This window comes from Pelodiscus sinensis, chromosome 2 (genome assembly GCF_049634645.1).
Source record: "Pelodiscus sinensis isolate JC-2024 chromosome 2, ASM4963464v1, whole genome shotgun sequence".
Taxonomy (NCBI): domain Eukaryota; kingdom Metazoa; phylum Chordata; order Testudines; family Trionychidae; genus Pelodiscus; species Pelodiscus sinensis.
In genome coordinates this window covers 84,923,948-85,167,740 of record NC_134712.1, presented here as the reverse complement: position 1 = coordinate 85,167,740, position 243,793 = coordinate 84,923,948, and the positions used below count along the sequence as shown (strand labels likewise).

Below are 243,793 nucleotides of genomic sequence, written 5' to 3'. Positions count from 1 at the left end.
CTGAGTGGCACCTAAGCAGAGAATTTGCTGAACCATTACCAAAGCATTGCCAAAACTTCCACTGCTTACTAGTCTCAGAAGACATTTAGGGGCAAATGAGAGCTAAATAACAGCATAGAACACAGAGCCAGGATTGGGGCTGTAAACACACTTTATGGGACTGTGGGAAACTTGGCCATGCCCATGATAAATGGACATCTGGCTAACTAAAATTATGCTAGACCATGGATATTGCTGGATCAGAGAGGTTCAACCTGTAGTGTTAATGACTGGAAAGTGTTAAATGTCAAAACAGGGTAATTTTTCTATAGCTAAATGCAATTTCTGCTCCCAACCCTTATAGGACTATGAGAGAAGTGATTAAATCTAATCTGATCATCAGCCATTTATAAACATCTGCAAAGATGATCAGTATATTTATTTACACTCACTCTCTCGACCCTTTCAACTATCACATTTATAAAGCCTTATAGTATTTTAAAATATTTTTGTTAAATAATATTTAAAGCTTCAAGATTTAATGTAATTAAAAAATCCAACCATTTGTTAACATGACCAATAAAATTTATTAAACATATTTACAACTATTTACATATCCTTCGATAGGTAAATATTAAAATAGACAATGTACAATTTAAGAATTTTCATTCAAAGGCATTTTGTTGGGAAAAATAGGCTCTATTGTGAGACCGCCATATAAGAGCAAAAGGTGTTTTAGTTTAAAAACAAAAATATTTTCATCATAATAAGTCATAGGTATGGCATCACAATAGCAGACTAATATGAAATGTGGTTTTGTAAATATTACAGGTCTTTAGGGTATCAGTTGCTGAAGTAAGGGAGTTAAATTGAGTGAAGCATGCAACACAGTTCAGTTTCAAATCTTCTATAGTTATGGTGATGAAACAAGCAGCTAAATCAAACACATGCCTTACTAACAGTACTGCCAACCAGAAATACACTACACTTAGTATAAACTACAACTTTGGTCCAATAAAACATTAGACAAAACAGTTTTACAGTTAAAATATCTATTTTTGTACATGTTTTCAACATTAATTACAAGACTATTTACATTTTCACAATATGTATAAAATAAATTATTTAAAAATGATGATAATATTACATCTTTTCCAAAAAGAAAACTGTACAAATCATTTACAAATATAATAAAACAAACAGACTTTTCCTTTCAAATCTTATATTTCTTCCACAGGCTTTGTCAATGTTTTTCTGTGGGAGTTCAACTTTTACTGAAGTTTCATAATACAAAGCTTTAAAGCAAAGCTTTATTAAATATCAAATGCTTTTCAGTGGTTATTTTACTTGTTAACAACTTCCAGCGCTGTTAACTCACCATATCTTGTCATTTTTTTAAAACAAATATGCTCCAAAGTTGTAGTTAGCTTTTAAAATATAAATAATGGCATTTACTGGGAACATGTTTTTTGGAACTAGCATCCAGTATAATTTATGCCATTTATTATTAAATGACATAGCATCATCCATTTACCATATTTAACAAGACTGTGAGAATTATTTTTCTGAAATAATACCTGGATTATTAGACAAAGAGCTATTTTACAGATGTAAGTGCTATACCTCTAGAGAGAAATACATTAATTTCTGCCTGTTGTCCATTTCTCTCAGGCTGTCTCCATTGAAAGGCAGCCAACTGTCATATAGGTGTCAATTCAAAATCATCATTAACATCAACAAGAGGAACATAAAACTCCTGAATTTCATAAATGCTGATGGATTTGTATGTAGCAGGATCAAGTTCTTGTAGTTTAAGCTGCCATTCCAGTCTTTGTACAGCATTTAAAGCTGCAGCTTCATGCTGTTGCCTCATCAAAAGACACGTCTATTCAAAATGAAAAACGAGGTTAATGTTTTCAAATATTTTAAACAAAAATTTAAAAAAGAAACTGTATTTAAGTAATATCAGAGACCATTAAAGGAACTTTAAAAAGCTGAAATATCTACTGCACTATTTACTTTGCTTAATTATACATGGATATTTAATTAAAACTAGCAAAAGACAGGTTATTTCACCAAATAATTTCTTAACATAGCAACCTAAAGTAAACTGGTCAAGATAATGATTTTTTTCTTTTACATTATTATAGTAATCATGGTGTTGCATTCAAAGGGTTATTCATCTCATCTTTGAAATTGCATTTGTAGTTAATTTTTGACTTTCAAAGGACAATTGAAAAACACATACCTTTAATTTGTCAAATTTATCATCTACATCTTGTAGCCATGACATGAATTGCCTTGCATTAAACCGATCCCTAACTGATGTTTTACTGTCATCAGTCTACGAAAGAAACATATTAGAAACAGTTTTTCTAATAATGAAGTAATGCAAGTTGTTAACAATTACTTATTGCTTATTAAAATACAATACTCATTTTGTGGAATTATGATAGGGTGTACAAAACCCACACTGGAGAAGGGGTTAAAATCCCATCACCCAGATGGCTCTGTCTTGCTATACTTGCAAAATCTGTACAATCTAGAGATGGAGTTTAAAAAGGGAAGAAGAGCTATTCGGAGGGAGAGGAGGCCACAGGCAATGGAAGGGAACAGACTTCTGCTCTGAGCTCTGGCCAAGTATGGCCCGGGAGCTCTTGTTGCCTGAGACCCAGCAACAAAGAAAAGGAGAGACTGCTGACTGATTATGAACAATCAGAAACTTTATTTGTGGTTATTTAATTTACCCCATGGGGAAGAAAGGGACCTAGGTAAGAAGTGATCCAATGAGACAACTTGGCATCCCAAAGTGCAGAACTTAGCTGTCTACCATTGGGCCCTAGGCTAGACCTCAGGCTCCATGGCCAACTCCAAAAGATATGACAACAGGGGCTTTTATTTTGGTGGAAAATCCACCACAGGAAGCAAGCTGATCAAGAACCAAGATACCAAAATCCTTAAACTAAGGTGAAAGCTCTGAAGCCCTTTCAGGTGCTGAAAGTCTTCTCTGAGATCAAACTTTCTTTCTGTATACCGTAAAAGGTGGAGTGTGATGTGTAAACTGGCTGGAGAGGGGGCTGATCCACAAAAGCAGGGGCATAGACCTACAAGACAGAATTATTACTGAAAAGGGGAGAGGTCATGGAAGAAGACAAATTGCTGTACTCATACCTGACCACAAGGTGGCAAGCATCCCCCTTTAGGGGAGGCCTCCATAAACAATTCTTTTTTCGATAACAGATTGACGTTTATTAGAGAATTTTTAAAGACAAACAATACATAAATTATGATAGACAATTTTGAGTAACAAGTAAGACTGAGAGAATTGGTACATCCGGTAGCCGGCTTGAGGTACGGTGGTAGGGGGGATCTATGCCCTGGGGGCCTGGGTTTATGGCCCGTGGTGGGGCGTTTGGGCCCCCCCGGGGGGGCCCATTGGTGGGGTGCCTTCCTCCTTTGGAATGATGACCTAGGCCTTTCGTTGAGGGGTGCGAAGAATAGGTAGTTCCTGAGGGAGGGGGAGGCTTGGGGCGGGGGGGTTTGGAGTGTGGCTAGTTAGAAGCCCAAAGTGAATGGAAACAAGGGGGGTGTGGGGCCCCGGATGTAGACGGCCAATGGGGTGGTTATCTGGGTAGCGGATGGGGGTTTGGTGGCGGTGCTCATTCTGAGGTTTAACTGGTAGTTTAAGTGGGTTGGATTTGGATTCGGTAGGGTGAGCATCGCACCATTGGTTGGGTTGTGGGGGGCGTACGCAGGGTCAGTGTGCCTGGGAGTGAATGCGGGGATCATGGGACCAATTGAGTGGGCTGTCCGTTGTGGGAGGGCAAGCGTGCCTGGTTTGCGACGGAGTCGGGTGAAGGTTCTAGCGGTCTATATTTTGGGGAGCGGGAGGGGAGGTACAATTCAATCATACATACATACTTAAACCTACACAGTCACACTCGCAGTCATTCCTCCATATGTACGGGACAGGAGCTGGATAGTGGAATGGTCTGGGGGGTAGGGTAGGGGGGTTAGTAGGGGCAGGGAGTCTAGTGGTTGGGGGGGTACTGACACACCCATACTAATCAGACCTATGCCCCAGGTGTAATCCACGATCTGCTCCTGGTTCTGTGTTGAGAATGTGTAGGCATAAGCATAGTAGACCTTCAGTTCCCCGACTTCCGTGTCCCTTGGCTTCCCTTATTACCGTATCCTGGTCCCCGTTGTTGCTCCCGCCTGGAGGGGGGGTAGGAAACCCCCCTGAGCAAGTAAATGGTGGATAAGTTGAGTGTGGAAAGTAATGACTGACCAGGCGGGGCAGGATACGGGCCCAGGATCGGCGCCGGGAGACGAAGCACAAGGGTTAAGAGGTTGGTTACCAGGGGAGTATTTCCGGAGACAGGAGTGGGTCCCACGGCGTCCTCTTCAGCTGCATCCGTGTCCTCTTGGTCAGGTCGTGTTACATACCCGGGAGATTTTTTTTTTTTTTTTTTTAATAAGTATTAGTAGGGGAAGTTAGGGTAGGGATGGAGGTAGTGGCAGAGTTATGGGGGACGGGGGGCGTAGAGGGGGGGAGGGAGGTTGCGGGACCTAGACAATTGGACTCACTCAACAACTACATGCACACGGGGGAGGAGGGAGGGGGGATGGTGGCACACATTGCTATTCTAATTGATCCTTGAGGTTCAGGTGGGCTGTGGTTCTGGGAGTTGGAATTGGCGGTGGCCAGTGACATGTTCGATGTAAATGTCCCGGGACCACCGGATAGTGTCTGAAACCATCAGACGGCGCATCAGGTTAGCGTATTTATAACTAGATTCAATATATCAAGATTTTACAGGCTGACACCACAAAAGACATAAAGTTACCATGCTTACTAAAGAAGGGAGTGTGCGTATTCTGACACACAAAATTATCTGCTGTATACCAGGTATATGAATGAGAGTCTCTGAAAAGTAAGAGACTTAAGTACAGGTTGAACCTCTCTGGTTTGGGACTCTCTGGTCTAGCAACATCTGTGTCCAATACCTTCCCACCCTTCTTCACAAAGATTTCCAATGAACATTTGTGCAAAATCTCACCACCATCCATGCTCCAGACACTCAAGAACAGACTAGCAAAGACAAAAATAATTTTAAATTTTGACAAATTGTTTTTTGGTTTAGGATTGGATTGTGACCATCCAAGTCATTTTCATTTGTAATTTAAGATAGATTTCAGAGGTGAAAATACAATTATTAGCCCTTACCACACTATTATAAGTTCTTTTCAGAGACAGAAAAGAGATGTATGCTGTAAAATGGGGAAACTTGATAACTTTCTGTCTGCGCCTCTTCTTGTGCACCACACAGGAGGAGCTAATCACAATCTGACCCACATTGGGCAAAATCCTGACAGTCAAAGGGAGTTTTGCCATCGACTTCAATGGTACCAGATTTTACCCAATTATTTTCTCTCCAGTCAGACTTACAAGTACTTTTCTAAGATAAGTACAGCCGGTCCCCGACTTACGAACGAGTTATGTTCCAAGCACTTAGTAGTATCTCGATGTGTTCGTAAATCAGATTACATTCACTGACGTACGGCCACGTTGTTCGTAAGTGTGGATTTTGTTCATAACTCGGGTTCTGGCTGTATAGGAGTTTGGTTGTAAATACAAATGGTTGTAAATCGATGCGTTCGTAACTCAGGGACTGGCTGTATTAGGAGAATCACCTAACTAGATGTTATGAAATTTTTAAACAAGTCTCCTTTTACCTGACAGTCCAGGGGTACATTATATACTTCAGCATCTAGCAGTACGGTGCAGGCACTGAATGGTAGCGTTTGATTAGCCAAAGTTCTTGCAGCTCGATAATGGACACGCAGAACTTCTTGTTCGTTGGATACAATAAGCTTTTCCTAATTGCATAAAAATATTAACATATAGAGTTAATGTAGAGTTCGTAAAACTGTGATTTTAATTTTAATTTCTAAAATATATTTGCACACCAAAATTCTTTTCAGGTCTTTAAAGGCTCTAGTGAGAAGCAACAACATACCCCTATTTTTCTGTCTTGTTTTCATTAGAAATTTGATGACATTCAAAATGGCAAAGAAAAATAAAATAACTTGTGAATTTCCATTCTAGAAATTTCTTTAGAAACTGAAAGATGTGGATCTAGATGATGATGCCACTGAATTAAATTGCAAGTATAATTTAAAATAAGTAAATATGCCCTATGTTTTTTACAACAATAATGTTCTGCTCTAATCCTTTAAAATTGTTTTGACCATATTTGCTCTCTATTTTTAAGCATGAACAATAGAGGGTTTGACTAAAATATTTTGTTTGGTCTCTCTTTCTGCCTAATGACGGAGGTCAGAATCATTGCAATGTGGTCTGCTTGAATTTCAAATTCTCAGATATCTGCATCAATGAGGAGCTTTAGGGTAGATGATCATAGAATACTAGGACTGGAAGGGAGCTCGAGAGGTCATCGACTCCAGTCCCCTGCCCTCATGGCAGGACCAAATACTGTCTAGACCATCTCTGATGGATATTTATCTAACCTACTCTTAAATATCTCCACAGATGGGGATTCCACAACCTCCCTGGGCAATTTATTCAAGTGTTTGATCACCCTGACAGTAAGCAACAAAAGTTATTGTGTTCATATATAAAGCAATGTTTTGTATATTACCACATGTACAGTACTAAAATTATACAGTGTTATTTCTAGTTTCATCTGTAGTATGAATACGTGCAACTTTTTTCTGAATTTTAAAACAGGAGTTCACATCTAAAAGCAATGTTAGTTTTTCTGTAGTCTTACCCTTTCAATACTGTGCTGTAAACGCAATTTCATCCTTACAACTTCCTGTTGTCTAAAAAGTTCTTTAAGTGGATCTGACAGTGATGGCGGTGGTGTAATCTAGGAAAAAAAATGTTACAAGCGATACACTGAATTTAACATATAAATTTTACCTGGACCAGTTTTATAATTTCAAACATGTATTTAAAAATAAAACCACGAACAAAATATTTTTCATTAGAAAAGAATGTCATAACCCCGCCCCAGGAATGTAAATGAAGTCACAGGTTTTTTTTGTAATCTATTAATTACACATGTCTAGCCTTTAATAAAAATCACAGAATTAAAGATTCTTTTAAAAAAAGTCAAAATCTGTCCCTTTGTGCAATTTAAAACAATTACAGTGAAAGCGTTGTTATCCAGCACTCTGTTAACCAGAAAACTTTGTTAACCGGCATTGCCACCAGCTACAATTCTGTCACATCTTCAGGTGCATAGGTCAGGCTTGGTTTACCATGACTGGCTTAATAATTTTTTCTTTAATAAGTACTAATCATTTTTAACTCAAAATAGAAATGTGAGACCAACTGCCTCACACTACAAAACTACCAATATTAAAAACTTGAATTTTACTATTATTGTCCATTGGTTTTTCCCCAAGTTGATGGGATCCTCAGATAACTGGAATTTTCAGATAACTGGATCGCCCTAATCCCTAAGCGTGCCAGATAACACAGGTTTTACTATATAAAATTCCTAAAGAAAAATAAAGTAAATAATTAAAGAATTATTTCTTATGTATAGATAGTGCAAGATTAGGACAAAAAAAGAAAGCCCCTATCCTAAGGACTTTGCAATTAGAATGTACAAATGAGACGAAGTGCACTGGAAAGTCTAAAGGATGAATTTATAGAAGTGGCTTTGATTTTGAATAATAGGTAGGTGATCACATATTTTCAGTCTCATTCCTAGACAGCAGAAGAAATTATTCACCCTGTGCAGTAACAATGGTTCTTTGAGATGTGTATCCCTGTGGATGCTCCATTCAGGTGAGTGCATCCTCGCACCAGTGATCGAAGATTTGTAGTATAGCAGTGTTTTCCCGTGCCACACATGCACAGCAACTGTCTTGTGGTGTTTTTGTTCGTTAGTTGTGCATGTGGCGCATGTCTCCCTCCATTCCTTCTCTACTAGAAATCCTGTAATGGACTCCAAAGTAGAGGGGAAGAAGGGAGGGTAGTGGAGCACCAACAGGGACACACATTTTGAAGAACGATTGTTACTCACAGGGTGGGTAACTTCTTTTCCTTTGAGTGGTGTCCCTGTGGGTGCTCCACTCAGGTAAGTAAAATACAGTACCCACCATTGTGAAGGTGGAACTTTGGAGTCATATACTGGCAGAGGCAAGGACAGAGTCAACCACAGAGATGGTAGGTCCTGGTCCTTGCAATAACATGTAATGTTTGAAAGTGTGTGTGGAAGACCATGTAGCCACCCTGCAGATGTCAGCTAGCAGGACATTATGTACAAAGGCGGCAGATACAGCTATTGCTGGGGTGGAGTGTGCAGCGACCGCTTGCAGTGGTTCCCTGTTTCTGAGTCTATAGCAAGTATTTATGCAAGTTGCTATCCATCTGGATATGCTCTGTGCGGAGACAAATGGACTCAATGTGGAAGTCATAGATAATCTTTGGTAGAAACTTTGGATAGAGTCTGAGAATAATCTTATCTTTAGTGAAGAGTGTATATGGTTGGTTCTTCCAATAAGGGATGCAATTTCACTTACTCGTTGTGTCTATGTGATCACGACAAGAAAGGACACTTTCATGACCATGTGTTGCTAAGGGTTCAAAGGGAGGTCTCGTTAAGGAGTCTAACACAAGATTTAGGTCCCAAGTGGACGTATGTGGGGTTGTGCTTTCATAGACCTGCTAGGAACTGCTTAGTGATGGGATGGGTGAACACCAAGATGTCACTCACCAACTTGTGGAAAATGGTGATGGCTGACAGATGGACTCTTATGGAGCTGATGGAGAGCCTTGCGTCACTGAGTTCCATTAAGTATTCCAATATGGAAGGTATTGGGAAGGTATGTGGTTGTAGATTGTGTTGACTGCACCATTCCTGAAACCTTTTCCATTTGTTTTGATAGCAGTTGACTTCCTTCCATGAGGTACACCTAAGGAGGATCTGTTTCACTCTCTGGGTGTGTCTACACAGCACCCGAAACTTGAAATAAGATATGCAAATTGCGTAGCTTATTTTGAGTCTATTTCAAAATAGCTTATTTCGTCATTTGGCACTGTATACAAAGCGCCAAATTTCAAAATACAGCGCTATTGCAAGCCATCCCTTATACCTCGTATAATGAGGTTTATAGGAATGGCGAAATAGCGCGTCTGCTATATTTTGAAATAGTGGACGCATTCAAAAGACACACGGTAGCTATTTTGGGATACCTCTGAAATCCCAAAATAACTTTGCTGTGTAGACATATCCTCTGGGAGCAGGTAAGCTCATTATTCTGGAACCAAGGAGAATCCAAGCAGTAAGCTTCAGATTCTGAGGGTTTGGATGATAGGTTTGCCTGTTGTGTTGAGTTAGTGACTAAGGAGTGGCAGGGAGTTGAATGCATTTGGTGATTGATAGGTAATGGAGGTATGGAAACCAATGTTGTCTTGGCCAGCATGGTATTATTAAGGTGACCCTCACATGTTCCTCTTGGATCTTGCAGACTACCCTGGTGATTGGGGGAATCAGAGGGAATGAGTATGAAAGAGGAGCTGTCCATAGTATGATAATCGTGTCCCCTGCAGAGTGTTTGCCCTGGCACCTAGGGAGCAGAAATGATGGGATTTGTGGTTGATTTTCGTGGTGAAGAAGTCTATGACTGGGAACCCCCATTGCTGAAAAATGGGTACGATGATTGTCAGGCTGAGTTCCCACTCATGGTGTTGGTAAAATTCTTTGGTCAGCTTGTCTGTTCTGGTATTCTGTTGGCCTAGTATTTACATTGCGGTCGGTGTAATGCTATTTTTCATGCACCAGTTCCAGAACCTGATTGCCTCGGCACATAGTGAGCATGATCGGGCATACCCAGTCTGTAGACGTAATACATACAGGGAGTGTTGCCCATGACAACACATATAGTGTGACTCTGGATCACTGGTAAGAAATGGAGGTAAGTGTTGTGGACTGTTCGGAATTCTAAAGTATTGATGTGCAGCCTTGTCTCCTGTGACAATCCGCCTTGCACCGTGTGGTACCTGCAGTGAGCTCCACAACCTAGAAGGGAAGTGTCTATAGTGATTACCCATGAGGCATCTGGGCAATGGAAGGGGACTCTGAAGAGAACATAGTACGGGGAGATTCACTATCACAGCGATGTGAACACAAGTGGTGTTGCTTGGTGAGGGTGTGCTGGATAGGACGTACATGGACGCTAGCCTGGCTTGTAGGCATCTCCTGTGCAGTCTCACTAGAGGGACCACAGAGTTTGTGGCTGCCATATGTCCTGAGGCCTGGAGGCATGTTCTGGCGGTTGTCACTGGGGCCTATAGAACTGTTTGTACAATGTCTCACAGTGTTTGGAAACGGATCAGAGGGAGAAACACCTTGGCCACCGTAGCATCTGGGTGGGGTCCAGAGTAGATTCCTGTACATTTATTAAAAGACCCCAATGGTTGAAAATGTCTCAAGTAAGGTCTGTCATGATCATTGTATATTGTTGGGATGACCCCTTGATTAAGCAATCATTGAGGCATGGGAATATGACGACTCCATGCTTTCTGAGAGAGATGGAGACTACTGCCAGAGTCTTGGAGAAGTCACATGGTGCTGTTGATAGTCCAAAATCGAGGATACGATATTGATAATGATCTTTTCCTACCATAAAGCAGAGGAACCTTTTGTGGGCCAGGTGTATTGTTACATGGAAGTACACATCTTGAAGGCTGAGGGATGAGAACCAGTCCCCCCTCATCCAGTACTGGGATGATGATTCCCAGCATTACCATCCTGAATTTGCTACTATGTAAGAACTTGTTGAGCTTCCTGATATCTAAGATTGGCCTCTATCTCCCTGTCTTTTTCAATGGGGAGGAGAGCACTGGTGTAAACTCCGCCTTCTCCTGAGGAGGTAGAAAAGGAACGAGGGAGACTCGCACCATGCATGCAACTAACAGATGAAAACAGTGCGAGACAGCTGTTGCACATGCGTAGGAAGGCACTTTTAGGCTAAAAAAATCTCTGATTGCCAATGTGAGGACACACTGCCACCTGAGTGGAGTACCCACAGGGACACCACTCAAAGGAGAACATTCAGATATATTTCTCTGTGTGCTGTTTTGTACCAATGTTAGGTTTGAAGGCAGTTGTGCATTTTTTTACTCTATAAGAGCCTTCAGATTTAAATTAAAGAAATAAGTATTATACAGTTAACTACTATGTACTGTAAAACAAAACAGTGTAAACACAATTGTGGTCATGATAGTAACCAGGAGCAAAATTAGAAGTGTCTGAGAAGTCATCAGAATCCTGAGATGTTTTAAAAGTTTGTCTAAAATATTCTTGTTTTATCTATACTGCTTTTCCATATTTTTATTCTTTACATAGCGCCTTGCTAATAGTTCAGAATACTTCAGAGCTATCTGATAAAATAGAAGAATACTTTATATTACTTTGGAGGGAGGTAGGGAGGGAAGAAGTAAGTACGTGATTGGGACAGGAGGGGGCTGCAGACATAAGACACTCTTCTGGGCTGAGGCAAGCTATATGGGGTGGTGCCAAAATTTCAGGTTGGTTAAAAGCTTTTAGGCTGCTTTTGAATACTGGAACAAAAGGTCTAGCTCATGATATCTATGATTACACTTCATACAAGGTTTACATAGGTGTTCATAGCTTAAGGTAAGAAAGGGAAGGATTCTTTTAAAGAAGGTTTTTTTTTTTTTTTAGTGTTGTAGATATCCGAAAACTTTGATCTTAATTTTTTTTTAAAATCCTGTGTCACTCATTAATGGCCTTTCAACTGGAGTTGGATTCTGGACAAATGCTCTCAGAGTTTCTACAATTTGAGTTAGTGACACATACACACACACACAAAGTGAAAGTATCAAACCAGAACTTTTATCTCTTTTATAGATCTGTTTCATTTGCATAGAATGGATCCGAAACATTCCCCAGAGAAAGTGTAAAGCTTGAGTGAATTCCTTTTACTTTCCTTTCCAGTGTCAGTAAATATTGTATTAATATTTTCAAGGAGAGCATTATTATTTTTAGTTGACTCAGATTTGTTTAGCATCTTAAAGCTGTGCATACTTTTTAGGCTTTTACTGAATGGTCATGTCTTTGCTTTATTTATATAGCAATTTGCAGTATGCCCCATTTCGGTGTGTTTACTAGCGTGAGTTGTTAGAAAGGACAATAATATATGTATGCCAAGTGTAGTGTTAATTTTTTAAATTTGATTTAAAAGTAAATAAACATTTTAAGCATTGCTCGCTCCTTGTTAATTATCCTTTGTTAGAATATAATGTCTTCCATACCTATGGACTGTTTAAATATTTATTTATACCTATGTTTTTTGTTTGTACTGGGACACACTGTACAGCCACATACAGCCTCAATATAGGTGGTGCACATAGGAAATTTCAACCTACCCAAAAGAAAATTTAACCCACCCAAGGAACACTGGTTCTGACTTGTTTCATTGTAAATATTACTCCGGGAATCAGTGGAATCTGCGAAAAGATATATAGGAGGCCTTGATTCCATTACAGAAGAAAGGTGCCTCCTAGTGGTCTCATGCTCCTGATCTTTCTTGAACAAAAATTCTGATATTTGGCATCCCTGGCGAAACAGGAGTTCTCCAAGGATGGAAGATTGTCTCTATGATGGAATCCACAGGGACCAACTGTCATTTATGGCTTGTCTGTCAGGAAGTCCTCCAGATTGTTACTAAATTCTGGGAGGTAAAAAACCACTGGAGCTATCCAATCTGGCCTCATGCCCAGAACTTGACAACTTCTAGGGTAATGAAGAAATGCCTCCTTGCTCATATACATGGAGCAGTGCACATAAGGATTTGCACTGTGGAATTTTGGAACAGGGAACAATACCATATGGTTTAGCTTGATAGCTCTGAGTTCCAGGATATTTATGTGAAGTTTCATATCTTTTGTGGATCAGGTTTCTTGCATTTGTAGATGGTTCTAGTGGTCTCCCCTACCTGTGTTATCAAGCGTTAAGGAAGGGCCAGAATGGTACTCATCCTTGTAAAGTCTTGTATTCTAACTATTTATATCAGTGTGGGGAGAATGTGAAGTAGTAAAGGTTGTTCTTAGAAGATCTGTGGAAAAAAATGTATTTTGAAGTTCTGAAGAAGGTACCACTCACTAGGTTCTGTCTCACTGTCACTGGCAGTAGGATAACTAAAAGAGGGTCACAGCTGCTCTGCCTTTTATGCTTTTTAATGGGAGCATGATGAAACACAGCTACAGACACTACTCCTCCAAAGGTATATATATATATCTCATACACAAGGTTGCATGTGCACCTACAGTGGTATCCACACTGATACAAACTCAATGAAGAACTTTGCGAATCTGGGCTGATTTTATTCAGAATATTTCTTACTGTGAAGAATTTTCCATTTACTTAATAGAGAATATCATTCCGGGATTTGGAATGGATTGCCTGCATCCATAGCAGTCTGCAGAAGCAAAGAGTGAGAGGAGATCTGATAGCAGCCTTCAACTTCCTGAAGGGAGGTTCTAAAGAGGATGGAGAGAGGCTGTTCTCAGTAGTGACAGATGGCAGAACAAGGAGAAATGGTCTCAAGTTGTGGAAGGAGAGGTCCAAGTTGGATATTAGGAAAAACTATTTTACTAGGAGGGTGGTGAAGCACTGGAATGGGTTACCTAAAGAAATAGTGGAGTCTCCATCCCTCGAGGTGTTTAAGTGTCGGCTTGACAAGGCCCTGACCGGGTTGATTTAGTTGGGATTGGTCCTGCCTAGAGCAGGGGGCTGGACTTGATGACCTTGTAAGGTCTCTTCCGGTTCTATGATTCTATAGCAGAGGGTTTGATTCTGGCTCTCTCTCCCTGTTTTTTTTTTCTTTTTTGGCCAGCAGCACGTCATCTCTGGTTTCATTATACAAGAATAATTATACAGCCCCAGGCTTAGACACTTTACTGAAAAATGGAACACGAGATTTTTTAAAAACATGTAAGTATCTTCTGTAATGGAGGAACAGTGAGTGCTGCAGGCAAAGTAAATTTGCTTTGCCTACAAATATTTTTATTTAGATTTATCCAGTTATGCAAGTTCTCTTCGAAAATAAAATAAAAAAATTAAAAAGGTCAAGTGTTCACACTATCTTGAACAACCTTTTATGCACATACAGCATGTAATTTCACAGTAAAAATACAATTAGACAGCAAAAAAAAATCCTTAAGCCCTATTTAAATAAATTCCCCTACAATGTACATGTGATATTAAACAAGAGAAAAGGGTTTTTTTGCCACTGAATACTGTTCTAATAAAAAATGAATATTCAGCACATTGACTTTCAAAGGAGTAACTAAAAGGGAAGAAAAATGTTACTTTATCTACTATTTGTTACCAAATCTTCACTAGTCCATATTATCAGACTTCAGGTGCATCATAACTTCACAAAAAGACTTCTTAAGAATTTTAAGCAAACAGCAGGTGGCACCATAAAACTGTGAACTAAAATAACTTAATTATTCAAATCCCAGGTGTGTCACACTGAAATGGATTTAATCCACATAACTTTTTCTATTACACTCGTTAGCTATGGTTTGATGACAGTACATCTGTTTTAAATAAGAACTGATATCTCACCTTGAGTAACTGAGAAATAAAGGATTAAATATATACCCTACAGAAGATTTCCCCCTAATGCTTCAATGTCCAGCCTTTTCCAAAAAACTTCCTTTTGTTGACCACTGGATATGACTAACATTTGGTGTGCAAACACCACTCATAGGTTGGCTAGAGAGTTGTGGCTGCTGCTGAGTTGAAAGTTCACTTAGGCTATGTCTAGAATGCAGGCTTCTTTTGGAAGGAACTTTTCCAGAAGAGATCTTTCGGAAAAACTTCTTTTGAAAGAGAGCTTCCACACAGCAAAAGTACATCGAAAAAGAAGATCTGCTTTTTTGATAGATAGCGTCCACATTGATTGGACGCTATCTCGCATTTAAGTTGTGATTACTATGCACAGAGTGGCCACGAGGGCACCTGTGCTTTTTTCCCTGGAGGCCTTTTCTTTCTAAATAAACTCCTCTTCCCCATCCACACATGCCTTTTTCCAAAAGAGCTCTTTCGGAAAAAGGCTTCTTCCTTGTAGAAAGAGGTTTATCCCTGCATTCTTTCGACTTCCTGTCAACTTCCCACCATTTTTCTCCCCATCAAAGGAACGCAATTCTGGAAAAATGGCCGTTTTTCAGTAAAAACTCTGCAGTGTGGACGTACCCTTAATGTTCTCAGTACTTACTGTCCTAGGAAGAAAGATCTGTCCCTAAATCTTAGTAATGATGAGCAAAATCAGTCTTTTTTCTTGACTATATATTCTTTCAATGTTTACCACGCATCCTGATTTTACTGGGCCCAGTCTCATTTTGAGCCAGATCATCTAGGGGAGTGATTCCCAACCTTTTTCCCATGGAGGAACCCTTAAAATAATTTTTCATATCCTGAGGAACCCCTACCTATGAAAACGTTTGTTTGGCCAGAAACAGTTGACAGCGGGGAGCGCAATTCAATTATTGCTAAATTATTGTCAAGAAAAATTTATTTGTAAAGAGCTGTTATATATACACGTCAGCTTACATTGTAAGAAAAAAAAAGTTTATTTGTTTATTCCACAATTTCTTGCGGAACCCCTGACAATGGTCTGCAGAACCCCAGGATTCCATGGAACCCTGGTTGGGAAACACTGATCTAGGGTATAGCCCAGGACAGAGGAAAGAACACATTTCTCTTTTAAAACTCAGGATGAAATCTTGGCTGGACTGAATATGCATGCTAAATCCAAGGTCTGACTCAGGCATTACTAGGGGGATGGGTCAGAGACTGAGTTCCACTGTGATACAGATCAAATCCCAGGCACTCTACAATGCTAATGCAGCTCAAGTTTGGCTTGCCAAACTCAAGTAGGCAGAGTCCACCAGTGCTATCCCATAATCCCTTGGGGCTATGTTTCCTAGCCATTCCATCCTAGTTGCTTCCCAAGAACTAGAACAACCTTTTGGTTCAAATGTAGCTGCTCATCATTTAATCTTTCCATGAAGACAGCTGAACTGGATACAGTTAACACTTACGTGTAATAGCATGGACAGCATTAAGAAGACAGACTGCATCCAGCATGTTGCTAGCTGACCAGAGGAACACAGACAAGATTCTGGGTAACCTCTGGTGGGAAGCGAACAAGATGTTCAGCTTCAGCAAGAGCAAAAGAAATGGTTCACACTTCCACTTGGGAACTTTCAGGTTAGTATTCCAAAGGTTGCCCTGCCTGAAACAACTAGAAAAAACTAAAAAAAACCCCAAAGCTAGTGACTAGAGACCTCATAAGTCTACCCCACACCTGAAAAAAGTGAAGGGGAATATAAAAATAATTTCAATTGAATTTCCTGTCAGAATATATGATGGCTTTCAGTGGTGCTCCAAAATATAATTTAAATGGCCAGTAATTTTTGTATGAATAAAATAAAGTCCCCCTTATAAAGAGTCATCTTCTGATTTTGAATAAAAGCAGCTCTTTTGAGAAAAAGGAAAATGTAATTTTTTATCATGGGCAGACAATGTGCTCTTTCATTTTTCTATCAAGACCCTTCCACCTCTACAGGACAAACACACTGTACTGAGCCCAGGGGACAGACTCACCTATTGTTGGTAAAGAGAAAGAAAGAGTATGAGAAGTTTCTTGGTGAGATTCTAGATAAAGCGAATCATCAAATAAAAGTTTCAAAAAGAAACAGGCTGCACTTCAGAAATATAAGATTTCAATAAGACATCTTAGATGAAAGAAGTCTATCACTCATCATTTTTATTCTTCAAGAGTAGGCTTTGAGTAGGCTTTGTGCATTCTTTACGATGGGACCATTGGTGATAAGCTCAAAAGTAGCGTCTGTTGGCAATGGGCACACATCTCTGAGTCATTGAATGCTCTGTGCTCAAAGCTACCTAAAAATGTGCACCTTTTCAACTGCCTCAATTTCTTCTCCTGAGCCACAAAGCCAATTCTCACTTACCAGTACCTCTTGTTCTTTATCCTCTCTTTCTCTGGGAGCCTCTGTGCATTCCCAGTTGTGGGAGAACAGTGAGCAGTACTGTTCAAGCAAAGTCAGGAATTCTCAATGCAAAATAGACCATCTCTCAAATTCAGCACTGTAGTGTGACCCCCAGTCTGAAGAGTAGATAGTGACTTGGTGAAAGCATGCATCAAACTCCCAGTGGCCACTGTACACACTTCCACCGTGGGTACCTGCCTAAGAAATCTCACAGAAGATGCAATAGCTCTTGAATTTTTCCAGCACTGAGGAAAAGATAGCAGTAGTGACTGTTGGTTTTAAGAGAACTTATAAGGGTCTTCAAGGCAGATGCAGCTACTACAAGTACTGTCTTGTCACATATCTTGGCTATGGCACATGGAAGGGCCTCAGGTGTTATACACTAGGGGTATGTCTATACTAGTTCGAACTAGGGTGGTTAATGTAGGCAACCAAAGTTGCAAATGAAGCCCGGGATTTAAATATCCCAGGCTTCATTTGCATCTTGCCGGGCGCCGCCATTTTTAAAGCCCCAGGCTTCATTTGCAACTTCGGTTGCCTACATTAACCACCCTAGTTCGAACTAGGGTGGTAATGTAGACATACCCTAAGTAATTAAATCTCTAGTCAAGGTTTGTGATGGTGTTATTTCCAGAGCTAATGAAAGAGTTTACTTTTTCTTGCATCTATACTGCAACTGTGCTAACCCAGGGCTTTGGACACACGACACCAGGACCCTCCAGGGTCCAAGCTCAAGTTGAGGCTCATGATCTGATGCCTATTGCTTTACAGCATAGATGCAAAGGCCTTGGGACCTGAAAATCAGCCATTAGTATCCCACAGTTTCCTGGGACAACTTCCTTAGTCCTCTCAATTGCAACAATCTGCAATCCATCCTACTGAAAATGGAAGCTGCTCCTCTTTGCAAATGGTAGTAGCTCAAGTCAGTGTTAACCCATTTTCTTCAGAGCACTGATGTGCAAGCATACTACCACAGAGCCTCCTAGGTCTACTCTCCACTGAAAATCCATCATGCTTTTTGCAAAGTGAGCTATTTCAAAATTCAAATTTTCCCAGTTTGCATCAGGGCTACAGTAGCCACATTTTGGGGGAGGAAAGAGTAGTAGGCACTATGGGATATGATTAGTTTGAAACGGGTCTGCTCACTGAAGCAACTGGGGAAGATGCATTCCTTTACACAGCCGTGGGTGCTCAACATCTCAAGAAGGTGGTACTTTCATTCACTAGAAGACACCGCTTCAAAGAACCAGCTTCTCACAAATTTGTCACAAGAGGGCAATCCCAAAAGTAGGAAAGGACACACGTAATCAAAAAAGAAAATATTATTTTAGTATGGATTTCACTTAATAGGGAATTTTAAAACTCGGAGAATGCTTTTAAATAACTGAGAAACATTTTTCTGTGAACACATATTACATATAACTTCCATGCATTATTCTGTTATGGGGGTTGCTGCAATATCACAGCTCATTGTTTATGCAGAGGAAATCATGTGCACTCAAAGGTAGTACTCACAATACCATTAATCAACATTGGTAAACTTATGCTTTTCAGCAAATGTTCTCTACTCAACATACCAGAAACAAGGATACATTTTTCAAGTGTGACCAAAGTGAACTGACAAGAATATGAAAATTGTACAGTGAGCTGAAAACATGCTATTCATTGAATACACATCAAAAAATCTTGTTACTTACAGTTGGAATGCATATCTTGCTCAAGGGGTTGCCATCCAGTAGGTATGATCCATTGAAGGTCACATATTCATCATAATACTGAGGTGCCTGAGGAATAACACTACATAATAATTTACGTTTCTCTTCTATTTTTTTTCTTATATGCAAATATTCAAAATATGGATTTGCTCTCTCTGAACTGTATGGCTGAATCTCTTCAAGTTTTAGAGAATCTACAATAGCTGCCAGTGACTGCTGGGTTTTTTCCTTAGCTTGCAGTAAAGAGGGATTTACTTGTACAGGCTGAGGCACACGTGACACTTTTCTTTTGCGTGGGTGGTGTACTTGAGCATCATCTTCCTCAATTAATCTTATCCTTCCTTTTATAGATGCTGATGATTCGGAGTCTTTTTCTGATGTGTGCGCGCAACCAATAGGGCTCTGTTTACATTGACTAGCAAGCATATTTGCTCTATTTCTAGTAATTCTTTGGGGAATTTCTTGCTGTTCTGTTTTATGATCTTCAACAGTTTCTTCTACTTCTAGTTTAACCAATGGCCTGTATTTAAGAACTAATTCTTGTGGAGTTTGCTGTGAATTATCTTCCAAATTAGACAATGGGTACTGTGGTGGATCATGTGTCGACATATTTTCTCTGTCATCTACAGTGCAATAATTTTTACTAGATGATTCATTTATAATTTCTTTTGTTATTCCCACATTTATTTCACATAGATCATTGTCAGCTTTACTATTATCTACACGTGTTGAAACCAAATTTTCTAGTTGGGCTTTTTTATTTTGGGTTTCTTGAGTGTTAGCTGTGCTATCATCTACTTCATCAGCTTGAGAGTTCTTGTAAACAATTTTATTGAATGCATAAGAATTTGTATTTAGTTGTGAACAAGCATCATTTGCAGTAAAATCCTTTTCTGGCAGTAATGTAGATAGAGCATTAGAGCCTCCAAAATTTTCTGAAATATCCTTAGAGATAGTTTCAGGATATACAGTGATAAGTACACTGGCCTTTTTAATGTTTGGTGGGGACGAAGTGTTTTCAGCTTCTCTTGTGCTATTGGTGTCTGTGTCCAAAACAGAATTGGTAGTTTGAAGTACAGTTTGTTGCTGTTGTACAAAAATCGGTTCTTGATTGCCAGTACCTGGTAAAGATACGTGTTTAGACATGCACTCTATATTTGGGAGAGGCTGGATATGCAAAGAGCAGGGAGACTGTGAAGGCAGAAATGATGCAGATTCCTGAAAACTGGGATTTTCCACAAGTTCAGTGTGCTGAGGTAAAAATTCAGACAGCTTCTGCTCTTTTAATGTCCTGTTTTCAGAATCATGCAGTGCTACAACAGTACCAGTATCTTGCTCTGGCACTCCATAACCTGAGCAGTTGAAACCATTACTTATTGAATTAAGTTTGTCAGAAGGCACATCCCATGGTTTAGTTACTTGATTCAGACCACTCTGACTACATGGCTCTAGATGCATATGAATTTCTTCGGAAGGACTCAACTGAGTAGTATTTTTTATATTTGTATCCAATGTAACATGCTTGCTGCTACCAGTTTTAGTCGGAGAAGATGTAAAATTAGAATGTAAACCCAACATACTATTTTGAAAATTCCTTTCAGGCAAACTACAATAAGCTATTTCTGGTTTGGGAGAAGTGCAAATATGATTTGGAACTGCTAATAAAACACTATTTTCTTCAGATGTTCGAGTCTGTTTTGTATGTTCAGAAATAACAGTAGGCATACTGCATCTTCGCACTTCTACAACAGGTCTACAGTCATTTAAAACCACTTTAACATCTTCAACAGAAGCTGATCTAATGTAGGCTGGTGGAAGTCTGTTTGCAAAAGGAGGTTTAATTCGCTCTGGCAACTCTGCTATGCTATCAGTCTCCCTTTCAAGAAGGGCCGGTGATTTGGCCAAAAACGGTGATTGTGAAAAGGACATTTGGGAATCAGAACCTTCTAGCATAAAGTCTGAATCATATTCAATTATGGGTCTTGGCGTAGTTACTGTGGTATGGCAAGAATCTTCTGAACTAGCAACTGAAATCATGGACACTGACCTGGAGCTTAGACCTGTCTTTTCACTTTCTGATTTAGGAGATCTATTTAAGTTATCTAACACTAAAGATGACTTTCCAGCATTTGTGAAATTTTTTGTGTCTACAGATTGGGATCTACTAGTTGTAGCATCTTTCAGCTGCTTCTCCTTCATGTAAATGTCTGACAATTCTGAGCTCTTTGAACGAATCAGCTCTTTGTTTTTAGATTCAGTTAGTGAATGCTTTGTTTTTTCTTTATCTTTTATTTTGTTAAGTTCTAAACAGGACCGATTCCTTAATCTTTCCTTCTCTTTTTGTTTTATTTTTTCTTTATGTTTCTTGTGCCATTGTTCAATTTCCAGATCTTTAAGGCTAAGCATTCTTTCAAAGCTAGTTTGCATTAAATCATCATTCACTAATCTCTTTTCTTTAGGTCGAGTATCTTTTGGTGCTAATGGTGGTTTAGGTTTAAGTTTTTCAGATTCAAGTTTTAGTTTAGAACAATTATTTTGCTGCATTTTATCTTTGTATTTGTCTCGTTCTTTGTATCGATCTATATCTTTATCCTTTTTATCTTTCTCTCTACCATCAGGAGTTTTCAGCAATTCATCTTTTGGTTTCTCTTTCAAGGACAAAAATTTTTCATGTAATGCTTTACTACCTTCTGTGATATTACATTTCTTCTCTTCTTGCACGTGCTTTGCGTTTGCTACTGTTAAGCTGTCTTTATCTCTGGCCTTTTCCTTTTTCTCAACCTCCTTTTCTTTGTCTTTATTTTTGCCTTTTTCAGTTTTACTAATCTCACTTTCTTTTTCTGATAGTTTGAATTTTTTCTCAATGCAATATTTTTCCTTGCTTTCAGGCACATGTCTGTCTTTGTCAATCTTTTCTTTGTCATGTTTTTTATCAACTTTTTCTTTGCTTCTTTCTTTGTCATCAAGTTTTTTAATAGCGATACAATTTTTTAGCTTATCATTTTCTTTATGACATTTGTCTACTTGCTGGGAATTTGTCTTTTCTTTTGCTTTTTCTATGCCTTCATTTAGTTCTGCTTTCTCCTTCTCTGGCTTATCATGTTTTATCTTTTTCTCTTTATCTACATTTTTCCTTTCCACTTTCTCAATGTCCTTTTCTTTAACTGAGATTCGCTTCTCAGCTTTTTCTTTATTTTCTTTGATGTTTTTCTCTTGTTTTTCAGTATCTGCTTCTTTTTCTACTAAATTCATATTAGCTGGTTCATCTTTAAAACCTACACCTGAACAAAACAATTCTGTTTCTTTATCTGCGAACATGTTCTCTTTTTCTTCTTTTGTATCTTTCACTTTTTCATCCTTACATAATTTTTCATTTTCCTTTCTGTTTTTCTCTCTCTCTCTCTCATCTTTAAAACTTCTCTCTTTCTGGATGTGTTTTTCTTTTACAGATTTATCTTCCTTTACTATAGTTCTTTCCAGCTTTGTTTTTTTCTCTGAAGAAAGAGATTCATGGTCAATATTTAGCAATATATCTTCAGGTTCATCACTTTTAAAAAAATTCTCTTTCCAAAATTCTCTGTCAAATTCAATATTTCTTTGTACCTCTTTAGCACTATCTTTGTGTTTGTGTTTTTCCTTTTCCCCATCCTGTTCTTTTTTGTGCTTGTCCTTTTCTCTCTCTTTATGCTTCAATTTATGCTTTTTAAGTGTTTTACCTTCCTTGTCGATCTTTTTCAGCATACATTCTGAATTCTCAAATGCTGAACTATTTTCATCCTCTTTCATTTTAGGACTAGATTTTTCACCAAATTCTAAGTGAAAATCTTTATGATGCTTGCTTTTTTCTTTGTGTTTGCAAGACTTGCCACTAGAGCTTTCCATTAGATAGTCAGAATCTGTATTATGATCATATTTAACTACTTCAGACTGTAATGATATTTCAGAACCTCCTGGTGATAAGCATGTTTTAGTGTTTTCTTGCTTTAGTGGTGTTGACTGCTTTTCACTTAAACCACAGGGATGTTTAGGAGATTTGCTAGCAGTGATATGAAAAAAGGGTAATGAAGAATCTTCTTTAGGGCTAAAAGACTTCCTAAACGTCTCCTCCTCTCTAGCTTTGTCTAAAGAATCTAGTCCAGAACTAACTACATTTGTTAATCTAGTATTTTCCTTTTCCTGCTTTAGTTCTTGATTCTCTTTATTTTTGCTCTGATTTTTTAGCTTCCTTTTAACTTTTCCTTTTTGCTTGTGATCATTTGAAACAAATTCTTTTTTCATTTTTATATCAGAGTTAGGAGTTTCTGTGATAGAACAAGGAGGAGAGACAATCTTTTTATCTTGAAGAATTTCTTCATCTGAACTTTCAGAACTTGAGTACAAAACTCTAGATGGTTTCTGTTTTTTACTTTTAAATGATTTTGGAAAAACAACTTTTTCCTGTTTCACAAATATATTATTCTTTTCTATTTCAGACTCATCCTCTTTTTTTAGATCCTTTCTAAGAATACGTCTGTCCTCAATCATTTTTATTTCATCATCTTCATCATCTTTAAACTCATATTCATCAAGAGCCGATGAAAGTGGTGCCTTAGTAGGGACCACCTGCTTGCTGTCATTGACTAGAGATTCTTTTTCTGCTTCAGAATCAACATTCCCATCTACACTGGAAGGATTTACAGATGGAGTCTCTTCAGAATCTAGATTGAGAAAATAAAAACAAAGAAAATAATGAAGATATTGAATATAATTTGTTTTCTTACAGTTAGTGATAGCTCTAAATAATATTGTAAATGTTTTGAATATAAATGTGTATGGATAAATCATTCATTATTACAGAGAAAGTCTTCACATTACAAAATAAGTTTACAGTCACACAGTAGTTTTATAAAAAGAGTGTATAAAATAACACTTCTTCCAGAATTCACCAGTACTTTTACGATACTGTTACATACACTAGACCTCAAAACTCAGTGGTTTTGACATAGTAGTGTGACCTAACCAGACATCTCTTACATATACAAACTTAAATCCAAACAAAAACCATTTTTTCCACATTGAATAAGATTAACTATGGTAAATCTACAGCTTTCAAACACACAAAATAAATGAGAAAAAAGAGCAAGAGTATAACATACGTTAGGAAACACTTTTAGTATATAGCATATAACAACTGGCAGTATATTTGTGACGTCAATAAAATCAGAGTAATATTATTTTAAATCTTCTACAGTTTGGTGAGTAAAACGTGATATACTAGTTTTATGCATTAGTTTTTCACCTCTGTTGAACTAGGACTAAATTCTGATTTAATTCGGTAAGAATGTGTAAGTCTCACTTAAATCTCAATCTATCACAAAATTGCGACTTATGGCTTGTCTACATGTGGAGTTTAGACCACAGAAACTCAAGTTATTCTGATGTAAAAAGGTCTGTAATTTATTACAGCACCCTAACTCTGCATCAGTTATACTAAAGTCCTCTTTCAAGGTTTGCTAAGATACAAGTTGAGTTAGTCAGCCTACTGTTCATTTGCATGCAATGCTGCCATGCACTACTTTGGCAGTCTTCCAACCTCTATCCCACACTGCTTTGTACCTTTGTTACTTATCTGTTTACCTGCATGCTTTTCACTGTCTGGGGGGTCAAGATGAACAGATGGCCTTCTTCCCTGTTTAAAAATTGGCAGAGCGCCAGAATTTGCCTACTTACTCTATATTCAAATATATCAGCATTGCTCCAGAACCCTTACAACAAGCCTTGAGCAGCTGCTTAGAACTGTGCAAAGAGCTCAGATCTCGTCACCATCTGAGGATACACATTGATGCAGCAAGCTATTGTGGCCAGTCACCAGAACAAAGATCTGTTTGAGGACACTACTGTGCTTTGCTGACCAGTACCAGATTAAAAGCAAACAGCTCCAGAAAATTTACATTGAAACCAGGGATGCCAGGAAACAGGTAAGACATAGAATATAATGTCATTTCTTTGAGGAGTTGGACAGGATTTTGAACTATGACACCATTACTGAACTCTGGAAGGGTATGTACCCTGCTTCCCACCTTTTCCCAGGGGCCTGCCTCCTCCCCAGTCACTACTGATGAAAAACAAGAAGTGTCATTACAGGAAGAACATGAGGAGGGTAGTAAAAAGCTCTCCCTGCAAAGCTAAGATTTCTCTGAGACTCAAAACCTTGCAACTAGCTATGTAAGAAGTCCAACCCCTGCCCAGATACCCAAGCAGATAAAAGAGGCAGCTCCTAGAGGGGGCACCGTAGCATGTGAGTATACATCTTTACAGTGTATTTTTCTATTCTGCTGTCCGATCTGCAATTCCAGGTGCTCCATGATCACAGCTGTTTTTGGCAGATAGGAACTAGGAGCCTCACTATCTCCAGCTCTTGTCTTCCTCCATTCCTTGCAACACACAATCTGTTCTCTCCTCTTCCCTTCCCCAAGTTTTTAAAATGGTGGTTTGTCTGGCCAGACAATCTATTTCTGTCTAATATTAAAGCCCTAACCATTGACTGAAGCACATTCCATCGAGGGTACATACCCCTCTACCTATTTTTCATTTCCTTTCCTGCCTCTATCCTGAGGTCTTAGGTCCATTTGTCCTAATGAAGCATGGGATACGCTCACTTTTGATTCTGGACATACAACACTCCAGTCATCTGAAGAAGTGGGCTGTGCCCACAAAAGCTCATGATGCCATCTACATGTTTAGTTAGTCTTTAAAATGCTACCATACTATTTGTTGTTGTTGTAAGTTTATCCTCTACAGACTAACTCGACTACCCTCTGAAGCTAACGTTACAATAGCAGACAAAGACCTTAATCAGAAGGAATTCCCCATTGTGCTAGGCACCCTTGGGATACGTAAATATATGTAATAGGGGTCTGAGATGACTGTACATCAGTGGGTAAGGGATCTGGCCAGAATACTCATTGCCATTACTCTTTAAACAAGTTTTTCCCCTTTGTCCTGGCAGCCTTGGAAAATGGTTGTACTGAACAGTGCCTTGTTTTGTCTTCGCACTTGTCTGTAAAAACATTTTCAGGGTTGAAGCGCTTTCACCCTCCCTAAAAGCTGCTGATTAAGATAGTAGGTAATGCTGATTCAACAAAAACAGTAAACAAACAGGGACGAGTATAATTGTATTTATCACCTACTTACTAATATTTATTTTATGGGCACTAACATTACCAAATAAGGTTTTAGGAAAAGTAGTGATAGACATGTGAATTATCATACTAAAATAGATAAAAGAGTGTGATTGGCACCAGGTTGTTGCCACTCAGGACATTGTGTTGAATGTCAGCGATAAACGTGCTTGGGCAATAAAGTGGTTCCATTTACCCCATCCGCTCCTGGGTCGCCTGTTTCTTCTCTAATAGACACCATACAAACCATTAAGACGGCCCACTTCCTGCTCCAAAGATCTCAATGTAATCCTTATAATGCCATATGGCAGGCAAATATCAGTATTCTCATTTTATAGATATATGAACTGAAGCACAGTATCCAAACAGAGAATGGTCCCATGGGTGGTTGGTGAAGGCATGGCTGGGGGAGGTAAGTCCCCAGCCCTGCCCCTTCTTATGAAGCCTCACCCCACAGGGAGGCAGGGCAGCATGCCATGTGCACACTCCCCCTGCCAGCTACAGGGAAAGGAAGGAAGCAGGTGTGTATGTGTTTGCATCAGCCTTGCTAGTCCCAGAGGAGGGCGTGGTGCACAACCCCGCACAGCCCCACCTCTCCAGTCCTGGAGGACATGGGTGCTCCATGTGACGCGGCCTCTCTAGCCCCAGGGAGGGAGGCGAGCATGTGGCATGGCCCCAACCTCCTCAGCCCCAGAGAAGGTTGGAGGGCATGCGCTGCAGGGCATGGCGCAGCCTCCCCAGCCCTGGAGGAGAGCATGCCACATGACCTGGTCCACCTTTCCTCTCCAGCCACAGAACACTGGGAGGGTGGGCCCTGGGGGCAGCAACACTCCACCCTAGAATGCCTACAGCAGGCATTCTAGGGTGGAGTGTGGATGGGGCTATGCATTGCAGTTTGGGAAGGCAGAGCCTTTTTCCACCTTACATACCAGACGCCCATGAGGTCCCTTAAAAAGCATATATACAAACTCTAAATAAACAAAACACAGTTTTTTCCCCTCAACTTTGAAGTGTGGATTTGTTTTAGTGTTTGGTTTTAGTTATTTTCCTGTGAGAAATGCAACTCAGTCATTGTAGTGTTGTCTCTCAGAGCCTTCTGAAAAATAACTAGCCTTTAAACAGAGGTGAAAAGGATCTGAAAGTGTCAGTTTCATTCACGTTTAAAGTCAGTTTCTAATTCATTATTATTTGTAATAGGGCAAAACTCCTAGTGCCCTAGGCCACAGCAATATAAACTTAGAGGGCCTTTCCCTAGGAGGATGTTTCCAAAAGTTAAATGATCTATTCCAAGCATGGTGAATAGCAAAAAGCAAACAACATAGGAGGTATCTGAGCCTCTAGCCATCATCTTTGGAAAATCATGGGAGACACGAGAGATTCCAGAAGACTGGAAAAGGGCAAATATAGTGCCCATTTATAAAAAGGAAAATAAGAACAACCCAGGAAACTACAGACCAGTTAATTTAACTTCTGTGCCAGGGAAGATAATGGAGCAAGTAATTAAGGAAATCATCTGTAAACACTTGGAAGGTGATAAAATGATAGGCAACAGCTAGCATGGATTGGTAAAAAACAAATCATGTCACAGCAATCTGATAGCTTTCTTTGATAGGATAACGAGTCTTGTGGATAAGGGAGAAGCGGTGGATGTGGTATACCTAGACTTTAGTAAGGCGTTTGATATGGTCTTGCATTATATTCTTATCAATAAACTAGGCAAATACAACCTTGATGGGGCTACTATAAGGTGGGTGCATAACTGGCTGGATAACCGTACTCAGAGAGTAGTTATTAATGGTTCACAATCCTGCTGGAAAGGTATAACAAGTGGGGTTCCACAGGGGTCTGTTCTGGGACAGGATCTGTTCAATATCTTCATCAAAGATTTAGATATTGGCTTAGAAAGTACATTTATTAAGTTTGCAGATGATACCAAGCTGGTAGGGGTTGCGACTAATCTGGAGGATAGGGTCATAATTCAAAATGATCTGGACAAATTGGAGAAATGGTCTGAGGTAAACAGGATGAAGTTTAATAAAGACAAATGCTAAGTGCTCCACTTAGGAAGGAACAGTCAGTTTCACACATACAGAATGGGAAGCAACGGTCTAGAAAGGAGTACGGCAGAAAGGTATCTAGGGGTTATAATGGACCACAAGCTGAATATGAGTCAGCAGTGTGATGCTGTTGCAAAAAAAGCAAACATGATTCTGGGATGCATTAACAGGTGTGTTGTGAGCAAGACACGAGAAGTCACTCTTCCACTCTACTCTGCACTAGTTAGGCCTCAGTTGGAGTATTTTCTCCAGTTCTGGACACCGCATTTCAAGAAAGATTTGGAGAAATTGGAGAGGGTCCAGAGAAGAGCAACAAGAATGATTAAAGGTCTAGAGAACATGACCTATGAAGGAAGGCTGAAAATTGGGTTTGTTTAGTTTAGAAAAAAAGAGACGACTGAGGGGGGACATGATAGCTGTTTTCAGGTATCTAAAAGAGTGTCATAAGGAGGAGGGAGAAAACTTGTTCAATTTGGCATCTGAGGATAGAACAAGAAGAAATGGGCTTAAACTGCAGCAAGGGAGGTTTAGGTTAGACATTAGGAAAAAGTTCCTAACTGTCAGGGTGGTCAAACACTGGAATAAATTGCCCAGGGAGGTTGTGGAATCTCCATCTGTGGAGATATTTAAGAGTAGGTTAGATAAATGTCTATCAGGGATGGTCTAGACAGTATTTGGTGTTGCCATGAGGGCAGGGGACTGGAGTCGATGACCTCTCGAGGTCCCTTCCAGTCCTAGCATTGTATGCTCATGACATTTACTATCTTTGAGGTTCCCCCAAGCCTGGGAAGAATCTCAAAGAAAAAAATCAGAAATACATTTTAAAATTCTATCATAATCTTTCTGGAATATGAACAAAAACTTATTTTTCCTTCTACAACCCCAGAGCATATCTAGCAGACACACCCTCAAAGACTGGCCTTTATCAACAGCTGAGGCTATGTCTAGATTGCAGGCTTCTTTTGGAAGAAGCTTTTCCAGAAGAGAGCTTCCGAAAAAACTTCTTCCAAAAGCGAGCGTCTACACAGCAAAAGCGCATTGAAAAAAACTATCTGATTTTTGGAAAGATAATGTCCATTCAGTGTGGATGCTCTCTCGCATTTAAAGCTGTGATTACTATGCATGGAGGGGCCACCAGGGCACCTGTACTTTTTCCTCTTCTTTTGAAAGAACTCCCTCTTCTCCAACCACACACGCCTTTTTCCGAACGAGCTCTTTCGGAAAAAGGCTTTTTCCTAGTAGAAAGAGGTTTACCAATGTCGGAAAAATTCTTCCGTTCTTTCAATTTTTTTCCGAAAGAACGTGATTGCAGTGTGGATGTAAATTAAGCACGTTTTTTAAAAAAAAAGCTCAGTGTAGACATACCTTGAGCACCTGGATAACCTTAGAGGAAAGAAACAGAACACAGGATAAAATGTTTCCAGATCTCATTGCAGGCAACCACCAAAATGAAAACAATGTAGAGAAATGGAAGTTGTATTTGAGGTTGGAGAGGGAAAAATCACAGAATTATCCAAAGAGAACATTGCAGTATCCAAACAGTGTTGTCATGACAAAAGACACAGTGGAAAAAAGAGAGGGATGTGCAGAGACAACCGAGAAAAACACTCTGCTACAGAGCATGCTGCTAGCAGGCACTTAGACAATCTAATGCTCTCAATCAGGACACAGCCATCTTCTGCAGCCCTTGGACAATATGAGATATGCGAACACCAGCATATATTCCCTGCTGCACCCCTGCAGTCATGCTTCAAGAGACCATCCACCTCCCCAGCCTAAGCTCTGGACAGTGAAAACAATTGCATCTGGGAACCCAGCTTTTAGAGCTATATAACCTTTCTGATTTATAACCCTGACATTGAACCCCATAAAGGCACAAAAACAAGAGGCAGAGATAAGGCCTGTGAATCAGAGCTCCTCCACCCGTTGCTGGAGTCAGCTCTCCACTTCACCATGTCACTTTAAAACAAAAATGAAACACAGTTTTAATTAAAGTTGTACTTCTATTATATCATAACTTCGTTGCTTAATAAGAAAAAGTATTAATGACAATACATTTTACACAAAAATCTAAACTGAGCATAAGTTTTTTTTACTAAAATAAGGTGAAATGTGTGCTCATGTGCCTCTCGTATCATACTATTGAAGAGATTGCAATGCTCACAATCCATTTGTCCCCATAATAAAAGCTGCACAATTTAAATACTCTGAGCCTTAGGCCTGAAAGTAAAAACAACAGGCATCTTTGACAGTTATCCTGGCTGTTCCTATTTTCCAATGGATGCCTTGATGAATGTTCAAACTGCTGAGCAACTCTCTGTATCTCAGCCTCTCACCTCACAAATATCTTGCAAAATACAATATGCAGCTATAATCTCAAGCAAGTTTTTTCCCGCGCAGCATTCAACCTCGTCCATAAATAGTGGCATTCCTTTCAGATGCCCAAATGTACACTCAACTGACATTTTGCAACAACTGAGGCAAATTTAACTAATAGCTCTTTCCTTCCGTTCAAGTGGCATCAGAGGGTACGTCTACAAAGCAGTGTTGTATAATAAAGAGCATGTCTACACTACAAGTCTTTATTTTGAAACAACAACAAGCTGAAGGACTTCCTACTCAGACTCCTGTAGCCCTCATTTTACGAGGAGTAAGGAAAGTCAAAGGAAGAGTGTTCTTCCTTGGACTTCCTGCTGTGCAGACAGCGCCAAAAAACCAAATTAGCTATTTCGACTTCAGCCACACAATTGACATGGCTGAAGTTATGTAGCTTATTTCAACTTTAGCCCTGCTGTGTAGTCGTACCCTAAGTGAACATCTACAATAGAATAAAAGACCTGTAGCATGGATGCAGCTGTTTTGGATCCGCTGACTTGCAAGATCCCAGAGATTGGGCTCCAGCCCATGCTCAAACAGCCTCATACCCACCTGTGCTGCAGCGGCCCTTTCGGTGGCTGCAGCAGCCCTTTCGGAGGCTGCAGCAACTGTCCTATGGACGAGACAAGTGGGCTGTGCCCACAAAAGCTCATGATACCATCTACATATTTTGTTTGTCTTTAAATTGCTAACAGACGAGTCGTTGTTTAAGTTTTTCCTGTTACAGACTAACTCGGCTACCCCTCTGAAGCTTTTCCCATATGAGTGCTAGCCACAAGGCCCAGGAGAGCCTGGGGCATTACCAGGGGACCCAGCACAGGTTGGCAGTAGGTGTTGCCCCTCTCCCCACTCACTGCAGCAGTGGGAGCTGCAGGAAGCAGAACAACTCAGCAGTCTCCTCCACTCCACCACCATCTCCAAGTTGGGTCATTCTGCTTCACCACAGCAACAGGAAGAAGAGCGACCTAGACACAGCCCTCTCCAGTCTCCTCCCCTGAGGGAGGTCTTCAGGGAAAAGGTGCAATGGGAGCAGGGCAGGAGTGGAAAGAGGTGGGATGGGACCTCAGGCAAAGGTGAAGGTAGGTCCTACCATTCCTCTAGGTATACATACCAATTTTACATCCCTACAATCTGAGCCCTGAGAGTCCAAGTCAGTTGACTTAAGCCAACCGTGGTGTTTAATTGCTATATAGATGTATCCTGAACTGCTTCTTTAATCAGGGGAGCAGAAGATAAGCTGGTCTCCCTAGGGCAGTGTTTCTTAAAACTGTGGTCCGTGGCACACTGGTGTGCCACGGAGAACAACAGAATTCAAAATGGCTGCCCTTAAAGGGGCAGGCGACTTTTTTTTTTTGCTCAATAAATTTTCTCCGACCCTTCTCCCCCAAACCTTTTTTCCCCCTCTTTCAACAAAAAAATCCTTGGTGTTCCTCATTTAAAAAAAAATAAAAATTGGGTGTTCCTCGGTCTTACAGTTTAAGAAACACTGCCCTAGGATGACTAGAGCAATTACCACATCATTATATCCAAAGTGATTCCGGGGGCAAATTCTCTTTTATTCATTAAAGTACACAGAGCTGAGTTTTGAAAGATACTAGCACTGTTGTAAATCTTCCATGGTAGTCACCAAGTTCTGGGAAGACCAGGGTGAAATATCCTGTTCTGTTTACCAACTCTGGTCCTTCACTTCAGGTGGGGGGCAAACAATAGCCACGTGTCCCATTAATGGCTCCAATACATTCTGGGGATCACATGCATGTAAATCCACATATAACCTCCTGATCGTTACCAAACTTTATAATTCACTGCAACAGTACATTATGCAATCCCTGCATGACAGTGGCCCCAACAGTCAATCCATCTATACCAAACTGACTTGCTATGGACTAGGAAACTGGTCACTCTGGCATGTTACTAACTGCAATGGCAACCCACTACTCAATGGCTGTGTCTAGACTGGCAAGTTTTTCCGCAAAAGCAGCTGCTTTTGTGGAAAAACTTGCCAGCTGTCTACACTGGCCGCTTGAATTTCTGCAAGAACACTGACTGCCTACTGTCTGAAATCAGTGCTTCTTGCGGAAATACTATGCTGCTCCCGTTCGGGCAAAAGTCCTTTTGCGCAAAACTTTTGCACAAAAGGGCCAGTGTAGATAACTCAGATTTGTTTTGCGCAAAAAAGCCCCAATTGCGAAAATGGCGATTGGGGCTTTTTTGCGGAAAAGCGCGTCTAGATTGGCACAGACGCTTTTCCGCAAAAAGTGCTTTTGCAGAAAAGCGTCCGTGCCAATCTAGACGCTCTTTTCCGCAAATGCTTTTAACGGAAAAGTTTTCCGTTAAAACCATTTGCGGAAAATCATGCCAGTCTAGACGTGGCCAATGTGTATGGGGCACCACACATCGGCATGCTATTGTTGCAGCAGTTTCAGGCTACTTCTGCACTGATTTAAAAAAAGGCTGCTTGTGTTATCCTGAAGTTCTCTTGCAACTGATGGTCATTCCCAGTCTTCAGAACAATCCTCTCCCACCAATCCATGCTGATTTCCTTAGGCCAGAACAGTGCTGCACTGTGTGAAGCTGATTTACACACAGTTCCTGCAGTAGCAGTTACTTGGTGTCATCCTCTTCTTCCTTCCTTCTCTGCTACTGTAGCTACTGTTTGAGATGTTGCTACTGCAATATCATATATTGGTGGTGCTGAAGATGGAAGTCCAAAAGTGAAACCACCCAGTTTTAAGAGCTTAGATAATTGTGTATTCACAATTGCCAGCATAGCACTGTTGGATCCATGCTGACCAACAGCAATTAAAAAATAGTATTAGCCCACCAAGAAAGAGATGAAACATTAGAATCCCAGAATTTCTTTGGTGGGGGGCCAGGAGAGGGGCAAATTCCAGTGGCAGGGACCCAGTTCCAGTGTCTGTTGATTTCTTGTCTTCCTCAGGTGGGAAGTGTGATGTCGCGTTGCGGTTTCCCCGTCTCCTGCACCCCCGTAGCAGCACAAACAGACTTCACCAGCCAGTAGAATAGAGGGAGTTTATTTCTTCTCCAGGATACAGCACAGCACAGATGTAATCTGGTTACAGGGCAGGCCTAGGATGTCTCAGCCCCCCTTGAGATGGGGGAGACTGGGCCCCTAAATTCCAGCCCCTTCCCTAGGCTGTCTCCTCCATGATCCCAGACAGAAACTAACCAACCATCCCTTCCAGCCCTGCCCCCCAGCCAGGGGCCGCATTCCACCTTCTTTTGTTCCTCTCCCTGGGAGGTAACCGGTAGAACAGGTTACCTCCCTGTCCCATCAGCTACTCGGCTGGGCCGTGGTACAGACAGCAGTCAGTGGGGGTCACCCACAGCCCAAGCCTAGCAACCAGCAAGGTACCCACACTACGTCACAGGAAGTCTTGCCTCTCTCTTACCCACACAATGCTTAAGCCAATTTGCCAGGAGCTGAGGGTATGTCTACACTACCCCGCTAGTTCGAACTAGCGGGGTAATGTATGCATACCGCACTTGCTAATGAAGCCCGGGATTTGAATTTCCCGGGCTTCATTAGCATAAGCGGGGAGCCGCCATTTTTAAATCCCCGCTGCTTCGAACCCTGTGCAGCGCGGCTACACGGGGCTCGAACTAGGTAGTTCGGACTAGGTTCCTATTCCGAACTACCGTTACTCCTCGTGAAACGAGGTGTACCGGTAGTTCGGAATAGGCACCCTAGTCCGAACTACCTAGTTCGAGCCCCATGTAGCCGCGCTGCACGGGGTTCGAAGCAGCGGGGATTTAAAAATGGCGGCTCCCCGCTTATGCTAATGAAGCCCGGGAAATTCAAATCCCGGGCTTCATTAGCAAGTGCAGTATGCATACATTACCCTCCTAGTTTGAACTAGGAGGGTAGTGTAGACATACCCTGAGTACTTGGCATTTGTCTGTTCCCCTAAAACTTCTGTCATTCTGCTTCACAGGACCTCTGCTTATGAGGGCTCTATAACAGAATACATCTCTATTACAATAATTTTTGTACAAAGTATGTCTTTAAGTTATCATTAGAAAACTTCTAATCTGCTGGCCAGTACTGCACCCTGATAAAATGTGTGAGGCAATTCCTCCGTATGGTGTTAACAACACACATTCCAAACCCCAGAGCCCTACTCAAACAGAAGATGGCAAAAAGGTCTGTCCTAAAGAAAGCAATGTGTGCTCTGCTTAAATTGCATTGTAGGAGTGAACAGAGTCATGAAGCAGAAAGGGATGACAAAGGTAGTTCAACCAGGTGAAAAAAACACCAGGGAGCCACAGACTGTTTGGCTCCTTGCTCTCAAACGGAAATATTTAAGACAGGGACTGTTACTATAAAAAGGAGGGACAAACACCTCAAGGATCCTCCTCTCTCTCCGTGAGGATCGCATTCACTACACCTTAGGAGACAAGTAGGTATTGAATTCGGGGGGAGGGGGAGTCCTGACCTAAGAGTTTGGCTAAGTAATCTGATGGATCATGTGAAGAGAAACTGCCTGAATTTAATATAGTTTGCTAAATTAGGCATTATACAAAAACATCTTTATTTTCCTTGTAACCATTTCTGGCATTTAGGCCTCATTATTTGTATTCACTTACAATTTCTCTCTTTGTAGTTAATTAACTTACTTTACTGTTTTATCTAATTCAGTGTGTTTAAGCAGAAATATCCTAATAATTAGTTGAGATAGTAAGCTATCACGTTATTGTAGCCAGACAGACCAACCCCCCATATCATCCATCTTATTTGCCTCTCTGAAGCATACAGGGCAGAGGAGGAGCAGTAAAATCAGCATAGTCTATGCTGGCTCATCTGATCCTGAGAAGCTGAAAAAACAGATACGTGGAGAGAGAGAGAGAGAGCAATTAAGGCAATCAGTATAGCCATTAAGCTTTGATCTGCTTTGATGCAAGATCAGGATATGCGAGTGTGCCTGGCTGGCACCCATGTTGATACGAACACACAGTCCCTGGGAGAGGAATCCCCCACTGAGAAAAGAATGCCCAGTACTTCCAATTTAGTTATCTCTCTTACAAGTGTAAATTAAGTTCACAACTCCCTTGTAAGAACTGGTCTCACAAAAGACAGACCAGCCCCATTTGGCATGACAAATAAGAAAGAGAAATACGTGACCCCATGAATATAAAAGATGGGTCCAGCACACACTCACTTTGAGTGTCATTCTACCCTCTACCTGCTGGTCGGGTTAGGTGTTTGACCTCCCGAGGTTCTATGGGGACGCCCACCTCATATTTTCGTCTTTCCTAGGAATTGAGGGACCGGCCCTGGCCTGACATGCTGGAGTCGAGAGGCACAGAAGGGGGTAAAAATTGTACCTGGATGTGGTCCTCTGTCTTAAGTGTACACACAGAAAGAGTAAGCTGTTACTTGGTACCATTATTTCTATTTTTCTATCTTTATCTTCTTTGTAACCATTTTAAGATCTATATTTTGCTAGTAGTTAAGAAATAGAACAATAGCCATTGCAACCATATGATTTATAAGCTTCCTCAAATAAACCTGTGGCTGTTTAAGTTTTAACCTGACTCCTTCAGTTGCTGTAATAGAACCAAGCACAATTTAAAAGAACTTCAGCCGGTCATAAACGGACAGATATAGGGAGAGCTTGGGCGTTTGGACTTGTGTCACACCCAGGTGGCAAAATCCGTTGGGGCGCTTCTCAGCCTCCCCGAGGCTGCCCGCTGCGAAGGAATTATGAATTCTAGCAGCTGAAATCACACACACACACACACACACACACACACACACACACACACTGCCCTGACCGTCGGCTGACAGTTATTCCCTTAAAGAAATAATGGCCTTAAATATATACTGTCCATAAGAGAGATGGGCAGTATAGGATATACGTGTCTGGGGGAAAATATGGGGCTGGGTGGTTAGTTAGATCACTTGGCAATATAACCAAGGCTAATAGAGATAGAGCATACCTTAAGTCAGGGTGGGGAACCTTTTTTGGCTTGGAGGCCACTGACCCACAGAAAAATCATTCAGGGGCTGCACACAAGTGAGAAGCAAAAAAAGCCCAAAACACAAAAAAAACCCAGCCCCCTCCTTCCCCATGCCCTCACTGACAAGCAGAAAGACACTCTCTACAATCCTCTTGCACTCTAAAGCCTAGGGCAGCCCAGGCTAGCAGATTTTGTGTGCTCCAGCCATGTGATGTGGCAGTGGCGGGGCTGGAGCACGAGCAGAAATTTCTCAATGCTGGGGGGGGAGGAGACGGGGGAGCCCTGAGCCTTGTGGGCCAGATCCCGACAAGCTGAGGGGCTGCATCCAGCGCCCAGCCTTTAAGTTACAAAATCAGGGTGTGGCTTGCATGCTGGAAGACTGTGAGCAGTCCAGGTGGAAGCCACTTTAGCAAGGTATTTTAAGGCACCCAAGGTTCCAGGGCAAAGGTGTCATAGCCTACCACTGAGCTGGACTATACACTGCTCTATTCCTGGATGGACTTCAAGCCTTTTATGATCTACAGAAACTTAGCCAGGTTCCTCTGTACCAACTATTTAGTCAAAGTTCTGCCTTGTTTCAACAGCTGCTGAGGTATTTTTTCACAAAAGTGCATCAGGGACAACCTGAGAGAATTCCCTCTTGGAAATTTGAGAGCCTATACATTCCATTGCATTCCATATCAGAATTTGGCACAATTAATCATTGTCATGTAAATGGATATGTTGGAACAATGAAAAGGGAAGCTTGCGGTAATTTAAAAGGTTTGAAGGTGTGTGCACAGTTAATCACCACAACTACTCTTAAAATTCATTTTGTACATCTTACAGCATGTTACATTTGACATTATGAGAATCACAGGACAGAAAACCATTCTTTTTTGGCAATGTTACCTCTGAAATCCTCTGCTATTGAGAAATAGCATAACTTGTATGGAACAGGTTGTTCTAACAACAGATTTACTCTAGGTTCAAGACTGATGTTTTACATACAAATTAAAGAAATGATAGATGCTTTCCCCAAGGAGTTTATAGTCTAAATTATACATAATACAGAAAGAAAACAACAATCATGGCAGGGGAAGTACAGTGCATGGGAGGAACAATAAAGAAAGATGAAGGGATAAGCTTGTCACAAATATTTTTATGAGTTACTTTTTAAATTATTAAAAAAATATTCTTTTCTCAAAAATAAAAGAGGCTATATATCATGCATTTTTCAAGCACTGAACAATTAAGGTTTAGCTCTCTAACCTGAGCAACTATCTTCATCATCAGAAATAGGCACTTCCTTTTTCAGGAGCAATTCCAGTTCTTCTGTTTCTGCTACATCAACTGGTCTCTCCCCATGTTTGTTGGCTTGAAATGGATTTCCACCATGTCGAAGCAGCAGCTTCACAATCTGCAACATGAGAACTCGTTTTTTTAATTTTGCAAGAGCTAAGAAGTGACCCCACCACCACAAAATAAATACAAATATTAGTTGTGCATTATTACTACTAACTTCTTGAGTAATAATCTCCAATTTGATATAGGCTATGTGTACTGTAATGACATAACAGAGTGCTCCAAGCTTTTACCAATGGAGGTCCAGACTTCAGAACTGGACTTCTGGGTTGCATCCTAACTACTGAAGTGGGATGTTGCCAATCAGATGAAGGAGGAAAAAATGCACCCCCCTTTTCAGGCAATTAAAGTGCCACACTGTTTGGACCCAGCAACAGCCGGGGTGGGGGGGGGCAGGAGGGCAAAGGAAGTAATCACTTCTTCCCTCGTTTCCTCTGCTCCATCTCTACCTGCACTCACCTGGCTACAATTCCTGAGCTCTACATTACTCCCCTTGACCCAACCTGCACAGGACTCTGTTCTGAGGAAGGGGAAGTGGCACTTCAAGAAGTTTAGTGACAAGGAGTGCCTGGAGGTTTTAGGAAGAAAAGGGCTGTGAAAAAACTGGAGAACCATAACTTCTTAAGAAGTAAGAATTTACTTGTTTTCAATTGAAAGGAAGTTCTAAAAACAATGAATATATTGATTTTAACTAAGCGAATCAGACAAGGCACCACGGTGACTTATTTTTATCAAGCACCCATTCCCATGCCGTGCCTTGTTCCTCTTTTCCATAACTTATAGCTAGCTGTCCCATACTTTCCTGCCCAAACTCTCCTTTCCTTCCAACACTGACCAGAGCTTTCCTTCTCTTCAGACCCTTTTAATACCCTATACCCGTGTTTCTCAAACTGTGGGTCCCGACTCCCCGGGGGGTCGCGAGCAATTTAGAGGGGGGTCGTGGTATCACAAAGTTTGAGAACCTCTGACCTATTCTATTTAGCAGACAGTTCTTCCGGGAGCTATTGAACACACCCTGAGAGCTTAAAGGAGATAACTGAGGAGCTTGACAAGTGACAGTGAAGGTAAAGAGGTACCAACCCAGTACACAGCAGCAGTCATAGCCTATAGTTCAAGCAATTGCTGCAAGCAGTATTAGTATCAGCATAAAACTTCCAGTGGTACTTGAGGCTCAAGAATTTTGCAGCTGTAACTTGTGCAAAAGTGAAGTGTTTGGCTAATATTTTTCAATGTGTATTAATTCAAATTTAACTTGGGATTAACAAATGAACAGGCCAGACAAAATCAGGTTGGGATTTGAATAAAAAAAGTACACTATATAATAAAATTAGTAAATTGTAAAAGTACAGGATGAACCTCTATGGATTGGGCCTCTCTGGGCCCAGGACCACAGATGTTGCTAGATCAGAAAGCACCAGCCTCAGAGGTTTAGATTGGCTGGGAGTGTAGCCAGTTTGGTGGGCTGCCGCCCCACATGGGACTGGGAGCGGCTGCTACACTGCACAGGGCTGGGGAGAACAGAGCTCCAGATATGGGGCCGGGAGTCTGACAGCCCTAGGAGTGGCTGCTGTCCCACATGGGACCAAGAGCCCCAGGAGCAGCTGCTGCCCCACATGGGGTGGGGGGCTAGGAGCAGAGCCCTGGCTACGGGACGAGCAACCCACAGGGCCAGAGGGGTAGGAGCAGAACCCCATGAGCAGGCTGGAATCAGCAGAGCCAGGCAGATGGGCTGGGGAGGTCAGGCATTTGGTTCTCCCAAGGCAGCGGCTAAAAGGAGAGCCTTAGAAGAGCCCAGAGATCTGACTTCTGTTCAGGCAGACACCTATGTTTGGGACTGCTCAAATCCCGCAGATGGTGGACAAGAGTATTATATTATATAAATAGGGTTTAAAAGGTACAACTAGATAAAAGCAAACTTTATCCTTTTGTAATTCAGTAGCTGTAAAATGAGTTTCTGTAAAATGAATTTTCTGGGAACTCATTACGCCAACTAGACAGCTGTGATACTTGCTCACGTAGAAGAACTAATTGAAAGACTTAAGCATTTTATTGACACCACTCATTCCGACTCCCAAAAGCAAAGCATTGAACAATCAAGGCAAGGAAGATAATTTTATTGCTGCCTCTTATTATCCACCACATTAACAACTTTCTATTAATTCCTCCATTGGCTTCCCTTTTCCACAAATTAAGAACTTCTTGGCCTTCTCTTACAGGCCCATATAATTCTGCCCTGGCTCATGCATCTCTGAACTTGTTTTTTTAAATCACTTAATCCCCCTTAGCTTCCATTATTAAAGGAATTTTCATATTCCTTTTGTACACTTCTACAATTATCTAAGGGTGTACCTACACAGCAGGGCTTAACTCGAAATAAACTATGCAAATTGAGCTACATCAATTGCATAGCTTATTTCGAAATTGGGAGCATCTACACAACACTTTTTTTTTTTAAATAGAGCACTCTTCCTCTGACTTCCCTTACTCCTCATACAATGAGGGTTACAGGAGTCATAGTAAGAAGTCCTCCAGTTTGACAGTATTTCGACATTATTTGGAAATAACTGCCAGCTGTGTAGACGCAGACTAAGTTATTTCAAAATAATGCTGCTGTGTAGATGTACCCTTGGTGACTTTGTCCATCCAGGTCCTACATGCTTAGAATGTTCTATTTTCTGTTTTCCAAGCCATTACTCTTCATTTAGTTCCATTCTGAAGGCCCACTTCTGCCACGATACCCACAAGAAGGAAGTCAATAAATATAGCCAAAAAAAAATCTCATCACTTCCTACTGTAGACTTCCCAAAAGAGTGGCTGACAGACTTCACCTGGCCCAGGGCGCAAGGTGTGGGGGTGGTCCTGGGCTCCCAGAAAGGGCTGGGCCTCGGGTGGAAGGAGTGGGGTAGAGGCTAACCTTCCCCATCCAGCCCTGGGTCTGCTGACTCCTCCCCCATCCACCCCATTGGCATGCTTGCTTCCCAAAGTACTCTGTCTAGTTTAGAATGTTATCGGTTTGATGTATGAATGATCTATGTTTTATTTCTTGTACAGTAATCACAGCATACAGCACTTAAATAAAGATTATTAATAAAGCCAACAAATAAACAAAGGAATGACTGGAACATCTAGTTTGCAAAAATCCTGCACTGAGATAAAAACACAAAGCCAGAAATGATAGAGAAAGGAGATGGATGTAAACCTATAGAAATACTATCAATTTCTTACGAGACTTGACAGCAAGCATACAATTCTTAGGGTATTAAGAGAAACACTGATCTAGTTCCATGCATAAGCAGTCCATAAATAAATGGATGAAATACTATAAAACTATTATCTATAAAATATTAATATAAAATATTCAGTAGAAACTGAAGGGTAGTTTACAAGTTATTTTCTGTTGAGAAACACACACAATAGAAGAAGTCCAGGGAAAAAAAAATCTTCTTAACATCAGAACATAAAAATGGTCATACAGAGTCAGATCAAAGGTCCATCTAGCCCAGTATCTGTCTTCCGACAGTGGCCAATGCCAAGTGCCCAAGAGGCAATGAATAGAATAGGTAATTCTCAAGTGATCCATCCCTCTGTTGTCCATTACCAGCTTCTGGCAAACAGAGCCTAGGGATACCATCCCTGCCCAGTCTCCCTATTGTTGGACCTATCCTCATAAATGTATATAGTTCTTTTCTGAACCCTGTTATAGTCTTGGCCTTCTTGCCGTAGGATGTTGTGCAGTTACACACGTTGACTGTGCCTTATGTGAAGTACTTCCTTTTATTTGTTTTAAACTTGCTACCTATTAATTTCATTTGGTGATCCCTAGTTCTTGTGTAATGGAAGAAATAAATAACTCTTCTTGATTCAATTGCTCCACACCAGTCATGATTTTAGAGACGTCGATCATATCCCCGCTTAGTTGTCTCTTTTTCAAGCTGAAAAGTCCCAGTCTTATTAATACTTCCTCATATGGCAGTTGTTCCATACCCCCAATCATTTTTGTTACCCTTTTCTGAACCTTTTTCAATTTCAATATATCTTTTTTGAGATGAGGCGACCACATCTGTATGCAGTATTCAAGATGTGGGCGTACCATAGATTTATACAGAGGGAATATGGTATTCTGTCTTATTATCTAACTCTTTCTTAATTATTCCCAACATTCTGGTTTTTTTTGACTGTCGCTGCACATTCAAATGATGCATTCAAAGGACACAATGACTCCAAGATCTCTCTCGAATACTAACAGCTAATTTAGTCCCCATCATTTTACATGTATATCTGGGGTTATGTTTTCCAGTATGCATTCCTTTACATTGTTTTTTAACCTGCTTTCATTCAATAGCTTTTAGAATCTTTCTACATGTTTTGAAACCTAGACTAGGACAGAAGATTTGTTAAGTGGAGCACTTACCAGGGCATAAAGCAAAACAAAAAAGGGCAGAATCAGGATTACATGGTCATTTGGGAGAGAATACAATGCTTTTTTCCCTCACTAGGTTCAACATTTGCACCTACAGATACTTATTTTTTCCCCTAAAACATACTCACATCTCTGTGCCCACTGCTAGCAGAATCATGAAGTGGAGTATCATCATCCAGTCCTTGTGTGTTCACATCTGCTCCTGCTGCTATCAGAACCTTAGCAACATCGTAATAACCAACATTACAAGCTTCATGAAGTGGAGTCCAACCTGTAATTGTGGAAGTCAATATTTAATTTTTGACTTTATAATATTAATATATTGTTTTAAATCACTATATGTGTATTGTAGTTAAAAAAAACACTTGAAAACATCAGCACAAAAACACAATTGTTAGGTGGGTCATTTCAAAGTTGTATATATCTATATCCTAAGCAAATTCCTGTGTTACAATAGGACTTGATATACATAACATGGCACTACTGTAACACCTTCCATCTCAGGATCCAAGTGTGTCATAAACATTAAGCCTCACACTACCATACCAGCGTAGGTAAGCATCCTATAATTACTATTGTGACAGGGTCAGGCCAGAGGGCTAAAGTAGAAGGGGAGAGAGACCGCTTTAAAAAGCAGAAAGAGCTCTGGCTAATTAGGAAAGGGTTACTTTAGGGCATGTAGGAGTTATCAGGGGCAGAGTGGGAGCAGCTAAGACTAGGCTGCTATAAATCAATTAGGGCCAGCTGATCTCATTTCAAGCTGCCTTGGAACCTTTTAAAAAGCCTTCCCTGCTGGGGGAAGGTGCGGAAATTGGAGAGGAAGCTGAAGTGAAGTGAGAGTATAACAGATAGGGAGACAATCAGAGAAGCTCATAAGGGAAACTCAGCATTGCCAGAGACTGCAGGGGAAGTGAGAGGCTCCAACAAGTAGTGTTTGGGCTCCCTTCCCCAAGTACCCTGAAAGTTCAGCGGGTGGCTGGGGAGAACTATTTACCCAGACCAGGAGGTGCCTACCCCAATGTCCTACTAGTGGGACAGAACTAGGGTTGCCAGATGGTTTCAACAAAAATACTTGACACACTTGACATTACATCACAATCTACATTACATCTTATTTAGAAAATATCAGACATTTATATTTTCTCAATTTGCTTCCCAAACAGAAAGCTCAAATACTGGACTGTCCGGTTCAAAACCGGACACCTGACAACCCTAAGTCCGGGCAAGGGCAAGTGGGGCCTGTGGCACAGTACCTGAACTAGTGGCAAGACCATAAACTGAACAGAGGCCTGGGACCCAGGAGTGGGAGTGACCTTGCTACACTATGATTAAACTGAGCACAGAGCTCACAGTGCAAGTCTGTGGCAAAACTGAGAACGTGACCAGAAAACACCACACTAACTCTACACCTCACTCGTAGTTGGCAAATAAATATTTTAGATACACCACTATTTGATTTATATGCAAATGACTGAATAAGCTTCCATTTGGAATTATATTAAGAAGTTGGCTTATGCTAATTGCGAATCTATGTTCTTCTAGAGCAGTGATTCCCAACCTTTTTTTATACCATCGACCAGCAAACCCATTCACAAGTGTTTGGTGTACTGGTGGCATTATATTTGCATATTCATTATACAAATAGTGAATATGCAAATATGGAGATAAAATTTTACCTATCCACCATGGTGGTTGCTGGAGCTGAAGCCACCTGCTGTGAAATGGCTCATGGGGCTGGGGTGTACCCAGACCCGGCTCCCAGGGCCACTGCAAACTACTAGCTTCATCTCCAGCAGCTGCCCACTACGTGGTGACTGCCGGAGCTGAAGCTGGCTGCTGTGCGGGAGCTCAAAGGGCAGGATGTATCTTAGCCCCGGTCCCCAGAGCTGCTGCAATCATCCAGCTTCAGTTCCGGCAGCCGCTGTTGACTGGCACTAGTCCACAGACCGATGGTTGGAAACTGCTGTTCTAGAGTAACTGAACATACAACAGTAATGACTGACAGATTTCACATTGTTCGGTACAGGTGTGAAGAGCACCCACCCCTTAACATTTTAGATAATGAGCTACTGACAAAACAATAACCCTGATAGGGTATGTCTACACTACCACCCTAGTTCGAACTAGGGTGGTTAATGTAGTCATACGGAGTTGCAAATGAAGCCCAGGATTTGAATTTCCTGGGCTTCATTTGCATAAAGCTGGCCGCCACCATTTTTAAATGTCCGCTAGTGTGGACTCCGTGCCGCGCGGCTACACGCGGCACGGACTAGGTAGTTCGGACTAGGCTTCCTAGTCCAAACTACTGTTACTCCTTGTGAAACGGTAGTTTGGACTAGGAAGCCTAGTCCGAACAACCTAGTCCGTGCTGCGTGTAGCCGCGCGGCACGGAGTCCGCACTAGCAGACATTTAAAGATGGCGGAGCCCGGATTTATGCAAATGAAGCCCGGAAAATTCAAATCCCGGGCTTCATTTGCAACTCCATATGACTACATTAACCACCCTAGTTCGAACTAGGGTGGTAGTGTAGACATACCCATATTTCTTAAAGCCACTAGCATTAGTTCTCATTCTCACAGACTTCAAGTTTCCTTTTAATAACTCATCTACCACCAAGGCTGCACATTTTCTTCACTTCTCCTTCATTCAACCTGCAGCACTAGTTCAACTCTTTCATTCACTAAAGAGCCATTTACTGGACTTGCTCTTAACCAAACTGCACTCCCCCTCTCCGATTTCTTCATTGCTGAATTTCCCCTCTTCAACCATTAGCGGAGCTCTTTCAGCATCATTCAAGGGCCTTTGCTAACATCCCATTACCTGGTCTTTCTGTGACTTCCGGTCCATCAGTGCTAACGACACTTCATTTGCTCCCAGCCCTTTTTTCTCTTGATATGGCTGTTCATTCTTTTCACACATCAATCTCCTTCACTCTTGACGCTTTTGCCCATCTCCCCTCACAAAGTCTGCCCTACCATGCTCCCATCTCTGGTTCCCTACTTCTCCCCACCTAATATCTTTCTCTAGCAAAAATCCCATCAGGCTGACTTTGTGGACTACAAAATTAATTCTCTTCTCTTTCAGTTCTGCTATTTGCCTAACTAAATAACTCAACTTCTCTAATGTAAATGAATTCCATGCCTGCAGCCACCTTTCTGTCTAATTTGACTCTTTCTTTTCCTATTGGTTCCACTTTTCTTCCCATGCAAGATCTTGCTGATTTCTTCAAAAAGAAAAATGGAAAAATAGATCTTCCCCAACCCAGCAACGCACTTTTGCTTTTCCCTTCCCCTTCAAAAACTCTTTAGTCTTCTCTGTCAAAGACTCATACATTTCACCTCGCTCCCAGTACCTTCACTTGCCCCAGTGACTCCATTCTGTCCCCAGAGACTTGTGCCCACTCTTACTTCCTCCCTTACTCTTCCTAACCTCTCACTCCTCTCTTCATCTTTATAATATAAATATAGTCACCCCATCTTAAAGAAAACCCATCCTTCATTCTATTTGCCTCTCTAACTACCACTCCATTTCCTTTTCCCTTTCATTGCCAAGATCACTGCATGCATTGTTTACAATTAATATCTGCAGTCCTGCTTCTCTAATTCAAAGCTAGACCCTGTCCAATCTAGTTTCCACCAGCTGCACTCCTCCTTACCTGACTTTTTCTTAGCCAACAGTCAAAACCAGTGCTCCATCCTCAACCTCTTTCATCTTTCAGCTGCCTGTAACACTGATGCTCTTCTCAAAATCTCAGCCCGCCTTGGCTTTTGAGACTGTCCCATCATGATTCTCCTCCTCCACCTTTGTCAACATGTCCACTAGCAGATTCTCCTCAACTCCCATCCAGCTATCTGAGAGGATACCACAGGGCCGCCCCTTCTAGTCTCCTTCTACACCTTATCACTGGGTAACTTTCACTGGCAAACACAAATTCTGCTACCATCACTACAACAACAATGCTTACATTTCCCTTTCTATTCCATATCTCTCGTATTCAAATTAACTGTTCACCTTGTGTTTCTGACATAGTTTGTGGGTGTCTAGATATCAGCTTAAAATGGCTGATAATATGACTAAAACATAGCTCCATCTCCCTTCACTCAAAAGTTCACTTCACTACCTCATTTCCCAATCATTGTGGATAACACAATCATCCTGCTCATTACTCCAGTCTAGCCTGTAACCCAGGTGTTATCCTTGACTCAAAGCTCTATATAGTTCAGGGGTGAGCAATAATTTTTACAGGGGGCCACTTCATTAATTTTGGCATATGAAACAGACCAGCTTTAGGCCCCCAGAAGGAGGGGGGGGGGGCCTCGTGCAGAAGTGGTGGGGCTGGGGGCTACAAAGAGAGAGAGAGTGTGTGTAAAAGCTAGCTCTCCATGAGCACTGGCTCCTGCCAGTCCCTGCTGCCTCTGATAAAGAGACAGCAGCGTGGGGGGGGGGGGGGGGGGGAGGGCAGGCAGCCCTGTGAAAGCCAGCTTTTAAACTGGCTTCCCCAAGCACTGGCTTTCTCTTGCTCCCACATGCTACTGCAACTGTGGGGGGCGGGGGAGGAGTGGGTCAGTGGGAGCAATTACACGCAGGGAGCAGCCAGCTTCGTGGGAGACAGCATACATGTGGAGCCAGCTTAAAAGCCATCTCCCCATGGATACCGGTTCCCACCTCTTCCTCTGCTCCTGCTGCCTTTGATATAGAAGCAGCAAGGGGTGAGAGTTCGTATAGTCATTAGGATTAACCAATAAGCCCAGGTTTATCAGTTAATCGTGTAAACAACTACACACTAACACCCCTATCACCAACTAGCATCACAACCTCTATAATACAAGTTGAGAGACGTCTGATAATTTGTTTTAAGTTACAGTATAAATTTACAACAGAATTAAAATTGGAATTAAATCTGACCTCTAGTTACAAATTCACAACCTTGAATTTTTCTAATTAGAGACTATAGCTAACTTTGAACAAAATGAAGGCAACCTTACCTGCAAAATCTTTTACATTCACATTTGCGCCTAAACTAATTAACTCTTTAACTTGTTTAACATCCCCTCGAATGGCTGCCATATGTAAAGGAGTTTCCCCTCGTTCATTTCTCTTATTAACTTTGTCTTTTTGTCTTGATGAGGAGTTTGGTGTTTTCTTTTGTGTTGGTGTTGTTTGTAAAGGATGATGCAGGTTGGAATCTACAAAATAAATTTTAAAATAGTCGATATAAATTTTGTTGCTGGATAATTTTTACTTTACCTTATTTTATTCTCTCAGTATCTTCAAGTTTCTGTATCAATAATTGATTGTTCTTTAATATATTCCATAGTTTATACAAAAATAAACTGCAATGCCTTCAAGAACACATTTCCTTTTTGTGTAGCAAAGATAAAGAGGTGTACAAAGGACTCCTATTTGCTATAATCTGTCTTCTTTGCAAGCAGATTTCATGAGACCACAGGACTGGATGAATTCCATATCCGAATTCAGTAATATTAAAAAAAATTCATCATTGCCCTTTTTAGAGCAACCTAAGGCTCCATCTCCCATGTGAGGTAATTTTCCTAAGTTGTTACCAAGGGCTTGTTTAGACTATGCTGAAGTTCCGAAAGAGGATATGCAAATTCACGTGGAATTTGCATATCTTCTTCCTAGCTCACTTTCGAAAGCACAGCTTTCAAAAGTGAAAGTAGTTGGGACACATTTTTTCGGCAACCCTGACCCTTTTTCGAAAAGCCGCTCTTCCTCAAAAAATGAGGTTTATGTGGTTTTTTGAAAAAAGGACGGGGGGGAGGGGTTGCCCCAAAAAAAAAAAAAAAAAAAAAAAAAAAAAGCGTCCCTACTTTTACTTTCAAAAGCTCTGCTTTCAAAAATGAGATTGGAAGATATGCAAATTCTACAGAAATTTGCATGTCTTCTTTCGGAACTTCGGCGTAGTCTACTCATAGCCCAACAGTGGCCTATATGTAACAAGTTAGCAATTTATTTTGGTCCTACTAGGCTAAGGGCCAAATTTTCAAAGGTACTTAGGTGCCTAAAGATGCAGACAGGTGCCTTGAGGAACTTTCAAAAGCACTTGGGCACTTGCGAAAATCCCTCTCGACATCTAATTGCCTTAAAAAAATCTGGCCCCAAGTCTACTTCATCAAAATCTTCTCAGAGTGGTCAAGAGTTAAATATATATGGACACTGAACTATGACCTCAACAACAGAGATGGGAACCCAAAGGCAATCTTGCATAAATACTGCCAAAACACACATGTTTTATGGATACAGTGGTTTTTAGGTTAAGAATCTCAATTCAGCATCTTCCAGGAGTTAAATACCATTTATAATTAAAAAAAGGTATCCAAAATGGCTCCCAAATATGAGGTTTCTCTGCAACTCACCTCACAGGCTGATAAGGAGCTGGAAAGCCCTGAAAGCACACACTCTCAAGCTCATGGCTTCTCAGCAGTCCAGTCTCTGAGTTTGTGGCTCCCAAGTAATCAACCAGTCTGCCATTGAGCCAAGGACTCCAAGGCTTCTGGAGTTTGCAGACTCATGGAAGCTAGCTAGATTATCTACTTTTAAACCACTTCTCCAGCATCCCCTTTCATGGGAATTTTGAAATTTTTTATTTTCCTTGCAAATCAGAGTGAAACCAGAGTGAAACCAAATTCTGAAATACTGAAATCCTACATAAAATAAACATAAGAAGGGCCATATTGGTTCAGACTAGAGGTCCATTTAGCTTAGTATTCAGTCTTCTGACAGTGACCAATGTTAGGTGTCCCCAGAGGGAATGAACAGAAGAAGTAATCATCAAGCGATCCCACCTCTGTCATCCATTCCCAGCTTCTGACAAACGGATGCTAGGGACACCATTCCTGTCCATCCTGGCTAACAGCAACGATGGAAATGGAAATATCTTTCTTTTCACTTCTATGGTTAAAACCACAACTGAACAACTTGAAAGATTATCAATTATCACACCAGATTCTGAAAGTAAATATAGACATTTACCTTCAGATTACTTTTGTTCAAGTATTAACTTCATAAACATTTATGGTAGAAATGAAGTTAAATTGTTAAGTTACATTAACAAAAATGTATTACAGCTCTTATGATGGAGATGTAACTCTACAGGAATAAACCATAAAAATCTTCAAACAGCATTCAACACAAAGAAGCTGATACAGCCCACAGGTAAAAATCTTGACTCTATTTAAATCAATAGGAATTTTGTCACTAATTTCAAGGGGGCCATAATTTCAGTCCATCTGAAGACTACCATGGATTTTAGTGAGAGTTGAACTGCACCCTAAACTAGTAAGAATATGTTAAAGTGAACTCCCCTCCGCCCCCAAAAATCAATGAAAATGTACCATAACGTTGACAGCTGGAATACTCAAAAATGGGAAGTTCATAATTATAGTCACAAAGCAATTCTAACATATCCTTTTGTATATTATAACTTAAGATAGTTAGGAACTTTCCATTACAATATTTGACAGAAAGTGCAGTTTTCCACAAAACTGAAAATTTCCACAGGAAGTATTTTGAATCAAAAGTTCAGAAGTGTTCTTGATTAAGTCAGAGATTGTTTTGGAAGACTAAAGAAAAAAAATTGACAGGTGGAGGGGTATTCATAGGATAGGAGTGAGAGAAACAGTAATTCAACTGGCATTTAGTATCACCTGGACTGTTGTCTCTAGCTGTCATCTGCATAAGAAGGGCCATCTGTTTGCGCTCCGAAAGTGGATAACCAAAAAGAATGCTAACTGGTGTTGACTTCTTACTTCCAGCTTCCTTTTTCACTTTCTTCTTCTCTGGACCTTCTTTCTCTAGAAATATTAGCACTAATAAGATTCTGAAAATAGCCAACTATAGTACAGAATCTCAGTCAGATATAGCGATTTTCAATTATTTATGAGAGCTTGGAGAAAAAAATACATTATGCCATGCTGCCCCACTTAGTACATTTGTGTTACCTTCTCTTCAGTCAGCGTGCATAAACTTCCAGTTTTGTCATAATTTTCAGCTTATTGGAATATACTTATGAATAAAGCAATTACAATTTTAGAAGTACATCATAAAAATAACATGACTATAAACTCACTAACTTGTTTTCATATAGATGCGGAGTCAAAATTTTGATTTTTCAATGATTCAAGTAAGAGGTGGAAAAATTCCTTAAGATGTTCGAAGTGTATGCCAAACCCAGTGCAAGATGGTCCCCAACTACATCTTCTAGTGCTTTGCAGAATGCAATTTGAAAACAACAGAAATAATGAGGATTTTGCTTTAGTCTCCTGAGGGTAATATCCCACTATTTAACAAAATTCACTATTAGTAAATTGTTCCTGATATTACAGGTACTCTCAAATTCGTCTCATTACTCCTATTTTTACCTCCCCTTGTCCCACCTTAAGTAACTTCTTCCCCTCCTTGAAACTCATACTCTTCCAATATGTGTTTTTCCTTGGTCAACATTTAGCAGAAGTCTCAAGGGGGTAGCCATGTTAGTCTGTATCTGCAAAAACAAGGAGTCCTATCACACCTTAGGGTATGTCTAGACTACATGCCTCTGGCGACAGAGGCATGTAGATTAGGCTACCCGGCATAGGAAAATGAAGCAGCGATTTAAATAATCGCCGCTTCATGTAAATTTAAACGGCTGCTGCGCTGAGCCGATCAGCTGTTTGTCAGCTCAGCGCGGTAATCTGGACGCTCCGTGGTCGACATCAAAGGCATTTGTCAACCTCCCAGGTAAACCTCATCCCAGGAGGCATACCTGGGAAGTCGACAAATGCCTTTGATGTCGACCGTGGAGCGTCCAGACTACCGCGCTGAGCCGACAAACAGCTGATCGGCTCAGCGCGGCAGCCGTTTAAATTTAAATGAAGCGGCGATTATTTAAATCACCGCTTCATTTTCCTATGCCGGGTAGCCTAATCTACATGCCTCTGGCGCCAGAGGCATGTAGTCTAGATGTACCCTTAGAGACCAAGGGTCTACACTGCAGAGCTTTTCCAGAAAAATTTCCATTTTTCCAGAAAAACTACACTTAAGTCCACAGTTATTGCATTCTTTTGACAGAAAGTTGAAAGAACTGGTTTTGCTGACTGCGGTAAACCTCCTTCTATGAGGAAGAAGCCTTTATCCTGAAAAAGCTTTTTCAGAAAAAGGCGTGTGTGGACACGAAAGAGTGTATTTTTTCTAAAGAAGAGGCCTTCAGGAAAAAGCACAGATGTCCTGGTGGCCACTCCATTCGCAGTAATCACAATTGAAATGCAAGATAGCATCCAATCAATGTGGACGCTATCTTTCGAAAAAGCGGATCTCTTTTTCGTTGAGCTTTTGCTGTATTGATGCTCTCTTTTGAAAAATGTTTTTCCAGAAGATCTCTTCTGGAAAAGCTTCTTACAAAAGAAACTTGCAGTCTAGATGTAGCCTAACAGGTTTAATTAGGGCATAAGCTTTCATGGGTAAAACTCACTTCATCTTGTTTTAACATTTAGCAGAGTTATTGAATATTTATGGTCAATGATTTCAAAACTCAGAGCCAAAATAAACAGCTTGACTTCTGAAGGTGCTGAGTACCTAAAAATGCCCACTCATTTCAATATAAGCTGCATTTTTTGAAGTCCCTAAATATGAATGTAGAATCTAATACTATATGTGCGCCAATTTTAAAACTTCGCTCTGTGTCTTTTTGTCTGTCCTCTTCAAATTCCATCTATTTTGTTCATTTTCTTCTGACATGGATGAACATATTATAGAAGTGGCTTCACCAGAGCTTTACAGACATGGGAGTAACACACGATTTGCTGGGTTTTTTTTTTTTAAATCAGAATTATTTCTCATGCATATCCCTTCCAATAAGTATATTGTTTAAACTAAGCCTGATGACAAGGAAGGGGGGGAGGGGGAAGGAGGGAGGAGGGTGTGTGTGTGTAGGGGACAACTGGAGTTGCTTAGTTTTATTTAACTAAAATCAATTTTAAAATGCAATTTCATGCATTAATTGAATTAAGATTTCCATCCAAATGCAACTTGACACAATTAAGTAAAATGTATTCAGAATTTACGAACAAAAAAGGAATCATTCACATTCTCTAACATAATATAAAAATTAAGAATCTGAATATATGTTAAGCTGTAACTGGTTAAATAAATGTGCTTAGATATATGCAGTGATGTTGTAGCCATATCGGTTCCAGGATATTAGAGATATATGGTGGGAGAGGTAATATCTTTTAATGTGCCAACTTCTATTGGTGAGAGAGAGAGACCAACACAAGATATTACTTCAACAAAAGATATTACTTCACCTACCTGGTCTATATATAGATCTAGTGTGTCCTTTGGTTTAGCAAAAAGTAGTACTAAATTTAGCATAAATGCTCTATTTAGTTACATATCAATAGTCTTTAATGGTTACCTGCCAATGAGAATCAAACTCTCGTATGAGGGCAAATTAAAAAATACAAATGCAAAACAAGATTGAAAACTATTATTTAATTCTACATTCCCTGCTTGATAAAAAATATTTAAATCACCAAGTTTAAACATGATTTAAATCAACCTACGCTGATAATAAAATGCTTTATTTTAAAAACAATGATTTTATCTAAGGGATATAAGAAGTTTGCAGACTTTGGCTGCGGACATCTTAAATTTGGAAAAAAGACTTTGTATTGGTACAATCTCATTCTTCCATTTCCTCACATCTTTTTTTCATAAAAGCTTTCAAGAAGTCTGTAGTCCCTGGATACAAAAATCTTAAAGATGGAGGAAACATTATTAGTACACACTAGTAACATACAGAAGGTAAATTGAAAGTGTACTAAAAGAGCAAACTGTTCACATAAAGCAAAAGCCCTATTGATCTGGGTTATGTAATTGTTGTCATATGGTGATACATTAAATGGAAAACTTTCACGTGGTTTAGCAACCTAGAAGCATAATACTCCATACTCCTCTAGTCCTCTGCAATACTCCCTCCTTTGCTCCCTGCAGTTCCTTTACTATTTGCATCCACTTCCTCTTATCTCCAAGTAGTCCCCTTTCTGCTTATACCCTCTTCCTTTCACCTCCCTTCTTTTCAGTCATAGATCTGTAACAAATCCTTCTTCTGCCTGACCCACACGTCATTCACCATTGTAAGTTCCCCCTCCTGCTGCTGCCTCCCTGCAAAGCCTGATGTTCCCACAGTTTCTATAGACTTAATGCTCTCCAAGGAAAAGAGAAGCAACTAAGAACTGTCTCATTAATTCCTTGTTGAACAATATAAACATACTTTTGTTTTACATTTCAAAAACATTTTAAATCAAAACTAGGGCTGTCAATTTATCTGCGTTAACGCTTGTGATTAATGCAGGGCAGGATTAATGTGTTAAAAAATTAACGAGTTAATCGCAGGTGTTAATGCTGCGCTGCCCCTTTGAAGTGCCACCCCAGAGCCTCAAAGGGGCAGTGGAATGCGGAGCTGATTCCCGACTGTGCATTGCACTGCCCCTTTGAGGAGCCGGAGCAGTACTTCAAAGGGGCAGGAACGTGGAGCCAGGGATCCGGTGGGTACGGAGTCCGGGGTCAGCTGGGGACTCTAGCTGATCCTGGGCATCCGCAGCGCTGCCCCTTTGAAGCTCCGTCGCAGCGTTTCAAAGGGGCAGCACATGCAATTAATCGAGATTCATTTTTTTAATTGCTTGACAGCCCTAATGAAAACTGTTCTAAGCATAAAAAAATTATAGCCCTGAATTTTTATTGTAATTGAGAAGGAGATTGTTGTTGGAAACTTTAATTTTTGAAGGCTTGCAATTTCTAAACTATGTACCTCAGAATTCTGGAATCCAGAAAAAGTGATCAACACCTCAAAAATAATAATACAAAAAATTCATACCATTATCTAGCTCCTATTAAGAGTAAGAAAGTTCAGGTGAGGGAATCAGAATAAAACCTATACTGGATCTTTGGTTTCAACTATGAAGAGGTTGCATGGATTATTTACTCTTCATCCACTAATAAATTAATTCTATCAAAACAAAGTGCTCTAGTTTGTCTGGCATGATTTGTGTGAATAAATGCTTACTAATTACCCATGTTTCTTGTTCTACAAAACAGTTTTAAATATTTAACTTTAATTTCAGAATTATACCTCAATGTTGCTTTTAAAATCTTCAACTTGGCAAAATAACATGCCACAGCCAATACCGCTATAGTTGGACACACTTTAAAATTCTGTCTTGTATGTTTGCAAATGCAGTATACTGTACATTTTCTATTCTTTTTTATTTTGCCTATGTTCATCATCACTTTATATTCAGCAAATGGTATATTCCTTTCCTAACTGTTTAACATTGCAGAATGCTGTTAAATAGTTGCACTTAGGGATCCTTGGATATGAAAAGTATCAATCAGATAACCTAAATGAACATAATTTAATGTATTTCCAGTCATTCTTTTGTCATTCAGGAAACATTTCTTTATCCACTTTTCTTCTAAAATTCATACTGTGTTTTAAAATAACTCTAAATAGTCAAGAAACACTGAAAATAACAATAATGTTAACAAAAAGCCCCTGAACTACAGCAGGCGCACCTAATAAGCCATTTACCTGAATATGTCCTGTAAGAAGGTATTAATCTCTCCCCCCAGTTTTCATGTGTATGTCCTGGATCTGAATCTACAGAATGAGAAGACACAGGAGAAAAAGGGTGGAGGGAAACATGAGGAGAGAAGTATGGTATACAAAAGAGAAACTCTGACACACTATTTAAAAAATCTCTAGATATTTAGTCAAAGACTCATGGAGTAGTTTTTCCATAGCTTTTAATCAATAATCACACAAATCCACAGAAAATTTCTGATTAATGATCAGGACCCCTGAATCATGCAAAAGCCAATCCTAGCAACAAATATGATATGTAAAACCACTCACTGCTCTAAGATCTCAACACAGAGCTCCCTGTACAATATACTGCAATAGGCAGAAAAGGCTTAGTAAAATGCATTATGGAAACCTTGAGTTAAAATATTCTTGCTTTTTTAACCTCAGGATATTATTGTATTCACAATTTGTGTATTTAATTTATTTATAAAGATTAAATCTGAAGTGAAATTCTCTTATTAATAGGGACAGTGTACGTTTAAATGTGAAATTTTGAAAATATATCTGAACTAACAAATTTCATTTATAATATCCTAGACCCTTAAAAGTTATGTTTTAAAAATCTAACTTCTCTTTCAATATATTGTTGTTTACTTTTTACATTTCACTGCGGGGACAATATAACCCAGACAAGTCAGGTTTCCTTCTATTTATATTGAATTCTTGGTCAATTTCACTTTCAGGTTCTCTGTACTAGTACAATAGTACAGTGATAGCCATGGATGAATGTACAGTTGGGGAAGGTAAGCCCTCAACCCTGCACCTCGTGCCCGAGACCCCACCCACACAGGAAGCCAAGCCCACCCTCTATCGGAGGGGCAGGCCACCCTCGCACCCCCGGTCACCACAGCAGCAGGCCTCAAGGCTCCCATGTGTGTCTCCCAGGTCCCAGAGCACAGGGAGGGTACACTGCCCCATCCTTAGCACAGCTGAAACCTGGGAGCTGGGCTGAGGCTAAGTAGGAGTGAGGGCGGGCCCATACCTCTCCGTTTGGGAAGGCATTACCTTCCCCTGCCTCTTATATCCACCATCCATGATGATAGCATTAGAAAGCATATATAAAGGAATTTCCATCTGCGAGGAAACATGGTAACAGTTTTTGAGTACATAAAAGGTTGTTACAAGGAGATGGGAGAAAAAGTGTTCTTCTTAACCCCTGGGGCTAGAACAAGAAACAATGAGCTTAAATTTCAGCCAAGAAGGTTTAGGCTGGACATTAGAAAAAAATACTTCTTTACCATCAGGGCGGTTAACTACTGGAATAAATTGCCTAGGCAGATTGTGGAATTGCCATCATTGGAGATTTTAGAGAGCAGGCCAGACAAACACCTGTCAAACATGGTCTAGATCAGTGTTTATCCAAGTGTTCTGCGAAATCACTTTTAGAAACATATTAACCGGCCGCCCCGGTTTGTTTATTTACGGGTACTGTGGCCAAACCGAGGCAGCCGACGCCACTTCCTGCAGCTCTCCTTGGCTGCAAAGGACGAAACGGAGCCAATGGGAGCCGTGAGGCTCCATGGCCGCGGCTCCAGTAAATAAACAAACTGGGGCGGCCGGTTAATGTGTTTCTGAAAGTGATTTTGCAGAACAGTTTTCAGAATCACTGGTCTAGATAATACTTACGTCCTGCCATGAGTGCAAAAGAATGGACTAGATTACCTCTTGAGAGGTCCCTTCCAGTCCTATGATCTTTCCTCTGCAACAGACTTTTTGTTTTGTAAAAATTTTAAAAACAACCTCACAATTTTGGGCACAATTTGGTTGGATGGAATCCATTTAATATTTTCTTTTGCTGTAACCCTCTTAACATCTTTAAAGACAATTAAAAATTAATAATATATATATATGAGAGCAATGTTCTAAGATGCTTTTCTGCACTTAAATGATCATGGCCTGATGAAATTCATACCGAAGTGCTAGCAACCACTGGTAATTCTTTTGGGTAATTTATGGTAGACAGATTATGTCCCAATGCAAAACAAGTCAATCTCTAAAAAATTTAGGAAAATAATATACAACATGGGCTTTTCAAAAACAAATCATGCCACACTAAGCAAAATGCTTCTTAGGTAACGCAACAACATTAGTGGATAAAGGACATGCAGTATGACTAGCATATCAGAGCTTTAGTATCACATGATCCCATGCAAAAAGTCCCGTAAGGTAAAATGAGAAATATGAGTACATGTCTCAATACAAGAACAAAATCAGAAACAAAACTAGTTAATAGGTCTGTGTGAAAGTAAGTTATGGGTTAGTACTGAGAGGAAATTAATGTTTACAAATCATGCAGAAGTGAGAAGTGTCTTTACTATAAATTACATAAGAGAACAAAGTCCTTTAATGTGGTTAATAAAAAAACTGTGATGGACTTAAACTAATAGAGATGTCAGGTTTATACCAGTATAATCCCAGCAAATTCTCTAAATCATAAAATGATTTTAAAGCAAAACATATCATGATTTAATGTACGAAGGAGAAGTCAAATGAATAAATATAGAATGGTGAAGCATAAATATGAAGGAAATACTGATTAGGAAGTATACTACAGAGAAATATATATGGGTTCTTGTGGACATTGAACTAGGAAAGCCTTGGATAGACACTTATTTTCATTTATAAAAAAACAAACTGAAGCCACCAAAAACAAATTAACAGTTAACTTTAAAAAAACACAACACCTAATGCCCAATCCTCAAAATTAAGCATCTGTATAAGTATTTAAAGCAAGTAGTCCCACTGACTTCAAAGGGACTGCTCAGGGGGTATAAACTGTGGTATGTACATAAACGACTGCAGCAGCAGAGCTTTAGATCTGAAACTGAAAAACAAGCTACAGTTGATACTGATTAAGCCTCAACTGAAATATTATTATTTTGGGCACCACATTTAAAAAAAGAGAGAGAAAACAAGAAAGTTATTGTTACGAACAAATAATAAAAGGTTTGGAAAACGAGGCTTTGAGGAGAGGTAAAGAGACCCCAAAGACTAATTCTTCAAACAAACAAACAAACACAACAAACACAACAAGAACAAGAACTGCAATCAACCATGTAAAGAATTTAAAAGCAAAAACCCACACCACGTTATTCATGGTAGGCAACAAAATGAACATTTTCCTACTTTTGAGAAAGTTATTGCTAGTTAAATAACTAAATCACCTTTCTGCCTGTTAATCAAGGCAAAAAACTCAAAGAAACAGAAGCATTCATACAAGAACAGTTATGTCTGTTCATCCTCAGATTACCAGAAGAAAAATTGAAATATTCTAAGTCAGGGGTTCCCAAACTTTTTTGACACAGGGACCAGTAAATCCATTCACAAACTTTTGGAAGACCGGTAATGTTCATTTGCATATTCATTAGCAAATGATGAATATTCAAATAAGTTGTTTCTGGTCCTCCCAAAACCCCCAGTGCCAGCTTTAGCAAAGCTTTTGATATGGTCACCCACAATATTCTTGCAGCAAGTTAAGGAATATGGATTGGATAAATGGACTGTAAGAGACAGAAAGCTGGTTAGACCAGGGTTTCCCAAACATTTTACTTTAGTTAGAACTCTTTTTTTTTTTTCAGTACTGCTTTTTGCAGCCCAAAAATATAAACACATAAAAAACAAACTGAGAAAATACCAGACATATTTTCTGGTATTTTCTCATTAGGTAAGTTTTAATACTAGATCTATCAGTTTGTAGTTTCGAACTGCCTGGCTGGTAAATGTGCTCAGGCTGCATGAGTGTGTCTTCCAGCCAGACAGTTTGCAACTACTCGAAGGGGGTGAGTGTGTGGGGGGACAACAGAATCCCCAGGTCGGACTAACTCATGCTTTGTCTCTCTCTCCTGCACGCTGTCCCTTGGTGCCTTCCCCTCCCGCCACCCAAGCCCCTTCTCCTTCCACTCCACCCGCCACCGCCTCCTCCTTGCCTCCGCCCAAGCCCGCCACCGCCACCTCTCCTCTCCTCTCCTCTCCTCCCTGCCGCTGCCCAGGCCATTCCCATTCCCTGCTTTCTACTCTGCGGGGCCGGAGACCACGCTCAGGCCCCGGAGGCCGAACCCGGAGCCAGCGTGGCCCTGCCACATGCCTCCGAAGAGTTTTAAAATCCTCGGCTGTGACATTACGTCACACCCGGGCGTCCTCGCTGCACATGGGCAGCAGCAGGCGGTGAGGAGGAGCTGCGCACGGCAGGGACGCTCTGGGGGCGGTGTGGGACAATACGCGGGAGGGGCCCGGGCCCGCTCCCACTCCAGGCAAAGCCGGGGGGGGGGGGGGGAAGAAGGGAGACCCAGCTTCACATATTGGTGGAGCAGAACCCCCACTTCTGTAACTCGCCAGCACTTCCGGGTTCAGGGGTGCGGGGCCCGAATTGACCTAAGGCCAGCCCTGCCGGCAGTCACCAGGCATGCTGAGGCCCAGTATTTTTTTCCTGTGGCCCAGTACTGGGCCACGGCCCATAGTTTGGGAAACGCTGTTCTAAGTGAATGACTGGCTCTGGATTGGGAGGCTTGAATTACAGAATACCTACTAACACGTAAGAAAAATATATTTTTGTCCAATCTAGAAGTCCAAAACTAAAACTCCAAATAGAATTCCCCTGAAAAGAAAGTATGATAAAGTGTGATAATAGCAACTAATAATTTCTAATACACAAAACAACTATCAATATTACAGTAAAATCCAAAGAGCCCTGATAGTAAACTTGTTGTGGTAAAGCTAAATAAGAAACCAAGTGCCTACCTTACCCATTTCTTCAGCTTTCTCTTTAAGACCATGGTATAGTTACACCTGGGAGAATTCTGTACCATGTGCATGCAATTAATGAGCCACACATATTTTTAATTTTTTGAACAGAAAAAAGCTTCTGCTGGAAATTTGCTGCAGTTTCACCTTTTGCTCACCAGAGGGAGTGATAGCAGTAGAAAAGGGCAGCAGCTGGTCAGGTAGGAAAGAAAAACAGCCTACCTTCTTCACACTGCCTGTTGGGCCAAGTCAGTAGACAGAAATTATGGGGAGACAGGAGCTCACAAGGGTTGTGAGGGGAGAGGAGATGGGCTGGGACTGAATAGGAGTGGAGGTACAGGGCCACAGGGGGTATGAAAGGAGTGCAGGGCCACATGGTGATGGAGGAAGTAGCTATACAGTAGTGGAGGGACATATGTGGACAGGGATGTAAGGTCGCACACAAGGACAGGAGCAGATGTGCCTGACTGGAAAAGAGAGACTAGGGATCAGTTAAGGTTCCCATAGGACGAGCTCCTTAACAATCCTTCCCCCACCGCCCCAAAAAATCCTTTCCCATACTTTTCCCACCTATAGCCAACAACCCTCCAAGTTTACACTAAGGCTCCTTGCCAGCAGTTACTTTCCTCTCCCTCAGCTCCTCCATTACCCCTGATTCCCAAATCTTTGCACTGCTTCTGAAGGCTGTGGTAAATATGGTTCTGTATTACAGTTTAAGGCAATTATTATTCAGAGTTCTGTAATAATATGCCAAGTAAGGAATTTATGTAAAAAAAATCCTGACTTCTATTATTGTCTATATTAAGGCATATTTGCTAACTATTTGCTAACAGGTGTTTTGAAATAAATGACCAAAATCATTCAAACTGGTATGACTGTACTGTTTTATGTTGACAATAAAAACAAATTGGGGTTGGGGAGACTGGAGCACCAGTGCGGGCTCCCCAATGCTGGTGGGAGAGCCCTGAGCCTCGAGGGCCAGATCCAGGCAAGCCAGGGCCCCCCGGCATCTGGCCTTAGATTCCCTACCCCTGAACTAGAGTTATGTTCAGTGAAATTAAAATACTGTAGGTTAGGGGTGGAAGCACGTCTCCTAATACTTCCTCTCTTTATTCAAAAACAGCTATGTTAAGAAAGATCATGGAATCATGAAGAAATTTATTCTATGCTTGAGTATGTCATACAGAAGATTATATACTGTAGGAAAAGTTTCTTTCCAGGGTTGATTTAAGACTAGTCAGTTCTATGAACTTAGCCTTTCTGGTGCTTTCCACAAAGGAGGACAAAATGAGCCTACGAAAGGCAGAGGAGCTATTATTTCAATAATGGCATGTAAACCTCTGTCTTTTCATCAATCTTTTGTGAGCAAATGGAAATTTACAGATAACAATGAAGGCAGATTTATGACTAAAATAAAAGTACAAGAAGGATGAGTTTGGAGTATTGTTTGGAAAAGTAGGTGAGAAGAACTGTGCTAGCATGCAAGTTCTCGGTAAGTGCCTTTGGGATGAAAGCCTATAAGGTAGGACTGAGATCTGTCAATCAGAAACAAGCAAGCAAATGCATCTATAATTAGTTGGTATCCCTTGTATTTAACTCACTACCATAACATAAAATATTTATAACCAGGATGTGCTTCAGCAACAAAGATTAGCTAAGGAAATAAAATGTTCTACCTGTGTCTGAATTTCGATCTTCATTTCTGGATGGACTAATAGTAAAAGGAAGTTTACGTTTCATGGAAGACTTTTCTTTCATCTCCTTTCCCACATCATTCCTATCCACTTTTGGAGTTTTGCTGTATGATGCAATCTTGTCCTTGCTCTGATAGAAACAAAAAATATACTAAGCAATATTTGTATATAAAAGAATAGTGTACAGAAAATAATACACTTATTAAAACAGTGGTGATTAAAATACTGACTTACATATTTAACTATTAAAGCAACGTACCATTGCTGAAATATAGAAAAAGGTATGTTCTTACTAGAAACATTTAAAAATGTTAAAAAACGGGAATAAAAAGTAGAATTTTACTTCTAAAAGTTGTTTGTTATTTAAATATCTGAATCTGGGACTGATGGGCTGTTGCACTATCAACTCCTTGACTGCTCAGTACAGGAACAGTACTAAAGGAATGATAAAATAAACTGGGCATCCTTTGATCACAACTCACTTGATTGACCTTCTTATACCATAAGAATCATATTAAAAAGATATATATCTATCTAATACTGAACAATATGACACAGAACTGAATACAGTAATGATAGTTTTGAAAAAAAAAAAATGTATCTCCTCACCTTAGAGAGAGAGAAAATTGTGAAACGTATGTATTTTGAAAGATTTTTATCTATTTTATTTATTTTTAAAGATTGTGATGAGTTAGTTGGGGATGGTCCTGCTTTGACGGGGGTTGGACTCCATCACCTCCTGAAGCCTCTTTCAACTCTATGATTCTATGATTTTATTAAACGCATAAGTAACATTTTGAAGGTGTTAGCAAATCTAGAAAAACTTTTAGATTGGAGTTGTATCTAAAAGTAACATTTACAGGTAAAATTATACTTTCTGCACTCTTCAAATACACAAATTTGAAACTTTTGGGATCATTGTAGGCATAACTTTATACGAGGAAGATGGTACAATTCTATTTATCATCTTTGTTGTAATAAAGAGCCAAACACAGTAAGGGACAGTCTTTGGAAAAATGGACAAAGTCAACAAAACCTACTTGGACAGATTTTCTCTGACAATGCCTTTTTTTTTTTTATGTTCATGACAGAATGTACTTACGCACAGAGAAGACATGGAATCCTTTTGCACTATAGTTTTTGGAAATATCTAGGGGTATGTCTACACTAACAAGTTTTGTTACCAAAAACTGGCAACAAAACAGTGAAAGCGTTCACATTGCAACGTGAGTTTTGCTGGAAAAACAAAAACAACAACAACAAACAAAACACAGTTTCTCCAGGAAAAAAAAAAAAAAAAAAACAGTTTGGGCAACAAAAATCTTCTACCCCTCACGAAAGCTTTTTTTTTTCTTTTCTTTTCTCCTATCTTTATTGTCGACAAAGAGCCAGCTGCTGTTTCTTTTGTTGACAGAACTGGCTTCCGCCAGTATCCCACAATGTCTGCCTTGATGGCTCTGCAGGATGCACCCCTCCCCTTTCAAAACACTGGAAAGTATTTGACAGCTGAGTGAGCTGCTCTTTTTGGGGAACAAAGAACAAATCATTAGAAAGTTCCTGTTCTGCTCTGCATTAGGAACACAGCAGCAGGCACACTGCTGCTGCCGAGAGAGGGAGGACAGATTACTCTAGTACTTTGATATTTCTCATACAGAGAGCTCTCAGAGCTACTCATGATGCTGTGCTGCTCCCAGCAGCTGCAGAGGCTATGGGAGAACTCAAGATGCACAGGGACCATCTCTGCCTTCCCACAACACTGAACTGTGGGGTACATACCCACAATGCAACGTTCACACGGTTGATGATGGTGCACCCATGTGAACATGATCTGTCGACAGAGGGAGCAAGTGTGAACACCCTCTGGAGATTTATGTTTGGTTCACTTTTGGGTGTTGACATAATGCTGTCAACAAAACTTGGTAGTGTAGACATACCTGTATCAGAGGCAGCAAGCGGGGGGGAGAAGGAGCTGGTGCTGGAAGGAGGTGGGTTTCCCCCCAGAATCGCCTCCGCACTGCTGCCTCTAATACTGCGGTGAGAGCAGGGGAGGCTGCCGTGAAGCAACCTCTGCCCACAGCGGGTCCAGGCTGGTCACGGGCAAAGGCTGCTCTGGCAGCAGCCCCTGTCTGTGGCCAGCCCTGGCTGCCATGAACAAAGGCTGCTCCAGCAGCAGCCCCTGTCCACGAGGGGGTCCCAGCTCCCCTCTGGGACTCGTCTGCGGCCAGGGGCTGTTAGACCCAGGGTGAGCTGGGACTGAGCAAGCCTGGCTCATGCTGGGTCCGGGAGCTAGCCCCACTGCAACTCTGAATTTTAAATGTAGTAAGCGCCAGGCTGCCTGTGCACCTGGCACTTACTACATTTAAACTGAAGAGCCACAGTGGGGGATAGCTCCTTTCCTGGACCTGGTGAGAGCCAGGACTGAGGAAACCTTCCCTTATCGACTAATCGTGTTAGTGGATTACCTACCTCTTACCATCCTTAGTCTGTACAAGATTTATCTCCTAGCTAGATGAATCTGGGAGAAAAGGCTTCTAAGAAAAAAGGAAGAATGTTCAAGGCCACCTCTGCTTTATGCAGAATAAAACTAGGTATGAAGGTGGTGTTCAAATGGATCATCTGACCAATCTGTTTGAAACTACAGTCAAAATGAAGATAACTTTTTCTAATCAAAGTTAAAAACCTCAGAGGTTCAAAAAAAAAAACCCTCAAACACACACAGCCTGCAGATGACTAGATTTAAATTTCACAGTATGGGAGACTTATTAAAGAAATTTCTTGAAGGAAAAAGTACGATACCCTCCACTGAAAAATCCACTACTCTCATTTGAATGCACTGAAATTGGAAACTTCAACTCAAAAAGATGCAGATAGTTTTTCTAAGCCACAACAAAAAAAATCTAAGACCAATAATAAATTCTCCAAAGGATTGGGATAGAGCTCATTAACCCTGCTGTAGTTGTCAGCTATATCAGCAGCCTTCAACATTGGTGATCGTGAAGTACCAATAATCCTCTTACAAATCTAGCAAGAGTAGACATGGATTTGTGTTAAGAGGAGTCTATTTCTACCTTTTAGATCTGATACAGAGGGTTGAGGTAAGCAATTGTTCTCTTTCATCAAGAGCTCTTCCCTGTATCCATACAACTAAATCTAGCTATCCCTCCCATAGGTTTAACCTATAGTTAAACATATGTGGGAGATATCAGAAGACGTTAAGGATAGAATGATAGCAATACACTCATAATGCTTAGTTCTATATCTCCTTATCAAGTGTTGACAGTTAGGTATCTGAATGAGCACCAGCTAGCACAAACTCAAGGTAACACTAGGTAACAATGAAGTGCTTGTAGGCAGAGGTAAACAAGCTGGCAAGTTAGACCTAGGCATGAAGACTGCATAAACAGCGCTCCTGCTGGGCAGATATTTCACACTTATGTAGGTTAGAGACTGGAATTTTGATTATACAAGAAACAAAGCACTTGAAAAATGACTTTTTGTTATGATCCATAATGCCAACAAATGGAAAAACAACACTGAAGCTGTAATTCTGACAATACCATCTCAGGAGCAAGTGCCACAGTCCCAGGAACCACAGAAAATATCATGTAACTAGTGAACCCTACAATTATTAGAGACATTGATATCTGCAGAGCTGGAGGGCTGTACTGGGCACTGCAGCAGAAAAAGCAGCAGCCCAGCAGGCAGCCGCTCTCAGGAGCGAGTGCCTCATGCTGGCAGCTCCTTTGACATAGCAGTACCACCCCCAGCCCTGCATGCTGCACTAGCATGCATGACCAGGAACAACTGACAGTGTGTGTTGCTTGCTCTAGTGGGAGGGGAGTGAAACAGTCCTGATGGAGGAACTGCTGGCACAAGGTGCTGGCTTCTGGGAGCAGCAGCTTGCTGGACTGCTGCTTTCATTGCTGTGGTTCTAGATAGGGCCCAGGAGCTCAGCAGATATTAATTTATATTCATGGATATATGCATCTGTGGATATAAATTTTATATCTACCCAAAGTTTTAAAAATTATTATTCTTACTAATGAGAGTTATAAGAAAAGAAAAAAAGATCAAAGATGGTCTCTAGAAGCAGGACAATGATGAAAAGAGCCACTAATTAATCTAGATACTCAGGGGTATCCCCTGGGCTCAGGACTTAGTTACAAAAGAGAGGAAAACCCCACTTTTAAACAGTACAGACATTTTTACACATTCCCAAACCATAAAACAATAAAACCTGATGAGTTAACTAACTTTGCCCTACTTACACGTTTTGAGGAGACTTTTCTTGGAGAGACACAACCCTTCCCTGCTCCCTGTTACTTGAAAGAAAAACTGCTCTGACTCAGGCAAAGGAGGGAAAAGTCAAAAATTCCTTTGTCCCAGTTTGAAATCCCTATCTGCATTACTATTGGCTGACCAGATACCTGGTTAGGTATAGGGGACATAGTTAACCCCTTAGTCCTCAGGTGCTGGCCAGCCCTCATAGTTATTACAAAGGCCAATTTTGTTTTTTTGGCTTGTTTTTTTTTAATTGACAGGGCACAAAAAAAAAAAACAATTAGAGCAAGTATTGCTATATCTTCTTTAACTGAAAGTATCTGAGCTGGAAGAAAAAGTGGGAACTGAAATCCAGAATCTGCTAAAAAGTCTCTTGTCGTTGCACTGAATCAGTTACTTATCAATAGTCAGTCAAAGTGAAATACATCACTCATATGCTGATTCAGTCCAGCTCTATGCAAGTGGGAGTGGGATGACATGGACCAGATTGGCATGAGGCTTAGTTGAGCAGCTCAGCCAACTCTGCCTGGGGGCAGTAAGAATATGCATTGCTCACCTCTCTTTCACAAGCTGCTAGCTGGGCTAGAGGGTGGAGCCGTCTACAGAAAAGGAGAAGTAAGGGGTGTGGCCTGAGTTCCCGCCACTCCTGCGAGGCCTCCAAATAGGCCAGGGCCATTGGGCACAGGTTCTGTCAACCCACGTGATAATCTACCACTGCCCGTGCTCCATTATTGGCACTAGTTGCCTATATGCTCCTGAGGACACTTTCTGAGTGGACTTTCACAAGGAAAACAGGGGTGTTCTTATCTTATATAAACTAGTCAAGGTATCCCAAAAGTCCTTCCTTTGTCCTGCTAGCATATATGAAATCTACAATCTACCTTGTCACTAGAATTCTCCTTCATAGTATTTAACACATTTTAGCTAACATGAGGTAAGACAACAAGGCATTTTTGCAGGTTAGTGCAAATAGAAAAGATTAAAGGAAAACAAGATTATGGAATTAAAAAATACCATGTAGAGCAGATCTAGCATTCAGATGTCACTAAACTGTAAGTACTGTTCATGCCTAACCCTATTAAATTAACCAAAAAGCTTAATTGACAAGCCTATAGATCACACAGAATATCATTTACACAGAAATGGGCGTGCTGACAACAGGGATTGGGAGGGTCAATGTCAATAGGAGAGACAGAGAAATTGAAAGATGCATAATATCTTTAGGAGTGAACATCTTATTATCTCATTCATCTACCAAGAAACTAAGTTTTTTTTCCTCCCTTAAAAACCAATTGCCAATTTTCTAATAATGTAAAATAATTTTGGTTTCAGGCTATGCTTTGGGATATACTTCAAAACATGAATGCCTCTGACAGAAGCATCTGAAGCTGATGATGATCCTAACAACTTGGAAACTTAGTTTAGATCAATCGTTTTCAGTTAGCGTTAAGTGTACTCTGGGAGTATATGGATATTTCCAGATGTACAGGAACCCATTCAGATTTTTGCCTCATTTTACAGCAGGTTATATAAAAAGCACTAGCAAAGTCAATACAAATTAAAATTCCACATAGGCAATGACTTGTTTATACTACTCTGTATATTAAACACTACGCAGGACACTGTGTCTTGAGAGACTGATACACATCAGCTCTGAAAGGGGAAAACTGTTCTAACCTGACTGGAGGGCTACACCATTAAGCAGGACTAGTTGAGTCTCAGGAGATAGGGTCTGAGAGAATAATAGCATGCAACCACAGGAATGGGCATCAACCTGCAAGAGCTAATCCCCAGATGCAACCCAAAGATGCTACAGCAGTGAAGAGTAGCCCTGTAATGACTTGGTGGAGAATGCAGGCAGACGGTTACTCCTGAGACAAAAGGAGAGTGAAAGACTGTACATGTCAATCACTCCTGACAAAATGGGAGAGTAAGAGACTGGAGGACTGTAAAGGACAGTATAAGGCAGTCACCCTCATACAACGAGAGTGCAAAAGGCTATAATCAGGGGGAAAAGACAATGGAGTTGAAGCAAGTAGACACCTTTTTGCAGAGTGAACTTATACCCATCCTGCAGAGAAGGGATCTGACAAACTGATTTGATGGATTCACACCCTATTGAGGCAGGTGCTAGAGAACCAACAGAGACAGTAAGAGGCACATTTTACTGGTAAAACTGGCTGAACATCAGCTGTATTTATTTAAGCTCATGTGGGAAGAAATTAGCAGAGAATGAAGTGACAGACTGGAAAGGGAGTTCTGGAGCTAGGAGGCCAGAAACTTGGCCAAGAAAATGTTATGCCTGCAAGTGAAGAGGACACCTAATGACTGTGCCCCTACCTGAATAGGTACATGAAATCTTACCCAGGAGACAAGAAAACAAGTCCAAGAGAGTCCAACCTCTGGTGAGAAAAGGAAAAGTAAGGGTGTGTTTTTACCATGGTCAACAGGGGCATATAAGTTGATGCCCATTTATGAACTATAAGTTGAAGCCTAGCACAGAAGAGATGGCTAGACAAGAGAAGGCTGAAGTGTGACCTACTGACTAGGCAAGGACAAGGGCTTGTTTTAGATGCTGCAAGGTCAAATATATTAAAAAGCATTGCTGTCTAAAGGAACTGTGGGGAGCAAACAGAAAGGCACAGACCTCAGAAAGATAAGAAAAAAGAAGGGTGTATATGAGGACCATAGTATGCCGGAGACTGTCATACTGGTAATGACCCCAGTAGCAGTAGTGGGTCATAAGAAGAAGTTACTCGCTTGGTGCAGTAACGATGGTTCTTTGAGATGCGTGTCCCTGTAGGTGCTCCGCTCAGGTCTCGGTGCATCCTGCTGCTGCTGATCGGAGATTTTTGGTGAGCAGTGCCCCTTGCGCTGTGCTTGTGCATCCAGTGTCTTGCGCCCCTGCCGTTTGTTGAGTGCATGCTGTGGAAGAAAACATGCCTCCACAATGCGCAACGCAAGCCACATAGGTTCCTTTTCTACCTAAAATCCCCTAAAGACTCCAAGCAGAGGGAAGGGCGGGAGGGTACTGGAGCATCCACAGAGACACACATCTTAAAGAACCATCGTTACTGCACTGGGTGAGTAACTACTACTACTTCTTCGAGTGGTGTCCCTGTGGGTGCTCAACTCAGGTGACTCAATAGCAGTACCCACCAGATGGTGGTGAGCACTGAAGTCATTTATGTAGAGGAAGGAAGGACCACATCTACCAGAGATGTAGAGGGTATTGGCCCTTTCTACAGGGCATAATGCTGTGCGAAAGTGTGATGGAAGGACCATGTGGCTGCTCTACAAATGCCCACCAATAGTATGTTGTTTAGGAAGGCCGTTTTTGTGGCCATCGCATATGTAGAGTGAGCCCTGAATCTGTGGTGGCTGCTTGCCACAAAGTTCATAAGTTATAAATATATATATATATATATGCAGCTGGTAATCCATTCGGATAGATGTTGTGTGGAGACAGCTGTTCCTGTATGGGGTCCAGACCACGCTACAAACAGTCTGATTTTCTTGTTCCCCTAGTTCTCTCCAAGTAGAACGCAATGTCTCACCTTGCACCTATGTATGCAATGTGGCCTCCTTGGAGGAGGTATGAGGTTTAGGAAAATATACATGTAAGTAAATGGATTAATTTAAGTGGAAGTCAGATATGACCTTTGGGAGGAACTTCAGGTGAGGCCTGAGTATAACTTTATCCTTGGTAAAGGTGGGTCTGCCATGAGGGCTGCAATTTCACCTACCCCTCTTGCTGATGTTATTGCCACTCTGAAGGCCACCTTCATGGATAGGTATTGTAGTGGCTAGTGGCTCAAAGGGTGGCATTATTAGCGTGTCAGGAACTAAGGTCAAGTCTCACAGTGGCCCCAGGGGGCGCAGGTTTGGCATGTTTTCTGCAAACCTGTGAGAAATCGCTTCACCACCAGATGTGCAAAGAGAGAGAAGTCGTTCGTCCACAGGTTAATGGAACGCCGTGACCACTGCCCGGTGGACCCGGATAGAGCTGATGGAGGGTATGTCTATACTTGCTCTCTATCTTGAGACCCGTGTCGCTGAAGTCCATGAGATACTCCAGCATAGTAGATATAGGAAGCGGTATTGGGATGTAAATTGCATGTTGTGCACCATTGTTGAAAGCGTGTCCATTTATTTTGGTAGGTGCTTCTCGTAGAGGGCCGTTGACTGTTCAGTAGGATGTGTTAGACCCTGTCCGAACAGGTAAGTTCTTCATTCTGGAACCATGGAGAAGCCATGCCGTGAGTTTCAGACTTTTGATGTTCAGATGACACGCCCTGCCGTGGAGCTGCATCAAGAGGTTCAGCACCGCGGGGAGAGGAATGGGTTGATCTACCGATAGGCAGTGTACATAAGGGACCCAGGGTTATCTCGGCAAGGCAGGGGTTATTAAAATTACTGTGGCCTGGTTGGATTGGAACTTGTTGATCACACTGGTGAGAAGAGGGATTGGTGGAAAGGTAGAGAGTAGGGGAGCCATGCAGCAAATGGTGACAGCATCTCCCTCCAACCTCTTGTCCAGTCCTGCACAGGAGCAGAACTTGTGGCATTTGCGGTTGAGTGGTGTTGCAAAAGGGACTATAGTTGGGAAACCCCATTTGCAACAAACGGGGAGAAGAATATTGGTACTGATCTCCAACTCTTGTTGTGTCTGCTCAGTTTGTTGGCCCTCACATTCTGCTGTTCCAGTATATACATGGCAGTTGGAGTTACGTGGTTCCTGATACACCAGTTCCAAAATTTGATCGCACTCACTATGTGCAGAAGCAATCGGACACCGCCCCCGTCGGCTGACATAGAACATAGAAGTTGTGTTGTCCGTGGGGAGATGAATGGTTCTGCCCTTTATCAAGGGAAGGAAATGGGTGCATGCATTGCGAATGGCCCTGACCTTCAGGATATTGATATGGAAGTGTCTTTCCTGTTGGGACAACTTGCCCTGTATTGACCTTGTGCCACAATGGGCACCCCAGACCATAAGTGATGTATCTGTTGTTATAGTTCCTGACAGATCTGGGCAGTGGAAAGGTATACTGGCAAGTAGGTAGGTTGGAGAAGTCCACCAGTTGAGAGATTGTAGTACTGGTGGAGGAAGCGTTAGGCACTTTGCGAGACTGTATCGGGTTGGAATGTAGGTGGTTGTGAGCCAATGCTGCAGACAGTGCATGTGTAGCCTTGCGAATAGGACCACAAAGGTTGTGGCTGCCATGTGCCCCAACAATTGGAGACACATCCAGACCGTGGAAAAGGGAGTATGCTTTACCCCCAGAATGAGGTCGCAGATTGCCTTGAATCTTTGTGGTGGCAGATAGGCTCTTGCTGTCAATGAGTCTAGGAGTGCCCCAATAAATTCTGTCTTTTGTGTGGGCTGTATGGGGGACTTTTGTACATTGATAAGCAGGCCAAGTCAGAAAAACACTCCCTGGTACCGGTTGTCATCGTTTTAGTTTGACGACAAGTGGAGCCCTTGATAAGACAATCATCGAGGTAGGGGAAGATGACAACGTTCTGTCTTTGGAGGAAAGCTGTGATTACGGCTAGCATCTTCAAGAACACTCGAGGGGCCGTAGAAAGACCAAAGGGGAAGACCCTATATGGAAAACTATCTTGACCTACGATGAATCTGAGAACCTCTGTGGGCCAGGTGGATGGTTACATGAAAATATGTGTCTTGAAGGTCGAGGGCTGAGAACTAGTCCCCTTTATCCAGTGCAGGTATGATAGTTACCAGGGTCACCACCCTGAATTTTGTGTTGAGGATGAACTTGTTGAGTTTTGAGATCCAGGATTGGTCTCCATCCCCATTTTTTTGACTGTTAGGAAACAGTTGGAGTAGAATCCTCTTCCTCAATATTCTGTGGGAACAGGTTCTATTGCCCCTAGGGTGAGTAACTTTTGCACTTCTGATTGAAAGAGGGGCTCATGAGATGGGTCTCTGAAGAGGGCCAGGATAGGCGGTTGGGTAGGGGGCATATATGTGAAGGGGATTGTGTAACCCGATTTGATAATTTCCAGGACCCATTTGTCTGCCCACTGTTGGCAGAAGGGTCTCAGGCAGTGGCAGAAGGTGGCATTGGAATGCACTGGAACTGTGGGGTGGTCACTCAGACCCCCAACCAAGACTTCAAATTTGTTGTTTGTGTGAGGTCGATTGAGTGATGGAGGACTGATTTTGCTGCGTCCTCCTCCTGTTAGGGTATTGCTTAGGCCTGTTGTCATATGGCCTCTGGTATTGTCTATAATAGTTATAAATTACAGTCCCTTGGCCTTTGGTAGGGGGTATACTTGCTTTCCTTATCAGGTGGGGTGACCACCCCCAGAGTGCAGAGTGTGGTGTGAGAGTCCTTCATTGAGTGTAGGACCTCATCAGTCTTAGTGGTAAATAGCTGTTTTCTATCAAAAGGGAGGTCCTCCACCTTTGATCGCAATTCTTTTGAGACCCCTGAAGACTGCAGCCATGAGGCCCTACACATTATGATGGCTGCGGCCATGGCTCTAGCCGCAGCTCTAGCTGCAGAGTCAGCGACATCCATTGCGGTCTGGATGGCCGTTTTTGCTATAGATAAACCCTCCTTAATGATGGACTGGAGGTGTGGTCTCAATGTCAGGAAGGTCCTGCACCAGGTCCTGTAATTTAGCATAATTGGCATGATCGCAATTGGCCAGGAGGGCTGTATAATTGGATATCCTGAATTGGAGGGTGGCAGAAGAGTACACCTTGAAGCCAAAAGGTGTCTAGTGAGTTCGGCTGGGGATGTGCGAAGAGGAAGTCCATATCTTTTGCAGGAACAAAATATTTTCTATCTGTCCGGCAGTTTTTTGGGAGATAGAGGCTGGATTTTGCCAGAGTGCACCTGATGGCTCCAGGATACCTTCATTGATAGGTGGAGTTATCTTCAAGGATGCCGTGGGTTGTAGTATTGTCAGTAATTTGTATTGCTTGTCATGTACCTCTTGGAATGTAATGTCTTGTGGTTGAGCTACCCGCTTAAATAGCTCTTGAAATTGTTTTAAATCATCTGCCAGTGGAGAGGGTGATATCTGGAAGACTGCCTCATCTAGTTTAGTGGATCTGGGGTTGTGTGAGGAACTCTGAGTCCGAATGAGGTAAGTTATTGTTATCATTGGAACCAGCTTGTGTTATTACTGGAGGGTGGGTAAGACAGTGATGAATGCACGGATATGGTTGGGGAGCGCATAGACGTGTGCTGTTGTGATGTAGGAGCTGTATCTCTTGAGTGGTAGTCATGAGAGGAACGTGGTTGGTACCCTTGCCATGATTTCCAGGGGGCCCACTGAGGCTGGAACTGTTGTGGAGGATACATCCACAGTTGGTTGAGCCACATGGGATGTTGTTGTAGGGAATGATCCTGATATGAATGCCAGGAAGCCATTGATCCCAATGGAGATGAATGGCATGATGAAAATCTGCTCCTATACCCACTGCCATATTCAGTTCTTGGTGAGAGCAGCGTAGGAGAGTGGGGAGCCCTTTCTGGCATATGAGTGTGCCCCTGGGTATAAGACACCACTGAGGAGCATGGAGAGCAAACCCCATGATCTGAGCGGTGTGCCTGGCTGAGGAGATTTTTGTAAGTGTCACGTCTTGTGCAACGTTTTCTTATGCTGCGGTGCAGGAGCACAGTCAGGTTCGGTCTGACCAGTGTATTCAGGCACCAGAGAGGCGCTTGTAAGAGCTGGTGGTGGTGGCATATGCAGCTTTGTGGGTGCCGCTGCCTCAGCAGCACTGACAGGTGAGATGTGCTTGGGTTCTGATTCAGCTCTCCTGGCTGGTGCAGACTTGCGTTTCTCCGTGGTGCTGGAGACTAACTGCACTGGGGAACGAGAAGCTCTGGGCAGCGCTGGTAATAAGTGTGCTGGGGAAGCTTGCAAAGCTTACGAGCCTTTGCAGGGTGGTGAAGCAGCCCTGTCACTGGGCTTCTGCTGTCCATGGGTGTCCTCAGGTTTGACTTCCAAGAGGAGGTTTTTGAACCATCTTTTCTGGCTCTGGCCGTCATGTTCTGACAGTGCAAGCACTTATGTGCCACATGAGTCTCTCCCAGGCATTTAACACAGGAGCCATGGCCATCAGAAATGGGCATCGAGTCTCAGCAAGAGTCTCATCTTTTAAAGCCGGGAAAACCCGGTATATTGAAGAAAAAAAAGCTGTGGTGGCGACATGTTTTTGTTTCGTTTTTTTAAACAGAGAGAGAGAGAGACACACACACAGACAAACGTTGAAAGCTACCCTTAATTGACTAAACTATGAGGGAAAAGTCTAAACTAAGTATAATAAATTTTGGTTTTCCTGTCAGGAAGAAGACAACTGCTCTGACTCTGTCTTCAGCCGAGGACAGTAGAAAAGAAACTGACGGGGCTCGCGCCATGCATGCACTCAAACAGCAGGGGCGCAACATGCTGAGTGTGCAGGCATGGCTCAAGGGTCACTGCTCACCAAAAATCTCCGATCAGCAGCACAAGGACGCACTGAGACCTGAGTGGAGCACCCACAGGGACACCACTTGAAAAGAACAAGGTAATACATAAAATTATTGGGACAAAAAAGGCCCAGAAAGACAGAAATGAACACAGAGGCAGAGTACTTTGGAGACTCAGATCTTGCATGGAAAAGCACTGGAGGATCCTGGGAGGCAAGTACAGGGGCCACAGGAAAAAACAAGTAACTGCTTTACAGGAAGTTGCACAAGATATGCAGTTCTAGAGGGAAAAGTTCAGGAAGCCTATGTAGGATCAGGACAATCTGCATCTCCTGTTGGGTGACTTGGAGCAGGAGTGGAATGACTTGAAGGTCCAGATCAGGCAAGTGCAGGGCAGAAGGCATCCATAGCCTGAGGATTACTGGCTTGAGGGGAAGGTATGTATTGGGTGCTGTTTCCCCCCACAGGGCCTGAATTAAGGTAGCCAGGTAGACCAATTAACCACCTATGCGGCACCTGGAGAAGACAAGGATCAAGATTAGAGATAAAGCTTGGCTGCATAAGAACAGGAGGCAGCTGTTTAAATCCCAGTAGCAGAGCAGCTAGGGGCTGCAGAGAGAGAAATGGCATTCACTGTTAGAGAAAGAGAGCAAAATAGGAAACAGCCTAGGGATAAAGCAGCGAGAGTGACAGGAGCTGACTACAACTGCACTAAACTGTTTATACTGAATATTATCATGTACTAAACACCATGAATAACAAATATGAACTATAAAAACTTCCAGATGCAATCAAATGAGAAAATCCCTGGGATTCAAATACATCAGAGTAGTTCATTTTCCTCTGGCTCACTGGTTGGAAGAAACTGAGGTAGTAGAGGACACACCAACCTTTTATATAGCCTCCCCCTCAGAATGTTGGAGGAGATGGAAGCAAGGGATAAAAGGATGCATACACACACTGACAGTGCTTGCAGAAAGTTCTACCTCCAGGCAGCTCATTACCCTGAAGGGGGAATACACTTTAAATGTTTACATATCCATAAGAGATTTAACCTATGAAATATTTAAACTATGAACTATTAACTATTTAACTATAAGCTATACAGAACGAGAAGAAAGCTGCTGCACTTGCACTGGTGGTAAGAAGGAACTAAAAAGGGGGGTTGACAGTGGGGTGCTATATTGGGCTCCATGAAGGTACAACTTCAGGGGGTACCCATGTTGATTCTATGCAGCCAGGGGAAAAAAATTCCAGCTAATATGTATGTGAGAGCGCAAACACCTGATTTGGAATGCACATAAACATTTGAAGAAGAAGAACTTTGCATTACTTTTTTTTGACCAAAAAGAAAAAGTTAAAAAAAATGGCTTAAAAGCCCAATTCAGTTTGACAGATTCCAGGAGCAGTGACCAAAATAATATACTGTGTACTATGCCTGTAATTTCTCAGTTCTTAAACTTCAAGCAGCACAAACGGAATCTGGATCTTTCCTTTTTTTTTTTGGCCATTTTCCCTTCATTTTCCCTTAATTTCATCTTAAAAAGAAACAAGATTAACTTCAACCATGCAAGAGGTAACACCTGTAAGTAACTCTTTTTCTCAAGTCAAAGAGTAGCCACATTAGTCTGTATCTGTAAAAACAACGAAGAGTCCTGTAGCACTTTAAAGACTAACAGATTTATTTGGGCATATGCTTTTGTGGGTAAAAACCACTTTGTGATACTGCTTGCTACATGTATTCATTCTCCAAAGGGCTACGCGTGCACGCACGCAGAGTTGGTCATAATTTGGAATTCAAAACAGGAGAGAGCAATATTATGGAGTAAAATTTCACTTTGCATAATGATGGAATAACACCACCAAACTGCTTTGGATCACTTTATTTTACTCTTTTTGCCTCACTCCAAACCAAATCACACTTTTTTTTTAAAATTAAGGCTGGAAGTCAAATGTTAAATATTCAGCAACTGCCCGTCCTAAGAAGGATTTATGTTTACAACACTGATCTTGCTTTGTCTTGAGGATAAACAATTTGTGTTTACAACAATATAGATCTGTGCTTTGTCCAGAGAAATCAGATTCAGCTATTAAAACATTGTATATACACACACACATGCATATTTATACATACACTAGACAAAAATATAAATTAAACACAGTTATCTAAAATAGCTACATCAATACGTAAAGACAACAGATAACACGACAACAAAAATAAACTCAACATATCCAGTTCTTTTTAATATTAATCTGAAATAGAGTAAAAGGCTTTTAAAAATCCTAATGTCTACTGCACACATAGTGATAAGATATTAACAATTAAAAATCCATAATCTATTTTAGCTAGATTTTTAAATCCAGGATACTGAAATATGGATTCACATATATTTCTTAGGGGTATAATGGCATACCTTGAAACATATTTTTTTAAAATTGTTTATACATGTTTAGTTTTACCAAATTAATCTCTCAGTGTAATTTAATTAAATTTCCTTTTTACCTTTCTTCCAGTTGGTTTCTCCACCATGATGCTATCACTGTCAGAATTTTCAATCTGAACTGCTTTTGTAGACCCAAATTTGGGCATTTTATAGCTGTTCAGCTAGCTGTATCTTGTATGAGTGTGTTCATCATGTGTCTGCAAAGAGAGAACAATTATTTTATTTTATTTTTACCTCTCTATATACACACACACACACACACACAGCATAACAGTGCTGCAAGTGATAGTGTTGTTAGTGTAGAAGACACTAGAGTAGAGCTGAATTGGAGTAAGGGTAGGAGTAGAGCTGGATTACAGTAGACTCTTCAGAGAAGAACAGGCTCAGCTTGCAGCTGAACTCAAGCTTATGACTGACATCACACTGGACACTGACAAGTACAACTCTGTACTGGGGATGAACAGAAAGTCTAGTACAGAGATGCAGCTGTTACTAAATGGTGTTAAAATGGAACTGAGTTTAGCTCCCTTTAGCACACCTCTTTCATTGACTGCTGTTAATACTTGTATGTAGTTCATAGCTTTATTGACCAGAGCCTTGTATCTCTGAGGTAAAACAATTATCACTCTACCGATTTTACAGTTAAAGAGGCTAAAAGATTGCACAAAGTCACTGCTACCAGGAATGCAACAGAATTCAGTTCCCCAGTGTGACAGATCCAAGTTTCATCCACCTGAACACACTCCATTTCAGAATGAATGTGTTAAACCTATATTCTTGGCTATCTATGACCACCTATGAAACCAACATATAACACTTTCTTTATAGAGACTGGAATTTAATCCAGAAATCTTGACTTCCTGTGTGAATTTTTTTAAACTGATGACTATGCTCCAACCACAATTTTACTGTAGAATTCTCTAAGCTACCTACCATTCCATTCATAGGTCACTATAGCCATTTTATAGTCATACTCCTGCAGGGAACAGGTCCAGAGATTATGTATGCCTAGGGTCATTGTTATGCTTGGTGTAACACAATTGTCAATAGAAAGATTAGGTCTTTTCTTTCCATAAGATAATTACTCTGAAAAGTGCTGCTATGAATTCAGACTCTCTTGGCTATGTTTCTGGAACACTTACCAAAGGTGATCACCTAAATCAAACTCTAAGATTTAAAACTAAGCGTAATATCGTCCACTACAACCGGATATCCTAGCCACAGGAAGGCACATCCAAACCAGAGGAAACTCACTCAGGGTAGTCTACACTACAAAAGAACAAACGAAGCTGCCGCTGTTGATCTTCCAGGGTTTGAATTAGTGGGTCCAGTTAAGACAGCTAATTCAAACTAAGAGGGGTACTCTGGTCGATGCCAGTAGTCATGCTTCCATGAGGAGTAAGGAAAGTTAAAGGGCAAGTGTTCTCCCTTCAACTTCCTGCAGCATGGAGAGTGCCAAAAGTCAAGTTAAAGTACTTTGACTTGAGCTATGCAATTAATGTAGCTGAAGTTATGTATCTTAATTTGACCTTGTCCCATAGTCTAGATAAATCCTTACAAAATACTTGGTTATGGTGGAGTTCTTTAGTGCTGTAAAACAGTTCCACTTTGTCTTCATATCTTTCCCAACTGTAGGATTTCAAAATGCCAAACCAAAAATTGGAAAACCAGTAAATGCTAAGTCAAGCTCTTCTACCTGTTCTCAGAACGTGTATTTTTTTAACACTAACCACAAACTTATGAAAGCCAAGAAATGCACAATTAAGATGCTGTTTCACGTGCTTATCACTTTAACGGTGTCTCACTGGAACAACAATATGTAGTGGGAATTTAACAATATTTTATCCTGCCCATAGATAAAACAAACAAAAAAACACCGTAATGAACGAGATTTTAAAATTAGTTTTCCACAGTTTCAGAAAATACTGACTTGACTATATACTTTGACTTCACCAAAACCTTTGATACGGTCTCCCATAGTATTCTTACCAACAAGTTAGAAAAGTATGGGTTGTATAAATGAACTGTAAGGTGGATAGAAAATGACTAGCTTGTCGGGCTCATCGGGTAGTGATTAACAGCTGAAAGTCTGGTTGATAGTTGGCATCAAGCAGTGAGCCAAAGGTTGGTTCTGGGGCTGGTTTTGTTCAACATCTTTATTAATGATCTGGATGAGAGGATGGATTGGACTCTCGGCAAGTTCATGGACAACATTAAGCTAGGGGAGAGGTAGATATGCTGGAATGCAGAGATAGGGTCCAAAGTGTCTCAGAAAAATTGGAAGATGGGAACAAAAGAAATCTGATGAGGTTTAACAAGGAAAAGCGCAGTCTTGCACTTTGGACAAAAGAATCCCAAGCACTGGTACAAGCTGGGAAACAACTGACTAAGCAAAAGTTCTGGAGAAAAGGAACTGCACATTACAGTGGATAAGAAGCTGGATATGAGACAATAATGTGCTCTCATAGTCAAGAAGGCCAACGGCATATTGGGCTGTATTAAGATTACTGCAGATGTAAGGACGTGATTATTCCCCTTTATTCAGCACTGGTGAGGCCACACCTGGAATACTGCATCCAATTCTGTCCTCCCCCCGCCCATTACAGAAAGGATGTGGAAGCACTGGAAAGAGTTCAGCAGAGTGCATAAAAAATGATTCGGGGACTAGAGCACATGACTTATGAGAGGCTGAGGGATTTGGGCTTATTTAGTCTACAGAAGAGAAGAAGAATGAGGGGGGATTTGATAGCAGCCTTCAACTACCTGAAGGGGGAGTTCCAAAGATGATGTTCTCAGTGGTGACAGATGACAGAATGAGGAGCAATGATCTCAAGTTTCAGTGGGGAGGTCTAGGTTGGATATTAGGAAAAACTATTTCACTAGTAGGTGGTGAAGCACTAGAATGGGTTACCTAGAGAGGTGCTGGAATCTCCAACCCTAGAGGTTTTTAAATCCCAGCCTGACAAAAATTTGGGATGATTTAGTTGGGATTGGTCCTGCTTTTAGCAGGGGGTAGGACTTGATGATCTCCTGAGGTCTCTTCCAACCTCACAATTCTATATTCCTCATTCCTAAAAGGAGATTAAGATGCTGGCCTTCCCATACAATTCCTAGTTTTTGTTAAGTTTGGGGTATGTTTTCTCTCGTAATACTAATGTTTTTGGGGCATAGGAGGAAAGACCGAGCACAATCTCAACTGTAGCTGTTGCTAATGACACTGCTATAAAGTAATCCTGTACATACCATTAATAGTTCTTAATCGATAAAAATTAGCTCTTGAAAAATAACTAATTTAGCCCTCAAATATTGAATTACTCTAATAAATGATTTTGATGGTGTGATGACAATGTCCTGTAAATTCTTATTTTAATTGTATTTGATTATAGCACTATAGCTGTGATTTTTTAAAATAAAAAAAAAAAAAAAAAAAAGAGAGATAGGAATGTCACAATCATGCTAATTAAATCAGCTATGGCTAATCTCTAGCAGTGGTAAGAAGTTGAGATTACCTGAATGGGAAAGGTAATTTCCCATTCAGGTATTCTCATCTTCTCATTCTGCAGTGTGGGTGCTATCAGTCCTCCAATATCTTTCTTAAATCCTCGCAAGTGCCCAAAAGGGACAAGTTCTCCAACAATTCACTGCGAAAGAATTCATAGCTCATCATAGTGAATTTTCAATGCCTCATCCTCATAATGAAATTTTTTTGGAAAGTGTGAACATTAACAGTTCCGATATTTAAGAACGAGTGAAGGAAAAAAGTTATCTTGGAGGGAATATCTCTTCCTAGAGACTATAAACCGATTCAGATGCTTGGGGCATAGTTCATGATCATGTCACATTCATTACAACAGAAGAACAAACAATGAACTAAAGATGGAAACAACCAACCCCACCGCCGAAGAGGCTACCCGGTGAGAGTACAAGCTGTGGTGTGAGTGTGTGTGTGTGTGTGCGCCTGACTGTTTGAATTTTACAGTTTGAAGTGTGAATTGAGTCTGATTCCAGGTGAGTGCTAGCAGTTTCAGCTTCTGTGGCAGTTGGGACTGAGAGCCTGCCATTGTTCCCTTGATTGCCTCTGATTAGCCTCAGGCTCAGCATTCCCCTGTGTGACTCAGAAGGGGGCAGGCCTGACCTAGGCAAGCAGGCTTTAAAAAGCCAGAGCAGTGAGACCAGGGGAGCGAAGCGGACAGGGGACTGCAGACAGGGGAGTTGAAGAGGGAGTGACTGATGGTGATGAAGACCCGAAGCGCTTGTGCCAGTACTTCTCCTGTCTCCTCCACCTGTGCCTGTATCCAGACAGAGAACCTGAGCATGGATGCCTCTACCCAGGTCCTGGTGTGGTCTTGCTGTATTTGTGGCTTGCAATTCCCACTGAGTGATCTCCAGGCTGGGGGAGACAACCATTGTGAAAGGTGCCTGCTGGTGGAATCTCTCAGGCAGCAGGTGGGAGAGCTGCAGGAGGAGGTGGCCAGGCTGAGGAGCATTCGAAGCCATGAGGAATTCCTGGACAGTATTCCTGTGGAGTCCACGGAGGTCACTGTCCTAGGATGTGGGACTGACCAGCCACTTATGGAGGAGGCGGTGGTGCAGGGTGAGCACTGGCAGCTGGTTACTTCCGGCAGCAGGCAGTGTTCCACCCCTGCTCCTAACCCTCCCACTGTGTTGTTACATAACCATTACACTTTACTTTCAGCAGGAGACAAGGAGTCACCCCCCACAGTGGAGGAGAACAGGCCTTGCGCCACCAAGGTTGAGCAGTCTCCTGCCACCACTGCGAGGAGGAAACGTAGGGTAGTGGTGGTTGGAGACTCTCTTCTGAGGGGAACGGAGGCACCCATCTGTCGCCCTGACAGCTCATCTCGAGAGGTATGCTGTCTGCCAGGGGCCCGTATCCGAGATGTTACGGAGTTATTGTCGAGGATTATCCGGCCCTCTGACTACTACCCCATGCTACTCATCCACGTGGGCACAAATGATACTGCCAGGTGTGACACTGAGCGGATCAAGTGTGACTACAGGGCTTTGGGAGTACGGGTGAAGGAGTTTGGAGCGCAGGTGGTATTCTCTTCTATCCTTCCTGTCAAAGGTAGGGGCCCGGGCAGAGAGAGGTGCATCCTGGAGGTGAATGCCTGGCTGCGACGATGGTGTCGCCAGGAGGGATTCGGCTTCCTTGATCACGGGGTGCTCTTCCAGGAAGGACTGCTTGGCGGAGTTGGAGTTCACCTTTCCAGGAGCGGGAAGGCCTTGTTTGGACACAGACTGGCTAACCTTGTGAGGAGGGCTTTAAACTAGGTTTGTCGGGGGCAGGTGAGCAGAGCCCACAGGTAAGTGCTGCATGTGCGGGACTGGGAGATGGGTTGGAAATGGGGGGGACTACGGCCTATAATGGCAAGGAGAAAGGAGGGTCAGGGCACAACAGGGAGGCAAAATCAAATCAGTATCTTAAATGCCTATATACAAATGCGAGAAGTATGGGTAATAAGCAGGAAGAACTGGAATTGATAACCAATAAATACAACTATGATATCATCGGTATTACAGAAACCTGGTGGGATGGGACGCATGATTGGAATGTTGGTATTGAAGGGTACGGCTTGCTCAGGAAGGACAGACAGGGAAAAAAGGGAGGAGGGGTTGCCTTGTATATAAAAAATGTACACACTTGGACTGAAGTGGAGATGAATGTAGGAGATAGCTGTGTAGAGAGTCTCTGGGTTAAGCTAAAAGGGGTAAAAAACGAGGGTGATATCATGCTAGGAGTCTATTACAGGCCACCTAGCCAGGTGGAAGAGGTGGATGAGGCCTTTTTTAAACAATTAACAAAACTATCCAAAGCCCAAGATTTGGTGGTGATGGGGGACTTCAACTATCCAGACATATGTTGGGAAACTAACACAGCGAGGCACAGGCTATCCAATAAGTTTCTGGACTGCATTGGAGACAACTTTCTGTTTCAGAAGGTTGAAAAAGCTACCAGAGGAGAAGCTGTTCTGGATTTGGTTTTAACAAATAGGGAGGAACTAGTTGAGAACTTGAAAGTGGAAGACAGTATAGGGGACAGTGATCACGAAATAATAGAGTTCATGATCTTAAGGAAAGGTAGAAGGGAGACCAGCACAATTGAGGTAATGGATTTCAGGAAGGCAGATTTTGATAAGCTCAGAGAACTTGTAGGTAAGGTCCCATGGGAAGCAAGACTGAAGGGAAAAACAACTGAGGAGAGTTGGAAGTATTTCAAAGGGACGTTGTTAAGGGCCCAAAAGCAAACAATTCCGCTGTGTAGGAAAGATAGAAAATATGGCAAAAGACCAGCTTGGCTTAACAAGGAGATCTTGCACGATCTCAAAATAAAAAAGGAGTCGTATAAAAAATGGAAACTAGGACAACTAACAAAGGATGAATATAGGCAAGCAACACGGGAATGCAGGGGCAAGATTAGAAAGGCAAAGGCACAAAATGAGATCAAACTAGCTACAGGCATAAAGGGAAACAAGAAGACCTTTTATAAATACATTAAAAGCAAAAGGAAGACCAAGGACAGGGTAGGCCCACTGCTTAGTGAGGAGGGAGAAGCAGTAACAGGGAACTTGGAAATGGCGGAGATGCTCAATGACTTCTTTGTTTCGGTCTTCACCGAGAAGTCTGGAGGTGTGCCTAACGTAGTGAATACAAGCAGAGAGAGGGTAAGTTTAGAAGATAGGATACACAAAGAACAAGTTAAAAATCACTTAGGAAAGTTAGATGTCAGCAAGTCACCAGGTCCTGATGAAATGCATCCCAGGATACTCAAGGAGCTGATAGAGGAGGTATCTGAGCCTTTAGCTATGATCTTTGAAAAATCATGGCAGACAGGGGAGATTCCAGAAGACTGGAAAAGGGCAAATATTGTGCCCATCTATAAAAAGGGGAATAAGAACAACCCAGGAAACTATAGACCGGTCAGTTTAACGTCTGTCCCAGGGAAGCTAATGGAGCAGGTAATTAAGGAAATCATATGCAAACACTTGGAAGGTAATAAAGTGATAGGGAATAGCCAGCATGGGTTTGTGAAGAACAAGTCATGCCAAACTAATCTGATAGCTTTCTTTGATAAGATAACGAGCCTTGTGGATAAGGGAGAAGCGGTGGATGTCATATACCTAGACTTTAGTAAGGCATTTGATACGGTCTCGCATGATATTCTTATTGATAAACTAGGCAAATATAACTTAGATAGGGCCACGATAAGGTGGGTGCATAATTGGCTGGATAACCGTAGTCAGAGAGTTGTTGTTAACGGTTCTAAATCCTGCTGGAAAGGGATAACAAGTGGAGTTCCTCAAGGGTCTGTTTTGGGACCCGTACTGTTCAATATCTTCATCAATGATGTAGATATTGGGATAGAGAGTACGCTTATTAAGTTTGCAGATGATACCAAACTGGGTGGGGTTGCGACTTCTTTGGAGGATAGGGACATAATTCAAAATGACCTTAGCAAGTTAAGAGAAATGGTCAGAGGTAAACAGGATGAGGTTTAATAAAGAGAAATGCAAAGTGCTCCACTTAGGAAGGAACAATCAGTTCCATACATACAAGATGGGAAGCGACTGTCTAGGAAGGAGCATGGCAGAAAGGGATCTAGGGGTCATAGTGGACCACAAGTTGAATATGAGTCAACAGTGTGATGCTGTTGCAAAAAAAAGCAAATATGATTCTAGGTTGTATCAACAGGTGTGTTGTAAGCAAAACTCGTGAAGTCATTCTGCCGCTCTACTCTGCACTAGTTAGGCCTCAGCTGGAGTACTGTGTCCAGTTCTGGGCGCCACATTTCAAGAAAGATGTGGAGAAATTGGAAAGGGTACAGAGAAGAGCGACAAGAATGATTAAAGGTCTAGAGAACATGACCTATGAAGCCAGGCTTCATGAACTGGGCTTGTTTAGTTTGGAAAAAAGAAGATTAAGGGGGGACATGATAGCGGTTTTCAAATATCTAAAAGGGTGTCACAAGGAGGAAGGAGAAAATTTGTTCCTCTTGGTTTCTGAGGACAGGACAAGGAGTAATGGGCTTAAAGTGCAGCAGGAGAGGTTTAGATTGGACATTAGGAAAAAATTCCTAACTGTCAGGGTGGTCAAATATTGGAATAAATTGCCAAGGGAGGTGGTGGAATCTCCCTCTCTGGAGATATTTAAGAACAGGTTAGATAGACATCTGTCAGGGATGGTGTAGATGGAGCTTGGTCCTGCCTTGAGGGCAGGGGGCTGGACTCGATGACCTCTTGAGGTCCCTTCCAGTCCTATTATTCTATGATTCTATGATAACCTTTCCCTGGTTTTCAGGGAATATCTGGTTCCTGTTCACCGGGCAAGTTTGTGATATATACCATTAGGGATTTACAGTCTCTCTCACTGACTTCTGGGTTTTTACATCTGTAAATTTTCGGTTTAAGGATGTTAAGAGGTAGGTAACTGACTAATTATGTACTCGATATAATTTGTACCAAGTACACGATTCATCGATAAGGGGCCCCACTGACGTGCTGCAGTTTAAATGTAGTAGCAGCTGGGCGCGCAGGGCATAATTGTAAATCCGTTACTTCAAAACTACTTTCAGCTGCGGGTGCTGCTGCATCCCCAGCAATCCTAGCTCCAGCACCTATGATACTATATTTAGTTTTAGTTGCTTTAGATAAAAATATATAAGTAGTACTGAAAAGGCATTTAACCTTCTTTAAAAGGTAACAAAAATTATTAGAATTCTGAAAGATTTACATAGGATGACATCTCAACCAACCAGGATTAATAAAATCTAACAGAGAGGGGACTTGACTAATGTATGGCCAATTTGATACAGTGGTAAGTGATCAATCATCTTTTAGTATATACTGTCTCAAAACAAGTGAGTCGCATGAATAAATTTATGGAATGTTAAATTTAGAGCTAATAGAAGGCCACGTATTCACGTAATATATAAACAACCTATGGAATTCATGCTCCACATTGCACCATAATTGCTGCCATGTCCTTTCTATCTGTTTTTTAGCTTTGTTATTTTTTTCTTTTTTGGTTTTTAATTTTATTCTTCTTTGCTTTCTTGTTCTGTGGTTTGCCCTCCTTGATCCTCAGACAGCAGTAGCATACGTGCTACTGGGGGACTAGGGCATATCGGTAGCTTCGTGCAACAAATCTCACAGTTTAGCTGAATGCTATGGCAATTAGAGGAGAGAAGCATGAGACTGCGGCGATATGGGAGTAGAGTTAGTAGGCTGAGTAAACTTCAAGGATGTACTCCCACTGCTGCTCTGTCCACAGGTTCAAGAGTACATCTGTTTCAGAGGGGATGGGATCTAGCAACCTTTTCCACCCCTACTGTTTGTTCTCCGATGCCCCATGCCTCTTATCCTACCTAGTAAGTCCCTATTCACATGGAAGGAACCCACTCCCACCTGGGAAAACATGTCTATTTTAAGGAATATATATCACTACAGAATAATTCATTCCGAAGCATCTAAGTGATCCAGAAGTGCCAAATGATTTCAAAGAAAAGGGAGCTTTTTGTTTTTTAAGGTTAAGTGACTGCTAATAAAGATATTCATTTTGCCAAGCTGCAAACTACATTTTAAACCTACACTTTTGCCTAATTAGAAATATATAAATGATGAAATCACTGTTTATTCTGCAATAAAGTCTCTCCAATATGTGCAGAGCATTAACTCTGAAGTTCTGTTTACCTAAGGGCAATGAGTCATGTTTGTTCTAAAAGACAAAGCACTTGGAACAGTTGTTACTGCAGTATGTGCTAGCTGCAAATATAGGATTCTACAAATTACAGTAGCATCAGTTCATCGAACGATTGAACACAATTTCTTATTCTTCATCAACTATTTTCAACCTAGAGCATTAATACTGTATATTCAAAGGCAAAGATGCTGATATGATAAAATATCATAATTTTAGCAGTCTCTGCCATATTTCAAAACTGAAAAATGCTGTGAATGTTTATAAGACTGTCATGCTTTTACAGAATGCTAAACTGTTAGAAGTCAGTCACGAATATGGGTTGTATCTCAACCTCTATTCGCTTTAAAGATGTTAGCAGAAGATTTAACTAGAACCACTATTTTAGAGAGTCTGAAGCATCATGGTATTCAAAAGCAATAGTAAAAGTGTAAGAGCAAGTTATTTAATTGATGTGAAAAGAGCTAATATGTATTTCTTTCCCATTTCAATAGAATATTTGAAAGGTATAAAAAATTAACTTCTGAGCTAAAATTTCAGCAACTTGTAATTTCAATGATTTATAATTTTGGGTGTCCAACTTGACACAGCTCATAGGTGCCTGATATTTAAGTGCAGATCACCTGCTCTCTGAAAATCCATCCTTTTAAGGAGTCTCAAGTTGGACATCCAAAAAGTTAGTAATCTATGAAAATTTAGGCCTCTTTTACCTAAAAGTTGGGGACAGGAGGAAGGAGAAACTTAACAAAAAAAAAGGCAGAAGAATTACCTATAATGGAATTACAATTGTGAATTTCAATCTGCTATTGCTATCCAACTTGATCTCAATTTGTTCAGCACTATTTGTAAAATACCACAAGCAGATTACAAAGTGAAAAGGGAGAAAAAGTATTAAATTTAAAGAATGAAACAAAAATAGACTTCCACTAACAATGTAAATAGCTGTTTATGGTGCAAAACGAGAGTACTTTAAATCTTTACTAATGGACAACACACAAAAATTGAATTTTGCTTGATGAAAATGCTATGTTTGAATTCACTACATGTATTTTTTCTAAATAAAACAATGAACAAAGTCATAAGATGTAGAATTTAAGCAAAGAGGCTATGGGGAAGAGAACACTAAGAACTGCGTGTAACAAATCACGTTCTGCCCCACTTCAGCACACTATCAGCAATATGACATTTTACTGATAAAGCTTCACAACTCCAAACAACTCCTCCAATACTGTGAATATGAAAGCCAGGTCTGAAAGCATGGAGCATCTGTAGAGCCACTCTTTTCTCTGGGATGGGAAAATTTAGTTCTCTAGTCTTTCTCCCTGAAAGGCAGGAATGGGTATTTGTGAAGTACCTTAGTACTACCTGCCCTTCACATGAAGTAATCTTGCCTGTGCCTGCTGTGGTTCAGTTCCATGAAATCAAGAGCTTCTGACTACAAACAAGTACTGACTTCCAGGTCTCCACAGACCTCTGCAGCTCTTTACAAGGCAGAAATAGACACGTTCTTGGAGCACCTCCAGCACTATCAAGTCCCCGTCTGGAGACAATCAGTAGTCACTAGGTAAGCTGTCCCCAAAGAGACAGTGTACACATACTTTGACTGGCACAACTCAGGATCAGAGCCTTTAAAACACTACAGCAGAGAGAAATAGCTGCAGTGAAGCAGCCATAAGTGTATTATCAAAGATTAAGATTTAAGATCATAAGGATGATAGAAACAATTAAATAAAAAGCCCAAAGAAGTATAACATATATAGAGTCTAAGCTTAACTTTGACAGAATAAAAACCTTGTCTACAGCAGTTTCTTTCCTAAAGCAATCTTTCCCTGAGCTGCTGTGGCAAGGAGAGGTGCTGTCCCCCTCCCCCAAGCCCAGGAACTGCTGCAAGGAGAGAGAGTATGTGTGTGTGCGCAGGGTGGAGGGGGGTTAAGTAGCTTAGCCGAAGAGCATCATCTACCCAAAACTCCTCCTAATCCAGCTCCACCCCATAGCCTTATACCCCCAGCTGGAGCCCTCACACCCCAATCCTCTGCCCCAGCTCTGAGCTCCTCATCCCTGACCTCACCCCAGGGCCCATCCTCCAGCCAGAGCCCTCACGGCCTTGTCCTCCAACTCTTCCCCATGCTAAGCCCTGTCCTAGACTAAGTCGTCCTTGGCCCCACTCTCACCACATGAATTTTCTGATGTGTACCAATATGAAGGCCATTTGTCACACACAATTACTTTGGTGCGTATAACAAAATTCTGCTATGTGGTGGGAATTATTAGGGGGAACACTGCCTTCATACATACTCTCAGGATATATTTTCACATAAGTATGTACACAACTTGTAAAATATTGTCAAGTTTCTACACTTCATGAATATATTCATCAGCTTTCACCTAATGCTATACAAGACATATGAATAAATACCATGAAAGCCAAGTGTTAGGTGTATTGAATTTTTCACACTTGTTAGGAGTTGTAGATACAGAGTAGTGAACTGTTTGCCAGCTGGCCGCAACAGGCCTTTTTGTCACAGTGGGGAACAATATTCCACTGCTGCTTCATTCCTCATCTCTGAAACATCAGAGTTCAGTAAAATCCTTTGCTGGACTTTGCCAATGCAGCTCAATTCATTCTTCCCTGCCCTCTACTGTTTCTCCAGAAGTTATGCTGTATAAAGCTTATCCTTCTGAATTCTCATGTGCTCCTTTTTGACCGGAATAGCTAGTCAAACTTTGAAGTCTTAGGGATACTTTTTGTTTTATTTTAACGTGAACAAACAATAAAAAATACAGGACAGATACAAGATTACATGGCAGTGTTTCTTAAACTGAGAAAAGCTTTTAACATTTAAAATCAGATTTCTTTGAACACGTGACATTTAGAATTCCCATTTGAGTTTAAAGGTCTCCGTCACACAAGGTAAGTTTACACAGTATATATAGCTATAGTTACCTAAACTGAATAAATATATCATATACTGAATATCTAGAACCTTGTAATTCTGTGGATATCTACTTCATATTCACTGGATATCCACATCCATGGATCCACAGGGCATATCTATGTAACTGTCACCTAGTAAAACATTCACAAGCACCTAAGGGACTACTTGCAACTCAAATCACTTTAAAAAAAAAATGAAGAGATGCTTTTTGAAAATTCTACTCTTTCTCTTCTGTTTGTTGCCCCCACCAACCATTTCCACATCAATAACACTGTTAATCCCAACACACTTTCAATTTATTCTCCCATAATCACTTAAGCCTCAGGCTAACAAGGCTTGCACTAGTGCTCTAAAATTACTGTATAAATAGTGCTTTGAAGTTGAGAGTTGGTCTGGAACTTGGGTTCTGAAGCCCAGACCATACCCTTCCCTAAGCTTCAGAGTCCAAGCTCCAAGTACTAACTGCACTTTCAAAGCACTACTTACACATCTGTTTTTAGAATACTAGCACTAGAATGATTTGGCTGACCCAGACTGGGAGGCTCACTCCAAAATGCTATGTAGGTTATGTCTACACTACCAGGTTATTTTTAAATAATTATTTCAGGAGTAGTTATTTATTTCAAAATAAGCTTATTCCTCCTCACAAGCAGGAGTTATTATTTTGATATAACCAACTCATCATTTTGAAATAACAGGCTCGGTAGGATGGACACTTGCCTTGTTATTTCGAAATAACTCCTCTTATTTTGGAATAACTCCCCAGTGTAGACATGCCCTTAGAGTGTAAATGCTACATGTATGTAACATCAAGCACAACAGAACCTCAACTTGACTCTATAGCCGATTACAATATAATCATGTTAAGAAAATAGTCATGTTCAAACTTTAAAACCAAACAAAAAAAAAAAAAAATCACAAAACACATGATTGAGCATTTTTAACCCAAGTCTTTCCTTGCCTTTCCCATTCCTGGTGTATTCATTAATGCCGGATATAATGTTCCTTTAGCTGATAAAAACTTCAGGATAAGGACCCTTTTATGCATTTCTGATTAAATGGTTCCTACATTTCCATAAAATAATAACTCCAGGCAAAATATCTCAACACTGGGAGTCAGCCTCATTGTAGTATGCATTACATTACAGTAATTATGTAACATGATAGTTGCATTTGCATTCCCCCACTGTGGTCCCTCAACAGCACCCATTTAAGGTTTCTAGCCCCCAGCCATCACCTCTTCTGGGTGCAAATGTGCGTTTCTCTCTTGGCTGAGGGTTTCAAGGCTACACAGATTCCTGATTTACACTACAATACCCCAGAAAGCAAGTTTGCCTAACAGGTAAGCACTAGGGATGTTAGCGTATGGTTGAGTAAACATTAACCAATAGGATTAACCAATCAGACTAGGCTTATCAACTATATGTACATCCCACTTGCTGCCTCTAATAGAGAGGTAGCAGCACAGAGGGTGAGGGAGGCAGTCTGGAGCTGATACGCACAAGCCAGCTTTCACAGGGAGCACAAGTCAGGAATACATCCTCAAGCAGGTATGATCTCTGATCTGGAGTCCATCAATATGCCCAGGCAGTCTACCATCCATGCAAGTTTCATACCCTATTTTTCCATAGTTCACTAGCAGGCCCATCAGTCAAGAATTGAGCAAGCATATGGACTAGGATCATCACCATTTCCTGTTAGTACCTGACTCTGATCAGACAGTCATCCAGGTAAGAACGATATGGATACCTATCTCCTCAGGTTCACTGCAACTACTGCTAGACATTTCATGACAATTCTTGGCACTGTGGAAAGTCCAGGTGACTATCTTAAATTAGTAGTGACTTGGTCCCACTGTGAATCTCAAGTATATCTTGTAAGTCAGGTTGACATCTGTGTGGAAACATGTACCTGGCAAGTCAAGAGCTTTGAGCCTGCAAGGATAGAATGAGAGGGGCAAGGGTTATCATACTAAAGTTGAGGTGTCATGTATTTATTCAATCTCTTCAAATCTAGGACAGGACAAAGACAACCTGTCTTTCTGAAATAAGGAATATTGGGAGTAAAAGCCTCTTCCCTTTGATTCTTCCTGCAGACCAGTGGTACCCAACCTTTTGGGGCTGCCGGGCAGCCTGGGGTTGCACTGTGCATGCGCTGAGTGCCCTGGGGTGGGGCCACACATGTGCCGTGCACCTGGGGCAGAGCTTGCACATGCACCATGCACCCGGGGCACAAGAATGGCTCGGGCCGGCCCTGATCACTAGGTGGGCACACATAAATGCCCCGGCAGGCGCCATGGCATCCGCGGGCACCGTGTTGGGAACCGCTGTTCTAGACAAAGCAGCAAAGCCACTTTTGTGAGCCAATGAGAAAGAGGGTAAGGAAGGAAGGTGTACATAAGGAAGCATTGGAAGATGTCCGAACACTCATTTGTCTCCCCACACTCCTCCATGAGCCAAGTCTGGCAGAAAGGAACAAAATGGCTCCTGAAGGCAGCAGTTCTTGTGACACTCTTGACATTACCATTAACCCTCCTGTCTCTGTGACAGGTGAGCAAAAGAAATTTGAGGGCAGACATGTCCTAGAGCAGTGGTATCTTTTCTGACATGATTATTCAATGGTCATCCCTGAGAGTAAGCTGGCATCCTTTGTTTCTGTTAAGGATGCAAAACCATAAAGTCTCCATAAGCTTTTGAGACCACCTTCTCAAAAGGATAGATTCTCAATCATGGCTAGCATATCTCTGGGTATACCAGACACGACAGAGAAGAGGACTCTCATAACAATGAAAAGGGGCTAAAAATCAATGATTTGTTAAAATTTAAATTGGATTTTTAAATATGGTTTAAAAATCAGTAAAAGACTACATTTCTGTTAAAAAATAAGTTGCAATTAAATGTCACCACAAACATGCCAAAACTACACTTACAGACTCATAAAAATGAATTAATGGCTCTAGTTCAGTGTTTCTCAGCCAGTGGTACAAGTACCCTTAGGGGTACTTCAGAGAAGTCTGGGAGGGTACGTCAACACAACTGAAATTTGGAGATAATAGAATTTGTTTTAAGATTTACAGCGCTTTATTAGTATTTTTTTTTTTACTTTTTACACTCAAACATTTCATCACCTGCTCAGCTACGATTAAGTGGTTTAAACAAATGTGTTGCAATGGTAGAAAAAAACTGTGTGTGTCTGAAAACTGTAGGAACTGGGGGTACTTAACCTTTTTTTATATATATATATATATATATATAAAGTACCCCCTTAAAAAATTATGAGAAACACTGCTCTAGTCTGTTCAGTATAACTACCATCTGTTGCTTCTTGAAAGCTCTGGGCTTTCAGTTTCTGTTTCTCAGCAGATTAAAGTCACATGTGCAGAGAGACAGACTGGATACGAATGCTTTTGTTCTGTGCTTACGTGGTGGTGGAGCAGGGCCAAACATGGCAGAGTTAGTTAGTTAAGAGGTTGTCTTAAAAGACAGAGAGACAATATATAGGAAAGAATGGTGGCAACATAGAAAAGAACAGTCAAGTGGACTGGAAAGAAAAAGGGAAGACATTCAGCACACTCAGCTTCCTATCTCCCCCTCCTCCATGACTTATGCCACAGAAAAAGTGCCATAGCTTCCGGGCATCTGATATAGCATATCTAGAAATATTTTGAAGAAATTCATTCCCTAGGTAAAAAAAAGGAAAAATATTAGGTGTAAGTAGTAGTAGTAGAAGATGCAAAGCCTAGTTGGAAGAATGAAACATCATAAGGAAAATCGCTTACTAAGAAAAAATGACTTGGATGAAGATCTGGATATGCCTGAAAAACAATATGGATCAACTGGTTAGTAGCTTAAAGAATTCACTTTGCAATGCATCATTCTTCAAGATGCTCTCTCTATGCCTTAAATATAAATGTGATTTAACAAGTAAATTCCCAAGCTGCTTGCTATGTTGGATGTTGCTAGAAAAAAAATGTTTAGTTTAGCTAATCCTTGTGACTTGTTGAATTAGTTAACTATGTTCATCTGAAGAAGTGGGTTGTACCCATGAAAGCTCATATACCATCTACATGTTTTGTTAGTCTTTAAGGTGCTGCTAGACTACTCGTTTTCAAAGTTTTTCAAGTTACAGACGAACTCGGTTACCTCTCTGTAGGTTTAATCTATCACTCAAATATACAGTACAGAAAGCTGCAGTAAGAGAAATCTAGAGTTGCCAATTTCCAGTGAGTTTCATTTTCTTATTTTAGAATACAGGCAGTCCCCGGGTTACGTACAAGATAGGGACTGTAGGTTTGTTCTTAAGGTGAATCTGTATGTAAGTCGGAACTGGCGACCAGATTCGGCCGCTGCTGAAACTGATCAGTTTCAACAGCGGCTGAATCTGGACGCCAGTTCTGACTTACATACAGATTCAACTTAAGAACCCCAGGCTCCGCGGCTTTGCTCTGCTTTGCTCCCCGTCCCCCTGGTCTGTAGACCAGGGGGACGGGGAGCAAAGCAGAGCAAAGCCGCGGAGCACGCGGGCAGCTGACAGCCCAGACGCGCTGCTTTGCAGACCAGAGGGATGGGGAGCAAAGCTGCGGAGCACGAGGGCAGCGGACAGCCCAGACGCATCTGGGCTGTCCGCTGCCCGCGTGTTCCGCCGCTTTGCTTCCTCTCCCTGGTCTGCTGGAGACCAGGGAGAGGGAGGGCCCTGTTCGTAACTGCGGATCCAACATAAGTCGGATCCGCGTAACTCGGGGACTGCCTGTATATGCTCCTTATTTTGGAACATCATTTTCATGGACTGTAATGGTGATGCCATAAGCCTATTACTTATTTTACTTGAGCATGTCAGCTTTACCAAAGGAATCCTATGATTTTCCTCAAAAAACAGAAATGCTAGTGAGTTCAAGTCTTAGGGTGTGTCTACACTGCAGGACTTAACTCAAAATAAGATATGCAAATTGAGCTGTCAATTGCATATCTTACTTCAAAATAGCTTATTTCGAAATAGGGAGCATCTACACAGCACTTATTTGAAAACAGAGCACTCTTCTTCCGACTTCCCTTATTCCTCGTACAATGAGGGTTACAGGAGTCAGAGTAAGAAGTTCTACATCCTGACAGTATTTTGACACTATTTTGAAATAACTGCCTGCTGTGTAGACATGAACTAAGTTATAGGAATAGTGCTAGTTATTTCAAAATAGTTTTGCAATGTAGATGTACCCCTTAGCTTTTTTGGCAATTTGGAATCAGGTCTGAATCCTTGCTGAAAAAAATATAAACTATTAACTGAATAACAGGGTGAGAAGAACAGCTATTCAAAACCATTTTTGATTTTGTTTCAAGATACCATTTATGAATTTAAGACTTAGGGTGTGTCTAGACTACAGGGTTTTTTCAAAAAAAAGTGGCCTTTTTTCGAAAAAGCTTCCCCTGCATCTTGACTGCCACTGTGTTCTTTTGAAATTAAATTGAAAGAACACGGTGGTTTTGTCAACCACGGTAAACCTCATTTTACGAGGAAGAACGCCTTTTCTAGAAAGTGCTCTTTTGAAAAAAGGCATTCTTGAATGCAAACTGGGCTTTTTTGAAAGAGAGCATCCAGACTGCCTGGGTGCTCTCTTTCGAAAAAGCACCTCGCTTTTTCGAAAGAAGTGGTTGCAGTCTAGATGCTCTCTTTCAAAAGAGGTTTTTTCAAAAGATTCTTTCGAAAGAGGCTTGTAATCTAGCCGTAGCCTTAGTCTACCTGCAACAACTTCAGAGTCATCTGTGGGTACTTTTAGTAGCAGTGCTGCAACTAAACATTTTTCAGACAAAGTATCAGGAGCAAGCAAAAAATTTCAATCATCCAGTAAAATTACCCATCATGGATGGGTTTGTAGTAAGGACCCACAAATACCAACAATACACCATAGATTAAAAGACTACTAAATTCATTTATGCCACAAATGTTCCTTTTCACATTGTTAACACCACCTTTGTGGTGGCTGAATCTTTATGACTAGGTTACACTCTAGTAAAGCACACATTGGTGGAAGGTTGCTAGATACACTGTATGAGGAGGAGTTCGAACAGTGTGCAAGAATACCGAAGGGAAATTTCTCACATTTAGCCATGATGGGTGGAGTAACATACACAATGATCCAGTAATCTGTTGTCATACAGGCAAATAAGATGAGGTTGTACATATTTCAAAAATAGATACATCAGGAAATGCCCACAAAGTATTTAAAAGAAATGGCAGTAAAAGCTGTAAAACTGTGAATAAAAATTCACCTGCCACATGCAGTTTTGTCTCAGACAATACTGCAAACATGGCAAAGATGAAAAAATACTTAAAGGAGAAATGGAAGGCTGTTCCTTAATAATATATGCCTGCAGTGTCCATTTAATCACGTTTTAGTCAAAGACTTAAGTACATCTTCTCCAGGAATAAAAGAAAAATGTTGAAGCGGACAGCCATTTTGCTTCAGCTTTGCTGAAGAGAGCATGAGAATCCAAACTAATTCTCCCTGAAGATGTTTAATGGAATTCTGTGTTTGATTGTTTTGAACATTTTATTAAGAACTTGCCTAGTCTCATTAAACTTCATGAAGAAAACCATGATTAAATAGATGAAAGTATCTCATCTGAAGTATGTAACACTGGATTGAAGAGGAATGTAGAGAATATGCTTAGTAGTTAGGGATGTAAAATCCCAATCAATCAGTTAACCAGTTAACCTAACGTTTAACCAGTTAACCAACTAAATGGGATCCTAGGTGAGGAACCACTCCAGCCTGGCTGGAGCAGCCCCCGCCATATGGGGCTGGCTGCCAGCTTCTGGCCCGATGAAGGGGTCCGGGGGTGCTGGAATAGCCCTCCACCAATGGCAAGCTGTGGGCAGGGGGCTGCTCCTGAGAAACCAGTTAACCAGTTATCCGGTAAACACTACCCTTACTGGGTAAAGGTTAACTGGTTACCCGTTCACATCCCTAATCAATATATTGAAGACTATTAAGCTATACAGGCAGTCCCCGACTTACGTCGGATCCGCACTTACGAACGGGGCTTTTCTCGCCCCAGAGCTCACGGGCGGCGGGTCGCCACCCGGGTCCTCTGGGGCGAGAAAAGCTTCTCCCGGTCCCCGTGGTCTTCTGGGGGGGGGGGGGGGGGGGGGAGGGGAGGTCCAGCAAAGGCGCTGGACCCCCCCCCCCCCCCCAGCAGACCAAGGAAACCCGAGCAAAGCTGCCCAGACAGCGGGACTCCCGCTGCCTGGGTAGCTTTGCTCCTGTCCCCCTGGTCTGCTGGGGGGTCCAGCAAAGCTGGCGGCAGCTTTGCTCGGGTGTCCCTGGTCTGCTGGGGGGGGTACAGTGGCTTTGCTGGACCCCCCCACAAGACCAGGGGGACAGGAGCAAAGCCGCAGAGCACGCCCGCAGCGCCCGGGCTGTGCCGCTGCAGGCGTTCTCCAAGGCTTTGCTCCCCGTCTCCCTGGTCTGCAGGGAGACGGGGAGCAAAACCTTGGAGCATGCCCGCAGCGGGCGTGCTCTGCGGCTTTGCTCCTGTCCCCCTGGTCTGCTGGGGGAGGGGGTGCAGCTAGTGGCTCCCCCCCAGCAGACCAGGCTTTTCTTGCCTACCCCTGGGGTAGAGCAGCTGGGGGCTGCCAGGTTGGTCCCGCAGTGCCGCTCTGGACCAACCCGGCAGCACCCCAGCTGCTCTGCCCCAGGCGTCCTGATTCAGCCGCTGCTGGTCAGTTTCAGCAGCGGCTGAATCAGGACCTGGGGCAGAGCAGCTGGGGTGCTGCTGGGTTGCTCCAGTAGCGCCGAGGAGACGCGCTACTGGAGCAACCCAGCAGCACCCCAGCTGCTCTGCCCCAGGCGTCCCCAAGTCAGCCGCTGCTGAAACTGACCAGCGGCTGACTACAGGAAGCCCGAGGCAGAGTTGCTCTGCCCCAGGCTTCCTGGAATCAGCTGCTGACTTGGGGACGCCTGGGTTTCTTAAGTTGAATCTGTATGTAAGTCAGAACTGGCATCCAGATTCAGCCACAGTTGAAACTGATCAGTTTCAGCAGCGGCTGACGCCAGTTCCGACTTACATACAGATTCAACTTAAGAACAAACCTACAGTCCCTATCTTGTACGTAACCCGGGGACTGTCTGTAGTCTTAAACTTCAGAGAAATTGCTGCTGCACTGCTGATTCTGTTGACATTTGGGAAGGTACTTCTAGAGAAGTTGATGAAAGAAATACCTCACCAGAAAGCAGATAATGAAAAAGCAAATAGATCAAGCATTAACTCCACCTTATTTTCTTGCAAACAGTCTCAATACCAGATATAAAAGTAGATGTCTAACTTCTGAAGATGATGTTGCCATAGCATGGGCATTTCAAACTCACTCAGTTATGACAGTCATTCAAATTTCAGGGCTATTTCATAACCATTTTTAATTTCAGAAAGGGGAATTACACAAAATTGAGGAGAATAGTTAAACAGAAATTAAAAGATACAGTGACAAAAGTAAGTCCTCTCATGGATTGATAACTGGTTAAAAGACAGGATACAAAGGTTAGGAATAAATGATCAGTTTTCAGAATGGAGAGAGGTAGTAGTGTCCCCCACAGGTACATACTGGGACCAATCATATTCAACCTGTTTATAAATGATCTGGAGAAAGGGGTAAACAGTCAGATGGCAAAATTTGCAGATGATACTAAAATGCATAAGATAGCAAAGACCAAAACAGACTGAAGAGCTTCAAATGATCTCACTAAACTGATTGGGCAACAAAAGGGCAAATGAAATTTAATGGTGATAAATGTAATTCGGAAAAAATAATCCCAACTATGTATACACAATATGATAGGGACTAATTTAGCTATAACTACTCAAGAGATCTTGGAGTCGTTGTGGATAGTTTTCTGAAAACATCCACTCAATGTGCAAGGGCAGTCAAAAAAGCAAATATTAAAGGAGGAATAATTAAAAAGGGGATTGAGAATAAGACAGAGAACATCTTATTGCCTCTATATAAAACCATGGAACACCCACATCTAGAATACTGCGTATAGTTGCGGACGCCTCATCTCAAAAAAGATACACCGGCATTGAGAAAAGGGCAACAAAATGATTAGGGGTTTGGAACAGATCCCACATGAAGAGAGATTAAAAAGACTGGGACTTTACATCTTAGAAAAGAGGAGACTAAGGGGGGGATTTGATAAAGGTCTATAAATCATGACTGCTGTGGAAAAAGTGAATAAGGAAATATTATTTATTTGTTCCAATGACATAAGAACTAGGAGTCACCAAATGAAATTCATAGGTAGCAGGTTTAAAACAAACAAAAGGAAGTTTTTCTTCACAGGGCACACGGTCAGCCTGTGGAACTCCTTACCAGAGGAGGTTGAAGACCAGAAGCTTAACAGGGTTCAAGAAAGAACTAGATAAATTCATGAAGGTTAGGTCCATCAATGGCTGTTAGCCAGGATGGGTAGGAATGGTGTCCCTAGCCTCTGTCAGAGGCTGGGAATGGGTGATGGGACAGGGGATTACTTAACAATTCCCTGTTCTGTTCACTCTATCTGGGGCATTAGCCACTTTCGGAAGACAGGAAACTGCGCTAGATGGACCTTTGGTCTGACCCAGTATTGACGTTCTTATGTTCAGTACGTGTTTGCTGATTATGTTTTGAACAAAGTCACTCCCCTGAATTGGTGGAAATCATTAGCCAGCCACCCTAAAACAGAGATCCTTCAGTTGCTAAGCCAACTTTTCACAGCAGTAGCTTCCTCTGAAGGCAGAGAAAATATTTTCATTGTTCGGTAGTATTCACTCAAAGCTAAGAAATCAACTGGGAATTGAAAAAGTAGGAAAAAACTTTTATTTCTGTTTCAGTCCATGAATCAAAATGACAGTGCGAGTGGGAAAAATGAGAGCTAGTTATCGAAGTTTTAAAGACACCTTACATTAAGTTTGTGATAACTTGTCTGCTAGAGTTGCTGAAATTTGAAAATAATAATAATAATTAAAAAAATAGATGTTTAAGGACAGCCAGCAGCTGGCAACTCAAGACTGCTGCAATTGCAAATGTGAAACAACTATGTAATTCTAGATTTACCCTGTGTTGCTTGGATCCTTAACTCAATTTTTGTTTTTTTGGAAAATAAAGGTGTAACCAGTCAGACACAACCCTCCTCTTCACTGGTGTCTAGCTGACCAGACATACTCCTCTGCTTTTCCCTTCTTCCCTGACCTTGACTTTCTTAGTTATAATTTGTGAAGCTTTTTATCATTCCAAACAATTCCAAAACCAATACTGCTCCCGCCCATCCTTTGTCTGGGTTTGTTCCTCAGCATGTCTGACGAAGTGCAACAAAAAGAATAAGTACATACTTACTTTAAATCATTGCTCTGAGATGGAGATGGGGCTGAGGATGAGGTTTTCAATATCCAGGCTGGCACAGGGAAAAAGGACTACTCCAACCCTCTCTTACCACAGCAGCTTGGGGCCACGTGAGAAGCACTGTTCGCTGGGCAGGGGGGGGAAGCGGAGGAGGCTTCTCATGCTCCCTTGCCCCCAGGCCAAACAGGGCCTGGGGGTGGGGCAGCTGCATGAAGCTTCCTTCGCCCTGCCCCAGCCCTGCAAATAATCTCCAGCACTTCAAAGTGCCACGTGCTTCCCGCACTCCCCTGTCCCCAAGCTCTGATTGGCCTGGGGGTGGGAGAGCATGCCATGCCTCTTCCAGGGCATGAGTACCTTGTGGGAAGAAGGGACAAAGGAGCTCCCCCCATCCCCAGACCAATCATGGTCTGGGGGAGGGGCAGCCCCACACCTTCCCATTTAGGCCCAACCTGGGGTGGCCTGGTGCTACTTCAAAAAAATTTTAAGTGGCCCCTGGGCAAAAATTATTGCCCACTTGTTAACAGGGTGCCTACTGCTGTGGCAGTCTGGACAGAGAAGCAGGGGTTCACCCGTCAGCCCCTTTCACCGACCTGGTGATTCTGTTTCTTTTATGTGTTGGTTTTCTGAGACTTAATCCCATCCTAGGCACATCCCATTTTCCTGGCACAACCTAACCCTTACCTTGCTTTAAGTTAGAAGAAAAAACTATATACCAAATTTGTTATCTTATCGTTTAGGAGGAGTTCCTCAACCAACAGACACACAAATGCTCTCCAATACATAGTAGATTTAAGATTAGTTTAATAAAATGTACATGTTATTGTGTTTGTGCATGTGCTTTAATTCTTACCATTCCTAATGTACTGCTGTTGCATCTGCAGCTTGACACAGGTAATTAGTATTATATACTATTTCCTAAATTAATAAAAACCTAGTTATCTAAAAAAAATTACATAAAGTATACCTCATAGATGGTGTAAAATGCTGTACTTAATTGTAAATTACTGTATTTTAGTGATCAGATTTGCCTCACTGTTTAAGAAATACATGAAGTATCGTCAGTGGGAAATTTGATTTAAGTCAAATGAGGTTTGTGTCTATTGCCACAAACTTTGCAGCTATATCAAATGCATTCACAGCTGCCTGAAGTGCTGTTCTAGACACTATCTGGCCTTCTTTATGAACCATTAACTCCTCTGTTCTCCTGAGGGATCTTTAAAAGGAAAGAAAATTGTATTTTGTAGACAAGGCCTTGTAATTTCCCCCTACATCTAGAGTTGAAGTAAGGTTAATGAGTATGCTTCAAGCCCAACTAGGTCTGATTTCTTCAGGTCTTTGTCCTCGAGTACCTTTTGAAGATCTGATTCTTTCTGGGACTGCAGATACTACCAGAGAAACCTAGGTTTGGGTGGGTAAGACACAGAAGCCCATTTGTAGTTCACTACTCTGTGTCAGCAAGTCTTCAGGCTTGACATGCTCATGATACCTAATACTCTAATGTCATAATCTGTATCTAAAATACACATAATGTGATAGAGCACTGGAAAACCAGTAACTAAGCTACTATATTTGTTAAGTAATTATTAATGTTAGTGTGTGATGCATGTACACAGTGTGTACAAAGTTATGATTACATTCCAGAATTATGTTCTTAAGATACGTTTGGCAAACAATGCAGAAAGCACAGTCTACCTTAGATAAAGGTATGTGCATTTGTCTGAGCAGTTTAATTTTCAGTCGGGGACAATGAAGATTTACATGAAAGGTGATCAAAGCTATCAACCTAACTAATGTATGCTTATATGAGATCTGGGAGTGTTCAGACAGGAAGCAATAGCATCAGAGCATTGGGTTACAGAATAAGGAGTGACACAATCTCTCATTGATCTGGACTGCACTTCAAGATGTGTACATCAAGATGTGATAGCTAAAAAATGATACAAATATTCATAATTCTCTGAAGGCACTTAATATCTTTTTGACCGCCTGTTTGGAGATAAAAAGGAGAATGGTTAGGATTTACCAGTCAGTTAGCAGACTCTAGTGTGCCTGAGCTGACAGAGGGCAAATGTGGCTGAATCACAGAATACTGGAACCGGAAAGATCCTTGAGAGGTTATTAAGTCCAGTCCCCTGCCCTCACAGCAGAATCAAGCACTCTCTGGACGATCCCTGAAAGATATCTGCCTAACCTGCTCTTAAAAATCTCCCATGATGGAGATTCCACAGCCTCCATGGGCAATTTATTCCTGTATTTAACCGCCCTGACAATTAGGAAGTTTTTCCAAATGTCTAACCTAAACAAACCTCCCTTGCTGCAATATTAGCCCATTGCTTCTTGTCCTATCCCCAGAAGTCAAGGAGAACATTTTTTCTCCCTCCTCCTTGCAACACTCTTTTAGGTACTTGAAAGCTGCTGTCATGTCCCCTCTCAATCTTTTCTTTTCCAAATTAAACAACCCAATTCTTTCAGTTTTCCCTCACAGATCATGTTTTCTAGACCTTTAATAAGGGAGTTATTCACCTCATGCAGTAATAACTGTTCTGGGAGGTGCGTCTCCCTGTGGGTGCTCCATGCAAAGTGTAGGGACGTCCTGGAGCCATGGAGTGGAGCTTTTACAAGCAGCGTCTGCAAGCTGTGCATGTGCAAGCAGAGCCTCGCACTGTGCTCAGCTTGGCATCTCACGCATGCAGCTCGCCCTTCAGTTCCTCTTCTCCATTCGAGTAATTAGGACTCCGACTAGAGAGGAGGAAGAGAGTGTCGTGGATTACACACAGGGGGACACACCTCGAAGAACAATTGTTACTGCACAAGGTAACTCTTTTCTTCTTCAGGTGATATCCCCATGAGTGCTCGCACACAAGGTGACTAGTAAGCCGTATCTGACAGGATGGTGGGAATCGGAGGCACCGCTTAGTGGCTGTAGATAGCACTGGCTACGGCAGTGCTAAATCAGCAGCCAAATGTGGCATAATGCCTAACAAAAGTATGGTCTTGAAGACACTTTCAGGGCAGCCACATAGTTCTAAGTGGTATGTTGGTAAGGAAGGCTGTGAAGGTTGCAGCTGCACGGGCAGCGTGTACCTTCGGAGGAATTAGCAAGAGCTTGTTGAGGAGGGCATGGCAATGTAATATGCAAGATGACATCCATTTGGAAATATGTTGCGTTGAGATAGGAGCGCCCTTCGAGTATGGTGCAATGGATATGACCAAGCGTGAAGATTTACGGAATGACTGTGTTCTGTCTATACGGAAGGCCAGTGCTCGTCGTATGTGTGGAGCATGGCATCCCTGGGGGATGTGTGAGGCTTCAGAAAGAATGCTGGAAGCACTATAGGTTCGTTGATATGGAAGGATGTGCACACTTTAGGTAAAAATGTTGGATGTGGGCGTAATGTGACTATCCTTAATGAAAATTGTATATGGCAGGTCTATCATGAGAGGCCCCATTTCACCAACTCTCCTCGCAGAGGTGATGGCTGTAAGGAATAGTACTTTCATTAGAAAAAACTGAAGTGGGCAAGTAGCCAAGAGATCGAAAGGGGGCCTCATGAGACAAGATTTAGATCCCACGTAGGTGCCCTGACAGGAGGAAAAAGGTTTTGGAGACCCTTCAGAAATCTTCTCGTTGTGGAGTGCGCAAAAACGTATGAACCATCTATACATTCATGAAGAGCCGATATTGCTGCAAAGCGTACCCTCACGGAGGGATCTGATAGACCCCCCCCCCCAGTTTTGAGATGATGTAGATACACGAGAAACTGGCGGAGCAGTGTGGTGCGAGGATTCACGCAGGACAAGCGACACCAGGCTGAAAATCTTTTCCATTTTTGCATGTATGTAGCCCTGGTGGATGGCCTTCTGCTCTGTAGAAGGATTGCTTTTATGCAATCTGAACTGAGGGATTCCATACCTTGGAACCAGAAAGGAGCCATGAGTGTAGGTGAAGTGTCTGTGGTTGGGGATGGAGTAATCAGCCTGTCCTGACATCGGATGTCGGGATGGGAGAGGATATGGGGTGGCCGCAGATATCATGTGCAGAAATGAGAACCAGGTCTGTCTGGCCCATGATGGTGCTATTAGTATGACTAGAGCCTCAATCTGAATTTTGAGAACTCTGGGTATGAGCAGGATAGGCAGGAAGGCATAGTGCAGTGGCTAGTTCCAACGGATGAGGAAAGCGTTGCCCTGAGATCCCCTGCCTAGACCAGCTCTTGAGCAAAAACAAGGATACTTGGTATTGTTGGGAATCAAGAGGTCTATAGTTGGGACTCCCCAGTGGCGAAAAATGGAAGTGAGTATGGCTGCGTGTAATTCCCATTTGTGGTCAGAATTGAAATTGCAGCTCAGGGCATCTGCCCAAAATTGTTTATTCCAGGCAAGTATGAGGCCTTCAGCGTGACACCATGACAGATTCACCAATTCCAGAGGTGGATCATTTCGGTGCACAGTGATGGGGAGTGGGCTCCTCCCTGTCTGTTTACATAAAACATGGTTCTCATGTTGTCGGTAAGTATGTGAAAAGTGTGGTTGGCAATGAGGGGAAGGAAATGGTTGCACGCATTCTTCATGGCCTGAGCTCAAGGAATAATATGTAGTGAGGACTCATGGGAGGACCACCTGCCCTGAACTGTGTGTTGAAGGAGATGTGCGCCCCCAGCCGATAAGGGAGGCATCTGTGGTTATCTGCCTGGATGGTTCAGGCTGGTGGAAGGGGAGGCCTGTTAGAAGGTCAGTGGGAATTGTCCATCACGTGAGTGAGTGTAACACCTTCTTTGGGAGCATGACCTGTTTGTGCAGGGATGGAGGCCAGGCCTGTAAACTGACACTAGCCAGTGTTGTAGGGCTCTGACATGGAGGCGAGCATATTGCACAATGAAGGTAGTAGCAGCCGCCATGTGGCCCATTACTTGGAGGCAGGTAAGAACTGTAGTGGTAGGAGTGGCTAGTAATATGGTCACAAGGTCACGTAGTGCTAAAAAAAATTGGTGCAGTGGGAGATAAGCGCTGGCTGTCAATGAATCGAGGCGGGCCCCAATAAACTCTATGCCCTATATGGGTATGTTGACGCAGGGTGATAGTATGGCCAGGACTTTTGAGAAGACCTTGGGGGCTGACAATAAGCCAAAGGGGAGGGCTCTGTACTGGTAGTGGTCATCTCCAGCAGAAAATCAAAAGTATCTATCATCTGTGTGATGGGTGCATGGCAATGTGAAAATATTCGTCCTGAAGGTCGAGGGCTGTGAACGAGTCCCCTTCGTCCAAAGCCAGTGTTACCAATCTGAAGTGTTGTTTCCACAGATATTTGTTTAGATTGCAGAGATGTAGTATGGGTCTCCAACCCCCTGTGCGCTTTTGTGTCAGGAAATATTGGAACAGAATCCTCTCTCCTGAAAGAGGGGGACCTTCTCTATCACTCCCAAGTGGAGAAGGTGGTTGATTTCCTGTCTGAGAAGCATCTCGTGAGAGGGGTCCCTTAAGAGGTATAGGTAGGGGGAAGAGATGTAAAGGGAATGGTGTATCCTGTGCGGATGATATCCAAGACCCATTTGGATCTGATGTTCTGACGTCCCACTGACAGTAAAAGGGATGGAGTCTGTTGGTGAAGAGATGATACTGGCTTGTTGGCAGAGGTTGAAGTGGAAGGTTCCCGACCAAATCCTCAAACCTGATGTTTTGTTACCAGGGAGCCTGAGGAACGGGTTGGAGGTGGACATCTCCTCCGGGGTCTTGTCTAGGGCGATGGTAGTCATACTGTCCTTGCTGGACGTGATTGTAGTAGCTGTCCCTACTTTTGTTGTATGGGGTATAACACCTTCGACGCTATGGCAGGGTACACATGCCAAGCGTATGGAAGGTAGTGTGGGCGTCCTGGCTACTGTGTAAAAAGGTTGAGCTTATCAAATGGGAGGTCTTCTTCCCTGGACTGGAGTTCTTTGGGTACCCCGGCTGATAGAAGCCAAGAGGCTCTTCTCATTACTACGGCTGTACCCGTTGCCCTGGCTGCTATGTCGGCAACATCTATTGCAGAAAGGAGTGCTGTACAAGTGATCATATGACCCTCATGTACGATTCCCCTAAGAATGGGCCTTTTGGATTCAGGGTAGTGTTCCATCAACTAGGCCAACATGTCGAAGTCGTGGTTTGCCAGTAAGGCTATGTAGTTGGCAATTCTTAATTGAAGAGTGGCGGAAGAATAGACTTTTCCCCCTGAATAGGTCTAACTTCTTGCATTCTTTGTCATTAGACACTGGTTTGGTGTGGGGGGCTTTTGCATGTTGGTTGGTGGTGTTGACAACAAGAGAGTTAGGTTGTGCATGTGGGAAAAGGAAGTCTAGGTCTTTTAGTGGTACGAAGGACTTCCTGTCGGATCTCTTACATGTTGGCTAAATGGAGGTGGGAGTTTGCCATATTTCATTGGAGACCTCCATTATTGCCTCATCGATCGGGAGTGAAATTCTTTCCTTTGAACCAGGGTGGATATTTTTCAAAACTCGATGCTGTTTCTCCCCTACTTCCTGAAGATGGACCTCTTGTGTTGTTGCCACCCTCTTAAACATCTCCTGAAACTGTTCTGTGTCACCCGACAGGTGAGTATTGTCCGGTATTACCGCTTCGAGATGTGAGAAAGCATTGTCAGGGGGCAAATACGCCTGGTGTAATGTTTGTCAGAGAGTTGACCTTCCTCCTCTTCATCAAGAGTCTGTGGTGGTAAGTACAGTGTGAGACGGGGAGGGTGGAGGTAGAGGTAGAGGATGAGACAGTGTCTTTTCCATACACCCCAATGGTCCCATGATGCCCAATTTGGTTTGTAGGGGGGTGGAGGTTACGGCCACTCCAAGTACCAAGGAGGGTGTGGTAGTTTGTTATGGTAGTAGTAAGGATGGTGAGATGTAGTAGGGGGACAAGTGCTTTGAGGAAAAAACACTATATTGGTCTCCCCGATTAAAGGCATCCTACTCTGACAGTACAGGAGATCTGGGATAATGTGGAGCGAGCCTTAAAGAGAGTTGCATCGGGAAGCCCCTCTGGAGCACAGGGGTGAAAGCTGTGCTATGACATCTGCGCCTGTATCATGTTGAGACTGAGCTAGAGCATCCATGGGGGGCAGCATCAAGCTATAGAGTGGTAAGTTCGTATTCAAAGCTCGTTCCTTATGAGCGGGCTGTTTAACTGTCAGTGTCAGTGTTGTGTCCCTTAGTAATGCCAGTACCATCGTACGTGAGCGCCAGGAGGAGCTCTCCGGTGCCGAGGCTGATCTTTTCGGCATCAAGGCTGAGCACAACTTGGAGGTTGTGGTGTCGATCCAAGCACTTGATTCCCTGGTGCCGGGGGTGCTCATCTTGTTCCCTCCAGGCACTTGGGAGGATGGGGTATGGGGCAGGGACTGAGATGCAGATGGTCCTTTTTTAGCCCGTACGTGTGGTAATGGTGAGGCAGCTCTCTTTCTGGAAGACTGTGCTGCTGGTAAAGAGGCTTGGGGGCATTCAGGCTGCATCTCCTTCTCAAATAAAGTCATGCAGAGCTGAAGCTTCCTGTCTTTTCTTGCTCTCTCTGAGAGAACAGCAGAGCTTGCATTTCTGGGGTATATGCGCTTCCCCAAGACAGTGGATACAGTCCACATGTTTATCCAAGACCGGCATTGGCTCCTGGCATGAATGGCATTTCTTAAAGCCAGATGAACCTGGCATTGCGCCATCTGTCAGGGTCACAGCGAGTGTTCTATTAGGGGTTATCCCTGTGACTGTTACTGCCATTAAAGCTCTGTTGTTAAAATTGTTCTCTCTCTCTCTCTTTCGGCTGGGTTAGCGACTGCCTGTGGGCAGGTGCCTGCTGAAGCAGGGACTCCGTGGGAGGCTGACAGAATTTTTTTTTTAAACAGGATGAAGCAAAGCTTCAACTCGCGGCAAAGAGATACGGAAAGCGAAACCAGCGTTTCTCACTCTCCCTCAGGAGAAGCTGAGGAAAATGAAGAGCTCCATCTGTGACCAAGGATGGTAGAAAAGGAACTGAAGGGGGGCCGGGGAAGCTGCGTGTGGGAGACGCCACACTGAGCACAGTGCGAGGCTCCCCTCGCACGTACATGGCTTGCAGACACTGCTTGAAAAAGCTCCACTCCATGGCTCCGGGATGTCCCTACACCTTGTGTGGAGCACCCATGGGGACATCACCCGAAGAACATTTTTGTTGCTCTTCTCTAGAGATGATGTTCTTCTCTGAAGAAGGTGCACTAAGAACATAAAGCGGTTTAAACAGCTTTTCTTATGAGATTTCAGTGGTCAGGGTCACCACTACGTGGGACAGAGATCTGGGAAAACTGTGAAGTCATCAACCACAGGAATAGGTTTTAGTTTCACTGACTCATCAGATGATAAAGGTTTTTTTTTTTTGAGAGCACATCTTCCTTTATCTCAAGTTCATGGTGGCTGATGCCAAGATCTGGTATTGGAGGTCTGTAGAATGATGCTGTAAACCCAGGGGAACAAAGACAGCATGCTACATGAGTACCTGCCTACTTGAGGCTGGCCAGTCCAGCATCATTCCTGGGGCAGAAATTGTGTCAGAAAAAATCTCTGGAGCTGTCCTGGACGTTGCTTTCTGAAGGCAAAAGAAAAGCATGCATACTCAACACTAAGGATGCGAAAGGTTAACCAAGTAACATCAACCTAAATGGGTAACGCTTACTGGTTCCAGTTACCCGGTAACCGGGGGGGGGGGGGGGCTGGAGCAGCTCCATGCCTACCATTGCCAGGGATGCTGCTTCAGCCCCACAGAGGGCCCACTGTGGCCAGATACTGCTCTTGTCCGGAGCAGACCCTGTCTGCTGTGGGCCCACGTACCCTAAGTCCAGAGCTGCCTCTGTCCATGGGAAGCCTGGATACCTTGTAGGCAGGGGCTGCTCTGGTGGGAGCTGGCAGCAGCCCTAGAGTGGGGCTGGGGACTGCTCCAGTCAGGCTGGAGAGGTCCCCAGCGCAGATCCCGCTTTCACTGGTTAATCAGTTAAATGTTAGGCCAGCCTATTGTTAAACTGAGATTTTACATCCCTACCAGACGCCATGAAGAAGAGTAAACCACCAAGGATGAAGACACTTAGGCCTCTTCAAATGGTAGTGCAGTGATATGTGGCAGCCTCTGCAACACATTTGGCACCAATCACCACCACACGGGACCAGAGAATGCTGGAGCCTCTGTGGTGCACATCTCAGTCCTATCATCAGTTTGGTTATGAGCACATACATCAATGCCAGAGTTCCATTCCTGTGTTGATGGACTTGGAGACTATCCACGGAGGAAAGATTCCTCATGTCCTCTTTGCGGGAAGTCCCTGCATTTAACTTGGAGTTGTGTCTGTGCTTTGTCAGAGTCAGTCTCTTGGTGACATTCCTGGGTGACTGGGGTATAGCTATCAGCTCTGAAATGGAGGCAGTTGACACCATAGGACCCTTACCTAATTCAATGCACAGGAAGACCAGTGTTCACTTAATGAATGGTTTATTTCCTGCATGCTATTCAAACCCTGCTCTGAAGACAAAATTATTATTTCTCTCATGGGCATTTATAAGATGTTCATTATGATAATATGCATTAGGGATGTTAAAATGGGTTTCTTCAAATAAACATGTAACCGCTGAAAATATGAGCAATTACACATTTACACACAGGGGGAGAGGCAACTCCCATGGAGCCACCTTCCTCCCCCTACCCCACCATACTGCAGCCTCTGATACGGAGGCAGCAGCATAGAGGATAGGGGAGCAGACTGCATGTAATTATACATGTACCCAGGCTCATTGGTTAACTGTGTGCACAATTACACATTCACATCCCTAGAATGAATGTTACCAACATTCATTAATTAATCCATTTTTAGAACAGCTCTTAGGGTATGTCTAGACTTCATCCCTCTGCTGACAGAGGGATGCAGATTAGGCAGGTTGACATTGCAAATGAGGCAGGGATTTAAATATCCCATGCCTAATTTGCATAAAAATGGCCACCGCGTTTTGCAGACTCAGCACTTTGTCAGCAAAAAGTGGCAGTCTAGAGGGGGATCGGTCGAGAAAGAAAGCCATTTTAATGCAAATTAGGGACAGGATATGCAAATGAGGCAGGGATTTAAAATGTCGACCTGCCTAATCTTCATTCCTCTGCCGACAGAAGGATGCAGTCTAGAAATACCCATAGAAGTGAAGGAGTGATATTATTCCTGTTTTACAGTTAGGGAGCTCAAACGTAGAGAAATTAAGGTAATAAATATACATTAATTTTGATTGCCCAATCTGAGATACCCAAGACCTCATTCTCTGGATTACTTAACATTATATAGCACTTCATATATTCAAACAACTTTATCTGGAGCTATGAATTCTCAGCATTTCTGCAAATCAGACCCTAGAGATTCAGTTAGTTATCCAGAAAATGAGGAACACACAATTAGTTATCCCCCTGGGAATAGTCTAATTTTAAATGACTTGCTTAGATCATATAGGATTTCTGTCAAAAGCAGGGAAGGAAGCCAGTTCTTCAGGACAGCATTCAACTGCCTAATCATGAGACCATCCTTTATTTACCATTCCTGCAATCCCCATGCCACAACCCTCTGCCTCACTGACTACATGCCTTCCTATTTTTGCAACAAATTAAACAGGGGTCATACATATAACAATCTCCTTTACTACACAGACCTGATTCATCATTACTTAAGAGGCTCACCCTATGCACAGAATGAGGCAGGTTCTGTGCTGGAAAAAACCAGTGTGATCCAATTCTACAGTGTCCCAGAAAGCCTCATCTACGTACCTCTCTGCCTCCTTTAGCTCCTCCAATTCTGCCATCCTGGCATCCAGAGCCAGTATGTGGTCTCTGAGGACCAGGAACTCCTTGCACCAAATGTACATAACGCCACCTGTCCATAGGGCAGGTAACCATACATGCTACATTGGGTGCAATAAATAGGGTAGCCCCCACTCTACTGCTGGGCTTGTGTGCATTCTCTCCTACAGATAAATAAATTATTGATAGGGTTTTTATTTAAACTAAACTAAACCCAAAGCTACCTCATTTAAAAGTTTTAAAGAATGTCATCTGTATCTAGCCCTCTTCCAACTCCCCCTCTAAACTCCCTCACAAAACTTCCTGTTAACTGCTCCTGGTTGCTAAGCTCCCTGGTTGCTTACTAGCAGGGTTTATATAGCTCTGGCCTTCCTGATAGCCCCACCTCTTGGTTAAGGCTTGATCAATTAACAGAGGGTTTTAGATTTCAAATCCTTATTAAGACGCTCACAGCTTTCAACTGCTGGCCTCGGCACACAGTCCTTCAAACAAAACAGCTCAGCATCTGGAACTCCAAACCGGCAGACATACACAAGTTCAGCACACAGCAAGTAACCCACAAACACACACAGAGAGACAGCCACTTACCCCTCATGAATAATACCAGTTGGTATCTCCTTCCTCTCTATTTCTTTCTACCCCGAAACCCAGGCCTGAGAAGAGGATTCAAGATGATCCTACTACAAATGCCCTTTTCTAGCCCAACTTTAAGTAGGGGAGAAGCATGAAAAAACAGCCACTGTACTGCCTTCCTCAAACTTAGGGTGATGTAAAACAACCACTCATGGACCTACAGCATGAACAAAGATATTGGGGGGGGGGGGCGGCAAGGTGTCAAGGAGTCGGTGTGACTGGAGATTTGTAAAATTGATGAATATGGAACTAGGAAACATATCATTAACAGCTATATGGGTACTAGGGTTGCACAAAACTAACAGACGTTTAGTTTTTTGAAGCGTTCGAGTCACCATGCTATCATTCAATACTTTTTGCAGTTTTATAATATGTAAAAATCTTCTTTGTGATAATCTGTTGGCATGTATGTGTACTATTGTGCATCAGCAATAACTCAACATTCCACTGCAAGGAGTTAAAAAGGAAACATAATGGAACATAAAAAAAGACTGAGAAATCAAAGAAGCAACAAGCTACATAACTGACTTTTTTCAGTTATCTAGATGAAAAAATGGAAGAAGTAATGTCAAGTAGAAAGTTCTAGATACTTCAGTTTACTTCAACATCTTGACCTAATTAGCTTGATATTAAAATTCTGATAACTCATTTTCAAAAGCATGGCCACACTGGCAGTGAATCAACCAGGCTGACAGTACTGTGAAATAGCACACTCCACTGAAATAAGCCACGCCTGTCAAAAGAAGTCCTTGCCCTTTCTTCCAATCTTGAAAAAAGTATTAGGGAGCCCCAAAAGAAAGAACAGCGGATAAAGAGAATTTCTCCTCTCAGACATAACAGACATTTAAGATGTAGGCAATGACTCTTTATGGAACATATTTGCCTGTATAGCCCTGTTAAGAGAGAAGAGTATTGTTGGCCAACTATGGCAACCACTCTGGCAAACAGAGGAGTGGTGGTTGGGGGGGCAGATGGGAGGGGAGAGAGAGGTTACCTAGCAACAGCCAGAGGAAGTTACTCACCTTGGTGCAGTAAAGACGGTTCTTCGAGATGTGTGTCCCCCGTGGGTGCTCCACTGTAGGTGTCGGGTTGTCCCGGTGCTGCAGTTCAGAGTTTTCATGAGCAGTGGTCACGTGCCTTGCGCCATTTGCTCGTTTTGATCGCTCATGTGATCCGGCTCCCGCCAGTTCCTTGAGTCTGCCCCGGTGTCTGAAAGATACAACAAGAGACTCCGAAGCGGGGAGGAGAGTGGATAGTGGAGCACCCACAGGGATACATCTGAAAGAACCATCGTTACTGCATTAAGGTGAGTAACATCCTCTTCTTCGAGTAGCATCCCTGTGGGAGCTCCACCGTGGATGGCTGTGTAGGAGTACTCGAATATAAGGAAGGTGGGTAACAGAATCACTGCTTATCCACAGTTGAAAGGACTGCAGCTGCTACAGCGGCGCCAGTGGATAGTTTGAGAGATTGCATAATGCTTCAAGAAAGTATTGTTAGTGGACCATGTCACTGCTCTACAAATATCTTTTAGAGGAACTCCACAAAAGAAAGCTGTAGAGGTTGCTACAGCCCTGAAAGAATGAGACTTTAGTGTGTCCAGTAACAGTCTGTTGCATATAGCACAGCACTTTTTAATGTAAGTAACAATAAAGTTTGACACTCATTGCGATGGGATAGGTTGACCTTTGCTACATTCCGCTAGTGAGATTAACATACGGTCTGTCTTGCGGAAGTTCGAGTTTTCCAAATAGAATGCAAGCGATCTTCTCACATCTAGTAAACGAAGGATGGTTTTGTGAGTGCTCCCACGTGGCTTGGGGTAGAAAGATGGGAGTACAACTGGCTCATTTATATGGAAGTCTGAGCAAACCTTCGGAAGGAAGGATGGGTGCAGGCGTAGTGTGACTATTGTTGCTGGATGGTGTATGGTGGAACCACCATCAAGGCTGCTATCTCTCCAACTATGCAAGCAGAACTAATGGCTAGCAGAAATGTGACTTTAAGCATCATCATTATAAGAGAAGCGGTTGCTATCAGCTCTAAGGGAGCACACGTTAAGAGTGTCCAAAACTAGCTCCATGCTCCACACAGGAGGTGGCAACCTTCGCAGAAGATATAAGTTGGAGACACCCTTGAGGAACCTGTGTGTGGTAGTATGTGCAAATACCGAAGAACCATTCACTGAGGTATGGAATGCGGTGACAGCAGCTAGATGTACTTTCAAAGACTCTAGAACTAACCCTGTTTCTTTTAAATGTAGGCTGTAGTCCAAGATGGCGTGCAAAGGTGCAGTACATGGATCCAGCTTCCTAGCAATGCACCAGGATAAGAATCTGTGCCACTTTTGAAAGTAAGTGGATCGAGTGGACTGTTTTCTACTATGTAATAAAATGTTTCTCATTTTCCTTGAGCATTAGAGTTTGTGTTCTTGGAACCAATTATTAGCCAGGCTGTTAACCGTAGCGTATGGGTTTGAAAGTGAAATTGCGTCCTGTTGTGCTGGATTAGGAGATCGGGATACATGGAAAGGTGATAAGGAGAGTGAGGAGACATCCGATAAAGGTAAGGGAACCATGTTTGCCATGCCCAGAATGGGGCTATGAGAATCACTGCTGCGCCATCTCTGTTGATCTTCAAGAACCCTGGGGATGAGTGGTGTACAGGGGAAAACCATATAAAAGGGCCCCCCCAGTGGATGAGAAAGGCATCCCCTAGAGGATCCTTGACCTATGCCAGCCCTGGAACAATAATGCTGGCATTTCATGTTCCTGTATGAGGCAAAAAGGTCTATATGTGGGCGACCCCAACAATCAAAAATTCAGCTGGAGGACGTGTGATGGAGCTCCCACTAGCGGTCTGGTGCAAAATGTCTGCTGAGAGAGTCCGCTAACACATTGATGGTTCCCAGTAAGTAGGAGGCTGTTAGGGTAACCGTATTGCGGATGCACCAATTCCAGTGTCGAACAGACTTGGCCCACAGGCAGCAAGAACAGGTGACCCTTTGATGGCTTACATAATACTTATTGACAACAGCGCCACAGTGTATCCTTACTGTGGTTCCTCGGCTGTGCAGCAGGAAATGTTTGCATGCACTTGCAACTGCCCTGAGTTCCAGTAAATTGATGTGGAAGGTAGATTCCTTGGTTGTCCGTAGACCTTGAACGGATATTTCTGCCATATGAGCTCCCCATCTCATGGGGAAGGCATCTGTACTTGAATGTGCGGTAGGTTGGTCTCGATGGAATGGTACGCCTGCCAATAAATTGCTTGGCTTGGTCTACCACTTCAGAAATGTTATGTGGTTGAATTTAGATGGGCTCCAATGAACTCTAAGGTTTTTGTAGGCAGAAGCGTTGACGTCTGTTTGTTGAGAATGAGGTCTAAGAATTCAAACGTGCGTCTGGTTACGGATATCATGTACAGGGTATCTGTCTCTGATGGCCCTTTTATTAGACAGTCGTCTAAATAGAGGTAAATCATAACTCTTTGGCAACATAAGTATGCTGCAACGACAGCAAGCATCTTGGAAAATACTCTGGGTGACCATGACAGGCTGAAGGGTAGGACATGGTACTGACAGTGGTCTGACCCAACCACAAAGCCTAGGAACCGTCTGTGTGCTGGATGTATAGTAATATGAAAGTAGGCATCTTGCACGTTGAGGGCCACAAACCAGTCCCTTTGTTCCAATGCTACAATGATGGAAGCTAGAGTCACCATCCTGAAGCGTTGCTTTCGTAGGTATCGATTAAGTTTGTGCAGGTCTAGGATAGGTCTCCATCCACCCATCTTTTCTGTTGTAAGACAGTAGTGGGAATAGAATCCCCTGCCCTTGAACTCTTCTGTCACTTTCTCTACTGCTCCAAAAGCTAAAAGGTGAAGGACCTCCGTTCTGAGTAGATCCTTGTGAGAAGGGTCCCTGAAGAGGGATGGGGATGGTGAGGAGGTGGGAGCGTATGGTGTAGCCTGATGACACAATCTCTAGGACCCAGCGATCTGATATGATGGCAACCCAACAGTGGTAATAACGTCTCAGGCACTGGTGGAAGATTGGAGTAGACTGAGCATGGTGGCTGAACAAGGGAAGGCACTGCAAGCCCTCGATCTGGAAGTCAAACCTGCTGTTTGCCTGTATGCTGGCTGGGGTTATTTGGTTGAGGTCTTCACTTCTGTGGGTGCTGTCTTGGTCTGGATTGATCAAATCCCCACTGCTGGTATCTGGGATATGAAAAATCTTGGTGGCGTTGGTATGGTATATAACATCTGCGTTGGTATGGTGGGGTGTACATACCGAAGGTACCAAAGGGTGGTTCTTAAATCCTTACTAGAGTGTAGAGACCTTGTCTGTCTTCCCTGAGAATACATTTTCTTTATCAAAGGGGAGGTCTTCAAGTTTTGTCTGCAGTTCCTCAGGAACTGAAGCAGCTTGGAGCCAGGATGCTCTTCTCATGACCACGTGGAAGTTGCCGTGGCCCGTGCTGTTGTGTCGGTTATGTGCACGGCTATCTGGAGAGAGGTTCTGGATGAAGCAGAACCCTCTTGTACAACTGCTTCCAATACCAGTCTTTTTGAATCTGGTAAAAGTTTTATGAGAGAAGTAAGTTTAGTAGAAATTGTCAAAATTATGCCCAAAGATAAAGGCATTTGCTCTCCTTATCCGCAGAATTATTTTTATAGTGCATAAGTTTTGATCTCTGTTGACCTGCATCTACCACTAAAGAATTTAATTGTGGGTGAGAAAAGAGGAGGTCTGCGGATGGAACAAAATACTTTTTATTGGCCCATTTGTTCATTGAGGTTATTGACGCCGGGGTCAGCCATATCTCGTCAGCAGCCTCCATAATAGCCTCATCTAGAGGGATGTCTACTTTTGCGCACTGGCAGGGCTCAAGATTTTTAAGGAGACAATGTTGTTGCTCCTGGACCTCAGTGAGCTGTATTTCTTAGCTACTAGCCACCCTCTTAAAAAGTTCATGGAATTATTTGAGGTCGTCCAGTGGTGACTGGTCCCCGGGGATAACTTCCTCGTCCAGAGATGAGGAGGATTGGTCTGTTGGTGAGATGTCTGGTTGTTGTTCCTCCACCTTGGAGATCTGTCTGTCCTCAGGCTCTGAAAGCTGGTGCGCTGGTTGGAGTATGGAAGATGACGTGATAGGTTCTGGACCATGCGGTGGAGGGGAAGTGAGTATCCTCATGCGGGCGGTGTTCCCAGCAGCAGTATGTATGGTACCCTCACTTTCAATGATAATTTCCTGGTGACCAAGAAGAGGCATGCCCGTAGGAGTGTGAATGGCTATGGTGTTGGTATTCCCATCTGTCGGGAGAGTGGTATCACAGGACACTTAACCTGTGTTGAAGACGGTAAGTATGAGGAGAAAGAGTTGGAGAACAGAGTGATCTAAAAGAGCCCCTCGAAAATGGGGGAGGTGATTAGGAGGTCTCTCTCTGATATGGTTGTCAAAGTGTAGATGACTGCTATGGAGCAGATGAAAAAGTGAGTGGTTCAGGACTCAGATCCCATGCTCTGTGGGATTTATGAGTCGCCTTTCTCGGTGCCAAGGCAGCGCCATTCTCCTTTAGCACCGAACGTTCCAACTCATATTTCCATACTGGTGCTGAATGCACTGGTGCCTGTATGATAACTGATGTACCAGTGTCTGCACCATATCCAGTGCTGATGTTAGCACCACAGTCGGTGCTGGTAGTATACGGGTCGGTGCCGATGGCTGCACCAATTGTCCCGGTGCCACCTGGGTTATTGAAGATGATGATGCCGTCTCCTGTGGTGCCAAGGTTGGTGGTGCCGATCGTCTTACTGGAGCCATAGCTACTAGTGCCACAAATCTTGTGTGCTGAGTTTTTGGCTCTGAGGCCATTTTAAGGCACAGTTTCATGGCACCAGATGTTCCTGGCTTCTCTCTAGTACTTGTTCTGCTTGTGGAGGCCAGTGGTAAAGACGGTGCTGGTGAAACCCTTTTATGAGCGGGAGCATCTGTAGGAGAAGCTCTCCATTTTTCTCTCTTCGGCAAGTCAGAATCTGAGGGCTACAGAGCCTCATCAAGCAAGAACATCCTGAGCCTCATTTCCCTATTGCGCCACACTCTCAGGGTATGTCTAAACTACCCCCCTAGTTCGAACTAGGGGGGTAATGTATGCATACCGAACTTGCTAATGAAGCCCGGGATTTGAATTTCCCGGGCTTCATTAGCATAAAGCCGGCGCCGCCATTTTTAAAAGCCGGCTAGTGCGAACCCCGTGCCGCGCGGCTACATGCAGCACGGACTAGATAGTTCGGATTAGGCTTCTAATCCGAACTATCTAGTCCGTGTTGCGTGTAGCCGCGCGGCACGGGGTTCGCACTAGCCGGCTTTTAAAAATGGCGGCGCCGGCTTTATGCTAATGAAGCCCGGGAAATTCAAATCCCGGGCTTCATTAGCAAGTTCGGTATGCATACATTACCCCCCTAGTTCGAACTAGGGGGGTAGTGTAGACATACCCTCATTGTCAGTTTTGTGCAATGTGTGTGCTTTTGAGAGACACAAGATTCACCCTGACATTTAATACAGTCTGAGTGATCATTGGAGGCCAGCATAGGCTCTCAGCGAACCCAGCATGGTTGAGAAGCCAGTCATCGCTGTCTTGATAGTCGACAAGCAGATTGTAGCCTATTCTTCTTTTAATTTATGTAGTGCTGTTATATATCTTTTTTTTTTAAAGTTTAATACAGAAAGAAAAAAAAATTTAACAAAGTAACTAGAGCTATGACTAACAACGAGAATCTGACTGAAGTATGTACAGAAGTTAATGTAAAATGAAATTTTCTTCTCTGACTAGAGTCATTGAGGAGAGAGGTCTTGCTCCGTCTGCAACTTGGGGTGGCGAAGAAGGAACTGGAGGGAGCCGGATCATGTAAGAGATCAAAAGGCACAAATGGCGCAAAGCGCATGCTACATATGCACGATCTAGCTGACCAGTGTTCATGAAAATTCTGATTTGTGGTGCTGGGATGACCGACACCTACAGTGGAGCACCCACGAAGACACTCCTCGAAGAAGATGATCCGAGATTTTTGTACAATAATGACAGTTGAAAAATGCTATTGCAACTTAAGAATTGAGAAACTAACAGGAAGTAAAATGTCATATCCTATTTTACAATCACCTTTTTTAGTTTAAAAATAAAACAAATCAGATTTCTAATCCTTAATATTATTCTTAGTTAAAAAAAGGAAAACATAGCAATGGAAGAGACAATGGAATAAGTGCCTAGGAACTTCAGAGGGATGGTAAGTAGCCAAGTTAGTCTGTAAAAGGAAAAACTTAAACAACAAATAGACTAGTGGCACCTTAAAGACTAACAAAACATGTAGACGGTATCCTAAGCTTTTGTGGGCACAACCCACTTCTTCAGATGACTGGAGTATTGTAAGTCCCGATCCAAGAATAAATAAGGGAGAGGGGGGAAAGGGGTGATGGGGGGAAAAAGAGACAGCGAGCAGATGGTTCAAATAGTTATAAGAGGCTGATAACTAGGAACTGCTCAACCAGGCCCCAAATTCTGGAGATATACATATATGGCTAATTACAAGTATAAGTAAGGAACTATATTTAAAGGCACTATATGCTGGTCAATACAAATCTGAAGGACTGGGGGCCTAATTCATACAAGAAACATGGAATGAACGTGTATTGTATTGACTAGCTTGTAAGAACATAATCTTAAACAATTACTAAATCACCACAAATGAGGCAGTAAAAAAAAAAAAAAAAAAAAAAAAAAAAAAAAAAAAAGGTAACAAAATACTACAATTGTTCTGTGAATAGGGATGTAATCAACTAGTCCACTATCGGATAAGCAAATACTTATCGAATAGCTGACAGGCTAGTCGACTAGTCACTTCCCCCCATGCAGCACTGCCACTCTGAAACTCTAAATGCAGCCTGATGCTGGGCTCCTTGCGGCATTTCAAAGCAACAGCACCATATGGAGCCTCAGGTCAGCGATGGATTTCCCCCTGCTGATTCCAAGCTCCATGCAGCTCTGCTGCTTTGAAACATCATGGGAAGCACAGGACCAGCGGGAGACTTCAAAGGCAGAGGTACTTTATCAACTAATTGAACAGTCAATGCAAACTGCATTGACTATTCAATTAGTTTAAATTTAACACCCCTATCTGTAAATGTACAGAACAAAACACTTGAATGTACAGAGCAAAGCCATATGACGTATGATTATTCAGTTTGGCATAATCCATATTTATACTACAGTAATTCCCTGATGTTGAATTACCACTAATTTAATGGAAAATCCTATTGGACTGACCATACTGTAAACATTATTACTACACAGAATAAAGCCTTATTTTTTTTAAATAAATGTATTTACCAATATGTATGATGTTGATTACTTTTTTAATTTCATCTTGGATAATGGAAAATAAAGTTTCATTTAAAGTATTTCACCAATGAATACAGAGTCTAAGTTGCAGATACTAATTGAGAATTTCCCTTTTTAATGTAGTGTAAACTTAAACTCATTTTGTTTTGGGAGAAGATTGTTTTATTAAAAAAATCTAAATTCGTGGGAAACGTTATTAAGCCTCTAATTTCTCTGCATGTTATTCTACTTCTATTTCTTCATCCTCGATATTTTGTTAACATACCCAAATGTTTAACTACCCTTTTTAATAAAAACCAAAGGAAGAGCTTGGTGGAGGTTGTATATATTTGAGAACACCAGTGTTTTGCAACATTACTCACGTATCAAATACAAGTAGGAGATCGTCTAGCTCTTATATAGCTCATTAACAGACCACACAAGGGTACTGTCTGATTAATATTAAAAATGAAAGAATAAATTTAGGCAAACCAATAACCAGCAACTGTCTTAGGGTGTGTCTAGACTACAGAGTTTTGTCGACAAAAGTGGACTTTTGTCGACAAAACTATACCTGCGTCTACACTACCGCTGAGTTCTGTCGACATAACGTCGACAAAACTCAGCAGTTTTGTCGACGCTGGTAAACCTCATTTTATGAGGCATAACGCCTTTTGTCGACAGAGTTCTGTCGACAGAAGGTGTTGTTGCATGTAGGATTGTGTCTAGACTACAGGGTTTTGTCGACAAAGCAGCTTGTTTTGTCGACAGAACTGAATGTATTCTAGACGCTCTATGTCGACAGAAGTTTTGTCGACAGTATCTGTCGACAAAACTTCTATCGACAAAACCCTGTAGTCTAGACGTACCCTTAGAAAAGCTAGAAGAATATTATACCAGTCAGGGTTGATAAATTAATTATATAAAAAAATAAAAATAGGATTTTATCAATAAAATTCTTTGAGGAAAACACGCCTATCTAAAAATAGTTTTAAGATACATGATGAGATACATTATAAATCAAAGGTAATAGGCATTACAAATTATAATTCTATAGTAGGAGACAACATTCATATAATGTTTAAGAAAAGTTTTGTAAACGAGTTCCAATAGTTCCTAGAAAGACTAACCTAAATCTAATCTAATCAGAAGCCTCTGGAACGCCATAAGATTGGGTCTCTAATCTATCTACCCAATGGGACTCAGTGCTCAGTCTAGAGAACACCATCAGAGATCTTAGTTTTGCAGTTCTCAATCTCTGGTTTGTGTCTCCAGAACAAACATGCTCATTAATAGCAAAAATATTTTAAATAAATAAATAATACATAGAGGTGAGCAATAACAGACCTCAATTCTATTGTCCCTCTGCAAGTGTATGTACTCAGAGTTTATCACTTACCTCTCTTTAAAAGTGCAAAGTATCAAAAAGTTCAAGGAATAGAAGACTGTTGGGGATGGAATAGATCTGGACAAGTAGTGGTAGTCTGGAGAGAAGCTTGAGGAGGGAGGAACTGTTAGTTTTAAAAAAAGAAATGAGTTACACTGTTTGAGCAGCATATTTCAGAAGTCTTGAGATCTCGCTCAGTGTAGCCCTCACAGTTTTGAGATCACCATTTTCTTACTAAAAGGGAAAAGCTATTATGGCAGCAGGCCATAAAGGAGACCCAGGTTTGGAAATTTTAATGAAGTTTCTCTACCTTTGGGTAAGACTGGCATGCGTGCAAAATGAAAACAGCACAACCAAGAAATGCAAGGCCTGCATGCCTGAATGAAACAACATCACAAGAAGTGTTCCTTCTTAGGAAGAACCTGTGATGAAGATAATGAAAGGAACATGTAGGATCTTCAGGTTGGTAAACTTCTTTTATTTCATACTTCTATCTTAAGGACTTTCTGTATTTCTTCTGGAGTAGTCTCAAATTCTCATGTTTGGGCAAAAACTACACTTTTTACTCTAGGGTTTATCATTTTTATACAGTTGTTATAAAAATAAATAGCTGAAATAGGCAGATCTTCCTTTTACAATTTCACCTTTAAAATAGCACAGAGTGTCAGTGAATGCAATGAGTAATAATAAATGAACAGTATGATAATAAATGTATTGACTTATTTTGTTTAGGAGAATCTATCCTCAACATATAGGTTTCTGAAGACTATCCACCTTCAACATCTCCATAATTTTCTCTAGTTTCTCTAATATCTGCCAATGATAGTCTCTAAGGTGCTGCAAGACTAACAAAAAACGTAGATGGTATCATGAGCTTTCCATGGACACAACCCACTTCTTCAGATGAATCATCTGGTGAGCCATGACCATTCATTGTTATTTTAAGTATTTTTCAGTTACAGACTAACACAGCTACCCCTCTGAGACTGCCAATGGTAGTGTTTCAATCACATCGTGTATGTCCAATAGCCACAGTATATCACCTATAGCAAAAAGGAAAAATATCTCCACCATCCAGAAGCAACCATAGATAAGTTTGCACTAAGATCTAGAAGCTTATAAAAAGAGGTAACTGAATTGCCTGGTTTGTTTATGCAACAAACTCTCCTTTCCGTATGATCGAGAACCCACACTTCATTAACATGAAGACCAGGATACAGTCTACACAACAGAATAGATGTTGCAGGCAAACCGCGGGATACAGTGTATGAAAGAAATTGAGCAGTATGTAAAATAATCTAGAGTGGAAAATTGTTAACCTGATTCTTAATGGTTGGAGCAATGCCCATAATGATCTTGCTGTATGTGCTTGTGAGACAACAACAACAACAACAACAAAAGGAATGTTTTCCTTACAGAAACAATTGATACATCAGGAAATGCACAGACAGCAGAGTACTTACACAAAGTAGCAGTAAAAACTAACAAAAACTATGAAAAAAAATTCAAATGTCTATTATGCAGCAGTTTGGGTCACAGAAAATACTGCAAATGTATGCAAGATGAGAAAAAAAAAAATGTAGAGGAGAGGGAAGAGAGTCCCAAGCTAATAACATATGGTTCCAATGCTCATTAGATGCACCTCCTAGTCAAAGACTTCAATGTTCCTGAAATAATGGCTAATGTTGAAATTGCAAAATACTTCTATAACTGCTTTGCAGCAGCTGCTTTGAAAAAAGTGGGAGGAACCAAGTTAACTCTCCCACAGGATGAGTGATGGAACTCAGTAGTGGACTGTTTTGAACACTATGTAAAGAACTGTTCTAATCTGATGACCGTTTGTGAACAAAATTGTGAAAAGAGAGATGACAGCATCACAGCCAAAAGTCTCAGTATTGGGTTTAAGAGAAATGTTGAACACATGTTGAGTAACCTGGAGCCTATTTCTGTAGCCTTAAACAAAATACAGGGAAATAGTTGTTTTATTGCTAATGCTGTTGCAATTTGGAAGGAACTGAGATCTTAAAAAGAGAAGTATGCAATGACAGAGTTAAATTACAAGCATTAAAAAAAAAAAAATGGGATAAGCACTACCTCCAGCTTCTTTTCTTGCAGTCTCAGTATTCAGTACTAAAGTCAAGCCTTTATTGCTGAAGAAGAGGAGCTGGCTATTGAAATGGGCATCATCCCTCCACAATGCCTTCAGACCTAAACGTGAACCATTCAAGAAATATGTTTGCGCTGATGATGTTTTAAAGAAAATAACACCAGTGAATTGGTGGAAATTGCTTAACCACTTGGATTCAGAGACTGTTGAAGTGATAATCTCACTTTTAATAGCAGTACCTTCTTCTGCCAGAGTTGAAAGAATATTGTCTTCCTTTGGACTAATTCATTCCAAATTGAAAAAGCAGGCAAGCTTGTTTTTCTTTCCCAGATTCTGAACAAACAGTAAAATGAAGGTGAAGATGACCGAGTTAGCTACGGAAGTCAATATTTTAAGCTTATGTAGACCTGGCTGATATATTAAAAAACAAAACAAAAACTATTTAACTATCTCTCTGAATATATAAAAAAGATTTTGCCGAGGGATGATCAAGTGACATCATCATGTCACTCTGCATCCCACAGGCTCCGCCCTCCCACAGATTCCCTGCCCCAGACACTGTTCAGGGATGGCAAAGCCACCTAGAAGCCCGGCCTGGGCAGATTTCGCTTCCCGAAAAGCTACAGACAGAGCTAAGTGGGCAGGACCCTTTGAAGGCAGAATTTTCCCAGACTAAGCTGCCAGGAGGCTTTCCCTATCCCTGACCAGTGTCTGGGGCAAGAGAGCAATTCCATTCAGGGTCTGCCCACTGCTCTGGATCAGCCTGCTGCAGCAGAGCCACCTCCATTGCCCAGATAGAGGCTCCAGGGTGGCTGGACCTGGGGATGTTGGGGGCCTTCCTGATGGCCAAAGGGCCTGAGGCACCGTGCGGGAGCAGGCCCAAAGGAGAAGCGGAGCGCAGTTCGGTGGCTGAGGGGAGGAGCTGGCTGCGTGCTGGGCCAGCCCTGGTGGCCCCCTACTCAGGGGAAGCAACCACTGCACCATGTCCCCTTCCGGAGGCTGGCTATGGTACGCGACCAGGTGCGTGGGGCACGCTGAGCTTTGTTGCCTGAGGACAGGGGCTGCAAGGCTGTGCTCCTCCGAAATGGGGGCTCTTGGCCTCCGGCTCAGGGGGGCTGCTTCAGCTGGTGCGAGGCCCAGCCCATTTGCACCGGGAATGCAGGCAGGCTGCACAGCCCTGCCTGCCCATGGCCTCATCCTCCAGCATGCCCAGAATGGCCACCCCAGCGCCGAGCCACCCCAGTGGAACCCGCCACTGCAGTCTGGCAACCCCCAAGGCCTGGTACCATTTCTTTGCTGGTTAGGCTGCCGGTTTATGGAAGGGAGCAGGATGTGAACAGGGAGGGAAGAAAGGGAGTAAGGGTGTATGTGAGAATGGGTGGTGTGGTAAGGGGGTACAGAAGGGGTGAGGGTGATGGGCAGTATGGGGGGGTCCACAGAGAGGAGGGGTTAAGAAAGGATAGGCGTGTAGGAATATGGAGGAAAGAGGTGAAAGTATGCAGATAGGCAGTGTGGAGTGGGGAGAGGTTAGAGAGGATGGGTTAGTGTAGGAATGGAGGTGGGGTAGAGATGGAAGGAGGGGGATGGGGAGGGAGGGTAGGAATGGTGGTGTAGGAGGACAGAGGTGGGGCTAGGGATGGAAGCAAGGGGGTGGGCTTTGGGTCATGGACTATTTTATTGGCAGGTGGGGAAGGGTGTCAGCAGGGGGGAATGGCTGGCAATTAAAGGGCACAAGCGGGTGGGATGGGCTGAGAGCATTTGTATTGAGGGGCCCATCCAAGGTTGTGGTGGGCAGGAGTTGAGAAGGGTGCAAGAGACTTGGGACCATGAAGAGCGCAGCTGGGCTCAGTGCAAGATTAACAGGCTCTCTGGCTGCAAAAGTAGCCAGTGAAAAGGGGAGTTGGCGAGCACAGCAAGCAGGGGGCACACCCTCCTAGTTTTAATTTAAAACAATTTTAACAAACCTGATTTTAAAAACGTGAATGTTTAACTAAAATTCAAATGTTTGTTTTGTAAAAATAGTATGTTTGCCGTTGAAGAAGAAAAAAAATCCAGAATAAATAATATTGCTTTAGTTAAATAAAACAATTTAAAATATCTGTCTGGTGATAGTCTCCTCCTAATACAGTATGGCAAGAAAATCCTCCAAATATTAACGGTTAACTTGTTGAATTGGAGATAGTTCAACTCCCAATGACTTCATAAATATCTGCCTCAATTACCTTTGGTAAATTAAATAACCAAACAATCATTCATTTTCTGATATAGCTGTAAAACTAATCAGAAAATTTTTCAAAATAAATCGCTGTTTAAAAATGTATAATGTTTACCTTCTAAAAATGAAATCTACATCTATCTCTGAGTTGTGAAGAATATGTATTAAGGTTATAACAAGCAACAAGAATGCACTTTTAAGTAGAAAACCATGATTAAATCAATTTGATTTAAATCAGATCCACCGATACGATCTGTTTAGTAAAGACATTTGAAATGAGGCAGCTCATAAACCTGTTGTCAAAGGCCTGATTCCTTCTGAAATTCATCAATGAACTATAGTCTAATGCTAAATTAGGATTTAGTGTTTCATTCATGATAATGAATTGTATCAGAAATTCAAATATTTTGTGATTTGGAGGCATGAAATCTATTTTTTAAACTTCCAAACAGTGCTTTTCATTTGCTGAATGTCATTGTTTTTATTATCCTCCAGCATCTTGTTAACCATGACCACACTTACCTCCACATATAACAAAAGGAGGTACACAGAAAAGACTGACTAGTGTGTAAGGTGCCTTGTCAAATCTATATGACGTTAGATAAAGATACCAAAATGACTACTTTATACATTTCTAAACAGAAACAGCCCCACTCTGAAAAAGAGGTATACACGTTTCTCAGAGAATAAAATGCACAAGTACTCTGAATTTTCTAAATTTCAGAGTTTTTCCAGATAAATACATAAAAACCTCCTAACAAAGCTGCTGAAGATACTTCTTTTTCTGAGAGGACACTCAAATAATGGGTGAAAGATTTCTTGACTCAAGTAGAGAAGAAAAGCCATATTTGGAAAGAAATGAGGGACAAGCTTAAACATCACTATGCAACTCTTCCCTCCCCCCAAAATCACGAAAGAGAAATGTGAAGCTCAGCAATTCTTTAATTAGGTGATCATTACAAAGCCAATTCTTAGTTTTAGGAGTCTGAGCTTTTATTGGCATCCATCACTGGCATATCGCTATCCCCCTGAAGTAGTGAAATGTTGACCCCATTTTACACAGAGAACATTGTAACTCAGGGAGACTGTTTTTTATTTTCAGAGGTGCTCAGGAGCTGACATCTCTTAACATCTGCTGACCTTGTAGGTACTGAAAACTTTTCAAAAGTCAGGGCTTAGTGATTTATCCTTGATCACACTAATTCTGTGGCAGAGCTGGGAACTGAACCCAGATCACATGAGCCCCAGTCCACTGCCCTACTCAAGCCCAATCTTCCTCCTCGCTTTACGTCCACAATCAGATATTTAATATCTTCACAGGTGCTCCCTCTGAATCCCTTAGGATGGTGTCAGGATTCTAAGGAAACACCTGCAGAGAAGTTTAGCACCACCTTGCAATCCCAGAAGACTAGCGATAAGGAAGAATGGACTTGTGGGCCTCAGTTTTAATTAGCTTCCCCTTCCTTTTACACCCATACCACAGGATGCGTACAGGAAGAGTGCTCCATCTTGCCTTCAAGGCCTTAATAGTCCCCGAATACTTAGGACACTAACAGTTAAGACTATCAGATTTTATGATCAGTTAGATAGTATTAAGATCATCATATTTTAAACTGTTTATTCTGTGCTCTGTACTGCGTCCAGAAGGCACAAATAAGGCCTTGCGCCCAAGATGATATACATCAGCAAGTGAATCCCTACTGCTTTTTACTAGGCCTTTTTACTTCAGTGGAGTTCAGGGTCTGACAGAGTATTTTCTCATAGCAAGATCAAGACCTAAAACAGCAGATCTTACATGGTGCACTAGTATGAAAGCCACTTACTGATGTTGGTCCAATTTCTTCAGCTTTATACCATGGCTTTAGCTCAACCCACCTATCCTGAAGTTCAGGGATTCCAGCAGTCTGAACAGAGAAGTGCCATAATGAGGGAATTGGCAGATACTTTTAGAGAGTGAAACTCATAATTTTTAGGAAAAATCTTTTAGGAAAGTGACTATAGCCCCACAGCAGCAATGTGACATCACTAAAAATCAACATTTTACTTCCTGATCTGGAAATTAAAGGAAAGGTGACAGGAGATGGACAAAACAAAGATAAACCCCAAAAGTCTAACTTGGCTGTTGAGAGAGCTCTGTTTCTGAGACAAGGAAAAACAAAAATTCAATAACTTTAACCAATTTTGGAAGGGAGTGTCATTTCAAGATCTTTCAATTTTTCCTGTTTCAGTTTGCTGATAGTAAAATCTAAACTCATTGTCTGAAACAGCACAATGAGTCATCAAAAAAAGGATGATGTTTTATATAAACTGACTAAAGTGAGAATACACCTATCAGAACTAAATGTTTCTACCAGATGGACAACTTCCCATGCTAATGACCTGGCACTGAAAAATGTACCAAATACCTTCTAATCAGAGATTTAAAAAAATTTTAAAAAGTGAAACTCCAAATAGAACTCCAGTAAATCCAGCTTCTGACATAAAAAAAATGTAAAGTGTTCTATAAATTTCTACTAGTATGGTGGCCTGAATATCACTCGAGATGTATTCAGCTTCTGGCATGCTTAATAAACTTGAAGTTACTGGAGGGAGAAAATTCTCATTGATTTTCCATTGGGCCTCAGCGCCTACAAGCCTCTGAAGATCTGGGCATCTTCACTATCTTCTAGAGGCTCCTGGAAGCCACAGCAAGGAGAAAAGGACAAAGTTCTCTGTACTGTCTCTCCCTCCCCAGATCACTGGCAACAGAAGCAAGGCATGGAGAGGGAAGAGAAAAGATTTTTTACTCTACCTCTTCCCCAGTCTCTATTTTTGGGTATTCAGTTCTCCATTAATAATTGTCTCACCTGACTCTGCCCCCTGCCTTTCCTAAGAAGCAACAGCAGCATGAAACAGACCTGACATGCCAATTTCACTAACAGAAATGTTATTTTCTTTAAGTGAAGGCTTAGACTCTTAGAAGTTGGTGGTGAATAACCTCTTTTTCACAAGCAAGTTGATTATTCAAACTCAGGAAATCAATACTTGCTAACATAGAGAGCGGGCTCTGATGGCAGTCTGAAGCATTCCTTTTTTCTTTTGTTTTGGAGCAAAGTAATCCTGAATAATGGCAAACTGCTGCAGAACTAGACAAATCAACAGGCATCTGACTCATCTTCTGTTAATAACATTATTCAAGGATAGGATAGCAAAGCTAGATACAGTTTAGGCTAATATTTTTTTCATACCATCTGCCAGTGGAATCCAAGAACACTTATAATGAAGTACTGTATTTACAAAATATGGTCTGATACGGAGACTAAATGACCAGTCAACATCTACACAGGTCTCTCCAATCAAATATGCAAAAGAAATTAAGATGTATTTGTCCCGCCCACCTCACATTAAATATTAAAGTGCTAAAGAAGAAAGATGTTCTATGCCTTCAGAAGAATTGTATGCATTACCTCTGCAGTACCAAGCAAAACACTATATATTTTGTGATCAATACTTCTGCTCACTTTGAATGTCAAGATGACCAGCTTCAATGAAATCTGAGTCCTTCCAACGTAAAATCTTTGGTTAACATGACAAATCAATTCAACAGATAACATTTCTTTATATTCACAAATCACTTTTAAAACAGAAGGTCAAGATTTTTGTAGGGTTTGATATTTGAGCTCTGAAAGATCTCGATACCTTGTATGTGTCAAAATATGCACAGTAGTGGAGTTTTTAGTTAAGTCAGCTGAAGATTTAACAGATCAGGAAACACATGAGACTGAGAACAATTGCTTGAGATTGTAGTTGATAATCCACACTTGGTAAAGACACGCTTTTATTTGTTTACTATAAGATTTCCCCGGCTTTGCTCAGGTCCTTAACTCAGATTTTGTTTTCTGGAAAATAAAATTATAATATACCTGGCCCATTTGATTCATTGGTCTGGGGTGGCACTGGAGATGAGAGGTTCAGTATGCAAGCTGCCCCAGAGAAAGGACTACCCCAGCCTTCTTTCACAGCAGCAGCTTGGGGCCACGTGAGAAGCACCTCTTCATAGCTGCTGCATCTCCAGTGGGCACAGCCATTAGAGGGGTGCATGTCCCCAGCTGGGGCAGGTTCAGGTCTGTGTGCCCCCTGTGCTGCCCAGCCAGACTGAGGAAAGCAGCAAACTGTGTACTTTCCCCTTGCTCTCTGAGGGGAGCCAGCAATGTTCCTATACAAATCAGGATGCCTGGCCAGGACTGGGGCAGTCCTGAACAAAGAGTCGGAGGGGGAGTAGTGACTTGGTCTCTTTTCTGTATCATTTTATGAGAAGCAATCCCATTCCAAGCACATCCCATTTTCCTGGCACAATCAAACCTTTATCTCGAGTTATGACAAGAGAAAGCTATAAACTAAATTTGGCGGACCTAGATCTTACCATTTAAGAAGAGTTTTTGGACAGACAGATACACAGACAAACTCTCTCAAATATATAGTAGATTTATTTTTGGTTCTCCTACTACTATCTGAACAACTAGGTGTTTTAGAAAGAGAAGACTAATTTTGTAATTTCATCTAACCATTCCATCATCAACAGACTTTCTGTGATACATCCGGCAAGCCAGGAAGAGGCTCAATTTGCTGTGCACTAAATGCATTATCTATCAGAAGCTTTATACTAGTTTACACTTGCATTCAGAATGCGTTCAGACTTGAGGGGTTTTCTTGAGTAGGGGAAAAGAGAAAAAAACCCACAGGAAACACAAAGGGGATGTTTAAGTCCAAACTATTTTTAAAGTGCTGGAAGCCAGTGCCAACAGAAGGGGAGAATCCTTCGCATACCTCAACTGCAGTGACTCTCCTGGGAAAATAACATGATCCTATCAATGCATTGTACCTATTGGTGGAAACTGACAGGGGAAAACCATAAAGTCAAAGAAAGGAACTGCTTTATACACAACAAGAATGTTCTCATAGTCCATGTGGTGCTGATAAGCACCATTCTACCCCAATATTTACTTTCTTTGATTTTTAACTCACAAAATACAAATAAGCAAGTAAAGTTGTCAGAGACTGCTAGAGGTTTACCACCACCTTCCCAATAAAATATTTTACTATGACCCAGACTTTAGATTTTGCAGATGGATCTTCACAGATGGAATTTTGCAAATGCAGTGGAACTCTGCAGGTCCAAAGGACAGGATTAAGACACAGACACATGCTTAAAGCTCCAGCTTCTAGAACCATGTACAGGCAGTCCCCGGGTTACATGGATCCGACTTTAAGTCGGATCCGTACTTACGAACGGGGATTTTCTCGCCCCGGAGGACGCGGGTGGCGGGACCGCCCACAAGCGCCGCAGTCCCGCCGCCCGCATCCTCCGCGGCTTTGCTCCACGTCTCCCTAGTCTGCTGGGGAAGGGCGGAGCAAAGCCGCAGAGGACGCGGGCGGCGGGACCACGGCACGTCTTGGTCCCGCCGCCTGCATCTCCCTGGTCTGCTGGGGGGGAGGGGGGGAAGTGCAGCTAGTGTCCCCCCCCAGCAGACCAGGCTTTTCTTGCGGACGCCTGTGGTAGAGCAGCTGAGGCGCTGCCGGCTGGTCCCGCAGCGCCGCTCCTCGGCGCTACTGGACCAACCCGGCAGCACCCCAGCTGCTCTACCCCAGGCATCCTGATTCAGCCGCTGCTGAAACTAACCAGCAGCTGACTACAGGAAGCCCAAGGCAGAGTTGCTCTGCCCCGGGCTTCCTGGAATCAGCCGCTGATCAGTTTCAGCAGCAGCTGACTTGGGGACACCTGGGGTAGAGCAGCTGGGGTGCTGTCGGGTTGGTCCCCGCAGCGCCGAGGTGCGGCGCTGCGGGGACGTACCCGGCAGCGCCCCAGCTGCTCTGTCCCAGGCGTCCAGATTCAGCTGCTGTTGAAACTGATCAGCGGCTGATTCCAGGAAGCCCGGGGCAGAGCAACTCTGCCTCGGGCTTCCTGTAGTCAGCTGTTGGTCAGTTTCAGCAGCGGCTGAATCTGGACGCCAGTTCCGACTTACGAACAAATTCAACTTAAGAACAAACCTACAGTCCCTATCTTGTACGTAACCCAGGGACTGCCTGTAGTTATAACAGAATCTGAGCTTTCATTTGAGAAAAAAAATGGTAAGTCACTAACCCTCATCTTTGTAAAGAAATGTAACCCACCATCTGCCTAAGACTGTAGAGAGTCTAATACAATAGCTCTGAAACATATACTGTCCCTGTGCATCTGGAGGTATGTCTACACTTCAAGGCTATTTTGGGTTAGCAGAGGTATCCCAAAATAGCTACCCCACATCTACACAAGCCGCCCGTTATTTTGAAATATTTTTCAAAGTAACAGGAGCACTATTTCGCCATCCCAAAAAACCTCATTGCATCAGGTATAAGGGATGGATTGAAATAGCACGTTTTTTCGAAATTTGACGCTGTGTAAACGCGCCAAATTTCAAAATATGCCATTCTGAAATAGATTCAAAATAAGACACACAATTTACGTAGCACAAATTGCATATCTTATTTCGAGTTTAGGGTGCTGTGTAGACACACCTTCAATGTGTTAACTTTACGATCAACTTCTCCAAGAGACTACCCTCTATTTACACCACCTCAACAGAAGATTAAAGTGTGCAAAAAAGAAAAAAAAATTTGAAGGGTTGAGTTGGCACATTCATGGAAGATACACACTGACTCTTAAGGGGTGAGCCCCTTACTGTTCCCCTGCCTCACTCAGGTGTATGTATGGGAAAGGGTAAAAGGACGTTCTTCCTGGATAGGGAGTTCCTTTCCACACACATTATGACCATGCCTCAAGGAATCTAGTGTTTAGTGAAGTCCTGACTTCTTGTAGGCACTATGATTCAATCCTTCTCTAGTCATTTTTTCTGGAAATTACCTAAACTTTAAGGCATGTTCCACATCCGTCCGGTGGGATAATAAAGCAGCTGACAGATGGAAGTGAATGAAGTTGGGATAGTCTTGGCTTTCACTGTAATCAACATGCAAATAGTTACATAGAAAAGTCTAAAGTTATGAATGCCACACATAGATTCTCTTCCATTTGTCATCTACTATATTCCTATGAGCTACAAAACAGATGTGAAATACACCATCCTAAAGTCTAATTAGTTTCCATGAAAAAACTCTTGACTTCACTTTCATGAAAAAAAGACTATTGAGAAAATGGAATTCTCCGTTTTTTGCTATTCTTCCACTTGTCAAAAGATACTCAGTTTTAAAAACTGAAATACAGGGGAAGGCCATTAATTGGTTGGTAATCTGGCCAAATCCCAACTGAATTAACCACCCTAATCCATCCTTTCAGGAAATAATATTATCGTTGGGTTTTTTTTGTCCTAAATAGCCACTTGATGCTGTCAATCAGTTGCTATGCTCCACCTCAGAGGTGGCAGTATTTTAGCGACAGACCAGGCAATTGATGCAATTAACCTGTAAAACAATGTGATCTTTCACGCTGAGAAAGTACAAAAAACCCTAAATGTGTTCCAAATACATGGAGGCTACCCTATACAACCGCAGGCTTCGGAAAGGCGCGGAGAGACAGCCTAGTAGAAATACACCGCCGAGCAGCTTCTAGCTTTTTACATGTTGCCAAAAGCCCAGCACTGAGTCACCGGCTGAAGCTGCAGCAGCGCGTTCCCTTCTCCGCCGGGGCGCTGTGCACAGCGCCAGCCCCGCACACCCCGCTCCCCGGCCGGGCTCGAGCTGCTGCAGAGGCGAAGCCCCGACTGTCTCGCACAGCCCCGTGGGCAATTATTCCCGCCCCGGCGCGTCCCCCAAATAGCAGCCGGGGTGGGGAAGGGGGGGTGGGGAAGAACCGTGCCAGGGACACGCCGCGGCAGTGACAGCGGCAGCCATGGCTCCCACAGCGGCAGTGACAGGCGGCGAGAGCGGCTGACAGAGCCCTTCGCCCGACCGGCATCGCCCGCAGGCCGGAGAAAAGGGACCGTGCGCAGCGGGGCGAGCCTGCCCCACGAGCGGAGACACGCAGCAGCTGGGGGACGGGCGAGGTCACACCCCCCCGCGCTGGGACACGCATACGGCGGGGGAAGGGGGCTGCCCCAGGGCGCGGGGTCCGAGGGTGGTGCCACACCCCCCCCACACAAGGGCGTTAGAGCAGCGGCCCCCCTAGCGGGGGAGGGGGTGTCTCGACTTACCTTGTCGGAGGAGGAAGCGACAGGTCTCCTCCCGCGCGTGCTGCCCCTCTGACAGGACCGGACGAAGAACCGGATTCAATCGCTGCGGACGGATCCCGACCCCCGCACCGGCAGCAAGCTGTAGGTGTCGGGTTTGAAAGTGCCCCCCCCAGTCCCCGGCACTGCCGCTCCCCTCCCCCCCGTCAGAATGTCGGTCTCCGAGTGCAGCTCCGCGGGGCTGCCATTGGCCGCGCCATCCCACGTGACCACAAACACGCACGAGAGACAGGCGAGAACGCGCCGCCGCGAACGTTACAGAAGTTGGGCGGTGGTTGGGGAAAGGGGAGGGGGGGGTGCAACGATCAACGTCACGGCAGTTCTCCTTCCGCAGTGGATCTCCGGTGCCTCAGGTCTCTCGTGCACACGCGCAGCACACACACACGGAAGGAAAATAACTGACCCTGGCTGGACGGGTAGGGGGCGGGGCAGGCGCTGCCGCTCGTGTTCCCGGCTCCTGCGGCTGGAACATTCTGGAAATGGCGGCTGCGGGATGCCGGAGATTGGGGGTGGGGGAAGAGACTAGCGCGCCTGCTTCCCCTCGCGACGGAAACCGGGTAGGAGCCACCACCGCTTCGCCGTATGCCCAGGGCCCGCCGCTCGGGCTACTTCGGGTTTTCCGGTAGCGATGGCGCAGTGAGTTTTAACTACCCGCGCGTAAGGGCGCATGCGCGGCCGGTCGGGTGAGCGGTGACTGGCTCGTGTTGTGTCTCAGTGAGTCGGGGATGGGCCCGAGGGGGCGTCCGGCTCCCCCCCCGCCAGCCAAACGCTCCGCTGCGGGCGTCGCGTGATACGCTGCGCTGACGGTTGCAGTCACTCGGCCGTGGGTCGGCAGCGCTGGTAGCCAGGTACCGTTGGGGTCAGCGTGTCGTTTCGGCCCTTCCCCGCCTTCCTTCGCTCAGTGGTTGCGCCCCGCCCCGCAAGCGGCTGCCTGCGAGCCCGCAGGAGAATCGCGCTGTATTGCCCCATCCCGACGAGCCCCCCGACAGTGTAATTGCAGTTTGCATTCAAGCTCTTAACGCTGGTTCATTTCACCCGTTGCTGTGATGGTTTTACCTTTTGATTGCGAATATAACACGATGCAGCTTCGTTAATCCGTTTCTGACTCACTCTGCCAACGGCTTTCCCGTGGATAGCAGCATCCATGCTTAAGATCATCATGAACATTTACTGAAGGCCGCTGACACGAGGTGGACGTAATTCTAATCCCCTTCTATAGGATTAGTATGTTTGTAGTGTTTTTAAAAACAGCATGTTTTCCCTGCAATATCTTAAAACGGAACTATCCTTTTTCACAGGCCATTGTTTGAGCATCTCTACCTGTAAGAACTTCAGAAATAATGTACTGAGAGTCCTAAAGAGCACACACATCAGCTGTTTCCTGTCCTGTATATAATTATTGTAGCACTACCATCCCTACAAGGTTTTCCATTTGTGTCTAGCAATACACTACAAGCAGAGCATTTTATCTATCAGGATTTCCACGTGTCCTTCTTACAATATCAATAAAGGAGGAAAAATAATGACTTAGTCTGCTTTTTAATTATATAAAGTTGCCCTACAATTTTGGATGTTTTTAAAGCTTTTCCCCCTTTTTTAACCTTAAACCTTAGCAGTTTCAAGTCTTTTGCTGAAGGCCTTCTTTCAAGATTCAAACATGGATTTCTTACTCTCCAATAAAAGGGAAATAATAGTTGTTGAATCTTTAACAAAACATCTTGCTTTCAACATTCCTTGCTAATACTAGAGATGTTAAAAAGCAGTTAATTAGGTAACTGTAACCACTGAAAATATGAGTTCCCTTTCAACTGACATACCTAAATCTGAAAATATCCCAGGGAACAGATTGTCCTGCAGGCACTGCAGTATAAAGCTTTATAGCTGCTTCCACCTGCAGAGTCACATAGCACAGGTGCAACTTCACCACGCTGTGTCCATGACAGGAACCCTGTCCCTATGGGGCAGCACACCTGATCTCTCCCCCCCCCCCCCCAAAGCCCCACTCTCAAGAATGTCAAAAGTGGAAGGCTGTATCCAGCCCAGATAAGCAAAATGGCAGTGGCGGAAATTAAAAACTAGTATAAAAAGGCAACATTTCAAGCCACATAATAGGTACATTTTACATATAAGGCAGATATGGCACATATGCCAGGTAGGGAACATAACTAGCATTCTGCTCAGATTTAAATGTTGCATTTAGCTTTGCCTTTTAATCAGTGAATACTGGTAGAGAAGTACAGATAAACTGTGCAAGTTGGGGAGGGGGGAATCACTGCCATTCATGATTGTTGCCTAACATTAAATACATTACTAGAAATCAAGTGGAAATTCTAGTTAATTTTATTTTCCCCCACCCCATGGCAGTTATATGGGAAAAATTCAAAATCATATGCTAGCTTGGCAATCCATTGTAGCTGCCTTAGCCTTTCCCCTCAGTTCCTTAGAAATTGCCTTCTTCCCTTGTAGTGACCCTCTACAAAAGGTTGTTTTTGTTGTCTTCCAACAGGTAATCATTTAAGTACCCCTGCTTCTGGGCTGCATTAATATAACATCTCCATCCTTACTCTTGGAAGCTGTGTGTGAGAATGTAGTAGTTTTTTTTCAGCTCTAGTCCAGAGAGAAGACTGACCCTTGTAAAATGTAATTGGAATCAAACAGAATTGAAATTGTTACTTTTATTTCATTCAAGGAATGGACGTGTTATTGCCATAGCAATATTATTTCATGTCAGTGACTATGGCTACTTTGGAGTATATGTTACCACCAACAAATGGGATCCACAGCAGTAGATGCATCACAACTGAGGTACATGAAAACAGAAGAGCAGGGAAACTTAGTTCTAGTCATGCATAGAGACTTGGAAACCAAGTAAATGTGTGAATAAAATGTGACACTGAGGCAGGAAAATGGAAATGCTTACTATTTCTGGAATAAGGAGATAAAGGAGAACAAGCAATTCCATTAAGAAATTTTCAATAAATAGATATGGGCACAGGAAAAAACACAACATGTTAGCCCAATCCAATAGGACAATGTTACTTATTTGACTTTCCTTTACTGTGGCTCCCTTAATTGTTCTCATAGCTTTCACTTTCCTACAGGGAACAGAAAATGGGAATTCTAATTAGAGGGATTTGAGGAATCTGGATTTATAGCTGTATTCTTTGTAGAGTATATAGATTAAATTTTGTTACAGCTAGTCATTAGTTTTGTTTTTAATAAAGTGTGCTTATCAAATCATGTTTATCATCAAGGTACCATTTAACTACGCTATATATTTCCTCACCAAAAATAACAAATAAAACCATCTCCACTAAAGCACACACAGACTCTTCAATACCATTCCCTCATATTACACTATTAATAAAATAATAAAAAAAATCAACAAATATTTACTTCACTGCTCTAGACCCATTCTCCCCATCATTTTGAAACTTTGCACAACTTGGGCAAACATTGTACAGTATATGCTAATATAAGTGACAGCTTTGGGTGCAACAGTTGTCAGGCTCTTCATCGATTGCTGGAAGTCACAGTGCCTCCTCTGATTGCACGTTCCAGTAAATGCTTATTTGCAGTAACACCTTAGAAGAACAATCACAAGCAACATTTCCCTTAGGAACAGTTTCTCTACTGTGAATTGTCCACTTGGTAACAGCAACATTTGTGAGGTCACATCTGGGGCAGAGATTAGTGGGCCATGTAGAAGCAATGCCCCCCACAAAACTGCATATTCAGCACACTTCAGGGTGCACAAGGGCCTGTCCAGTTGCCATGTGTGACAAAGCCTGCATGGAGGACATGTGTAGAGGGGAATTTCGGAGGAAAGACTGGAAGAGGAATTTTGGGGGGGGGTATTGGGGAGAAAGGGGAGAGAGGGGTTCAGAGGAGCAGTGAAATCACATTTGGAAGCTTTCCTCTGTCCTTCATCTGTTCCTTTTCAGGCTGTGCACATTACCCTCCCCATCCATCCATTGCCAGTATGGAGCATGAATCCTGGCAGTTCAACCAATTTGGAGATTGGGGGCTACCTTGCTAAACCCAGAGTTTCCCTGCCCCATTCACCCCAAACTTGAGATTCCCCTCCTAAACTCTTCCCCCCACAACATGGCTGTCCCTCACCTTCAATTCTTTGTCTACCTTTAGTCAAGAGGATACTAACAGCAACAGCTGCTAAGGAACAACATAGCAAAAGGGCACCTAAATGTAGAGTCTAAGGAGTGTCGACTATATTCAGGCAGCTAATGGCTACATTAGTCACTGAACTGTTATTGCAGGTTAACAGCCATCTCATTCTGCTTTCAGTTGTGCAAAAGCACACTCCATCATTGACTTGTACTTGTGAATTGATTATAGTTAAAGTGAGATCCCTCTGAATTTATTAGCCAGTGTAAAAGTGAACATGCAGTTACCGAGAATTAGTGGGGGGGGGGGGGGGTGCAGGCCCCTTTTAATGTCATTGATTGATGAAATTACAGATCCTCTAATCATTGTTGATCTTGTTTTTTGAAAGCCTAGCACTTTGCCATGCATACATATGCAGGAACCTTCGGGAATGATCAATTAAGATGTGTCAGAATTAGTAGTAGCCAGAGCCCAGGTATTCTATGGTTCTGGAATGTACCCTTGGCCATTGAAGAGTACTCCAGGATTGATCTTCCTGTTACAGTTGAAAAGCTTGATATATGAACCACGTATATGTGGATGTAGTGATATCTGGAGTTTAGAAAAACCCTAAAACAATACCGCTGAGAGGTGTAAGCTGCCTGATTTATCTTAAATGGTCTGTAAATTCTGAAACAAAGATACTCTAAAAACATACTATAAAATAAATTGAATGTAATATAGGCATACCTGATGTTACTGGAGAACTTCAATCAATCACAGATCTCATTTGGAACCAAAATAATCATGCATACAGTACTATACTATTAAATGTACAGTTTCAAAGTTGGATTAAGTTATTGTTCACTAATGAACACTTCAGAGTTACAATATCCATTCCCCAGCTCTTTGTAATTCAGGTTCTAAATTTCACATAAGTTTAATATTTTACATCAGTAGGAATATACTATATTTGAGATATCTGTAATAAGTGAGGACACTTGCCTTTTTGGTAAATCTTTAAAAAGTAGAAATTTCAACATTAATTAGGAGGATGAATGAGGCAGGGAAATCTGGTGAAATAAACTACATACCTAGCTATTTTGGCTCAGTTTTTTATGTTTTTTGTAGGAAATGAAGGACTAACTCTGACACCTAATCAATGAAGTTGAGCAGGAAAGAAGTGGAAGATGATACTTTGGTAGAATCAATCCCATGCCCCAATATTAAAACTTCAATCCAAGGCTAAGAGAGGATATGATTGCTTTCTATAAATACATCAGGGCATAAATAGCAGGGAGGTAGAAGAGCTATGTAAGCTAAAGGACAGTGCTGTCGCAAGTGAGTCACAGAGAAATGTGCTACTTATTTCTCCCCAATTCTTCCCTGCAATATTAAGGTTTTCTGTTGAGTGGTGATATTCTATCAAGTGTATGAACCCATCATAACCTACTTTCCATTGTTCCCCAAACCCTTGCTCCGTAAATATAATCATGTTGGGCATAATGCTTTAAAAGGAATCTACGTGTAGACATATGTACTTTTATGTGCTGAATGCCCCAGGACAGCATCTCAGCATATAAAGTAGTAAATTATATTTTTTTTGTGCTCATAAATCTAAGTGCAAGATTTTCACTCAAAGATTTTGATGAAAGGTCAGGGCAAGGCAAATTGTTTCACACACACCTTTACAAATTGGAGAAGTTTAGAAATCTATGGGGCTTTTTTCAATTTGCACGGATTTTTTTTATTGCTGTTGCATCTTTATATAGCTCAATGATGTTACTATTCTCCATTTTTAAAAAGTTTAAAACATACAATTAAAGCCATTTTAATGAAGTTAACTGTTTTATTTTTAGACAGCTTATGTTTTTATAATTAATTACATAAATGCTTAGAGGTCTGCTCTAACTCCAAATCCAGGTCCTTTGGGTGGTTCAGTAAGAGAAGTAAGACCACCAGCTGGCTCACAAGAAAAACGTCCACTTCTGAAAAGGTAAAGAGCAATCACATTTGTTCATCAATACTTACAGATGACATAAGTCTTACTCGGTGCTTCTCTGAAGGATGGACAGAGAGAAAGGGGAAGAGGAACAACAGAACATAGTATCTCAACACATTAGTAGGAAGTAAAGGCATTCAACTTGAATGTCAAATATGGAACTTGATAACCAAAATACATACGCTTCATAGATACAAAAGTTAGATCTATGGCTTGTTTGTTCTAGAAACACTCAAAGACAACATCTGATTATTTGTTTCAGGACCATCTTAGATCCACAGTTATCTGGTCTGACCACCTTGTACAGCACAAACCACAGAACGCTCTCAAATTCCTGAAGCGTATCTTTTTCTATAAAAACGTCCAATCTTGATGTAAAAACTGCCAGTGATGAAGAATCTATACCATAACTCTTGGTATATTGTTCCCCTTGTTAATTACCCTCACTGTTAAACACATGCCCCATTTCTAACCTGAATTGTCTAAATTCAACTTCCAACCACTGGATTGTGTGTTATACCTTTCTCTACTAAACAGAAGAACAAAGATTAAATATTTGTTCCCCTTATAGGTACTTACAGATTGCAATCAAGTTACCTCTTAACATACTTTGTTAAGCTAACTAGGTTGTGTTGAATCCATTTACTATAAGGCATGTTTTCTAATCCTTTAGTCCAGTGTTTCCCAATATTATTTGGGCCACGGAACCCTTTTAAACTCAAAAGAATTTTGCAGAACCCCTAATAGCAGTCTAATATATGAAGCTGAAAAAATAGACTACAAATAAGTAAGGAGAATAATAAACAAATTATAAACAAGGTCATGAGATCAACATTTAGATTAATTGCACATATTTAAAAAAAATCACAATATTTTTTTAAAAATCATAAAATATTATTGTAATGGAATATTCTTGCGGAACCCTTATTTACACTTCACAGAACTCCAGGGTTCCACGGAACACCATTTGGGAAACACTGCTTTAGTCATTCTTATGGCTGGCTCTCCTCTGAACCCTCTCCAATTTATCTACAACCTTCTTAAACAGTGGACATCGGAATTGGGCACAGAATATTCCAGCAATGGGCACACCAAATAAAATACTAAGGATAAAATGGACACTGAGAACTCATGTTTAGGCGATTACCTCTCCCATTCACACATCTTCCTATGCATGTAAAATTGTACAGGAACAGAGGGAAAGAAAAAGATGCACAGAAGTGACTTTCAGAAGGGAAAAATTAAATCTACCTTTGTAGGGATCAAAAGTCAACCAGCTGGTAGTGTTTTGGGTGATCTATGTAAATGTAAGTTTTTGATCTACTTCTTATTAAGCATGTAGTCACTTTAGAGCCAACATCTCAATTGGCACTTTCATTGGTAATGTCAAATAAGGTTATGGACTGAAAAATTATGAAATGAAGCTTTCCTCTCCTCTCTCCACACAGCCTCTCCAGGTGCAGGTTTATGCATAAAACAGATCAATGTGGAAAAGCCTGCAGTGCCTATGTAGTTGAGCGAATTCATGTCTTCAGTTCTAGGGTGATCAATTAACTTTTCTAATAACTAATCACCAACATTAAAAATAGCTTACATTCCAAATAGATTTTCTTTTATTACTCACTCCTATATCATACAAATACAAGTTACCTTGGGCCAGGTTTGGGAACACTTCCAGCCTTTAGTTCATCAATTATGTTTTCAATATCTTTTGGAGTCAGATCTTCCTGTAATGAAAGAAACCATACTATTAAAAGAAAATAAACAATTTGTAAGCGGTTGTTCCAAATATAGTATTCACAGTTCATCAAATTAATAGTTTTTAGCTTTTAACCAAATCATTTAGTTTTGATTCCAACAGATAACTATAATCCTATGGTTATATCCACATGCCTGTGTTTTTAAAGAAGAATTAACACACTTAAGATCTGAAGTTTTATGACATTCTGATGTCACACACAAGTGACAGTTTAGCACATCAGCTCAAGACAGATAAAAAGGACATATGAAGGAAGTGAGGGAAACAGGAACAGAACTAGCTCGGAAGGGAGACCCCGTTTCTCTCAAGCCCTGGGGAAAGGGCCAAGAGCACAGAGAACAGAACTATGCCTAGCACTGCTGCATGGGGGATGTAGAGTTGTTGCTGGAGGAAATAAATGGCATGATGTGAATGAAGGCGGAATGGTTTCTGTGGTACCAGAAGGCAGGAGCTGAATATGCCGTTACAACATGTGGGTGCTTATCCAAGGCTATGTCTAGACTGCAGGCTTCTTTAGAAAGAGGCTCTTTCGAAAGCATCTTTCGAAAGAGCCTCTTTCGAAAGAGAGCGTCTAGACTGCACGGAGAAATTTCGAAAAAGTGGCTTGCTTTTTCGAAAGAAAGCATCCAGTGAGTCTGGATGCTCTCTTTCGAAGAAGCCCTATTTACATTGAAGAACGCCTTCTTTCGAAAGAAGGCGTTCTTCCTCGTAAATTGAGGTTTACCGCCATCGAAAGAAAAGCCGCGTTTTCGAATTAATTTCGAAAGAACACGGCTTGAGTCTGGACGCAGGGGAAGTTTTTTCGAAAAAAGGCTACTTTTTTTTCGAAAAAAACCCTGAGTCTGGACACAGCCCAAGTTTGGAATTCCCCCATCCAAGATGGCAGAGTATCAGATGGAGAGCCATTGGGATGATTTGTGGTCAGGGTAATGGAGGAGAGTCTACAATAGTTGGCAGAGCAACTAAAGGAGAAGCAAGAGACCATGCACTCTTTCCAGCAATTCCATCAAATAGAAAAGCAATCATGCCTTGCATAGCAGGCTGAGCAGAACAGTGTACAACACAATCTGGTGAGTCCTATGACAGTAGTTCAAAGAGGTTATCTTGTGCAAGATGGGCCCAGTGGATGATACAGATACATTTTAGTGACTTTTGAAGGATAGCAACAGGAGCCAGATAGGATAAGAGATCATGGTCCTTCTGGGTGGAGCCCTATTTATCAAGAGAAGTCTAGGCCACCTATATGGCCCTTAGCAAGAAACAGGTCTGCAACTATGAAGTGGTAAAGAGAGCCATTCTGGAAGGGGTAGGCCTATTGGCATAAAAATACAGATTGTATGCCACTGGGTAGGTGAAGGGCCATACATACCCCATAAGGCCTCCAAAAGTTAACTGACTGGGCGCACCTTGCTGGCTATGGTCAGATATTCAAAGTCTGGAAGAAAACAACAGAAGCCATAACATTGCAAAAAGGAGGACAACCTGATTGCCACATAGGCAACTTAGGGGAAAAAAGGAAGAGACAAAGAGGGTATGAGAAGGGAGAATCAGAAAGCCCTGGATCAAAGGAAACAAGGAGGAAAATATGACCACCCTAATGAAAGGAAGGGGAGAAACAAGTACTCCAGTACAAGGCTTAGGGGAAAAGGAGTAACCCTAGTTTGTTGACAAGAGTTGGAGAGTCACAGGAACTTTTTCCACCAGCAGAGAGAAGAGGAACCCCAAAACAAACTTAAGGGGCTGGAAGAACCAGGATTTCTAGTTCTGGAGGAAAAGGAAGACAAAAACAGGCCCATGGTGAGAAGACTTGTGGGTAGAAATAATTATGTGACTCCATGGGTGGAGGACAGAGAATCCTCTGGTGGGCCAAAGTGAACACAGGGTCCTGGGACTTCTCTAAAGGATAGGCATGAGGATAGAAAAACCTCCCTGGTGGGCGAATATTACTGTGCTAAGAGACAGTAGATGAACCAGCACTCATTCTGACACCTATAAGCTCACCAGCTCAAGACTAATAAGAGGAGCACAGAAAGTGAAGACAGAAAGGAATAGGGCTAATGGAGCCCTGTTTCACATACATCTAAAAGGGAGTCCTCTGCTTCTCTCATGACCTGGAGGGAAGAACCCAAAGCCTGGGGGTCACTATACAGGACTGCACAGATGTTGGGGGAGGGAATGACATAAATGAATGGCATGGTGTGGATACACAACCAATGGAGTCAGAATTGATCATACAAACTGCAACTTAAGTCCATCTTATTTATACCTGCAATTGTACAGACATCTAAATGGCTTCCACTGTGACAAAAAAACTGTAGGTACAAAACGGAAGGACAATTCTAAAAATGAAGTATCCACTACCATTCTTATTTGCATCTTGATTTTTAATGTTGCAGTTTGAAATATTGTAATTTAAAGACAATATAGAGCAGTACCCCCTGCTTGCTGGGCTTACCAACCGCCCAGTCTCTGGGGGTAGGCAGCCGGCCACCAGGTAGGGCTAAGGCTTGACAGCCCTGGCCTCGCCTTTTCCCCCCATCTGCTGGGTGAAGGCCAGGCCAGCCCAGCCCCTGTTCTCCCTCCCCCAGCCATTGGGCAGGGCCAAGGCCAAACCAGCCCCAGCTCTGCACCCCTTCCCTCCCCACACTGCCTATAGCCCTATCCCCTTCTCCATTCCTACACCCTCATCCTTCCTTAACCCTTCCCACCCCCTGCCTCCATTCCTATATCCCCCTCATCTCTACCACCCCCCTTACTGCACTGCCCATCCCCACATACACCCTATCCCCCTCCCCCCCTCTCTATGTGCCGCCTGCTCCTTCCCATGAATTCGCTGAGCTGTGCTTCCCCCACCCCCAGAGCACCACTGGGCCAGATAGCACAGCCCTGGCCACCACAGCGGGAGCAACAGCCTGCCTCCAGCCCAGCCTTTCTGCACAGGCCAGTTGGGGCAGTTTTGCTCTGTGGCGAGCCCGGAGCACAGAGCAGCTGCTCCGGAGAGCTGGGGAAGTGTCCGGGGTGCAAGACATTCCCAACTCATAGCAGGCCCAGGATAGTGTGCCTGAGCCCAGCCTGCACAGAACCAAGCTGCGTGGCAGGTATGTGGGTCAGGCAGGCTGGTGGCAGGGCCCAGAGGCAGGTGGACACTGTTTCAAGGGGCATGTGGAGGCAGAGCTCCTGGGAGAGTGCTCTGGCCTAGGTAACCAGCACACACCGGCGCCACTCACGTGGGGGGTGGGGAGAGACCTGCAGCATGGCTCCCAAGGGCTGTAACCAGACTAGGCCACACAGAGCAAAGCCATGCCGCAGGTGCATGGACCGGGCAGGGTAAGAGCAGGATCCAGAGGCAGGTGGATGCTAGTCCAGGGGGTGCGTGGGGATGGAACCACCACCAGCTATTTCACGGAGTGGTCACATGGTCAAGGCTCCAGGGGACACAGAGTGATATGATGTCACTCTCTTGTCCTGCAGGAAAAGTTTTTTAGAGAGATTTCACTCAACAGCTAATATTTTCTGCTTATTACTTTGGCTTTTACTAATAACTGAAAGCAACTATACATTCAAAATTTGCAAAGCTTAGAACTGTGGCAACTTCACTGCAACACTGTCTGAACTGAAATTTGTTAATGCATCTGACAAAGTGGGTTCCAGCCCATGAAAACTTAAGCCCAAATAAATCTGTCAGTCTTTAAGCTGCCACAGGACTCATTATTTCTGTTGAAACAGACTAACATGGCTATTCCTCTGAAACTTTAAATTCTTAAAGAAATAGGTTTTCAAATTTCATAGTTCTGTTTTGACAATTTGTAATTTCAATTCAGAGCCCTTAATAGAGTCTCAAATGATTACACTGCAGTTTAAAAAAAAAATTAGCTAAGACTGCATTTATTACAAATAGATTTAAATCCTGGACTGCTGCAGCTACACTAATTACCTGACTGCACAATTCAGACAAATAAGTTGGTGACTATCACAAAAACACATCAAGTGTATATTCCTAAGATAAAAAAATTGTGAAGTCTACTTTACAATAATATATCTGGATTGGACTGTCTTATTTCTATGTTTTAGCCTTCCAATATGATTCATCTTCCCTTCTTTCCCCATGAAGGCAAGGTTGTGAGTTTTCAACAGTGACTGATGGAACTGATCAAGCAGTGTTGTGGTAAAGACACTAATGAGTGCGCTTCTAACATTTAAATATTGTTTGAGATATATATATATATACGCACATCAAAATGAGTGTTCAGTAGTAGAAAACAAAACTGACTTATCTGTCAAATGCATGGGGCTCTGAGTTTCCCTAACAGCACTTTGCTTCCTACGCTCAGCCAACTGAATAGTCAATAAGAAACAACAAGGTCAAAAGGAACGCAGGAGGGAGCCCACAGCCTGATTAAAATTCCAGTTTAAAAGCAGCATTAATTTTCTTTGTAGTGGTATTCCTATGCTCTCATATCTCTCTAGTCAGTTCTCTTAAAGTTGTGGGGGAGATAGAATTCATAGCTTGAGCATTAAAAAAAAATGCTGAATTTTAAACATCTTGAACCGACTTTGTAAAAAAATGCATGAAATATCAAGAGACTGTTTTCCCTTCATGCTGTCACAGTGTAAGACGTACATTTGATTCACTTTCAAAATTGCATTTCTCTTTTAAAGCATCTCAACTTTTCCTAAGCCTAGTATATTTTTAGGTATATTCAACTGCAAGTAATTCTACCCTTTTTTTCCTTCTTTGACCCATAATTAGTCAGGAGGAAAAGAGACAGGCAGCATTGTTCAAAGCAACTGGTGGAAGCTTTATGAAGAGAGTAAGGTGCAAAAATGATACCAGAAAAAAATATTCATTAAACTGCAGTCACAAAAGTTTACGAAAACTAAGCCACAGGATGAGAGTCAAAGTAATTTCATGGATTAGAAACTGTTTGCGACGGAAAAATAGGAATAAATAGTACATTTTCAAGTTACAATGTTAACACTGGGGTGCTACAAGGTTCTGTATTACCAGTGTTTCATAACACACTCATGATCTGGAAAAGGGATTGAGCAGTGAGGTTGCAAAACGAGTATGCCACGCAATTATTCAGGTTAGTCAAGACCTGAAAAGACTTTGGCCACCTTCAGAGGGAGAGCAAAGATAGCTGGATAGGCATCACAGAAAATAGATTAAATTCAACACTGACAAATTTAAGGTAACAGACACTGGAAAAAATAATTTGAATTCTTCAGTGAATTTTAAAATCAGCTATAACAGGAAAAAAACTTGGAATCAGACAGCTCAGCTGAAGAGTGCTTGCTGTTCAACAACAGTCAAAAAAGCAGAGAAAACCTCAGCATTCACCAGGAATAGGATGGAAAATACCACTATGTTATGTCATCCTATTAGTCAATGGTGAACCCAGTATTCCAAGTGAGGATGTCTTTCTGGTCTCCCTACCTCAAAAAGGACATAATCGAAATAAAGGGTATTTAGCGATGGGCAATGAAAAGGGCTAGGTATGGAAAAAATTTGAGAGAGCGCCTGAAACTAGAGATGTTAAAATTTGTTCATTTTGGTAAACATGTACCCATTTTGGTAAACATGTACTGATATTTCAGCAGGTACACATATGCACACGAGGGCGGGGGGGGGGGCTGTGTGCGTGTGGCGGCTCTGCAGGAGCCAGTGCAAGCTGGCTTTTAAGCTGCACCCCTCTCCTCATACTGCTGCCTCTGATACACAGGCAGCAGCACAGGGACAGGAGGCAGCTGGGAGCTTTTAAGCCAGCTCACCGCAAGCCACCGACTCCTGAGGAGCTGGTACGTGCAGGGAGCCAGCTTTTAACCCTAACCATAATGGCTCCTGTCTCCTCCCTCCCCTACATGCATTAATGTAATACTAGTACACAAATTAGGCTTTTAATTAAAAAAAGCAGCATTTGTGTGGACGGCACAGAGTATTAGTGTGGCGACAAGCTATACACCTTTAAATGCTTCATAATTATACATTTGATACTAAAAACAATGTGTGACATAGTTTTGATAGTCATACTATAAACTGCACAAATACAAATTTTAAGATTTCTGCAATCAGACCACAAACTGCATAAAGCCCCTATGAAAAATGCCTTAATTAAAAAATAAAGTGAGGATATGAGGCTTCTATAGATATAGTACAGAGTTAAAGATGCTTGGATTACCCCCACTGTGAATTGTTTTACTTTCAAATGGGAGTGTTTTGGGGATATTAAGTGTAATTTATTCTGGCAATTTTGTGTCATATTAATTCTGAATGGCCTAATTTTATGCAATTTAAGGTTCAGAGCTTAGCTCCCTCTATTCTATAGTAAAGCTCATAAAGGTATGTCTCAGAGATGTTAAATTTAGATTAATTGGCTAATCGAATAGTCGATGCAATCTACATCAACTATTCAAGTAGTTGATAAGGGCACCTCTGCCTTTGAGCAGCCCTGGAGCTGTTGCTACACTTCAAAGGCGAAAGTGCTATGGGGAGCACAGGGTCCCCATCTGGCCCCGAGCTGCACCCCCTCTGCTTGCTGCCTCTATCATTCTCATCCCTAGTATATTTATGCATTCTTCCATAAAGTGTCTTAGAATTATACCTCAGACTTTTTAAGAACTTGGAATGAGTGATTAGCTCCTCTTCAGCATATATAATGCACACTGGACCAAGTCTAGAACTCTTCAAGTGTGTCTTTGCGTACAAAGCTACTGAAAGCACAGTGTTACACTGATCTACAGATGCATGGCTTCTCTTCTGCCAACTTCCTTAGATCAGGACTCTAAGCAACTAGATCCACATCAGCATCTCAAATGCCTGGTCCCATGTCCCTGACCCAAGTGATCAAAGTCACTTAGATGTCTTGATTGCCTTTGGAGGTTTTTCTGTCTTCCGTGTGTCTAGAAAAAATGCATCGGATCCATCATGCCTTAGTCTCATCAGCATATCTATCTGGAAAGCCTATCACCAACATGATGCCCACAAGTGCCCTACTCTTGGCACATCTTACTTGTGTAGGAGTGTGTTCTAGTGGATACATTGGGGACACTGTATCTGAACTAGCAGACTCTCTGCAAAGTCATCAACACACTGGTTAGCTTCCACCTGAGACCATACGTAACCTAATAGAGACTGTCACAGCCCAATATGCCATTCTGAAATTCATATTTCAACATTAAAGTTTGACTGTAAAAAGCAGAAATTTAATGTACACTGAATCTTGACCTCATAAATCCAATAAACTTAATTATAAATGCCTTCCAATTTCTGTTCTCAAAGTAGGACTGTCTAAAATGTCTTATCAATTTTCTAAATACAAGTTGTACTTCCTAAACTGGGACACTCTTGCATGTCCCTGGACCTGATAGCCCTGGCCAGGGCCAGAACCTGTGGCAGCCCCTTGCCACAGTTGGCAATAGGGGGGTTCAGGGGCTGGCCACCAAAGCTGGACCAGAGGCGGGGGGATGAATGGGGAAGTCTGAGCTAGAAGCAGAGCCAGCAGCAGAATGAGGGGGCCAGTGGCAAGGGACTTCTGCTGGTCTGGCAAATTCCTTCATTCAGGACCACTCAGGTCCTGAGGATGCCAGATCAGGGGAGGGTACAACCTGTATGATGAACCTATACAGATTGGTGTGGGGAGAGAAGGATGTTTTGTTTGTTGGGGAGATTGAGTTTTCTTGCTTTACCACTGGTTTCTGTAAACATCAGTTTTCGTAGAAAAAAAAATTTCTGTTCTTCATTGACAAGACTCCTGAATGATTAATTTCCACTGAGGCCCATCTATGAAAGTAAAAGACTTAGACACATTTTAAAATAAATGACAACACTCATATCTCCAGCAGTCACTTGATTCCCTGCTTTAAACCCAAAGCCAAATTGCTATTCTGAAATTTTTGTTTAAAATATTCATAACTTTAAATTGCAGTTCAAACACTCAACTTTGACCTTGTTCACCAGGAACAGATGAATCCAACATGTTATGTTTTTATCTCTATTTTCTATTTTTATGCTTTCTAGTAGCAAGAAAAAAAGACTGACTCAACATTTTATAAACCCGTGTCTGATTTACTTAAAAATAGCTAGAAAAGGTATACCATAGTCACAAAACTCATGTTGATACTGCTGAAAATACTACTTAGAGAGGAAGGAAGGCAACGGTAGAGTGGAGGGAGTACAAAAGTAAGGAAAATACATCCCTTATAATGGAAACTGAATTTGCTAAGGCTCTGCCACTCCAGAATCATAGAATTAAAAGAACCTTGTGAGCGCATCAAGTCCAATTCCCTGTGCACATGGCAGGACTAAGCATCCTCTGGACCAGTGTTTCTTAAACTATGTTCCGCAGAACATTGGTGTTCCATTAACAACTTGCAGGTGTGCCATGACCTCTTCTTTATTTTTGTCTTCGTGTGATGACAATTTTTTTTTGAAGAAAATTTTCACAGGCGTTCCGCATAAAAAAAATTGTTTGGTGTTCCGTGATCTCAAAAAGTTTAACACTGCTCTAGACCATCTGACAGGTACTTGTCTACCTGCTCTTAAAAGTCTCCCATGATGGAGATTCCACAACCTCCCGGGGCAATTTATTCCACTATTTAACCACCCTGACAATTAGGAAGGTTTTCCTAATGTCCAAGCTAAACTTCCCTTGCTACAATATAAGACCATTGCTTCTTGTCCTATCATCAGAGGCATCATACAGGCAGTCCCCAGGTTACATACAAGATAGGGACTGTAGGTTTGTTCTTAAGTTGAATTTGTACGTAAGTCGGAACTGGCGTCCAGATTCAGCTGCTGCTGAAACTGACCAGCGGCTGACTACAGGAAGCCCAAGGCAAAGTTTCTCTGCCCCGCGGCTTCCTGGAATCAGCCGCTGATCAGTTTCAACAGCAGCTGAATCTGGACGCCTGGGACAGAGCAGCTGGGGCACTGCTGGGTAGGTCCCCGCAGCACCGCACCTCGGCACTGCGGGGACCAACCTGGCAACACCCCAGCTGCTCTACCCCAGGTGTCCCCAAGTCAGCTGCTGCTGAAACTGATCAGCAGCTGATTCCAGGAAGCCCGGGGCAGAGCAACTCTGCCTCGGGCTTCCTGTAGTCAGCCGCTGGTCAGTTTCAGCAGCAGCTGACTTGGGGACGCCTGGGGCAGAGCAGCTGGGGTGCTGCCGGGTTGGTCCAGTAGCGCCGAGGAGCGGCACTGCGGGACCAACCCGGCAGCGCCCCAGCTGCTCTACCACAGGCGTCGGCGAGAAAAGCCTGGTCTGCTGAGGGGGCACACTAGCTGCCCCCCCCTCCCCCCAGCAGACCAGGGAGACGTGGGCGGCGGGACCGCCGAGATGCGCCACAGTCCCGCCGCCCGCGTGCTCCGCGTCTCCCTGGTCTGCTGCCCCCCCCCCCCAAGCAGACTAGGGAGACGCGGAGCGGCTTTTCTCACCGCAGAGGACATTCTCCAATTACTCCACATCTTTCCTAAAATGTGGCACCCAGAACTGAACACAATCCAGTTTAGGTTAATCAGAGTAAATCGGAAGAATTACTTGTCATGTCTTGATTACAACACCCCTGCTAATACATCCCAGAATGATGTTCACTTTTTTAGCAAGTGTTAACACTGTTGATTCATTTAGCTTGTGATCCACCATGACTCCCAGGTAACTTTCTGTAGTAATCCTTCCTAGGTAATCACTCTCATTCTGTGGGTGGGGGGAGTACTTTACTTTTGTCCTTATTGAATTTCATCTTATTTACCTTACCTCAGACCATTTCTCCAGCTTTTTTAGATTATTTTGAATAATAATCCTATATTCCAAAAGCACTTGCAAAAAACAGTTACGTGCCTTCTTGTAACTTGTTCTTAGAGATGTGTTGTTCATGTCCATTCTAATCAGGTGTGTGTGCATGGTAGCTGGAAGATTTTACCTTAGTAACTAGCTGTAGGGTCTGCCTAGACACCCCCTGGAATGGTGCAGAATAGAGAGCCCAATCGACATGCCTCCTCTTCAGTTACTTCTTGCCAGCTACTCTGACAGAGGATGGAGGGTGGGTATTGGAATGAACATGAACACATCTTGAAGAACAACAGTTATGAGAAGGTACGTAACTTTTCTTTGAGTGCTTGTTCACATGCATTCCAATCAGTAGACTCACAGGCCCTCATTAGGAGGTAGGGTCAGAGTTGTGCATTGATTGGAGCACTGCCCATCCAAAGGACACATCATTCCCAGATTTGTGTTAACTGCACAGTGTACAGTGAAGGTGTGTATGGAAGTCCAGGTTGCCTCTTTACAGCTCTCCTGAGTAGAAATCTGGGCCAGAAATGCTGAGGATGAGGACTGGGCCCTGGTGGAATGAGCCAGGAGAGGCCAACTTATAACTTTCTCAGACACAAGAAGCTATCCATGACAAGATTCTCTGTCAGTATACAAAGCTGACCTTTCATCCTTTCCACAACTGCTATAAACAGCTGGGAAGACTTCCTAAACAATTTAGTTCTATGTAGAAAGTAAAAGCCCTGCAAACATCAAAGGCATGGGGAGACTGTTCTCTAGCATTAGGGCTTGGGTTAAAACACAGGGAGGAAAATGTCTTTGTTTATAAGTAACCGAGAGACCACCCTGGGGAGAACAGAAGGATGGGGTTGAAGATGGACATTGTTTTTATGAAAAACCACAAGGATGGTTCCAATGTAAGCACCCTAATCTCAGACACCCTCCTAGTTGAGATACCAGGAAAGCTACCTTGTAAGAGAGTAAAGTAGGGAATACAAGGCTAGTGGCTCAAATGGCGGTCTCATCAATCTGGACAGGACCAATGGTAAGATCCCCTAAAAGAACTGGTTGATGAACCTGAGGATATCTCCTCTCAAGTCCCTTTAGGAACCAGCCAGCCATGGGACTTGTAAATACAGATTGGCCAAGTGTCCCTAGATGGAAGGCAGATATTGCAACTAAGTGGACCATAATAAAGGAAACTGACAGACTTATTGTTTAAGAACCACCATGTTGTCTAAAATGGTTGGTATTGGAGTTTTCATAGGGGCAAATCCCTGCTGTGTCAACCAGAGTAAGAATCTTTTCCACTTGGAGAGATAAGAGGGTCTCATGGACGGCTTTCTACGGTTTAGTAAGACCTATGGAACTTACCTGTTCTGAACAGGAACACTCAGACAGGTTTAGCCATGGAGCTTCCATGCTGCAAGATGTAGCAACTCAAGATCTAGATGGTATAGGCAATCATGGACTTCCATGAGAAGGTCTGGGACCAGGGGAAGCAAGATTGGTTTCTCCAATAACATGTCCAACCAATGCTGACAGGCCCAAACTAGGGCTATGAGAATAATTCTGGCCTGGTGCCTCCTGATCTTGAGTACTTTATGTACAAGCAATATGGGAGGAAATGGGTAAACGAGGGAATCCTCTGCCCCCTCCCATCCCAATGAAGGCTGAATGTGTCCACAGTAGAACCAGGACTGTGGTTCTGGAATAAGCAGAACCAATGGCATTTCTAGTTGTGACATGGTGAAGAGATCCATCTGGGGATGACCCCACCTGCAGAAAATCAATGACACAATGTCTAGGCAGAGTAACCACCTGTGATTGTGGAAGGACCTACTGACGTGATTTGCTATTTCATTCTGTTTTCCCTATAGGTCTGAGGCCTTTATTGAACGTTCTATACCAAAGTCCCACAACATGAGGGCTTCTCAGCACAGGGGAGAGAAGTAGACACCCTGCATTTGTTAACATAAAACATCGTTGCATTTTCCGTGCTGACAGAAACACAGCATCCTGCCAGATACGAGCAGAAGACCTGGCAGGCAAGATAGATCTCTCACACTGATGTAAAGGGCCAGATCGAAATGGTCCCAGAGACCTTGAGTCCTGAGGTCTTCTAAGTGGGCTCCCCAGCCCACATCTGATTAATCCTGTCACTAGGGATAGGGATAGTTGCTGGTGTCGCCCTTGATCATGTCTTCAAAGGCCTATTTATGGCCAATGAAGGTTTCTGTTAGTCTGGACCCTGGCCTGGCTGATTTAGGAACCACCTGCCACTTCTATTCTTCCTGTGCTGGCCTTCCTGGCAACCCTGAGGTTGGTATGGATGTACGGGATGAAGTGCCTCCTCTGTGGCAGGCATGTGAATACCCAAGGATTTCAGAGTAGCTCTCGAGTTCTTGAAGCTCTGATGGTCCTGGATTGTTTGTAAGCCCTCGTATGGGAGGCTTGAAATCTGAAGTCATGAACTGGGCAATACCCAGTTCCTTCACTCTCATGGCTGTGTCCACAGAATCCAGGGCTGCTTGCAACAACATCCTGGAGATCAACTTGCTCTCCTTCACCATGGCTGAAAATTTAGGATGGGAGTCCTGGGGTAACAGCTCCAAAAATTAAGCCATTGCCGAAGTTGTATTGTCTGAGTACCTACAGGCCACTCCAAGATTTTGGAAAGTGTTCAAAGGCCACACTTTTCTGTGGAGGAGGTGCGGGGTCTAGGGTGGAGGTTGGGTGCAGAAGGGAACACGGAATAAGGCACTGGGTGCAGGAGACAGTGTGAAATCTGAGGAGTTTAGGTGAAGGAAAGGGTTGTGACCTGGGTCAGGGGATCTGGGTGTAGAGTCAGAGAGGGAGTATGGGTGCAGGAAAGGATTCTGGCCTGTGGTATGGGCTCTAGGAGGAGGTGCAAAGTCTGGGAAGGAATTGTGGCCTGGGGCAAAGAAATGGGGTTCAGGATCTGGGAGGGTGTTTAGTTGCAGGAGAGAATTCTAACCTAGGAGAGAGATGTAGGAGGGGGTACAGGGTCTGGGAGGGATTTGTGACCTGGGGAACAGGGGTGCAGAAGGTTTGGATAGTGACCTGGGTGTGGAGGAGGGGCTGGAGTACCAGAGGCAGGTTCTGGCTTGGAGGTGCTTACCTAAGTGTCTCCTGGCCAGCAGCCCTGCAGCATCCCCAAAGCAGGCTGTGCTCCCCACCTGCTGCAGCCCCAGATCACTTTAAACTGTAGGCTTGTTCCCTCCATGTGGCTCTCAGCTTTGGAAAGGGGAATAGGCTTGTGCTGCCCCATTTCTTAGGCCAATCTCTCAGCTCCTATTGGCTGGTTGTTTCCAACCTATAGGAGCTGAGGATTGTTGGGCTGGGGGCTGAGATCACATGAAGCCTCCTTGCAGACAGAGAGCTGCACAGACTGTGTTTTAAACTGTGGTAGCTGCATGCCTAAAGGTCTCAGCAGGGTAGTTCCCATCTGGATCCGATGGCTTGGTGGGCCAGATCCAGCCCCCAGGCCATATTTTGCTCAGCCCTGTGCTACAGTAAAATCTTCTGGCTGCCATACACATGCGATGTTAAAATAAGGTTATTTTACTGATTGAGAAGTCAATAATAGGCAGCCGATCAATCCTGGCTCAGCATTTAAAATGCAGTAGGAGCTGGGTGAGCAGGCAGCCCACCTTTGTCCTGGCTCGCACTGGGTCCAGGACCAAACCCCTCTGCGGCTCTGCAATTTAAAATGCAGTAAGAGTTTGGGGGGAGAGGGGGCAGGCTACCCAGCTCCTACTATCTTTTAAAATTGCAGAGCCATAGTGGGGTTTGGTCCCAATGCGAGCCGAGCTCCCTGCTCAGCTGGCAGCAGCCTCTGGCTGTGGGGGTTTTCAACTACCTACTGGAAGCTCCAGCGGACAGGGTCTGCTGCCAGAGCAGCCTTCCATCCCCCCCCACGCTGTTGCCTCTATTGCGAGGAGACAGTGCTCAGGAGAACTGGATTTTAAGATGGTTCCCTCTAGAACTGGCTCCTACTTCTCCCCCCCCGGGGAAGTTAAATACCAGTTAACTTAATAGTCAATTAACCTCATGAATTCTTATCAGTTACTTGACTATTCTATCATTCCAGGGTGTGGGGCCGACTGCCCGTGCATTCCAGCCCCACTCCCGAGGAGCTCTCTAACACTCTGAACTGTTGCCTCTGTATCAGAGGCAGCAGTGAGGTGTGCCAGGTGGGGGCTGGTCCATGAGGAAAGCCAGTTTAAAAACCAGCTCCCTTCATGGACCGGCTGCCTGTCACTTCACACTGCTGTCTCTGTATACAGACGCAGCAGCACAGAGTGGCAGCAGCCCGTCTGAGCAGCAGGAGGGGTCTGAGCTCCAGGACCTGGCGTGAGCCAGAACTGAGTTGCCTGCCCGCCTAGTTCCTAATACACTTTAAATGCAGAGCTGCAGCGGGGGTAGGTTCTGGATCCTGCAGGAGCCAGGACTGAGCTGGGCTGTTGGCTAGCCTGCTAAATAATTTACTAGCGGGAAGGAGGAGGAGAATGCATGTAGTATATAGCATTAACCAATAAGCTTTTGCTTATCGATTGGTTAATCGACTACTCTATTACATTCCTATTCCCTTCCTCTCCCTCTCCTTCCCCCCCCAACCCCCCCCCCCCCCGCTGCCTCTGATATAGAGGCATCAAGTGAGGGCCAGGGAAATGCATGTAGTCGATTACTCCGTTACATCCCTACCATGCATACATACATACCTGATTGGAATGCACATGAACAAACTCCAAAGAACCACCCTTCCCTGCTTAGTATCATATTCAAACTTTATAGGTGTACTCTAAATGTCATCATTTAACTCATTGATAAATATACTGAACAGAACCAGTCTCAAAACCGATCCCTGAAGAACCCCACTCATGTCTTTGCAGCATGACTGTGAGCCATTGATAACTACTCTCTAGAATGGTTATCTTATCAGTTATGAACACATGTCATACTATAGCTCCATCTAGGTTTCATTTTCCTATTTTGTTAATGAGATGGTCCTGCAAGAGTGTATCAAATGCCTTACTAATCTAGATATACCATGTCTACCACTTCCCCCTTTAGCCACAAGGCTTGTTATCTTGTCCAAGATATAGATTGGGTTGGTCTGACACGATTTAGTCTTTACAAATCCATGCTGTTACTTATCGCCTTATCTTCTAGATGTTTGCAAATGTATTCCTTATTTAGTTGCTCCATTATCTTTCCTGGTACAGAAGTTAAAGTGACTGGTCTGTGATGCCTTGAGTTATTTCCCTTTTTATAGATGGGCACTATATTTGTCCATCTATAAAAAGGGAATGTGTTAGCAGGTTTTTTTTAATTTTACTGTTTAAGAGAAACAATCAAGAGGATAATGTCACCCAGAGTGAAAGGACTTTAAAGACTGAAAAAGGACTAGTTAGACAAGAGGATTTTTTTTAAATAATCCTAGAGAGAACTAAATCCTCCTTCAGCTAAAAGCTATCTGTGAAAGTTCCCAAGTTCTACTGCATGGATACCCAAAAATGTATTTCTATATTTATTGTAATTATTTTTGTTCCCAACCCTTTTATGAAAATATATGAACATTTAAAAATTTCCACTGGTCTCAGGAGCTTCACTTATAACACAATGTATTTATATGTATTGTCACAAAAGGATATCACGTCACTAGAAGATGCTCCAAGCTCATGTATTGTTTCCCTTTCACAAAATTAGAGCTTCTTCTCTTTACATCGATAATTAAGCCTAGGGAAATCCTTTTTCAAGATCATTCTGAAACACAAGTCACGCACAGAACAACAATATAAACTATCAAATTAATAGGTCTAATAGTAACTTGTATTGAACTACTGGCAATCTAGCATACTTATTAAACAAAATATTTGTACTTTTCAAACAGAGTGAAATACTTACATAATAATGATCATTTATTTGTACCATCGGTGCATTTACACAAGCGCCTAAACATTCCACTTCTACCAGTGTAAAAAGTTTATCAGGTGTTGTTTCCCCAACTTGTATACCTGCAGTAATAAGGAATATTAGAGTAAGCTGTTATTATTTAATACATTTAAAACAAGATCTTAAATATTTCTCATCTTATCTATTACGGTTATTTTCTAAAGCACTTGTACTTTATTTTTACATGATTTGGGCAATTTCCCCCCCAATATCAAGACTTAAACAGCTTCAAGACACTTCCATTAAGTAAAAAAGCCTCAAACTGAAACCCCTCAGATACATTTTGAAAACTGATTTACAGACTTGCTTCCTATTTCATAAAAATATTTTACAAATTAATTATAGGTATTCTTGATTAAATATAGAACTACTATTTTATTTTTAGGAAGCAATGCAACAGGAGAAGTAACTTAAAAAGCAATATAGACATTACATCAGTACTAATATATAAGGTTCTACTCCTGCTCCCATTCAGTGGACTAACTATGCTCGGTGCTGAGTGTTCTCAACTCCCACTGAAAAAGTTTACAGTAGGCTAAGCATGCTTAGCACAGGAATGGGCAGTTCGAACCTTGCAGATTTAGGCATTAAGATCCCAATCCTGCCAAGAATTGTGCATGTACTTAACTTTAATACAGTAACAGTGCTGTTGAGATGAATGACCATTGCTAGGTCAATTAGAAATTTTTGATTTAAAAAGGAACAGGATTGGGCCTAAATTATCTAAGGGTTATTAATTATTACAATAAAGTTATGCAAACAAAATTAGATGAATAGCAGCAGCTGCTAAGAACAAAAGAGATGAGTTTGTGAATATAGGCAATTTCTGTAAAGATAGCTATAGCAGTGAAACATATTTCATTTCAAACTCTATTCACTAGAAAAGCCTCATGAAATACTTTTTCACATGGTTTCCAGAGGACTACAAAGAGCATTACAAACCATATTTTGTCCAACAAATTACATTTTGATATCAGGTTACAAACAAGGAATGGATTCAGATCTACACAACTATATTGATAGATAGGGTCAACAGTATTTAAATACTAAAGATCCAAAATTACTAAACTTATATTCTATACCAGGATAACTGCTACAAAGACTGTTTTCATTATATTAAATTAAGGTACACTACTCCTAAAAGCACATCACATATATAATCAAGGACCTTACAGCGAATCTGTCAAAAGGTTAATATTTATCAAGAAGCATTCATGATATTTTGTGTACATCAAATATGTTAAAAAGTGGATAATTGGGTAAATGTGTAACTGCTAAAAATCTCAGCAGTTACACGGTTACCCATACCTGCAGCACAGGTCAGCAGCTGGTGCATGCTGCGAGTAAGCTTTTGATTACAAGGCAGCAGTGCCTGCTGGCAGCTGGCTCCCCAGGAGCTGGTGCACACTGACATAGAGGCTGCAGCATGGGCTGGCGACCAGCTCTCCTGGAGCTGCTATGTGCTGAGAGTCAGCTTTTAAGCCAGGTCCTGGCATGCATCAGCTCCTGCCTGCAGCCTCGCTTCCGGAAGCGGAGTGGGAGCCTGCATGTAACTGTGAATGTTAACTAATGAACTCAGGCTTAACTAATGAACTCAGGCTCATCAATTAACTTTTTATGTGGTTATTCTTTCAACTTCCCTTGTATACATATCAACAAGCACCACATATTACAGGGCAGGACAACTAGAAAAATTCATGTGTACTCTAAGAGATTGCACTGGCTTCTAATCTGTTTCGTAGTGCAATTTAAGTTCTTGTTTTGACCCAAAAAGTTATTCATGATTTGGGAGCCATTTATCTTAAACTGCCTCTTTTAAACTGACATCAAAGATCAGCTGAGATCCTTGAGCTGCAAGTTCCTAGAAATGATCGCTTGTGGATCAAGAAAGACCACCCAACTGGACAACCTTTGACACTTGTGCCCCCAATTTAATAAGCCAAAGGTGGAAGTTACCTTCAGGACACCTTCCAAGTTCTACCTGTTTTGATTGTTTGATGGGGGAGTCCTTCAGCTGCACTAACTACCTTTTTAGCAGCTATTTAGTTGCTGACATTTGCACTGGAATTTATAGTAAGATACATAGCAGAGCTTGAGAAGTGTTCCCTCTAAGCTCAGCACTTGGGAGGGCCACCCAAGAAAGATTCACATGTCACCCAGCTGATTAGAGGAGCACCCATGGCCAAAAGCAGCTGGCCACATATGTTTACAGTGGTAATGCACATCCACACATGTCTTGGTGCACATAAAATTCATTCTACACCAATATGGCATGTTGATTTCGCCCCTTTACCTGCGATTTTAGTTTGGTTGCAGAGAGTTCTCTTACATTTTGGGATAATATCTTCACGACAAAAACAAAAAAACAGCACTTTCCATGAAAGCTCAGAATTTGTGGAATATTGTAGAATGCAAGAAATATTGCAAAAAGCCTAAATATAAGAATAAAAATGCTTTACCCAGCTTTGTTTTCTCCCAAGGCAATTATTTTAGAGAATCAAGCTGGGTGTTCGTGCAAATCATTTACAATTTTTCTCATGTCACTTTTCCCATTGAAAGCAAGAAAGTGGCAGTCCATGTTCCTGTTTAGACTACGGAGGGAAAATGTGCACTGTGCGATCACAAATGCTTAGGGCTTTATTAGGCTATGCTAAAATTTTAAGATGCCCACGGAGCGTATTTGGAAATGTCCCCCCCCCCCCCTCAAACATTTGGGTGTTCCTCTCTGCTAACCCTTTCCATACAAAGAAAAAGCATTAGTTCTCATGGAGTACTGTGCTGTCACAATTTAAATTTTAAATTGAAGTCACACAAAAAAATCTGAACTCAAAATTTTAACACTGGAAAACAAACATGTTTTAATTTCCTCTAAAATCGATACAGGAATTTTGTTCAGACTTTCAAAAACATTCACCTTTCACAAAAGATGAAGCATGGACAATTTCAGCCCAGAAGTGCACACTTTAGAAATGTGTATGATTAACAAAAGGTTATAATAAACTGCTTTACTACTTTAATTATAGTGGTTTGTACCAAGAGTTTCCTCTAGTAAGCATAGCTTGTCACATAAACCCATGAGTTAATATTTTGTTCTGCTGCCCTCTCCCCTGGTAAACGAAAACAAGGGGAAAAACACACCACTGCCTCTAATAGATGGGCAGGATTTACTTAATTTACTTTACTATTAAGGATTTATAAATCACACTCCCATTTAAGTTAAATAAAGATTACACATGCTATATAAGTGTAAGTGTGTCTTCCCCATGCACTGAATTATGTACTTCAATATTAAAAATATGCACTTAAGGAATGCTGAAGGCAACCTGGTTAGTTGAGTTCATTGTTGTATGTCTGGTAGTCTTGATCTAAAACTTAATACTGGAAAAAAATAAGCCAGGAATGAGGAATCTACACAATGGAGGCCCAGGGCTTCTCCACAGCAAGACAAGCTGGCTCTGGTGGTTTAGCCCCATAGTGAGTCCTTAAGCCTCGGTGCCCGTCCATTCCTTCCCCCCCCCCATATGTTGGTGCTGGAGTGCGAGCACCAACTTCCCGCTGTGGAGGGAAGCAGTGGAGAGCCGGCACTAAAGACCTTGCATGGCTGGCTCTGCTTCTCTTGTCCCCACCCAGCTGGGGTAACAACAGCACAAAAACGAAGCAGGGAAGCTCTGCTCATGGTTGCTTGCAAGCTCCACCTCGTCACGCCCACTGGCTGGGAATCACAAATGAAGGGCAGTATGGAGACACCCTTATCTCTCTGACAAATGGGAGCTGCACCAGGTAAGCACCAAAGTCCCCCTGCCCCATCCTGCACTCATTCTCCCTTCTAGGCCCTGCATTCCCACCCTCAGCCCACTTCTGCATCCTATCTCCCACCCAGAACCTCCAGCCCACTCCTGAACTCTAGCTCCCTTCCAGAACCCACACCCCTACCCTCAGCACACAACTGCACCTTACCTCACTCCCAGGCCTCACCCACCCATCCCAAGCCCTGCTCCTCAGCATCCCCCTTCTGCACACTGAGCCCCCGCATTTTGGCCTCTCTCCAGAGCCTGGGGGGCTGTGAAAATCTACTAGTCCTGGTCCTCCAGAAGAGTTAATCTGGTCCTGGAAGAAATCAAGAAGCCTCGTTGCCCCTACCCCCTGTGGGGCTGGAATGCAAGGGGAACCCTCGTACACCAAGAAGAATGAAATCTTCTGCTTCTCAGTTAGAGGGTCACATCAGTGAGGTTTTTTCCCTTCTACTCCTCACCTGAGAGTCAGGTCAGTGAAGTTTTTTGTTAGTTTGGTTTATTGCTTCTCTCATGTGAGTGGCTCCTAAGTGATTTTTCTGTGCACCAGTTGCCCCCTCCCCAGCTCAAAAATGTTCCCCATCATTGAAATAAGGAATCAAATCAACACATTTAAATCTGTTTAGTTGGAAACAGTTAATTTTACTTAGGACTCTGAGCAAGAGATTCCTTTCAAGACCAATCCTTGATTTCAGGTATATTCAAAAATTACTTGGATTATTTAAAAAAAGGGGGGGGGGGGGGGTGCGATGTACAGCCACATTTAAAAAAAACAACACCCTGATTTGAGACCCCTCTTCCAGTTGTTTGATGATACAGATAAGCTGAATGTTCTCAGGTCCCTAAGGTTCACTTAATTTCTAAAAGAACATTTATTATCAGACAAATCATCTATTACACCATCAAAAGATTTTGTTGGATAGATGAAATGTTAACTATTGTAAACATTCAAAGCCACAAATAGTTATAGAAAACATAATATTTTCATCATACCTAGCTTCTTCTGAATGGCCTCTAGTATGCCATCAGAGTCTCTGAGCATGCAAGGTGTAGTTGTGCAGATCTGAATATGATATTTTCCAACAGGTTTCCGATTATACATTGTATAGAAAGTTGCTACTTCATATACTCGCATGGGAGGCATCTGTAAAACTTCAGCAACCTATAAGATGGGGAAGAAAATACTAAATAGTAAAATAATTTTAGCTAAATGCAGTATTTAACACACTGGTTACAATAATTCTGGTTCATAATACTAGAGTAGTACAGGCAGTCCCCGGGTTACATACAAGATAGGGACTGTAGGTTTGTTCTTAAGTTGAATCTGTATGTAAGTCGGAACTGGCGTCCAGATTCAGCCGCTGCTGAAACTGATCAGTTTCAACGTGTCTGGGCTGTCCGCTGGCCGGGCGCTCCGGGGCTTGGCTCTGCTTTCCCCCCCCCCCCCCCCCCGTCCTCCTGGTCTGCAGACTGGGGGGGGGAGGGGGGCGGGCAAAGCAGAGCCAAGCAGCGGAGCGCGCGATCAGCTGACAGCCCAGACGCTCTGGGCTGTCAGCTGGCCGGGCGCTCCGCGGCTTGGCTCTGCTTTGCCCGCCCCCCTCCCCCTCCAGTCTGCAGACCAGGAGGACGGGGACGGGGACGGGGGGTGGCAAAGCAGAGTCAAGCCTCGGAGCGCGTGGGCAGCGGACAGCCCTGTCCGCTGCCCACGTGTTCCACCGCTTTGCTTCCTCTCCCTGGTCTGCTGGAGACCAGGGAGAGGAACCCCGTTCGTAAGTGCGGATCCGACATAAGTCGGATCCGCGTAACTCGGGGACTGCCTGTATACAAAGTGAAAAAATACAAAATTACTTCTGCAATCTTGTGTTCTGAATAGGATGTAATAGTATAGTCAATTACTCAATAAGCAAAAGCTTATAGGTTAATGGTATAGACTACATGCATTCCTGCCCCCCGCCTTCCCAGTACATTTTTTTAGCAGGCTGGCCAGCAGCCCAGCTCAGTCCTCACCCGCACAGTCTGGGATCTACCCAAGCTGTGGCTCTGCATCTGAAGTATATTAGGAGCCAGGCACACAGGCAGCCCGGCTTAGTTCCAGCTCGCACTGGGTCCAGGAGCTGAGCCACCCCCCTCCAAAGGACAGTGGCTGCTGCTACCCTGCGCTGCTGCCTTTGTATCAGATGCAGCAGTGCATGGCAACAGGCAGCCAGTCCGTGAGGGGCGTTGGTTTTTAAACTGGCTCCCCTTGCAGACCAGCTCCTGCCTGGCACACTGCGCTGCTGCCTCTGATACAAAGGCGGTAGCACGGAGTGGCAGGGGGCTCCTTGGGAGTGGGGCCAGAATGCACTCGCTGTCGGCCCCACCCTCTGGGACAAAAGAATAGTCGAGTACCAATAAGAATTGGTGAGGTTAATCGACTATGCAGTTAACCGATACTTAACATTCCTAGGTCTGAAGGCAGCCATAACAGACCACCATTGTGACTCTGAGACCTCTGACAAGTCACAGTTTGACATTTGTATAGCGCAGTGTTTCTCAACCAGCGGTGTGAGTAACCTTAAGGGTGCTTGAGAGAAGTCTTGGAGGGGAACGGGGGGGGGACGACACACTACGTCAACACAACTGAAATTTAGAGAAAACTGAATTTTTGTTTTAAGTTTTACAGCATTTTATTATTTTTGTACTTTTTACACCCAAAAATTTCATCACCCGCCCGGCTACGATTAAGTTGTTTAAACAAATGTGTTGCAACGGTAGAAAAAAAAATTGTGTGTCTGAAATCTGTCGGTATGGGGTAATTTTTTTTTTTTTTAAAGGGGGTACTTTATTAAAAAAATAAATAAAAGGTTGAGAAACACTGGTATAGTTCACTGTCCTGAGCTATTAAACCTTCTCATCAGCAGTAACTAGGCGCACACAGACGCAGATATACCAAAAGCCAACAACAGACATCCCAAATAAAATATTTAAAGATACAGCCACACTAAGATTTTGGTAAATGGTCAAAGGCCGCACTTTTCTGTGGAGGAGGTTTGGGGTCTAGGTTGGAAGTTGGGTGCAGAAGGGTGCATGGGATAAGGGACTGGGGTGCAGGAGACTCTGTGGGGACTGAGAGGGTGTTTGAGTGGAGGACGGGTTGTGACCTGGGTCAGGGGATTGGGGTACAGGACCAGGGAGGGAGTGTGGGTGCAGGAGAGGATTGTGGCCTCGGGAAGGGCTGTAGGAAGAGGTACAGGGTCTGGGAGGGAGTTGTCAAGTTGTCACATGGGACAGGGGGTGCAGAGGGTTTGGATGGTGATCTGAGGTGAGTTGGGGTGCCAGAGGCAGGCTCTGGCTGGGAGGAGTTTACCTAAGTGTCTCCTGGACAGTAGGCTGTAGCACTCTCAAGGCAGGGTGGGCTCCCTGCCTGTTGCAGCTCCAGCCCACTTGAAAATACAGACTGCTCCCTCCTCATGGCTCTCAATTCCAGGTGGCGGAAGAGGCTTGCGCTGCCAGCGTCTCAGGCCAATCTCTAAGTCCGACTGGCTGGCTGTTTCCAGCCAATCAGAGTGGAGAGATTGGTTAAGGTCAGTTCTTACTGGCCAGTTGTTTCTGGCTAATAGGAGCTGAGAATTGGGCTGGGGGTGGGGAGATCACACAAAACCTCCTCCTCCCTGCAGCAGAGCAAAGAGCCACAGGCTGTGTTTTAAACCCCGACAGCTGCGTGTGCCTGAGAGTCCCAGCAGGGTAGTCCATGGGCTGTATCTGGCTCCCGGGCCATATTTTGCCCAGCCCTGACAGAGTCTTCTTACTACAGAAATTTCTTTTACTTTTCAAAACCTGACTAGGACATTCATATATTTGTACACCTGCTTTAACCTTGTAAATAACTCATTTCTTGTTCCTAATTAAACGTTAATTTATTATGTGTATAACATCATCTTTGGTGTGAGAGCTAAGGTGCAAACTGACTGGCGGTAAGTGACTGGTCTTTAGGACTGGGTGTCACCAGAATACTGTTATGATTATTGGTGTAAAGCAACTATCACAAAATCAAGCTTGCTTGGGTGGCAAGATAGATAGGAACACCATACAGGAGTTTGAGACACTCAGGAGAGTGACACACAGATTTAGGGAGAACAAACTTGTTACTGGCTTTGTGAAATCGTGCAAAACCAGTTTGGAGTTTTTGCCCTGCTTTCTATCAGTTTGCACTGAGCTTAGCACTCTCAGTCGTGAGCCACTGCAAACAGCACGACAACATCAAAAATAATTCTTTGCTGGAATAGAAATTCGGTACACTGGAAAACTAAGTCCAAGTACAAAATAACTAACATTGAAGAATACTGTTTCCAAGCCTCTACACTAAAGCAAAACTCATTTTAAACTTGATGCTGCAAATGACCACGTAAGTGGGAAAGGATTTATAGTAGTTCCATGCATAAAAACAGCTTAGTGTCACTTCATCTGGCATACATGACTGAGGAGATTATAAAAACTGCTAAAGCAAAATGATAATCACCTATCAAAGCCTGAAATGACTCCTCTCCCAGACACATTTTGGATAGGTTTTATTACCTCTTAAAGGAGCACAAGAGAAGACAAGTTAAAACTTTGGGTTATTTATGAAGAAAATGTCTACATTTCCATTTCCTTGCTTCACTGTGCAGGGAAAGACTGTTAAATACAACAAACACTGCTCCTCTGAGTTATCAGAACAACATAATTAATATTAAATTGGTCAGAAATTTGCCAATTCCGTAGAACATTTGAGTGAAACAGTTTTAATTTGATGAAGGTACAACAGAAAGACGACAGGTTTCTGACAAGAACCCTGCTTGCCCCAGCCTCCTTTGCACAGAGGTGAGAACCTCTGTCTAAGACATTTGTACACAGTAAAAATCCACCTGCAGCTAGTATATATGTACTCACTATGGGTCAGCTAAGCCTCCACTGCTACTACTCATGCTACCATGTGGCTACACTGTTCTTTATACTTATGCTGCTCAAGAAGAGGTAGCATGAGTACAGTAACATGAGGAAAATAATCATAACCCCTAGCTTGTACTGTAGATGTAGTCTAGAGCACAGTTTCTCCCACATCCTCCAGATAAATTATTACTTTCAGCAGCAGTAGCACACTAGGATTCTCTCCCCTTAACTGAAGGGAGTCTAACCAGTACTTAGGAAAGAAAAGCAAACAATCAGCAATGAACAATCCCACACATCAGCTTCAACCCGCATATCATTTCTTCATTAAGTTCACAGTATGTCTGAATCAAGTTCGCTTAAGTTTTGTTTTGCTGCTATGTCTGGAGTTTCTTGTATTAGGCAAGCATTATGTGCAGAAATTCCCAGAGGCAGGATTCTCCCAGAGGGAAATTTCTACAATGAAATTGGCATGCGATTCTCATGTTCTTTGCCAAATGTAACCTCCTGCATTACTTTTATTGGTTATGGAATTTCTTATTTACTCATTCTGTTAGCAAAACTGAGATTTAGCTCAAGAAAAATAGCAATCATACTTTTTAAAACAAATTAAATACCTTGTTCATCGCTGATATGGGCAACCATCCATTCTGTCTCTGGGCCAGATCTAGTACTGGAATCACAGCAGCGGATCTATGTCCCTCTGGGTAGTTGTTTACTATTGCTTCTATTCTCTAAGAGGAAAAAACTGTTTACAACACTTGTTAAATATCCAAATTGGAATCTTAAATATGCCATTTTCTCCATACCTTATAGTTTTCAGGTGTGAAATCAAATGGAGTATCTGGGTTATTTTCAGAAGTATCTCTGTGCTGCAAGGAAGAAAAAGAAATAAATGTGTCAAAATATTATTTTAGACTCTCACTCATACATTTTAAGTCTAGAATGGACAATCACAATAATCTAGTCTGACCTCCTGCAGCTCATAGGTTACAGAACCTCATCCACCCACTCCTGCAGTATGGCCCATAATCCTGGGCTGAGTTACTAGAGTCTTCAAATCTTGAATTAAAGACCTCAAATTACAAGAATTCATCATTTATTCTGCTTCAAGTGACCTCTGCCCCATCTCACATGTTCTCTGTCAATCTGACCTGGGAAAAAATTACATCCATCCTGAACCAAATATGGCAATGAAATTTTGAGAATGTAAGCAAGACTTACCATACACACACCTGGGAAAGAATTCTTGGTAGTTACTCAGGGCTCTTTCTCTATACCAGGGGTTCCCAACCTTTTTCGGTCCCTCTACCCCCTTGGCTTTTAGTAAACCTTCCCATACCCCCTATTCAATATGAAAGGAAATAAATTCTAGACTCTAGAATCCACAACTTTTTTCACTAACACTACTACTTTTGGAATATTTCAATTAGGATACTCTAGTTATTTACAAATATTCCCCGTACCCCCTTGACAAGCTTCTTGTACCCCGTGGGGGTACGCATACTCCAGGCTGGGAACCCCTGCTCTATACTGTCCCATCTCCATAAGTTGCAGATATTAACTATGAGAAGTCACAGATGGGCCACATGCCATTGTAGGCAATCACATCATACCACCTCTTCCCTCCCCCTCCCCCCATAAGCTTATCAAGCTCAATCTTGAAACAAGTAAGGTTCTCACACACACACACACTTTGGAAGGTTGTTCCAGAACTTTGCTTCTCTGATAATTGGAAACCTTCATGTAATGTCAAGCCTAAATTTATGTATAGCCATTTGTTCTTGGGACAACAATAACCCTTACTGTAAATAACTCCTCCCCCTCCCTGGTATTCATCCTTCTGATATATTTCTAGAGTGCAATCGTATCTCCCTTTATCTTTCATTCTGTTAGCCAAGTTCCTCAAATCTCCATGCTCCAATTATCTCAGTAGCCATTCTCTGCACTTGCCCCAGTTTGATTTCATAAACATGGGAGACTAGAATTGAACACATTACCAGATGAGGACTCACCAATCCCTTGTTTAATGGTAATAACACTTCCCCATTGCTACTGTGATTGATCAATATACTCATGTCTTTCTCCTCCAGCACTTCCAACTGATATGTCTCCCACCTTACAGCAAAAATTCTTTTTGTTAGGCCTTAAGTGCATGACCTTGCACTACTAAATTTTATTCCATTACCATTACTCCAGATTTAAAGGTTGTCCAAATCTTGTCTGATATTCTAGTCCAGTGGTTCCCAACCTATGCCCTGCGAAACCCTGGTGGTCCACAAAGATACTGCAGAGGGTCAGTGGAAAGTTTAAAAATAAGGATTGGGCCCACTACAGTGGGGCTGATCCTAATTTTTATTTTATTTCCTTACATTTCCTTTTATTTTTTTTCTCCCCCACAGAAGGGTCCACGAAATTTTAATAGATTGAAACGGGGTCCGTATGCTTGAAAAGATTGCGAACCACTGCTTTAGTCCTCTTCCACATTGAAACTATCTCCCAACTTCATGTCACCCATAAATTTTATTAGCACATTCCCACTTTTTGTTCCAAGGTCATTAAGGAAAATGTTAATGAAGAACAATCCCAAAAATCAATCCTTGAGGAACTCCATTAATATCCCGCCAAATGTGACATTTCACATTCCAACATGAGCAGTTATAATCTTCTTTAACTAGTTTCTTACCTACCTTTCGATTCTCATATTAATCCTCAGATTCTCCAATTTAACCAATAATTTCCCAATCTGAACTGTATCAAATACTTTGCTGAAATCCAGGTAGGTCTACAGCATTTACTTTGTCTAGAACAGGAATGGGGAACCTCTTTTTTACCAGGGGCCACTGACTCCCCAGAAAAAAAAATTAGCCACAGGAATGTATGGAGGGAGTGCGAGACTAGGAGCTTCACCAAGGCTTTTGGAGTAGGGTTGCCACCTTTCTTAGCCAGACAAACTGCTGGACGCCATTGCCATGAATAGTAACTGCATCTGGTCCATCTAATCGGGAAAGTTGGCAACCCTACAATTGGGAGGTGGTCAGAAGTTAGGGCTTCAAAGTGTGGGAGGGGGCTCCAGGCTGGAGCAGAGGGTGTGCAGGCTCCAGGTTGGGGCTTAGGACGAGAGGATCAGGGGGCCAGAGGGAACACAGGGGGTTATAGAGTATGAGAGGGGGCTCAGGGCTGGGACAGGAGCTCAGGAGAGGGTGTGGGATGCTTAACTCCAACAGCTCTCAGATTCAGAAGCAGACAGCATGTCCCTGCAGCCGCAGGGTAGAGGTGGGGAAGCAGGTAGCTCCACACGCTGCCCTAGCCTGTAGACACCGCCTCCACAGCTCCCATTGCCTGCAGTTCCCAGCCAATAGGAGCTGCTGGAGCACTGCCTGCAGGGGAAGATAGCATGTGAAGCTTCCCACATTGCTGCAAGCCAGCGCTTGTGGCTCCAGTCCACTGGGCAGGGGGCATCAAGGCTCAGGGGTTCTGGCCCACAGTGCATGGACTGCCACAGGCTGATTCAAATTAAGTAGGGGCCATGATCCTGCCCACAGGCCTGAAATGCCCCACTCCCAGTCTAGAAAACCAATTATATTCTCAAAGAAATTAGGTTGGGTCTGGCACAACCTACTTTTTATAAAATCATGTGGTATTTTATCCCAATTACCATTAACCTCTATGTCCTTAACTGCTCCTTCAAAATTTAAGACCTTGCATACAAATGAGGTTAAATCAATGCACATGCAGTTTCCCAAATCACTTCTCTCATCTCCATCCCACCCTTCTTAAAATATACCGTAAAATCTCGAGTATAATGCGCACCTATGTATAATGCACATCTGCCTTTTAAAGGTCAAAATTCTTGAATAAACTAAACTCTTATCTATAATGCGCACCCCCATTATACTCGAGATTTTAAGGTATGCACAGGAAGGACGGGCCCTTTCCCAGCTGAGCTCACACCTGCCGCGGGGTCCCCCTGCCCAGCTGATCTCATGCACGCTGAGCTCTTGCCTGCTGGCGGGAGGGAGGGGGTTCTCCCCCTCCCAGTTGCCGGCGCACCGAGCTCGCGCCTGCCAGGGGAGCCTCCCCTGCCCAGCTGTCCACGCGCCGAGCTCACACCTGCCAGGGGGAGCCTCCCCTGCTCAGCTGCCGGCGCACTAAGCTCGCGCCTGCCAGGAGAGTGTCCCCCACTCAGCTGCCGGCGCGCCGAGCTTGCGCCTGCTGAGGGAGCCTCCCCTGCCCAGCTGTCCATGCACCAAGCTCGCACCTACCGGCTCCCCCCCCCCCCCCTCGCCCCAGCCCAGCCCAGCCCAGCCCGTGCCTGCCTTCCCTCCCCCTGCCCAGCTCGTGCCTGCCGAGGGTGAATTTAAATTTTTTTTTAAAACCTCCTATGGATAATGCGCACCCCGACTTTGATGTTTAAAAAACGGGGGAAAAGTGTGCACTATACTCGCAACTTTACGGTATCCGCTATTAGGGAGGTAAAATTCCATTTAATTAGTTAATCGATTAAATGTAATGTTTAATTGGTTAACTGATGAAAGGGAGGTGAATGGGGACTGCTCTGGCTAGGCTGAAGTGCCCAAGCCTCCTGTCTGCAGAAAGCAGGGAGCTGCTGTAGTCCCCACTTATTAACTGCAATCAGTAAGCATCACCAGAGACAGCAGCGCAAGGTGGCAGCAGCCCTTGGCCGTGGAGAGTCCAAGCTCCCCACAGACAGAGGCTGCACCATGGGATGTGGAGCAGCCTCTGTCCACAAGAAGCTTGGATCCCTCCCTCCCGGGGAACTCCCCCCACGGACAATAGGAGGGGCAGGGGTGGGGGGAGGCAGCATGGTGGAGCCAGTGCTGGGGGAGCCAGCTTTTAAGCTGGCTCCTCCTAACACCAGCTCCTGCCTGCCCCGCCCCCAACCCTCCTCGTAGAAGGCAGGAAGGGAGGTGGGCCCATGGAGCCAGCCTGAAAGCTCCATGTGCATATCAGCTCCAGCCTACCCCCCTTATCAGAGGCAGCAGTGCTAGGGGAGGGGAAAAAGCCAATCTGGCGCTTGTGGGAAGCCTGCTTAGTCAGCTCCTGCAGGAAGATTTAGGATACAGCTTCTTGCATTCTTTCCCTGCCAGTTCAGTGGCCTGCCCTGCCTACTCCTGGTAGCAGAACCCTGCAGATGAGCCAATACCCATGTCTATCCATGCAGATATTTGTATCTGTGCAGGGTGTGAAAAGGTTGGTGACCACTGCTCTACATCAAGGGTGGGGAAACCTATGGATCTGACCCCAAAGGCTCAGGGCTCTTCGCATTCCCCAGCAGGGAGCAGGCACTGGCACTCCCTGCTGCAGGGAGAGGTGGAAGGGGTGGGGGGTGAGCCTCACATGCTGGAGTCAGGCAAGTTGGGGTCTCTATTTCTGTGGTTCTAGGTACTGGAAATATGACAAGTATAAGCAAGAAAAAAAATTGTAAAAGGCAGGAAAGAAGAGGGAGACTAGTGATATTCCAAGAACATATTTACTTAATTTTATTGGCTTTCTCTGTTCAAACCAGAGCGTTAATAAGAAGACATTCACCTTCTGATAGTATTAAAACAGCCAACATGAAAAAGCTTAACTTCAAACCAGTCAGAGCAATTGCCCAATTATCTAGATAAGCTCCCAATTTGTCCTTAAATACCTCATCAGTGGGTTTGAACCTTTTTTTCATTTGCAGGCCCCTAAAAAATTTCAAATGGAAGTTGGTACTCTCAGACATAGTTTGCCGCAGATTAAGATCATTACTTCTGTTTTGCAGACTGTTAAGGGTCCATTCACAACAGGCTGAAAACAACTGCTCTATGTAAATTAATGTCTGAAAGTTATAACTAAAAAATAACACAAGCCTATAAAATTGTATCCAAGAGTCAAAGATCCATCAGTTTGCTGTAAGAACATAAGAATACGATCATAAAACCAGACACATTGAGTCAGACCAAAGGTCCATCTAGCCAAGTATTCTGTCTACCAACGATGACCAATGCCATGTGCCCCAGAAGGACTGAACAGAACAGGTAATCATCAAGTGATCCATCCCGTCACCCATTTTCTGCTTTTGACAGAAGGTAGGGACAACATCCCTGCCCATTCTGGCTAATAGCCATTGATGTTGTGGAAGCAGGACTAAGGGAAAGGGGATTTGGGTAGCCATTTTAGGGTTTGTCAGTAGCAGAGCAAGAGTCTGGTTCACTCTGACTCCTGCTAAAGCGAGAGCTAGAAGAGATGCTATGTTCGCCTCTCTGTCTCTCTCACATTGATAAGAGTGGAATGCTTACCTCAGTGAGAACCTTGAGATAAGACAGTGTCCGATGGGAAATGAGTGGGCAGGGAAGTAATTGTTTAATGTTCTATGTAACAGAAAGGTATATATATTGGCTTTTAATTGTTTTGTATTTGAAGATCCGCTTACGCTGTCTTCCCTTGCAATATTGCTCGAATAAACTGCCTCTGGCTACTTGTTGCTTAAACACAACGCAGAGTGAAGGCTCGTTATCTTCCACAATGTCCTCCATGAATTTATCTAGCTCTTTTTTGAGCCCTGTTATAGTCTTGGCCTTCACAACATCCTCTGGCAAGGAGTTCCACATAGAAACATAGGCCCTGAAGGTGGCTTTTTAATTCTCCAAGTCTATTGACTCTACACTGCATGTAAAGGCATCCATGACATTGTCCTCAAAACTTCCTGTGTGCCAGGAAACAGGGAAGCTGGTAGCTGGCTTTGGCAGCTTAACTCCAATTCTGGCTGCTGCTGTGCTCTTGATAATTCCTAGCCCAACAGCCTACACTTCTGCCTTCCCCCTTAATCTCCCCTTCAGACATCAGCTCTTCCTCCCTACATCTCCAACACCTCCCTGCCTTCACTTCATAGGAAAGTACAGAGAGTACAACCAGTAATCCAATTAACTCCTCTCCTCAGGGAAAGCTGCAGGGAGGTGTAACTTGGCAGGGACACAAAACAAAATTTCAGGTACCTGGCTGCAGAAAAAGGTAAATTCTGTGGCAGAAATGCTGAATTTCTCTGCATCTTGAAAGAATGCCAATATGCAACTACATAACTACAGGGTTTATAAGGTCATAAGTAAAAGGAATAGAGCAGATCACGTCTCTCACAGCAGTTCTCTTCAGATTCAGGAAGATGGCACTGACTCATTTATCCCAGTTTGCATCTGAGATTCTTGCAACGATAATTATCACTATTATTTGTACTGCATTTACGACAGTCATGAATCAGGGCCTCATGCTAGCACCACACAAACATGAGCTAGAAACATTCCTAAAATTAAAGATCAAATTCTACTGCTCACCTCCATGGTAAAGTGAATAGAGAAATCAATTAATACACAGGGCTATACCTAAACTAGAGATAGATGTAAACATTTTACAAAAACACTAACCATGTAACCGATTGAAATTCAGTTAGTTACACAGTTAAATGCCCTATGGACTCCCAGTGGCCGCCTGGCATTTAATCAGTAAGGTTAAGGGATAAGCATTAGCTTATCAGTTAACAGGTTAAACTCTTCCATCCCTAATCTAAACCTTGGCTCTCAAAGAAATCCTCAAGTTCACCACAAAATTAACTATTCTCCAAAGCCTCTTTTTAGAAATGGCTATATTAGTCCTGACAAGACAGCATACATGGAAAATGCCAACTTAGATGGTTAAAGTTTGGTAAAGTTATAATAAAATTAAAACAGGGGCTGTCATGAATGGGAGCTGCAAAAGAGTCTAACTTACCTGGAGAGCAACGAAAGTGTTACCACTAACCTTAAAGCTCTGCACCTGAGGTAGGGAGGTATTGGGCATTGAGCCAATGAAATGCAGGTAAAGAATTTCAAACAGAGAGCAAGGCACTGGGAATCTTCTTCAGGCAAAGAGGGAAGACATGAACTCCCCCAAAAACATATCCCCCGGCTTTGTCAGAATGTGAGAGTAGGAAAAAGTTTAAGGACTCCATCAGGTTTATTGTTTTCCTTGTTTGGGAATTATGTCTGAGCTAGTTACAGTAAAACTCCATTAGTCCGGCATCCAATGCTCCGGGACTCCTGATGGTCCGGCACCATCAGGAACCCGGAAGTGCTGGGGCAGCCAGACAGGCTTCCCCCATTCAGCTGCTGCTGAAACTGACCAGCAGCTGAATCTGGGAAGCTGGGAGCAGAGCAGCTGGGGTGCTGCAGGGTTGGTCTCGTAGCACTGCCCCTCGGGGCTGCGGGACCAACCCGGCAGGACCCCAGCTGCTCTGCCCCAGGGGTCCCCGATTCAGCCGCTGCTGAAACAGATCAGCGGCTGATTCCAGGAAGCCCGGGGCAGAGCAGTTCTGCCCCGGGCTTCCTGGAATCAGCCGCTGATCTGTTTCAACAGCGGCTGACTTGGGGACCCCTGGGGCAGAGCAGCTGGGGTGCTGCCGGGTTGGTCCCGCAGCGCCAAGGAGCGGCGCTACGGGACCAACCCAGCAGCACCCCAGCTGCTTTGCCCCAGGCGTCGGGATTCAGCCGCTGCTGAAACTGACCAGCAGCGTCAGTTTCACCAGCAGGCTGAATCCGGAGGCCTGGGGCAGAGCAGCTGGGGTGCTGCAGGGTTGGTCTCGTAGCGCCGCCCCTCGGCGCTGCGGGAGCAACCCGGCAGGACCCCAGCTGCTCTGCCCCAGGGGTCCCCAAGTCAGCCGCTGCTGAAACAGATCAGCGGCTGATTCCAGGAAGCCCCAGGCAGAGCAGCTCTGCCCCGGGCTTCCTGGAATCTCTGTTTCAGCAGCAGCTGAATCGGGGACCCCTGGGGCAGAGCAGCTGGGGTCCTGCCGGGTTGGTCCCGCAGCGCCGTCCTTTGGCACTGCGGGACCAACCCGGCAGCACTCCAGCTGCTCTATTGCAGTTATCCCCGATTCAGCTGCTGCTGAAACTGACCAGCAGCAGCTGAATCAGGGATGCCTGGGGCAGAGCCGGACTATCGTAAGGGGGGGCAATGAGGGGTCTGGGGTGGCATCCCCTCCCACCCCCCTCCAGACCCCTCATAGCCCCCCCTTCTGATAGTCCGGCATATCTGATAATCCGGCACCCCCTGGGTCCTAAAGGTGCCGGATTATCGGAAGTTTACTGTAATTGTTTTTTCTTCTCTCTCTCATAGCCAAGAATTATAGTCCTTTGAGCTGGACACAGTGCTAGCTGAACTCTGATGCTGCCTCAGGGGACGGTTGCCTGGGGGTGGGGAGGGGTCACGTGCTCAGGGTCTGAAGCTAGATGAGTCTTTTTCCCCACGTAAATCATCTTTAATTGTAGTTCTCTGGCCTTTCTTGTTCGGGATGTCACTTTTTTGCAGTGAGAGCACTGTTCGGCAGGGTTGTAGCCAGACACAAACCCCATCTTGGTTTTCCACGAACCCCATCTTGTTTCACCCCCCCAGAGAGCAAGAAAAAGGCAGTCAGCCTTTGATGCCCTGGGAACACAGGTGTGCTGCCTGTCCCTGACTCTACCATAAACAGAAACCAGACAGTAAATGGGCTAACTGACGACCCGGGGCCTCCCGTCGCCCTGATGGCTAGTATCAGTAATTGACACGCCTGCACTGTCCCAGAGAGGAATCTTCGCCCATCACATACCAGAGGTGCCCATTGTCTGCATTTTTCCCAGGTGCAAATTATGCTTTGCACCCTTCGTGGGAAACTTGGTGTTCAAAGCCATTTTTCCTAATTGGCCACTTAAAACCAGGAAGAAGCCTACATGACCCAAGGGGTATAAAAGAGGTTCAGCAGCCCACCCCATTTGAGCTCCAATCATCTATACCTGCTGGCAGGTATTGATTGTCTCCCGAGGTCTGTGGGACGCCCAACCTCGCCCTACTTCTTCCCGAGGGATTGAGAGAAAGACGCTGGCCACGCCAAGTCTGGAACACAGGGGTGAGAATATATACCTGCTATGTGTATTTTGCATGCATTTAATAAGAGCTCAGAGAACCAAAAGGGTTTCATGGTACCTGTAAGTGACTTATTAGTGTAATTTCTGTCCTGTCCTTTGTAGTGTTTGTGTTATCTGTAACACAGTAGTAGCATTTAACAACTAAGTTTACCCTGTAACAATAAATAGTAACTGTTTAAGCTTTAACCTGACTCCTTCAGTTGCTGTAACAGAACCAAGCACAATTTAAAAGAACTTCAGCCGGTCATAAGGGACTCACTGCCCTGACCGTCGGCTGACAAGGGTGCTCCTCACCCAGACAGCGGACGCACAGGTCATATCCGTCAGAGATGGATATGGACAGTTTGCAACCTGTGCACCTTTTAAAACCAAGTAAGCCTGGCATGTCCCAGAAAGGCAAGGTTTTGGTGTGGTAACCATTGTCTAGCTACAGAAGTAGTTTAAGAGTGAGGTAAAGAGGGCGACTACTGAGATGTGACCAAAGCCAGTGGTGGTTGAGAAGAAACTGAGGATGGTCGACTGTGCATGCGGAGTAGCTACTCAAATCTCTCGTGCCAGCACTCCCCGTGGGCTGCTAGCTAGAGGCACTGCTATCACAAATCTCCGATCGGGGCTCAGCAACACAGATGCACCTAAGGTGGAGCACCTACAGGGACAACCATCTCGAAGATCTCTAGTTACTGAACAGGTGAGTAACCTTCCCTTATAGCCCAGGGAAAATCCCTCAGTTTATTCTCATTCATGGCTTTTTAACACTAAGTCATTTACTATGCTTGCAACAATAATCTTATTTTAATAATAAAAGTGGTTTTTTTTGTTCTGTTAACCAGTATCGGTTGATCTTGTGTGTCCTTAAACTTAAGTGCCTGGCTGCAAACTCTTACCAGAGAGAGAGCACAGGTTCATTGTTCTCTGCAAGAGTGTGCTTGTTTGTTTTCCAACTCCTTGGGGAAAGGAGGTTGGAGGAGTTTGACCTCAGGGAAGAGATTCTAAGTGATTTCTTCCCTGGAAAAAGATTTGGACACTTGGTGACAGCAATACCCAAAAAATTTCCGGGGAAAACTGACCAGAATTTTTTTTTGTTTTGTCTCCGGGAATTGCAGCAACATCAGGATCTTATAGAGGTTTTATTTTGCTAGCCAGCCCCCATTACCTACACACTGAAGTGCCAGGTTGGGGAATTCAGCCATGACAGTAACTTAATGAATTATCAAGTATTAAGCAACCTCACTTAAAGATTTAAAAAGTCCTGGCCTCTTATTTAAGATCAGGAAGGGGATAGTAATAGGGGGAGGGAGATTTTCACCCTTCAAAAACAGAGTTCTAACGAAAAATAAATGTCCTTGTATGCTTCTAAGATGTACCTTGTAAGTTTCTAAGAGTGTATCTTGTAAATCAAAAGTTCATCTGTGAATAAAAGCCATACTTCATCCAACCCTCAACATCAAATTATTTATTCATCCATATGTTCAGTATCTAGAAAAATTCTTACCACAAACAAAGCTCCTCCTCCTCCACTGCGCACAGCTGTTTTATGCAAGTAGCGGATTTGTCTCACCTTCAAAATAACATTTTGAAAGTATTAAAAACTATAGGCAAAAATGTATATGCTTAACTGCCATGCACTTCTTTCAGTAATAGTTAAATTTCCATACCAATCATAAGACGACACAACCAAAAGACCAATCAGTTTATTATTTGACACAGAAAAGTGGTCAATATTAAAGACCCCTCCTGAGATTATCGGGAGTATCTTTGTTTATTTAATCCACTTTGGTGAATGGAGATAAAACTAGAAAGTAAACCATGTCCATTTAACATAACTTAACATTGTCTCCTTGCATGTAAGCACTTGTCACTCAATGTATTATATTATTTACTGCCATAATGCATACTTTATACATACACATCAACCATGTATATTTTAAAATGTATGCATACGCTACTATTTCAAATCTAATGCATTTAAGGAAGTTTGGAAATCCCAATAGGTGCCTATCCCCATCACTCAAGCAGAAATGTTAGATTAGAACTTTTAATCAATTTGGCTTGTTTGATTTGCAAGGGAGTGACTCTAGTAAGGGAACTAGATAGGTTATTAACCTATGTTTAGTCATAGAGACAAAAGAAATATATTGTTAGCGGCAACATTTTAAAAAATCATACTAAAAAAGGATCTTATATTTTCCAAATGTAAGTAATTATAGGCCAAGATACATATCATGTATTCATTTCCTTAAAACTAGCTTTTTCCAGATTTGAAAGCTGAAGCAGGACGCTTCTATCTCACTGACCTTTAATAAACATAAATAATAAATTTGGCAACGTCAAGTGTACTGAAGCTCAGAGAACAAAGAAGCCATTACTAGATAAATCTCCCATGTATCTGTTATGAAAGGTTAAAAAAAAAAGAACTACACACTATCAGTCATTTGTATAGACAAATCAGATGTGTATGGAGCTATACTAAATGTTAAACATGCCAGAGTAACAATATTCTGCCTCAAGGAATGTATGAACCACAAATACAAGTGGTCAAAAATACAATACTCAAGAAGAAAAACGAATCAACCCACGCTCATTCTAGATGGCACGTATCACGTGACAGACAGAAAGCATAATTTAGGAGTGTGTGGCTGGCCCCCTAGACACACACCTTCACCATATTCCACGTGCCCCCCCCCCACTGAAACCTCCTCCCTCTCCGTGCCTCTCCCCACTACACTCCTCCTCCCCCCACCCCTCCTCGCCTGCCCCCCTCCCAATGAGCCCCCCCGCTCTGAGTTTCTCTCCTTCCGGGGGGGCGGTGACACAGCGGACGTGGGCCGGGCTCCCGGGTGCTGAAGGCCGCGGTGCCCTTGCCGGCTGCCTCGGGCCCGCGCCTCCCAGGGACGGCGTCTGTCGCCGCGGCGCCCGTAGGCGGGAGGAGGGTTCCTTACCGAGTACGAGGCAGCGGCGCGAATGGCAGCAGCGAACAACATGGCGGCGGCGGGCCCCCCCCGGCCTTGCAGGCCGCAGCCCCCTCACTGACTGCAGCCACCGCCTCCTCGCCCGCTCCCGCCCACCGGGCCCGACGGCAGAGGCGCGGGAGCGCGCACGCCTCGCGGTTGTTCGCAGGCCGCGCGCGCGAGAGCGACAGCACGTCCTGCCTGCGCTGGCCGCTCTCAGGGCTGGGTGGGAGTGTGACGTCAGGGCTTAGTGAGCGCTGTTCAGGCGCTGCCTGCCCCAGCCCTGCGCGCACACGGGAACGCTCGTCAGTCCATTAGCGGTCGCACCCGCTGTCCGGTCCGGGAGAGTTGGCAACCGTACTGTCCCATCAGATGCAAACCCGTGGTGGAAAATAGGCACAGGCAGTGCTGGTACAGTGTGTAAGTGGGGAGAACGGGTGGTATCTCCTTTGCATTTGTGAGTACAGAGCTACCAAACTGCACGCAACCTTCAAAAGAGGGATGTGTTTATTGAAGCAATTAAGAGGTTTGTATGTTCCTAAAGTTGTGCACATCCCTTGCAAAATGCAGAGAAAATTCCACAATATATTGGCCTTGTATGATACCCAGCTATCCACAAGCAGCAAAAAGTGCATGTGTATTGTTTTTCAGTGCAAAAACAACTTCACACTGTGTAGGTACTAATAAAGAAATAAGTGGTTTACACTGAAAGTTGCAAAGCACTAGTTAATGTTAGAAATACTTTTCTCCCTTACCTCCTCTCATTCTGTCCAAGGTAGAGACTTTCTCATTATCATCACTCCACATGGATACAACGTTACTAAAATAGTGTTATTAGAATCTCAGTGGAAATATATATACATACATTTTACCACTACAAAAATAGTGTCAAAGACATGTTGTCACTAATGATAGAAATGTAGCCGTGTTAGTCTGGGGTAGCTGAAGCAAAATGCAGGACAATGTAGCACTTTAAAGACTAACAAGATGGTTTATTAGATGATGAGCTTTCGTGGCCCAGACCCACTTCCTCAGATCAAATAGTGGAAGAAAATAGTCACAACCATACATACCAAAGGATACAATTAAAAAAAAGAACACATATGAAAAGGACAAATCAAATTTCAGAACAGAAGGAGGATGCGGGGGGGAAGGTAAATGTCTGTGAGCTAATGGTATTAGAGGTGATAATTGGGGAAGCTATCTTTGTAATGGGTAAAATAACTGGGGTCTTTGTTGAGACCCACGTGTAGAGTGTCGAATTTTAGCATGAATGACAGTATCAGGTGATTCCTTAATTTCTTGGATAGTGTGAGGCAGAGATCAGGTGATTCCTTGATTTCTTGGACAGGATCACAAAGACAGGATCACAAAAACAAACAAACAGTTTCTTGCCATTTCAACCAGAAAGGGGACAGTCTCGATGACTTAATTACCTGCATCCTGCTTCAGAGCCTTTTAAATCTGCATTTGAAAGGGAATCCTCTGAACTGTCATTCATGCTAAAATTCAACACCTCTAATACCATTAGCTCACAGACATTTACCTTTCCTCTCCCCCCCCCTCCCCCGCATCCCTCTTCTGTTCTGAAATTTGATTTGTCCTTTTCATGTGTGTTCTTTTTTTTTAATTGTATCCTTTGGTATATATGGTTGTGACTATTTTCTTCCACTATTTGATCTGAGGAAGTGGGTCTGGCCCACGAAAGCTCATCATCTAATAAACCATCTTGTTAGTCTTTAAAGTGCTACATAGTCCTGTATTTTGTTTCTTGTTTCTAGATTTGCTTTAGTGGTATGGGTCCTAAACAGAGCTCCAAACTCAGGGTACATCTACACTGCACGGCTATATCTGGATACCTCTGGTATAGTAGGCAGCAAAAAGTTCAGACGGTGAAAAATGAGGTAAAATAATAATCAGACATTAAAGTGAAATGAAATTTGGTGGGGTAGGGGGAGACGTTGTTGTCCAAATAATTCAGTAATACAATATACAGTGAAAGGATGTTTCTGGTGTTACAATAGGATCAAAATGTGGCTTCCTGCCACCCGTTATTTTGAAATATTTTTCGAAATAATAGGTGCACTAATTCGCCATCCCGGTAAACCTCATTGCATGAGGGATAAGTGATGGCTTGAAATAGTGCGTTATTTTGAAATTTTGTGCTGTGTACACAGACCAATTTTCAAAATAAGCTATTTTGAAATAGATTTAAGATAAGATATACAATTTGCATAGCATAAATTGTGTATCTTATTTTGAGTTTAGGATGTTGTGTAGACGCACCTTCAGTCATCTGAAAAATCTTTCATTGATAAAGTAAGGAATGATTAAGGATTTTTTAATATGTTTACTGTTTACAATAATCATCACATGCATATATATATATATATATATACACTATGTCCCTTGAGTAGATATGTACTCTAGATTATTACACAATTTCTTTAAAGGTGGGCACACGTCTCCTATGTCAGTGTTTATTTCTTGTTTATATTTGTGTGTGTGTATTTAGTAAATATTATACATGAAAAATATATCATAGAAGTTTGTGAAAGCACTTTTATTTAAAATTTCTTGTAATTTTAGTATCATGTTATTTAGGAATGGTAATTAAATATCTTAATGTGACGTCAACACAGAGTTTTGTGATGCAATTAAAATAAAATAAATAAATAATAATATATAGTACATTGATGAAAAAGTATTTTAGCATGAGAGTAAAGATTATTACACTTATATTACAGGTAGAAAACTGAGACAAATTGGTACAGTATTAGCCTCTTGCCCAACATCATATAGTAAGCCCATGGTAGAACTGGACACAACTCTAGTCTCCTGACTCACAATCTGGTGTCCTATTTTCTGGACTATGCTGCCTCCATACTCTGAGAAGAATTCAGATCCCAAAGAGAATAAACACATAAAAATGGCCATACTGAATCATACCAGTGGTCCATCTAGATCAGTTTCCTGTCATCCAACAGTGTCCAATGCTAGACATTTCAGAGGGAATGAACAGAACAGGGAAACTATTGAGAGATCCATCCCGTCATCCAGTCCCTGCTTCTGGCAATTTGAGCGTCAGGGACACCCTGAGCATAAGGTTGCATTCCTGACCATCTTGGCTAATAGCCATTGATGAACCTATCCTCCATGAACTTATCTAATTCTTGTTTGAGTGCAGTTTCATTTCTGGGCTTCACAACATCCCCGGGAAATGAGTTCCACAGGTTGACTTTTTATGCTGTGAGAAAGTACTTCCTTATGTTTGTTTTTAGTCTTAATTTCATTGGGTGACTCTTGGTTCTTATGTAACAGCACTTCCCTATTCACTTTCTCCACACCATTTATAATTTTATAGACCCTCATCATATCTCCAAGCTAAACAATTCCAGTCTTTTTAGTCTTCTCTCCTATGGAATGTGTTCTATATCCCCAATAATTTTTGTTGCCATTCTATTATTCCAATTTGAATATATCTTTTTGAAGTAGGGTGCTCAGAGCATCATGCAATATGCTTAAGGTGTGGGTATTCCATAAAGTGGCATTATGATATTTTTCTGTTAGGTTCTTTTTGTCTGCTGCCGCACATTGAACAGATGTTTTGGGGGAGCTACGCACAATGACTTCAAGATCTCTTCCTTGAGAAGTAATTTAGACCTCACCTCATCATTTGGTATGTATAGTTGGGATTATATTTTCCAATGTGCATTATTCTGCACTTAACATAAAATTTCATCAACCATTTTGTTGTCCAGTCATACACAGTTATTTAGACATTTTGAACATGAAAGGGAAAACACTAACAGCTAAGTCTTCTAAAGTGGAGAACAGTTACTTGAATTAATTAAATAACATTGTTTGAGTTATTTATTTTTAATTCCTTTATTGCCTCTTTATTTATATTGATTTATGCTTACAAATGCTTCAGTGTGAAAATAACTGAGTTGTTGCAAGAGATACTAACTATAATGCTGCTCAACAGTAATATGAAAAGGTTGACCTGACTTCAGTTGATGGCTTACTACTTTCTTGGGTTAATCAGATATGGGGGTTTCAAAAATCATTCAGAAAGGGATCAGTGTCTTCTTTTTGCAACAACTTTGATTTTATTTTATTTAAAGGGCAGCTAGAATTATAATTAGGTGCTACTAGTGTTCGTTATTTTGTTCATTTGTTATTTGTGTACTTAAAATAGCTGTATCTTAGAACCTCGCATCTGCTTCTGGCACAGATGAGAGTCTGACATGATATTCTGCTTGCTCTGACTGTACTCAAGTGACATACGAATCACTATTGCATGACCTATGCTGCTGAAATCACAGAGGCAGCATGAAGAATGATGAACAAACAAACCATTTATGTTGAAGCCTCTACAGTACTGAGCAAATGAGCTGCCAGAAGATTTTCCCTTCCTTCCAAGCTCTGTGTAGAAAGGTATCTTTTAAAAAACTGCACAGAACCATTCAGGCATGAACCTTAGTAACCATAGCAACCACATCAACTTATTGTTGTAACTATTGGCATCCTCTCATCAAACTCCCTCTCCACCTTGCACAGCATTCATCATTTTCTCTCCTCATGCCATATTTTAATCCAGTGCAAGTGCAGATCTGCAGATGAGAAGCTATTATTGCCTTCAACGGGGACTCGTGGGGGGAAGGATTGCTAGATCAGGCTCTTCAGGGCGGGGTTCCTGTATTTTATTTGTCTGTAAAGTGCCATATCCATTTGTATTACCGTATAAATAAATCATTCATAATCTCAGAGGCCTTAGTAATGGGGACTTATGACTTTTATATTTGGTTAAGAATTTCCATCAGAATCTACTCTTAATGCGGTGTCTTCTTTTTTCACAGTATTAACAACACTTAATAGTGCTTTGTTAAAACTGATTGGCTGCTATTTTGTTTATGTTTAAGAAGAAAAAATAAAAAGATTCAGAATAAAAATTATTTGATACGAAGGGAAATATCTGCAAATAGTCACCTTTTTCTAAAGTGTAAAACTATAGTTTATCTGAGATTGAAGTTAGAAACAAGACAGTATCTTCTATAATAAGAGGCAGCACTTTTATTTCTGGTGTAACCTCACTTGAGACAATGGATTTATATCAGGAATGAATTTGGCTTCTGGTATGTAACATGCAATTTAAAAGTACAGTAATTACTCATTTAACATGTGCCCGCTTAACACGTATTCACAATAGCACAATTTTTTTTTTGGGAACGTTTTTCAAATATCACGACCGTCCCCGAAATAACATGAAAATAATCAAGTGGCAGACTACTTCGCACGGCGGTATAAGTTGGTGACAACAATGGTAATATGCATGAGTGCATGAATACACGTGGCCACAGCACTCCTCTGCTCACTCACGTGTTTATCTTTGTGTTTTAACAAACCACGGTGACTTGTGTTGGTAGATATCTTGTCTCGCTAGATATCTGATGTTGACATTGACAACTCAGCACCAACAAAAAACTGACTTTGCCACCACCACCTGAAACGCAACCTCCACCTTTTCCATTATATTCACTTAGCACAAACATTTTCAGAAACGCATCTATACTGTTAAATGAGGAATTACTGTACTAATCTGGCCAGTGAATTCATTATGGGTCTACACTATACTATGTCTACACTACATAATTATTTTGAAATATCTAATTTCAAAATAGGTATTTCGAAATAGCTTATTTTGAAATAACGCGACTACACACAAAATGCATTTTGAAATAGCTTTTTGCTATTTCGAAATAGCGCGTCCACACTATCCAGCAGGGCATCAGGTCAGGAGTTACTGTGTGTGGCTGCTGCTTGAGGCTATCTGAGGCCTGTGCTTAAAGGGATCCCCCCTGGACAGCCAGTTCTCAGGTTTCCCTCCTTACTTGCCTACCTCGCTGAGGGACAGCAAAGCATTTTGTCTCTGCGTGTTCTGATTGCTCTCACTCGGGACACAATAGCACTCTGCAACATGGAGCCAGAGCTGCCCCTGGGCACTCTGGTGCTTCTCTTGGATGCGTTACTGTGAGCGTGGCTGCACTTTCTGCAGGCTTCCATCTGGGAGGTCCATTGGGGGGCCTGTCAGTATCCAGGGGGTCCTGCAGGAGAGCTTCTACCCTGAGGAGCACTAAGAGCCTCCCTGGTCTGCCCCACTGGGGGCTTGCACCTCATTCCTCCCCCATGTCCTACCCTTCCCTAACTCCTCTTCCTGATGTCAAATAAAATACACGTATTTTCATGAACACAAACTCTCTTTATTTAACAAAACTGGGGGGGAGGGAATGAAACTCTGGTGAGACTGGGGAAAGGAGGTGAGAGAGGGAAAGAGAGAGGGTGGGAGAGGGGAAGGGGGAAACCTTGGAGGAGAAAACTGGAAGGGGGAAGCAAGGGGAAGAAGGGGGAGGGGAAGCTCGGGGGGGGGGAGTCTCGCCAGACCAACTTGATTTTCATTTGAAACTGCTTCTGGGTTCGCATGTGGCCTTTGGTGGCCAGGCTGTCAGCTATCCTGCCATAGACAGTCACATTCCTCCATCTAGTGCAGAGATCATGGACATTGGGGGCATCTCCCCCAAACCTGAATAAGGTCCATGATCTCCACCCTGGAGCAGGAAGGTGCCTGCCTTCTCCGGGCCCTAGCATGCTCATGGGAACTGGCAGACTGCTTCTGGGGAGTGGTGGAGGGCTGGCTGCCAGTGACTTGCTGGCTCATGTTTTGGGGCCACTGGGTCGAGGCAGTGACTACTGGCTCTGGGCTGGCAGGGTTGGAGCTGGCACAGGCACTGTGGCCAGAGTCTACCCCTGTAAGGGCTCCAGGGAGCAGGAGAGGGAAAGGCGTGTTTTTGGTTGAGGCCAAAGTGACCACCAGGGCACCCTGGGAAGGCTAGAAGCCCCCTATTTTGAAGTAAGTGTCTACACAGCACTTATTTTGACATTGGTGTTATTCCACGTGGAATGAGGTTTACCAATTTCGAAATAAGCCCTCCGCTATTTCGATTTAATTTCAAAATAATGGAACGGCTGTGTAGACGCTAGGATAGTTATTTCAAAATAATAACTGTTATTTCGAAATAACTTTGCTGTGTAGACATACCCTATCAGTTTAGTAATATTTTACCTAATGTAAATCACCTCAGGCTGTTACAACTTCCTGTGGGTAATATTTAAAAGCATGGTAACTCTGAGTCTTATTTTTAAAAACCTTGAAGTAATTAAGTCTGTTTGTGACAGGGAGGCCAACTTCTCAGCTTTATGGATTATTGAAAGTCAGCCACTTCTACATTTCAATATCAAAGGGTAAAATGACTGTAGTGTGACAGAATCACATTTACACACACATTTTGTTTACAGAATGAGAGCAAAGCACTGCTGTGTTAGCAGCTGTGCATTCATTCTCTTCTAGAAGAAACACTGCCAAAATTCAGGCTGGCTTTGTTCTTTTATGGTGGCAACAATGAGATGCATTGTCAAAGGGAAGGCAGGTATTTGAATTAACCTTTTGAATCCTCCCAGTGTTTTACACTTAGAATTAATAATTTTGAATAATGTCAAACTCATCGTGGGTGGCAGACAAGGGGTGGGAACAAATATATTTTGTCAAAGCATCTTAACTTATATAGATATTGTGACAGAGTCAGAGCAGAAGGCTATAAAAAAGTAGTCCTATTAGAGTCTGGGAGGTGGGCAGAGATAAGCCCACTCACATCTACAGGACCTCCCCCCAGCTTATGGGGAAGATCCACAGAACCCAAAACACCAAGGGTATGTCTAGACTACATGGTTCCGTCGATGGAGCCATGTAAACTAGTTTACCTGACATAGGCAAAGAAGCGGGGTTTAAATAATCCCTGCTTCGTTAAAATAAACATGGCCGCCATGCTTTGCCGACGATTAGCTGATCCGGCACAGCATGGCAGTCTAGATGCAGATCTGTCGGCTAGGGAAGCTTTTGCTGACCGATCCTGTAAACCTCGTTTCACGATGCATAAGGGATCAGTCGACAAAGGCTTCCCAAGCCGACTGATCCGTGTCTAGACTGCTGTGCTGGATCAGCTGATCGTCGGCACAGCGCAGCGGCCATGTTTATTTTAATGAAGCGGGGATTATTTAAATCCCCGCTTCTTTGCCTATGCCGGGTAAACTAGTTTACATGGCTACGTCGACGGAGCCATGTAGTCTAGACATACCCCAAATGATTACGGGGGACAAATAAAGAGAAAATAGGGACAGGTATGGAGGTCAAAGGGCTAAAACAAAGGAACCAGAGGGGGACACCGAGCAGAGGACCCCAGACAGCGCCCACTATCCCTCAAAGGCCTCGAGAGCGCCAGCAGATGCTGCCCAGTGTGATCCTACCCGGATGCATGAACAGATACAGGAGCGGAAATAGACCTCATAGTCGCAGGTTCCTCCTCCCTCAGCCAGCCTCTTCTCCCTGGTCTTGTAAATGGCTATCTTGGTTAAAACAAGGGATAGTTAACAGGGATCAATGCTTATAATATTTAATATGAAATAAAAAAGAAAAGACAATTAACACTACCTGTGGAGTACATGTATCATCATCCTTTCTAACAACTCAAGCTAGAAAACACACCAAAATGCATATTATCCTCACATAGCTCAGCTTTAAGATGCTAAGGAAATCTATGAGTCAATGAGAAATAGTATTTGCATGGAAAGCATGACTTAATACAATATTTACTGTCACTGGAAAGGGAATAAAAGGCATTCACTAAGGGTACATCTACACAGCAGCGTTATTTCAGAATAACTGACATTATTCCAAAATAATGAAGAATGCATTTACACCATGAGCCATTATTTTGAAATAATGTTGGGCTGGAGAACTTCTTACTCAGATTCATGGTAACCCTCATTTCATGAAGAGTAAAGGAAGTTGAAGGAAGAGTGTTCTTCCTTCGACTTTGTGCTTAGTAGACAGTGTCTAAAGCCACGTTAAGCTATTTCAACTTAAGCCACGCAATTGACGTAGCTAAAGTTGCGCAGCTTAATTCGACTTTAGCCCTGCTGTGTAGTCTAGCACATCTAATACTTGCTACTTCTGACTCATAAGAGCTAGAACTCTACCATATAGAAAGATCTGGCCTTTTGCAATACAATATACCATGTATTAGTTAGTAACACAAGATTTAAAAAAAATTATTAAGATCAGAGTTTTAGATATCTGCAACACTCCAAAAATATTTCTGTTAAAATAATCTTTTCCTTTCTTACCATAAGCCATTAACACCTATGTAAACTTTGAATGTCATCATGCGAATGTCCTGGCACCTCCCTCCCCATGCAGTCTGCTTCCCCCACCCTCCTTCCAACCCAGACAGAACATTGCATCAAGTGAGTCAGGACCCCGCCCCCCGCCTCCACCTCACTGCACAGATACCCAGCACCTATCCACCCGCTTTCCCCCACCTACCCCTGTGCAGTCTGCTCCATGCAGACCAGACAGGGGATGGGATAAAATCCTGCTTCTCAAACTTGCAGGCACAAACAGCCTACAGGACACACAGCACAAACAAACTTGCCACCCCTCCTCATCTCACTGCAGGACACACAGCAGATACTCCCTCTGCCTCCACCTCACCCCATTGTCAGCACCCATCCACACCCTCTAGCACCCATCTACCCCATGCAGTCAGCCTCTTACCTTCCCTTTCCCAGCCCAGGATGCTTGAGGAGAATGTTGAGTTTTTGCTTCTGTCTGCCTCTCTCTCTCGGTATCCTCACACAGATGGGACTCTCCAAACTCCTCTCCCTTCTGATTCCCCCCAGCCAATTACTCTCTCCCTCCCGCCTTCTCTTCTCCGCTCCCTTCCCCCAATCACTTATTCCCTCCTTACCTGCTCTGGGAGCTCCTACGTTTCACACATGCAGTGGCTCCATTTGAAGCTGCTGCTTAGCAAGACGCCCCTCCCCCTGCTGGTCATCTGAGCACCCTGCCTAAGTGGGAGCTCTGAACCTCTGAGCAGTGCTCAGAAAACAGCTGCACTGCCACGAAGCTACGCGGCTTGCAGGGAACATTGTTCTATGAGTGGAGAACCTTTTTTTGGGTTGGGGGCAACTGACTCACAGAAAAAAATCGGTTGGCGGTTGCACACAAGTGAGAAGCAAAACAAACAAACCAACCAACCAAACAATCCCTCCCTGATGTGGCCCCTGACTGAGAAGGAGAAGGTCTCTCCTCACATTTCCCTCACATAGCAGAACCTAAGGAGGCCCAGCCTAGTGGATTTTGTGTGCTCCTTCCCTGCTGTGGGGCAGCAGGGGGTCTGGAGAGCCAGCATGCGCTCCCTAAAGCTAGGGGGTTCCTAAGCCCTTGGGGCTGGATCTGGGTAAGTCAGGGGCTGCATCTGGCCCCCGGGCCTTAGGTCCCCACCCCTTGTATAGTCCATTCATCCAGGCCATATTACTTTAACTTCTGGCAAGAATACTATGGGTATATCACATCCACTGTTTTCCCTATACCACAGAGCTAGTTATCTCATAGAAGACAATCAGGTTGGTTAGGCATGACTTGTCCTTGGTGATTCCAGGTTGACTGTTTCTGATCACCTTCCTCTCCTCCAAGGCTACGTCTAGACAGGCATGATTTTCCACAAATGCTTTTAATGGAAAAGTTTTCTGTTAAAAGCATTTGCGGAAAAGAGCGTCTAGATTGGCACGGACACTTTTCCGCAAAAGCACTTTTTGCAGAAAAGCGTCCGTGCCAATTTAGATGCGCTTTTGCACAAAAAAGCCCCAATCGCCATTTTTGCGATCAGGGCTTTTTTGCGCAAAACAAATCTGAGCTGTCTACACTGGCCCTTTTGCGCAAAAGCTTTTGCACAAAAGGACTTTTGCCCGAATGGGAGCAGCATAGTATTTCCGCAAGAAGCACTGATTTCTTACATGAGATCGTCAGTGTTCTTGCGGAAATTCAAGCGGCCAGTGTAGACAACTGGCAAGTTTTTCCGCAAAAGCAGGTGCTAGCACCTGCTTTTGCGGAAAAACTTGCCAGTCTAGACACAGCCCAAGTGTTTCAAAATAGATTCCTTGAGGACCTGCTTCATGATTTTTCCAGGGAGAGAGGGGAGACTGACCGGTCTGTAGTTCCCCCAATCCTCCTTCTTCCTCTTTTTAAAGATGGGCACTACATTTGCCTTTTTCCAGTCATCCAGTACCTCCCCTGATTGCCAAGAGTTTTCAAAGATAATGTTCACACTCCTTTTCTCCATCTACCTATCCAACAATAGCTCCCCATCCTCCTTAAGCTGCTCAGGCACCATTATGATAGATGAGATCTCAGACTCTGGACAGATGGCAACAGGAGTTCTATTGCAATCAAGTGGTTCTGCTCCTATACATAGGTACTCGCATGCAAAAATCTTTGTCAGATCAAGGTTGTACATTGGTGCTGATCAGAACTAACTCCACTGATTTCAAAGCAAATGTGATATAAGCCAGAGGGGAACACAAATCTCCAGTTTCATTGTAGAACACTTGTTCTGATCCATGGCAAAAGGATATAATTAACTACAGTGTATTATGAATTTCTAAAATTCCTTGATTTTGTGTTCATTACGAAAATCTGCCTGTTCAGTAGTTGCTCAGCACTTTAAAAATTTTGTCTATTCCCCTTAACCTGAACTAAGTCAACTCCTCTAATTAAGTGGTTTTACCCACAAAAGCTCATGATCTTATATATTTTGTTAGTCCTGAAGGTCATTGTTTTTAAAGTTATAGACTAACATGGCTACCCCTCTTAAGTCAAGTGTTATCAGTGTTAAATTATTCCTAGTTATTCCTGAAATGAACAAAGTGTTACATTACTCTTAAACAGTATAGACTAAAGCCATTTGTTATAGTTCACAGGTGAACTGCAATAACATCTCATAAACACTGAGTATCTGCCAACCCCTTTTCAGTAAATAAATTACTGTTATTGCTAACATGGATGCACTAAGATGATGCTAAGTTTACACACATGAATAATCCCTTTAATTTTAAGATTGTGCTTAATCTTCCTAAATCAAGGCCAATATTTTTCATTGATCTTGAGATCCTTCAGGGATCAATATACAGTACCAATTAACATTTTGCTGCTGTGAAAAATAAACTAGAGAATGCAAGAACAATAAGGGTAAATATGTCAGAGAAGATTTGAATCTTTATTTAGCATCTTCCAGACTGCAAGTCCTTCATCAGTTCACTACGTACCCTTGAATCTACTACTACAGCATATTTTAAACACTGATGCATTATTTGGATTTATTTGCTCAACAAATATGTTATGGTTAGACAATATTTTACAAATACTTTGGGTTAAATTTCTCACTGTTGATGTAATTCAAATTTCATTTGTGTTACAAGAAAGGAATTTGGCTTTGTTAACTTTTATTCATAGAGAGCTTATTCTCCCTTTCAAAATGGCTTCAAAACTCTGGGCACACACTGAGCTTTCTGACTAGTTGTCAGAGATTTTATCCATGTTTGTTAAGCTGAACAAATGTACAGTCCTATATTTATCTTGTGAAAAATTCCATTTCTCAAGACATTCCCAGCATGGTATTTTGAGGCGGTTATTCTATATCTTTGCTTAAAATAATTCAGTGACTAAATTTAAAGCAAGCTTTCCAAAAAATAGTTTCCTTTTTCCTTCCAAATGTGGACAGACCTCCAATTGCACTAGCCTGAGGCCTTGGACAGACAATATTCAGTCCTGTGCCAATGAGCAGTTTACTGTCTGATATCTCATGCCTCAGTAGGAGATAGAAATAGGAGCTTTATACCACTGGAAAGAGGAAATAGAGAGCTTCCCAAAGGGACTGACAAACTAGATTTAGTCCCTGAAAGACCCTAACATGTTGACATCTTTAGATATAGGAAATCTATTTTGTCATTTTAGGATGTTTTTGTTGCTTTTTTCTGAGCCTTTTACATTAGGACCAGTGAAAGGGTTAAAAAGGAATAAAAACTACTTAAAATAAAATCTATAAATGCTCTGAACCATTTAAAGAAATAATACCAACAACAGTTGTGAAGTAGCTGTTTTGTAGCCTGCTTGTCATATGCAGAATGTATGATTTAAATCATATTAAGTATATTATAAGACTTATGCTGCATTGCTTGCGTCTTTTAGGGAAGGGGCTTGGGAATATGGGGGCGGGGTGTGGGCTGGGGTTGTGGTGGGGGAGGTACAAGAGTTGGAGTTGGGGGAAGAGGGATTCAGGGGTAGGTGGTGGGAGTGCAGGAGTGGGGGCAGGGAGTGCAGGGCTCAGGGCAGGGGGGATGCTGGCTTCTCTCTGGGATGGAGGTGTGTGTGTGCAGCCCACCTGCTGGCTTCTTCCTGGGGGCTGGCCTAGGCGGTGAGGGGGTGTGTGTTGCCCATCCACCAGCTGCTCTTTGGGACTGTGCTACAGTTTGGTCCTTCCTAGGAAAAAAAAACATATGTTGAGTTTAAATTAAGGGTTCTCAGTGTCACACTAAACTCTGGCTTTTATACCAAACACCTCTTCTTTGTCTCCTTGGTCTCTTGACTCTAGCCTACACCTTATATGCATACCACAGTAGGGGTTGGTACTTCTCTGGAGCTAGTTATTGTCCCAGGATCAGTAATTACCTCTAGTGTTTCCAGTTCCTGGAGGAGCTATAGTATCCCTCCTCAGTGGAGAAGATTCCTTAATCCACAGGAATATGGGTCATTCTCATGAAGCTAAATCAAAAGTTCTCAAAATACACTGCATGTCATCCATATCTGTTACACTTGTTTTTTTGCCCAACCCTCCTCTACACAGAAAATAACCTCTGATTCCAGTTTTAAGGCATTGTTAGGCCCCAGATACCTTACCCAGTTACAGGGGTTGGCTTAGAATGCAGGTTCTTCTTTCACTTGGACTGAAACCTACCACTGTGCACTGAGGACATAGATAAAATCACTTGAGTGTTGGCAATCTTCCAATGTCTTCCCACAAGTCCTCCTGAAGGACAAACAAGTTCTCCTGCAGTTGACACAAATGACTGGGAAAAAATCCTAAACAGAGAATCTCAGCACTAAGAATCATGGGATATTCTGAGAGGGGGGGGGGGGGGCAAGTTCAGAACCAGTGAGGCATTGCTCTTGGAACACTTACTTCTAGGCGAGGCTAGCTTAGATGCCAATTGACTGTGTTAGCTGCTCCATGAAGATATACTTTAAGGGATTCAATGCAGAATCTGGAGCTTTATACCACTGAGGAAGGGGAAATTCTCATGTTCTTTTGCAACATACACTTTATTCTAAACCTGGAAAGGCCTGAGATCGATTTCCTCTAATTTTTATCACCAGCAAGCTACTTCAGATCACTTCTAAAGGTTTTATGGGTCTGTCAATTTCCATGATTCCAACAGCTACAAAGTCATCTAATTTTTCAGGTGGAGGGATAAAACCAGTCACAATACATTTTTTTAGAACACTCAAAAATGTTGTAAAATGCATTGCACCCACAAATTACATCATAGTGTGGTTGTTTGGAAGACCTTTACAATTGACTTGTGATTTGTGGGTTATGAAGCCACTTCAAACTCATACTCAGTAAAATCTTAATAGTCATACTAAAATGTGTATATTATTGTCACTATGAAATATATCTAAATTATAGAGGTTTTATATAAATAAGTGTAGACAAAAATGTTTAAAAATCGTATTACTAGTGCAATGAGATGCAGTCTGAACTGCTAATTTCCAGTCTGTTTGACAAAATTGTCACATGATGGCTTCTATTTCCATACTGTGATTCTTTTGCACAGCAACAAAGATGTACAGCAATGAGATTACGAATTTTAAAGGCCAGCCTGTTAGCAACTATGGCTCTGAGATTCAGGGACAGACAAAAATGTGCCAGTGGCATCATGTAACCTTTTAGATTAAAATTATTTGTTAGCATCTGATAACAGTCATTGCTTCAAACAAGGAAATGTCATGGCTTGGTCTTGTTACATAGTGCCACCTAGTGGACAGTTATATGCATTGTTCTATCCTGTGGTTATCAAGACAGTGAAAGAAAAGATACTAAGCTTTAAATAATTTAAGCAGATATAAATAAAAGCTTGACTTTTCTTTATTTATACACACTCATGAAGAGAAAAACCATCTGTCAGGAATTCCTCCTGAACAGTAAGAGCTAGGGCCACCACATTTGGTATGCAGCTTCCTCTTATCCTAATTTAAAGCAAAGTTGTAACTTATGCAGGGGTTGATTGTGCCAGGAAAATGGGAAGTATCTGGAATGAAATTGTTTTGGAAAGGGTGGGGGCTGATCAGAGGACAGCTATACTGCAGAGTGACCAAACAGTGCGGAAGGGTGGGGGAGAGACCCCCCCCCCCCAGATCCTCCACCACAGCCCTTCCAGAACCACTCCCAAGGCTGGGCAGCACAGCCTGGCCCCCACCCAGGAGATGCCCCTCCTCAAAGAGAGGCTGGGTGGGAAGCATGGCCCAGCCCCTCACAGAGGAGACACCCCCACAGAGGAGAAGCTAGGAACTATGAGCTAGCGCCCCCTAGGAAAGACCCCCCTGACAAGGAGACACTTGGTCCTGGACCAGCTGAAGGCCAGGAGGGGCAGCTGAAGGCTAGAGCTAGCCCCTGGACCAACTGCAGGGAGGAGCCATTGGAGACTGGGGTTTGCCTCTGGAACTCCCCCCTGGACAAGCAGAAGGCCCAGGGGTACCTTTGGAGACCAGTGCTGGCATCCAAAGCTCTGTTCCTGCCACACAGGCTTTAGGCCAGGGAGTGGGAAGCTGGAAGCCGAGGACGAGGGGAGGAGGGAGCAGCTGGTGGCCAGGGCCCATACACTGAACCCTAGCCGCCTGGACAACTTGGACTCTGAGGGTGGGGGCAAATGGAGGCCTGGGCCAGCCCATGGCGCCCCACTTCCCCAAACAAGCTGGAGGTTGTGTTGGGCCCATAGATCCTTAGCCCCCTTAAAAGGAGCCTCTGGACACACAACTTTCAGTAGTTATGCAATAAGTGAAATATTAGGAAGAAAATAAATTTTTAGACCAATCATATTTTTTAACTAGCCCACACTCGTTATCACTGTATTTAGTTTTCAAAGAAAATACACCTTTCAATTGTCTAAAAAGATCTGCCAATCAATACCCTTTCACAAGGTAAAACCCACTGAAATATCTAGATTTGCTCATTGTGTCAAACACATAATCAGTCCTGGACACAGGATAAGCATAAGGAACAATGACTGCATTGAGTTTTCTATAAATCAACATACACATCTTATAGTGTTATTTTTCTTGGGAATGAAATAGCTGATGAGGGTGAGAAATTCTTTAACTGCTTTATGTCCAGAATGCTCTATATTTCTGCAAATTTGCTCTTGTACCTTGCCAGTTGTATGGTAGAATCCTCAGTGATGATTTGTGGGTCATCATGTGAGCCCTCCCTGGCTTACTGGAGAACACTTCTATGGACTGAGCTGTCGATCGACAGATCTCATCTTCTATGATGCCACTGGTGAGGACTAAGCCAGTCCTCAATCGACACATTTGATTACAGATGTCACATAAAAACCTGCCATTTGTGGGTGTTGTACTTGCTTTTGGATCCTATGCTTTTCTTGTAATCTCAGGATATGTTGAACTCTCAAAGCATTGAGAGCCTGTGCAATAGTTTGCTGCTCAAGCAATCAGTCCTGAGCATAGGTGCATGGTCATGCACAAAAAAATTTTCCCCCAACCCATCTCCTCTGGAGAGCTGAGTGGCAGGCAGCTGCTCCGGCGGGTGGGCTGGTGGAGACAGCATGGTGAAGGAGCTGCTGAGGTGGGAGGTTGGGACCTGCTGCAGCCATGTGGAGAGGAGGAGGCCTGCTCTGATGGCCAGGGCTTCCATATGGGCAGGGACGGGGACCGGGATCTGTTCTGGCAGCTCGGCCCGGAATGGGACCTGCCACATGGTCAGAGGGTGGGGTCTGCTCTGGTAGCTGGGAATGGGACATGGTGCATGGTGGGCGAGTGGATTTCTGCTCCGGCAGCCAGGAACGTGTGTGTGTTAATAAATTGGGTGCTATGGTGGCACACATCTAAACCAGCTCTCATGACCTCAATATTGGTGCACAAGCCAAAACTCACTCCGTTCATGGATGGAAAATCTTAGAGGGATCACTGGTCCTGAGCTATGTTTCCAAGTCACCAGGAGCTATACCACATGACTTCATGTTGGCTTTTAAGATATCTTTATAATGCTTATACTGACCACCAGTAGAGTGTTTTCTGTGAACACTACAGAAGACTATCTTCTGTATCCATGTATCATCCATCCTCATAACATGACAAATCCAGCAAAACTGTTTGTAAGTCTCAGAGGGCTAGCTGTGTTAGTCTGTAACTTAAAAAAAACACAACAACAACAACAACAACAAAAAAACAATGAGCAGTCAACTGCCTGATAAACTGTTATCTTTGTATGAAGTTTAATACCATGTTCATTCCACAAGCTTTTGGTCAATCTTCCGAAGGCAGCACTGGCTTTGGCTAGTTGAACAGATACATCATCATCTGTGTTTATGCTGGAGGAGAGTATGCTTCCAAGTTAATGGAACTTATCATTAGGCTTCCAGGTAATAAACTTATCAGCAGTCTTATGGACAGTGTCAGCAGCAGTGATCACTGGAGCATCGGACTCTTTCTGAACAGTCTGAGACATAACCTCTGTTTTCTTGAGGCTCCCAGTGAGTCCATTAGTGTGCAAGCCTGAAGTCTTCAGAGGTCAAAAATACTACTGTTAATTCGGAACTGAATAGATATGCCCAACATGCAATCCTTGAAAGCAACTAACAGCAACACCGAAGAGTAGATGCTGAACAAGAGAGGAGCAAGAACACCTCTGTACAATTTAATACTTCTAGAAGTGCTGATGTCTCTCCATTGGTAAGGACACAACCCAGCACACTGAACTATATTGATACATTTTTCAGGACAGCTGATTCACCCATGTACCTTCTAAAGCTCATTTCTGTTGATAGTGTCAAATGTCTTGGTCAGGTCAATGAATATCACGAGGAGATCCTGATGGCTGCGAATATCATGTCGGCAGTGCCTTGGATAGCAAAAAAATACACATTGATTTTCAGGAATGATACCATTTGTGAACACATGTAATGACAGTCAGTTGTGGAGGATACGGGCCAGGATCTTGCCAGCTACAGATATCAGTGAGATGCTCCAGTGGCCATCACAGCATGCACGGTCACCTTTTTCTTGTATATGTCTACAGTCAAGGCATCTTTGAAGTCCTGGGGGACTTGCTCTTTCTTCCAAATGTTCATAAACAAGCAGGTGAGATGGCACATCAGCTGACCACCATCAGCCTCATAAATCTCTGATAGGTACGTCTACACTAGCTCGGTAGTTCAAGCTAGATAGGGTAATGAGGACAAGCGGAGTTGCAAATGAAACCTGGGATTTAAATATCCCGGGCTTCATTTGCATGTTCCTGGGTGCCGGCATTTTTAAATCCCCTTTAGTTCGAACTCTGTGCCCGCGTCTACATGTGGCATAGAGTAGGTAGTTTGAATTAAAGATCCTAATGAGGAGGAATGAGGAGTAACGGTAGTTCGAATTAGGATCTTTAATTCGAACTACCTACTCCGTGCCACGTGTAGCCGTGGGCACGGAGTTCGGACTAAGGGGGATTTAAAAATGGTGGCACCCGGGAACATGCAAATGAAGCCCGGGATATTTAAATCCCGGGCTTCATTTGCAACTCTGCTTGCCCTCATTACCCTACCTAGCTCGAACTACCGAGCTAGTGTAGATGTACTCTGATGGGATCACGTCACTACCAGGTGACTTTCAAGATTTCGTCTGCTTGACAGCTTTTTGTACCTCATCAAGATTTGGTGGCATAACCAGCTGTGAATCATTAGCCTATTGAGGAATCTCTTCAAGAACGCTGCAGTCGAAAGTTGACATCTGGTTTAATACATTGTGAAAATGTTCAGCCCGGCGGTCAAGGATTTTAGCATTATCTGTAATCAAAGTGCTGCCATCAGCAGAGCATGCTGGTGCATGGCCCCATGGACTGCCTTCAGCCCATCTGAGAATGCTAAACACTTATCTAATGATCACAGCACAGACATTTGCCTCTGTCTTTTCAACTGGTGTTAACTCATAGCATGTCTCAAGCGGAGAGTCATTTTGGTATTCAACCAAATGAATGAGGTGTGACATCTCAGTTTCCCTTTTAATGCAATACATCATATTTACTATTGCTTCTCTAATGTGATAAGGGTTAAGCTTATTTGTATGTACTACCTGGGGGGAAGCTTTACTGTCAGGTCTTTTAACAAAATAGGGGTAGAATCATTCTGTCACTTCAAAAGGTCACCCCCCAGGAGTTATGCATTTTGTATTTTTCACATGGCACACTACAAAGAAAAGTTGGAAAAAGATACACAAATTGCTCTGCCCCTTCCACTTGAGGCCCCGCCCCTTACGGTGTGTCCTGTGGCCGCTTCAGAAATTTTTGGCCCCTTGCGAAAAATTATTGCCCACCCCTGTTCTTAACTCTCTTCTGAACCTTTGCATGTACTCAGTTGCTGACTTCCACACCATCTTAATGTCCCCTTCCCAGAAGTCTTTGATGAGGCCTTTCATTTTCCTTCCACATAGCAGATAAAATGGGACAAACCCTCCAGACTGTTGGCACTTCCCACTGACTTTTGTAAAGATGAAAGTAGCTGAAGAACTTTTAGAATGGCTTTTCATCTCATCCTTATCCCTATCGGAGCCCTAAAGATCTTCAACTAAGCCAGACTGCACTGTCTTCAGAGCCCACCAAGCCCTCTTATTCTTGCATGGTACAGGTCAACAGCCTGTTTCTACTGATCCAAGGAGTGAGGGACCTTGATGCAAACCAAATGGCAAAGCAAAGTATTGTCTAGAGCAGTGGTCCCCAACCTTTTGAGGTTGTCGGGCGCCGGGGGCGTGGCCGTTCGCCCGCCGGGCGCCAGGGGGTGGGGACACTTGCGCGCCCGGGGGCGCCCCCCCCACAGCCGCATGCCCGGGGCCGGGGCCCCCCCATAGCCGCGCGCCCGGGGCTGTCGCTCCCTCCCCCCCCCCGCAAGCGCCGCGCGCCCAGGGCCGACGCTCCCCGCAAGCGCCGCGCCATGTACCCGGGGCCAGGCCAGCCCCGAGCACCTGGCGGGCGCATGGAAATGCCCCCGCGGGCGCCATGGTGGGGACCACGGGTCTAGAGTAACAGATCAGAACACTCTAGATTATTGCAACATATTTGCCCTAATTAACTAATATTTACAAGACAGTAGCACAAGGGCAGCAGCCTTTTGCACCCTACATTGTATCATTTATTCCTCTGGAGTAACATTTTGTGTAAATTTGCCTTAGGCGAGCATGACATTTACAATGTATTAAAACCTCACAAGCTGGTTAAACTTCAGAGATATACAGAGAACCTATTGAGTACAGTAAGGCATCTTGTGCCAGTCGTCATGAGCTGGAAGTAGACATTAAAACCTAAATCTGAACGAAGGCTTGTACCCTGAGCTTTGCAAAACATCAAATTTTCCACACTGCTGAATTTAGGTCAGGAGCCTGTGGTAGTAGAAAGGGGAGCTGTGGCGTTCAATATGATTACTTATTTCAAGGGAAGGCTCTCAGGCCCAAGGTGTCATTCTGAGTTGAAATACAAGAAGATTAATTAGCTCCAGGGGCTAACTGTTCAGCTGAGACATACACATTTTCAGAAGCCTAGAGTTTATTGGTAAATGCACATATATGCTGTTGGACAGATCAGCTGATAGTGGGTTCATTATGGAGTACAGCATAAAATGTGTAACAAAGCTGTGTACTAAAGCATATGGTTTATATACACTCCACACATTTTTACTAACAGGACTAGGAGGAGTATTCTTTCCGAACTAAAGGGCTCCTGTTAAGGTTTGTCTATATGGGGAAATTTACCAGCATAGTTATACTAATATAATTATATTGCTAGAGTTATGGTGGTATAGCCTACTATTTCAAGATTTAGCATAGTTTTTTCAGTTTAGTTGAAGCCACTTCAAAAGAGGCATAAGCTAAACTGAAAAAAAAAATAAAGGACACCCAAACCTCAGAGGAGATCATCCCCTGAAATTGCTACATGGATGGTATAGACATGACATCAAAAGTAGATGAGCATTATCTTAAGAAGTGTAATTAGTTTTGAGCCACATTGACCTGAAGGATGAGAGTCTCACAAACATACTTCAATACCATTTTTCCTGCACTGAGTGGAGCTCTGGTCTGGGAGATAGTTTGGCCCAATGATTTTTGTCTTTAAATCACTAAATTTTAAAGTTCTATAAGTCTGGGGTTTTTTTAAAGAATGCTGGCTATCCCTATAGCTAAGTTGGTTTCTGCAATGGACATACACTATTTCCTTTAGTTTGTATTGCACCATTATCACCACAAAACTATCTGAATTAAATCTAAGTCCCACTACTGTAACTTCTCCTTTTGTGCCTTTTCAGACAAAAATTTTGAAAGGAATCTCAGTCTTAATCCTACACACACCACACAAAAATATGTATGTATTTGCATTCAATTACCACAATTTTGCATGCAAATAGACACCAAAATTTCCATTTGTGAGCACAATTGTGGTATCTGCATGCAAATGTAGGCACGTACACATGACCACATCCAATGAAAATCCAGTTCTTGAAAATGTTTTGGCTAATTTAGGAGAAAGAATTATGGCTTGAGCTTTGCAGAAAGTCTATTTTCCATATCAGTGCATTTAGATTAGGAGACTGTGGTACTAGACAGGTGAAGTTTGCATTTAAAGTGGCAGAGAAATGCAACTTCTAATATTGTAAATACAAAACAAGTAAAATTCCACGTTTATATCACACTGGGATTTTTTTAATGTAATACATGTACAGGCAGTCCCCGGGTTACATGGATCCGACTTACATCGGATCCCTATTTACAAACGGGGTGAGGCAACCCTGCACTAGCTGCTTCCCCCCAACAGACCAGGGAGATGCAAAGCTAGCGCCCTCCCCCCAGCAGACCAGGGAGATGCGGAGCGGCTTTTCTCAGCAGACACTTCAGGGAAGTGAGGTGTGGGAGAATAAAACTGAGCTCTGGAGAAATGTTTGGCTAGAGTTTCCCCTACAATGTGTACCAGCTCTGACTTACATACAAATTCAACTTAAGAACAAACCTACAGTCCCTATCTTGTACATAACCCGGGGACTGCCTGTAGTTTAGATAACACATTCATTTCAAAATCTCAATTAATCAGCCGAATGGTGGTGTTTCAAGCTTTCTTCCACAACAGGGACTTTGAGTGTAATGGTGCTTCAAGTTCAAATGATCTAGAAATTCTGTTGCCATGGCAGCATGAATTCTCCACTGCAGAAGTCCAAATAAAAAAGTTATTCCCTTCACTCATACCCATCTTGTCTTAAAATAAGCCATGAGAGGTAAATTGTTTACCATTGCTAATACAGCTATGGTACTGAATAAATATGAAAGATATATTTTTGTAAACATATTGATAAATATTAGCTTGATGAATAAACCTGTCATGCACAACACAGTGATTAGTGTTTTAATGGCACATCTAACATAGCAATTACATTTTTCCCCATGAAAAACCGTTGTGATAAGGTACCTCCTTCTCCGGGTTGTTCTCAGCATTTTGCCCTCTGGCAGCGGGGGCCTAAATTAAATCCATCCTACACTGGAGGTTTTAGGTTTGATTTATTTACTGAAGATAGGCCTCATATAGATTTGGGTAGTTCTCTTAAGGAACAAGTGTAATCCTTCAGCCAGGTAGGCCAGCAGCAACCAGGGCCAGGTTCAATATCTAGGGGTCCATCTCACACAGAACCGGCTCGAGCCCCACCCAGTAGCCTGGGAAACTCACACACCCCTGGGTGCCTCTGAGAGGCAATGCTTCCCCACTCGCAAGCACAGAGTCTGAGTGTAGAAAAGAAACTTAATGAAATAGAGGGTATGTCTACACTACAGCGCTAATTCGAACTAACTTAGTTCGAATTAGTTAATTCAAACTAAGCTAATTCGAACTAACGCATCCAGACTAAAAAATTAGTTTGAATTAGCACTTTGATAATTCGAACTAGCATGTCCACACAGAGTGGACCCTGAACCGGGGTTAAGGATGGCCGGAAGCAGTGCCAGCAGGGCATCAGATGAGGTCTTAGAGCATGGAGCTGCTGTCTCAGGCTAGCCGAGGGCTGTGCTTAAAGGGACCCGACCCCCACCCCGGACAGACAGTTCTCAGGGGTACCCCGCTTGCAAAGCAGTCCTGGCTTGGATTGTCCGGAGTACCCACACTGAGCACAATCCAGCACTCGGCCATCAGACTGGCTGCACTTGCCACAGGCTGCCATCTGGGGAGAAGGGGCAACTGGGGGGCTGCAGGAGAGGTTCCACCCCCAGAAGCCCGCAGAGCCAGCCCAGTCCTCCCCAACGGGGGCTCGTACCCCATTCCTCCCTCACCTCCTTCCACTTACCCCTCCCTAGCCCCCCTTCCTGATGTACAAAATAAAGGACAATTGTGTTCAAAAATAGAATCTCTCTTTATTGAACAAAACTGGAGGAGACTGGGAAAAGGAGGTGGGAGAGGGGAAGAGAGAGGGTGGGAGAGGGGAGGGCAACTAACATGATAAGGGGTTGGGAACAGGTCCCATATGAAGAGAGGCTAAAGAGAGTGGGACTTTTCAGCTTAGAAAAGAGGAGATGGAGGGGGGATATGATAGAGGTCTATAAAAGCACGAGTGGGGTGGAGAGGGTGCATCATGAAAAGTTCTTCATTAGTTCCCATAATAGAAGGACTAGAGGACACCAAAGGAAAGGAACGGGTAGCAGGTTTCAAACTAATAACAGAAAGTTCTTCTTCACAAAGCAAATAGTCAACCTGTGGAACTCCTTGCTGCAGGAGGCTGTGAAGGCTAGAACTAGAATAGAGTTTAAAGAGAAGTGAGATCAAGTCATGGAGGTTGGGTCCATGGAGTGGTATTAGCCAGGGGGTAGGAGTGGTGTTCCTGCCCAAGGTTTGTGGAAGGCTGGAGAGGGATGGCACGAGACAAATGGCTTGGTCACTGTATTCGGTCCATCCCCTCCAGGGTCCCTAGGGGTGGCCGCTGTCGGCAGACAGGCTACTGGGCTAGATGGACCTTTGGTCTGACCCAGTATGGCCATTCTAAGCTCAGGGCTCAGGGTTGGGGGTGTCAGTGGACCACCTTGATTTTCATGCAAACCTGCTCCTGGGTGGCCAGGCTGGCAGCTCTCCTGCCCTAGACGTCCGCTTTCCTGTGCCTAGTGTGGAGGTCGTGGACGAGGTCCACGATGTCTGCACTGGACCAGGCGGATGCCCACCTCTTGTGGTCCTGGGCAAGCTCCCGGGAGCCGCCAGCCTGGTCCCGGGAAGAGGGGGAGGGCTGGGGAGCATCGGGTGGCTGGCTTGAGCCATGCCAGGTGCAGGGTCTGCTGGCTGGGTGCTGGTAGTCTTGCACCTGGCACGGGCATCGTAGCCAGCCCGTGCCCCTTTAAGGGATCCGGGGCCGGGAGGGGGGCAATAGAGTTTCCCTGGTGTTGGCCAGAGTGGCCACCAGGGAAAGCTGGGGAGGGCTAGCCTCCCACTAGTTCGAATTAAGGCGCTACACACCCCTTAATTCGAACTAGTAAGTTCGAACTAGGCTTAGTCCTCGTGGAATGAGGTTTACCTTGTTTGAACTAAGCGCTCCGCTAGTTTGAATTAAGTTCGAACTAGCGGAGCGCTAGTGTAGCGCCTATCAAAGTTAATTCGAACTAACGTCCGTTAGTTCGAATTAACTTTGTAGTGTAGACATACCCAGAGAGAGAAGTTACATGGCATTATCTTGGGAAAATACCATAAACAGAGTTTGTAGCTCCCCATGAGTAACTGTCTCAAGCTCAAAAGGATTGAGCAATGTCTTTTGCCACTCAGGCTCACCAGTCCAACAAGGTAAGAGTTCCATTCACTTACCCCAACTTTCTCTGTATCCCACGTCAAATGCCCCACTTACAGCTCTGTCCAGTCAGTGCAGACCCTGACATCATCCTGATGACTCTGCTCCTACCGGCCACCCGCTGCCGGTCATTCCCACCAGCCGCTCTGCTGGCCGCCTACCGCTGCTCCTACCGGCCGCCCACCAGCCACACCACTGGCCACCTGCTGCCACTCCACTGGCTGCAATGGGTCTGGCTCCCGACCAAACCAGTGATTTCAGCTCTTAGTGATTTCAACTCTTTAGCCACCACCTAGGCTGGCCAAAGATTCCAGCTTCCATTGGACTAGCAACAGACTCCTCATGAAGTCTGCTTTAGGTCTGTCCTTAAAACCAGGGAGAAAGGGGCAGGTTGAGCCAGTCTTACAGCTCACACCTGGTGGGCATGAAACAGGCTGACTCAAGCCCTTTCCCCCACCAACTCAGTTCACTCAACTCTGGCAGGGGGGAGGCTTGTTCCTCTGAGACTTCTTACAATGATGGTGTCTCTCCTGCAAGCACAGTTCCCACATTTAGGGGTAGCATGATTTGTGACCCACACAACAGCCCCAAATTAGTTACAATACACCACATTCCATTCCAACACTGATCCTCCATCAGCCCTGGCCAAATTGGATTTACATAGCCGCACCTCGGATTCCTTCCCCCTCCTGGCATGAGCTGTATTTACATATCAACAGTTAAGTTAATTATCTTGCAGAGCTAAACAATTGGAGTGAGCACACCCACCCCCAGGGCAGCTCTCTCCTTTTAGCTGGCAGATAGCAAGCAGTTATTCAGCCCCAGCTTTCACAAGAAAACCTCACAACCCAAAAGAAATACTGGTCTGTACCCTCTGCAGGCCATTGCCTTATTATACTGGCTTCTTGTTACCAGTCCTTCCCCCAGACAGAAGTTAACTTGATTGTTTCTCCTAGGTTGCATCTACACAGCAGCACTTACCTTGAAATAAACTACGCAAATTAAATTATTTTGAGTTTTGGTATTGTCTACACAGCACTTATTTCAAAATAAAACACTCTTCCTCCAACTTCCCTTACTCTTCATAAAATGAGGGTTATAGGAGTTGGAGTTAGAAGTCCTCTAGCTTGACAGTATTTTGACATTATGTTGAAATAAGTGCTGGCTGTGTAGATGTGGACTATGTTATTTCAAAATAAGGCTAGTTATTTTGAAATAATGTTGCTGTGTAGACATAACCCTATAGAGAGAACAGCCTTTCCTTATAAAAGAAGCCTTTTCTCCTGCTGCAACTTGTTTCTCACCCCTGCTGCCCTCCTCTCACTGAAAGTAGGGTTTTAAAGAACACTGGCAGCCCTTAAGTGCACTCTTCTGACTGCAGCTGTGGGAGGATGACACTAGGATTAAGGTAGAGGAGATCCCAAGTCATTCTGAACTCAGCAGTCAGCTGCTGCAGGTCACAGCTATGAACATAGGGAGAAGCTGCATTAAGCAAGAGAGTCACTGCATTCTGCACTAGCTTCTTTCCTTAATGACTGAAAGAGGTTAGGACTTCAGTATTATCTCTGACAAGATGGCAGTTCCAGGCACACAGTATTCAATTTATATAATAGTGGGGTTTTGAGTCAGTAAGGATTGCCATGAACTGGATTCTAAGGACTGAGGGATAATGGGCTAAATTTTGGTCCCAATATTTGGGAGTCTATTGATTTATCAGAATATTTTAAAGAGATTTATAATCCAAATTAATGACTCAGTGCTTTGGACATATTGTAGATTAGGGATTTCACCTCTGAGATTTGTCTAGTATTTATATTCATGAAAATTAATTTGTGCAACATATTAATCCTGTAGACAGCAAGTTATAATTGTATACCTTGTTTCAGTGTTACATTGTTACCTCATGGGCTGTCTGCAAAAGACTAGCAGAGAAACATTATCCAAGGGATGCAAGTGTCCTTTTGAGTATTATAAATTATTCTGTGTTTGTTTGCTGAGAGCAGATTAAAATACAGCTTTTGGCCAGCGCAAAACCATAGTGACATTCTTTTACACTGCTGTGTAGGAGACCTGGCATGCATGCATTCCTGGTCTCTTTCACTCCATATCTGCAGCACTGCACATTCACCCTGCTAGGGGAGGGAAAAGGAGACCCTTACACCACTCAAATCCCCCCCCCCCCGCCCCCGGCTAACTAAGGAATGGTGCTACTTTGATTTAAAAGTAGTCCCATCCACTCCTTTTTAAAGTAGGAGGACAATAGCCACATCGCAGGGAGAGGGAGGGACTCATGGCAAACAAAGCAGTTTCCAAATATTTAGTATTTCTTTCATTTGGAAACTGTTGAGACAACTGGAGAGTAAACACCCATACAGAGATTCAGTATAGAAACAGTATAGAAAATGGATGCTTTCCTCAGTTTGACAGTGTGCTCCCTTCTTACCTGACCTATGTAAGGAGGAGTAGTTACAAGGATGACCCAGCACTGCTGCTAAATTGCAATCGATCATGGCACTCAGGTGAAATCTGATGTCTTCACAAGAATCCTGTAGGCAACACAACCGTCCTTGCCAGAAAGTGGATCATCTTTCAATGACTCATTTCTATGCTAACTAGGAGCTGAGTTAGCAGAGGAAAAGTGCCTTTTCTTACACTTTTTAGTTTGACATGCAAATTAATGCAGGAGAATTAATATGAGACATTAGGATGTTATTTTTACAGAATCACTTTTCTGGTTCTAATGGCACCTATTAGAGCTAATATAACATTCATTGTAATAAAAAAATGGGTCTGGCCCACGAAAGCTCATCATCTAATAAACCATCTTGTTAGTCTTTAAAGTGCTGCATAGTCCTTTCTTTTGTTTCATAACATTGATCATTATAGCTAAATAATTAAATCAGGGTCCCATGGAGGTTCTAAAATATATTTATAAACATGTCATCCCATAGTGTCTCCCCTGGAATGAAATGAATTTCATCACACTGTAAATACTGAGTTTCATGGAGAATTTGTGGATATATTCATGTAGCATATGTAATCCAGAAAGAGAACTCTGCCTTCTGTACAATTTGAAGCCAAATCAGATCAAATGCTGCCTTAATGTGCTGCCTGACCACCTTTACATCCTGAGATAGGATTGAGAATGACAGGTCTGGTATGGAATATTAGGGGTAATTATTCTTTCTTCTTGGGAAGTAAAGATGGAAGCTCTCCACTGCTCTGTTGGTGTTTAAATCTGAAATGAGTATCTGATGCAATTATTACTAATACTCAGAACTTCAGAGTAGCTGCCGAACCAGCATTCTTTCCCAGTAACTAGGTAGCTGAATTACTTCCTTTAAGATTTGAAACAAAACTCTTTCTTCTTCACTGTGAGGATGTGTACCTACCTATAATGAGATCTCAGCTTTGACAGCACAGCCACACACTGCAAAATAATACTATACATAGCGATGGCTGATAAAATAAAGCTAGCCTTAAAATCCCCTAGTTTGTTTCTTTACTCAGTACAGCTCAGAGGGATATTTAGTGATTAGGACAAATAATTGGGGTAATATCCAGTAGTGAGACCGGGAGCTGCAATTGTTCCTTTCCCTTGATCTATCATCTTGTGGAGTAGTTATTCTGCTGGTCAGCCTCCTGAGTCATCAACAGTCTTACCTTTAGAGTAGTAGCTTGATTCTCTCATATCTGCTAGTGTAATCAGCAATAATGCTGTTAAGTTACACTGGTGGAAAACAAGTGTGAAATGGAGGACAAGAACCTACGGGAGCAAAACAAAACTGAAAGGGCTGCATTTTTTTAAAAATAAATGGATTAAAAAAAATCACCAAGAAGCTCAGTTAAGAAGTTCCTGCTACAAGCTTAGCTATAGCTATACCTGAGCTATAAACCTTCTGATTCATTTTATTTCTACATCTCAAAACAAATTTCTCCATCTTGTTCTGTACTAGCCTTGTTGAGGTCCCACAATCTCATGGTGCCCTTATCTACTGTTTTGTTACTTGCCTCATTTTCATGCCTGATATTAGTTTAGAAATCACCTAAGGGAAGGGATTGCTCTTTTAGTAGTTTTGGGAGGTTACTAGCACAGTTTTTGGTGCCTTGAAGATGTAAAATATTCCACAATTGGTAATCCACTGCAAAAACAAAGGCATTTAAGAACAGTATGATGGTGAAGGGACTGAGACCTACCTCAGTGGGTCAAATCCTGCCCTCAGTTCTGACACTGAAGAGAGTTTTCACTAACGTAAAGTGGGACAGGATTTGGCCCCATGTGAGGAAACTTAGGTGACCTGATATTATTTATGGTACCTGGGAAGCTACAATAATTCACAGGATCAGTAATTGGAGACAATCAGAGTCAGAGCATCAAGCACATGCAATTGCAAGGGCAGGATCTAGTCCCACAATAATATGGGATTGTAAATTAGCCTCCAAATGAGCAGAGTGAAGACTTATTCAACTTATCCTGGGTCGTATCAGATTTGTTTGAAGTGGATGTAGAGGAGAATTTGTTCCTATGTTTGTGAGCATACTTCCTGCCCTCCTGAAGAGTTTCTGACTGGAGGAGTGTATCTGTCGGAGATTCCTTCACTCTTAAGTCAGACCTGGTGGCATGAGGCATGTTGCTTGCTGAGTCAGGCCAATGTATGGTGGGGTGAGGGTTCTCCAGTGTGGGTCCAACTGCAGCTTCTGGTTCTTAAGAAGATGATGCTCCTCCTGGGTATGGTTGCAGGAAGGGGAGCAGATTCCACACCTTGCTTCTGAAGCAGTGCAGACAGCATGGATGTTGTTACTGACTGAAAAGACTGAGCAAGTTGGCAAGAGACAAATGACTCCTTTTGGGATGAAAATGTAGGATGGCCAGGGCAGGGCTGTAAAAAAAAAAAAAAGGGACTGTCCCAGCCAAAATGGGGCATATGGTCATTCTATATATCTAGTCCTTTGCCGCACGAGGGGACCAGATCTGGGAGCACTGAGATGCTGGAAAGCCTCCGGTACTTTTTTATTTTTAAAACCCCAGTTTGAAGTGAAGAATTTAATACTCCACTATATGCACTACAAAGTTAAACTAAAGAGGATAGAGCTGCCACTAAAGGTTTAAACTAGAGGGGAGCCAGCTATATCTCTCTCACGTAAACGAACACACACACACACACACACACACACACACACACTCATTCATTCCTGCCCTCAGGCACTTACACAGGCATATAGGTTGCAGAAGGAGCCAAGGCATGTTGTTTCTGAAGGGTGTGGCTGCTGATCATGGCTAGGGCACTGGTCAAGAAAGAAACTGGCTACAGAAGACGAGCAACTGAGAAACAGCTTCTCAGAAAGAGAGTTAATACCATGTGCTCTCTCCTTTTATTGCCTCTATACAACTCCTGTGACTCATCTGCATGTCACCAGGGAGCATGCCCAGACTTCCCTTGATACAGCAGAGCAGCAATCTCCTTAATTGGTCTGATGACTCATCACATGGCTCCATGTGCTCAGCCTTGCAGTTTTCTAATCCCAAACACACAATAGTCTCCACACACAGACATTCATATGGGGGGGGGGGGGGAGATGCAGTTTAGAGCAAATTACAAGCAAAGTGGCTGACAGTTACAAAGGTTACAAAGTTGCAAGGCTCAACAATTACCAAGCTTACAGTAAGTTTCTGAATTTATACAGCAAAATTGCTGAGTTACAAAATTGCAAGGTTTAACAAAGATTATGAGTTGCAGAATTTAAAAGGCAATGCAGCTGAAACAATTACAAAACTTCAGAGAATCATTTACAAATCATCAGTAATGAAGTGACTTAGAAGATAACTGTCTCCTCCCTGGCCCCCCCAGCAATGCAGTTAGCAGGAGGTTTTTGTCAGTCTCTAAGTCATGTGTTGGCAGGACCTTACAGTTTAGTGTATTTCCAGAAAATCCATGTGTAAAATCAAGTAATAGCTCTGGCAGAGGCTTCTATGCAACAGAGTATTGGCACCCACTGGCAAAAAGAAAAGTCAGCAGCTATGGTCTCAAGTGACTTTGGTTTGTCTGCTGAGATTAACAAGGATTCCATGGTAATAACTTTAATGATGCAACTCGGCATCACTCTTCCCACAGCGAGTGTGCTCTGGAGAGAGTTGTGCCCCACCCTCTTCAAATGGAGGAGGAATCTCCCTGTAGTGCATTTCAATGATGACGTGGAAAGAGCAGGATCCCAGAGGAACTCTAAACTACAACGCTAACAAAGGGCCCAATCCAAAGCCCACTGAAACCAGTGGGAGTCTTTCTGCTGATTTAAATCAGCTTTGGATCAGCCTCTAAAAGGCTGTACAGGTCAATGTTGGGGGAAGGGGGAAATCACATTCCTAGCTATGTAGTTATACTGGTAAAAGTTAATAAATACTTTACAGAATGTGGCCTGTTCTGAATTGAGAATTGCTTCCCAGCACATAAAAAGCCTATTTTAGTAGAACCCAAATGAGTAAGTACTTCCTACCACCTTCTAATTACTTTCAACGCATAAGCAATTTCAATCAAGAGTGATGCACCACTGGAAACAGCAAAGGTCACTTCCATTTACTTTCCATATCAGCAAGCTGAGCTACAATCTCTCTTTGAAACATGAGCACGAGATTAAAAAAAGGGAAACTGAACTCTCAAGAAATTAGGATCTAAAATAAATTCCTGTTTCTCAGTTGATTTAGTCTCATAGGGCAAAAGCTTCCAATTGAAAGTCTGCAGAAAATTAGTGAATCAGATTAAGCAATACTGAACCAATTTAAACATGTGTTAGTAGGATCAACTGGAAATAAAGCCAGAAGCTTCCTATAAGAATATGCCTGTCACAGCTAAATCATGCCTTTAAAAACCAGTCAGGAGGCTTGCCCATCTGTAGAAATCTCATCCATAATCAGAGAGGAGGAAAAGCAGGTGAAAGGGGACAAGGGCAGAGTGTTGATTTATACCAGGCCATTTTCAGGACTCATCCATTATCAGCTAGATTGAACGTTTAAGTTTATGACCCAAGCCAATGAAGGGAAGGAAACATGACACTTTCTTACACCTGAGCATAAAGGCTCTTTAAGACAAAATAGAGAAAAACTATTAGAGATTAGACGGCTTTGAGAATCCAAGACCAGAGATAAGTCATGGGAGTCAGAAATGGGAAGGACCTTCCCCTGTTGCTTGAGCAGGATTATTCCCCCTGGTCTAGTCTCCAGTGCTTTGTCCTATCTAATTCTGAATATCTCAAATGATGGACTTTCACCACTCCCCAGGAGTGACTACTGCACACTCTCTAAGGGTATGTCTACACTACCCCGCTAGTTCGAACTAGCGGGGTAATGTATGCATACCGAACTTGCTAATGAAGCCCGGGATTTGAATTTCCCGGGCTTCATTAGCATAAAGCCGGCGCCGCCATTTTTAAAAGCCGGCTAGTGCGAACCCCGTGCCGCGCGGCTACACGCAGCACGGGGTTCGCACTAGCCGGCTTTTAAAAATGGCGGCGCCGGCTTTATGCTAATGAAGCCCGGGAAATTCAAATCCCGGGCTTCATTAGCAAGTTCGGTATGCATACATTACCCCGCTAGTTCGAACTAGCGGGGTAGTGTAGACATACCCTAAGGCAGGGCCATATCTTTCTCACTTCATGGGCTGGATCCAGCCCACCAAGCCTTTTGATCTGGCCTGTGCACACCCCTGCTGCAGGGAGCAGCACTGATCTAAGTGGCTAGGGAGGGAGAGGCTTAAGTATACTGCCGCACCCCCAGAAAAATCTCCCAGTTCCTATTGGCCAGAAACCAGCCAATGGGAGCTGAAGAGATTTTGGTGGGGGGTGCCATAAAGCCTTTGACGTTTGCTATCATAGTTAAAATATTATCAGCATTAGGATATTTTTCCTGAGTCCATTAGGTAGCAATCTTTTTTGTACCTAAGGCAGGTCTGACTAGTCTAAGTTGTGACTAGTACTAGCTTAGAAAAGAACTGACTCAGGCGGGAAGCTGTGAAATAGTTACAACCATCTGTGATCTATCAGGTCACGAAGACATCAACCTCCATCCTTCTCAGTGGGCAGCTCATACTATCTTAAAAGGTGACAACATGGTATTGGCAAAAGCGGATAAGCCAAATAAAATGGATAGCACATAAGGCCATTACTAGATGTTGGATATCTATTAGAAAATCTTAGAACTGACTAGCAATCAGTTGGCCAAAAAATGAACATACAGTAGCAGCAAGTACAAATTTCTATATCAGTACTCTATGAAATTCTAAGGGATGGGCAATTACATAGCTGGCTACTGGCTTGTTTGTTCCCAATTGCTTTGGAATAGGCATACTCACAGCATCTGGCATGGATATGAAACTGATAAAGGTCAGCGCAGCAAATGGCTGGGCAGTAAACTTAGAAACTGAAACCAAAGCAATCATAGCGGTCAAGCTTCCCTCAGCCCACATTTCATCCTTGCTCTAAAAGTCCTGTGGTTAGCACTGTGAGTTTCTCAACATACATATTTGCGCACACATGCTTTTGTGCCTTATTTGTAGCCCCAATGTGCAGTAGGCTGCCTCAATTGTCACTGGTTTCTCAAATGAAAATGTGTGTGTGAAAATGTGGCAAATCTCTCCCTCATGTGAGATTCTGATTTTATTGCAGGATCTCTATTTCTGTCTTTCATAAAGGAAGAATAACAGATCAGCTCTTCGGACAAGAAAAAATAACTCACTTTCTCCAAGTAAAGCTAAAACACTCCAGAATACTCTAATTAATTATAACACAAAATTCCATCAGTCATTCCTTCCTTTCACAGCCAGTCAAATTAGGGTCCAAATTCTGATCTCAGATCAGTTTTATATTGATGTAGTTGCACTGATTTCAATGGAATTAATTCTGATTTACACGTGAGAGGCACTACATTTCTAACTTTGGCTACTTAAGACAGTTTTGCATGCTGTCATTCTAGCGATCTCATTTTTAGACTATAAACAGACTGTCAATGAAAGATCATTTTCTATAAACGTTTATGCACAATTGCAAAGAAACAAATGGCTTGTTCTTTTCCTTGCTCTTTTATGACTTATGTCCCCATTCTCCTTTAATTGAGCGGTTCAGATTCTGCCCTCACTCATGCTTCATCTCATTACAATATCACAAGAAGTTCTCCAGAAAAAAGAGAGAAGTCAGGAACTGACATTTCTAATCTATCAAAAGAAGCAGAAATAAAATAGGGTTGCCAGATGGTTTCAACAAAAATACCGGACACACTTGACATTACATTACAATCTATATTACGTCTTATTTGGAAAATACCAGACATTTATATTGTCTCAATTTGTTTCCTGAACAGAAAGCTGAAATACTGGACTGTCTGGTTCAAAACTGGACACCTGGCAACCCTAACCATTTTGGGGGGAAAATATGATCAGGTGCTTTAGTATCACAAACATTTATTTTGCTTGGCAGTATCTCTATAAAGTGTAAGTACGGAGTTTCATATTTAAAGAGAAAAAGAAACATGCAGTTAAGATTAAAGAAAGAAAACTGTAATCCATTTGGTGTTTTGCATACCAGTAAAGTGGAAGGCAAGCTACATATTTGTGCTTTGCTTTTTTTGTTTTGGTTTTGCTGTGTCAATTTAGCAGGGTGTATTAACATACTTTTGACATGGCTGATGCACATAGCACATGTCACAGAATGTGGCTCACTTCCTTCAGGAATGCAGCTACTTGGTGATACTAAAAAAGACTTAACAGCAGGTCCAGCACCAGTGCTGCATCAGCACTGACATTTCTAAAACTGTCACATCAAAGAAAACACTGGAAATCCTTTTGCAGAAGCATTTTTCAGATTTATATTTGTCTCTTTTTTTGGCAAACCAAGTTCTATGTAAGGATGTATGTAAACAAGCTGGAAAATACCAAGCAGGCATTATTGCATAGTGTTTATCAACCAACACACACTTAAATCTAGTTCCAGATTTGGGGGCTGGCTATTTGAAAATATAGACCATGGGTCAGATTCGACCACCCTTCACATACCAGATTCAGCAAACAGCCCCATTGACTTTCAGTGAGTAGGGTCATAGAATTTAGCTCCATATATTTCAATGTTGAGACCCTGAAAGCCCTTCCTACAAACAGAGGTGAATTGCAATACTTTATCTGTAGTGCATCCAGAAAAGGTTCAGATTGATTCCTGTTGAGCTGCTCGTACCCAGATTTCATAAATACAAATTACTGAATGAGCAAAATTCACCTATGTGCAGAGGGGAAAAGTGGAAATTCAGTAATGCATAGCTATTGTGCCGGTCCTTAGCAGGGAAAGGGGATTTATCCCATGTGTGTAAGATATAGAATTAGTCCCTAAATAATTACATCATCAGTATTAGAAAAAAAATGAAAGCAGTCTGTTTGAAAACTCTTTATAGAAGCAGCAAATTCTCCCCACCCCCATCAAAAAACTGAAACAATGCCTCTGCAATAATATAAACTAAGACTATCAGCACTGCACTAAGATTTTTTTTGTTAGTATTTAAATAAAACAGATCTACAGGCTAGAACTCAAATGAGAGAACAGGAAAATGCTTAAAATGGAAAAAAAATCACAATTTGCAGTTGCCAAACTTACATTGGAACTCTAATATAATTATGGATGGGCTAGAGGAAGGCAGTAATACAAATTAAAATAACCAAGGTAATAAATATTAGAAATAAGAAAAAGAAATGAATGACAACATGGGCACAGTGGGTGGATATAATACAGGCAGTCCCCGACTTACATGGATCCGACTTACGTCGGATCCCTAGATACGAACGGGGTGAGGCAACTCCCGCACATGCGCAGCAGCATTCCCGGGCTCGCTCACCTGGGTCCTAGGATCCTCCTCCTCCTCCTCGGGCCGGCTCCGACTGGGGTCCCGCAGAGCTGCCGGGCAGAGGAAAAGTGCCTCCCCCTGCCAGCAACAGGCTGCCCCCTCCCCTGAGCAACAGGCTGCCGAACAGACAAAAGCAGCCTCTCCGCCCCTCCTCCCCTCTATACATGCCGGGCTCCCGGAGCGCAGCAGCGTCCCCGGGGCTCGCTCACCTGGGTCCTAGAATCCACCTCCTCCTCCTCTTCAGCCGGCTCCAACTGGCCTCTGCCTGCAGCAGCTGGCCACAGGGACAGGGATCCCGCAGAGCTGCCGGGCAGAGGAAAAGTACCTCCCCACGCCCGCTGCCCCCCCCCTCCCCCCCGCGGCTTCGCATCCTGCAAGCCTCCGCCCTCCCCCCCTGCCAGCAACAGGCTGCCCCCTCCCCTGAGCAACAGGCTGCCGAACAGCAGACAAAAGCAGCCTCTCCGCCCCTCCTCCCCCTATACATGCTGGGCTCCCTGGGCAAACAAAGACTCCACCAAAACAAACAAAGTGCTGGCCTCATTGTGTTAGCAAAAAAAGGACCCTCCTAGAACCCTGGGTGGTGTGTGGAAATAAAGCTATTAGCTCAAAGCATGGTGCAGAGCTGTTTGGTATTTGATGAGTTACTCCTTTAGTCCTGAGTTTGTCACAGGGACAGAAATAGATGTGAAATCTTCTGAACAGGGGAACAGACAGCAAAACAAACATTAGAGGGGAGTTAACCTTTCCCTATGCTATCCAAAACTAAAAAAAATTTTTGGCTAGAGTTTCCCCTACAATATGTACCAGTTCCGACTTACATACAAATTCAACTTAAGAACAAACCTACAGTCCCTATCTTGTACGTAACCTGGGGACTGCCTGTATTAGTAACATTTGGAGGACTCTGAAGGAGACGATTTTCTACACAGTGCACACTGTTCCAAATCCATATCTGATTCAAGAGGTGCTTTGCTTGTAACTTTTTTTTACATTTTCAGGTGGAATCTATTGTATTAGGGGCATAGAGATAATTATGTAAGTGCAAAAGTTAGTTGAATAGAAGCCTGTTAGAAGGGATGGGAGTTTGAAGTCCCTTAAAGGAAAATCTAAGTGCTCATTACCAGATAAGACAAGACTCTGGGAATCCATGGTGATCAACTTGCAAAATCCTGTTGGGGCACTTGCTCTGCAGATAGATTTGCTATGCTGATCTGCACCATTGACATATGTTTAATTTTCTTTAGTGAGAACAGTATGCTCCTAATATTTCTTACCAAAGGCTCCAACTGAGAACAGGGCCTCAGCATATTAAATAATCATCAAGTGGGTGTATCTCCAGCAAAGTCTGCAGGGCTTGGTTCTTGGCTTTATGCTATTTACCATATTTAATCAGTGATCTAGAAGAAAACAAAATAATCACTGATAAAGTTTGCAGATGACACAAGAAATGAGGGAAGAGTAGTAATTAATGAAGGAGAGCGATCACTGATTCAGTGGAATCTGGCTAGCTTGTAAATTGAATGCAAGTAAACAATATACATTTTGATATGGTTAAATGAATGCGTGCATCTAGGAAGAAAGAACACAGATCATATATAGAGAATGGGGAACTCTATCCTGGCAAGTAGTGACTCTAAAAAAGATTTGGGGTTCATAGGGGGATAGTCAGCTTACAATGAGCACCCAATGGCTGAAGAGCCACTGTGAGCCAGAAGTTGCATAAAGAAGAGATTCCTGAATAGGAGTAAGGGGTTGTAATACTTCTGTAGTTGGCACTGATTTGACAGCTGCTGGAATGCTGTGGCCAGTCTGTGATCACAATCGACAAAGAGTATTAATAAGTTGGAGAGGATTCAGAGAAGAGCTGCAAGAATGATTAAAGGGTTAGAAAACTTGCCTTATAGTAATTGTCTCAAGGAGCTCAATCTATGTATTTAAAAGAAAAGATTAAGTCTAGCAGCGAAATGTATAGCATGATCCAACAGCTGGAAGTTGAATCTAGACAAATTGGTACTGGAAACAAGATGAACAGAGGGAATCCACAGAAAACAATGGACTCTGTGCTTGTAACTAGGCACTAAGTCCAAAGGACACAACAATGAACCAATCCCGGTTAATTAAATTGGCAAAGCATGTTAATAAGTTGGAGAGGATTCAGAGAAGAGCTGCAAGAATGATTAAAGGATTAGAAAACAAAACTGCAGTTGCAAGCATAGCAAAGTGGCCAGATGGGAAAAGCCTCCAATTGATATAGATACTCTCTACACTGGCAGTTTCTTGCACAAGAACTCTTTTGTGGAAGAGTTCTTCTGCAAAAACTCTTCCAGAAGAGCGTCTACACTGGCATGTGCTTTTGCATACGAGATGTGCTTTTGTGCAAGAGCATCCATGCCAGTGTAAACGCTCTCTTGTGCCAGAAAGCTCTGATGGCCATTTTAACCATAGGGCTTTCTTGCGCAAGTAATACATGTTGTCTGTCTACACTGGCCTCTTGCACAAGAACAGTTGCGCAAGAGGGCTTATTCCTGAGCAGGAGCATCATAGTTCTTGCACAAGAAGCCCTGATTTTATACAGTAGAACATCAGTTTACGTGTGCAACAACACACAGCCAGTGTAGAGAGGCAGCAAGTTTTTGTGCAAGAGCGGACGCTTTGGCGTAAGATCGCACCAGGGTAGACACAGCCAGAGAAAGTCCCTGGTCTAAAAGATGAGTTACAAAAAGGGGATGGGGGGGAGGGGGAACATTTACAAAATCAGACATACTTTCCACATCCCCAAACAAGGAAAACAATAAATCCTGATGAACTAGATAAACTTTTCCCTACACATTGTAAGAAGTCCATTCTTGGAGAGAGAAGTGTCTCCCATCTCCCTTAATACATGGGAAAATCTGCTCTGCCTCTCAGACAAAGAACTTAAGGTACGTCTAGACTACATGCCTCTGGCGACAGAGGCATGTAGATTAGGGTACCGGACATAGTAAAATGAAGCGACGATTTAAATAATCGCCACTTCATTTACATGGCTGCCGCGCTGAGCCGACAAACAGCTGATCAGCTGTTTGTCAGCTCAGCGCGACAGTCTGGACGCTCCCCTGCCAACATCAAAGGAATTTGTCGACCACCAAGGTATGCCTCCTGGGATGAGGCATACCTGGGTGGTCGACAAATACCTTTGATGTCGGCAGGGGAGCGTCCAGACTATCGCGCTGAGCCGACAAACAGCTGATCAGCTGTTAGTTGGCTCAGCGCGGCAGCCATGTAAATGTAAATGAAGCAGCGAGTATTTAAATTGCCGCTTCATTTTACTATGTCCGGTACCCTAATCTACATGCCTCTGTCGCCAGAGGCATGTAGTCTAGACGTACCCTGAGAGATAAACCATTCTTTTCCAGTTTGAAATTCCTACCTGCATTGTTATTGGCTGACCACCCAACACCTGGTACAGGAGATGTTAGTTAACCCCTTAGTCACCGGGTGCTGGTCAGCACTCCTGGTTATGACACCAACACAATAAAAATTTTCCATGGGCACAGCGTCTTCAAGATAATGACTTTTAATATGGCAGAACAGCTGTTGCAGATTGCTAACTGGCCTTTACTAAGCAGGGAGCATCACTGATTCAACAGTATGACTGGCCAACACTGGAATACTGAGACTGACTGACTGAACTGCCAGAACCCACACCCAGGCAGCAAACAGGCAGTCCTCTTTCGCAGCTAAGCTGTAACACATGTAATTGTATTATATACACAGCCATACCCTACAATGTGAAATAAATAACTCAACTTCTGACATGGAAAGGATGTACTGTTATACAAGAACAACATTTGATACTTCATTTCTAAGAGATAATAATAAAAAAATCACTCCTGTTTAATTTGGCACCCCTTAAAGTCTGGCATTATAGGCAACCATGTAGTTCACCTATATGGTTGGGCTGGCCTCATTGGAAAGAAATTCCAGGTAACATTTAAACTAAATAAAACAAGGTTATTTTAAATATAATATTGGAGATTACATGCAGAGGTTTTTCTCCTTGGGTAAAGATTTATTTTTGCATTTTACACTTCAAATTGCTTGAGGATTGGAGTGAAAGATGGACCCAGTGTAGAAATGAAAGGAGTGCAATGCTGTAGAAACTCCAGATCAGACCAAAATTTGTTTAATTTGTATTTCGTTTTCTCTTATGACAGAGAATGCTGTCTGAAACTATGCTGCCAGTGCAAAATCAAAACTGTTCAGGGAGGAAAAAACTCAAAATCTTTCATTCTTTGGTACTTCCAAGTGAAACCTAAAGATCTCCACATTTTAGGGCAAGACATATAAGATCATATGAAGGTATATTTCCTGAATACTATTATATCCTATAAATATGGGGTTAAGTTTTAAGAATATGACTATCTGTTTAATGTAATGACCAACAAGTGGTAATAATTACAGATGAGTTAAACTAGGGGCAAGCAAGCTCTAACTCTTTGTCTGTTTCCACTCATGCTGAAATATATCAATTTATAGAGTCTAGATTGGGGATAATTTGAATAATACATTTCAGGCTTTTGAGATTTCAACACAGATGGAATTATTAATTTAGTGATTTCATATTTTAAATGCATTCCAGATTTGCAAGATGTTCACAAGAAACTGTGGTTTATTTATGATTGATAATGATATCAGTATATTACTTACAGTAGATCCTCAGAGTTATGAACACCTCAGAAATGGAGGTGTAACTCTGAACATAAAAATGTTATGGTTGTTCTTTCATAAATTTACAACTGAAGATTGACTTAATACAGCTTTTGAAACTTTACTATGCAGAAGAAAATTTTGCTTTTAACCATCTTAATTTAAATTAAACAAGCTCAGAAAGCGTGTCCTTACCTTGTCAAAACTTTTTTTAAACTTTCCCTTTATTTTTTAAGCAGGCTATATCTAACATAGTAGTATACTGTGCTTGCTCTTTTTTTGGGTGGGGGGGGTCTCTCCTGCTGACTGGTTGCATACTTCCATTTCTAAATGATGTGGTATTTTTAACTCTAAGGTTCTACTATATTTTTAATATGAGAACTTTTAAGTTGGTGGAGACAATTTTTTTGGTACATTTGTTTCACTGTTGTCTGCTATGGAGCTGTAATGAGAGTTTGCACAAAAAATTTGTCTGTTCAATTCTCTACATTGTTATGTTTAATTAAAATGGGCTATTTACTTTTCCACCCTGATTTCCCTGCATATAGTTCTCATGAAAGCTTTGCCAGACTAACTTTGGCTAGTAGTAAAAAAAAAATGTAACAAGACTGACCAGATGGTGTTTTATAGACATTGTTGCAAGTTCTGTTTTAAACGACCATATAATCAATTACATTTTGGAAAAATGCTTATTGTTGACAGGAATGTGGTTCGTTCTGGCAGCTCCACATATCAGCGATAAAGTTTGTTTACTACCATAAAGTAGGATATCCACGTGTCTGGTTTTCAACCGAACACCCCGATGAAAACAAGCCCTCCTCAACCTAGTGAAAATGAATAAGCACGAGGAAGAGTGAGTGACAAACAGATTGGGGATGGAGTGAGTAAGATGGTGCCTTGGGGAAGGGCCAGGGCAAGGGCAAGGGTGTTCAATTTTGTTCAGTCAGAAAGTTGGTAACCCTACCATAAGCCCAAATGCAGGAAACAGAACAGAACTTAAATAGACACTGAAATGCTGTTCTGAATAGGATATACTCCTGCAAACAAACAATATCCATGATGTCAAAACATTACAAAGTAACAGTCAAGAGGATTTTGAAGAATTCTGTGCTCCCTCAATGCTGGCTATGTGGCAGCATCAAGCAAACAATTTGTAGGATGCATATATAAAAGCTAAAGAGGTTCCCTAGATGTGCATGTTTTTCTGTATGTTGCAATAAAAAACTGTATTAATCCTGATTAAATATGTTTTTGGTCAAATCTTCAGATTTCACACAGTAAGACTCACTGGCTTAGGCAACAGTATTAAATTAATCATGTGTCACCCAGGACTTCAGGATTTGTCTCAATATTCAACAGCTGCTTTAAATTAACTAGTACGGCGATTGAATGCTGATTATATTGAAATCTAGCTCCCACGTAAAACACATTTTCTTTCATTGCTGTTACAGAGGCAGTGTTGGAATATCACCCTCCCCCAAAAACATAATGAAAAGCAAATAGGGAGCTCACATGAGCTGCTCAGGGCCCTAGAGAATTGTTTGGACTGCATATACCTTGCGCAGATGGCTCTGCTGTTAGCCATCAGTGAATATGCTGCTACTAAATAGGATGTTTATCTGCCAGTTGCTATTTTATTAAGCCTAAATGAAATGCATACAGGAAGTCCCTAATTTACGAATGGCTTGTGTTCCAAAAGTTTGTTTGTAAGTCGGTTGTTTGGAACTTGGAACACATTTTCCCATAGAAACAATGTTATAAATGATAGTTAGGTTCCCAGGCTAGTGGCAGTTTCCCCTTTCAAGCACTACTTCTCTCCAGCCATTGGCTGTGCGACTACCCCCTGCTCTTCCAGAATCCTCCACCAGAACTTGTGCTGTTGGCCACTATCTGTGCCTCTTACCCACTCCTCTGAGGCTGCAGACGAGCTTTTGTATGTATATGCGGATGTTTGTAAGTTGGATGTTTGTAACTCAGGGAGTGCCTGTCAGTTATCTGTTTTCCTGATTCCTTCAAGTGAAGAATTGTACAGACACTTTCATTTTATCTACTAATGGGTAAAATGATAACTGTTAGGGAGCTGAAGGAATACCAGTGTACAGAACTCAGAGACACTGTGTAGAATAGCTGTCGGAGAAAGTGGGAATGCTTTTTAGCGTTACAATTTCTCTCTCTTCAAAAGCTCATTACCCTGGTGAACAGAACTTATTGCCTTGATTTACCTACTGCCTACCTCCACCTTAATATCATAGGCTACATCTAGACTATATGCTTATTTCAAAAGAGAACGTCCACACTGCAAAAGCACAATGAAAAAGCAATGTGCTTTTTCAAAAGATAGCATCCACATTCATTGGCTGGTATCTCGCATTTAAGTTGTGATTAGAGTGGACGGAGTGGCCACCAGGGCATCTGTGTTATTTCCTGGAGGCCTGTTCTTTTCAAGGAACTCCCTATTCTGTACCCACACACATTTTTTTCCAAAAAAGCTTTTTCGGAATAAGGCTTCCTCCTTGTAGAATGAGGCTTACCGCTGTCGGAAAACCCCCTCTGTTCTTTTGACTTTCTGTCAAAAAAACTCAAAGGCAGTGTGGACGCAAGTATTGTTTTTCTGGAAAAACAGCCATTTTTCTGGAAAAATGCTGCAGTGTAGATGCACCATGAAGGTGGAACTACCACAAAATTCCTTCTTGAGGCTGACTGTGAGCTATGCTACAGCTGATCAATCACTGCTAGCAACCCCCAAAATGGTATATATTGATCAACGGTACAGTGACCTTGGCACACACTTGAGTATTCACCAATAATAGGGGCGTGATAACCAACAAGGATGTCTCCACCCTATTCTGCTGATTCCCACAGCAAGTACCCAATTACACAAGGAAATGGTTTCTGCTGCTTGATCTCGACCAATTTTAGCAGAATTATTTGGATGTGTGGGGAATTCTTACAAAGGCAGGCTAGGCTAAAGTTCTATAAACCACATGGAGAAATGAATAAGTATGTGTTATTCACTCCTTCACACAACACAAGAGTCAGGGTGATTGCTGGACACAAATAGGAAGCAGGATCCTGTTTGCGTGGCCCCTCTGCCACTGGACTTCCAGCCAGTCCCTGGTCCCAGCTGCCAGGACCTGCCGGACCAGAGAGGTTCAACCTGTACTGTTTTGATTTGGTAGCTGTTCACACCCATTTGACATATACATGACTACACAGACTACATAACAATCGAGAATAGGCCCCTGAGTTACCTTTACAAGCTTGATTTTTGTCCCCTGCTTTAAAATCCAGAAACAAAACAAAGGGCTTCAAATTTGGTAGATCAGGATTAGTCATTGCCACCAAATGTTATGTGGACTGGACAAGACAAAAGACATAAGGTATAAATATCTAAGACAAAACCTTCAAAAATATAACCACACTTGGCCTAATTAGAAGGTAACAGATGGGAAGGAGATCATACATATGCAACTGGAGTTTGAACAAGTATAGTCTCTTTCCACGAGCTCCTTTGCCAACAACAGTTACAGAGGAACTGACTGGAACCTTCCAAGGGCAGCATTCACATTTGATAAGGTGTGATCTGCCATGGCCTGTGTAGGGCCTGGCTTAAATGCTATTCATTACGGCCATATGCATCCAACATATTAAGAGGTTAGTTTTGCCAGTCTTAAATGAAGGAACAAACCCCCTGCAGGATATTTACAGTAATTTCAGGGAAGCAGAATTGATTACAAGTAAGTAAATGCTCTTACAAATATATCAGGAGATGATGCTCAGAGGAAAATGAAAAATGTTCCTGAGCGTTGGAGAACCCCTAACTAGCGGAAAGCATGATGTAACAATGAGATAATGAACATAGCAGGTTTTTTTCTAAGACTTTGATAGGATTTACAGCAGAACCATCCTTAAAGGAGTGCGGGGGCCCGGGACAACTCCTCCACCCACTCTAGGCCTTGCCTCTTTACAGCTTGCTCTGCCCCACTCTACCCCTTCTCTTTCTCTCCAAGCTTCTTGCTCTGGGCTACATGGTCCACGGTATTAGTGGGGGAACTGGTGCCAGCAGTGACACTAAAAGCAGAGCAGTCAGCTTTGTGCTGTTTGATATGCCTTTGGTGATATAGTAACATGGGACTGCCAAATAACAAATAGCAACAGTATAAAAAAAGGGACTGTAAACCTCACAAAATATGATCAAAGTCTTCATGTGCCTGAGAAATCAGAGCCAATTATTTGCTATTGCACTATTTAGTTTCACAGTCAGTCACTTGCTTTGTGCCACTTAAAATACAGTACAAATCAAGCTGGCCCCGCTGATCTTGGCTTCACACTGTAGATTTATTGTAAAGCGGTTCCTTATGCAATTCTTCTGGGCACCACCAATATACATTAGCACTTATTTCATTTCCATTATATTGCTTTTACATCTTTATTGTCTGACATTGACTTCAGAGGCAACAAAACATTCTGCTGAGTTATTAGTAAGGTCTCCCCTCTCCTCCATATACACGTGGATTTAAAAAAAAAAAGTATGTTGGAGCTAAAGCACTGTTTGGGCAAACTGGCCACAAAGGAGCATGGCAAGGGGAAGTAAATAAATTAATTGAGAATATAAATCTGGTGATAGAACAAAGACAAAACTGCTATTCTTCTGTAATTCTCCAGGCAGCGTCATGCAACACATTTCCAGGAGGCTTTGTCTGCACTGAATCAACCAAGAAAATAAACGCTCCTGTGTTGAATAGAAGGTTGTTAGATATGATAATGTCTGGCTGCTGACCTTTCCTGCAGTGCTGCATAATGGTCAGGCCGGGATGAGGCAGGTGCTTCTCCTTTCTGATATCTCCCCTTTCTGCCAGAGCTCAGTCCCATGAGGTTGATCCTTTCTTTTATGCTTTATCCCTCTGATGGGGTCCTATGTTCCCGTCCAGCCCACTTAGAGTTATGCAAAAAGGGAAAGCCAATAATAGACAAATCTTTTGGTGCCTGCAAGGGCTTTCCTTTAACTTTGGGATTTAAAATAGGGGCTTTGGACTCTTGTGTGTTCAGAGCCTTTCCCAACCAGATTCTCTTCTGAGGGGCATGCTTCTATTATCCCACATTTTGTCCTACTGTGTCCTGGGCTCAACTTCCTCACTCAGCTCCAATCCAGGGCCAAATTGTGGGCAGCTAAGTCCTGCACTTTGGGGCTGCTAAATAGTTGCCTGCCTGCCTGCCTGCCTAGATCACTTCCTGCCATAGGCACTAACTTCCAATTGACCCTGCCCCCGCCTAACCTCTTCCTCCAAGACTCCACCCCATCTCTTCTTATTGTTGCTCCACCCTCACCCCATTCTATCCCTTCTCTCAAGTCCCTGTTACTGCTCCTCCCCCTCCCTTCAAGAGCCTCTGAATGCCCCAAAACAGCTGTTTACAGCAGTCGGGAGGCGCTGGGAGTGCAGGGAATAAAGCTGGGAGCTTGGCTGCTGGTGGATGCTGAGCAACTGTTAATTTTTCTTGGTGAGTGCTCCAAGCCCGAAGTACCCATGGAGTTGGTCTTCTGCTCCCTACCTCAGTTCCCCCTTTCTGCTCACATGGTAAATATAAAAAACTGAACAGAAAATAGAAAGTTTCTGATCTCCCCAAACAGTGTGCAATTTTTGTCACTTCTATGCTACCACGTCTCAGGTGACAAAAGCTCCCAGGCTCCTACTCCCCCAGAGCTCAGAGGAAGGGTTTACATCTTCTCATTGCTTGCTCCCGTCTCAGCCGCTCTGCTGCCAGCACATGCAAACTTTGCAGGTGTCTGGGCAGGGCCAACTGGGCCCAGATCTGCTTCTTAACTCTTTATGTGCCAGTGTGGGGTTGGCACAAGATGTTGCATGTCATAAATAACATCAATAAAAGATATTGGGGTTTTTGAGGTATAACATGGCACTTCTCTTCTTATGGATGAACTCAGGGCCTGTTTCATTAAGGAACTACGGTCTGCAACATTGAGGACATTTGCTGAATAAAGATAATCATATTTCATGCATCCTGGCATAAGCTGTTAACTGCACCAGTCAGGAAGGGATGCTGTGTCCAACCCAGCCATTCCTTTTGCAGAGTTTCACACAATTGGTCTCTTTTTGCCAACCCCCCTATAACTTCCATGTGAACTCACTAGAACAGCATGGACTAACACAGCAGCAACTGCCCCAGCTCTATCTTTTCCTTCCCAGCCGATAGGAGCAGGACCTTCTTACAATCTTTCAAAGGCCAGGCCATGGTCAGCCACAGGATGACAAACCTGTCTAAAGATGAAACCTGAGAAAACTGAGGAGGTTGGTGGAGAAGAGGGAAGAACTTCATGAAAGTTGCTACTTCCGTAACATCAACCTCCATTTTAAAGAATAAGGAGAGAGCTGAGCAAAAATGACCGGAAGTTTAACTCTGAACTTCTTCTATATTTTGACATATTCCTCACCTTTTCCTCTAAGAGTGGTATATTCACTTCCTTGCATTTCTTATTTATTTTGGTTCATTTTCTCCCCACAGTGTCTTTTTCCCTCCTCGCTGTATTTTATTAGTTCAAACCTTTTCATTTTATTTCTTGACCTATTTATTTTTTCATTCTTCTGCTGCTTCTCCACTAAACCACTTCCCACATGCTAACTCTCTGCCTCACACTGAGGAGAGTGAGTCTCATTCTCCACTGACTCACACCTTGTCTAGCTTTTTTATACCCAGGCAAAAATGCAAAATTAAGTGCAAACTGGGTGTAAAACACAGCCAAATCACAACAGCTGTGCTTTATACTCACTTTAAAATAGGTGAAAATAACTGTGTGACCTGCAAAGCCATGTGGAAACAGAGTTCCAGCTGAATCCCTTGGAACTGGTTCAGATAAATTGAATTCAAGAGCTCAGGGTGCATTGGGCATAGAAGAGTTGCAAATGTCACACAGAAAAGCTTTCTATACACCATCTGATAGGTTACATCTAGACCACAGAGTTTTATCAGAAAAAGATTCGCAAATTGCGAATAGCCATGTGCTTATCTTTTTCTGTGTTTTTTTTTTTTTTTTTTTTTTTTTGGTTATGGATGGATGGGCTTTGTCCATAGTCCAAGACCATCCATCAGGGTCAGAAGGGCTTTTTCTCCATTCCCTATCCCAGTCTGAAGCCTGACAAAGTTCCAGAGTGTGGGTACGGTCTAGGTGGAATGGAGGTGTCTTTTGGTGATTTCACAGTTGGCTTGCTAAGGTCTGGGAAGTTAGGCACTAGGGTGCAGCTGGAAAGATCAATGTGTAAAATAAATAATTTCTTAAGAATTGGCTTTACTCCAGTGTGCTCAGTGCTGTAGGCAGTAGATTTTCCTCCTCAAAAGAAGGTGCTGCCAATCTCTGATGGAGTTCCCGGATGCTTTTGATTTATGTAGGATTGGAAGAGGTTTGCCTGGTCTATGTCCCTCCCACAATGAGCTCTTAAAGCTGGGTTAGTCAACAATGGTTTTAAGGAGTTCTGTTCATACTCTTGTCTCCTTAGGCTGTCAGTGAAGGTAGGGCTGGTGGAGGCAAGTCCCTGACCTCTCTGCTTTGCCCCTTCCACTGAGGCCCTGCCACCCATGGGAGCGAGTGCACCTCTCACCCCCACCATCACAGGGAGGCAGGGCAGTGTGGCACACATGCACCCCCCACCACTATGGGCAGGAGAAGAGGGCGGGTGGGCATGTGCACCGCAGCCTCCCCAGCCCTGGAGCATGGGAAGGGTGAGCGCTGGAGGCAGCAACACTCTGCCTTCAGAACGCCTATAGTAGGCATGCTGGGGGCGGAGTGTGGGCAGGGCCGGGCTGGCAGTTTGGGAAGGCAGGCCCGTCCCCCGCCTAGCATACTGGACACCTATGTCTGTCTCTAGTGTGGTTGTCATCCAGTCTCATTGCCCCTTCTAATCTGCCCCAAATGCCCTCTCTCATCTCCTCTAATTCTTTACCTCCAATGTCAGCATGTCCCCACAATTATACACTTGAGATTAGGTCCTTATAGATTCCCCCCCCACACACACACAGACACACCTTGTCCCTTCCTCCAGATTCCACACACACAAATTTAGTAGCTTCCAGATCTTCGAAGTCAGTTCCTATTTAAAAAAAGAAAGTTTTGTCATCAAGCTTGTGCTTCCTGAAATGTCATAAGCTGCATTGGCACTAGATGGTGCTATAGCATCCTAAACATAAGTACTGGGCACCTCTAACCATTTCATTTAAAAATCTTACTGAAAGGACACATATTGTATTTTAAGCGGTCAGTTATACATATGGCAATACATTTTGCTAACAGCTTATGTTTCAGTTTATATCACCTGCATTTTAACCTTCCCCAGAGGAGTCTCTACAGCTTTTACAAATGGGTGTTTCATTTTTGAAAATTGTATATATATCTATTATTGGGAGCCATAATTCCATTTAAGCGAGCCCCACATTCTGTACAAACAGGGAATGACAGCTTATGCTACACATTCTCAGTTCTCTTGTAAAATGTGAGATGCTACAGCTTGGCCTGGACAACATTTTCCATGCCTTGAAGTTCACACTATAGCATAAAGCTTCCTCTAGCATGCAGGGATGTGTGCAAAGGGTCTGAGCTATAAATTGCTATAGGAACTATACATTTGAATTTCCTTCAATGTGTTCATGACCTGAGCGATAACGATAAATGTAGATTTTGTGCTTAATACACAATAGGAGAGCATATACAGTATGCTGATGCTGTATATATACACAAACCTGCCTGTTTGGCTGAGACAGTCCTGGGATTTGAACACCTGTTTTAAACAGCTCGTATGTTGGCCTGTGCTTCCCTCTCAAGGAGAAAAGGCCAGTGACTGAGAAACACTAGATCAGGGTTGGCAGCCTTTTCAAACTGAAGAACCAAATTACATAAAAAATCAGAACAAGTGGTCAACCAAGAGCCATATAAGAATGCCCATTTGCATGACTGAAAATATACAACTTAATAATATTAACTGACATGATTAATAACAGCATAAATGAAACATTGTACTCAAACTTTATTTGATGGGACTTCTGCTGCTGCATCTTTTCACACATGCCAGAGGACGTGGGCCTCTGCCAGCCCTTTCGGTGGCCAGAAGGGGGCCAGACCATGGGGGCCTGCCCCAGGATTGGGACCAGGGCCAGGATGCTGCAGCTAGATGGGGGCGGGGCCCCAACTGGGTCTTGTTGGCCAAGCCACCACAGCTGGAGCCCAAGCTGGGCTGTCACAGCCAGCTTGTTGCAGTAGTCGCAGGGCCACCGGGGCTGGACCATGGGGTCTACCTCAGGAGCATGGTGGCTGGTGACAGATTGCAGCAGTCAGATGGGGGCTGGAGCCAGGCCACCATTGTCAGATGAAGGCATCTGCCACCTCCAGCGCCTGTCACTATCCTGGCTGAGAGCGCATATAAGTCCCCTACAGTGCACCCTTAGTCAGCCCTTTAAATGATCAAAGTGCCCCAGCTAGCTCTTGCTGGAGCGCACCTCATCACTCTGGCTAAAGGTGAAATGGACAAAAAAGACCATCTTGACATGAGTAATTATTCATTTTTAAAATTTTGAATTAATTTTTCATTTTAATTTAAAAAGTTGTGTGTATTTTGGGAATGACAAAAGAGACATATTTGGTCCTGTATTAAGCCATATTTGGCTCAAGCACCATAGATTGCTGACTTTTACAATAGCTCTTCTCTCCAATGAGAAGGCGAGTGAAGGAGCAGAGTTCTCTTCAGAGAGAGCAGACAATCTAAATGCAGAGAAAAGAGACCAAACAAGGATAGGGGTGGGGGAGGCAAGGAACTGTGATTCTGCTTCTTCCTCTCTAGTGGAACAGCTAGAGACTCACTAGACCACACAGCTGCCGGCATTTATGTGGCTGAGTGGGAGGGACGGCATCTTCAAACATAAGGTGCAGGCCAGGCATTTTGGTGTGGCTGTAGATGTGTGTGTTTGTGGGTGCACATGTGAGTGAAGAAGGGTGGGGTATTGGCAAGTAGGGGTGCACACATGAATAAATGGGTGTGCTTAGAGAGGTGGCCAGCTGTACCACTGCTCTTAGCTTCTCTGCAGCCACATGGTGGCTGCCTCATCTGTGCATTTCAGACACACAGCTCTTTACCCCTCCAACTGCAGCTGGCTCATACAGAGGTGGAGAGGCAGTCAGTTGGTTGGGGAGCATGCAATTATACGGACAAAGAGAAATAGGCCATAAACAGAGCGATATTTTTTTCCAAAGGGAAAGTTTATATAGAAGCCTGGATTTGGGGGCTGGAGGAGGGTTAGAGTTCAGTGACCTTTATGCCATTTTCCTTTATTTCCGTTTCCCCCTTCTGAGAATTCCCAGCCTAAAATCCACCAGAACGGGAGGTGCAAAATGGAGATAAAGCCACCTTTGTCTTTCCCTTCGTTCTTGTGCCAACAAAGAATCAGAGTCACGGCCTCTGGTAACCTGGGTCTAGCAGCATTAATTTAGTCCACAGGCCCCTCCCCCATGTGCTTTTATGTCAGAAATGACAGGATGTGCATAATGACCATTCCTCTCATTCTGAATGGACGGTTAAACCCAGTCTTCCATGACCAGGGTCAAGCAACAGTTGCCTTCCGTCCAAATGGTCTTTCTGCAATTAAAACTTTATTGAATTGTAAGTACAGAAGAAAAGAAAAATGCTGCCCCGACAATACAAGGTAATGGCTAGACAAAAAGAAGTAGCAGAAGGTAGAAACCCGCCAAACAACAAAGCAAATCAAACAGCCAGGTGTGTAATCAGCACATAACACTACAGGTTGAAGCTCTAAAATCTGGTACTCTCTGGTTTGTCAACATCCGTGGTCTGGCAGGACCGTGGGTATTGCTGGACTAGAGAGCATGGCTGGGAGTGGGGCAGCCAGGGTTGGAAATGCAGTCCTAGCCCGTGGCAGCAGGGCCAGAGGCTGGGAGTGCAACCTAGGCAGAGGGGGACAGGTGGCAGTAGGACCAGAGTGGCTGTGAGTGTGGCTGGAAGCAGCAGGGCTGGTGGCGCTGAGCCCAGCCTCCGCCGGGGCCGACAATGGAGCCTAATGGTTGGGGCTGGTACCCAGGAATGGGGCTGATGGTCGGGAGGGGAGCCTTGACCTCCCCTGGTACAGAAAACTCCCTGGTTTGGGACCATTCAGGTCCTGAGGGTTCTGGACCAGGGAAGTCCAACCTATAGAATATAACTGCAATTATGGTATTATGACCACAGAATGAATATTTACAAGTAAAGTGGATACCCTGTAACTTAAGGCAGTATAGATACATCGCTCAGAGTGGGGAAAACCCATCCGCCTGAGTGACATAGTTATATTGATCTAACCCCTGGTGTAAGTAGTGGTGTGTTGATGGGAGGGCTTCTTTCATCGCCGTAGCGCTACTTCTTGTGGAGGTGAGGTACCTACCTGGATGGGAAAAGCTCTCCTTTTGGCACGGGTAGTGTCTTCAGTAAGTGCTGCAGCTGTGCCATTGCAGTTCTATAAGTGTGGATAAGCCTGACAGAGACACTCAGGCCAGGGATGAGAGTAAAATTTCAGCATTCCACCTTCAGGGAGGCACCCCATGCTGTATGACAATGCATGGGTCAGGGGCAGAGGGAGGGAGATTAGTGGTAAAGAGGGATGGGAACATCCAAAACTCATCGATCCGAATGACAGGACTCTTCATGCCCTAGTGTGCTGGGGAGTGAGAGAATAGGTTCTAGGCTGAACTGCTTGCTCGTGACGTACCAGCACTGACTCCAGAGTTGGTTCAAGTGGAACTGTGACTTACTTATTGGAATAAAAATGAACCGTTCTGTTATTTTTCAACTTAGTGGAATACAGATCCAGTTAGAACTGGCTTTCAAGATAAGGGGGTGTATTAGCAAGCAATAATTCTCCACCATGAACAAGAGCTGTTGTCATTTCACACTCAAGAAGATGGGAAAGAAAATTCTCCTAGCATTTCCTTTCAGAACATTACCAAAAGCAGAATTAAAGCACCGACACAGAGAAAGTGACATTTAATATTTTTGAAGGAAATTCCATAGGTACTTGTCAGAAAGACTTTTCACCTTGGTAACATATCACAAAACCCTGGTAATGATTCTTGGTCCAAGGCAGGAATTGCCTTGTTGTTAGCACAATTTTGTGTTCTCTTTTCCCCAGCGAGAAAATGCACTTGCCAACCGGAATGTCTTAATGGAAGGGAAAAAGAAGAAGAAAAGAATGCATGTAAAGGTTCCATAGTGACTCACTCTGCAATTGCCACTGTTTTGAAATGACACTGCTTTCCAAAATGGTGGGCTTCACAGCAGACTCTATAAAAACAACGGCTTAGTACACCAAACACAGTCCTAACTTACTACATAGCTACATGTGCTGCACAGCAGGGAACAGAAACAGGCATGGAAAGAAGCAGCTAGTACTCTTTTGGAAGGAATAAATAACAAACAAGACTGTTGCTAGATATCTAATGGCTTAGATCATTCAGTAGCTAATAGAGTACAGTGACAGTTCCCTGAAGATTAATATAGAAGAAAGGCAATCATGACACATTTTTCATAAGAGTATGTGCTTTTCATAAAAAATGACAAGATAAAAAAATAAAAACTCAACAACATGTCACCTCCATGTGTTATTAATGAAAAAGGAAACTCTGAAAGTGGCAGGGGTCCCAGGGAAAAAAAACAATCTGTGTACCACAAAATGGGTCCGTAAGGAAGAAGTGACAGAGGTAAAGTATCGCCTGTGTGCGATGAATGAATGAGAGAAGAAACCAAGGCATAGATCTGTTGCAGGATAAAATGAGGAAGCAGTAGCAACTTGCTAAAATGAAACAAGGGAAATTGAAGACTAAATGCATCCGTGACATAGCTCTGCTTGAATTGCTGAAGATATAACACGGAGTCCAGTGGCATTTGATTCCTTGTTGGTTTTGCTGAAACAGACTAATACAGCTACCTCTGAAACACTGAAGATAATTAGGAATTTATTTGGGCAAAAGTGTTTATTAGGATGCCCAGACTAATATAGAGAGAAAGAAAATAACAATGTGATACTAAATTGAGAGGCCTAACTCACAGGTTTCTTAATAAGCAGTACGAAGAAATAGAAGGAAGAGTGGGAAAGATTCAACAACTCAGGTATAGGTTCCACATTTGGAGCCCTGTGATGGGGTTCACTCACTACACTGGTGCCTTCTGAAGGCTATCATAGGAGTTAGGTCTTCTCACCAATGTATCTTCTTCTGGTGGTATCTTGCTGCTGTCACTTGTTGTCCTGGACCCTCATCGTTCCAAGGATCGCAGTGCCCTCTTCAGAGACACAGCCATGTCATGCTCTATCCTTCCCACTTCTGGGGATTGCGAGTCGCAGTCCCTTAGTTCAGCCACCACCTAAGTGATGGGGCGGGAGGGAGGCAGTGGAGGGGACCAGGCCTGCTCACTACTCTCAGTATCAGCTCAGGGACTTTATAGATGGTACCACTTCCTGTATTCCCTCCGACTCCTCTGAAGAGCTTCCTGGCCCACTTCCCTGCTGCCCTAGCAGCCTGTTTGCCCTTATCTTAGGGCTTCAGCCTATAGATCTCTGCATCCTGCCAGGAGTTGCCTTTAGCACTGCTCTGTCCAGGTTTCTTGCTGTCCTCTGGCTGCAAGGCAGCCAGTTCTCCTCCTCCTCTCTCCAAGCTCCAGGGAGTGACCGAAGCTGCTCTGCAGTTCTTATAATATGGGCCTGCCCAGCCCTGACTGGATACTTCTATGAGGTATTCTATGCTTGGCAGCCTTCATAGGGCTCTAGTACCTCTGAGAGCCCCTTGTGGGGCAGGTGCCCCATCAGAATCCCTCTCATCATCAGCAACTTCATGCAATATGGCGGCACAAATGACGAAAATGTAAAATACAACTAACAAAATTCCTTTGGGGGAAATCTTAAATAAATGCAGAAGTAGTTCAATTGCTTCTTAAGATAGAGAGAGAGAAAAGAGAGCTAGCTTGTCAGCTAGAATGTAGCTCCTACAGGAGCACCTCAGTCCCCAGGTGTGGTAGAATCCACTTGTTCCTTATTCTTAAAGACTCTGTGTCCTAACTTAGAATCCATGCATGCTGGCTTCCCTGTGCTGCTTGGGCTGATGGCAAGTATCACTCCTTAATCTGCGATAGAAATGTAGCCGTGTTAGTCTGGGGTAGCTGAAGCAAAATGCAGGACAATGTAGCACTTTAAAGACTAACAAGATGGTTTATTAGATGATGAGCTTTCATGGGCCAGACCCACTTCCTCAGATCAAATAGTGGAAGAAAATAGTCACAACCATATATACCAAAGGATACAATTAAAAAAAATGAACACATATGAAAAGGACAAATCACATTTCAGAACAGGAGGGGCATGCGGGGGGGGGGGGGGGAGGAAGGAAGGTAAGTGTCTGTGAATTGATGATATTAGAGGTGGGGAGAGTGGGATGTCTGTGAGCTAATGGTATTAGAGGTGATAATTGGGGAAGCTATCTTGGTAATGGGTAAGATAGTTTGAGTGTTTGTTCATTCCTTCTCGGAGAGTGTCGAATTTAAACATGAATGACAGTTCAGAGGATTCCCTTTCAAGTGCAGATGTAAAAGGTCTTTGTAGCAGAATGCAGGTGGTTAAGTCATTGAGAGAGTGTCCTTTCTGGTTAAAATGGCAAGAAACTGTTTTTTCTTTGTGATCTTGTCTGATATCTGTTTTGTGGGCATTAATCCAATGCTATGTACATTGGACAAACATCTCAGACACTTCACCAAAGGAGTGTCATTCTACCCTCTACCTGCTGGTCGGGTTAGGTGTTTGACCTCCCGAGGTTCTATGGGGACGCCCACCTCATATTTTCGTCTTTCCTAGGAATTGAGGGACCTGCCCTGGCCTGACATGCTGGAGTCAAGAGGCACAGAAGGAGGTAAAAATTGTACCTGGATGTGGTCCTCTGTCTTAAGTGTACACATAGAAAGAATAAGCTGTTACTTGGTACCATTATTTCTATTTTTCTATCTTTATCTTCTTTGTAACCATTTTTAAGATCTATATTTTGCTAGTAGTTAAGAAATAGAGCAATAGCCATTGTAACCATATGATTTATAAGCTTCCTCAATAAACCTGTAACTGTTTAAGTTTTAACCTGACTCCTTCAGTTGCTGTAACAGAACCAGGCACAATTTAAAAGAACTTCAGCCGGTCTTAAGGGACAGATATAGGGAGCCCTGACCGTCGGCTGACAGTGCTAAACTTGGATTCTTAGTGCACGGTGTCTCCACTTAGTTACTATGTGAATAAATTAATCTGCAGTCTCCAAGACTTCACAACATGAAGAATTAAAATCAACCAAAGATGAAGCAAGTTTAAGAAGGAACAAATATATTAGGGGAAAGGACAGGGTTAACTTAAAGGGGGTAAGAACATAAGACTTGCCATATGGGTCAGACCAAAGGTCCATCCAGCCCAGTACCCTGTCTGCCAGCAGTGGCCAATTCCAGGTGTCCCAGAGGGTAATGATCAAGTGATCTCTCTACTGCCATCCATCTCCATCCTCTGACAAACAGAGGCTAAACTATAAAGACTTGCAAGTGTACCTTGGCCCCTTCCCACTCCCCTTCCAAGCTCCCTCTCAAAACTCCCTGTTTGCTGCTCCTGTTCACAAATCTCCCTGGTAGCTGACACTCTGCTTTATAAAGCCCTGGAATTCTTGCTAGCCCTGCCCCCTGACTAAGGCTCAGCCAATTAAGAGAGGCTTCTAGATTTCAAACCTTTAGAAGCTCAGAGCTTCCAACTGCTGGCCACCGCACATGCTCCTTCAAACAAACCAAACAGACAAACACAAGCTCAGCACACAGCAAGTAACCCCCAGACACACAAACACAAGGGTAGAAACTGGGTAAAGAGAACGGCAAGGGAACCAATAGAAGCAGATACATTAAGATATTAAACCACAACAATAATCAGCCCTTCCTTCAAATAAAAATAATATAGTAAAAAAATCACTCAGACTATAAAAGCAGGTGGGTGTAACCCATTATGACCATAGGTCAGCCAGGTAGTCTGTGGTCACACTGGTCTTTGTACTGGAGCTCTATGGAGTATACTGAATATAGGTATGTTTCAAAAATAAAATGAGGCCCAACTATTGCTAGCATATGGTGCAACATACTTCAACTCAAAGTGAGTTTCACATTGCTGTGCTCTCACTGACCATGACTTTCCTCACCTAGGCCTTTCCTATCTAGCTCGATGACATATTCCCAGTATGCACTATTAAAGCAGCCAGGCAGCTCCATCACTGGATGGAGGAAGTCTTGGATGTCTCAAACCCTGGCTTTCCCTGGTTTCCAGAACAAGGGAGGCCTAAAAGGTGAGATTGTTTTCCCCCCACAAGATATAGAGGCTCCAGTTTTCTGCTGGGTCCAACTTGTGGCTGATGAGCACGTGTATGGAGGGACTGTCTTCTCTCTTGAATAAACCAACTGTTTCAGAAAGAGTTAGCTGAGAGGGACACCCCGGGGAAGCCAAGTGATTCTTGTCAGAGCCCCTCTGGCTGAGAGGCAAAACAGGCTTCATTCCACTACTGCACCCAGAGCAGTTATGCCTCATTTTGCGGTTTGACAGTAACAGCTGGAAACTGATGCCCTTTTGCTGGTCTCTGTCCATGCTCAGTGCACGTCTAAGATATGGAATGTGTGTCAGGGCCTAATGTCAGTTGTCTGGCCATATCTGTCAGGTCTGGTAACTCCCACTTCTGTCCCAGCCTCCACTGCTGACTGGAGGGGGCGGTCAAGCATAGACAATTGCTATCAAAAGCTGCTGAGAGCTGAGTTTCCCACACCCACAATATGCCACAGCGGTAGCAATTAGATGCCAAATGAAGGCATGCCCACTTACACTGACTGGTGGCCTAGCCCATAATATTTTTGTGATTATGTCTTCATAACCTGTCTCTTGTGACTGAAATACATTACAAAAGTGACAAAACCCAGCTTGCAGAACTGGAAATGTGATTCTGTGGGCCAGACACACTACTGGTGACTTCTATTTGGTCCTTAGCTGCCATCATTGTAGTGCTGAGTAAGTTGCGAACATTTACATATTCATCCTCACAACACCCCTTTGAGGAAGAGAAATGCAATTATCTTCAGTTTACAAGCATGGCATTCAGGAACAGAGGTTGAGTGACTAACTCCAGGTCCCCCAGGTCTCCTGAGTTCCAGCCAAGTCCCTTAATCTCACACTTATCCTCTCCCCACAGAGGTAGTGGATTTCAACGGAGGTACATCCAGGTTGAATTTGGTTCCATCTACTTAGTCTATTCAGGCACTTAGCCACCTGTGCTGCCTCACTTTGGCCAAAAGCCAGAAACAAACTAAATATATTTGCTCCACTGCCTGGGGAATAAGCTGAAAAAAATTGGATAAACAGGCCTTAGGGACAGCTATGCTGTTTTAAAGAGGATGAAGAAAACACAAAGAAAGACTCTTTCCAAAAGTTATTGTCTGATGAAAATTAAGTATGACGGACAGGAGGAGACTGTTGGAAATACATTGAATTCCACATAGTCTTCAGCAGGGAGAGGGAGCACCTACAGCCACATACCCGGAAGCAGCTGAGTGGGTAACTGGCACAGCAAAGGAAGCTGTAGGGGAGTCTGAGACACTCATTGCATCCCCTCCTGTACTAACAAACAGGATTTGCCATCCCTTGTAATTGGCTAACCAATTAAACATATCGTTTAACCAGTTACCGATTAAAGAGGGAGTTAGTGGGGGAGGAGGGGTGCTCCAGCCTGGCTAGAGCAAGCCTCCTCCCTACCAGCCCCTGTCCATGGCAGGCAGGGAGCTGCTCCAGCCCCCACTGGTTAACTTTAGGCGTTACTGGTTAACCCTTCACGTCCCTACAAACACACCATGGCAAGGTTTGGAGTTTAGGGATTGGGGGCATATGGGCGGAATACAATTCTGGTTTCTCTTCAGAGAGCACACACCTCTCCGCTTTATATAGTACATTGCCCTGGGGGATTGGTGTTCTCTCCAGTTCTCTCCCTGCTCCAGCAGCTCTCCATCTTGGACCAGATTTCAGCTAGGCCCAGCTCCCCAGCCTTGCTCTGCTGTTCACGGCTCCCCATCCCTGTGAAGAGTCTCTTGCTAGGAAGCGCTCATGGGTCATGGACGGTGCCCCACTCCTACTGGGTTGACAAACACCTAAGCACAAGGCTGTATCCTGCCTCAGTTCATCCTGGCATAGGGGGTGACTAGAGCATGAGGGGCACAACTGCCTTAGGGCCTGGTGATTCAGAAGGGTCTAGGTCTCCCAGCTGCCATTGCAGCAGCGGCTGGAGCCCCAGGACCTTAACTGTTGCCAGAGTCCCGTGCAACATGCTCTAGGCAGCTCTGAGTATGGCACTGTCCAGGTGGCACTGACTAGTCCCACCCTTTTCACTCAAAGCTCCACCCCTTTTCAGTAGCACAGAGCCCCCTCTCCTCGCTTAGGTGAAGGCAATTCTGTCAGGCCCCCCCCCCATAGCCAATGCAATTAGCACCTACTCCGAAATTGAGCACCAGACATAATGCTTAAAGCACGAGGGGAGACACAGACCCCGCAGGATTTTTTTCCCCCCAAGATTGAGCTGACACACAACTGCTGCTGCCACATAGGGCCATGATCTGCCCCACACCATTAAGCTCCTGTTATTCCCTTTGGACTTGACATTAAAAAGGTCGTAGAGCAGTTTTTAACTAAGGGCTGGGGGAAAGCCGATAAGTGTGGAGGAGTACATGGATCAGACAGAGATATCTATTAGGGGAGGTTCTATAAGAACTGGTCTATAAGAAGCAAAGATCTATGCAAGATCCATCTATATAAAGACTTATAAAGTTTCTCTTAATACAAAGTTATGAGAATGATACATGGTTATATGGAAGTGTTACAGAGATGTATCCACAACAGGGAAGGGATCACATGATGATTACCTGTTGTGTTCCCTCCCTCTGGGGTATCTGGTATTACGACTGTCGGCAGACAGGATACTGGGCTATATGGACCATTGGTCTGAACCAGTATGGACATTCTTATGTTCTTAGTGCTCTTCAGTTCTGTTGGCATAGAGGGCCCCTTGTTTATAATCTCTTGGGCTCTCCTGAATACTTGGGCAGTTAAAAATCTTCTTGTAGCATCTGTACCCCTGCGGTCTTATCAATTCTTTTGAAGTCACCTGGCTTCTGTTATACCTGCTATACGTACAGCAAATAATTCCCCTTCTTTACTGCCTGCACGAGGAAACACATATAAGAGCTGGGCCTTATGAGTAAATCCCTTCTTTTTTATGCCCCCCACCAAGGAGGATTTACAGTTTGTTTAAACTAATATTGTACTGAAAGAAAACACTATTTCAGCTTCCAGAAGCCTGTATTTTAAAATCCTCAGCCCATTCTTTGTAATGATTTCTTTATGAGCAGAGCAATACACAGTAGGAGTTATTATAGCATTTATTTCCATGGCATTTATCAGTCTAATGAAATTACATATCTTAGAAAAAGTTGTTTAGGAACTCAGTTGAACACCTGATTCTGTAAGGATTGTGTATGAAATGGCTTTCACACAGACATCACAGCTAGCTGTTGGACTGCTCAGACAAGTGAAGGTTAGCAGGGCTGGATCCTTAAATCTTTTGATGATTTTTATAAATAAATAAATAAAATAAAATAAAGGCCAGCATTGATACGTAAAAGAATCAATGGACACAAATCTGATATTAGGAATGGCAACATACAAAAACCTGTAGGGGAACACTTCAATCTTCCTGGACACACAATTGCAGATCTAAAAGTAGCCATCCTGCAGCAAAAAAACTTCAGGACCAGACTTCAAAGAGAAACTGCTGAGCTACAGTTCATCTTTAAGTTTGACACAATCAACTCTGGATTAAACAAAGACTGTGAATGGCTTGCTAACTACAAAAGCAGCTTCTGCTCTCTTGGAATTCACACCTCCAGATCAGCTGCTAGAAGTGGGCTTCATCCTCCTTGATTGGATCCACCTCGTCATCTCCAGCCTGATCCTGGCCTGCATATTTATACCTGCCTCTGGAAATTTCCACTACATGCATCTGACGAAGTGGGTCTTTGCCCACGAAAGCTTATGCTCCTACACTTCAGTTTGATGTATTATTTATCTTTCCACATTACTGGTTCAACATCTGTGTTTAGACAATAAAGGAAATTCTTGTGCCATTGAAGACAGCGGGAGTTGTGCCATTGACTTTGATAGGGCCAGAGTTCACCTAGGGACTTGTGCATTTCTAGCCATAGAAAGGATCCCTAAAGTGAGTGTAGTTTATATTTACATATGGTGGACATCAACCTTTGTGAATGAGAAGCAGGTTCTGAATTTGTTACAAATCTTTAGAGGAATATTAAAATGAGTAATACAACTAGATATATTTGAGATTTCATACAGTAACAACAAATCAAACTACCCCACCTACTGCCTGTGTAAGAGACTCTATACCACCTCCCTCCAAAAAAATCCCCCAAGGCCAGAATACAGCCACACCAAGCCAACAAGAACTGCAAAACAAAGAAAAATCTCCATGTAAATAAGTGCAAGCGTAGGCAAACTGTCTCAAGAAATAAAAAGACGACATCTGCCAATAAGTCATTGCTCTGGATATGGATAAATCACAGGGCATGAATTAAAAAACAAATCCACAGTAATCAGTGGCAGTGCAAACACAGAAACCCCATCTTTGCACTTGCTGTTGTTATGGAAATTTGTTCTGCAAACATTCTCTCCTCCCTCCCAAAGATAGTCTATGCTTTCCCATCTGGCTCTTGCTTTCTTGTTTAACCCCGTGATATTAGCTTGACTGCTCATTTGTCACTTTAGAGTGTGGTAGCTGAGAACATGTGCTATGCGGAGAGGGCAGGGCAAGCAGATGGTACTTGAGAATAGACAGACAGATGCATTGAAGAAACAACAAAACTGTTAGTATGAAATAGTGTCTGGAAGATGATGAGTTAGATTTGTATTTGATGATGCATGGCCAACTACATTATGCAAAGGAGGGTAGTTTCCTCACACCCAGCCTAATTTTCTTTCGGACTCTGTCTGCCAGCAGACACAGTCATTCTTTCTATATTGTTCAAGCACATGCTTGTTCTTAAATAATAATCAGTGACCTCATGTCTCAGATGTTGAGTTGAAAATTACAAGGATCTGGGTCTCTCTGACTCCTGGAATGAATACGGTTTTGTTGAGGTTTCCCCTTGAAAATATAAATAAATAAAAACAAACCACACAGCTTCTGGAGTCACTTTTGGTTACAAGATCTGCCAATTGTTTTGGAAAAGCTCAGCCAGCTTGATCTTTTTGTGGTACCTTCAAAAGCTGGGATATTTCCTGCATTTGCAATATAAATGCTGAAAATCCAACTTCATTTCCAAAACCCACGGCTGTATTTTTTTTAAAGTATTCCATTTAGAGGGGTAAAATATGGTATTTATTCTTGCTCATTTTATATTTAAAGGGCCAGATTTCAATCAAATATGCCAGCTATATCAATCTTTAACTTCACTAAAGCAAAAAGACATAGTGTAATACGGATCAAAGTCTGTCCTGTAGTCTCCAGAGATGAGCAAAGGGAAATACTTCTTATGGACACCTTTGAACCATGCTGAGTCAGCTTTGTGGATGGCAAATTGAGGCAAAAAAGGTCTGTGAAAAATGCCAGAGGACTCAAAGGCACAAGTGAAGACATTATATAGGTCTGTGCATAAGCAGGCATCTTGGAAGGAATCCCAGGTGTGTAAAAATGTGCTCTGTTCTCTACAAGCAATCTTGAGTCTAGTCAGATTAAGGCTGGTTCTGAAAAGGTGAGTGGTATTGACTACTGAAGAGCCTATTAGAACAGATGAGGAAATAATTTTCTTTTTAGTGCTTAGCAGCTATGTCAGATTGTATATTATCTGGAGAACAATTAATGCTTGTTTGAAACCCTAACGTCAGATCTCACAAAGGAGAGCTCTGCAATTTTGCCAAGAATCAGTCTTGTGTCTAGATTTGTAAATTGCTATGTATTTCCCTGTACTTATAATGAATAATTGTAAGGATTTGCTCCTGGAAAGGTATTGGAATGCTTAAGCTATTTCTTATGGAATAAGGAATCTTATAGGTGAACAATAATCATCACCAAGTCTAGCCTTAGATAAAGTGCTGCTTTGTAGGAAGATAAAACTTGGTGCCTAACGTTGGACCTGCTTGCCACCAACATATCTAGCCTCTTACTGTAATTTTCTTCTTTTGCTTGTATGTTGCTGCAAATGTGGCTTGTCCCCAGAATTCTTCATTAGGCACAGCAGAACTTAAAAACATATGCTGCAGGAGGTTGGGCAAAGGGTGACTAAGACAAAGACTTACTGAAATGGAGCTAAATTGAAGTCTGTCACTAGAACAATTTCCAACGTTGGCAACTTTGTAGAGGAATGCACAGAAAGTGTGAAATAGAACCATTCTGGACTTGCCCTGTAGCATATATTAGCCCCAACCTGCTGTCAAAGGAAAGATATCCAATGGCTTAGCTGCTTGTTCACATCTCAGGCTACGTCTAGACTGCAGGCTTTTTTTCAGAAGAGGTCTTCTGAAAAAGCTTCTTCCGAAGGTGTCCACACTGCAAAAGCGCACCAAAAAAGTGATCTGCTTTTCTGAAAGAGCATCCAGACTGAATCGATACTCTCTCACATTTAAGCTGTGATTACTATGAACAGAGTAGTCGCCAGGGCACCTGTGCATTTTTCTCTTTTCTCTTCTTCCGAAAGAACTCCTTCCCTGCCCACACATGCCTTTTTGTGAAAGAGCTCTTTTAAAAAAAGGTTCTTCCTCGTAGAATAAGATTTCCAATGCCAGAAAAACCCCTCTTTTATTTTATTTTCTTGTGGAAGAATGCAATTGCATTGTGGATGTTCTCAAGTTGTGTCGGAAAAACAGTTGTTTTTCCAACAAAACTCTGTAACGTAGACATTCTCAGTGATGACACGTGTGACTATTCCCTCTGCTCATTGAGATCATGGCTTTTCTTGATCAATAAGCGATGATAAAGAGAAAATACACTGTTGGCGCAGAGTAATTTCTTGTTTGTGAGAAACAGTATGGCTAAGCTTCAGATGCTGTAAAAACTTGTGGAAATTAATAGAGTTTCCAGTGAACATGGCTACAGCTCATGGGCTTAGAGGTACTTCTGTGCCTTTTCAGCCTATGTCTAGTTTTGGGTTAAGACCTCAGGAGTATTTCAAAGAATTTTTTTTTTTGGCAATAGGAGTTTTGTCCCTCTTTCAGCAGGTGGTATTGGTGGTATTGTCAGTGCCGATTCCTTTGCCAATTTGTGCACTATTGCAAAGTAGCACATCCTCACTGACAGATCTATCAAGCTTTGTACGTATTCACACTAAGTATCTCAGTGCTTTCCTCCGTCATCTACAATACTGCCTCAGGGTTCTGAGACCTGCAGCAGAAGATTCTAGTTCACTCATAGCATCTCCTCAACAACAACAGAAACAGAGTGCATGCTGCAGAGAGGGAAGAAATTACCTGTAGCTTCCACCGTTTACTTCCAATGTAGGGAAAGCAGGATGCATTTAATTCATAGCTGAGCAGTACCAGGTCCCTAGCCCTACTTTCTTCTTCTGTTGCATGCTGCAAAAAACTGTCAGAAGAGGCCAAGGAATTTTCTTCACCAAGACATTCATCCTTGTTGCTTTTGTCCTGTCCAGTGGGTATGTGAACTGCAGTCTTAACAAGATTGAGTTCTCTTGAAAAATTTCTCGCTACATTCTACAAAGCCATTTGATATTTACAGGGAGTTAAAAAGGCTTTGTGTCTTACCTCTAAGTTTAAAGGCAACCTATAGGCAACCTATTGAGGTCATGCTAGCTTCCTTCCGACTGAACACCAGTTTTATGCTAATGTGGCTCCACAGGACCTGATTGTTTACTGCTTTTTGTTTGACATCTATGCAGCTCCATTCAATTGAGTTATAAGAGCATAAAGCTGGAGTATCTCAAGAGGTGAGCTAGTTCCACTGCCTTTGGTGGAATAACTCCTGATTGACATCACTGCAAGTGAAATCAGAATCAGACCTCCCTCACTCTTTGCAGGAAAAATTGTGACTGAGCAGTCCTCCATGCTGACCTTGGCTTTGTTCTTGGAAAACTAGGCAGCACATCTCCCCCTCCCTCTTACTTCAACACTCATTTTTAGACCCATGTTTTACCCCTCACCCTCACAGACTTGGCATTTTGTGAGGAATTATTACTGAGAACAAGTGACAAAAGTGCCAAAGCAAGAAACAAAAGAAAAAAAACCCCACACACTGTATGTAAAAGTATCCCATCTCTTCGCAAGCCTCATTTTTTGAGGTCACATAATTGGCTCTTGAAGCACTGAGTACTAAGTTGTAGTAGAGCAGGGCTGGGCAAAACATGACCCACCAAGCCACTAGGATCCAGCCTGCAGACACAGCAGGGAGCTTTAGACAGGCATCCCTGCTTGTGCCACATGCCCGCGCACTGCTCCAAAAAGCAGCAGTTGGGTGATTTGTCTTTGAACAGCTGCAAGTCCAGGAACGAGGGAGAGAGGCTTTGTGCAGTGCCCCTGCCCACAGCACAATCCCTGTGCATGGTTTCTGGCCAATGGGAGCTGCCTATTTGAAGAATAGGCAGTGTGCGAAGCACCCCTTTCTGTCCGATCAGGCTCACAGCTATTCACAGATGCACATGGCCCCTGCAGCCAGCGTGGGGGTGGGGCAGGCAGGGAGTTAGACTGAGAAACCTGCAGGTCTGCTGGCCAAGAGCTACCCAGGTAAGT

General features: G+C 42.9%; 2 protein-coding genes and 1 long non-coding RNA gene across 5 annotated transcripts; 1 reads left to right on the top strand and 2 right to left on the bottom strand.

Annotated features, from left to right (window-relative positions):
• Positions 1-542: 542 nt before the first annotated feature.
• ANKRD12 (ankyrin repeat domain 12) lies at positions 543-134,454 on the bottom strand. Of its 3 annotated transcripts, none has more exons than XM_075920968.1 (13): positions 133,558-134,454; positions 76,441-76,578; positions 61,183-61,330; positions 54,713-54,781; positions 49,791-49,937; positions 47,109-47,309; positions 42,251-42,393; positions 37,610-37,757; positions 18,766-23,480; positions 6,777-6,875; positions 5,719-5,862; positions 2,228-2,323; positions 543-1,864 (listed from the first exon to the last, which is right to left on the bottom strand). In XM_075920968.1, the coding sequence occupies exons 2-13, from the start codon at positions 76,525-76,527 to the stop codon at positions 1,679-1,681; spliced, it is 6,183 nt and encodes a 2,060-aa protein (XP_075777083.1). In that variant the 5' UTR covers positions 76,528-76,578; positions 133,558-134,454; the 3' UTR covers positions 543-1,678. The 3 variants fall into 3 exon arrangements, with proteins under 3 accessions (XP_075777083.1, XP_006117523.1, XP_014426160.1); XM_006117461.4 differs by lacking the exon at positions 133,558-134,454 and adding an exon at positions 133,119-133,275; XM_014570674.3 differs by lacking the exons at positions 54,713-54,781; positions 133,558-134,454 and adding an exon at positions 133,119-133,275.
• On the top strand, positions 134,207-134,680 carry LOC142827119 (uncharacterized). The gene is made up of 2 exons (XR_012901551.1): positions 134,207-134,344; positions 134,453-134,680. It is a non-coding gene; the product is annotated as an uncharacterized LOC142827119 (long non-coding RNA).
• A 4,407-nt stretch (positions 134,681-139,087) lies between these two features.
• Positions 139,088-178,503, bottom strand: NDUFV2 (NADH:ubiquinone oxidoreductase core subunit V2). Its single transcript, XM_075920969.1, has 8 exons — positions 178,324-178,503; positions 176,877-176,942; positions 166,271-166,333; positions 166,079-166,195; positions 161,550-161,718; positions 156,718-156,827; positions 140,911-140,987; positions 139,088-139,246 (listed from the first exon to the last, which is right to left on the bottom strand). The coding sequence occupies exons 1-8, from the start codon at positions 178,363-178,365 to the stop codon at positions 139,153-139,155; spliced, it is 738 nt and encodes a 245-aa protein (XP_075777084.1). The 5' UTR covers positions 178,366-178,503; the 3' UTR covers positions 139,088-139,152.
• Positions 178,504-243,793: the final 65,290 nt, after the last annotated feature.

Bases quoted from the DNA above. Each gene is read 5' to 3' on its own strand.
- ANKRD12 (XM_075920968.1), bottom strand. From the start codon at position 76,527: ATGCCCAAATTTGGGTCTACAAAAGCAGTTCAGATTGAAAATTCTGAC. The intron at 37,758-42,250 runs GTGAGTATGTTT...CTCATGTTGCAG, and splicing joins CTAGCAGTGGGCACAGAGAT to ATTGTGAAGCTGCTGCTTCG. The intron at 23,481-37,609 runs GTTAGAGAGCTA...TTCTCAATCTAG, and splicing joins TGATGAAGATAGTTGCTCAG to ATTCTGAAGAGACTCCATCT.
- NDUFV2 (XM_075920969.1), bottom strand. From the start codon at position 178,365: ATGTTGTTCGCTGCTGCCATTCGCGCCGCTGCCTCGTACTCG. The intron at 166,196-166,270 runs GTATGGAGAAAA...TTTTCCTCTTAG, and splicing joins TCACACCTGAAAACTATAAG to AGAATAGAAGCAATAGTAAA. The intron at 140,988-156,717 runs GTAAGTATTTCA...CTTTCATTACAG, and splicing joins AAATAAATGATCATTATTAT to GAAGATCTGACTCCAAAAGA.